At 43.2% G+C, this 259,848-nt stretch overlaps 1 protein-coding gene across 6 annotated transcripts; it reads left to right on the top strand.

The window, feature by feature from the left end:
- Positions 1 to 21,809: 21,809 nt before the first annotated feature.
- Positions 21,810 to 201,308, top strand: ZNF827 (zinc finger protein 827). Of its 6 annotated transcripts, none has more exons than XM_030878155.2 (15): positions 21,810 to 22,373; positions 59,100 to 60,125; positions 70,082 to 70,254; positions 75,740 to 76,220; positions 93,033 to 93,266; positions 117,838 to 118,077; positions 120,509 to 120,566; positions 137,742 to 137,845; positions 180,099 to 180,236; positions 184,262 to 184,433; positions 185,307 to 185,473; positions 194,513 to 194,704; positions 195,093 to 195,270; positions 197,260 to 197,292; positions 198,736 to 198,872. In XM_030878155.2, exons 1-14 carry the CDS (start codon positions 22,331 to 22,333, stop codon positions 197,273 to 197,275), a joined length of 3,222 nt encoding a protein of 1,073 aa, XP_030734015.1. In that variant the 5' UTR covers positions 21,810 to 22,330; the 3' UTR covers positions 197,276 to 197,292; positions 198,736 to 198,872. The 6 variants fall into 6 exon arrangements, with proteins under 6 accessions (XP_030734015.1, XP_060155694.1, XP_030734014.1 ...); XM_060299711.1 differs by having other exon boundaries at positions 195,093 to 195,283; positions 198,736 to 198,767; XM_030878154.2 differs by lacking the exon at positions 197,260 to 197,292 and having other exon boundaries at positions 198,736 to 201,308.
- Positions 201,309 to 259,848: the final 58,540 nt, after the last annotated feature.

Raw genomic sequence — 259,848 nt, forward strand, 5'->3', positions numbered from 1 at the left:
CAGAAATGCAGTCTTACTGCTCAGTCAGGACTTTTCTGGTCAGCACCAATGAAGTAATCTGTCACATGGGCATTCTCCAGCCCCCAAAGGTCATCTGCCACATAGTCCCCTTCTGTCCCCTGTAGGTAAGTTACCTAAGCCTGAAATTATCTTTTTTGTTTAGGACTTCTTTGTGTTGCCTTTAAAAACCTCTCCTTTTCTGTAACCCTTTGGAGCTCCTCTCTACTTGCTAGATGGGGTGTTGCCCAAGTCATGAATTGTGCAAAAAAAAACCCAACTCAATCCTTAAAATTTACTCCATCGAATTTGTTTTTTTAGCACATCCCCCACTTTAGTGGCTTTAACCATAACAGTATATCATTTCTCACGCTTCCGCAATTTGGGTTGGGGAAGTGTCCTCGGTGGTTTCTTCACCAACATGTCTGGAGCCTCAGCTGGGATGGCTGGAACAGCTGGGGACTGGCCCAGCCTCTGTCTCTCCGCATGGGCTCTCACATAGTTAGCTTGAGCTCCCCCACAACATAGTTGTCTCAGAGTAATCAGACTTCTTGCTGATTCCCTGAAGGGAGGAAGTAAGAGCTGCCAGGTGTCTTAAGGCCTGGGTTTAGAAGATGCCGATGTCTCCTCAGCCACACTCTGTTTACCAAAATGAATTTCAATGCCACCTCAGATTCCAGGGAAGGAGAAATAAATTATACTTCTTGATGTGTAAGTCAGCCTGAACCTACGGGGAAGAGAAGCTTATTGGGAGCCATTTTTGGAGGCTAGCTATCATGAAGGCTTAGAAAGGAACATCCTACATGACAATGAAGTCCAAGGTTAAGGTGAGACCACATCAATGGCCAAGTGGAGATTATCATCCCCAGAGCCTAAGAGGTCAAGAGCCTGAAGGGTTTTGTCTTCATTAACGTGAATACCAGAATGCCAATGGATGTTGGTATTCCATGGAACACAGATCTGAAGTCACTGGGGAAGAAGGAAGCTTTCTCTAAGATGAGACATGATGGCAGAAAGGATGGAGAGAGGCTGGCATAAGTGAATGGTAGACTTCAGAAGAGAAAGCAGTGGAACTGAGTGCAATTAGCAGAGTTCAGGGAGGGGATCCCCTCTTCTCAGCCCATGAGCAAGAAGAGTGGCTTCAGCTGGAGAAATTTAGTAAGAGAATTGCATCATGACAGAAACCCAGGTTTTGGTTGCATTGATGAATAAGGGACCGAATTAAAAATGTGAACAAAATAGAGGAATTCCCCATGGCAAAAGGCAGATGGCAGAACGATGCCGTTGGGTAAACAGTAGTACTGAAATCCTGCTAATGGAGGTGGGAATAGAGATTTGCTGGGAGAGTGTTGTCTAGGGCGATATAAGAGGGATACCAGGAGGGAAGAAGTTGAACATTAGCAAGTAAGATGGAACTATTGCTCTTGCTTGCATTCATCCACTCAAGGGGGGAGAGATGGTGGATGTTATCTGATCCAGATTGGTGTCAAGATTTTACATCCTGGGGGACTTCCTTGGTGGTCCAGTAGTTAGGACTCTCAGCTTCCACTGTAGGGGGCACAGGTTCAATCCCTGGTCGGGGAAGGAAGATCCTGCATGCCGCGTGGTGCAACCATGCTCGCTCACTCTCTCTCTTTTAAGTAAAGGAAGGAGGTATAAGAAGTAAGACATTCTGCGACATTTTTGTTGGCCAAAACAAAACAGAACTAACACCGTGTTATTTCAGAGGTTTACGGGTTCGTTTGTTTGTTTGGGTTACACACCGGAGCCCAAGGATTACCAAGTATTTTACACACACTCAGCTCTCTTACTCTATGACATAGGTCAGCAGAAAGCACAGCTCCTAACCTGGTACCTCACCCCCACCCCACTCTCTAAAAGGAACACACTTACTGATTTTTAGTTTTTGCTGCTTTTACAATATTTTAACTTTGGAACAGAAAGTACACTTTTCTTTTTCATTAGGAAAAAAAGAGGACGGCAAGGAAATAGGGTGGTTGCAATCTGAATTGAATTAAATATTTTCTTATTTATTTTGTTTTGTGTTTTTCTTTCTCCTCCTAAGAGGCAAAATACACCAATTATGGTTCAATAGAACTTGTTACTCAGTGGGAACAACGATTCACAGTGTTGAAGAGAAGAACATGGGCACGTCTATCTGCTCAATCTGGTCTTCAGTGGCCTTCTGCCTTAGAGCAGGCGGAGAGGTGAGTGGACCTCTCAATTCTGTGCAGCCTATGATCTGACGTACTTCCCAGAAACATGAACATTCTTGCCCCTCTGGTTCCAACACCATAAAACTGGAAGAAGGCGGGTTTGCTTGTGTGAGTGGGCTGTGGCTACGAGGGGGCCTAGGTGAACATCTGTCTCCTCTCTTTACTAAATAAGACGTAATAAAATAAGACGTCTGAATGGATAAGGAAGATGTGGTACATATATACAATGGAATATTACTCAGCCATAAAAAGAAATGAAATATGCCATTTGCAGCAACACAGATGGATTTAGAGATTATCATACTAAGTGAAGTAAGTCAGACAGAGAAAGACAAATATCATATGCTCTCACTCATATGTGGAATCTAAAAAAAAAAATGATACAAATGACCTCATATATAAAACGGAAATAGACCCACAGACATAGAAAACAAACTTCCAGTTACCAAAGGGGAAAGGGAGGGAGGGATAAATTAGGAGTTTAGGATTAACATATACACACTACTATATATAAAATAGATAAACAATAAGGTCCTATGGTATAGCACAGGAAACTCTATTCAATATTTATAATAACCTATAAAGGAAAAGAATCTGAAAAAAGATAGATAGGTAAAACTGAATCACTTTGCTGTACACCTGGAACAACTATATTTCAATTTCAAAAAAATAAATAAAATAAGACATCTACCAAACTCTCTTGCCTAACACTTAAGCCTAGGCAGAAAGTTCTCTGGCATTGACCCAGCCTCTCTAAGGCATGGATATGACTTACTTAAGATAATCCGGTCAGAAGCAGCTGTAGAAAAACCAACTACTCGGTCTATACAGCAGCTTTCCCCGAGGAAAGATTCCTTCCCTTCCATGAAGAAAGGTAATTCACTCCCCATTCACACCCACACCCAAGTCTCAAGGTCGAAGCCGGGTTAAAACAAAATTAATGTCGTGTGTGTGTGTGTGTGTGTGTGTGTGTGTGAAATGTTTCAGTAAAATGAACTTCTACCTCTTCATTCCTTAGATCATAAGAATTGTTTATATAACAGGGTGCAGGAATTGTGAGGAAGGGAATCTACTTTTCCTCCACAATTGCTAATGATCTTTTCTCATTGTCCCAGGGGATTCCAATACTTCGAATACTTCCCTGCAACTTCTTAGTTCAAGTCCTGACCTTTGATGCCAAACCAATCCATTACACTTTCTTTCTGGAGCCAAGAGTAGTGGACATTTGTTTTTTGGCCACTCAGCGTCCATACACCCTACTTCCTGTAACTGCGGTTTGGGGAGCCCCAGTGCACTCATCCCTGCTCCCTGTGGCTCCAGGGGCACTCCTACCACCCTCCCCCACACCACGGGTCACTCCACAAGGTGACCCAGGCCTAAGGACATCAGCACACTCCTCCAAGGCACTGTGATTGGCCAAAGGTAAGTAAATGGCCAAACCAAAGGCAATGAAATACAGTGAGACCTCGGGGATAACTTCTGAGAAAGAGTCCCTCCTACTTCCCATGCTGGATTTGAGAGGACAAAAAGGTTGGAGCAGTGCCTCCATTTTACTGCAATCTGGAGGCTGCCATGAAACCACTCCAGTAGGAGGAGGGGCTGGGAAAAGACAGCAGCACAGCCCAGCGAGCTGGCAGAGCTCAGAATCCAGGAAGCCGGAAGTAAACCTATCCTCGGACTTTTCAAAGAACCACGAAGTCTCCTTTTTCCTTAAGAGAGAATTTTGCAACCAAAAGAGTCATACCTGCTACTCTGAGCATCATTCCAGAGACCTGTTTCTAGATATCTGTGATATTTATAAGCTCTCTTTTTTTTTGCACACTAAATGATTCTCACATCCGCCAACAAATGTCCCCATTTTTTTGAAGCCATCTTCGTTAATTCTGTGCAATCTAATGTTACAGCATAAGCATAAACATAAGCATAAAGCATAAGCTCTTTACACTTTTACAGAATCTTCTGTATCTTTCTCTCCTTCGTGTTCATTCACTTTTAATTCAGCAACAGTTTATTGAGTGCTCAGTACTCAATAAATTGAGTACTGAGAAGAAGAAGAAGAAGTCATAAGGTGCCCAGCAAAGGGAGCAAGCAACAAAGTGAAAAAGCAACCAATGGAATGAGAGAAAATTTTTTCCAACTGTCCGAAAGGGATTAATGTCCAAAATATATAAAGAATTCCTACAACTCAGGAGCAAAAAAACCAATAGCCCAGATAAAAAATAAACTGAATACTTAAACAGACACTTCTCCAAAAAAACATAAAAATGGCCAGCAGATACATGTAAAGACTTTCATTGTCACTAATTATCTGGGAAATGCAAATCCAAACCACCACGAGCTATCATCTCATGCCTTTCAGGAGGGCTATTTTCAAAAAAAAGCAGAAGATGACAAGTGTTGGCAAGGATGTAGAGAAACTGGAACCCCTGAAAGCTGGTGGTGGGATTGCAAAATGGTGTTGCCAGAATGGCAAATAGTATGGCATTTCCTCACGAAATTAAAAATAGAACTACCGGGCTTCCCTGGTGGCGCAGTGGTTGAGAGTCCGCCTGCCGATGCAGGGGACACGGGTTCGTGCCCCGGTCCGGGAAGATCCCACATGCCGCGGAGCGGCTGGGCCCGTGAGCCATGGCCGCTGGGCCTGCGCGACCGGAGCCTGTGCTCTGCAACGGGAGAGGCCACAACAGTGAGAGGCCCGTGTACCACAAAAAAAAAAAAATAGAACTACCATATGATCCAGCAACCCCAGTTCTAGGTATATATCCAAAAGAATTGAAAATAATATCTCAGAGAAGTATTTGTACACACTCATGTTCATTGCAGCGTGATTTATAATAGCCAAGACGTGGGAGCAAACTAAATGCCCATCAACAGATGAATGGATAAAGCAAGTGTGTATACACATGCAATGGAATATTATTCAGTCTTAAAAGAAGAAAGAAATTCTGGGGAATTCCCTGGCAGTCCAGTGGTTAGGTCTCAGTGCTTTCACTGCCGTGGCTGGGTTCAATCCCTGGTCAGGGAACTAAGATCCCACAAACCAAATGGTGTGGCCAAAAAAAAAAAAAACAGAGAGAAGGAAATTCTGCAATATGCAACAACACAGATGAACCTTGAGGTTATTATGCTGAGTGAAATAAACCAGTCACAGAAGGACAAATCTTGCATGATTCTACTTATATGAGGGTCTAAAATAGGCAAATGTATAGATGGTGGAATGGTGGTTGCTAGAATCTGGGAGTGGAGGAAGGACAGAAATGGGGAATGACCAATCCATGGGCATAAATTTTCAGTTAAGAAAGATGAATAAGTTCTAGAAAACTGCTGTACAACATTGCACTTATAGTTAATAATACTGTATTATACACTTGAAAATTCATTGAGGGTAGATCTCCTGTTAAGTATTTTTACCACAATAAAATGCAATTGAATAAGGAGGAGGAGAAGGAAGAGAAGGGGAAGAGGAAGAGGAAGAAGAAGAGGAAGAAGACGAAGGAGAAGGAGAAGGAGAAGGAGGAGAGGAAGAGGAAGGAGAAGGAGGAGAAGGAGAAGAAGAAGAAGAAGAGGAAGGAGAGCAGGAGGGGGAGGAGGGGAGGAGGAGGCGGCACGAGGGATGAAAACCTTAGCTTCAGCAACCATGCATAATTACAGAACAAGGTGGTGTGATGGGGAGAGGGAAATGTACAAGGCTATGGAGAGCCCAGAGCAGAGGGCCTGCGTGGAAGAGCTGGGCGATCCCAGCACGTGCCCAGCTTTTCTAAGATCTTCTGTAAGGTTGGATATTTGATCAAGAAAGCCTTTTCCTTCTCCTTTCATGCTCACTATTAATTTTCTTTCTGTATTGGACGACAAAGTGTTTGAAATCAAGAAGGCACAAATTCATTCAACATAGACAAACATTTCTGGGCATCGGCTGTGTGCCTGGCACGGTGCTAGGCCCTGGGAACAGAATACCTAGTGTCACACAATTTACATTCTAGTGGGGGATACAGACCACAAACAAGTAAAACATAAATAAATATCTAATATGTTGTCAGATGCTTATAAGAAAAGTAGAGCAGAGTTGAAGCATGGAGATGATCGGCAGAAGTTGAGGTGTGGGGTCTGTTCTAGATGAGGTGATGAGAGAAAGCCTCTCTGAAAAAATGTCATTTTTGCAGAAACATGAATGCAATTGAGGTTATATGCTGTGTGACTGTCCAGAGGAACAGCATTTCAAGCAGAGGGAACAGCAAATGCAAAGACCTTGACAAGGATGACTTCTCCAACAGACCCAGTAGACACAGGGACACAATACTTTTAGGGGCCCGTGAAAATGTCTTAATTCCTTTTAAAATCAGAAGGAAAAAATAAACTTTCAGATCAAAGGAACTATTTTAATGTATAACATTATACATTCATCCTTCTACCAACACAGTCATAAAATATAATCTGAATTTTTTTTAATGGAAGAACGTGCCCACAAAAGTCATGATGCAACCTTAGGCCCTGAAGAAGGAAAGAGCTGGGCTTGTTGGAAGAGAAGCAAGACTATGTGACCAGACATGTCTGAGCGGAGGGAGGGGGACCAGAAGTGAGTTCAGAGAGGTAGGTTAGGTCAATAGGCAGGGAGAGTTTCGAGTCCTGGCTTGAAGTTGGGAGTTGCAGAGTGAATGGCTAAAAGGGAAAGGAGAGGCAAAGCAAAAACCCCAACGCTCAAATTTTTGACACTTTGTTGAAGTCTGCAATTGCAACATTGAACATTTCTGGCCATTTCAAGCAAGCTGCTCTCATTGACTTTTTAACTTTTCACCAACAACTTCTTGTGGGCTACCTACTCCACCTGAATCTTGAGATCAGCCTCTGCTACGTCTAAGCTTGGTATTTTCCTTCTGCCCTTGTACCGACTTCATTGTGGGGTAGAATAACTTAGAATGACGTTGAAGTACTTTGCAATATTCAAATGCCATAAAGACGTGTCTTGCTGTCATTAGAGTGAATAATAAGAAGTAATAATGCCTCTGCCCAGGGATGGACTTTGGCTGAGAGACAAATGACCTTTCTTGCTGGCTCATCTGCGTTGTGTCCGTACCCAGCACATTCAGGAATCCCTCAGCCACAACCAATATTTCAAGAAGGATTTGTCACAGTGTGTTGTGAACCCATAAAGTTTATGACACTGCTTGTAGCTGCTCATTTACTAATACCAGTGATATTTAAAGCTCTTCATAGCGAAGGCCTGGGCCACTTGCTGCCTCGCCCCTGTGCTGTCCTACATCCTGTTGAGACAATTGAGGTCACCTCCCTTCTCTCGTGTGCACACTCACATTGAACATGACCTAGTGGAACCGGAGCCTGAGCTGGCCAGCTGGGAACTCCCAGCATCCCCCAGACCTTTCAAGGTCCTTTGCAAAGTGGGCTGTGTGTGAGCGAGGAAGCCTTTTTTCCGCCTTTCTTCTTAGAAGGAAATACATTGAGATGCCTTAAAGTCTGTGAGGTCAAAAGGGCTCACGGATTTTGTCAGAGCGTCTTTAGAAAGTCACTTTTTATTACATTCTGCTGGATGGGCAAATAGCAAATTAGAAATAATATTTTAAAAGTCGCTGTATTCTAGGGTTAGGGAGGGTTTTACTGGAAGGATGACAATTGGTTTTATTGAGACCAAAGGGGAGGAGGAGGCCTGTTGGAAATTTCAACTTTTAAACGTGCAAGACTGCCTTTATCTTTCAGTACTGAAAGTGCCAGGAAAGGGGGTGGCAAGGTCTAGAGGGAAAAACAAATTTTGTTGTGGCATCTTTCAGTGTCCCTCCTCTTGGAGGCTCATCTGGTTGCTGATGGACACAGCTTCTAGAAAGCAAAGTCCACGGATGACCCAGAAAGCCCCCTTTGGGGCCTTTTTCAACTGCAAGTTAATTTGCAGTGAAAATGCAAATCCATCCAAGCTGCAGTCCCAGAATTCAGAAACAAATTAAAGTATTGCTTATACATGGGCTTTGAAAATGTCTGATCAGGGAATAACAGTCCTGGATGTCTCCTTTTCTCTGCTTCTTCCCTTCGAGGTTAGCCAGCATCTGCAAATAAGTGAGCCAACTTCCAAGGCCCAAAAGAAAATGAAATAAAACCTAAATCACTTGAGTCATGTAATCAGAGGCAGCCTCCCAGAGACTGCAATAGATCAGGGGTGGTAATCTTCCTGCCCCCCGTCCCCTCCCCGCTCCACCTTTTACACACGCACTAGGTTCTGGCCTGGGTACAGGGCCCAGAGAGACTGGAAGGGCTCCAGGGGAAAGTAGCAAAGATGTAAAAAGGGAATCTGGGAAGTACCAGGGCCGCTCTCTGCCAATATTTGGAGAATAGTCATGTAAAAGGGCAGACCTGTGCAGTATGGCTTCAGAGAGCAGAAGAAAGAACAGAGAGTGGAAATGCTAGGTTTCTTTTCACATTTTTTACTGTAGTAAAATGTATACAACATAAAATTTACCATCGTAACCGATTTTAGGTGTACCGTTCAGTGGCATTAAGTACATTCACTTTGTTGTGCATATCGTCCATGATCCATCTCCAGAAATTTTTCATCCTCCCAAATTGAAAGGCTGTACCCAGGAAACAATATCCTCCCCACAATCCCTGGCATTCACTCTTCTGTTTTCTGTATCTATGAATTGATTACTCTAGGAACCCCATATGAGGAGAAGCATACGATATATACCCCTTTGTGTCAGGCTTATTTCACTTAGCATGATGTCTTTAAGGTTCTTCCATGTTGTAGCATGTGTCAGAGTGTCCTTCCTCTTTAAGGCTGAGTAATATGCCATTTGTATGTATACACTGCCATTTAACCATCAGGGGAAATTTGGATTGTTTCCACTTTTTGGCCACTGTGAATAATGTTGCTATGAACCTGTGTGTACAAATAGCTGAGTCTCTGCTTTCAATTGTTCGGGGTATGTACCCAGGAGTGGGATTGCTGGATCAAATGCCAATTCTATATTTAATTATCTGAGGAACCGCCATATTGTTTTTCACAGTGGCTGCACGTTCACACCAGAGTTCCAATTTCTCCACTTCCTCACCATTACTTATTATTTTGTTTGTTTGATAATAACCATCCTAATGAGTGTGAGCGAAATGCTAGATTTTGGCTGACTCTACAAAAGAACTATCTCACAGTGAGTTTTGTCCAGTTAGATAGAGTCTTCCTCATTATTTGGGATGATCAAATCAGAAGTTAGGCTAGGTAAGTGCTAACCCGCTCCCCATGTGGAGAGTGTATAAATCTGTGATCCACCATGGTATTTGAGGGCCTTATTTATTTTTTGGTCTGATGTACACAAGATAAGAACAATGTATGAGCTGCAATGATTTATTGAGAGTTATGTATGTATAAAGGGGAGATTGAAAACTGGTGATTCACAGATTTGACCTACGATGTAATTTGTTTGGTATATATGTCCCCCTGCTTAGAGATTTCACAACAAAATTTAGATTTCCTGCTTCTCTTAAAAGATGTGAAGACATGTGAGAGAGGGTCCACAGTCCCTGGAGTGGAGAAACAGGAGGTGGCCTCACTGCTCTGTTCAACTGTGTGCAACCCACTCCCCATCCCCAGACCCTGCTGTTCGTTTAGACAACCTCTCAATTATAAATGGACTGTGAATTTAGGTGATTTATGTAAAGAACTTTCAATAAGATACAAGCTCTTTGACCAAAGCATCTGAAATAAGAGATTTTATCACATTTATCATTTTTCCTGAGGTTCATAATTCAATTATTTTGTTTTGTTGATTTTTTTTTTTTTTTTTTTTTTTTTTTTTTTTTTGCGGTACGCGGGCCTCTCACTGTTGTGGCCTCTCCCGTTGCGGAGCACAGGCTCCGGTCGCGCAGGCTCAGCGGCCATGGCTCACGGGCCCAGCCGCTCCGCGGCATGTGGGATCTTCCCGGACCGGGGCACGAACCCGTGTCCCCTGCATCGGCAGGCGGACTCTCAACCACTGCGCCACCAGGGAAGCCCTGTTTTGTTGATTTTTAAACAAAAGTAACTGGATTAAAACCTAAGGTGTTACCATTAGAGGTTTTTTATTAAAAGGACAGTAACTTGTCATTATATTTGTTTCATGACAGCAGGGACCATGGTTCCTTTATCATACTGTATACCCAAAGCATAGGTGGCCTAGGATGATATTAGCCATTACTCTGCATTCAATGTTATTATTATTAATTATTGCATATGTTTTGTGGCGAGTTGAATGCTTTGTAACTAATAGAGTGACACAGGTACTTGAAATAGTGTATAATTAAAAGCATTCATTCATTCAAAGCACATGGAGACAACTGGACTTGTCTTGTGACCTTAGTTCTTTCAAGAATAAGATTCCAACCTAAGACTTGGTTAAACATTATCAAACTTTGTATATGTGGGCTTTGTTTTGTTTGGGTTTGGGAAGGTTTTCTGGTATAACATTCCTTCTCTGAATTCAGAGAAAGTCCAGGTTTATAAAATAAATTTTATTTTTGATATTATATTTTTAGATTTTGTTTGCCTACCTGTTTTAGACAAAGAGAAGTGTTAAAAGGGAAAGGGTAGTCCTCATTCAGAAATATACTTTTTCCATAGGACTATAACATAGACTTGTAAGTAATCCAATGTGGGTTATGATTTATGTCAGATGAATGCCAAATAATACTGGGTCATTTATTTTGTTTCGGGCACAATGATGGGGGTGGAAGAGGGAGAATAGGTTGGTTTAAAACAAATCAAATCTTTTATTGAAAACCTCAATAAATTTTTTTTTCCTCAATAAATGTTTTATAAGTGAAATTTATAACTGAATGAATGCCACAATGCCTAAAATTCCTGCTATTAAAGTTGCTGCTCTGGGATAAAGCATGGGGAGTCTAGAAAGCAGAGGTAATATATTCAAACTTTTCCTCTAGTAGCCAAAGAAAACGAAAACTCATCCTCCGGGAATCTAGGGATAGAGCCTGAAGAGGTTTCCGGGAAACATTTCTTTGAGACCTTGCATTTTCACTTAAAATGCACTTAGAGTTTGGACCTCATAGCATAGTCTGTGCCATCAGGAACAGTTACTGTGCTTAGGGCTTCACACACTGGATTCATTTAAATCCCAATGTCCTAGGGTAAGGACAATGCTCTCATTACCCCCACTTTCCAGGAGAAAAACCAAGGCACCTGGTATATCCAAATATATCTTAATAAAAGTATGCTTTAAATTATTTAAAAGTTAAATTACATAACTCTCCGCCAACAAATATTTGAGTGAAAGGAGCATTCCAGAAAGACAGACATGTTTATTCTGTGCTATCTTGTACTTTCAGACTACTTTATGTGTATCCCTATTGGAAAAAACACAAGTAAAAGCTATTTGTACTGCTGAAGACACTGGCATAGAGTAGCTAATATACTTAACTGTTCAAAATTTTTAAATTTTAAATTCAAAAAAATCTTTAATTATGACAATATATTTTAATCATGCAGACAGTAAAAATGAAAAAAATGAACAGCTCTCATTATTCCATTGGCTATCATTTTGGGGGGAATAAAAACATGAAGACACCTTGGGAGGTGGGGGAAAAAAGGAGCAGGTATATTTTGAATGAGGAAAGACTATGGGCTCCACCTGTCAGGGGAGGGTAGGTTTTGGGACTTCTCTGGCAGTCCAGTGGTTAGGACTCTGTGCTTCCACTGCAGGGGGCACGGGTTCAATCCCTGGTCAGGGATCTAAGATCTGGAATGCTCATTGGGTGGCCAAAAAAACAAAAAAAGTAGAGGGTAGGTTTGGTGGGCAGTGCAATCGGTACTCCTGGGTGCTAAAGGGAGCAGCACTGCTGAGAGGGTAAATGGGCACCAAATATGTGGAAGTGGGGGTGGGAGAAAAGACAGAAGATGTAAGGAATGGGTCCTGGAGAAAAACATCACCCACTTGGCAGTTTTGTTTAGGTCACCCCAAATTTATTCAGAGAGTGGAACTGAGATGGTCCTAGAGCGTGAGGGCAAAAGACTTTTCTTTGGGCAACTGATTCTGCTTTCTTTCTTTTTTTTTTTTTTTTTTTCCATCTACTATATTAGTCAGCTGAGATGGCCATAGCAACATACCATACACCGGGTGGCTTCAACAACAGTTTATTTTCTCACAGTTCTTGAGGCTGGGAAGTCTGAGATGAGGATGCCAGCATGCTCAGGTTCTGGTGAGGACTCTCTTCCTGGCTTGCAGAAGGCTGTCATCTTGCTGTGTCCTCACATGGCCTTTCCTAAGAAGGAAAGAGAGAGAGACAGAGAGAGAAAATGAGAGCTTTTTGGTGTCTCTTCTTATAAGGGCACTAATCCCATCATGAGTACCCCACCCTCCTGAACTTATATAAATCTAATTACCTCCTAAAGGCACCATCTCCCAATATCATCACATTGTGTGTTAGGGCTTCAACATAGGAACTTCAGGCAGACAAAATTCAGTCCATAGCATTTACTAATTATGTGTCTAATATTGGGTCAAGGCTTATTATTACCTCTCACATAGCTTTGTTCCCTGTTCTCAGAGTTCTTGGCTGGCCTGGAGAATTTCTATACTTTAAAGGAAAAAAAACTCCTCCTAGTTTCATGGGAAATAACAAAGAAGTGTTAACTAAAATAAGCCCTGGAGTTCTGCAGACTCTACACTGTCAAGGATAATATCTCTGTTTGCTCACTATGGCATTCCCAGTGGCTTGTTCAGTGTCTGGCACAGAGAAGCGCTCATTAAATATTTGGCGAATGAATGAAAGGAGCTTGGATCAGTCTACGTTTGGGCCGTGAGCAAAATTCACCTCAGATGATTCAAATGAAGAGCCCTTAACCAAGGGACTACTTATTGGGGTGAGGTCATGGGAATAAATGAGGGCTGATGAGGCATCCGGAGACTGGCAATGATGGAAAGCCATTACCACATCTAAGGCTGAAAAAACAAGGGGAGGAAATAGTGTATCCCAAGTCCGGTGATGTCTGAGCTATGCTCAGAAGCTGTATTCATGGAGGGACAGAGTCACAGCCAGAGACAAAGCATCAAAGCAGGGAGGGGGAACGAAGAAATATCCCTACCCCTCTGCCCTCCTACTCTTTTCCCTCCCACAAGTACCTCCTGTTGGTTGGCCCAGCTGTACATCAAGCCAGCCAGAGAGCTTGGCTGATGCAGTCACTAGAGGTCAGTTCTTAGGGCTCAGAATAGGGCAGGGAGGGAGGAGAATGCAGGAGGCAAAGGTGGAAGAGCCAGCGCAGTGAGACCTCAACAAGGCACAGTGAAGGCACTGCTTGTCTCCATTCTGGTTACTTGCAGAGATGACTTTGCTCTCTTTAATAATGTAACAATGGATGTCTACGTGGGAGCTCATACTTGTCTTTCAGGAAACCGGAAGCAACATTTCCTGGAGAGAGTACCAGGGCATCTGTTTTACCCCTTCTCTCCTAGACAAAAAGCCAGAGTCTCTTACATATAGAATGGATGGACAACAAGGTGCTCCTGTAGAGCACAGGGAACTATATTCAATATCCTAGGATAAACCATAATGGAAAAGAATATAAAGAATAATGTATATATATGTATAACTGAGTCACTTTGCTGTACAGCAGAAATTAACACAACATCGTAAATCAACTATACTTCAATTAAAAAAAAAAAAAAGCCTGAGTCTCTTGGCTTCTAGGGCATGACGCCTAGCCCATCTGTTCCTCGGGTTTCTGCTGGATTGATGGAGGGAGATAACTGGGGCTGAAGGAGAACACTAGTCATCGAATTATAATGTCCATAGCCCCAGGTGAAAGGGGCCTTGAGCAGGGTCTTAACTGGGTGTGCCTCAGTTTCCCCAGCCATTAAGTGAAAAAAGAAGTGGGTCAAAGACCTCGCCATATGTCACTGTGTTGATCTCAGACAGAAATACTGCTGGACAGAACATTTACATTATGCAAAATGCACAACAAATCTTCTCATGGACACCCTACAAAGAAGCAAATTCTCCAAGGAGTTGGAATCTGTTAAAAAAAAAAAAAAAGCCATCAACAACCTAACCTTTCTCTCAAACAACCTGGCACAAACAGAGCTTGCACCTCCTGGGGTGCAAATTTCTAGAGGCATGACCTTTGGAAATTCAGTAATTCCTGCGATGCCTGTAGTCTGTTTTTCAGGACATCTTTGCCAGGAGCTGTATGGCAGCCAGTTCCCTGAGTCCCTGGCTTTCCCACAATACAATGTCCCGGTGCAGCTCCTCCGTCAGAGTGTAACTCCACACGAACTTGTTAATCCATTCACCAGAGTCTGTTTACTGAGAGGACACTTGCTGAACCAGTTGAGCTTCAGATGCCAGGACAAGTGTGTGTATTGTGGTTTAGGCTTTCTGTTTCTTCCTGTTGTTTTGAGCAATTAGTAGGTATTTTTCTGGTCCTGAGGTTCCACTTTCCCCATTGTCCTTGAATGCAACGTGGAGGGAGGATGAGGTTTCAGAAGCTGCTGCTGTAAGAGAACCTGTTCTTCCAATGTGAAAGCGACCCTTTGACCTGCCGTTAGGGTGCTGGGTTGGTGACTCATGGTTTCTGCTTTTAGGGTAATAGATTTGCACTGGTACACTGACCTCCTTCCAAGATACCTGTGACCCTCACTGAAAGACTTCTGTAAGACAATTAGCCAAGGCCAAGTGTTCCACGGGCTAACACTGGAATGGGATCTGAAGTTGGGCTTCATAAGCACTCTTTTCATGAAGGTATAAACATTTGATTTTGAAATGTCTGCAATGTTTCTGCTTAGAAGTGTAATACTTCTTATGCTCTGCTTTTATTTTGAAGATTTCCAATTTTTTATCAACAGTATATTCTCAATGGAGTCTATCTCTACAATTTGTGAATTTTTCTTTGTAATTTAAAAAAGTTTCTTGTAGTCCCCATAACTACCCTTTATTCATATTTAAAAGAACCTTCCAGAAGCTAGTAAAATAATATCAAACCTACGCTGAGTTTTCCAGGTCCAATATTTAAAGGCACTCAGTGCTCTCATTTTGTATGTTGCTAAATCAAATGTTTCTAAGTTCTGGTAGGTTTACTTAAATCCAATAGAATGCACAAATATACCTTCACATTATCCTATGTTTGAGCTCTAATTTTCTGGAATAGCAGTCACTAGTGAGAACTCAGCTAGAAGAATCACCCAACGTTTCAGTCCCTCTAGTTCTTCGTCTGTGAAATACCAGGACTAAACTAAGTGATCTGCAAGGTACCTTCTGACCATAAAGTCCTGTGATTCTAATTTGAAGCTCTATTTTTCCCTCTTTATTAAAAATATTAAAGTACAAGATTAAGTGATGTAAGAGGGGGAGCATACAATAGCTAATTCCCATGGCATTATCATTTGCTGTTTTATATAAAAGGACTTGTAATCCAATGAAAAGGCATAGCCAACTGCTCAATAACCATGAAGACACAGTTGGAGCTTAGGGTAACTTGGTCTTTCCTCTCATGAGCTATCTAACTACATAAAATCTGGAAAAAAAAAATGGATGGAGGCAGATTGGTGTGACTACAGACCACAGAGATAGGAATCATGGAGGAAAGAGTATAGGGAAATCCACAGAAAGCTTTTTGATAGGTTTCTGTTCCTATTTTATTTGCTGATCACCAGTAGTCATGAATCGGGGTGTGTTGTTATCATTCTGTTTTTGGTAATTCTTGTAGCCACACAGCGCTATAATCTAAAGAGGGAGTTGCTTGACCTGTGAGTTGGATAAACAACCTTACCAAGATGCACCGGGTGGGTGTCCCATAGTGGGAGAAGAAGATGGGGAGCAGAATCAAGAAAGGGAAAGACAGACATTGTAGAGACACTGAATCAGAGCCAGAGAGGGGCCGTGAGAGAAGCCACAAGGCATGAGGGGTCTTGCAAGAAGAGAGCAGTATGATTTGAGGCAGGTCAGAGGGTGACTGAGTCAGGCAGCAAAGAAGTACATTAAGAGACCAGACAAAATCAGTTGGAAAAATGCATGAAAGTGGGAGCTGCCGCTTAGGGGAGTTTTTCATCCATGTAGATAAAAAAACAAGGCCCGGGGAAGCTACACTGATAGAGATGTTAAGAATACCAGCAAATGAGGCTTGGGAGACAGGAGCTTAAGACTCAGTTGGGGTTCGAGTTTGGAATAAATAAGGAGGGACTGAGTGATCCAATCATTACAGCTGACAGGAAGGTGAGGGAAACATAGATCATAGAGATTGGAGATCAGGAACTTACCAAATCTAAATACCACCTGTACTCCGAGATGGTGTTGAGATGAAGAGCTATGGGGGAGAAATTTAAGGGAAAGATCCCAAGCAAAAGAGTTTGGATGGAAGACCTCCAAAATGCCCAGAAACGTTACCTCTGCCAGGTTCTCTGTCAGGTCACAAGCTTGTCCATCCGCAACTTTTGAAATCATGGTTAATCCAAGTTGTGAAAAAACTTGCAGATCCCAGCCAGGCCCTGGCCTCCTAAGAACACATGTACAGATGACAGCAAAAGCCTCCCCCCCTCCGTACATGATGGCTGGTCATCGTCATCAGATACTGATTTACAACACATGAGGTCCAGGCCAGGAGAGATGGCAGACCCATATCTCTGCCTTGGGACAGGCACTCATTATTTAAAATGTCAGACGTGGAGGGCTTTGGGAGTTAAGAGCGTCCCTGTTTTAACTCTCGAGGCTAATAGCTCAGGCCCCGGGAAAGAGAGAGAGCTGGTCTTATTGTTCTAAGGGGTCTGAGGTCAGAAGAGGGTTGGGCCCTCTGGTCAGAGGAACTAGCCTCTCCACGTGGCTGGACAGCCTGTACCAAGAGCACTTGGTGAATATCCTACTTGCCCTCTGTGACAGTTCATTTTATGCGTCAACATGACTGGGCTAAGGGATGCCCAGATAGCTGGTATTATTTCTGGGTGTGTTTGTAAGGGTGTTTCCAGAAGAGATGAGCATCTGAATCTGTGGGCTGAGTAGAGAAGATTGTTCTCGCCAGTGAAGGTGGGCATTGTCTAATCCACAGTGGGCCCGAATAGAAAAGGTGGAGGAAGGGCAAATTCACTCTCTCTCCTTGAACTCTCCTCTTCTCCTGACCTTGGACACTGGAGCTCCTGGTTTTGGGGCTTTTGGACTCAGACCAGGACTTACACCATTAGCCGCCCCCAGTTCTCAGGCCTTTTGACTTGGACTGAACTACACTCTTGGCCTTCCTGGTTCTCTGTCTGACAGTTGGCAGGTCATGGGACTTCTTGGCCTCTATACCCTGATGAGCCAATCCTTATAGTAAATAAGTAAATAAATGAATGAATAATATTTATTTCTCTGAAGAACCCTGAATATACATCCTCTCTGCATCTCATAAGGAATCTCATCAGAGAAGCCAATCTTGGGACACACAAAACCAACTCTCCGTTCCTGGAGATAAGTGGGCTTCATTTTTTGAGAAGTGTACCAATATTTACAATGGGTTTCGAGACTAGTAAGACACCCATAGAAGTTCTTTTTTCTCTTTATTTCTAGGGCAGTGTGGTTCTCAAGCTTTTTGGAATCAGGACTCCTTATACTCTTAAAATTATTGAAGTCCCCAAAGAACTTTTGTTTATGTGGGTTACGACTTGATGTTTACTGCATTACACCTTACAACTGTGGAATTTCTAAAATATTTATTTACTAATTCCTATATAAATAACAATAATGAATACAAGTTAACACATTTTTATGAAAAATAATTATATTTTTCAAAACAAAAACTTTAGTGAAAAGAGTGGCATTGGGTTACATTTCTGCAAACCTCTACGATGTCTGGCTTACTAGAAGACAGGCTGGATTCTCATACCTGCTTCTGTTTTCCATCTGTTGTGATATGTTGCTTTGGTTAAAGACATACAGAAAGAAAATCAAGCCTCACACAGATATGTAGCTGGAAGAAGGGAGGAACATTTTAGTAGCCTTTTCAGATAATTGTAGATATTTTTCTTTGACATACCACCAAAACTTGGTGAGTGCTAATTTCTTAAAAGTTACTGACAGTGTGGAATTTGAAACCACGTCAATGACTTTTTACACTCTTACATTAAAATCCACTGGTTTATCTTGTACTTTAAGTAGATCTTTACTACAGCATGATTTTGTAACATCATGTATTGGTCATTTGGAAAATATTGAGCTCCATAGTTCTTCCAAAACGTCAGCACAATATCAAAAAGTCACATTCATTAATATCACTATGAATCTCATCAGAAACATATGTAAGTATCAGGACGCTGTTAAAGTCACAAGTGATGGATACAAGTTATCTAAAATTCTAATTTTCACTTCTAACTACAAATATTATCATTGCCAAAAAATACCACCAATTGTTTTCTTGGAAGTTACAGGCTCACTTCATTCATTTTTGGAGAAATACCCAAGTCTGAATAATCATAGTTTGCGTGTCAGTCTTTCTTTCAAGTAAAAATAATATTCCATGGAAAAAGCAGCTATATCAAACCATCTCACGAGAGATTTTCCTTAAGATAACGAAGTACTTCAGTATGCAGCAGAAGTACTTTCTATGTACCTAACATTTTGTCACGAAGAATATTTAAAAGTCTTGCACTCAAGGGTAGAGATTTAATAAAATTAATAATTTTTACTGCTCCATCAAGGATATCCTTAAATGAATCTTTCTTTCTTTAAGCGAAGATGAGAATGACTACTAATACTTTTTTTTTTGGTGTCATTGCCTTGATCTGAGCTGCTAAGTTGCCACCATTTTATTCCCATTGCTTTTAATCATCAGTGCAGTGTCAACACAGATAAAAGAGCAAATAATATTTTGAAAAGACTTTGACCTCAAGGACCCCTCTAGAGCCCACACGATTCTAGGGGAGGCGGGGCTCCCCTGTCTACCACCCTTAGTGGTACTTGGGAAAGGATAGAATTAATCCTGTGAGAGTGAGGGTTTATGACACATGGTCTTAGAATATATAATTTTGAGAAAATCTATCTTAATCTTACATTTGAGAGGTGACGGAGATGGAGGTGGAGAGAGTACTATAATTATTAAGATAAAATATGCTTTCAAAAGCTTGGGCCATGGGGGTGAATCAAATAGAATATTCCACAATAATGACTACGGTCAACAGTAATCCAAGTTCATGGGTACGTGCATCCAAATGGCACGCATTCCCCAAATCATTTATCCACTCGATTTTGAAATCCATTGTAGCAACCTCCAGCTATTTATCTTCCTAATATTTTAGGTTAGTCTAGCATTAAAATTAGCTTGTGTTCCCTAAACTTCTAGGCATCAAGGGTGAGATGCCAGTGCCCTCGAAGAGTGCTTTGTAGCAGAGAGAGATACCAAGCTGAGATTGAAACAGAAGTTGTTCTGTCCTTATTTCCATTTTCTCTTGTTGTGTACTACTTCAAATAATTTTTGGAAAGACGTAGAGGTATGAACAAATTCAATTAAAAATGCTTTTGGCTGTTGATAGAACACCTGTATAATTAAACGTCGACAGCATTTGCCTGCATGCCTTTAAAAGGTTTCAGGAAATGTACTCTACTTTGAAGAAAGCCTTAAAGTGTGTTTTCAATTATAGTGTACTAAGCACTGGAAAGAGTCAGCAATTCAGGAAAAGGTAGTGGTGTATCTGTGCAGAGTAATAGTTCTCCATATCCCAGCTAAAGGCTCTGAGGGAGCGATGGCGAAGTGTTGTGGCCGTTCTGTTGACCTTGTGTTAGGTTTAAAGATGCTACACACTCAGGGCAATGACTCTGTTTAGAATGGTAGGCTCTGATTTATCATTCATACACTAATTTCACGTCCAATGCTACTGACAGTAGTCAAAATCATGCCACCAGTTGAGTTTGATCTGAGTTGGAAGGTAGTTCTATTTCAAATTAGAACTCGGGGAAACTTAACTACCAGTTTACTTAAGCCAATTTTCAAGGAAGAGTTGGTTTAAGCGTGATGCTCCATTTCAAACTTGACTGCTCTCTGTTTGGATTTAGATTGAATTCAAGCAGGTGTTTCAAAACCTGCGTCAGATAGCATTAGCTGTCACTGGGAAGCTAGATCCTTCCGGGGAGTGGCACAGAGGGTTTCACCCTGAGATTTCACTATCAATGAAAAACATCTTTGGGGAGATATAACACTCTTTAAGCTTCTCCAATGAAAGTGTGCAATGCGAAAGCTTCTTGTTATTTTTGAAGGGGGTGTGTAGGGATTTAACCCCCATGACTGTCTTGAACACCACTCCAGGTGTGATAATTCAGTCAGAACCTCAAAGAGGCATTAGCTACCCGTGTAAGCGTACGGAGTGTCATTTTAATGTTCTGTATCTCTGCCGTGCCTCCACCTTCTTTGATGAAAAAGTCTATTTTAAAATTTCTAAGAAAATATTTAACATAATAAGATGATGAGTCAGAGGTCTGAAAAAGCTAAAAAGGGAAGATGTAGTTAAATAATGCACCTTTTTTATTTTTTAGCTACATCTGACTCATGACATATAATGTATGCGGCTAAGTTCAAAGTTTTCTCTTACAAAGAGAGTTTTATGAAACAACTCTTCTTCAGACTGGTTTTTACTTCAATTATAGTAGCAGGTTTTGGAGTTTAAATCATTAACAACCTCTGAGTGAACTTTTATCCAAATGACTGCAAGTCACAAAGAGAACAGTCCTCTTTCACCAAGTACCTTTTGTGCTGGAGTGAGACCCGTCCTTTTCTATTTTTCCCCTTTATGTCTCTCTTTGAAGAAAGATGTGTGATTTGTAAAGTAATGAAAGTATGTATCAGTTAATGAAAACTGCTATATTGAACTCACAATGCAAACTGGAATTGCTTCAGGGTAAGCTTCACATACCTGCATTAAAGCAGGGAAAAAAGTAAATTTCAGAAGTCAAGATTGCCGAAGGAGTATCATGTAGCAGTTAAATCGACCATCAGGGGTGACCTAATCTTATTTTTCCCCCTTTGTCAAGGAGCTGTAATTTTCATTTAGGCAGCCTTTTCCAGTTTTAACTCCACTGGACACTCCAAAACGGGGCACTTATTCCATCAACCTAGTTATTGATGTCACCATATGTTATTTTTTAATTTTTATTTTTGTTATTTTTATTGTAATGTTTTTGGAGAGTGCGTGGAAGACTGTCACCTCCACAGACTTAAGGTGAATGTGTGAGAGAGTAATTCTCTGAGTGCCAAAACCCTGAAGAATTTATGTAGTTTAATCAACAAAAGAAAGTTACGAGAGAAACCTATTTTCTCTCGAAAAATCAGTAAGAATAATGAAATAATCGTTGTTTCAAGAGTGGGAAAAACTTTTTTTCCCCCTAGATCTGGCGAATAGCGGGATAAATTTGAAGAAGTCCATCCCACCCCCGCACGCGCGCCCCCCATTCTTTCCAGACAGAGCGGTTGCAAATCCCAGCCTGAGTCCGCCCTGGGAGCCTTAGGGCACCTTCCTCTTTGCTCTGTGTGTGTGTGTGTGTGTGTGTGTGTGTGTGTGTGTGTCTAGCTCTCGCTCTTTCCTTCAGTCTGTGCCTCTGTGTGTGTGTGTGTGACAGAGAGAGAGAGAGAGAGAGAGAGAGAGAGAGAGAGCGAGAGGAGAGAGAGAGAGAGAGCGAGAAAGAGAGCGAGAGAGAGAGAGAGCGAGAGAGCAAGGGAGCGAGCTGTGAGCTGTGCTGCCGCCGCCGCTGCCCTTTGATCCCGACATTAGTGTTAGGGGCTCGGAGACACAGAGCGCGGCCATAGACACCGACGCACCGGCACTCATTTATTTATACCTCCCATCACACACGCGAGCACAGGACACACACACACACACACCTATTAGATCCGTTTCCATTGAAGAATATTACGCTCGGGGACAAGCCAGGTGCACGACCAAAAAATTAAAAAAAAAAAAAAAGGAAAAAAAAAAAGAAAGGAAAGAAAAGAAGAAAACCCCTCTTCTGGCTCCAGGAAACAAGCTTCAACCCATTGCACACACCGGAGAGAAGGGGTTTCCCCCTGCCCGCCCGCGCGCCCCCCAACTACCTCCCCGCTCCTGCCAGTGTCTGCCTCTCTGCCCCCACGGGGGTTTATTTGATCTCACATTAACCAAGGAGGAGAATGTGAGAAAAGGGGGAAAATGCCCAGGAGGAAGCAGGAGCAGCCCAAGCGCCTTCCCTCACGTAAGTCATCCCTTCTCCACCTCCTCTCGTGCCATTTTCTCGCCCTCCCTCTCCTCTTTCCCCTCCGCAGCCTCCTCCGTTGTTTTCTGCATTAGTTTAGGGTTACAGAGGTGAAACTGACAAAGACACAGCCCGGGTTACTCCTCGTTTAGGTCTATGCTGAGGCAGCCATGTTGGTGATGATCAGCCCCGTGCCCTTTCTATTCTCTCTCTCTTTTTCTTTCTTTCTCTCACCCCCCCACCCTTTTTTTTCCTTGAGATCGGGCTTTTTTCCCTTTTCCCTGCCCCTCCCCCTCCTCACTCCGGGTTGCTGGGGGGAGGGGGCAAAAGAAGGGAGGAGGGGAGTAGTGTGGATGCCGGGGTTTTTTTAATCGGGGGTGGAGGGGAGGTGGGAGAGGTTGGAATCTTTTTAAACAAGAAATTCCTTGCGGATCCCGGTGCCTGAGGGTGCGGGGGTCGGGGCGCGCGGAGGGCTGGGGGCCGTGACATGGCGTTTGGGGGTGTCGGGGCGAGGGCGCGCGGCCGCCTGCCGAGTACGGGATCCAGGGAGAGGTCCGTCTCCGGCTAAAGGTTGCGCCGGGGCTGGTCGGGCCCGGAGCCGCCGGCGGCAGCGGCGGCGGCAGGAGCAGGAGGCGGAGGTGGAGGAGGCGGCGGCGGAGGAGGGGAGTCGGGGGCGGGCGAGGCGGGAGCGGCTGGGAGGGTGTGGGGGCACCGCACACAAACACACGGGTACACACGCGCCGCCGGGCGGCTGCTCCCGGGGCGCCGGGGCGAGGGGGCGCGCCAGGGCGCGGGGCGGCCGGGCTGGGGGCGAGGCCCGGCAGCGGCGGGCGGATGTGGGGTGCGGGAGCTGCGCCGAGGCGGAGGCAGGAGGCAGGGCGGCTCGCGGCGCGCGAGGTCCCTGCAGAGCCGAGGGGAGGGAGGAGCAGGGCTCCTGGCCGCAATAAAATGCGGGGTCAGTCGGAGCAGACGGAGCCGGGCGAGACTCGGGCTCTCAGACCCCCCTCCCCGGCGAGCCTGAGCAGAGTCCAGGACTAAAGTGCATCACAGCCCTCCCCGGCTGCAGCCACACACCAACTGGAGACACACACCGCCGGCACGGCCCGGTCCCCTTCCCCTCCTCCACCCGCGCCCCTGGTCCCTCTCCGCCCTCCCTCCGGCTTTTCTTTGCGAGACTCTTAACTTTTCCCCCACTCCCTCTCCAGCTCACACCCCCCCCCCCCACAATCTTTCTCCGATTTGAGTGTTCCGAGATGCTGCTAAAGCTAAAAGTGAAGGAGAAAGAAGCAACTAAAAATATCCCCCGGGGCCGCCCGGCTCCTTGAATGCAGGGAGGAGGGGGCAGGGGAGAAGGCGTGGGGCGGGGTGACGGGGAGGAGGGGACGCCGGAGGCGCCGGAGGGAGGGGTCGGGGGAGACGGAGGGTCAATTTCTTTTCTCTCCCCCCGCACTGCTCCTCTCTCCCGGCGGTTTGGCGCTGCTTGGAGCCCGATCCTGCAAAACCCGGGCTGGGGGCGGGAGCGGAGCCGGAGCGCCCGCCCGCCCGGGTGTCAGGCCGACGTGGTCGGTCACCTGAAGTTCACGGAGGGTGGGGGAAGGGTTAAGGTTATGGTGTCTCGGGCTGGGGTTGTGTGTGAGCGTGTGCGTTTCCGCTGCAGACAGGCAGCGCGATCGATCTCCCCCTCGCGAAATCTCCGCGGCGGTGCCTGCCCGGGGGACGGGCAGGGGGCGCGGGTGGCTCGGGCCGGGCGCCCCCGTGCCTCCGTGTCACCCGGGCCGCGGCCGAAGTGGCGAGCAAGGGCACTCGCAGGCAGCCCGCTCCGCAAACATTCCTCTTTCTTTCCCCTTCCCGGTACGCAGGAGTCGACGCACAGGGCTTGGGTTGTGCTTTTTTTCCCCTTCCTTTAAAAAAAAAAAAAAAATGCCCCTGTGCAGTCCTTTCTTCGCCTGCCCGCTAGAGGTTCTGAGGATAATATCACATATGTAATATATATGCACATAAAATCATTCGCAGGCGCCTGGGTGTGTAGGGAAATTTTGTGCGAGGAAGGAGAAGGCGGCGGAGTCGGGGAGGGCGAGTTGGGAGGCTCCGCGCTGCGATTCACAGAAAACTCGCAGCAGTTGGTGGAAGTGTGTGCGTGCACATGGCCGGCCGGCCGCAGTTCCCAGCTCTTTTCGGGGGCGTTTGGGGGCAGGGAGAGGAGGCAGGAATCCTGGGGGGGCGTCGGGGGAGGCTTGCCCTGCTCGGACAAAATGGGCCTCAGTGTTCTCTGCGAACTTGCCCTTAGATGGCAACTTTGGGCGCTGATGAGCTTGTGTGCGAAAACCAGGGCGGTGAGGTTATTTGGTCATTTTCCTTTCTTCTTAAAAAAAAATCTTGGCGGGGTGAGAGGGAGGGTAGGAGGGGAGAAGGGATTTATCTGCTCGGTTGTGACGGAGATGGAACGCCTTCCCTCCCGTTGTGGGTAGTGCAGTCGGGCAGCTGCAGCCTGCCCTGCTGCTGACCTTGACCCTGACCTCGTGCGACTACCCTCTCCGTCTGAGAGGAAATTCAGGCTCCATTTTAGCTCGTGTGTTTTGGTGGGCCTCTCCAGTGCGCTGGGGCCTGGTGATTAAGTTATATTTTGAGAGTGGTCTCTCCCACCCTGTTCTCTAATTGAATACTGTTATCCACTCAAGTTAAAAAAAAAAGAGAAAGAAAAAATCAACTCCTTCTCTCAGTCACATAAAGCCACTTTTACTGAAGTAAAAAGCAATAACCTTTTGGAAACACCGTAAAAGTCCCTCCGGTTTTTAAAGAGAAGCCTAATTTGTGAAGCTTTCTCCACTTACCTTTGGTTTGAATGGATTTTTGTGGATGTGTGCTGCCTGTTTTAAGCATAGTTTACACATGTTTTGTGAGCAGTTTGCATTTGAGCTAAGAGCAATTTCTGGGCAAATGGTGTATTTTGCAATTCAGACATAGTAACCCAAGGCTTGCTAAGTGCTGAGTGAGTCTTGAAAGAACTTGCAGTGGGGTGGACTTTGGTCAAATTAGTGTTAATTTGTATTTAATGTAGAATATAATTGTAGCCCTAAATTCCAGTTTTAATGCTAAGTTCTTTGTTTATTTGTTTGTTTATTTGTGTGCGGTGGGGGGGGCGACCGGATTTTTCTTTCCCTGGAGAACCGTTTTGTATCAAAGTTAAAATATAGAGCGTTGGGAGTTGATTGCTCTGATAGACTGTCATCCTGAGTTTTTAAGAAGTTATATAGGGGCCGACTTAACATTTCTCCATAAAAGAAAGGAGTGATATGCGTGGGTTTCAGGGTGGGAAAGGTGGGAGGGGGAATGAGATGGGGAGCATTGCTTTTGAAACCAAAAAGCCTTCTGAGTAAACACAAGTACTTAAGAGCCACTATTGATGTAACGTTTTTAGAATTTAGAGAACCTGTAAACCCATTTAAGAAGTTCAAATTAGAATACAAGAAAAGAAACTTGTGATAACTGCATCTCTAGAAAATTTAGGATGCTTTCCACTTCCTCTTAGGTCCCCCCCCCTTGCCTGTGTACCCCTCCCCCCATAAACCATTGCTACTAATAAACTCTATGTGTTATTAAATATGATACTAGCCAGCCACAGTGGGGAACCTCCAAAGCCCACAGTCCTCCCACCCTATAGCACAGACACCAGGGAACCTGGAAGTTCCACCCTCCAGTAGATTAGTCCTGGAAATCCAGACTAGCACTTGGTATTATCTGATACCAAGTCTGGGGTGAGCCTCAGCCCCTGGCACGGAGTCCCAGCAATTCCCCAGGCTGGGCTTCGTTCTGCTAAGGTTTCCTAGCTCCTTCTGTTCAACTAGACACCCATGGGACTGTTCAGAACCGAATTAGCTTTGGGGATGGGCGAGCCTTTAACCTGACACTACTAACCTAAGCGTTAGATTTCTGATTTAAAATTCTACACAGTCCTTTCCTCCTGGGCCTCTGAAGTAAGTGTGTGTGTGTTTGTTTTTGTTATGTGGGCCTCATACATATGCAGAAAAACAAATGGACTGTCCTATACAATTGAATGGTGATCCTACTGGCTGCCAATCAAAAAGGCGAGCGGCGCTAGCTTTCGGAGGTGACCTCCAACCAAGGGTGTTAAACCTAAACTATTTTTGAGAAGTGGATTTCAAAATTATTATTCGAACTAAAGCCTTTATTTCTTGGCCTAGAGCGGTAATTATCATTTTGGGATTTAAATACGACTCTGCTGCAATTGATGGCTCTTTTACAAAAGTTCTTTCCACTAACGGGGTCCGATACCATGTTCCAAAAAAATGTCCTAGAGGTCCTTGGAGCTATACAATGTGCTTATCTTTAGCAGAATCCCGAACTGCAGAGTTTAAAAATGTTTGTCAGCCTGAGAAAGAGGAAGAGAGGGAAACTGATACGGTGACTGTTTGCCAGGCCCGGGGCTCGGCCCTTTGTGAACATCGTTCCATTTGGGATCACAGACTGGAGAGGGAAAGGGGTGTGTTTGTTGCATCTGTAAAACCTTTGACCATCGGTACCATCAGCACTTTTAAGATTTCCTCATTAGCTTCAACTTACCCCTAAACGGGTATGAGTTTAGATTCGCTTCTGTTTATCATTGGAAAGCTGCCCGATGCCTGTTCCCGAGGGGGAGCACAAAGGAAAAGTTCATAAAACAGTTGTTTTGTTATTCCAGTATTTTCACTGTTTACTCAGTTGTGGGTCAAGACCAGAACAGGTTATTGTGTTCGTCATGAACAAAACTTTAAAAATTCTTTCTTGCTTTCTAGTAAAATTGGGAAACAAGATGACTGAAAAGCGACAGGATCCCTTATTTTTATATTTTTATGGGTCTTTCTATGTCTATTGAAAGATAGAAGGTAGAAGATTGAACCCTTTCCCTTACTTATTCTTATTAAAGTTTTTCAGTGACCAGACAGTACCTCCTGACTAGGACAGGAACCATGGGGAAGTTTTTAAAATCTGAAATAGAAAAGTATTTCACTTCGGATGGTTCTGGGCTACCACAAAGCTTGATGCTGGGCAGAAGTGTCTATCTGTTCTCCTGAAAGAAATCCATGTATTCCTAATACAGTAAGTAGGGTCCACTGAGCTTTGCTGTTAAAATAAGGAAGATAGCTCAAAATCGCCTTCCTTCTAATGCTGCAAAATAGTTTGTAATAAAAAAATTGATTTTTAATTTGTCTACGTGTTGCCATCTCGCTCTGGGGATGACACAGCTGGTGTGAACTGACGAGTCTCCTGCACCAGGTGTTAATAAATCACGTTGGGGAAGTAGAAATTGGACAGCTTTCGGCCAGTGTTAGAGCTTGCTGTGCATTTGAGTTTTCAGAGTCTTTGAATGGCCTGTTAGGAGAGTTCCTAGGGAGGTGTGGAAAGTCTTGATCTCGCGAGGCTTATAAAATTAGATGGACAAAAAGGCTGTGGAAACAGCCAAGGGATCTTGTTGTACTGATGGAGTAACCAAGCAGGCTTCTCCTGGGGTCACAAGTTGGTTTACAATACAAGGATTAATTAATTAATGTCAAGATGTCCTTGTAGGAAAGACCAGATTCGAAATGTGTAGGTAAAGCAGTTTATTTAGTAATCCCAGTAGTTCAGATTGTGTCTGAATGACTTCGTTTCCCCGGAAGAGAAAAACTCATCCGGTAGCACTAACCCTGGTCACTTCGTGCAAAGTGGTGTCTTTGGACTCAAAAGATGGTAAGGTGCGAAGGAAATGATGGTGGAGCCCAGATTGTCAGAGTGGAAAAAGCTCTCTTGGTTTCCGTGACTGGTCAGTAATGCCCTCTGTGAAAGCTGAGGGCAGCTTAGTCCTGGGAGGAGGTTAATATATCCTTTCGCTTTCCTCGTTTGAAGTTGCCTCGTCTCTCCTCCACGCTTCCTTTTTAAATATCTGCTGGAGTATTAGGACAGGAGGACCGAAAAACAAACACAACAGGCTGGAGCTTATCTCTCTATTCTGAGTGATGTGTTAGTAATTTTCTATAATTTAATCAGACTGATCGCAGAACAAGATAATGAGAGTGTGACCTACAAAATAGGACTTTTGGGGGCGTGAAAGGCTTTCTAGCAGAAGGTTTTTACAAGACCATGAGCTTTGTGGTGAAGGAGTAGATTTTGAGTTTCCTCTTATCTGAAAGAAATCCAGACCAGGCCTAGTGATGGGAAGACATGTGGGGGGGGGGTTGTTTTCTGGTTTTTTATCCATCAGATTTCGTTACTGCTTTGGCCTCAGTAAAGGCACTCTAGAGTCACATTTTAGAGATGCAGATTGTCAGGGAAGATGCTGTGTCCTGTTTCTGATGGGCTCTTTTCTATTTCCTACTTTCTAGGTGTAGCTCAGTAATGCACACCATCTAGGGCCATGTGTACAAAATACTTTATGGTTTATGGTAGCTGAAATGTCTTTCGTCATATTTTATAAGAAACTAATGTGCAAAGCACAAACCTTAGAAATAGGTAAGAGATTTCATGGGCTGAAGTTTCTAGCTGCTTTCCCCCTTCTGTTTAGGAGCAAGTTTTGTATTTCTCTCCTCCATCTGTACATTACATTTTTATGATATTAGAGAATAGTATATATGTCTAGGTGCTGAAGCAGGGGCCTCTCAGACGGCTTTATCATTCCCCAAGGACCCACCTTGGGATAGAATCACTGTAGCTACAAGGTAGTTTCATAAATTAAAATCAGACCGGCTTGATACTAATCTTTAGCTGCATGGGTGCATATCGTTGTTTATTTTATAAAAGTCAGCCTCACTGCCTGTGTACACACACACACACAGACACACACACACACATACACAGAAGCTGCCCTGTAGCTAATTTTATAAAATGTACAGTGATACACGCCCACGGTCTGAAATCAGCATGAGGCCTTTAGCCACTCTGTTTTTCACAGACTGACCCAGAGTTATAGTAAATGCAGCAGATTCTGTGTGCCTAAAAAGGATATTGTTTCCAGCCTTCCCTTCCCTTCTTGTTAAAAAACTTCTACCACTGAAGCTCCCTTGAGTTCTTAAGTGACTAAGGCTTAGGTACTCTTGCTTCTGTTTTTAAGAAATTCCAAATTCAGCCAAGTTCTATCTCCCAGCAAGGAAGGAATGTGTGGACCTTCTCCGAGGCTTGCGCCTGAAAAAGCCAACCCCAAAATAATCCCTCTCTCTCCCTCTCCCTCTTTCCTGTAATTTCTCCATGGGTCAGAAAAGTGGTTAGAGCCCCATTAGAAGTGAGCTGTGAAGGGAAAAAGACGAAGGGTGAGAGAAATGTGCGTCTCGGGATGAATCGTTTGGAGTGCTCTGAAGAGGTTGGCTTTCAAAGGGGAACGGAGAAGCCCAGGGAAGATGGTCTTTTCCACGACAGATCAGCAGCAGCCTGCTTATCTGTGCTTTTGAAACAAGCTGCTGTACTTGAGGAGGGGGAGAGATTTTTCTAAAGTTACGTAGTGCCAGTGTCTTGGGTTGTCTGATGGTATATTTTATTTATTGACTTGTTTTTATTATTATTGGAGTATAATTGCTTTACAATTTTGTGTGAGTTTCTGCGGTACAGTAAAGTGAATCAGTTATATGGATACCTATATCCCCTCCCTCTTGGACCTCCCTCCTATCCACACCCCATCCCACCCATCTAGGTGGTCACAGAGCACCGGGCTGAGCTTCCTGTGCTTTATAGCATGTTCCCACTAGCTATTTTACGCATGGTAGTGTATATACGTCATTCCTAATCTCCCAATTCGTCCCACCCTCCCCTTCCCCACTCTGTGTCCACAGGTCCGTTCTCTACGTCTGTGTCTCTGTTCCTGCCCTACAAATAGGTTCATCTGTACCATTTTTCTAGATTCCACATATATGTGTCAATATATGATATTTGTTTTTCTCTTTCTGACTTACTTCACTCTGTATGACAGACTCTAGGTCCCTCCACATCTGTACAAATGACCCAATTTCGTCCCTTTTTATGGCTGAGTAATATTCTATTGTATATATGTGCCACATCTTCTTTATCCATTCATCTGTCGTTGGACATTTAGGTTGTTTCCATGTCCTGGCTATTGTAAATAGTGCTGCAATGAACATTGTGGTACATGACTCTTTTTGAATTATGGTTTTATCTGGGTATATGCCCAGTAGTGGGATTGCTGGGTCATATGGTAGTTCTATTTTTAGTTTTTTAAGGAACCTCCATACTGTTCTCCACTGAGGCTGTATCAGTTTACATTCCCACAACAGTGCAAGAGGGTTCCCTTTTCTCCACACCCTCTCCAGCATTTACTGTTTGTAGATTTTTTGATGATGGCCATTCTGACCAGTGTGAGGTGATACCTCATTGTAGTTTTGATTTGCATTTCTCTAATGATTAATGATGTTGAGCATCCTTTCATGTGCCTCTTAGCCATCTGTATGTCTTCTTTGGTGAAATGTCTATTTAGGTCTTCCACCCGTGTTTTAATTGAGATTTTTGTGTTTTTTTGATATTGAGCTCCATGAGCTGTTTGTATATTTTGGAGATTAATCCTTTGTCCGTTGCTTTATTTGCAAATATTTTCTCCCCTTCTGAGGGTCGTCTTTTTGTCTTGCTTATGGTTTCCTTTGGTGGTGTATTTTTAAAAGTTTTTGTTGTTGTTTTGTAACGAGAGAGAGAAAATATCATGTGATTTTTGCCCTCTTTTCACTATGTCTACTGTATACAGTACATCTTAAGTAAAAAATGGAGACCGTACATGCTTTTTAAGGTCATAGAGTAGTGGTCCAGTGTACAGGCTCTGCTGCCAAGCTGTTTAGATCTGAGCTCTGACACTAACTAGCTGTGTGACCTTGGGCAAATTACTTAACTTCCCTGTTCTCTGGTTTCCTCATCTTTCAATAGTGATAACAGTCCCTATATCATAGGGATATTGTACGTATTAATTGAATACCTATATAAATGTCAATATTATGTACACACACAAAGCCATACCTAATTAGTGGCTGCTTTGTAGAAAGAGCTCAAGAAAGATTAGCTATTATTAAGTATATGAAATGTTTCCATTTGCTTAGTTTGTGATTACACTGTAGGCATATCTGCCTCAGAACTTTTTGGTGATGTCTGTGTTTATTATTATTTAAAAAGAATTTCCATGTATCTCATAGAGTAATAATACGATATGGTAAAATTCTTTTATAAGGCTATATAATAGGGCTTGACAAGTACTTGTTTCATAGGCCAACAATACTACTTTAGACTTTTACTAGAGGAACAAGTTCCTCTGTGTGTATGATTTGACTGAATTATATCTAAATTGTGTAATAATCATATGAATTTCGACTGGGTTTTACTGTAAAGTGATGATAGTAAATCCACATTCCCAGACTTTCACTGAGATTCAAATGAGAAAATAAGTGTTTAATAAAAGTTTATTTATTCATTGATTTACCAGTCAGTCCACTGATTAAAATTACCCAGGGGAAATTTCCATTGGGTTTTCTATGTGTTCCATAGGTAATAGTTCACATTTTGCACAGGAAGAAGGAAAGACAGGGTCTGCTGTTTCTAATTGCAGAGGACCAAACCAAGAGAACATTAGCTGATTTAGGGTTCTTTTTAATTTTAATTTTATATTGGAGCATAGTTGATTAACAGTGTTGTGTTAGGTTCAGGTGTACAGCAAAGTGATTCCGTTATACATATACATGTATCTATTTTTCAAGAATTTTAAAAGAAGGATTGGGGTATGTGTGTGTTGTATGTGTGTGTTGTGTGTGTGTTATGGATGATATTAGAAGTCACAAGCTAGTGGCCCACTGATATGTTTTGCCCCATACAATATGTTTAAAAACTCGAGACAGCATTTGGAAGTGGTCGGTTTCACATACAAATCCAGATTTCCAGCTTCTTCTGAAAACTTGGACGAGCAAGCAGCACCAGGCCACCTCCCCACATGGCAACAATCTGCTGCCGTCGGTGGCGGCTGTCTCCCTTCCCTGGCATGTGCTCGTCAGTCTGCCACAGTTCCTGCCACTGGGCTGCCGTGTCCCCGTCTGCATGTACATCTGTCCACCCCCGTGAAGTGTCTTATCTCCCAGCCCTCACAGGCGTTTGGATTAGAAACTGTTCTATATTCCCCAGTATTCTGTAATCTTTTAATTCATCACTGAAGCTAGGGCACTATAAACCACATCCTATGACAGTATCAGGAATCTGTCTGCGGTCGGGATTAAGATCCTGGTGCTAGACACGTGAGTTCGATCCTGGCTGTCCCACATTTTGGCTGTGACCTTGGCACGTTTCTACAGTTTGCCTGTTTTCTCATCTGTAAATTGGGAAAACGTCGTAGGTCCTATGGGGACAAAGTGAGTTCATACGTGTAGATATTTTGATTCGTGTCTGGCACATAGTATATGCACAGTAAATGCTGGCCACGTGAAGACACCCGAGGTGTGAATTTCTTTCTTTTCTTTTTTTTTTTTGGGAATTTCTTTCAACTAAGGATCCCAGTACGATTGCTTTAACTGTGCTGTGTAATCAGTCAGTGACAACTATTGTTGCCTCTCAGTTTCTGATCATAATCTGCCAACCCAGTGGTTCTCTACCCTGGTAGCCCATTATAATCACCTGGGAGATTTTAAAAATGCAAACACCCCCCAGATATTTAAACTTAATTGGCCCAGAGTGGAGTCTGGGCATGGACATCCTTTAAAAGCTCCCCAGGTGATACAAATGGGTAGCAAGAGTTGAGGACCCTTGAACTAACCAGAACTCCCACTCTGGGCTGATGCCATGTCAGCCAAAAATAAAGGCATGATTTTGAGTCTGGGCAGCTTATTGATGAGAATCTGTTAAACTCTTAAAACCTTTAAAAATAGCTCATGGATCTGAATAATTGACTCCAACTCCTCCGGATCAGAAACCAGAGGTTCAGGGAAGGACCTGTACTAAGCAGGAGACACAGATTCTAGTCTTCTCTGTCACCTTCTCCCACCACAATCACCAGGGTTTCTCACTAGCGTTGTGACCTTGGGTAAGTCACTTGGCCTCTCTGTACTTGGCGGAGTGCCGTCTTGTAAAATGGGTAACAGTACATTAGCCACACCTTCTTTTTATATAATGCTTATATAAACATTTTCGTCGATACCATCTGCCTGTGAGGCAGGCAGGGAAGAGCCCCGCCTCTTACCAATTGGACAGACCTGGAAACTGGGCCACAGGGAGGAAGAAACCAGCTTGAGAGGTCACCGGCGCGAGTACTATGAAAGGCTGGAGCCCTGTGAAGGGCGGGTCTCTGGGCTCAGAGCTGCTCTGAGGTCTGTGAAACCTTCACGGGGTCTCAAGCTTGAAGGATATACCTTCACCACCTGCACCTCCTCTCAGACCCTCCACTGCAGGAGGCCCCCTAGGTGCTGATGGAACACATACGTTGCCCTGTGATTCACAAAAACTTGTGCCACCAATCATATTTCTTTCCTCAGAGATTTATTTTGACCTTAGACTAAGCAGAGGGTCATAGAATAGAGTCACATGCAGTGATGTACTTTCTGGGGTCTGAATTATGTGCTCCACGTGGAGAACATTGCCTTCATGTAATGGCCTAGAATTGTGAGTTGTTTTCTATTCTGTGCTTGTTTGGCCCTACTTGTTAACCCAACAATCCTCTCTGGAGCATGAAACACAGCTGTATTTGGAAGGAAACAGAGTGTGGGACACCCTATGCTTCAGGAAATTTTCCGGAAATGTGCTATAGGATTTCTCCCTTCTAGGGGAAAGCAAAACTCCAATAATAACTTACTGGGTTTTAATCTGACCTTAAGAAAGAGGGAAATCAAATTATAGTGAACTGCTTTCTGACATTTATAGGAAGAGAGGAATTTCATAATCTAGAAGTAGGGCTTGGGTTGGCTGGATGGCTAGATCACAGTTAGAAGTGCTGTGTACCAGTGGCTACTCAAATACATGTTGATAGATGAGAAATATATACAAAAGAGAAGAAAAAAATACATGTATTTTATTTTATTTTTTTTCCTTTCTTTTTTTATTAATTTTTATTGGAGTATAGTTGCTTTACAATGTTGTGTTAGTTTCTGCTGTACATTAAAGTGCATCAGCTATACGTATACATATATCCCCTCGTTTTTTGGGTTTCCTTCCCATTTAGGTCACCACAGAGCATTGAGTAGAGTTCCCTGTGCTATATAGTAGGTTCTTATTAGTCATCTATTTTATACGTAGTAGAGAGTACACGTATTTTAAATATGACTTGTGTACTCCATGAGACTGGAACCATGGAAATCACAGATATTAACTGTTTATTAATTTATTCTTAAAAATCTATATTGGCTTTTAATGACAAAAGGAGTGCATGTTTAGTATAAATAATTAAAGCAATGCAGGAATATTTATAGTAAGATGTGAAAGTCTCGTTTCCCAACTTACACCCCCAGAGATAACTGCTATTAATCAACAAACAATATTTAAAATTCAGCCATCATTTGAAAAATGGATGCATTTCAGCAGAGTTGGCTACATTAATGTAAGTACTGAATTCAGGACAAGGGTGATAACATTGGCCTTGTGAACTGATTAGATCACATGCATAATAGTGAATCCCAGATTGAGTGCCCTGATTTAAAGGGGGACATTGATAAACTGCTCACCAGAAGGGAGGCAACTAGAATGTTGCAGGCTCTTGAAATCATCATGTGAGGAATTTACTATTGAGGCAATTGGGAGTACTTAATTCGAAGAAAAAAGTGAGGGTGGATAAAAATTGTGCATGGTAGCTACATTGAAATATATGAAGTTCTGTCAAGTGAAAAAGGGAGTAAACTTACTCTGAATTGTCACTCATCCTAAATTCTCACCTTGTGTCTGCTAACTGATACTTGATTCATCCATCCACCCATCCATCCATCCATTCATTCATTCAGGCAGCAGTAACTGAGTGTTTCTGTGCCAGGGATTAAGGATCTGTGGAGCTGAACAGAGCACGGTCCCGGCTCACAAGGATCTCAGAGCCAAGCAGGCAGAGAAGGAGATGGAAACAAATAACTAAAATTCAGCTTGAAAAGTATTTTCATAGATTTCTGAAATGCTGAGCAGAAAACAGAGACTAGGACCCACAGGGTAGAAGTTATAGGGAAGATAACTTTGGTTTCTTAAGATAAGGGCCTGTTGAATAAATAAAACTGCCCACAAATGAAACAGAAGATCTTGTGTTTACAAAGAAGCTGGTTCCACCAGCTGTCAAGGGTGATGTTTTTAAGGACTGCAAGTAAAGAGGGGGTGAGACGGGGTGCAGAAATGTTGAGAATTCTATCGAGCAAATGCTTCTTTGCTTGGTTTCTCTTATAAAACAGGAAATCTGCTCCTACAGCGGGGAGAGAACATCTTTCAGTATGGTGAGTTGAAAGCCTTTTGGGAATAAGGATACGTGGATGTCGACACACATTAGAGCAGCGAGGATTTGTTCAGCTGAGGGTTGGAGTCCCTACTTGGTGCTCATTCATTAAGAAAAAGTTTTGAGCATTTACCCGGCTCATAAAAGTTGTCTAGAATGCAGTCTGTGCTGACAGTTCTTTCAAATGTTGACACGAAACAATCACAGAGGATAAGTACAAATCAATATGCCAACAGGTACAAGACAATAATATATGAATTAGGTGTGTAAATGTTTGAGGAAACTCAGAGGAAGAGTGATGGGTAGAAGATTCTTGGAGAGGATTGGTACCTAAAGCATCCTCAAGGATGTGATGGATTTAGATCTTGAGACGAGAGAAGAACGTTCCAAGCAGAAGAAATAACATTAGCCAAAAGAGGTTGAAATAAACCAGAAGTAGGCAGGAGACACTAAGGAACTTCGTTCAGCCAGAGCGGGCATATTGGTGATGTAAGGATAGGAAGTAGGAAAAATGTAGTAGGAGCTGGCCCAGGTGATAAGAGATTCTGCTGGTTACGTTTAGTGTTTTGGATACAGCACAAAATCAACAGTGAAATTTGGTAGTTTTTCATTGTGCTGTAGATGGAGATGGAGGATGATGGCCTGAAGGAAGAAATGGCCTTTTTAAGTAGGGAGGGCTATTGAAAAACCAAAGTAGATGGATGGCAGTGGCTGTGACCACTGAAGGTGCCCGAGAAGAGACCTGCCCCAGTGATGGGGTTCTCTGGGGCCGGTGCTGCAGACCCTCCGCCAGGGCTTAGTCCCTGCCCCTCCTCCAACCACCCCTTCCGTACGTCTTTGGTTTCCTTTGGCAAAGAAAGCTCTAATGCAGCGTCTCCCTTTGGAGGTTGCAAAGTATGTGCCATTTACAAAAAATAATGTATCTAACATTCATACATCTATAATGAAGCATTATGGTTAAACGAACATTAATAAACCTACTGCCCAATCTAACAGATTTCAACGCTAGCAAATTGCTCCCGCTACCTGTTCCCATTTTCCTAAATTTTCTGTTGATCATTCCTCTAGCTTTTTCTCTATAGCTTTACCATATTTAGTTTCGCTTGTCTTTGAAATTTATAAAATATAAATGTATTTAAAAGTTGGCAAATAACACGCATTCCGCACCTTGGATTTTCATCCAACTGTTACCTTTGTGCGATGTATTCATGTTGATGCATTTAGCCGTGGTGCATTCATTTTCACTGCTCCCTAGTATTGTACTGTAGAAACATACCACAGGGTGTGTGGTTTGTTTCTACTTTTTGCTGTTAGAAGAGTGCTGCTGTGAGCATACAAGTATATATCTCTTTGGCCTGAGTGAAAATTTCTCTAAGACGCTGGTTCTCAAATATTTTGGTCTTGGGACCTCCTAAAAGTTATTGAGGACTTCGAAGAGCTTTTGTGTATATGCATTGTATCCATCTCTATATAGCATAACAGAGATTAAAATTGAGAAATTAGGGCTTCCCTGGTGGCGCAGTGGTTGAGAGTCCACCTGCCGGGGCAGGGGACACGGGTTCGTGACCCGGTCCGGGAAGATCCCACATGCTGCGGAGCGGCTAGGCCCGTGAGCCATGGCCGCTGAGCCTGCGCATCCGGAGCCTGTGCTCCGCAACGGGAGAGGCCGCAACAGTGAGAGGCTCGCGTACCGAAAAAAAAAAAAAAAAAAGAAATTAAATATTTTTATTGTTAAAAATAATGGTTATAACCCATTATCTGTTCATTATAAATAGGATATTTTTATGAAAAATACCTTTTTCCAAAAAACTTTAGTGAGAAGAGTGGTATCATTTCATAATTTTACAAATCTCTTTAACGTCTGACAAGATGATCATATCTGCTGCTGCATTCAGTCAATTGCAGCGTGTTGTTTTGGATGGAATATAGGAAGAAAATCTGGCTTCACACAGATGTGTAATAGCCTTTTCAGATAATTACGGCTATTCTTTGGTACTTTGCCAAGACTCAAAAAGAGGGAGCTTCTTAAAGCTATCCCTTAGCTTAGTTCATTGTGATGTGGAATCTGAAACCATTTCCATGAATTTTTTGTATTCAGTTTCATTAAAACCTACTGGTCTATACTGCAGTTTGAATGGATCATCATGTATGTACCATCACACGTGAGTTATTTGGAAAGGATTGTTTCACTAAGTTCTGTAGATCTACCAAATGTTGAAACATTTCATTATACAGTATAAAAAATTTATTAATGTCAACACTGGTCTTATTTGAAAAGTCTATTGGGAAACTGTCAAGTTCACAGTGTAGGGTACGGGTTTTCCAAAATTTTAATTCTTGCTTGAAAGCTTGAATTTTATCGTTGGCTACAAATGCTGTCAGCTTTTCCTTGAAGTATCAACCTTACTTCATTCATTTCCAAGAAACTGCCTGCCACATACCCAAATTTGAATGACCAAAGTTTGTCAGTTAAAAGTGATATTCCAGGGCTTCCCTGGTGGCGCAGTGGTTGAGAGTCCGCCTGCCGATGCAGGGGAGACGGGTTCGTGCCCCTGTCCGGGAAGATCCCACATGCCGCGGAGCGGCTGGGCCCGTGAGCCATGGCCGCTGAGCCTGCGCGTCCGGAGCCTGTGCTCCGCAACGGGAGAGGCCACAGCAGTGAGAGGCCCGCGTACCGCAAAAAAAAAAAAAAAAGTGATATTCCAAGAAAAAAGTTGCTGGTTCTGCTCCCAACTCAATCACACACGTACTTTTCCTAGATACAGCCATCGTACTTCAGTCGTGGCAGAAGTGCTTTTTGCACACATTTCATTACATTTAATATTTTTTAAAAGTTTACTCAAGGGTCAATCTTTAATAAAATTAATAATTTCTACTGCTGCTTCATCAAAGATACTCTTTTTTTATATATATAATTTTTTTTTTTTTTTTGCGGTACGCGGGCCTCTCACTGCTGTGGCCTCTCCCATTGTGGAGCACAGGCTCCGGACGCGCAGGCTCAGCGGCCATGGCTCACGGGCCCAGCCGCTCCGCGGCATGTGGGATCTTCCCGGACCGGGGCACGAACCCGTGTTCCCTGCATCGGCAGGCGGACTCTCAACCACTGCGCCACCAGGGAAGCCCTAATTTTTTCTTTTTGACCACTCTGCACGGCTTGTGAGATCCTAGTTCCATGAGCAGGGATCAAACCCACACCCCCTGCATTGGAAGCTCAGAGTCTTAACCACTGGACCGCCAGGGAAGTCCCCCACCAAAGACATTCTTAAGTGAAACTGGCAGGGTTGTTTTGTTTTCTGTGTGTGTGCGTGTGTGTGTGTGTTTACTGTGAGTGTGTGGTGGTGAAGAGGGCAGTGATTATTAGGATGCTTTGGTGCCACTGCCTCTATTCGAGCTAAGGTGGCAGCATTTTACCCACCATTGCTTTTGTGTCATCAGCGCAAATGTTAACAGAGTGAAAAGGGCAGATAATATCTTAGTATTGCTATGAAAACAGTTTTGATCTTGAGGATCCCTGAGAGGGTCTCAGAGACCCCTGGGGGTCCACAGACCACACTTTGAGAACCACCTCTCCAAGGTGCCTGCACGGGAACGGGAATGCCAAGTCTCCGTGTTTCTGCTTCCTCAGCTTTGCTTGATAATGTTACAATGTAGCACTTTGTGGCTGTTTGCACTGAAGAACCCCAAAGGCAGGGGACCCTTCTCTCGCAAGGGTTCTCAGCCTCTAGGAGGTTTCTTTGAAGTATCTTCAAAGTCTTTTGTTCCATCTGCAAATTTGGATGAAAATAGGCATTTTACTCTATAACATGTGTTGTTTTAAAATAATGTTTTAAATAAACTTAGCAGTTAAATTACTTTTCTTCCCCACAAATACATATGTCCAAACGTTGATCTATGAAGATGTCCATGTTCATCCTGTGACCTCCTGGTACCGCCTTAGAGAAGGAGAACTCCTGTGGATACCACGGGTTCAGCATGATTTATTGTGGAGAGTGTATTGTTGCGTACGGAGATGCCTGAGATTTTCAGGCCTGGGGAGCTGGGAGGATTTCTGGTCTTCTTGTGATCCCTTTCTGGGCTGCTGTCCCCACCATTCATGAACCCACCGACCCAAGTCAGAAACCTGGGTGTAATCCTACATGTGACCCATTTCCTTTCCTCCCACATCAAATGGACCACCAAGTCTTTTAATTCTACTTCCAAAATATCTCTAGCATTCATCACGCACCCTCCCCACCACTGCTTTCATTTATGTTGTTATTTTCTCCCCTAAGAATTAAGATCTTTTTTGCCTCAGTCTCATCTCCTCTTCCCCCACCCCAGCCTCTGTATAATCCAGTCTTTACACTGTAGACTTTCTAAAAGACTCATGTAATCCAGATAATCCTCATTTAGGATCTTTTAGGCATTCCCTGAAAGGATAAAGTTTGCTATTCTTAGCAAAGTATAGAAGATGCTTCATCTTTTGAGCCCCCTTTCTTCTGCCCTCCTGTATGCCCTCCTGTATATCCCTTATTTCAGTCATATCGAGTGATCTCTTTTGCAGACCGCCATGCTTCTATCTCCTTACCTTGGCATATTCTTTTCCCTACTTCTGGGATGTCTTCAACCCATCTGATTGGCCTGATAACCTTCTTCTTATCCTTCAACACTCAGTCCTCTGAGAAACCTTCCCTGCCTCCCCTCCCCCCATCATTGTCCCACCTCCCAGCCAGAATTAGGCATATTAGGCATCCCCTCCCATGTTTCCCATGGATCTCTCATAATACCTCCCATGTCACATTATAATTGCTTATTCGTCTATGTCCTTATTGACTATAAGCTTGGGGCATGGATTATTTCTTACTCGTTTTTGTACATCCTTGCACATAACAGTACTTGGTATATAGTAAGTGGTCAGTGAATATTGTTGAATAAGTGAATGAAAGGAGAGGTTAAGAACAGGTCACAGAATCAAAGATAAGGGTGTTCTATATACATTATTGAATATATGAATGAGTGAATGAATGCATGAATGAACGAAAGAATGGGTCACAGAATCCAAGACATAGGAGGTGTTCCATCAACATTGTTGAATGAACGAATGGAGAAGTTAAGAACGGGTCACAGAATCAAAGGGTTATAGGGGTAGAAAGGACTTGGGGGACTATCTCCTGCTATCTTCCTCTCTCAGAAATGAGAAAACGATTCGCCTGAATTGTTTAACTGGGCTGGGTGGAGGTGATGAACAGTGCCACGAACCTTCCCATGGATGTGGCCTAGCGATGACTGGAGAAAGTCATGTGCTTCTGGAGGAGACTTGCCGACAAGAACAGGGGCCATGGCCTGCACCACAGGGGGGTACCACAATCTGAGTGCCAGAGAGCACTTTTGTGGTTGGAAGTTTGTGGCATTCCAGACTGTAGAGTCTCCCCTCTGTTACTGGCTGCTGCTCTCCATGTCTGTCCTCAATCTGTGCCAAGACTGTAAGATTTTCCTGATGACGGGGCATATTCTGCATCTGGATTCCATGGTCATAACAACCAGAAGTTTCCTGCCCTTTTTGGTTGAGGTGATTATGATATAGAGCTGGGTAGCAATAGCAACAATTTTGAGGTAAGCTCTGCTATTTAAAATACACTGTTCTGTCATCTGAGATTTCTAGGTGCCTGGGAGGGAGAGAAAGGGAAAACTATATTCACTACGTGCTAACTCTATATAAATACTTTACTTACATAATTCTGATTTACCTTGACAATGACCCTATGAAATTGCAGGTATTAATATCCTGTTCTACACACGAGACAGTGGGCCTGTAGATGTTGGTAGGGTCTAGTAGGAGGCACAGTGGGATTCGAGTGACATTTTCTGGTGCCAAGGCTTGTGCCCTTTCTGTTTTGCCATGCTGCTTCATGTTCTAGAAATGTGGTTTTTTTGGTTAGGCAAAACCTATTGTCACCTCATTTTATCAACTGGGTGAATTCTTGAAGTTTCATATATGTTATGTACTTAAAAGGAGGAGAATCTGTAGTTGTCTAGTTCAGTGTTGTCTGTGCTTGGCGGTTTGCACAAGCCTTGCCATCTCTGCAGGACCACGGGGCCTGGGAGAGGGAGCAGGTGTTATTATCCTACTTTACAGACAAGGGATCTGAGTAATGGGAGGGAGTGTCCCATAACTGTCTGGTTCATCTCTGTGGTCATAACATCCAGTCTATGGATTGGTATTTAGTAGGCCGTCCAGTTTTTGTTAAATAAACATCAGGAGTTACATACCTGGTAAGTTCCAAATTCGGCCTGGAACCCAGGTCCCCGGATCTGAGCTCAGTGCTCTGTCCGCTGCTAAACCATCCTGCTTTTTCCCAGAGCCCTAAGCAGAGAGATACAAGAGTGAACTCTCATTGGCCTGTGTGGCATTTGGGAACCCTCTGATAAGGCTATCTGGTGGATTTCCACAAATCTAAATAAGCACATCTGGCCCCTTAGAATAAGATCTCTTTCTTGTTTTTGTTGCTTTTCCTTTAAATACTTCAATATAGGGTTTTAAATCATTTCCTATCATGAATTTGGTAAAGTAGCAGGATACAAAATTAATGCACAGAAATCTCTTGCATTCTTATACACTAATGATGAAATATCTGAAAGAGAAATTAAGGAAACACTCCCATTTACCACTGCAACAAAAAGAATAAAATACCTAGGAATAAACCTACCTAAGGAGACAAAAGACCTGTACGCAGAAAACTATAAGACACTGATGAAAGAAGTTAAAGATGACACAAACAGATGGAGAGATATACCATGTTCTTGGATTGGAAGAATCAACATTGTGAAAATGACTATACTACCCAAAGCAATCTACAGATTCAATGCAATCCCTATCAAACTACCACTGGCATGTTTCACAGAACTAGAACAAAAAATTTCACAATTTGTATGGAAACACAAAAGATCCAGAATAGCCAAAGCAATCTTGAGAAAGAAAAACGGAGCTGGAGGAAACAGATGCCCGGACTTCAGACTATACTACAAAGCTACAGTAATCAAGACAGTATGGTACTGGCACAAAAACAGAAATATAGGTCAATGGTACAGGATAGAAAGCCCAGAGGTAAACCCATGCACATATGGTCACTTTATTTTTGACAAAGGAGGCAAGAATATACAATGGAGAAAAGACAGCCTCTTCAATAAGTGGTGCTGGCAAAACTGGACAGCTACATGTAAAAGAATGAAATTAGAACACTCCCTAACACCATACACAAAAATAAACTCAAAATGGATTAAAGACCTAAATGTAAGGCTGTAAAACTCTTAGAGGATAACATAGGCAGAACACTCTATGATGTAAATCACAGGAAGATCCTTTTTTGACCCACCTCCTAGAGAAATGGAAATAAAACCAAAAATAAACAAATAGGACCTAATGAAATTTAAAAGTTTTTGCACAGCAGAGGAAACCATAAACAAGACGAAAAGACAGCCTTCAGAATGGGAGAAAATATTTGCAAGTGAAGCAACTGACAAAGGATTAATCTCCAAAATTTACAAGCAGCTCAATATCAAAAAAACAAACAACCCAATCCAAAATGGGCAGAAGACCTAAATAGACATTTCTCCAAAGAAGATATACAGATGGCCAACAAACACATGAAAGGATGCTCAACATCACTAATCATTAGAGAAATGCAAATGAAAACTACAATGAGGTATCACCTCACACTGGTCAGAATAGCCATCATCAAAAAATATACAAACAGTAAATTCTGGAGAGGGTGTGGAGAAAAGGGAACCCTCTTGCACTGTTGGTGGGAATGTAAATTGATACAGCCACTATGGAGAACAGTATGGAGGTTCCTTAAAAAACTACAAATAGAACTACCATATGACCCAGCAATCCCACTACTGGGCATATACCCAGATAAAACCATAATTCAAAAAGAGTCATGTACCACAATGTTCATTGCAGCTCTATTTACAATAGCCAGGACATGGAAGCAACCTAAAGTGTCCATCAACAGATGAATGGATAAAGAAGATGTGGCACATATATAGAATGGAATATTACTCAGCCATAAAAAGAAACGAAATTGAGTTATTTGTAGTGAGGTAGATGGACCTAGAGTCTGTCCTACAGAGTGAAGTAAGTCAGAAAGAGAAAAACAAATACTGTGTGCTCACACATGTATATGGAATCTAAAAAAAAATAAAATATTGTTCTGAAGAACGTAGGGGCAGGACAGGAATAAAGACGCAGATGTAGAGAATGGATTTGAGGACACGGGAGGGCAAAGGGTAAGCTGGGACGAAGTGAAAGAGTGGCATGGACATATATAACACTTCCAAATGTAAAATAGATAGCTAGTGGGAAGCAGCCACATAGCACAGGGAGATCAGCTCGGTGCTTTGTGACCATCTAGAGGCGTGGGGTAGGGAGGGTGGGAGGGAGATGCAAGAGGGAGGAGATATGGTGATATATGTATATGTATGGCTGATTCACTTTGTAATAAAGCAGAAACTAACACACCACTGTAAAGCAATTATACTCCAATAAAGATATTTAAAAAAAATCATTTCCTATCTACCTGACATTTCTCAGTACAATGATTGGAAAAGGATCGATTATCCAATAATAGACTCGTGGAGGATGCATACCAGGAAGATCCCCGAGATCATCTAAGGCAGTGTTTTTAAAACTAAAAAGAAAAAAAATTAGTGGACCCTTGTCTTTAAGGAGAGCACTCCCGTATAGATAAGATCAAAGTTGGGCTGCAGGTTAGCCGTGTGCTGAGGTGAAAGATAAATGGATCCACACAACCGTGACCTTCCCTGGAGTCCTAGGGTTTTTGAGGATATGGTTTATAAATCACTGATCTATTCTAAACCCCCTTATAGATGAAGAAACTGAGGCACCAAGGTCCTTAGTGACTCACAGAAGTGGCTGGATCAGGAAGATGGTGATGAAACTTGTTGCCATCTGTCCGAATTTCCAGTATTGTTTTAAGCACCATTCTGCTTTGACTATAAAGAAAAAGTACCTATTTTTCTGCCTGTTTCTCTGCAGCCCCTTGAGCTAAGAATGGTTTTACGTTTTAAAGCGTTGTTTAAAAAAAAATAAGCGATGGCAAAAAAAAAAAAAAAGAATATGGGACAGAGACCGTATGTGCACCACAAAGCCTAAAATATTTACTGTCTGGCCGTTCACAGAAAAAGATTGCTGACCCTGCTTTACAGGATTCACTACTATTGACGTTAGTGTGGAAATACCAAAAGAATTTGGCTTTCTTCTAAGGAGCTTCAAACCACGTAGATTGAAAACAAAGCCTGAGTCGTTGAGAATATTTATATCAAAAAGCTTTTCAAATGAAAGCTTTAAATGGCCCTATAGCTTTTCATCCTCCTTTTCAAATACCAGTTATTGGTGGAGGATAAGCTAGGTAACTAAGTTCTTATAACATGTGGGAGAATATTGCAGCCAGAGGGCTGCAGAGAGTTCTAAGTTCTAGAAGATGAAAAAGAAGTGGTGTGGTTATTCAAATAGAGAATTGGGGCATCTTACAGACTCCCAAAAGTTTAACAACGAGAGGAGCTGACATACGAATAATGTCAGAGGTCACTCCCGGGAAACGGCCAGGCTCATTTTGGGGCCATACATCTGTGCGTCAGAGGGGTTTATTACTGTTGTTGAGCACTTACCTTGGGGTTGAACCTTCATCTGAAGCAACAGTAGACATATTCCCTGACCTCAGCCTTATCACTCGATGCATTTCCAGAAGGACTGAGCTTTGTTGGGAAGTGGAATGGATGTTTTCTTCTCTGGAGCATTGCTCCTGGTGACAGACAACTAGAAAACAGTGCCAGGTTTCTTTCAGATGAAAGACTTAGCAAAGTTTTCTTAGTGAAACCCTGAGTGGGCATGCCTGAGGAAAGCCCGGGAAGAAAGGAAATCACCCCTGGAATTCTTCAAACAGAATTAAGTGGACGAAACCGGTGGACTCCGGGTTGTTAAGGGGCTTTTAATCCAGCTCCAGGGTATTCTGGCCCTTGGAATTGCCCTGGTTTGTTGGTTGCTTGTAGATTTTGTTGTATCCACTGTCTTTTGCCCTTCTATCATTGACTTCGTATGTGTATGCCAGAAGGTGGGCAGGGAAAAGAAAGGGAGAGAACAAATAAGAGAACATTTGACCCCTAGATAGCAGCCCTGGCACAAAGCCTGGTTCCAGTAAAGGTTAAAATTGTTGGCCTAAATCAGTGTTTAAAGTTGACTTTTGAGTTAGGGTTGTCCTTGTGAGTGGTGTTCTTTGGTGTCATGGATTCTCATGCATAACCCAAAGAACTATTCTCCCACAGTTCCATAGCACCATCTCCTTTTGTGAGTATGTGGGAGCTAGGAGCTGCTTCCTCTGCAGCTTTTGTTTTATGTGCATTTAATCACTAAATAAAAAGCAATTTCCTCTCCCTTGCTAAATCTCTTATCCCCTAAGGCTCTTTTCCTTCTGGATATACATGTATTTTTAGTCAATAAAGGGCTTACTGTGTGAACTTTTCTGTGGCAGTCAGAACAATTATGACTGTGATATGTTTCATTCCAAGGTGCCTGCTGTCAACACTTGGTAAATGTGCCCACAAAGAAATGTATCATTTTATGTATAAGCTAAGATTTTACTAAGTAGCCATTTATCTCTCTATAGAGGGCTGTTCTTAGACTACAGAGTGCATTATTATGTTATTACGGCTTTTTGTTGTTATTAAGTTCTTTTTTGATCTATTAAGAATTTCCTGGTGATTTCAGTAGTTTGGTAATTTATCGTTCATCTTAGAACAGGTATTGGTAATGTTGGGATGAAAACATTTATGCAAGAGGAAATAAAAGTCAAGGAAGCAGATGATCAACCTATTTATCAGCCTTAGCAGACAATTTTTCTGGTAACACCATGGTAGCCATGGTAAATTTACTACTGATTGCTTGAGGGGACAAATTCTATACATGGAGGTGCCTGAAAGGGTTAACCATCAAGGAATCAATCTGTGGACTAACCAGTCCTGTTTGGGTCTCTCTATTGGCTTCCTGACCAGTGGGTTCATACTCTATTTTCAAGTATCCCCTCTTTTTTAATTTGCTACAACATATGTGGTGATGAGTACATATAGACACACATAGATAGATAGATAGATGATAGATGATAGATAGATAGATAGATAGATAGGATAGATAGATAGATTTGTTTGTTTGGAGATTTCTAAGTTGCTCTAATAATAAAAGACTTCTCTTGCTTAATGTCTTTTTCAAAATCTTACATTTGACAGAAATTTGGCTAAAGTTTAGAGAGAAGCAAAAATAACCTTTTAGTCTGTAATCTCTGCAGCCTCAGGCGACTTCACACTGAGTGGCAGGGTGGTCAGTTTTGTGCAATAAACCCAGCTTATACAAAAACTACAGTACCAGCTGAGGCTATGGTTTAGAATCCAGAGGTGAATGACCCCAGAAAAAAGTCTCAGGCCTTCATTCAAACGTAAGTGTATTTGTTTTCTAGAGCTGCCATTACAAAGTACCACCAATTGGATGGCTTCAATGACAGAAAAAAATTTCTTCTAATAATTATTCTTCATCGATAAACTCCTATGACAATTATATGCAATAATTTAATACAAGCAAAGCAAATAGATAGTGTATTCCCATGATTCAAAAGAAGGTCAAACGAAAGTAATGTATTGTCTCACTGTTCTGGAGGCCAAAAGTCCAAGATCAGGGTGTCAGCAGGGCCATGCTCCTTCTGAAGGTGCTAGGGAAGTATCTGTTGTGGGTCTCTCTCCCAGCTTCTGGTAGTTTCTTGACTTGTGGCAGCACAACTACAGTCTTCACATGGCTTGTCTGTCTCTGTGTGCAAATTTCCCCTTTTTGTAAGGACACCAGTCATATTGGATTAGGGCCCACCCTAATGACCTCATCTCAACTTGATCACCTACAAAGATCCTATTTCTAAAATCGATGACATTCACAGGTACTGGGGGTCTTTTGGGGGGATACAATTCAACCTATGACACTTGGTTTTCATCTTCAGTGTGCACAGTTTTAATAAGCCTGGTGATTGTTTTTTCAGTTATGGCAGACAAAAAAGCTTCAAATTTAGAAGGAAGGGACTCTGTGTAGGGCATAACAGAAAAAAAAAAAGAAGTCAAAAGACTATTAAAGTAGGAATAGTAACTTAAAATACCATTGCTTGGGGCTATATAATATGGAGGCAAGCTGCTGAAAGTTTCTGAGTTTCTGAGACACATCTCAGAACATAATAATCATGTTACAAACATAGTGATTATGTTTCACACATCCTGTTTGAGTATGTATGCATTTTTAAATCCCATCAAAACAAAATAAAAATATGCTGACTACATCAAGGTACTTCGGTACTTTTTGATTACCTGAAATATGACTTTTTTGTCAGGTTACTCATATTCCGAAGGTATGAGTTTGAACCTCGCTTTGTCACTAAGTGTGTATATTAAGTAAGCCTTTTGGAAACTTGGTTTCCTGGTCTGTAAAGCGAAGAGAGTACAGTCTACCACGTAAAATTACTGTGAGAATCAAATTTGCTGGTGAATATTAAAACACCCGATATAGAAACAGGTACCTTTCCAGTGCTTTATACATGGTTGTTTACTCGTTCAACAAATGTTTATTGGGAACCTGCAGTGTTCCAGGCTTCATTCTAGGATTCATTCAGTCACTCAGCGATGATCACTTAGCGATTTAGTAGTAGAGGCACTGACCTCTGCATTGGGACATCTGAGCTCAAGTCCCGTCTTTTTTGTGAATCAGTATGGGACCTCGGACATATCACCAGCTCTCTCTAGGCCTCTGCCTAGAGGCTAGACCTATGAACTCGATCTCCAAGGCTTTTCCATCTCTAAAATAATACCTATAACAAAATTCAGTTTCAACAAATAGAGTTGTAGTTCTTGATATCCTACGGGTCCATTGTATCATCCCGGGAAGTTACCTTCTGGGCTTCTGCTTTGCTCTCTGAAGTGGGGCGTACCAGGATGAGTGCTGTTTTCTGATAGCAATAATAGTAACACTGACAGCCACCCCTTACTGAGCTCTTGACAGTGTGCTACATACTTTTCATACATTCTTGCTTCTCCAAATAGGGTACATGTTTCTCCAAAGCAGGTGGGTATCCAGAGGGAAATGGTGCACCTTCCAGGAGAATAAATGTTTCTGGATGGTTTGTGAGAAATACCCCCATATTATTAAGTAAGGACAAGCACAGCCATAGTATAGAGTGCAGAATTCACTTGAAATGTTAAGCTAAAACTCACAGAAATTTGGGGCTTCCTGGGGGGGGCATCAGCTTCAGTCCCACATTTCCCTAGGCTACTGTTGTCTTTTCTTGGCCACCAGGGAGGCTCTGGTGGAAAAGTTTGCAAAACAGGCTCTTTTCCCTATTCTGTGTTTGACTCACATGAGAAAAATAGAATTGTCATTTGTAATTTGGAAAACAGTTCTCATTTCCAGTACAGACATGGGCTACCTTTCTGATTATTAAGCCCATTCTTTCTTCTTTTTTAAAATATTTATTTATTTATTTTTGGCTGCGTTGGGTCTTCGTTGCTGCTCACGGGCTTTCTCTAGTTGTGGTGAGTGGGGGCTAGTCTTCGCTGTGGTGCGTGGGCTTCTCGTTGTGGTGGCTTCTCTTGTTGCAGAGCATGGGCTCTAGGTGCGCAGGCTTCAGTAGTTGTGGCTCACGGGCTCTAGAGCACAGGCTCAGTAGTTGTGGTACACGGGCTTAGGTGCTCCACGGCATGTGGGATCTTCCCAGACCAGGGTTCGAACCTGTGTCCCCTGCATTGGCAGGTGGATTCTTAACCACTGCGCCACCAGGGAAGTCCCAAGCCCATTCTTCTTTCTCATTCATACATGTGGCAAATATTTGAACATGTGCTCCAGTGAGTACCATTCTAAGTGCTGAGGGTACAGCAGCAAGCAAAACAAAGCCTTCTCCCTTATGGAACTTCTATTCTAATAAACAGTTATGTTTGAGGGGAGACCTGAGGAAGTAAGGGAATCATCCATGTGGCTCTTTTGGGGGGAAAAGGCTTTCAGGCAAAGAGAATAGCAAGTGCAAAGGCCCTGAGGCAGGAGCCTACTTTATTAACAAGGCAGAGTGGTAGCAGATGAAGCCAGAGGGATACAGATTATGTAGGGCCTTGAGGTCAAGGTAAGGGTTTTGGATTTTATTCTGAGAAATGTGAGAGGCCATTGTGGAGGCTTTGTGGATGGAGTAGTGGAATTGGAGATATTTTTAAAAGCTTAACTCTGGCTGCTGGCTAAGAATAGTGGGGCAAGAATTGGAAGTAAGGCAACCAGTCAGAAGGCTACTGCCAATCTCCAAAATATACAAGCAGCTCATGCAGCTCAGTATCAAAAAAACAAACAACCCAATCCAAAAATGGGAGGAAGACCTAAATAGACATTTCTCCAAAGAAGATATACAGATTGCCAACAAACACATGAAAAAATGCTCAATATCACTAATCATTAGAGAAATGCAAATCAAAACTACAATTCTCACACCAGTCAGAATGGCCATCGTCAAAAAATCTAGAAACAATAAATGCTGGAGAGGGTGTGGAGAAAAGGGAACCCTCCTGCACTGCTGGTGGGAATGTAAATTGATACAGCCGCTATGGAGAACAGGAACAGTATGGAGGTTCCTTAAAAAACTAAAAGTAGAACTACCATTCGACCCAGCAATCCCTCTACTGGGCATATACCCTGAGAAAACCATAATTCAACAAGAGTCATGTACCACAATGTTTATTGCAGCTCTATTTACAATAGCAGGACATGGAAGCAACCTAAATGTCCATCGACAGACGAATGGATAAAGAAGATGTGGCACATATATACAATGGAAGATTACTCAGCCATAAAAAGAAACGAAATTGAGTTATTTGTAGTGAGGTAGATGGACCTAGAGTCTGTCCTACAGAGTGAAGTAAGTCAGAAAGAGAAAAACAAATACTGAATGCTAAAGCATATCTATGGAATCTAGAAAAATGGTACTGATGAACCTAGTGGTAGGGCAGGAATAAAGATGCAGACGTTGAGAATGGACTTGAGGACACGGGGGAAGGGGAGGCTAGGATGTAGTGAGAGAGTAGCATGGACATACATACACTACCAAATGTAAAATGGATGGCTGGTGGGGAGCTGCTGCATAGCACGGGGAGATCAGCTTGGTGCTTTGTGACCACCTAGAGGGGTGGGATAGGGAGGGTGGGAGAGAGACCCAAGAGGGAGGGGATATGGGGATATATGTATATGTATAGCTGATTCACTTTGTTATACAGCAAAAACTAACACACCATTATAAAGCAATTATACTCCAATAAAGACGTATAAAGAAAAAAAAAAGGCTACTTCCATAGTCCAGGCAAAGGGTGCAGGGCTGTATACGAGGGTGGGAGCTGTAGTAATGGTGAAAAGTGGCAAAATTTGGGATGTATGTTGAAAGTAGAACCAAGAGAATCCACAAATGAATTAGATGGGGGGTGGTGGTGAGAGAAAGAGGATAGAGGAGACTGGCTGTGGCGTTTTGGTCTAAGCAGCTGCAGGGATGGAGTAGTTGCCATTCACGTTGAGATGAGCAGTTTGATGGAGGAGATTGGGTAGTTCCTCGGTCACTGGAAGACCTGGCCGCTTTATATGAGAATATTGAAACTGGCTTAGATACTGTTTGGAACTCACTGTGAAGATAAGGAGCGATGTGTTAATTTGTGATACTTTTGTTTTCCTCGTGGACACTTCCAACAACAATTTGCAAACACGGCTGTGGGCAAAATGCTCATTTTGACCCAGGAGGCCGCTCTGCTATCTCAGTCTGCGGACGCTTATCCTCTCCAGACTTCCTCTCACTTCCCCATGCCCTCACGTCACCTTTTCCTCAGCTGGACTGGTGACAGGGATCTGGTTGTCTTCTCCACCCTGGCAGTTTAAAATAACTAGCAATTCTTACATTTTATTCTTGGCCACGCTGACAGCGGATGCGTGCCCCCGGGCATCGGTGTCCTGTAACTACGGTCTCCGCGGCTTGGCCCTGCAGAGCCGATTACCTGTCCATGCCTGTCACTCAGACTGTGGACTTGGAGCCCCGAACCCCTGAAAGATCTCTCCGTTGAGGGCAGAACCGGTGTGGGGGGATGTGCTGAGGCTTTCAGGCTACAAAGGGACAACTGAAAAATTGGCAAGTAAATCGGCCTAAAGGAGGATATAGTTTATGCTCAGAATCACAAAACGGGTTCCAAACCGCCTGACGTGCAGCATACTAAACCTTTATGAAACATTAGAGAGGTCACTGCGTTTGTCCTCCTGGTGCCTCTTTCCTCTCGTTTCTTCTGTGACCCACATTGAGCCATTGTTAAGCCTGCCCTCTAGCTTCAGCGATAGGTCCAGGGAGTGGCACATGACCTGCAGCAGTCAATCAGAGGAGGAAAGACCTTTCTCCCATGGTACGTCATTGAGAGTGAGAACCCAGAACCTGCGCGGCCAGGGTTTTAGCCTCCTGGGAAAGGTGGCCCGAGAGGAGGATGTTAATCTCCGAGAAGAGACTAGAGGCCAATGAGAGGGAGCCCTCCCTCTCATTTCCACACCCTCTCTGGTGCTAGCAACATTGTGTCCCTCTCCGTGATGTAGGGACCAAGAATATTACCTATGGCTTCCTGCAGTCCCGGTTGTCATTCACAACCAGAGAAGCCCTACTACCTACCCCTACTACGGGCAGGGCTTTGAGGGGAAATACAAAAGTGACTTGATCACAGTCCTGCCCCAGGAATGTACAACCTAACAGTTTGATTTCAAAAGTAGTGGGGACTTCCCTGATGGTGCAGTGGTTAAGAATCCGCCTGCCGATGCAGGGAACTCGGGTTCGATCCCTGGTCCGGGAGGATCCCACATGCTGCCAAGCAACCAAGCTGGTGCGCCACAGCTACTGAGCCTGCGCTCTAGAGCCCACGAGCCACAACTACTGAGCCTGCGCTCTAGAGCCCGTGCTCCGCAGCGAGAGAAGCCACCACAATGAGAAGCCAGTGCGCCGCAAAGAGTAGCCCCGCTTGCCACAGCTAGAGAAAACCCACATCTAGCAACGAAGACCCAATGCAGCCAAAAATAAATAAACAAGTAAGTAAGTAAATAAATAAATAAAACAAAAAACCCCCAAAGTAGTGAGTAGGGTAAGGTAGTTGGTCAAATCTGCCCTTATCAAATCAATAGACGGTGAGTTTTTAAAATGTGAAGAATCTGGAAACATTTTCCTTAGGTGAGTTTATCTAACGTTGGTCACCAGAATATTAGCTTACTCCACAACTGGGCTGTTTCCTGTTTGATAGCTGGCAGAGGAGTGGGCCCTCTTATGAGTGAATTTCCAGCATCGTCTGTTGAAATCCTTTTCATCCTCTGAGGTCCATTTCCAAAGCCACCTGCGCAATTGGAATGATTTGCTCTCTTACGCACACACGACTCTTGCTTGATGGTACTAGTCATTGTGTTTCATAGGATTGTGCATTCCTGGCTTCCCTGTTGATTACAAACTGTTGGCCTAGAAATTCGAGGCGCCCTGTTGCAGAGAACAGTTCCCTGAACATGGTAAATGCTCAGTAAATGTTGAATTAAACCAATTATCAGCATTGGTTTTATTAATAACTTTTGTACACGGCTCCATAAACTTTGCAAACTGCTTTTGTATACAGTTACAAGGAAAAGTCAGTTGTATGGTTTAAGGTTTGTATTCCAGGTATAACTGATAATAGTGATAGTGATGTGTGGCCTGGTGGAAAGTGAAAACATGGAAGATTTGTAGATGAAAATGAACCAGAAGGTCAGGGACCAGGTGAACACACCTGTGGTCACAAGAAGAGGGTGTTGGCTGCCAGAGGACTGACCATGAGTCAGCTCCATCCAGGCGAGTCCTGAGAGCTTAATCCTCGTTCTCTTCAATACCTGCTGGTGAGATTCATGTGGACCGACTGGTGGGAATGGTTTGTGGGTAGATTTAGAAGTGAGGCTTTTCGGCTTCCATCTCCACTTTGCTTTCACCTCAGCCAAAAGGCGTGAAAATTAATAGGCGACTCCTTATATATTTTTTTCTCTCTCCTACCGATCTTTCTGAATGAGGACCTTCTGAGTTGACTATCAGTCCAATTAAATGCATCTGATTAAAATTGTCAACTGAAAGGGAAGTGAGTTGAAAAAAATGCAGCGAGAGTTGTGGCTCTCAAGTTCCCCAGTTTCTCAGCTTGAGGACTGAATTGTAAATAAATGTGTTAGGTAGTGAAATTTGGTTTTGTTTTCCCCAAAGGAGAAGTATTTGCCACATGGAAACAAAATGTATTCAGCATAATCTCATTCTGTAATTGCACCGTTTCTATTCTTAATTCTTCGAGTTTCTGATTTAAAGGGAAAAACACCCAAACAGACTGTTGTGTAAAATTGACAGGAATGAGTGTGAACCTGGCTGTCAGAGACATAGCAATGGAAATAGCTTCCTGTTCTGGAGGTTAAAAATAATGGATCTAGGAGGGAGTTATTTACACGGGCAGTTCGGAGGCTTCCCCAGGAGCCTCAGTCAGGAGAGCTGTGAGATCCACGGTGGAGGCTGGATGTGCGGGGAGCGTCTGCAGGAGAGTGGCCTGTACGCTGCCCTGTGATTACGTGCCACTGTTCCCTGCTGGTGACAGACCAGGAAACAGAACAGCCTCGCGGCCCCGGGTGGGGCTGGGGGATGGGGTGTGTGCGTGGGGGGAGCCTCAGGTTGGGAAAGAGCGTCAAAAGTCAAGCCTCACTTGTTCTGAAGTTCGTGATGTCCGGCAGATTAATCCCCTAGATTGCAGGAATGCTATTGGAGCATCCCAGCGAGAGAACCTTTTCTCATCATGCGGTGTGAAAGGCTTGGGGCGGGGGGTGGGGGTGGGGGGCTAGGGGGTGGCCGTGCAGACCCCGCTGAAGCGGAGCTCCCCGCAACTGGACCAGGGAGAATGAAACTGAATGTGAAAATAGAACAACAGCCCAGAAGAAGGGAAACAAAATTAATATTTGTGGGAGAAAAATCCTTGTTGCCGCCGTTTTATGAACTGAAAGCCTATTTATCGAAGCCTGTCAGGATTTTTCTCTAAACCTCTGCAGGTCCCAACTTCTCTTGCATTCATTTCTCTGCGTGCATCTCCCACCTTTTGCTTGAACTCAGGTGATGACAGAATAATTTCGGAGATGTTTCTCCTCGGGTCTCTGGTCTGGCTTCTTCTAGGTCATGCCTTACAATTGTTTGCTGGTTTATTACTTGAATAACCTCGATTTCAGGAGCAGCATTTTTGGAAAAGTGATTAATAGAATATTACGAGTTTTAAAATATTCTTTAGGTAGCCGAGTTTCCTTGCAGTGCACAAGAGAGTGTATGTATCTCAGTGAGCGTGTCTGCAAAGCAGGGAGAAATGAATGGTTAAGAAATATCCCGGGGTTTTAAAGGACATAAATTGGTCTGTTTAAGAAATGCTTTGTTTGATTGTTTGCTTTTTCTGGGCTGTGTTTTGGTGAGGTTGAGGAAGTTGCTTTAAAAGTGGATATCAACTGTTTGTATCACTCTTTTTTTTTTTTTTTTTTTTACTTTTTAGTTTATGTTGGAGTAAAGCTGATTAACAATGCTGTGATAGTTTCAGGTGCACAGCAGAGGGACTCAGCCATACATATACAGGTATCCATTCTCCCCCAAACTCCCCTCCTATCCAGGCTGCCACATAACATTGAGCAGAGTTCCCTGTGCTATACAGTAGGTCCTTGTTGTTGTTTTTTTAACACTCTTGAACGTTTGGATCTCCTTATCACTGCTTGATGGGATTAGAGCCTGAATTCTTTAGTTTTTGACCCACTCACCGGCTTCAGCACATTTGGAGGGGGAATATTCTTACTCAGTTAGGGTCTGGAGGGGGCAGGAAATTAAACTTTGCCTTTGGGGCTTTGCCAATAGATGTGTTGAATTCTTCAGGCGTTCGAAGTCAATTTTTGACGACAGCAACAGAGAAGAGGCAGAGAGGGAATGGAGAGATCAGAGTATAGGAATAATGGATATTTACCTCTTAATGGTTTATCTTAAAATAAAGAGTAAATACAGTCCTTATCACTGAGAATTCTCTTGCTGATTTCTGTTTCCAGAGGGTGGAAGGATAGCTGGCTGGGGGTGGGAGGACAGCTGCTCAGAGCTTTCTAGAAGTTGCTATTCAGAGGGCATCTGGCAGGGGCTTTGAAAAGGAGCCTTGGGCCGGGTGTTGAGAGATTTGGGTTTTGGGTTCCAGTGTTAGCAGTAGGTTAGCTGTGTGCCTTTGATGCAACCAGGTAACCTTTACAGTATTTAATAGTCTCAGTAAAATGACAAGACTGGACACGGATGTGGTTGTAATTCTTTGTGGTTCTCAAAACCCCGATTTTCTGTACCTTGTTAATTGCCTCATACTACAAAGTTCTGGACCAGTCTTGACTATCTGTAGCTACTCTAGTTTGACAAAAAACGTAATCTACAAGTATTGCCTTTTGAAACATACATTTTCCTATGTTAGTTCGTATAGTGAGTGTTAATAAAGATCAAAGGAGAGATCCTTGAACAAGATCTTCAACGATTCTTACTGGAGTGATGTTTAAATCTTTTAGCTCTCTTACTATTTATAAGATGGTTCCCATGTGATTTTTATGAAGGATGAGGTATTTAATCGGAAATCAAGACAGGGGCTTTGCCAAAGGAACGTAAAATTAGCCCTGTTGTTGAAATGGATGTTGACTGTTTGGTAAAAGCGTCCCTACGAGAAGCCGTGGGGGAGATGGGTCGTTCTGTGTCCCGCCGCTTCCAGGAAAGATAAAAAATGTTGAAATCAAATGGGAAGAAGGAAATGTGGCAAATCACAAGGAGCCGGACTGTTCTTAACAGAGAAAACTCAATTTTGTCTGCTTTTTTCCAGCAAATTCCATTTGATATTTTATATCTTCTTGATAACTTAATAAGGAATCTCAGGAAGGAGTTGCAGAACTTTAACTTAGTGAAAGAGAATTTGTCATTTGTGACATTTCTCCTCTAAAGAGCAGGGGAAGATCAGTGTATTAGCTTGTAGTTGCAGCTATTTCTATTGGGAAAGGAAACAGCATGTTATACAGCAAAGCTTGGCACAGTGGGGCATTTTGCCTCGATCCCTAAACCTTCACGGAACTCTGCTAGGGACCAGGCATTGTGCTAGGCATAGGTGGGATCTGTACATAATAAGAAAATCCCCGCCTTCAAGGAACACCACCCCTTAATTTTTTAGAAGATAGGTCCGTAGCAGACAGTTCATTTAGAGTAATATAACACCAATATTTAAAAAATGGGAGTGTTGGGTCTGCATTCAAAATATGCACAGAATCCGGCTACTTCTCCCCACCTGGGATCACCTTGAGCTGGCCTCCCCGTTCCCACCTTGTACCTGCGCTCTCTTCCACATGCGGCCAGAACAAACCTTTGAAAACCTGAGTCACAGCATGTCACTGCCCTGCCCCTCCCCCTCCAGTGGTTCCCAGTTGCACCAGATGCAAAAGACCTTTCAGTTGTTTACAATGTCCTACTGATTGATAGGCATGGCCTCCCTCCTTTATAACTTACACACTCTGTCTCTCTCTCTCTCTCTCTCTCTCTGTGTGTGTCTCTGTCTCTGTCTCTCTCTCTCTCATTATTTCTCTTTCTATCCTACTGCTCTGACACTCACTCACTCACTCCACTCTCCCCACGCTGGCTTCCTTGCTGGTCCATGCACATACCAGGCAAGTTCCCACGTCAGGGCGTTTACAGTGACCCCCTCTGCCTGGGCCCCTCTCCCAGAGATGGCTGCCTGACCAGCTGCTGGCGTCTTTCAAGTCTTTGCTCAAATGTCACCACCGCCTCAGTGAAGCCTCACCCCAACTACCTTATTTAACACGACAACTCACCTCCTGCCCCTTACCTCCAACCCTCCTTGTTCTGCTCCGTATCTTTTCCCATAACACTTACCACCCTCTGGCTTACTGTAGGATTTACTCATTTATTCATTTTGTTTAACATCTGTCTTTCTCCACTAGAATGTAAGCTCCAAGAAGGCAGGATCTTTGTTTAGTTCAACATTGTTCAGTCTAGAACAATCTAGAACAACGCCTGACATGCAGCAGGCACTCCCTCATTATTTGTTGAATGAGTGAGTGAATGAATGAGAAGGAGAGACTAATGCTGACTGAGAGTTCTAGGCAGAATCATGAGGAAGAATCCTTTGAGGTGGCTGTTGAAGGATGGGCAGAGTTGGACCTTCGGGTTTTCTGGGGAAAGACATTCCAGATCAAAGGCATATTTTGAGCAAAGGCAGAAAAGTGGCAGAGCTCACCTGTGCTCCTGGAACGGCAAAGAGTCCCAAGTGACCGGTGCCGGGGGCCAGTGAGAGCAGTAAGGGTGGACAGGTGGACAGATAAACTAATGGATAGAAGAATAACGAAAGGGGACTCTGGGTGGAGTGAGGGAACAAATTACTAATCACTGTCCATGTTGAGAGGGGCGAGTCGGGGGTTGGAATCTCAAACAAGCAGCATGCGTTGTCCCTTTAAGAAATCAGGGAGAGATTGTCCCTTTTAAGAAATCAGGAATGTGAATAGTGTTTGCTAATGAGATCTCATCTTTATATAGTACTTGACTGTTTTCAAAACATGATCACATGTTTATTATGATGGAGGCTTCAGAACAACTATGTGAAGTTGGTATAATAGCTAATAGGCAGGTTTTTATTTACATGATTTGATCAACTTAAAGTTAATTGCATTTTACTGTATCAAGCCAGCAAAGTGATTCGTAGTTAGAAAGTGGAGAAGCGACTTCCCACTGCCTTGGGTCTCATCACACTGTGTTTCTCCTTCTGCCAGTCTGCCTCTTTCATTCCCACGCAATCCTAAAGATGTCATGCTGGGATTTTTCACCAGGGTACAAGCTTCTTCCCATTTCCCCCATCATTGAAAGTAGCGGTTTCTTCTTTACCAGATCCATTTTTCTCTTTCCTCCGTTTCCATTTCACTTTATCTGGAATAATTATGAGAACGATGAACACACGTAGAAGGTGGGTGTGTTTTTACCTTGGCCTGTTCAGCATCCTTTCAGGCTTAGGCCGAGACGGTCTGACCCAGCACCTGACGTGCTCTAAAATCGTGTCTGTCTTTCGTGTGGTTCGTGGGTGGAAGGGCAGAGGAAGCATGTCCACGACTCCGTGTGAGTGTCTTCAGGCTTGCTTGTTGCTCGCTTTGGGAGTAAACCTGATCTTCTTAATTCCCCCAGATATTAGTAGGCAGGACGAGGCGGAGGGAGAACTCAGTGAAGGAGAACACTGGTATGGGAACTCTTCAGAGACGCCGTCGGAAGCATCCTATGGAGAAGTCCAGGAGAACTATAAGCTGTCCCTGGAGGACCGGATCCAGGAGCAGTCCACTTCCCCCGACACCTCCTTGGGAAGCGGGACCCCCAGCAGTCACACGTTGGAGCTGGTGGCCCTTGACGGTGAGGTCCTGCGAGACCCACTGCAGTGTCCGGATCACCTCTCCCCCGGCGTGTCTTCTTTGTGTGATGACGATCCCGTGGGCTCCACCAAGCCCTTGAGCAGCAACTTGAGGCGGCTGCTAGAGGCCGGGTCCCTCAAACTCGATGCCACGGCCATGGCCAACGGCAGGGTGGAGTCCCCTGTCAACGTCGGCTCGAATCTCTCCTTTTCCCCACCGTCCCACCATGCCCAACAGCTCAGCGTGCTGGCCAGGAAGTTGGCAGAGAAGCAGGAACAGAATGACCAATACACTCCAAGTAACCGTTTCATATGGAATCAAGGTAAGTGGTTGCCAAACTCAACCACCACCTGCGGCTTGTCCCCGGATTCAGCCATCCTCAAACTGAAAGCTGCAGCCAATGCTGTCCTGCAGGACAAATCGCTGACCAGGACGGAGGAGACCATGCGATTTGAGTCCTTTTCCTCCCCTTTCAGCTCCCAGTCTGCCAGCTCCACCTTGGCAGCTTTATCCAAGAAAGTCAGCGAGAGAAGCTTGACTCCTGGCCAGGAACACCCGCCCCCGGCCAGCTCTTTCCTTTCCCTGGCTTCCATGACCTCCTCGGCGGCCCTTCTGAAAGAGGTCGCAGCAAGGGCTGCCGGGACCCTTCTGGCTGAGAAATCATCACTGGTGCCTGAGGACCCTCTCCCGCCACCGCCTTCAGAGAAGAAGCAAGACAAAGTGACCCCGCCGCCACCTCCGCCACAATCCTTGGAATTATTGTTACTCCCAGTTCCTAAGGGAAGAGTGTCTAAACCCTCCAACTCAGGTATGGATGCTTTCATTTCCATCATCTTGTAAGTCTTTTTTTTTTTTTTACCTGTCAGTTGCAATGTCTAATTCATTGCCTTCTTCACTTGGGTTCCCCATCGGATCTGAGGCAGGAAGAAAAAAGCAGGAATACTTTAAGTAAGCAGCCTAGGGGGTTCTTTCATGTATGTGTGACACAAAAAACTTCACCAATAGCTTTAGTTTTGAAAGGTAATGGATAATCTTAGAGACATACGGTACTCCTCCGTTGCATAGAAATGATTTTTTTTTTTCTTACCAAGTTCAGGCTAGGTCCACACAAGATGTATTTAATAGGGGAAGATCAAAGCACCTTTGTCATGGAGTGCATGGCATCCCTGACAGAGGGGAGAAGAAAAACTCACTGCTTTTGAAACAGTTGACAAGAGAGAGCTTACCGTCCTACTGCCTCCATGACAAATGGACTTTTGTATCATCAGTAGCTATTCTGCCCTAATTTACCACACTGTATACTTTCATGTTAGTATTTATATTAATTTTTCGTGGAACGTAAGCCTTTACTTATCGTGTTCTTCCATAATATCTTGTCACACAAGAACTCTAAAGAGTATTGTCATTCAGATGTAATCAAAGCATTTCCTGCAAATGCTTTATTTTATTCCAGTCCAATCAGATTCTGAAGGAATGTGCATGTGGAAAATGTGAATCATGGGTTTTTCTTGTGGAGACGGTCTTTCCAAGGGAGAAGTGGCCGTTTTATAGAGCCTTGACATTCACAGTTATTCATCTGAGGGAGAAACTTAGTCACTTGAGTCCTCACAGTGGAAACATCATTTCTTGTACTGCTTTGTTTCTAAATTATGCCCATGGTAAGTACAGGGCCCCAGAGATGGATATATGGAGTTTCGGATGTCTCTTGAGGATATCCTGCCAGACTGGAACAGGAAGTGGGCCATGTGTGTCCTCATCAGTAGAAACGCTGCCATTGTGTGCGTCTAGCCAACTTTTGATTATTTGCAGCCATGTTGATGACAGGGGCTTAGAATGGCAAATAATTGACTGAACAATCACAGCTAACATCAGTTTGATGCATTTATGACAAATTTCCATTTAAATTGCTGAGTGAACTATATGCACTCATTATAATTACTGGAAAAGTTGTGTAAACAGCAGAACAGAACTAGGCAAATGGATATGTGGAACTTTTATGACTCTTTAAGTGATCCAAACTGCTCAGTCCAGGGTTTCTGAAGTGTCAGTAAAATCCTGGAATGTTGATCAATTCTGAGTTTCCCTACTCTTCACTTCTCACTCGCCATCTGGGGAAATAAAGAGAAAAATGGCTAAAATTAGGAAAAGGGGGACAAGCAGAGGGAGTGGGGTAATTTTGCAAGGGAATAAATCACTCCTGGTTTATAGAAATTTCATTTAGGGGTAGCAGCAGAAAGAGAGGTATGGCTATCTGTGTAAAATGTCACTTTATAAGTATTCTCCATCTGGTTATTAAATAACTGCATTAATGATGTTTCTCCTGTAAATTCACCTGGACATTAGTTACTAGGAAAAGCTTACACAAATTTAGTAATAAACTTTAGTTGGCTAAAGGCTCGGAAAGAGGGAACTGATAAAACTGTCTCCTGACGGCAGACTCTAATGGCTTTGTCATTTTCAAGTGTCTTGGGTGTAACCAGCAATAGTTATGAAGTGTGATCTTTTCACTCAAGTGACTAGATGCACGTGAAGATGGAAGAAAGGTCATGAGCTTCCAGGGTGGGCGATAGACTGTTTGCCTGTTTCATTGTAGGATCTACACTCTAGGGATGAGATGTGCTCCCTTTTTGGTTTAAATGCACTTAATCCATGCCCATACCTCCACAGGCTTCTCAGCGGAATTGAATATGGAGATCTATACGAAATTGATTTTTTCTTTTTTCTTTACTGAATTTATTCTGTTGCTGAAACACTTAATATTTGAATCAATGAACATGTTCCAACTGAAAGAGGAGGGAAAAGAACTTCTCAGAATGGGGCTCTGCCACCCCTTTTGCTGATGGACAGGGACCTGTGTCCCCTGTTTTCCACACGCCTCTGTTCACAGTCCAAGACTTGGCAAAGTGGCTCCATTGACTGAGTGATTGCATTAAAAAACAAAACAAAACAAAACATTCATTTTGTAAAACTCACGCAAGAGAAAAGATCGCTGCAAAGAGAAACACGAGGGCTCTTGAAATGATCCCCTGTGTGTCCATGTGGGGGCATCCTAAATTCAAGTTATGTTTCTTTAAAACTTTTATTTATTAAACCATAGTTGCTTTACAATATTGTGTTAGTTTCAGGTGTACAGCTTCAGATTCTTTTCCATTATAGGTTATTACAAGATGTTGAATATAGTTCCCTGTGCTATACAGTAAATCCCTGTCGTTTATCTATTTTATATATAGTGATGTGTATCTATAAATCCTTTACTCCTAATTAATCCTTCCATTCCTTTCCCCTTTGGTAACCATAAGTTTGTTTTCTATGTCTGTGAGTCTATTTGTTTTGTAAATAAGTTAGATTCCACATATAAGCGATATCATGTGATACTTGTCTTTCTGTCTGACTTTCTTTACCTAGTATGATAATCTCTAGGTCCACCCATGTTGCTGCCAATGGCATTATTTCGTTCTTTTTAATGGCTGAGTAATATTCCATTGTGTGTGTGTGTGTGTGTGTGTGTGTATATATATATATATATACATACACCACATCTTCTTTATCCATTCATCAGTTGATGGACATTTAGGTTGGTGGACAAGTTCTGTTCCTTATTGCATGGACTGGAAATAGAAGAGGGGGTGCCTCTGTGCACTTTTCACTTAAAGTGAATGTCATCGCCTCCCAGCATCCTAACTGGATTATGGGTTAAGAAGTTGATAGAATATCTGATTTTGTTATTTACTTTGTACCATGGAGAGATAATTTGGCTGGGGTCACTTGAATCACTGGTTTTTGAATCTGAGGAGTGGAAGGGAAGGTGGGTCTTCTCTGTCTGCCGCCTCCTCTCCCTTTCTCCACACGGTACTGTTGGTTTCAGGGCCACCTGGGGGCTGGATTTGGATGTGACTTGACTTCACCTAAAAAACATTATGGGAATGCAGTGAGAGCTGTCACCCATGCTTCTAAACAGTTCTCGTGATTATTTTTTTCCTTTACTTCAGAAAGAAATCTTAGTTTAATTCAAAATAGGCAGGTGGACCGACTCCTCACAGCAGGGAAAGGGTTTCTGTTGCCTACTACTTAAATAAACAAATAATAACCACAGAAATAAGTTACACACCATTCCGATTTCAAGTGGGGCTTTACATTTTAAAGCTGTTTCTCAAAATTTGCAGAAAGGGCACATAAAGTTGATTCTGGAGTTACAAAGGGAGATGTGCTAGAAAAGCCAGTCCTGTCTTGAGTCATTTAGACACTAGCATTTCTTTGACCTTCTTTAGGTCAAGGGAAGTCCAAACCATGAAAAAAAGAAAGTGTCTTTTAGGTCTGCCCTTATTTGTCTTTTTTGAACAGGATTCGGTTGTTGCCAGGTCATGGTGTATTTAATTCCTTAAAGAGTCCACCACTCGATAGCCTTTCCCCCTGCAAGGAGAGGTGACACTGGAGGAGGAGGTTTCTTTCATGTGACCCTGTGCCCCGGCACATGTGACACTGCTCCTCTGAAAGGGGACACGATAGACAGAAGATCATGTCCATTTGCTCTAAAGATAAATGTCACACATTGACTCAATTCTCTTTGAAGCTACTGTTCTGTTGCAGCTCAGAACAAAATAAATGGTTTTTATTTTAAAGACAAAGTTTCTTGTAGAAGCCCGACAAGATTCCCAGGATGCCAGGCTCCTGGTTAAAAGAAATCATTAGGCGAGTTTCCGAGAGAGTGTCTCCAAAGCATCTTATTTTCCTGAGTAAAATTTAAATATGCTTAGGAGCAAGCTGGTCTCATATAGCTGAGAGCTAAGAATATTTCCTGGGTCAATAGATACGGTTTTCTGGCTGCTGTTTTTATCCCTGTTTATGAGATGTTATTAACATTATTGCAAAAGCAGAGAAAGTCCAGAAAGTCAGGTCACCTCTTCTGATACTCCCCTTAGGTCCATCGTTATTAGAGCCGTAATCTGGGGATGATGGCATAGAGGGACTTCCTTAGAAAATTCACTTTTTAATCAAGATTCAGAACTATCTGTCACCGATCTCACTTATATTTCCCCAGTGATTTAAACTTAGACTGCTTCAAGATATCAGACTTCTCTCTTAGTTTTACTGAATGCTTACCAGTTGTTAAAATATGCATCGATTATCTTGATGTCAGTAACAGCAGAAAGACCCAGTGACATCCATTGCCAACATAGGTTTTGTTTCCCTGAAATAGGAGTTGAGAGACATGCCCAAGAAATTCCATGGAAAGATGTTAAATCCATGTATATTGCTAGGAAGGAGGATGATGGCTCATCCTACGGAGATACGCACTAGTAGGTTAGTGGGCCTAGAGTGGGGACGGATGGTGCAGGGATTAAACACACCCAGGGCCACCTGGCGTCTTAAACTCCTTCGATGTGTATGGAAAGGTCCGTTTGCGGAAACGACCCACTTGCAAATTATCTTGCCACTTAGGATGTAACAAGGCAAAGTTTGATTTCAAAGCCTACAAAACAATTACATTTGTTTAAAAAATTACCTACCTTGAGTTACAGCGATTTAGTTAAAACCCTCCATGATTTTTTTTTTTTTAACCCAATGAAGTTTTTATGTATAGACAATAGGGCAGAGCACCAACCGGACATGAAGAGATTGGCTGTCATCCCCACCCTTCCACTAATGAGCAGAGGGACCATACTAAGCATAAATCTCAGTTCAGTTTCCTCAACTGTACACTGAACTGCTCGGAATTTATCCTCCAAGACTGTTCCCCGCTTTAAAATTCCTTGCTCTTACTTTCTTTCTTTGTCTATCAACTCAAAATAAAACTTTTTCTGTTTTTGAATGAAATATGTTGCTTCTTAAAATTCCCTGTCAAACCTTCTGCAAGATTGTCTCTCTGCCTTGGACAGATCCTGTCCATTGTAAATAGATGACACATATCATTGTACTTTATTAATGAGGTAGTCACACTCCATGCATTGTTAACATTAGTTGCTCCATAATTCATTTTGAAAATAAGTGAGCTATGAGCATGTGAACATCTCTATAAGTATGTGATCATCATGGTTTATATACTCATTCTTTCAAGATGTGTATGGGCATACTCTGTGAAAAGCATGCGCTCTCGGGTTAACATACTTCCGCTGGGACTTACTGGCAGCTTCCTGGACCTTTTTCTTCCATTTCCAGCCCATGTTTCATTTTCTGATACTCTCTCGACCCAGCCCCTTCCACTTAAGTTCATTATGGCCCAACACACAATGACTGAATTGTACTTGGTCCCCAGCATTGTTTTGGATGCTAGAGACACTAGGTAAGGACTTCCAGCTCCGCCCTAGCCAGTTCCTGCCTCCACTCCCTTCTTCTTTTCTCCTTCCATCTTTTCCATCTTTCTGTTTCCCCTGCTGAGCTGAATTTGGCCATCAGAGTTCTGCACAGGCTGAGCTGGACCTCCCTGAATAGCACAGTGGATTGCTGCTGAATTTTACTTCCTCTTGGCTCCAGGAATAATCTGCCATGTTGGGCCAAGCCCTGAGCTACATATTTCTCATGTGATGTTAATTGCTTAAATTTACATCTGCTTGGGGGCTTCCCTGGTGGCGCAGTGGTTAAGAATCCGCCTGCCAATGCAGGGGACACGGGTTGGAGCCCTGGTCTGGGAAGATCCCACATGCCGCGGAGCAACTAAGCCCGTGCGCCACAACTACTGAGCCCTTGCACCACAACTACTGAAGCCCGTGAGCCCTAGAGCCCGTGCTCTGCAACAAGAGAAGCCATGGCATTGAGAAGCCCGCTCACTGCAACAAAGAGTAGCCCCCGCTCGCCACAACTGGAGATAGCCCGCGCGCAGCAACGAAGACCCAGCACAGCCAAAAATAAAGTAATTAATTAAAAAAAATTTACATCTGCTGTGGTGGTAAGCGTTCTGCTTTGGAGGGAAGAGTTTATCGTCACTACTATTCTTACCATAGCTACTACGGATAGCCTCCATTTACTGCATGACAGGCCTTTTACACACATTTAGTATTGCTTTTTATTCCAATAATATTATGGCTTATAAAGAGAAAATGTTTTCTCCAAGGGAGCAAATTAGCAGCTATCCATCCCACCAGGTCTAGTAGCATTTGGTGGAATTTAGTTTTGTTTGCAGTGGTACTAACTAGTGGTGTATCTGGGGGAAGTTGTTCATCGGACAGTTGTGAACTAGGTAAAATTATGAACACTTCAATCCTGTCGCCTCGAGCATGTGTGGTTCATTCTGAGGAAGTGGTCCTATTTCCTTAGGCTCGAAATTTGAGTGAAATTTACAGCTATCCGTTCCTTGAAAATATTTTGGCATACAAAATAGAGTCCATCCTTACTTCGCCTTTCTCTAAAGTAGTTAACAACATCGTATACGTGTGGAGGGCATCCTACTAAAATATGAATCTTTTTAATAAATAAAAATGCAAATATTACCAGGGGAAGTTACTGGCCAATTTTTAAACTCGATCTTTGTATTCTGGTTACTTTGATCATTGGCTTCTGTCTTCCTTTCCCGCAGCGATCAGTTAAAAATGTCAACCAGGTACAGTAGTGTAGCTATTTGACCACCTATCTTGCTGTTAGTTTCTCTTCAGTATGAGTATTTGAATTCTTTTTTCCCAGTCAATCCAAGGACACCCTAATTTGTGCACGATGCATATATATTTTGATATTAATTAAAGCTCAGGAAGCATAGCTCCCAAATAAAATATATTTATATGAAATATGAATATGCAGGGTTCAATGTAGTGTATGTAGTCTGTGATCCATTTGCTATGTCGAATAGGTGATTAGGGTAGGGGCTGGGAGGGCATCAGAAAAAATAGGAAGCCTATAGATCACATTAGGCAAAGCAAGTTGTCTGGGGGAAGCCAGCAGTGTTCCTCTTGTCAGTAAATGGCCTTTGATGGCCTTCCTATGATGTGCAAGGAAATCTCAGGTCAGTGGAGGACATCTCAGTTTTTCTCTCCTCTCCCAGACAATCGTGTAAAATTAGGCCATTTAGGGTTTAGACGGTAGGAAATACTTCCTGAAGATGGGAATTAGTGGAAGCCTACTTTGATGTTCTTACAACCCCAAGTAGACATCGTCATCATTTTCCCCCCCTCTGGCTTATGACACTAATCTCACCTAGGGGCCTGATTCAGTCTTTTCTCTCAAATCTGTTGGTCAACATGTCATCTTTGTGATCAGGATATCAGAGTGGAGGGAATGACAATGCAGGATAGAAAGTGAGAGGCCGAATTAGGGATAGGTCAGGAGAGGTCAGCAGAGGCAACCAACAACGAGACACAGCAGGAAAGCTCGTGTGGGTTTATAAAAAGCGTGTTTATAGACCTCTGCAAAGTGTGCTTTTCCTAAAGTAAAAGGAAATCCTCAGTCCCCACCCCATCCCCCAATCAAAAAAAGGAAATACTTGTGATGGAACACATCACAAGGAGAATTTCCAGACTTGAAGGGTATATTTTCAGGTAGAGGATTCTCTTTCCAGGTGCTTGGTTGAGCTAACCAATATTGCTTACACCTGTAAAAACGGCATCTTGGGATGCCCCGACTTTATTCCAGAACTCTTCTGATTCCATCCATTTTAAGTGGCTCTTTGCATGTGGAGATTCAGTTGACTCCATGAATACATTATATGATTATTTTAAAGTTTACACTTGGGAATATTTCCTTTTAAAATTATGAAAGTAATGTGTAGATTAAAAAATTCAAATGGTACAGACGAATATACAATGAAAACAAAAGTTTCCCGCCATGACCCCTTCCCTTTAATCCACAGTCCTTTAAAATGAACTGCTTAATGTTTTCTTGGGTACGCTTCTAGACGATTCTCATACAAATAAAATATCATTTTTTAAAAATAAGATATCATTTCTTTCGTTTCATTTATTCATCCCATTCTTCCTATTCCCCTCTTTTTTTTCTTTTTGTGCTCAAGTATTTAAAAGCAAATCCCAGACCTCATATTCATTTGCTTGTAAATATTTACATATATATAAGGGCTTTAAAAACAAATAGCCTCGATAACTATTACAACATTTAAGAGGATCAACGATTGCTACATGATATTATGGAACACCCGGGCTATAATCAGTATTTTCTTAATTATCTCAAAAGTGTCTTTTTATAATGCTTTGTCCAAATCAGGAGCAAGATAAGCTTCACACCTTGCATTTGCTTTATATGTCTCTTAAGTGTCTTTTCATCTATAACCTCTTCCCTTCTTAAAATGCCAGTTACTTGTTGAAGAAACTGGGTCATCTGTCCTACAGAACGTCCCACATTCTGAATGTGTCTGATTCCATCCCTCTTGGTGTGTTTAACATTTCTAAAAAACAACCTGTATTTCCAGTAAATTTACTAGTTATGTCGAAGCTTGATTAAATATTTTGTAAGAATATTTCATAGATAGATTATCAGAGGGCACACAATGTCTGTCCCATTTTTAGTGCTGTTGAGATGAATGGTTTTAGGTGTTGTCAGCTTGATTCATCCTTTAGAAAGTCCCCTACCAACCTTTCACCTAATGGTCTGAGAAGCAATTGATTCCCATTTTTTAGAAAATAAAAATAGAATCTCCCTAGATACATAGTTTCAATTCTTGCTTTATCCACTAAGTGTAATAGCTTGGACATGTTTCTATATTAGCATCTATAGATCTAGTTCATTTTAAAAAATGGTTTCTCATGTTCTATTTCATGGGCGTATTACAACTTATTTAATCAGTTTGGAAATATTCCTGATTCCTCATGATTAAGAACAGACAGTCTGAGTCCTTAACTCTACTCGTTTTCCTATATCCCTAAATCGCAGAGGCTAGTGTGGCCCTGAGCAGTATAAGTTGATAGACTAGATGTGTAGCAACACAGTGTCACAATGGACACCCTCCCCTTGGGGGCTGGTGGAGGAGAGAGTGATCTCTGCTTTCCTTGGAGGAAGTAGTTGGTTTGTTGGATTTCCTGAAAAATGGAAGCATTGGCAGCTGCCCGGTTGTAGCTCTTCCCAAAGTGAGTGGTGGGGCCCAGTCTCTGTGCAGAGGAGGGCAGTGCATCTTAGTGGCCACCCGAGGGACAGAAATAAGAGGGTGACAACCCCTGACCTTAAGACCCCCTGATGGCCAAATTGGCAGCAGCATCTGCTGGAGCCGAAACTAAACAAGTCAGCAGTAGGAGCCTGAAATTTGTCTCCACTGGAGCTGGGCTTGTGAGGTTTATGACGGCTGTTTGGTTTTCACTGTGGTGTTGTTCTCCGTCCCATTTGACTTGTCTTTATTTCTTACCCTTCTCCAAGTTCAGGAATTCAGATGTGAACTTGAGTCTGGCAGTTTCCTTCAGGAAACAAAGGCTCTGAAGCCAGTCTTCTCTGGGCTGAGCTGGGACAGATGCCCTCCGAAGTGTGGGATGGCCTCTGGAAGCAGGGCTTTCCCCAGGCAGGTTGATCAGATTCTAAAAAAATGGAACCCAGATGGACGTAATGAGGTGAACGTGGGTTTCTACCTGAAGAAAAGCAGTAATAAAGCTTCCTCATAAAGTCTTGCAATGGCAAAAAACAAAACAAAACGAAGCAAAAACAAACAAACAAAAAAACCCAAAACCCCACAGAACCCCAAAACCCAAAAAACCCAAAATACCCCAAAACCAAACAAAAAACCCCCTCAAGCCCCCCAGTTCCTTCTTAGTGTTCTTTATAGAGCAATGCATGTGAATTAGCGCTGGACGCAATGTGCCTGTTTGTTTTCCTTAATTTTCCTGTCTTTCTCCTTCTTCCAAGCTTCAGAAGAGGAAAGCGGAAAACCTTTCCAGTGCCCCATATGTGGTTTGGTTATAAAAAGGAAGAGTTACTGGAAGCGGCACATGGTGATTCACACGGGTTTAAAAAGCCATCAGTGTCCGCTCTGTCCATTCCGGTGTGCTCGCAAGGACAATCTCAAATCCCACATGAAGGTAAGCCACCTGCGGATGGGCCTCACGGAGAGGCAGGCACAGCCCGGCCCCTTGCACAAATCCATGCCCAGAGCTCCGTGTTGAAAGGTAGATTGCAATGCAAATGAAGCCCATTGCAAAGGATCTTGCAAAGGATTTCATTATAAGCGTCTTCAAGTCCATCCGACAACCCAGAACTTAAAGCAGAGAGCAGCTTCAGTATCCAAATAATATACGTAGTGTAGAACCATCCTTTCCTATCGGGAAGCAACAGCCTAACTGGCCTTGCACGGTGATGCATTTTGGGGCACTAGGAGGAAAAGTTGGGGAAGAGCAAGAAGCAGGGAAAGACGGGCTCAGGAAGGATTGCTGGACCTGCCCCCATTCCAGGAAGGAATGCCCTCTTCTGCTGTTGCTTTGCCATCCAGCTTACACACCCAGAGACATCTTATAGGGAGCGTGAGGACATTGAAAGACACCTGGGCTTTAACTTTCACCCTGTGGGAGGCTTGAGGGCCACTCCTGACAAGACTGAGTCCCCTTGGGGCTGACAGTGTTTGAGTTGTCATAATTCCCGGGATCACACTTAGCAAACACCTAAAGACGTTGTTTTCAGTGTCCTATTAGGAGCAACTGGGGGGCTTGCGCCTGTAATGAGCATATAGGGAATTGACTAGACTATGTGTCACTCTTATGTGAGCTGGGGGGAAACTTAGTCATCTAGCAGTCTTTTTAGCAGACCCTATTAATGCTAAGGAATGCAAAGAGGAAACCCAAGAGATCAAAAAAGCATGGCTTCTGAATTTGACAGGCTTGCCTTTAAATCTTATTGTATAACTTACTAGCTAAGTGGTGAGCAAATGAGTCTTTAGACTTAATTTTCTCATCTGTTAAGTGGGAATGATCTCATCTGTTAAGTGGGAATGATTATGTTCATCTGAAAGGGATATCATTAATATTTAAGGAGGTATTAGCAAAGTATCTGACACAGAAGTGTTCAGTGGTGGTTATTTCATTTCAATAGCTATTGTTGAACACCTTAATAATAATAACCATCATTTTCACTGATGTTTGCAATATTGTCTCACTGTTGACATTACTTATAAAGCGTTTACTTTCCTGCCGTAAGAGCATGTGTACATAATTGAGGTATTTGCTTTTTTCAAAATGTTGCAGTCTTATCCTTCTGAATAGATCAGTAATCACTGTTTAGAATTGTGGATCTAAAAATGTATGATCAGACAGAACCTCTACTGACTTTAGGAAATTGCTTGGAAAATTAAAAAAATAAATTAAAGCCATGATATAATTTGTTTTCTACCATTTGCCTTTGTCTCCAGGGAGTAGCAGGCCCTTCATTTTCAGAATCCATTTAACCAGGGGTTCTGGTTGGTTGAATTTTACTGAGCTGACTCAGTGTTTTACTTGCATCCCTCTCATCCTCTGTCAACTCTTCCCAGCGTAAAATCTTGTATTTTACACCTGCAAAGTGGATTTGATTAGCAGGATGAGCCTTCCAAAGAAATGCCTTTAAAACTAAAATTTGTTTTTGTTACCGTGTCCTACTCTGTGTTTAGAAATCAGTTCTGGCAAATTTAAAGCTTCAGTGAGCAGAAAACTTGCATCTGGCCTGACACCTTGTAAGCCTGTTTTCAGCTCAGGGTCACTTAAAACAACCTATTTATAAACCCATGGGAAAAAAACAAACAAACTGGGTTTTCAATAGCAAGAACTACTGACCCTGAAACTACAGGGAGATGAGTTGGGTGCCTTGATGATACAGACCGTCGGCCATGACAGCGTTGCAGATGAGAGCAGCCAGGGCTCTGTGGGTCGGGGGGTCTTAGAATGCTTTCAGAACAAATCAATAACCAGTACAATAAAGCAGTGGTGTGAAATGACTACTTTCTTCAAACTCATGGTGTCCTAACCTGTTGAGCTTTTGAGGAGGGGAGTGTGAGAGGGGCTTATGCAAGTTTAATTTCATCAGATGGTGTCCACTTTCTTTTCTGTTCTCCACCTCACTTATGGGCCCGTGTTTCTTGCTTTGATCAAAGAATTCATGATTTAATTTTGATGAGGCATACTTTCATTTTGGTAGATTTTGAAAACATAGTCTACAGAGAAACATAATAGCTGTGGCCTTAGGAATACATATTCTTTGCTCTGTGCACCAGAGGCTACGAGATGGATAGATTTTCTAAAACAAGTCCTACCTCAGAAGTAGGGGCAGTATAGCCTATAGATTAGGATCTCAAACTGTGTGGTAAAAAAAAAAACACCTCAGTTAGAATCTCGGTTCCATGACTTTCAGTAGCTGCGGAGCTTTGGGTGAATCATTTAACCTCTCCAAGGCTCCGTTTCCGCTCGTGGAGATAATAATCATACGATCTATCTCACGGACTTGTTATAAGGGTTAAATGAGATAACGGATACAAAGCACTTAATATGATGCCCAGCATGGAGAAACACTCAATAAATGCAGCTACTGTAGTAATTATTATCCGAAAGCCATCTGAATATATATTTACATTTAGAAATAAATCGATGACATGGCATGAAAGAATTACTCTAAATTTTATTGCTTTTCTCTCTTCATGACGTAGCTTTCGTGTTGAGAATTTAGAAAAACCGATAAAAAGAATCTGAAACTGGCCCTTAATCCCATCACGCAGAAATAACCATTATCATCCTAATCTGTATCCTTCTATATTGATTACATAAAGCTACCTAAGGAAGAACGGGATTCTACTTTATTTGTTCAACAACTACAGTACTTACTGGGTTCAGGCACTGTACAATTTTCTGAAAGCCTGCCTTTCCTCCTCCATATATCACGCAAATGTTTTTATGGCTTGCTGCGGAAGGAGCTTGTAAATGCCTCCAGCTTCCTCGGGGTTATCTTAGATTTCCATTAAGTCTTTTACAACTTTCCTGGATGAGCGAGCGTACAGGAATTAAATGCGGAATTCATAAGCTAAAATTGAACAGAGAAGGTGAGGAGGGCTGAGATCGGGAACATGGGTGAAGAAACGGCAAGAAATAGGCAAGGGTCAGGGCGCCGACTTTTTCTAGTCTCAGGCCTGCCAGCTAAGGAGCTGACTCCTAGGTAAGCCCCCTCCCGGCCTGCCTTGTCCCCTCAGTGAGGTGGAGATGTTTCCCGAAGTGTCCTCGTGTTTGTCCAGCTGCTACCAGGAGGTAGACCCAGTGATGCAGTAGCCCTTATACTTCCCACCTCTTGGGGTGGTGACAGGCTCTCTCTGTGAAGGATGACCTGCAGAAAGCAGGTCTCTATGGGACCTGGAAAGAATGACACGCTTTAGTCAAGTGTTTCTTGACAGTAGCCGACCAAGAGGGGATTTTAAGCTGATGTCGGGCTAAAGAGAGTACAGATGATCCCTTTCTGTCGAGAGAGCAGGGGAGAGCCTTCCCTCCAAGGCCAAATGCGAGCTCTCGCCCCTCCGGGAAGGTCTAGCTCTAATAAAATTCTAAGTGTGACCGTCAACACTTCATCCACTGTTTTTCTCTTCAACGGTCACTCATTTTTCTGCCACTAAATACAGCCAGACCAGTATCGGGTGGAAGAGGAACCGCATACAGGACTTGGGCACAGACGCTTTTGAATCCAGGGCTCCCTGTTTGATTTTAGAACATGGGCTCTGTCCTTTTCCTTTTTCCAGAAGCTGCTTCCGGAGCTTCTGTTCTTGGATTAGCTCCTGTCCTCTCCCGGGGCAATAGATGTCAGGACACTCCTGAAATGGAATCTGCCCCACCGCACTGCTCCCAGGGACGCCGGAAGCTTTCAGCCTCATGACCTTTGCCACCTGGTTCCGGGGCGAGCTGTGGCTGGCACCTGTCAGGGTCCCCTGGGGCTGTGACCTGAGCCCCCCCCCCAAGGTGCTTGCTCCTGTGTGAACTGGTTGGAGGAGAGGGTGGGGAATCTTCCCGATTCTGTGAGTGAGAAAGTAAATGAATTGCTCCGCTCCAGAGTGAAGTCCCTTTGTTGAGAAAGAACAGAGACAGTTAACAGCTGGTGACCAAGACTGTGTGTCCCCCCATTCCAGCCCCTCCCGAGGTTGCAGAGGGGAAGCGTTTTAATGAGCACGGCTTTGCTGTAACTGAATTTAAGTGTATACGGTTATTTCTGTGGAGAAATTCAGGCTTTGGGGGACCCAGAATCTCTTCTGTTGTTTTTTTCAAAAAGCCACAGTGGGGTGCTGTAGCGACAGGATCTCACCATTAACTTTTAATTTCTTTGCTTTTGTTGGTCACTCAACATTATTTAAAAGTATGTTTTGGCTGGTGAATAATGCTTTTGGATTGCACTCAGAACGCATAAACAGCTGTAGTAAAACTTGCACTCTTGGAAAGGAAGCCCGCGCAGAGGGGCCAGGTGGCCCAGTGGATTAAGGAATCTTTAACCTTTAACCTTCCTTAGACCTGGATTCAAATCCTGCCTAGATCACCGCTCAAAGATGAGAGGTCGGTTTGACTTGGGTTTTGAATTCCAACCACTCGTGTGTCCAAAATCACACAACTCCCCAAATCTCTTGGCCCAAATCTCCACCATTGACAGTTTCTACTCAAGGGAGGGCCAGTCCTGAAATAGCAGGGTGGAGCAGGTCAGCCCTGAAGTGCATTGGCAGAGGTGAATGGGGAAGTTACAAGCTTATGAGCACCTGCCAGCTCGGGCCAATGCAATGATTTCCTCACTTTTTCAAGCACTAAATTTGATTGTGACAGGAAGTAAAGAAAAGGTTTCTAGCCATTTTTACAGGTACTGTGCAGGCAAGGCTGGAACTGTGTTTAAAAGTCTGCATTCTTTCATTGCAGACAGAACCACGTTTGGAAACACTGGTTCCATCTTGCTGAGACAGCTTGGTGGGCATCAACCCCTGGTTTTTGTCCCCCTCTGCTTCCTTTATATGTCATTTTGCTCTAGCCACGTGCTTTGGGGTCTCAGTTTCTCTGTCTATGAAATGGGAATACCCTGGAGGCATTATTTTCCACATTCTTAATTACCTGGAGAAGCATTTTTGAAAATGGAAATTATGTTTGCAAAACGTAACTAATTCTCTGGGTGGTAATAATTGGGTCCCTGCAGTGTATTTATATTACTTGACAGGTTACCTCTATTGACCCCCAACTAGTAAGTATGTAAGTTCAAATCGTGCTGGGTTTATAATGTTTTCTCTGAAGACATCAACCGAGATGGGATGACTAGAATATTAGGAGGATTCTACCCCAGACGGCCTCCATTGGCAGACAGCATCCTCAGTCGTGAGTATGGCTTTACTAATGGATTCTTAACCTGCGTGGACCTGCTTTGTGTTTAGGGATGGCCCTCACGACCTGAAGCACATAATGAAGTGCTCCTCTAGCGATGAGATTCCCTGGGCCGGCCCTTTGTACCGTGAGGAAATTGTTGCTGAGTAGCGCGGATGTACAGCAGGGCGTTTCGCATCAGCACACAGTGGCTAGCTCACTCTTCTTGCTTCTCCGCCAGGTTCATCAGCACCAGGACCGGGGAGAGACCTTTCAGTGCCAGCTCTGCCCTTTCACTTCCTCCCGTCACTTCAGCCTGAAACTCCACATGCGTTGCCATCAGCACTTCCTGAGGACAGAAGCCAAGGTGAAGGAGGAGATCCCAGACCCCGATGTCAAGGGATCTCCCCACCTCAGTGACAGTGCCTGCCTGGGGCAGCAAAGGGAAGGAGGAGGGACAGAGCTAGTGGGGACCATGATGACGTCCAGCACTCCAGAGAGGACTAGCCAGGGTGGGGCTGGCGTCTCGCCTTTGCTGGTGAAGGAGGAGCCCAAGGAAGATAATGGCCTGCCAACCTCCTTTACTCTGAATGCTACCGACAGGCCGGCCAACCACACGAAGCTGAGAGAGCCCTCCGAGTATGCAGCCAACAGTGCGTCCGCATTGTTCAGCCAGGACATCTCTGTTAAGATGGCGTCTGATTTTCTCATGAAGCTGTCAGGTACTTGAAGAGGGTTGTCCTCTCTCTCTCTCTCTTCTCTATCCCTCTACCAGTATTCTCATCTATAGAATGAGCTGGTAGGACTAAGTGATTTCAAGGTCGCTTGAGATTCCAGTTGTCTGCACGCTCATACATTTTCTCCTTGAGACTTGTTTTTTGCAGTCCTTTGGAAGTAGGCATGGCTGTGGTTTGGGTCTAAAAACAACAGGGATTGTTGATTTCTTTCTGGTTTTCCCCCTTTATGAGTTCTTGTTGTGGGGGACAGGCCACAGCGTGAGCCAGGTTGGTGACAGTTCTTTGTGTGACCTTGAGTCATTTTAACTTGTCTCTCCGTTGGGTTCTTTAAAGTGCTTGTACGGGTCATCTCGCGTTGTGTTATTCAAGTTCTTTATTGCCTTGATTTAAAAGATTTTTAAAGGACATGTACACAGAGACTACTATTAGGAATTATAGAGTTTTAAAATTTGAGCAACTGATAAAATTATCTTTAAATTTTGTTTTCTCTAATGGAAAGTTTTTTTATCGTGGTAAAATATACCTAACATGAAATGTATCATTTGAACCATCTTTAAGTATACAGTTCTTTGGCATTAAGTACATTCACATTGCTGTGTAATCATCACCACCATCCATCTCTGGAACTTTTTCATCCTCCCAAACTGAAACCTTGCACCCATTAACCAAGAATTCCCCATTCCACCCTCCCCTCTGCCCCTGGTAACCATTATTCTATTTTCTGTCTCTATGAACATAAGTACTCCAGGTACCTCATGTAAAGTGTAAAGTGTAATTAAAAAAAAAAAAATTTTTTTTAAACATTCTTTTGCAACTGCCCCAGTGCCTTTTAGAAAAAAGATGGAGTATGTTTTCAAAACTTATTACTAATTGATATCGCTTTCACCATCAGATTATGCATGATGTTTCTTTTAGTTTTTTTCTTTTTTTTCCCCTCAATTCCTTAAGTTGTGGAGTTGAACGAGGGGGTGTAGAGATGCTGAGGGAGCGCTGTTTTTCCTGACGTTTTGGAATGAGAAAACATGTTGTGGGTCTGTGCTGCTACTCATTATATTTTTTAATGTCTGATTTTAAATTTTAAAAGAGGTGTGGAGGGTGGGGAAAGGTCGGCTGAGAATTGGTTCTATCTTTCAGTGAAGATGGCAGTCCCCAGGATGATTTCCAAATGCCATTTCAGCTCTTTGGAGATTGACAATACCCTTTTAAATGGAGAATAATTGGTCACCACCTTCCTTTAAATGGACTGTGAGTTGCATTTCACTAAATGTCATCGCCAGGTGAATTCGAGGTTCTGCTTCACTCTGAAGTCCCTTTGCTCAGTGACACTTCAGTCAGGTCTTCTGGAATGTCCCCACCACCCCAGGTCTTTGCCCCTCAGGAGTGCACAGCGCTGGTTGGGAGAAATGAGGAAAGGCAGGGGATGGAAATGAGGCACCGCAGAAAGAACTGAGATGGAAATGTTACAGGGAGGCATCCCACCCTGCAAGATGAGTGAGCTCGTCCTACACCAGAAATGATCGGGTGTCAGAAATTCAACCGTGGCAGTGAAGAACGGTCTTCCCTTGTCTCCTCCTCTTGTATCCCAACCTAGGGGGACGTGTGATCTTTGAGACTCTGCTTTTTGTATTTAAACATTTTTGAAAACGTGGGGGAAATTTAGGCTTCTGGTTTTCCTTTCGCTGCTGATCCTTTAGTTTTCACTTCTGGGAGATCTCTGGTTCCTCTTTGATGGTCTCTCCCACCAATGTCAGAGCAAAAAGGGCTCCTTTTCTGGGCTCTTCTAGCACTTTCCCAAGGAATGCAATAGCATATTCACTTAGCATAGCTTAGAAACAAACGGGGGACATTTCCTTACTTAGCAGACAGGGGAAACTCAGGATGGGGTTAGTAACTCTGAGGAAGAGGGTACTCCCTTTACTCCAGGACTCCAGAAAGTTTTTAATCCTGAGGAAGGTGAGTGGGGGTGGAGGAAGGTTTGATGGGACACAATTCCTGCTGAGCTCAGCTGTGAGTGCCCGGCATCAGGCTGTAATTAGCCCCAGACCCAGTCTCAGGGAGCACAAGATAAGGCCTGTGGCTTCTGGGAGCCAGGCTTGCAGACAGGAAAAACACAAGAGGAGAAGCCAGTCGGTAGGTTGGGGTGAAAAACTGTGCACCCAGGCCTTATACTGTGATCTGTTTTCTCAGTCGGCTATTGATGGGGACTTGTTTACGGGTTTGGCAGTCGCAGTATTTACTGACTGATCAGTTGGCATAAGAAAACAGATAACAAATGCACGCTGTTTATGCAAAAGGCCCGCGCAGCTATTTTATGGTGGCTTACTAGAGGTCCTGAAACCTGACTTGTGTGCACTGTTACCTAGCAACCTGTTACAAAGTCACCAGGGAGTGAGATGCATTGGTAATTTTTGTGTGTGTGTGCATATTTGGATGTAAATGTAAACTTGGTGACAGTGGCAACGCAGCCCACGGGAAAAGGAAAGGAATACATTTTCCGGAGGTGGGGAGGCATTATTTATTTCTTTTTCTTCCACTCACTCTCGTTGGTCAGGCTCTAGAATTGATAGCTCCCGTCATTGTGGTGTTCTACCTGGCTGTGTCTGTGACTGTGATCCCGGGACCACAAGGCCAGATCCCGGGGAGCTGTGCCTGAGTTTCTAGCTCTTTCCCTTATCAGATGTCGGGTTAGCATCAGGCCTTGTCCCTAGGCATCATAACGGCGCCATTGTTCTTGCCATGAATTTTTGAGCTGGGCTCTGTGTGTGCACCTGCTGGGACTCTAGGGTGCAGCTGTTTGTGGACACGGGGGCTGGGAGTCTCTGTGCCAGCCACATCACAGTCTGCAGAACCGGAGCACAGTGGCAAATTCAAGCGTGTCCATACCTTCTTGTTTCCAAAAGAGAGATGGAAAACACTTGATTCTTTCTTGCTTGGTGATTAAGGGGAGTCTTTCTTGCTCCCACTGGATTAAAAATCACTGGTGGAATCCTCTTTTTTTTTTAAACCTTATAAATGTGTAAAGGATGCTTACTTTTTTTTTAAATTTATTTTATTTATTTATGGCTGCGTTGGGTCTTTGTTGCTGTGCGCAGACTTTCTCTAGTTGCGGCGAGAGGGGGCTACTCTTCGTTGCGGTGCGCGGGCTTCTCATTGCGGTGGCTTCTCTTGCTGAGGAGCAGAGGCTCTAGGTGCACGGGCTTCAGTCGTTGTGGCGCGCGGGCTCTAGAGCGCAGGCTCAGTAGTTGTGGCGCACGGGCTTAGTTGCTCCACAGCATGTGGGATCTTCCCAGCAGAGGGCTCAAACCCTCGTCCCCTGCATTGGCAGGCAGATTCTTAACCACTGCGCCACCAGGGAAGCCCTGGAATCTTCTTTTAAAAAGACTCTAAATCCTTCCCTCCCTACCCCCGTTTTGAGGTTTCCTAGTGTCTGTGATTGTGAAATCAAACCCCTTCCCCGAACCGTCTACTCTTCTTCTGCCTGAGCCCACACTTAACATTCCTTCGTCCTTCAAGATTAGCCTTGTTCCCTAGGACCAAGGCTTTCCAGGCTCAGCACCATAATTGATTCAGGGAAGAGGATGGGACAGTCCCTGCTGCTGGCTTTCTGGGCTGTTGGAAAAGATAATTTTGCAAACTCTGCTCCAAGCTTCAGCCTAGGAGGCAGGCCTTTGAGGGCTGCAGCCCTGCATATTTGCATCGATCTTTCTTGAGAGCCAAAAGGCAGATGCAGACTGTCGCATGTCAGGGCAAGGGATTCAGTAGCCGCGTGACTGGGGCTATGCAGGGGAGAGGAGATTAAATTCCTACTGTTTCTCTGCCTTCTCTCCTTTATCCAGTAGCAGTTCTCACCTTGACTAACATTAGACTTACCTGGGGAGTTGTTTTTTTTTTTTAAATGCCAGGGTCCAACCCCACTGCCAGAAATTATGATTCAGTTGGTCTAGGATAGGACCTAGACCTAGACATTGGTGTTTTCTTTTTCTTTTTTTTTTTTTTGGCCACACTGCGTGGCATGCGGGATCTTAGTTCCCCAACCGGGGATTGAACCTGCGCCCCCTGCAGTGAAAGTCTTAACCACTGGACCACCAGGGACGTCCCTAGACATTGGTGTTTTCTTTAAAATCCTCAAACGATTCTAAAATGCAGCCAGGACTAAGGACCACTGATGTGGAAGATAAATTTGGTACCTGTTTTTGTGTTTGTTGTTTTTTCAGTACCCCTATAGTTTTTCAGTGCAACTCTCTTCCCTCACTTTCTATCCAAGACCATGAAAAGGTGCCTGGTGGTTTGGGATGGGTCTGAGACATTCACTATAGGTCAAGGTTAACATGAACTGGAGGCCTGGGTGAGTCATGGTCATTCAGCCCCATGTTTTGCCTCGTGGAGCCACATGACAGGAGAATTAAAAGAAGCATCTTGATGTTCTCCAGTTAGAATTAGAAAGTCTCGAGACTCATCTAGAACATCTAGGAACTGGGAGTATCATCATTAGACGCCTGATTAAAAGTTGCCTGCTGTGGGCTTACATCATTTCTCTTTCTGAAAACTACACTTTTCAAGATATCACATTTAAGTCTAACTCTCCAAATTAGAACCAAGCAGTTGACAGAAACTTGGCACCTCAGTTGTTGGCTGGGAATATCTTTTTATCTTTTTGTACTTGGTTTTTTGAAAATAAAAGATACAAGTCATTTCAACTATTTTTAGTTTGGAAACTGGCCCAAAAAATGTATCCTGTCTCCCATATTCTATTAATTTCATAAAATTGGGGCCGAAACATCTTAACCATGAGAGGTGGACTTCGGAAAACAGTGACCTGCAGAGGGGTCCAAGCTGAATTGTTTCGAATGTGTTAGGAGCTCAGCGGTAAAATGGCAAAGGTTCTCTTGAATAAACGAAGGGGAGCTGGTGAATGTTTGTGTTGTATCTTGCGGTTTCCCGTGGGCCTTTGTTCTGCCACCTTCATCTCTTTCCCATAATGTTATGCATCTGTAGTTACGGTTTGTCTGTAAAGGGCAGCTCCTTATCCTGTGATACCTTTGTTTGTGCTGCTGAAGAAGGAGGGGGCCGGGAGATGCCCGTTAACTAGGCATCCTTATTACCGGATGGCTCTGATTGGCTTTCTGTCAGACATCTTAGCATCCTTCTACCAAGGAAGTGCTGGCCTTCCGCCATTCACGCCCTCAGGCTTTAGTGCCATTAGCTGGGGCCCTCCCCACGCCCAAGTGTGCCTTCCCCCAGTGGGTTTATTTTTGGCAGTCTTCCTCTGTATCTTCAGTTTGTCCCTTTTCTAACCCTGCCTGGCTTTTCTCATGATGGGCACTCACTGATCACTTGACTAAAATTCCTGGTGTCAGACGCCACATTGTGGGCCCTCATGTGTGAGGCAGCTCGAATGTCCTATTGAAATCCTGGATTTTACCGAACCTGGTGGGTGATCCGTTTGAGAGGGAGAGTGTGACTCTTTCCTGTTTTTCAGTGACTTGCTCCTCCACGGGCTGAGGGCTGATCTGAGTCACAGAAGGGAGCAGGTGGCGTAACAAGAAAGTGGGACCTGGAGTGACACACTCACGTGCTCAGGCCTCCAGGGATGGAGACTTTGTGACACTGACTCATTGTTTATGATTTTTCCTTAACAATCACTTACATAGTGCCTGCTCCTTGCTGTTTAACCCGTTTGAACTTCATAGCAACCCGAGAGGAAGATACTGTTGGTATTCCCATTGCACAGATGAAAACAGAGAGGTTAAGGAACTTGCCCACGTTTACACAGCTAATAATGGTGGGACTGGGATTCTAATCCAGGCAGCCAGGCTCCAGCATCCCCTCCCCCAAATCACAAAGTAAGGAAGTGGTGAAACTGGAGGTTGGCTCTGTTCTCTGCCCTTGTTTTTGTAGAGTCAGAGTCCCCGGCAAGGGAGCCATTCTCTGAACGTCGTATGTTAGATGCCACCGGAAGTTGTGCTCATACTTGTGGGCTTTTCAGGCATTGCTTAGTGCAGATAGAGTAGTAACAGTAAAGCCAGTTACAGTGTGTCTTCAATGGCTCGTAACAAGCATGTAGTTGAGGAAACCAAGACTGGAAGTCAGTAGCGTTAGAAGGGTTGCCACTGGAATCCAGACGTTTCTTTCCTCACCGTGCTGGATAGAGCTCATCTCATTGCAGAATTGTCCGCACAGTGGTTGTTTAATCTTGATAGACTCTTGGGAAAATTGTTCAAACTCTATGTTTCTGCACAACTGAATCCAGGTCATTTTCTTCCTTCCCTCAGAAGTACATTTTCTTCCACTCACTACTGTTGTTACTGCTGTTACAACTTCTACTATTGTTATCCTGAGCCTTACCTTATTACTAATCAGATGGGTTTCCAGTGAGCCAGGGGCGGTGCCAACAACTTGATGTAATTTCTCAGTTAACCCTCCCAACAGCCCTGTTAATGTTAAACCTATTTCATAGATGAGGAAGCTGAGGCTTAGTAGGTTTCGGCGACTGAGGGATAGAGCAGAGATTCAACGCTGCCTAACTGTGAAGCTTGGCTCGTAACCACTTAATAAGCTATTACCTAATTTTTTTTTTTTTTTGGTCAATTGAGTGAACTGTCTTTTGACCTCCGTCTGCTTCACTGTTTATTTTCCTTGGCTTCAAACCATGACATCGTTTTTAATGCATGCTAATTCAGTCACTAATCTGGTTAAATTTTTGTGTGTCTTCAAAATACACCCACAACCCATCCCTCGAGGGCGGCCTTTCCTGGCCCACCAGCTCTCTCCCGGATGCTTCCTCCACCCCAGGACCCTCCCTCCCCTCCGCCAGGCTTCCAAGGTGTTAATGGACTCTTCTGATACCTCTGGCATCAGGTTGTGCCCCTGCCTGGCTTCCTTCTCCTGAGTAATGGTATCCCCACTCCTCTCAAGAAAAATGCTGAGTCTTCACCAGCTGGTACTCACTCCCCCTGCCCCCCATTTCCATTTACCTGCCTTCCCTCATGTTCCAGGAGTCCGGTCACTGGAACCATGGAGTTCCATAAATCTTCCTCCTGTTAGGTAAAATGGGGGAGGGGGGTTCTAAAAAGAATTAATAATGTTATTTAAACCAAAATAACTAGGGACTTCCCTGGCGGTCCAGTGGTTAGGACTCTGCGCTTCCGCTGCAGAGGGCACAGGTTCGATCTCTGGTCGGGGAACTAAGATACCTCATGCTGTGCGGTGTGGCCCAAAAAACCCCACAAAATAACTAGTTTAATGCACCTCTGACCCCCAGTGGTTCTGTATCTTTGTAGAGAATTTCTAGCAACATTGCACCTTATTGCTGTGATATCCACCGCTACTGCCTGCTCCAGTGATACTTAGAATCTTAACATCCAAGTTGATCCTTGCATTACTGCTTGTGTCTTAGCCTTGCCTCTTCAACTATGTTTCAGATTGCTAAGGGGGGGGAGGGGCAGCGGCAGGGGATGATGTTTCCTTTATAATGTCTTTATCTTTGTATCATCCACAATGTATTCTGTGGTAGATGATAAGAAAGGTATTCCATTAGTCATATACACTCTGGGAGGCAGGTTTTCAGAGGTTGTGGTATTACTTCACTTAAAAAAGATTTAAAGGGCTTCCCTGGTGGTGCAGTGGTTGAGAATCTGCCTGCCAATGCAGGGGACATGGGTTCGAGCTCTGGTCTGGGAAGATCCCACATGCCGCGGAGCAACTGGGCCTGTGAACTACAACTGCTGAGCCTGTGCTCCGCAACAAGAGAGGCCGCGATAGTGAGAGGCCCGTGCACCGCGATGAAGAGTGGCCCCCGCTTGCCACAACTAGAGAAAGTCCTCGCACAGAAACCAAAACCCAACACAGCCAAAAATAAATAAATAAAGATTTAACTTTAAAAAAAAAAGATTTACAAAGTCACAACCAGCTCCTAGTGCCATAAAGAGTACGGAAGAAAGAGGTGGTCCATGGGAAGAAAACAGGCTGTTCAAAGGGAGCCTCAAAGGGTGTGAGCACCTTGGCGTTGGCCGGGACCTCAGCTTCTGGGGCCAAATCTAGGAACTAGAGTCGGTCACACAGGGAGTTAAGTAACAAACCAGTCCACAGTTTAGCAGCTCAACACAATAGCCATTTACTTAGCTTACGAGTTTGGGGACTGGCAGTTGGGCATGGCTGACCGGTGTGCTTTTTCTGGTCTCTTCTGGGCTGACTCATCCATCTGCAGCACCTTGCCAGGTTGCCAGGGCATGGCTGGTCTAGGTGGGTCCCAGCTGGGAGGGCTTCTCTCTGTCCCCCAGGGTGTCCCATCCTTCAGTGTGTTAGCTTGGGCTCGCCCACATGGCAGCTGGCTTCCAAAGGAGACAGCAGAAGTGCTCCAGGAGGCTGGGCTCAGAGCTGGTCCAGCGGCATCACTTCCACCACCTTCCAGTGACCAAATCCAGCCACTTCAACCCAGATTCAAAGGGTGGGATAATCTGCTCCACCTCTTGATGGGAAGAGCCGTGGAGTCACATGGCAAAGGGGGTGGGTTTGCAGGCAGAAGGGACCATGAGGACCATTTTGCAGTCTCCTTGCAACGCCCAGAGTGCTTCAGACTCACTGGGTGTTCCACAAAGACAAAAACGCATTAAAATACCAATGTATGAACCAGAATGTCAGTACAGTCATTTGAAATGACAAGTGTAACAGTCAAGAGCAGATGTCATTTGGGGCAGATGGTCACCGACTTCCCTGAAGAGCGTTGGAAATATATGATCCAATCTTTAGGTTTTCTTTTTTTCCAGTCTCAAGTCACCTCAAGCTGTTCTTACATGCAAATCACTCCACGGCTGTTCCTACAGCTCATTCTTTGGATGTGTTAATAGCGTGAATTTCAAATGCAGTTTTCTCTCCCATCTCCTCCCGGCTAGAGGCTTGATCGGTTTTCCAGGACTGGTCCTTCCTGCTTTTGACAAGAGAGATATCCTGTCTGTTAAGTGGATTCCAGCAGATAGCTGCTCTTGCTTATTATGTGCGGCTTCTAGTAGTTTCGTTCACGGAGAAAAGCCTTATTTATTTATTTTAAAGTTCGGTGGCACTGCTTATCGTTATTACCCTCCCTGCTCCAAAGGCTCTTTTGTCTTCCCTTTGTCACTATGTCTATAATCTCAGTAGCTGTCACAGGGGACCTGCGCGGCCCTAGTCTGCAGACACAGACACTGAAGTGTGACCAAGGATTAGCTCAGGTGCGGATGAAAGATATAATGAAATATAATGAGACATATAAGATGGTTAAAACTCCGCTAAACACTAAGTATAAAACTACTTAAGGCCAATTAAGTAGTTTACCTTATGAGAGAGCAAGGTTTGAAAATATTTAGCTAATGTTTTAAACTTTCTATTTGAATATAATAGGCTTCACTGTTATTAATTATTATTTAATGAAATCTCGGCTTTCCTTATGATTTCCGAAGGCAATCTATTTTCTTCTCACCCAAAGTGCATCAAGTTGTCAAAAAAATCCCAGGTCCCCAGACGGATCATACTTCCTTACATACACTTACAAGGGACCTTGGGTAGTTATAACAGCCCTGGTTTGTAATCTAGAGAGTTGAGCTCTGATTCTGATTCTATCATGAATGAGCTGTGGTTTTAAAAAGGTCATATCATTCTCTGAGACTGTGTTTTCTTATTGTAAAATAAAGGAGTGGAAAACAGTAATGGTTTTCATTTTGTTGGTTGGTTTTCAAACATTAAACCCATTTTTTTCCAAACAAAATCTTAAGGGCAGACTCAATATACAAAACACGAAGAATATGTAGTTTAATGTATTTTTAAATTTAACTTCAGTTTTTAGGTTCTCACGTATTATATTTATTTATTTTAAAAGTCCAACAATTAGAAAAAAGTTGCTAAGTGATACTCCCACACACATGAAATTAGTGTTATGTTAAGATGGGGTCTTACAGCAGTATAAGCATCTAGTGTATTTCTAAATTTATTTTGCTGATTGCAGCTTCAAGAAATACCATTTACACAGGGACATTGTGGCAAATGAGATAAGATTTTTAACAATTCACCTTGTAATCTCAGGATCCCTTTAGTTAAATGTATTCAGCTGCTTGAAAGAAGAGTACAATAATAAAAAGTTTTTGCTTCAAAGCTGACAACATTTAGCAATTGCCGTTATTCCTTATCATAAGAAAGGGCAGACAAAAGCACCCCAAACTTTCAGCAGGTACTAAAGCCATCGATAATTCTATTTTAGCTACTTGGTTATCACTCAGTTAACCGTTATTTGGAAGTTTATTTAATCTTGCTAGTTTCAGATTCTTCACCCACAAGATGGAGATAATGATAGTAACTACTTCAGAGGGTCGTTGAGAGGATCAGATAAATTAATCCAAGGAAACAGCATACTCCCTGGCCCATATTTTGTGCTCTATAAATAACAGAACCAAATATGTGTATATCTACATATTTCTGTGTGGCTGTTAGCCACGATCAGAAGCTTCACCAAAGCAGATACACTTGAAACTACCCTGGCACCTAATTTAAGGCAGTGGTCCTCAACCAGAGGCGTGCTCAGGGGAGAGTAAGGCAATGTCGAGAGAAACTTTTGTTTCCACGACTGGGAAGTGCTATTGGCATCTAGTAGGTAGAGATCAGGGATACTGCTAAGCGTCCTACCGTTTGCAGGACGGTCACCCACAGCAAATTACCCAGCCTAGAATGTCAGTGGTGCTGAGGTTGAGAAAGCCCGATTCGAGGCATACCTATAGACCCTAGTCGTACCATAACTGTACAGTTTTAACATGCACAGGCCTGAATTTTTGGAAAGATTAGTGTATAGCCAATCACTTCCTTATTAATGACACATTACTAGAACTCTGCCACTCCTAAGAGGCAGGGAGAACTGCATCACAAGTGATACACAAGACTGAATTAACTTGTTAACTCAAGTTAACCCATCAGTGGTTTCCAGTGAGTTGACATTTTATATATAACAGAGCTGAGGGTCCACATTTTAAAATTTTAAATTAGTTTCAATAATTTTAAAAGCTTACATTGGAAACCGACATTTATTGGAACCCCAGAAGCTTATCCTAGGGTTGGTTCCTTGGGACACTGTTTGAAAACCACCAAATCTGCAGTCCGTTCCAGGTCCAAGGGTCCTTAGCTCTGCTTTAGGGGGAGCTAGTAAGTAAAATTCTCAATGGCCTAGCTTTTTCATGTACCAGTTCAGCAGACTCTGAACTGAAAGAGAGCTCGGTCTTATTAAACTCAAGGAAAGTGTCGTTTTCCTTCCCCAGAGGAAACAGACAAAGCAGAACAGTCATGTCGCAGTCCCTTCTTTCTCTTCCACCCTCTTAGATCTTCATAAAATTCTTCCCTACCAGAAAACATGCCTTTCCTTCAGGTTACACGCCACCCTTCCTCATTTCTCGTTCACGATACTTAATTCACACCGTATCACTTCTGCCCAGAGCCCACAGTGCAACTGCTTGAGTTAGTTTCCTTCTTAAAGGCGCTTGGACTATCTTGGAGAGAAAGGAGAGCGCTTGGGTGCATTTTCAGCCAGAAGCCCTGAAGTCCAGTGTCTCTGATTTGGAGAAGTCAGTCTGTTAACCTCTTAGGACCTTAGTTCCTTCCCCTGCAAGATGAAGGTAGTAACAATGCCTGTATCCTGTGGTTGATGGAAGGATCAATTCCTGTATAACTATTCAAATGCTAGTTGTGTGCATTATTGAAGCAAATAATGGTCTTTAAGGAAGTTATACAGCGTTGTCCTGGGGGTGGGGATGAGAGGGGCTTAGACAGAATCTCGAAGTGTACTGAGGACACCTCGCCGGAAAGACGGGTTCCTTTTACAACTCATTAATGCTGGCCTATTAGAATTAGAAACTTGGAATCATTTTATCCCAGTGGCTTTCCCGTTCCTTTCGCATATCAGCCTTTGTCTTGAATCCTTTCTAAATCCTGATTTAGAAAAAGCTGATTTGTTTCCTTTCAACGGCAGCCCAAATCCATCGAGCACATGAACTTACAGATGTACATAATTTTTAATCATAATTTTCTCAGGTCGCAAAATGTTTGAACAGTGAGAGAAGGGACCTCTTGGTTAGTGGGATTTCCTCACTGAGTTAAGTGGAGTGTCTGGAAGCTTGACGATACATAAACGGAAGTCAAGATACTTGCTGTGAAAAGTCCTTTACAAACTGAATTCCATATGTGCACAGATCTTCTTGTTAGTGGTAAGAATGAAGTAAAGACCAGGCAGTGAGTCATAAATTACTGCTTTTCTCTTAGCAATTTCCCCAAAGAGAAAACAACTTTAGTTTCACCTTTCCCTGTAGAAAAACAATTTTTTAAATTAAGATAAATAAAAAAAGATGGCAATTATGCAGTCATATTAATTTTAAAATATAGGGCTTTATGCACTATTCTCTGTAAATATTTCTGGTAATTGAAAAAAAGCAGGGTAGCCTTCTTATTGCTATTTTTACATCATCTATTTAGATCCGAATGTTTGGAAACTAAAACTTGGACAAATGAGTGTTTCCCAGATATTTTTTGATATGTCATTAGCCATATTTACATTTCCCTAGCACATTACTAGTTTTATGCCATTCTTAACATTGTCAGAATGAAAACCAGGTATGAAGTACCTTGCAAATTTATAAAACAGCAACATACAGCTTGCCTATTATTTTTTAAAAGTGTCTTATTACAGTTCTGTTAAATCTGGGTTGTACCAATAATGCCAAATATCTTTTTTTTTTTCCTTAAGTCTTATGTAGCACATATTCTGACTAATGCTCCCAGAAGCTACTCATATCTTCAGAGAGCATTGGCTCCAGCAGTTAGGATTTGCTTCTAGGGCCTTAGTAGTTTCTTATCTCTTTCCTAGGCTCACCTTAGAATATTTTAAAGTTTCAAAAATAAAAGATGCAAGCCTGAAGCGTTTTTAAAAATATATAACCATTCACTTTATATTGTTCCTACCCAAAGAATCAAAATTAAAGACTTAATAGAAAGCACACCATTTTTTTTATTATTATTATTTTTTAAAATTTATTTTTTTGGCTGCGTTGGGTCTTAGTTGCAGCATGCGGGATCTTTTGTTGCGGTGCACAGGCTTCTCTCTAGTTGTGGTGTGCAGGTTTTCTCTCTCTAGTTATGGCACACGGGTTCCAGAGAGCGTGGGCTCTGTAGTTTGTGGCATGCAGGCTCTCTAGTTGAGGCACACGAACTCAGTAGTTGTGGTACGTGAGCATAGTTGCCCCGCAGCGTGTGGGATCTTGGTTCCTCGACCAGGGATGGAACCTGTGTCCCTGCATTGGAAGGCAGATTCTTTACCACTGGACCGCCACGGAAGTCCCCGACAGCACACCATTTAATTACTCTATCGTGACTAACTTAGGATGCTCTTGGAAAGGGTTTTATGAAGGATTCTGGAAGAAAGGCTTAGGGTTTTATGAAGGATTCTGGAAGAAAGGCTTAGGAGGTGGACAGCAACGACTCCCTCCCTCCGGAAGTGGTTGAAAGGGGAGAAATGTGCTAGATAAACAGAATCCTCTTGGGAGCTACCTTCTGTAGAGGCCCAAAATACATGCTTGAAGATTGCTCTAGAGACTGTCCTTGTTCCCTTGGGCTCAGATGCCAATGGCACTGTCCCCAGAGGGCTAGATTTTCAGCACTTTCTTTGAGATTTTTCTGGGTTCCTCCTTTAGTAATTCCAGAGTCCAAGTGATCATTCAGAGACACCTCAGTAAGCGCTGTGGTGTAGTAGCAGAGCTTTTAACTTTATCTGGAAGGTCTTATCCCCAATCTCATGATCAGACTTGAGGAAGGCACTTCCGATTGCCTTTGGTGGAATATTTTGGGATTCGTAGCTTTTGTTTACCACAGGTAATAATGGAGTGCCAACAGATGTCACTGATTTGTGACCAACCTATTTTATTTATTCAACAAATATATGTTGAGCTCCTGCTACGTGCCAGGCCCAGTTCTAGGCACTCGAGACACATCAGCATTAAAACAGAGATTATTGCCTTCATGAAGCCTACCTTTGAGTTGAAGGAATAGACCATAACATAATAAATAAGAAAATTATGTAGTATGGATTAGTCTTTGGGGCTGTCGTAGCGAAATACCACAGACTGGGTGGCTTAAACAATAGAAATGTATTTCTCACCGTTCTGGAGGCTGGAGGTCCAAGATCAAGGTGCTGACAGGTTTGGTTTCTCCTGAGGCCTCTCCTTGGCTTGAAGATGGCTTCCTTCTTGCTCTGTCCCCACATAGTCTTTCCGCTGTGTTTGCACATCCTCTGTGTCTCTCTTATTCTCAGGACACCAGTCATATTGGATTAGGGCCACACCCTGATGGCCTCGTTTAACCTAATTTTCTCCCTATCTCCATACAGTCCCAGTGAGGGTTAGGGCTTCAACATTTGTATTTGGGGAGGTGGGGCAGACACAATTCAATCCATAACAAGACGTTTTCTGGTGATAAGTATTTTGGATAAAAAGGAAAATTACGGACTTCCCCGGCAGTCCAGTGGTTAAGACTTTGCCTTCCAATGCAGGGGACACAGGTTCGATCCCTGGTCAGGGAACTGAGATCCCACATGTCGCAGGGCAACTAAGACGCGCACCACAACTACTGAGCCCACGTGCTCCGGAGCCACGTGCGACACCTAGAGAGCCTACGCTCGGCATCGAAAGACCCCGCATGCCGCAACAAAGACCCGACGCAGCCACATAAATAAATGAATAAATTTTTTTAAAAAAAGGAAAATTAGAGTAGGGTAAGAGAGTTTGGGGGATTGCGGGTACTGTGGGGTGGGCGTCGCAGTTTTGATCAGGATGGTTGCGGTCTTCATTGAGAAGGTGGTATTTTAGCAAAGACTTGAAGGTCAAGTTCCATTCAGGTGTTGTTATAACACAGGGACCAGAGATGGAGGAGTGGTGTAGTGGAGCTAGGCAGGGGACACAGGGTGGGCAGCCTGTGCACGTGGGTTCTAGTCTCAGCTCTTCATCTTTCTGGTAGTAAAACTTCCAAGTGTCACTTTAGCCCTCTGGGGTCCAGTTCCCAAATATGCTGGTCTGTGTGAACTCGTGACTCCAGAAGGGATATTCTTAGAAGGGCGTAAGGTATAAAGAAAGGACTTTGTGTCTATGTATTGGCTGGAGGTAGATGGTGGGCAGGGGGTTGATAGGCGTACCCTTTGGGGCTTTATTTTCATCCTTTTTGTCGTTGTTGTTGTTAAGCAAGAGTGGGCTTAAGGCTCATTCTTTTTTTTTATATATATAAATTTATTTATTTATTTATTTTTGTTTATTTTTGGCTACACTGGGTCTCTGTTGCTGTGCGCGGGCTTTTCTCTAGTTGCAGCGATCAGGGGCTACTCTTCATTGCGGTGCGCAGGCTTCTCGTTGTGGTGGCTTCTCTTGTTGCAGAGCACGGGCTCTAGGCGTGGGATCTTCAGTAGTTGTGACGTGAGGGCTCAGTAGTTGTGGCTCATGGGCTCTAGGGCGCAGGCTCAGTAGTTGTGGCGCGTGGGCTTAGTTGCTCCATGGCATGTGGGATCTTCCCGGACCAGGGCTCGAACCCTTGTCCCCTGCATTGGCAGGCGGATTCTTAACCACTGCGCCACCAGGGAAGCCCAAGGCTCATTCTAAGAAGCTTTTCTAAGAACTCTGTATTAGGATGAGATCTTGTTTCTTAAAATACCAGCACACCTAAATTAACCAACTTAAAGGTCCTACTATGTGGCCCTTTAAAGGGGCAAGATGGCTGTGAAAGTGCAAGTGGGAAAAGCGGCTGCTAGTCTTCCTTCTTGGTTTTTCCCAAGAAAGACCAGGAAGTAGTATGTAGCTCAGTGAGTGAAGGCCTGGTAAGGTGTAGCCAAGCCACAGAAAGAATCTATCCCATAATAGGCCAGTTAGCTCTGCCCTGACCACACACTCCACACCAGCCAACCATGCTAGAAATGGAAAAAGGACATTAGTGGAAAAACTGGTGAAATCTGAATAAAATTTGGATCTTAGATCATAGTAATGTGAATTTCTTCGTTCTGACAAATGCTCCATGGTGTTACGTAAGGTGTTAACTTTAGGGACCACTGAGTAAAGGATGTCTGGGAACTCTCTGACCCCTCTTTGCAACTTCTCTGCAAATCTAAAATTATTCCAAAATAAAATTTTTTTCTCTTAAAAACGCCCATTGTGGACTCGGAGATAACTTGGGCTACAGACAGTGACCAGAAAGGCAATGACAGGTGCATGCCCCACTGTTTGTGGGACGGTGGCATCAGCTTATAATAAGGCAAAAGTGTTATATCTCCATTCTGAGCTTTTCTCTTTGGCAAATTCTCCATCCTCACCTGACCACCGCATTCTAGGTTTTTGCTTTGGTTTTTGCCTCTGACTCGTGTATATTCAATATTTTATGGCAGAATAACTGTCTGAAAGCATTATTCTATAATAGGATTAGGTAGGGAGAGTGCTAATAGGTCAGAGAGGCAGCAGCGTATACAGGAAAGAAGACACTGGAAACCACAGAGGAAATGCCCAAACACTTTGTAGAGGCAGCACTTCCTAAAATATGATAGGTTCCGAAGATTCAGAAGCCCGCACTCTTCTAAGTCCCACGCTCATGGAGTGACTTGTATTTTTGTGCTCAGGGCTCAGCCTATTTTGATTGGGTTGTGGTCCCTCCTGTGTTAGCAAGATATGATCATGCATTACGTACTTCATTAAGTTGGGAACAGCTAAGAGTGGGACTGGCCTTTCATACAGGTATATGTGTGTAATCCTTTTCTTCTTTTGACAGCTGCAAATCAGAAGGAACCCATGAATCTTAATTTTAAAGTGAAAGAGGAGCCTAAGGAAGAGGAGGCTCTAAGTGCCACGTTGCCTCGGTCCAACTATGTGTTCAGCCCCGAGTCTGAAGTACCAGCCCCGAGCATCTCTGAGGACACACTTAAGCCCCAGGAAGCAAAGGGCAACGTACTAAGGCGGGATATGTCAGTCAAAGCAGCATCTGAACTTCTCATGAAACTATCAGGTACTTGATTTCTTCTAAAATATTCACATTCTGATACCATCACTTGCAAGCCACCTGGGCTGCTTCCTGCATGGGTTATAATTAGCCTGATGGCGGCAATATCACATTATTGCAGTGAATTCAGGAATGATTGGATTACTTGGCTAAAATTCCTGTGTTGTGTGTGAGTTTGTTTGCGGATGTTAGCCGTGTACCTGTCTTATTAAATACACTCCCCCTCTCCTGATTATGCCTGCAAATTGTTGGAAAACAGTGCTGTTTTCTAAGATGCTGTAGGTCATAATTTTAAATGGGTTCTAATGACATTCAAAGCACTTCTGTTAATTGATCGAAATAGCTATTCTTTCCTAATAGAGGACCTTGCACTGTTTGGTGTTTTTGTACTATATTCTTTAAGAACCATTAAAAATATTTTTCTGTACCAATAGAGTAGCAATAAGATTTTAGAAATAGAAAAATCTCATAATGGAATGTTACAGTAATTAATCTAAGTTCTTAAGGCAAACAAATAATTTTTATTAGTATCCAAATGTCATTTCAGCCTATCAAATGTTGGCAAAATGGGTTATAATTTGAAATTCATGTATTTTGGATTTTTTTCCCACCCAGTCTCCTATCTGCCCCATGCCCTTCAGAACAGATAGAAATTTAGTGTGTTTTAAAATTCAAAGGTATGACTTTAAGAACATGGAAAGAAAAAAAAAAAAAAGAACATGGAAAGAAAAGTTATGTAAATAATAGTACTTACCAAGTCATATCCCATCCTTAGTTCGCTGCTGCTTAAAAATAATTTTTAGAGACTCTACTCAAAATACTAATATGAATCAAAAGCTGTTTTCAGTTCTGTAACTTGGTGTGCTTGGAGGATGAAAGCAAGATATGTATTAGGGAGACTCCTTCCCAGTGTAATTTCATCAGCAATTCTGTGTTTCTGGTCGACCAGTAGGTTGGAAAGTAAGAAATTAATAATTATTTACTTAGGGTTGTTGTACTAGAACAGTTGAAATTCCTGTATTTGCCATTTGGTGGGGTGAAGATTTCTTTCTTTTGACGTTAATTTAAAATACACTGGAACCTCCGGGGGACATGATTTGTTACAGATAAAGCATAATACAGTTGTTACCTTGTCGCCCCGTTTTTCTAAACTTCGCAGTGATAACGCAGCTTCTCCTATGTAAATGGGAGTTTTAGCAAGATTGTGCTAATTGCTAAAAGCTGCAAGTTGAAAAAAATGATGTTCGAGCCCACATACTTTGAACCCTCCCCCTGTGTCAAAAGGTCTCGGTGACATACAGTAATCTGTCTGTTGGTTTTCCAGTCAATTCAGAGAGGTTACACAGCTCTCTAATGCTTCTCCCATAACATAGACTTTCACGCTCTTCCAACAGTGACTCCTATCCCCTCCTGGTGGTAAGATTCCAGTGTGCAGTATTTCTCTTTCAGAGTTTACTGTGCAGCCAGCATGGTGAGCAGAGGAAACTAGGGTGGCACCAAAAGATAATATGCAATAATGAGATTTCAGGAAAGATGTTCTCGAAGGAAAACATTTTATCTTGGTTCTTTTGGATGATGCAGTTTGAGACAATGAAGTATGAAATCATTTCCTAGGTAATAAGAGATTCCCAAAATAGAATATAGCTAAGCAGCCATGCACATTTAATGATATTTGTGGTCAGCAATGGCTCTTCTAAATGCTTATGTTGGGTGTTAGTGAGTACACGTGCTGTGGGGTTCGACAGTAGTTGAATCTGGAATTCCCTGGTCGTCCGGTGGTTAGGACACCACGCTTTCACTGCCGAGGGCACGGGTTCCATCCCTGGTCAGGGAACTAAGAACCTGCAAGGTGTGTGGCGTGACCAAAAATTAGAAAAACAAAACACAAAAACAAAACAAGAAAGGCAATAGTTGAATGGATGACATGGTCGTGTTTCCAAAGGGCATCTGCCCTGCTTCATGCTGTGGAAATGAAAACTTGTTTGAAGACCTAGATAATTATTGTTTTGCCCTGAAAAAATTTTCCAGTACTCCGTATGCTTTGACTTAGGTCAAAGAAATATGCATCACAGACCCTACCTTCTAGATGCTTGTGGTCTAGTCAGAAGTCATCCAGGGCAATGGAATTCATTCAATCAGTGCTTTGCCCTTGGAACTTCATACTTCGACAGTCTAGCAGACTGTGGTCACTAAACTGCGAAGAAGTTTCCAAGTCAGCCCTAAAAATAGGAATGTGACTTAAAAAAAAAAAACAAATGTCTTTTCATTCTGAAGCCGCAAGGTAAAAGGGGACTCACCCTTTATTAGGTTTAAAGTGGATATTAGGGTTTCTAATCACGGGTGGATCGGTGCTCTTGGAAGAAGGAAGATGTTAGGAAAAAACCACCTATGCTGTCTTTCCTCAAGTTATAATTTTAACAATTTCCATGTTTATGCCCTGAAAGCCATCTGAGGAAAGGACCTGTCAGTGTCTTCAAGCCCCCCTTTCCATGCTATTTCCTGTCTCTGTATAGACAAGAGAAGTCATGCGTTTCTCAAAGCATCTGTGCAGGTAGTCAGGGCTGCTCCCCGTCTAATACCCCAAAGCCCTGATGCAGGTATTCCTGTGGGTGGAAGTCCCTGCCTTGCTAATTTTCATTTATGGTCTTCTGTCCTGCTGGGGAAAATCCATATGGTTAGCAAGAGCTAGGTGAGAAAAGTATGTCCCATGTATTCTCATACATTTTTCTTCCTTCTTTCAGTTTTGACCCAAAGAATAGCTACCATGTGGAATAAGAGGATTTTTCATCTCTCTTACTTATTTCCTTGAGATTCAATGCTACGACCTGTCGTAGTTTAGGCCCTTTCAGTCTTTTCCTTGAATTAACAAGAGGAAACTAGTCAACAACTTGGCTGCCTCATTTCCGGTTTTAAATTCATTTATGTTAACTCCTTCACGATGGATGTTGGGCACATGGCCAGGTCAAATATCAGGTGAAACTTTCCTGGGTGGAGAAGTCTCTGTAGGCATATTGTTTTCCAAATTAACATTTATGTTTTATGGGGAAAACACAGATGCGTTAACAACCAGGTGAAAATTTTCATTAACTGTGTGTTTAGGAAAATCTGAGGTTTCTTCCTTCCTATTTCCAGTTGTCAGTTGGGCAGTCAAGTGCTTGACAGCTGGGCCAAGTAAATTGATTACCATAAAGAAAGCAACCCACTCTAAGGAAACCACTGGGTGTCTGGGACTACCTGTTGTTCCTTGACATGAGAAAGCCAAGATAATCAGACTTTTCTGCTAAGTGTATATTTGCCAAAGATAATTCCAGAAGGCTTGATTTAAGGAGGCCAAGATTCTGAAGTCCAATAGAGAGGCTAGGTAACATCAGACAGACTAAGAGAATCATGTCAGTCTTAATCTCTGGCTTTGCAACGTCTAGTGACTCTGAAAACTTATAGAACAAATGTGTTATCACAGATGTGACGTAATGCTCGACGTGACCCAAAGTTTTATCTGCTCTGTCTCTGTTGTGCTTTAAAAGAAGTAGCTATACTGTAAATCAACTATACCTCAATAAAGAAAAAAAAGAGAAGTAGCTACGCTCAAAGAAATGCCCTCTTCTACCTCGGTCGTGCATATATAAAATGTACCACATGTATGGTTGAACCAAGAAGTAGTAGATAAGAATGCCATTTAAAAAGATGAATCCCACAAAAAATAAGTAGCTGGAAAGCTGGAGCTATTCAGAAACATTAATGAAAAATTAAACATTTAAATTGATCTAACATGGTAAATAAAACCTCACATTAGACCTTGATTCAAAACACATCTATGGGTTTTCCTTTTTCTGTGCTCACAGAGGGAAAGTGCATCGATTTATATTCATTTCTGATTTATATTCATTTATCCCCACCTAGTCTTGGAGAGAAATATAAATTATAATTGCCTCTTGTAGAGGAATCCAGGCAGGTCCTGGATTTGAAATACATAGTGATGTAGGGTTCAGGGAATCACCTACATAAGAAAGGGCTTTAGTGCAGAGATATTTAGAAGCAGGTAACTTGGCTAGGATGAAGTTTTAAGGTGAATTCAATCTCCGAGGTGAACTGAAGCAGAGAGGAAAGGTACCCAGAGAATGACTTTGTTAACAGTTTTAATTAGGGCCCTTTTGGTTGTAAGTAACACATCCTCTCCAGCTAGTTTAGGCAGGAAAGAGGAATTTAATAGAAGGTGCAGGTTTGGGGTTAACTTCTGGAATGAACGCAAAGGTAGGGATGCAGCAGGGTGTCAGGCCTCCACTGAAGCCAGGGACCGGAAGACCGAATGGAGCCCAGGAGGTCCCTGCTCATCCCTGCTTCTCTGCACATACAGATGGACGTTTTCTGATATCCAGCCCACATGGTGGAACATGACAGTTGCCATCGGCTTCTGAGTATACCCCCTGTTCAAAAGAGCAGCTAAACAGAAATGTCTTTTTTTTTTTTAAGATTTTTTTGATGTGGACCATTTTTAAAGTCGTTATTGAATTTGTTACAATACTGCTTCTGTTTTATGTTTTGCTTTTTTGGCCGTGAGACGTGTGGGATCTTAGCTCCCTGAGCAGGGATCAAACCTGCACCCCCTGCATTGGAAGGCGAAATCTTAACCACTGGACCGCCAAGGAAGTCCCTAAACAGAAATTTCTTAGTCCCAATCCCAAATTCCAGCTGATTGCCTCAGCTCCAATTGTGACCTACCAGTGGAAACTTCCGCTGTATCTACGAATAAGGGCATGTTGAGCAGACGTGGCTGCTGTCATGTAGGATTGCTGGGAGGAGAAGAATCCCCAGAAACACACCTTGGATGGGCAAGAGTGAGGGTAGTGTGAGACCAGGAAGAAAAGCAATATGTCTGAACCCCAAAAGTTCGAGGAGCAGATTATGGTCATTGCTGTTATTTAAATATTGAATGTAAATGTGTTTAGGCCTTTGGGTGATGCTTGCCTTTCCTTTCTGGTGGAGAAGACTGCCCAGCCAGGACTCAGCCTACCCAGCAGCAACTCTGTATGTGCTGAGACCCTGCTTCTAAGTGTGGTCCCCAGACCAGCAGAATCAGCATGAGTTGGAGAAGATGGGGAAGTGATAGAGATGCAAATTCTTGAGCTGTACTGTGGACCCAGCTGAAACTCTCGAGTTCTTTATAACCCTACAAGTGATTCTGAAAGCTAAGTTTTGAGAAGCATTGTGCTGAGGAAATGGTTAATTGGAGAAATAAGTTTGGTCCATCCAAAAAAGAGTGCGTTGGGTTGAAACTGACAGAGAAGAAAGCTCTCTTAAACGCACATTTTGCCTTTTAAAAAGAATCATCTGTCTTCAGTGGAAATTCCTTTTCATTTATTAGGAAATAATGGTATCTGGGAACCTTTTTTAGAAGGGCACATGTACCTAATAAATCAAGATAGCGATGGTTGTTAGCCTCAGATAATGCTGCTTTTTTCCCATGTGCTTTGCTGTTAAATTTCAGGATTATTCCTGGGCAACGTGTGCATTCCTCTAGGAGGGACAAGCTCCCCGCCCTCAGCCCCAACAAGAGACTCTGCTATTCTAAAGAATTCCTTGAGATAAAGTAGGGATTTTAGCTAAATAAGTTCTCAGGGCACAAACTATTCACTGTTCTATTTGATACTTCCCCCTTGGAAAATCGTAGTCTATCAAACTTTATAAGCTATGACTTCAGTAATTATCTGCAAGGATGGAAAATAGGTGTCTTCAGTTTATATTCATGTCATCTCTCGTTTCCCTCCTTCAGACTTACGGGTTATTTAATTGGACGGTGGAAGGAACATGGGAGGCCTCGTTTTACCTAGTTCCTGTGATTCTCCTTGCTTACCGTGGAAAGTAGAGCACACTCCTAAAGTGAGCAGGTGGACACGTTAGCCAACTATAAAAGGGTTAAAGAGTAATTTAGAAGCATCAGTTCAAAAAGTATTTTATTTAATTAACATTGTCTATTTATCCCATTGTCAAATAGGTGGTGCTGAGGAATTCGAAAGCATGAAAATGTCAAAATGGCCTAGTCTAATCAGTCTGCAATTGAAAAAGGCTTTTTTTCACTTCAGCATTTTTGAGCACCTGGAGAAACCTACTGAACCCAGTACTCTAATTTTCTAATGATATATATATATATATATATATATATATACATATCTCAGATTGTTATGTCTCAGAGGGGACTTCTAGACTGCTTTTTTAAATACCATCCCACTTTCTCAACATCCTAATTGAGATATAATTCACATACCATAAAATTTACCTATTTAAAGTGTGCAGTTCAGTGGTTTTTAGTATATTGACAGAGTTGTGCAGCCATCACCACATCTAATTACAGAACATTTCATCCCCCGCAAAAAGAAACTTTATACCCATTAGCACTCACTCTTTACCTCCCATCTACACCAAATACTCTCCCAGCTCCTAATCTACTGCCTCTCAATAGATTTTCGTATTGTAGACATTCCATATGAATGTAATTACCCAAGAAGTCTCTTCTTCCACTTAGCATAATGTTTTCAAAGCTCATCTATGTTGTAACATGCATCAGTACTTTATTCCTTTTTAAGGCTGAATAATATTCCATCGGATATTATTGGAAGGGATATACCATTAATGCAATACTAATTTTATACATGGTATAAAATGAATATACCACATGTTGTTTATCCATTCATCCATTGTTGAACATTCGGGTTGTTGCCCAACTTTTGCTGATAAGGACATTTGAAGTTTTTGTGTAGACATATGTTTTGTTTCTCTTGGGTATATACCTCAAAGTGGAATTCCTGGGTCAAATGGTAACTCTACGTTTAACATTTTGAGGAACTGCCAAGCTGTTTCGCAAAGCAGCTGCACCATTTTATATCCCCACAGCAATGGACAGGAGTTTGAATTCTTCCACATCCTTGCCAAAAGTTGTTATCGTCTGTCTTTTTTATTATAGCCATCATGCTGGGTGTGAGCTAGTATCTCATTGTGATTTTGATTTGCATTTCCCTGATGACTAATGATGGTGAGCATACTTTCATGTGCTTATTGGCCATTTGTATATATTTCCTGGAGAGATGTTTACTCAAGTTCTTTTCCAACTTTTTAATTGAGTTATTTGTCTTTTTACTCTTGAGTTGTAAAAGTTCTTTATATATTCCGGATGTAAGTCTCTCATCGGATGTACGATTTGCAAATATTATACTTTCGCTCATTCTGCTGGTTGTCTTTTCACTTTCTTGATGGTATTTGCAGCTCAAAAGGTTTTAATTTATCTCTCTTTCCTTTTGTTGCTTGTTGCTTGTGATAATTAAGGAATTATCGCATTTCCATAATTCCAAAAATTGGGTAAAAAATGAAGACTTGTTTAATATTAACATGAAAACCTGTCTTTATGTATATTAGCACCATATTTAGTTTTCAGATATAAAGCCTATGAAAGCTAACTTGACCTCCCTGATTTCTGTTTTTGCTATAGCATTCTGTACTTCAGCTGATGGCAAAGGATATCCATATGTCCACTTTTTAAATGACTTTTAATGAATATAACCAACAGTGGTCTTACAACTAACGAGGAGATCACTTTGTCATTGCCATATATATCCTAAGCTACTCTCAGGATATACGTGTGTGTTTGTGTGCGCGCACACACACACACACACACAGCAACCCATAACTGGGGGAGTTAAATCATAAATAAGCAATTAGGCTCTTTTTTTTAGCGCTTGAAAACTCAGTGAGAATTGCAGATGTTTGGAGTGCAGAAACTCTTACATAAACGGAATAGATCACTTTAATAAGATAAAAATGTAACCTGTGTATATATCCAGAGAATTCCTTTCTTGAAGGTCTAGATTTTGTTAAGCTCAGAGGGTATACCTTGGTGTTATTTATCTGGTTGTTTAGACAGGACAGAGTGGGAAATAGCTGTATGCAGCTCTGGAAGGGCCATTCTCTTCCCAGCAAGAAGAGGGGACTTGCTTCTAACAGAAGCTCCCACCATAACTGGTGTTACCTTCACTCCTTGATTAGTAAGCCCCCTTCTACTTATTTTGGGATTCCACACACAGCTTCCGAATCCCCGAGCCCATATACCTGAGCGGCGGCTTCTGCTTCCCGCACCTCCCGGGGAGCTCTCCGGGCTCACACCCCAGGCCAGCGCCTCTGCGCCTCCTTTTCCCCTTAGAGCCCTCACCCTTTGGCCACCCTTTTGCTTTCTTGACCTGGCTTTCTTCACCTCCCACAATGAGGCCTGGGCCTCAGAAAGGCCGGACTCAAAAGGGCTCTTGTTTTACTATCATCTCCCCGGTGCAGAGCACATAGGTTAATATAGCTACAAAAATTTGTATTGGCCTGTGTTTCAGAAACCAGGCAAAAGCTCAGAAAGGAATTTCATAGGCTCCAGCTTCATTACAGATGCCGTTTCTGTTTGGCTGGACTGGGGGATGGAAGGCTGTAAGGCAAGGGGTGCAAGGTGGGGTTGGGCGTGGTGAAGGGGTTCCAGATCCTTTACAATACTGAGCAAAATAACTGAGAATGGCACCTAGGAGATGTGATCGCAGTTGGCCTAGCGTGCCCGTCTCCCGTATTCCTGTGTCATCTTCTGATAGAAATAAAAAACACATTTCTACAGACATGACACAAACAGTAGCACAGAGAGGCCATTAGTAAGTACTATTTGATGGTGACAACTCTTAACAAGAAGCTTTATTTTCTGAGGGAGCCGATTGCAGTGTGAATGCAAATATTTGTGTAACCAGTCAAACACTCTGTTCCGTTTTTCTCTCAGAGGACAAATTTCCCTGCCAGGTAGAAGCTGTGCATCTTGTCACTGCATTAGAATCTCTTACACCACTCTTTGCTTTTTATGGCTCCTACCCTACCCTCAGACTCTTTGGCTATATATTACCACAGTTACGGTCTTGTGAGGGAGAGCACGGTCATTATTTTCCTCAGTGAGAGATCTAAAACATTCTCATTCCACGATGGTTTTTCTTCTCATTGCCATATTAACCTTTAACTTATCCATGTCAAAGAAGGGGAACATTTGCATGTATAATTAAACCCCATGGTTTCTGTGCCCATCTGGCTACAGGCTGGTATCACAGCCCTACCTCTGGAGAAGGGAATCCTCTGTCTGCTGCTGAGTGGCCACATCCCACCTGGAGCCCAACTGGGTGATGGTACTCGGGCCCATCAGCCACATTGAGCACCGGAAGATACACACAGGGTGAGACTGATGGAACCCATTTCCATTGGGCCGGGGAGTGTCTATATTAGCCCAAGAATGGAAAACTTTCCTGAAGAGAACTATTTCTCCCTTTTGACTTCTGTTACTCTGATAGGAAGATGGAGGCTTGAAGAGTGGTATTTTCTCATTATCAAAGTGCGAGAACCTATGACATTCTTGGTCTTCTTCCTAATAAGTCTTCTATTTACTCCACCCATGTATCCATTTCCCCATCTTGAGGCCATCTTGAGTTCGTGCTGTGAGTCGATTTACTTCCTGTTTTCTAAATATGGGATTGCATTTGGATTCGAGCACATTTCCTGGTTTCTCATGGCTTCCACATGCTTGTATCACTTATCTCCACAGCTGGAGAGGTGGGGGGCAATGTTAGAATATTCGTGTGACCCACCATCTCCTATCTTGCGTCCAAAATCAAGTGGTGAGGATCACTCTTTAAAGAATACATCACGAATGTGTTTCCTTATGTCCTCTGACTGCCAACCTTAGCCCCGTAAACCCAGCTACACGCACGCGCGCACACACACACACACACACACACACACACACACACACACTTGCTTCTCTCCTGTCGCTACCAAAACTCTTCCTACTGTTTTGGAGTCGGATCGATCAGGGGGACAGCCTTTCTGGAGGCTTCCTGTGGTCCACGTCCACGTTGCCAAATGTATATTTAATCGCCCTCTGGTCGAGAGGGAGAGAGACCCTTAGCAGAGCTGAAGGATTAATGGGACTAAAGGTGAAATGGCAGTGATTTGTGGGACTTACCTTGGAAGCAGAATCATTGTGCCTCACTCCACCTTTAAATAGTGGCAGAAATCTTCACTTGGGATTCATCAGTGCTTACGTAGCCAACCTATTGTGTGTTATGTAGATAATTTTCTTCTGCACTTATTTTTTCTTTTTGTGGTACGCGGGCCTCTCACTGTTGTGGCCTCTCCCGTTGCGGAGCACAGGCTCCGGACGCACAGGCTCATCGGCCATGGCTCACGGGCCCAGCCGCTCCGCGGCATGTGGGATCTTCCCGGACCGGGGTACGAACCCGTGTCCCCTGCATCGGCAGGCGGACTCTCAACCACTGCGCCACCAGGGAAGCCCCGTCTGCACTTATTTTTTGAAAGCTGTAGAATAAAGAAGAAAACTGGGGACTCGGGATAATTTAATCGAGACAGATGGTTGTCTCCTTTCAATCACTTGTATTAAAACCTTTATTTTGGGGACTTTCCTGGTGGCGCAGTGGTTGAGAATCCGCCTACCAATGCAGGGAACACGGGTTCTATCCCTGGTCCGGGAAGATCCCACATGCCGCAGAGCTACTGAGCCTATGTGCCACAGCTACTGAAGCCCACGCACTTAGAGCCCGTGCTCTGCAGCAAGAGAAGCCCCCACTCGCCGCAACTACAGAAAGCCCGCGTGCAGTAACGAAGACCCAATGCAACCAAATATAAATAAATAAATAAAATTGATTCTTTAAAAAAAAAAACAACTTAATTTTTAAATTTACCTTTATTTAAAAAATTTTTTTTCAAAACAAAACATTTTATTGAAGTATAGTTGATTTACAATGTTGTGTTAGTTTCAGGTGTACAACAAAGTGATTCGGTTATACACATATATATGTACATCTATTCTTTTTTTGTTTTGTTTTTTTGGTTTTTTTTTTTTTGCGGTACGCGGGCCTCTCACTGCTGTGGCCTCTTTCCCGTTGCGGAGCACAGGCTCCGGACGCGCAGGCTCATCGGCCATGGCTCACGGGCCCAGCCGCTCCGCGGCACGTGGGATCTTCCCGGACCGGGGCACGAACCCGTGTCCCCTGCATCGGCAGGCGGACTCTCAACCACTGCACCACCAGGGAAGCCCTATTCTTTTTTCGATTCTTTTCCATTATAGATTATTGCAAGATATTGAGTAAAGTTCCCTCTGTTATACAGTAAGTCCTTGCTGGTTATCTATTTTATACATTGTAGTGTGTATGTTTATTCCACCCTAATACCGTATAACATAGTTTCACCTACAAAACGTTGTTCATGTTAGACAGATTTTCCTACGTGACTCCTCAGCTTTCTCGGAGATGCCCAGGGCTGAAGTCCTCAGCCCATGTGTAACAGGGAGAGATCAAGCATGAGGGCCTACTTCTCACTTCGGAGTCTCGCCTTCTCGTCCCCATGCTCCTGGTTCACTGTTTGTCACTCTTCACCACCTGTGCTAGAGACGACACAGGAACAGAGAGAGGAAGGGACATTGAGATGAGTCACTTACGTTACTTGCAAGTAGCTTTGATTTTTCAAACATTTGGAAAAGAAGGTTGAAACCCAGCTAAAATGCATTCGGAGACTATCCGTGCACTCCATGTCTCCAAGAAGTATGAGGAATTAGAGCCCAGAGGGAACGTTTCCCACCATCACATGGTCTGGTCCCCACTCCAAGGTTTCCCATGGGCATGGTACCAAGGATGTTGCCCCATCCTAAGCAGAGGCTCATGTATCATTGGCCATGAGGGCTTTGATTTTTGGCAAAAGTTTGTAAAGGGGGTTAAATGAACTCTGTACCTTAGCTCTTCTCTACTTCTCATCATAGCTTTCCTTTTCTTCTTTATGGTCTTTCTTTTTGTTGTTGTTGTTTCCGTTCATGTACTCATTCATTCAGCACTATTTATTGAGCCCCTACTATTTTCTAAGCCCCATTTTGGGCACTAGGGACACCAAGGTGAACAAGACAGTGTCCTCTCCTGCGTGAGCCTGCGTTCTCTTCCCACCCCATCCACGGCTGCCTGGGTCCCAGTCTCTGTTATTATGCAGTGTTCTGCTCTCTGCACCATCTTACCAGCCCTTCCCTGCCTGCTGGAAACACTGACCGATGGAAGAAAAGCAGTCAGGGCTTCTCAACAGAGATATCCTTGGGACACGATTCAGTAATATTTAGCACCACCTAAGAAAAGCATTTTAAACTTGTCTGCATATACTAAAGCCCTTTTACCATCTGTTAGTGGAAAATATTTAAAAGTCTGGTAAAACTCTCAGTTATTGAAATAAAACTCTTCATTTGCTCCTTCCTTTCCTTGGGCATTAAAGACTCCCTCTTCCTCCCTGAGTATCAAGCAATGGCCAACCCATCACCGGACAGAGATGGATCCTGCTTTTTGGTCATTTTTTTATGTCAGCAGGAATTCTGCTGAATCTTTCAGAAGTTCTGTTTAAAATCTACATGCACACACACCCCCCACCCTTCCTGCATTCAAGTTCATAGAAAGATATATAAAGGCCTATTAATCACAACAGATGAGGTGGACAGGACTTAGATTTATTAAATGGCAAAGGATAATGATGTTAAATCGCTTTAGGCTTAGATCAGATACTTTAATTGACCCTTTTTCTTTCTTTTTTTCTTTTTTTAATGTGAGACAAGAAGAGTATATTCTGGACGTTAGATGAAAAATAGGTTAATTTTTTAAAAATGAGATCATTTGGAACGTTACCAAATGGCAGACCTATAGTTTAAATGCACATCTTTAGCTAATTCCTCGTGAAATCATCAAATGAAAAGAAAACAAGACGATTGGGAGAGGTTTTACTTTAACACCGGGACACTCAGAGTTCAACAGATAATGACTGGACCCCTCCACGTCGTCTGCTGGTTGGAGAAGCTGATCTCCCGGAGCCCCCAGTGACTCAAGGATTTTAATTCTTGTCCTTGGGACAAAAGTGAAATTGAAGGCAGCATTTGTTATGTGTGATGGACGTATTCTGACTTGTGATCACCTTCCCCATGGCCGGTCTGAGGGACCTTCCTTTACGTCAGGGAGCCCCCTGTGTAGTTTAACCCTGGGCAGTGTCATACCCTGAATCAATTCCAGAACTTGTGCTGCAGCTCTGGGTCCCGTTTTATGGCCAGTCTGAAAACACTGGCAAACGCCCAGCTGAGTTATCTCAGACGAGGACCTCTTACGTTGCTTGCTGATGTCAGGGAGGTGAAGACTAATTGAAGAATGCTCAGAAGAATAAACTTCAAGTGCTTTGCTCTGATGGAAAATGATATGTTTCTTGGATCCCTGAAAGTGAACTTCCAGGTCTCACTCACTCTTTATGATCTTTAAAGTTTGAGTTCTGTTGTTTTTTTGTTTGTTTGTTTTAGGGCAGATTTTTCCTTGCAGACACAGAACAACTAATAAAATGGAACACTGGGTGTTCCTTAGTTTGTCTTTCTGGGTTGACCTCCTGCTTACCCCTGTCCACTTAATTGTGAATTCTAGTGTGCACAGCTCACTCTTCAGACATTTGTTAATTCTCCTTCCTAAGTTGCCAGGTAGTGTACTGATAAAGAGGGGAAATGCAAGTTCTCTTATGGTTTTGCTGATCCAATTCAAAGGGCCAATTCTGATAAAATGTCTTTGAAATTGTTATAGGAATAAAAAATGTGAAGTGTGTGCGTGTGTGTGTGTGTGAGAGAGAGAGAGAGAAAGAGAGAGAGAGAAAGAGAAAGAGAAGAAGGAAGAAGCATACAAAAAACCTAGACCCATCATTTCATCATTTTAAACAAGATTCTCCTAATGTTTAGATTACTGTGCAGATTGGTTTCACCACCTGGGAAAGATGGTCTGATTTAATTAATCAATTAATTATCTAATGAATTATTTAAGTTTGTGTAGAGCTTTGCGTGTTTTCCTCATAGATACTGGCTTGGTCTCATGATTTGCTCAGTTCCTTCTGTGCAGTTCTGGGTGAAATGTGTGTGTGTGTGTGTGTGTGTGTGTGTGTGTGTGTGTGTGTGTGTAGTGGAGGTCATTGTAAGGTTCTTCTGTTGAAAAATACTGTTTTTTCCTTTTTTTTTTTAATTGAGGGGGAAAAATTCAATTCCCTACCTCACACCATTTAGCAGCCGTGCCCTCAGCTGTGCCTGTTACCCTCAAGTCCGGAGACCATGCATTTTATTCATTCCGGAGAATGTCTCCCATTGTGCTGTTCCAAGAAGAGGCAGTGGAATGCTGTTCTTGAAAGTTCTTGTGTATTAGGAAAACTAGAGAAAAACTGCTGCACCACTGTTTTCTTTTGTGGAGAGCGTTTCTTCTCTTTTTCCCCAGGAACAGATGACCAATGTGTCCGATAGGGACAGTAGGAGCCTGTGTTGCCTCTCCTGGGATGTGGCAGCTGCCGTGGATAAGCCCCAGGCATGGGTTTCCTTCCTTCCTTTTACCTCCCCAAGGACCACTGCAGAGACAAATGAAGTTTATTTTTTTTAATTGAAGTATAGTTGATTTACAATGTGTTAATTACTGTTGTACAGCAAAGGGATTCAGTTATACATACATATACATTCTTTTTTCTATATTCTTTTCCATTATGGTTTATCACAGGATAATGAATATAGTTCCCTGTGCTCTACAGTAGGACTTTGCTGTTTATCCATCTATATATAATAGTTTGCATCTGCTCACCCCAGCCTCCTTCTCCATTCCTCAGCCCCCTCCCCTGGCAACCACAAGTCTGTTCTCTATGCCCGTTATTCTGTTTCTGTTCATTTGTGAACAGATAGGTTCATCTGTGTCTTTAGATCTCACATATAAGTGATATCATATGGTGTTTGTCTTTCTCTTTCTGACTTACTTCACATAGTATGATGATCTCTAGTTGTATCCATGTTGCTGCAAATGGCATTAATTCATTCTCTTTTATGGCTGAGTAGTATTCCATTGTATATATGTACCACATCTCCTTTATCCATTCAGACAAATGAAGTTTAATATATAACTTCCCATGCAGAAGCATGTACCAATCTAGTCCTCTAAAGAACTCAAGACCTGTCTCAATGTTCGTGTCCTTCTGTTCCATGTGATGGCTCCTGAAGAGAGACAGCGTAGGAGAAGAGAGAGGGAAGGAAGAATCACACTCAGCATCTATGCATCAGGTTCCTAATTTTCATAACAAGAACGGAACTGTGTTTATGTGCCTTGCACTGGGGACACAGCCCCAGTTATAGGGTGAGGGCGTGGCTGCCCAGAGGCTGTTTCACTCCCACCTTGCTGCTCTCTGAGAATGCAAAGCATGATGGAGAGCATGAGACTTCTGGGAAATAACATTTCCATTTCTGCTCGAGCAGGGCTGGGGCTCGGTCTTTTCCCTGTGCCACCCAGGAAACCCAGCCCAACTCTTCATGCGCTCTTTGTCCGAAGGGTATTTTTTTTTTTTATTTAATTTTTATTTCCTATTGGAGTCTAGTTGATTTACAATGTTCTGTTGGTTTCATGTGTACAGCAAAGTGATTCGGCTATACCTATGCATATATCCATTGTTTTTCAGATTCTTTTCCCATATAGGTTATTACAGAGTATGGAGCAGCTGTTTTTAGCAAGGACAAAGTTAAGTAAGAGAAAGCAAAGGGAGACAGCAGCTCGCCTTCATCAGATTCCAGCGGTGAGCCAAGCACTGCCATGGCTGGTGTTACCATGCAGTCTCTTTTCTTGTTCCTGGTCATCTGTTTCCCTTTACTTGGTCTTTTGATCTGCATTGTCATTCACAAAGTGTTAAGTAATGAACCCGACACCTCCAGGAATCTTTTTTTTTTTACCTGGACCATGTTTTTGTGCCCAACCCAGAACTTTGTATCTTTCAGGATGGCAAGTTGGAGATAAAAGATTTTTAATTTATCTGATTGACAGGGGTATCACTCTAGAAAGTGAATTGTTTCCAGATGGCATCGTTGGCATTGCTTCTAGAGGCTCTTTTAAGCTTCTTGTTATTCAGAAACACCAGCTCAGGATCATGATGGCAGTTCAGAGAGAGAATGGCCAATGTTTGTTTTTTATTTCAGTGCCACTGCCAATGCTGCATCCTTTCGTATTTTGTTTCAAGTTCATAGCATACGTGAGTGTCTGCAGCAGACAGAGTGTCTCCGGCAGTCAGGGAAGGGAGAGGAGCATTGCACACCTACTGTGTGTTCTGACTCAGGTGATGCATGTGACAAACAGCTATTAATCGCATCAAATGTGCAAAGTCTGGGGATGAAAGATGAATCACAACCAGGCTGTCACTGAGCATTCGGTCCACAGGGGAAATGAAATCTGTAGACAGTAACCACAGCGCAGTACAATGTTGGCAAGACCTGAGCAATCTAGAGGTAGGACCGAGGACGGAAAGGTGTCATCTGATGAAAATAAAGGAAGGCTGCTCAGAGAGGAGACGTCTAAGTTATTTTGAAATCTATATAGGGAATGATCCGGGTATTTAAGAGAGAATAAGATGAGGAATGGCCGGGCGTATTCGGGCAGCTGGCGTAGTTCAGTATTGCAGGGAGAGTGGGGCTGGGCTTTTACAAAGGGCAGGAACTAAGGAATCACTGTAGGGGTGCAGGAGCCCAGGGGCAGGAGTGGGTCGTGCCTCTGCCCTCACCCCCCTTCTCTCTGGCTTTCTATGCACACGGCTGCTGTGCTGGACCACTCCCTCTACGCTTCTTCTCACTTCTTTTTAATTAAAAAAAAATTTGTTTTTCTTTTTGGGCTGCGTTGGGTCTTCGTTGCTGTGCGCGGGCTTTCTCTAGTTGCGGCGAGCGGGGGCTACTCTTCGTTGCAGTGCGCAGACTTCTCATTGCGGTGGCTTCTCTTGTTGCGGAGCACGGGCTCTAAGTGCGTGGGCTCAGTAGTTGCGGCACACGGGCTCTAGAGCACAGGCTCAGTAGTTGTGGCGCACAGGCTTAGTTGCTCTGTGGCATGTGGGATCTTCCCGGACCAGGGCTCGAACCCGTGTCCCCTGCATTGGCAGGCGGATTCTTAACCACTGCGCCACCAGGGAAGTCCCTGTCCTTGCTTCTTTTCTTCTTCCTCCTCTGTAGGAGTAAATGGTAACATTTCCTCCCCATCCACTGCTCTCTACTCAACCTCCCTTGCTGATCTCACCCAGTCCCTTGGATTCAGATGACTTCCAATCTGTCTGTCACTAGTGATTCTTATCTTACTGCCTCTAAGCCATCATGACCTCTACTTCCTGCAGGAATTACAGATACTTAGCCAAAATAGATATGAAAATCTTCCTTCATGTTTCTCCCCGACCGAACTTTTCTGTTTTTCTACTCTTATTGATAGCATTTTCCAAATCTCAGAGGCTTAAAAGTCAGAGAATTGTTATTTTCCTTTAATATCACCTCTCCCTTGTCCAGACCATACGCAAGGTTTCTTCACAATTACTCTCACATTGGTCTCTTCATTCTTGATTCAGACTCTTATTCGGTCCACCACCAGTGCCTCTGCATTCAACCTCTGGAATATCTTGTGAGTCTTTTCTACCCTCATGACCTTTAGTTCAGGCTCTCAGCATCTCGTTGCTTGGATTACTACAAGTCCCCATCAACGGCCCCATTTGCGTTTCCTCCAGTCCCTTCATCCCGTACAAGTGCCCCTGCCAGATTGTCCTTCTGAAATGTAATCTGATCATGCTGCTTCTCCAAGCAAACCCCCTCCAAAGGCTGGGTCCCCGCCGGCTCCCCATTCAGGACAGGCTTCCGGACCCAGCATCTTAGTTTCCATATTCTGCCCTTACCTACCTCTCCAGTGTAATTTCTCTGGAATATAATCTGACGCTCTTTGTTAAACAGTATGTTAAATGGAAGATCTGGCTTCGGCACCAAGGTTACTGCATGAAGAATATTTTTAAAAATACGAAAACTCCTGGCCTAGAGTCAGAAAGTAGAATGATGGTTGCCAGAGGCTGAGAGAGGGGGGGAAATGGGGAGTTAGTGTTTAATGGGTAAAGTTTCAGTTGGGGAGGATGAAAAATTCTGGAGAAGGTTGCACAACAATGTGAATGTACTTAATGCCACTGAACAGTGTGCTTAAAAATGGTTAAAAAGATACATCTTATGTTATATATATTTGAACACACACACACACACACCTCTTGGACCTCGTGGTCAAATGGAGAGAGTGTAAAAGTGAGAGGTTATTGAAGATTGGGCAAGGGGATTTTTGGAGAGAACTGGTCTGTGATTCCCCCACTGCAGGGTACTGGGGATGGAGGAAAGGGTACCAGCCTCTCATCGCAAATCTAGAGAGCGTGGCTTGAGGGACATCATCCGGGAAGTTTGTCCCATGTTTTCCTCAGTTGGGAGCCTGGTGGCCTGGTGCCTGATGTCAGCCTGGGGAATCTAGAGGGCAAATTGCCTTGGTGTCTGAGTGGAAGAGAGAGGCTGCTGGGCTGCATGGGACCTGAACTCCCCCTTTTTGTGTGATCAAATAAGGAGGCCCCAGTGTGGACCAGATTCCCACAGGAGGGTCAACAGGGGTGTTGTCTTAAATGCTGTCTTGGGGTGCTGCACAGAGAGTTGAGGGTACCCTTGCCTGCCTTGAGATGGAGGCCCACAGGTGGATCCCCACAGGTGGTGGAGGAAATCAGTGAGCCCAGGCTAGAGGCTGGTCAGCCAGGTAAAGGAAGTGCAGGGAGAGATCACCGCCAGGTTAAAGGTCTCCGAAGACCCGATGGGAGAATCCCATGAGAGAAATGTCTGCTTGCCTCCAGAGGATAAAACCACTCTAGATCAGGTCAGCGAGGGAAGAGCTTTGCCTCCCCTCCGCTCTCCCGCTTCTCCAGTTGTAGGTTCAGGAAGGGCAGCTAGAGTGCTGGGGAGGGTGTGAGAAAACAGGGAGGGGGTGCAGAACCCACTGTTTCCCCCAGCCACAGGCGACCTGTGGGCCCTTCCAGGGAAGAGCTGGGATCGCCTTCGCGGAAAGGCTGAACTGGGGCTTAACCTGTGGGGTTGGGCCTTCCGGATTCCGAATCAAGACCGTTCCTTTGCTGTTTAAAGGGCTGGAAGGCTTTGTATTACCTAAGAATTATCGGGTTATGGCCTGACTGAGATTTCACCCAGGACCAGGCGAGGAACATTTTCCTACCAGGCAGGTTTAAAGAGACAACGGCAGACAAAGCTAGAGTTGCTTTTCCGTTGACACCTCACGAGTCCCGCTCACCCACGGAGCCAGCTCCACCTCTCAACGTTGGCGTTCCAGCCGAACGGACAGTGTGATATCTATTCCCTGGACGCCCCCGGTCGAGTACAATTCCACCTTTGTGCTTTGGTCCGTGGTCTTCCTCGACCCCTCTTCCCACACTGTGTTTTAATTTCACTTCTTGTGTGAGAGGGCTGTTGATACTTGTCTTGATCATACATTCATTTGGATTTAAACTGCTTGAGGGCAAGAACCTTGTCTTACTTGTCTCTGAATCCCATGAATCATCTATCATAGTTCTGAGTACATAGTAGACATTGATAAAAGATTACACCTAGGGGCAGGACAGGAATAAAGACGCAGACGTAGAGAACGGACTTGAGGACACGGGGAGGGCGAAGGGTAAGCTGGGACGAAGTGAGAGAGTGGCACTGACATATATACACTACCAAATGTAAAATAGATAGCTTGTGGGAAGCAGCCACATAGCACAGGGAGATCAGCTCGGTGCTTTGTGACCACCTAGAGGGGTGGGATAGGGAGGGTGGGAGGGAGACGCAAGAGGCAGGGGGTATGGGGATATATGGATACATATAGCTGATTCACTTTGTTATGCAGCAGAAACTAACACACCATTGTAAAGCAATTATACTCCAGTAAAAATGTTAAAAAAAAAAAATAGAAAAAAGATTACAGAATGGCCAAGTGACTGATGAATGAAATAATCCAGTTTGATAGCTAATATATATTGTGTTTATGAAGGCAGGAAAGAAAACAGTATTATGGCATTCCTGTTGCTTTCTTCCCCTTCTGTTGCCAAGCAGAGTTTGAATAGGGCTTGTTGGAGCCACGAACCAACTCTTCCAATGCTACCAGACATGCACACTGTTCTGTACACTTCTAAAGAGGAAAGAGCATCTTTTGATGGGTGTATGTGTTTTCCATTTTAAAAAAAAATTAGGTGAATGACAAGATATCCATATTCATCACAGAAAAATTACAGAAGACAAATAAGCGTTGAAGTAAACAGTCACCTACACCCCCTCCCAGGCATCAGGCACTGTTAACACTCTCTCATCTCTTCCCACATGCCAGGTTCTCTCTTGAAGTAGCAGTAGAGCCCACTGGAGTTGAATTCCTATTTGTGGCCTGGGAGTCAAAGCTAAGAGTGAGTGGAGTGAGGTATTCAACCATTGCTGTGTTAGGACGCCCCAGGCAACAGGGAGCGAGCTGGCCTGGGGACCAAGTGGGATCTGTAGCAGAAACTCTGTTCCCAAGTCAGCTGCCTCCCGCATCCTCGGCCAGCTGGCCTGAGATGGTGATCAACCAAGTTGGAACTTAGGAGGAGCTGCCTCTTTCTGCTTTGCCTTGGGTCCTGATTAATTGGGGGCGGGAAGAGGAGAAGGGGTGAAAACAAGAGTGTGGCAAAAACTTTACAGCTGTGGTTTTGCCCTCCAGAGGACATTGGAGATGTCTGGAGTTACTTGTAGTTGTCACAGCTAGGGGGCTGGCACTCCTCATTTGTAGAGAGTAGAGACCAGAGATGTGCTAAACACGCTACAGTGCACAGCACAACCTCCCACAGCAAAGAAGTATCTGGCTTCAAATGTCCATAGGGCTGAGGTTGAGAAACCTGCTTTTTTAAAAAAGGCAAGAAAACACTTGGCAATGATGCTATTGCATACAAGAGCAAGGACTATAAAAATATTTATTGAATCATGTCTCACTTGCCCATTGAGATGTCAGTTTGAAAAGTCTTCTCGGTGAGTCTGGAGTCTGTCGGGTAGATTACAAATGCTAAAGGGTTTGGGGGGTTTTTTAAGCATCTTTATTGGAGTATAATTGCTTTACAATGGTGTGTTAGTTTCTGCTGTATAACAAAGTGAATCAGCTATACATATACATATATCCCCATATCTCCTCCCTCTTGCGTTTCCCTCCCACCTTCCCTCTCCCACCTCTCTAGGTGGACACAAAGCACCGAGCTGATCTCCCTGTGCTATGCGGCTGCTTCCCACTAGCTATCTATTTTACATTTTGTAGTGTATATATGTCCATGCCACTCTCTCACTTCGTCCCAGCTTACCCTTCCCCCTCCCCATATCCTCAAGTCCATTCTCTACGTCTGCGTCTTTATTCCTGTCCTGCCCCTAGGTTCTTCAGAACTTTTTTTTTTTTTTAGATTCCATATATATGTGTTAGCATGTGGTATTTGTTTTTCTCTTTCTGACTTACTTCACTCAGTGATCAGTGTTTTGTGCATAGTTGAAAAGTCAAGAGTTGTCATAAGGAAGAGCAGAAAGCACTTCATGGAAAGTCATATTTGAAATTATCCCAAGTAGCTTTTAAAAACAGATTTCATTAAATCCGGTGGCACAAATAGCCAGGTGGGTTTTTTGGTTTTGGGTTTTTTTTTATTAATTTATTAATGTATTTATTTTTGGCTGCCTTGGGTCTTCGTTGCTGCACGCGGGCTTTCTCTAGTTGCGGAGAGCGGGGGCTACTCTTCCTTGCGGTGTGCGGGCTTCTCATTGCGGTGGCTTGTCTCGTTGTGGAGCACAGGCTGTAGACGTGCAGGCTTAAGTAGTTGTGGCATGTGGGCTCAGTAGTTGTGGCTCGCGGGCTCTAGAGCACAGGCTCAGTAGTTGTGGCGCACAGCTTAGTTGCTCCGCGGCATGTGGGATCTTCCCAGACCAGGGCTCGAACCCGTGTTCCCTGCATTGGTAGGCAGATTCTTAACCCCTGTGCCACCAGGGAGCCAGGTGGTGTTTAATCCAGGGGCAAAGCTGGGGGAAAGGGGGTTTGGGGGATATAAATAATGGAGCTTCTTTCTAGCTTTGCTCTTTTTATGTTGTTGAGATTTTTATTTTTTTAACAAAATGAATCTCTTTCTAGTATCCCTTTGTGTTTGTCTTCAGGCCTTGGAATGACTTGCAAGGTTCAGAGACATCATTATGTACCTGTGACACTGACCCCACTGTTTATTTTCCAAATCCTAAGTAGCTTGAGGGGACACAAACAGGGCACTGTGTGGGGTGACTGCACCTATGGGTGATCTAAGGGAAGGTCAGGATGGCTGTCAGGTCCCCAAATCCCTAAGTGGACAGGGGGTGTCGTCAGTACTCAGGAAAGAATCAGGGACTAGAAATAAAGGCAGAGAAGCCAGGCATGTAACTTGGAAAGCTTTATATTCTTCTTCTTTTTTTTTTTTTTTTTTTTAGCATGATTGAATCAATGGACTTGGTTTTTCTGAGCTTCACAGACATGCAGAGAAAAAAGAAAAAAACAGCTTGGCAGGAATACAGGGAGGGGGAAAGGATTTAAATTAAATATAACAGTTGCCTGAAGTTTAGTTGCTGACAAAAAACAAGTCGTTTTCTCTGAGAAGCATGTGTAATATGTCAGGAAGAAAAAAAGCACAATTAGCACACTTCTTACATGAGATCTTACGGATAGCACCACATTAATTTTAATCATTTAATTTAAAGTACTCCACTGTCTTCTTTATTGCAAATCAATAAAGTACGCACGTACTTGACTTTCACCTGTCTCATCCTTGGCAAGGAGAGCGTAGCTTTCTCTGACTACCCAGCTTACAGCAATGAGATTTCCTCTGTCGTATCTCCTAACTGTCCCAAGATCAGCACCTGCTTTACGTTGCCTCTTATAGTTAGTTATATCTGTCTGTCTATCCATCCATCCGTCACAAATTACCACAAACTTCGTAGCTTAAAACAACAGAAATGGGGGCCAGGAGTCTGAAATCTGAAGGTTCTAGGGGAAAATCTTTCCTTACTCCCTCCAGTTTCTGGTGACACAAGGCAATCCTTAGCTTGTGGCAGCAAAACTCCAGTCTCTCTTAGTCCGTTCCGGCTGCTGTAACAGAACATCACAGACTGGGTAGCTTGTAAACAACAGAGAGGTATTTCTCACAGTCCTGGCATCTGGAAGTCGAGGGTCAGGGTGCCAGCACGGTCAGGTGAGAGCCCTCTTCCTGGTTCATTGTCAGGCATCTCTGCACTGAGTCCTCACATGCAGGAAGGGGTGAGGGAGCTGTCCGGGGTCTTCTTTATAAGGGCATTAACCCCCATCCTTGAGGACTCCTCCCTCATGACCTAATCACCTCCCAAAGGCCCCACTTCCAAATGTCGTCACATTGGTGATTAGGTTTCAGCATATTAATTTGGAGGGTAGACACAGACAGTCAGTCTTACAGCACTGTCTCTGTCCTCACGTGGCCTTTTCCACTGTGTCTGTGTCTTGTCCTCTTCTGTCTATTATATGGACACTTGTCATTGGATTTAGGGCCCACCTGGATAATCCAGGATCATCTTATCTTGAGATCCTTAATCACATCTACAAATACCTTTTTTCCATATAAGGTCACATTCACAAGTTCCTGGGGTTATGACATAGTCATATCGTTTTGGGGGGCCACGATTCAACCCACTACCCTATCTATCTATCTGTCTGTCTTGTCTATCTATCAGATCCTTTTTGGTTTCTGTGTTTTCCAGAATGCTGAGGACACAGTAATAACTAATAAATGCTTACCAATTTGAAAGTGTGGCCTTATTTTAAAGTGACCCAAATTAATGCGCTAATTGTCCCACCTTGTTTCCAAGATGTTCTTTCATTAGCTCTAAGGAACGTATGAACATAAAGACACTCCAGCCTTGCAAAGTAAACGTATGTTTCAAACTAAAGACCAAACGTTCAATGGCCACACCTAAAGCCAGAGCAGTCAGTAAGTTAAACAGTTATTATAACTTGTAAGATCGCTGTTTTTCTAAGTGTTAATCCTTGCGCTTCAATTAACATCCTAGGTGGTGGTCTTGAGGATTACTAGCTCCCAGCAAGGTGTAAACGTCTCAGTTGAATCAACCCTATTTATCCTTTATTAATTTAGGTGCCCTAGAAGAGAAAGAAAAAACATTGATCAGAGCTTTCAAAATAGAGGGAGAAAATCATAGTATGAATATGCTGGCTCTTAACTGATTCACTGAAATTGAGTACATTATAAAACAAGGACAGATATTCGCTGTGTCCTCTGTAAGTCCTGGAAGCATCATGGCAGAGAGGAAGGAGTGTGTGGGAGTGACTGGGAGACTTTGGTCAAGAAACCTGGTTCTAGATCTGTAGCAGCAGGCCTGGTTCTGTTGCCATTTGTGTGGCCTTGGGCAAGTCCCCTGATTTCTCTGAGCTTCAGGTTCCTTCCTTTTCTGGAAACCAGATAGATTAAAGTAGAAGTTTTTCAAACTGTGTTCCAGTGTGCCACGGCGCTGTCTTCTAAACTGCCCCCTGACTCAAGCCTCGTAGCTCTCTCTGTGATTAGAAACTGGGTTTGGTTCAGAATTAAGAAACTCTGGCGTTTTTGTTCTTCATTCACCTGTTTGCAGCGGAAAGCTACAAGGACACTCAGATGGTGAAGATCAAAGAGGAACCCATGGAGGTGGACATCCAGGACTCGCAGGCCTCAATATCACCCAGCCGCAGTGTTGGCTATAGCACTTTAATTGGGCGAGAGAAAACTGAACCCTTACAGAAGATGCCAGAAAGCAGAGTCCCCCCAGAGAGAAACCTCTTCAGTCAGGACATCTCTGTGAAGATGGCTTCCGAGCTTCTTTTTCAACTGTCAGGTACGTTTCCTCGAGGAAAAAAAAAAAAGTCAATAATGGGGACTAATTGGAGGGAAAGCCACTCTAACGAAGTAAAAACACCAGCATTATAGGATTTTTTAGACAGAAATCCATTTTGTTACTTTAACGTGTATACGACCTCTCAAACGAAGAGTTCATCAAAGGCTGCCAGGTAGGACTCCTGCCAGACTTTCTTTAGTAAATAGTTAAGAATCATTTGAAACTGGAACCTATTCAACTGCGTGCAAATGATCCCTGTTGCCTGGACTAAACGTCTCACCTCTAATTTTGTTTAGGCAGTTGATCTGATTAACGGCCTTTTTTTTGTTTTCCTAATGTGCAAAAGATAAACTTCAGTTTACTCCAACAGTGACTGAGTTACCGTGAATTCCAAATTAGTGTGGTCGGAATTAATGAGATGTTACGGTAGCTTGCCAAAAAAAAAAAATCAAGGAAAGGGGAAGGCAAAAGATGAAACTGTGAGGACTCTTTTCCAGCTATAACATAGTAGGACATTTCCTGTAAACCAACTTTTTCTACTTCAAATACTCAGAAGTCAAAGTTTAGGAATCAGCTAAGTGATCACCTATTAAAAAGCTAAGGAATCACCTATTCTAGCTCAGCTAAGTGTCTTGATAGAATAGGTGAGGGTTCTAGAACCTAAGTTGTTCTCTTTATCACCTCATTCAAGCTGCAGGCTCTTTGTCAAATTTAATGTGCCGTTATTGCTTGAATGTGATTGAGATGGATGAAAGAGACTCATAGAAGATTCAGACTTATATAGAAATACAGATACTTTGTCCTTGGTCAAGCATTGGCCTACATACTGAAATTCAGGCATCCGTAGAGTTTGTTACTAATATTTGATAAACTCTGTTTTGTTATGGCTAACAGATTTAAAACACCCATTAAATGCCTCATTATTTAAGTACTGACTTTTCTCCCCTAAGAAAAATACCAGAAAAGAGGAAAGAAGCTAGAATCTGCAAGGCATCGTGATAGCTCACCTTCTCGTTGGCCTCATGACACGCCCCCATAGCTGTAAAGTTATCAGTCGGTGCCGAAAATGGCAGCCTCAGAGTTCTCAAACAAGGACTGTGTTTGTGCAGAGCTCAGAGAGGTGGAAAGAGTTAAGTCAGTAAACTGAATAGGCCACATAGATCTTTGCAAGTTCCAAAAAAACTCCAAACGTGCAAGATGCTTTGCTTTAAAAAAAAAAAAAAAAAAACAGGCTGAAAGCATCTGTAAAAACAATATAACTTTGAAAATGATTTAGCAGTTCAAATCTGCAAGAGTGAGGCCAGTGTGATTCTTTGAAAAACGTCTCTGTCTCTAGCAGTACATTATCATGGTCTACTATCAGCTAAAAACTTTGTGTCTGAGAGTTCTCACCCTGGCGCTGTCACTGACTGCCTGGGTGACCTCAAGCAAGTCATTTAGCCCCGATTTCCTGCTCTCTGAAAGAACACTGCCTGTGAATCCAGATTCACCCTCATTGTCACTGTTGAACGGACAGAAAGGAATTGTCCACGCAAATATGCACACAGCAGCTTCAGACCAGTGTTAAAAAAAACACGGGACAGCGTATATCTTTGTTTAAAATTGTCCCCCAAATTCGTAAGATTAGGAGTTTTTCACTTGCCCTGCTGTTGAAATCTGAAACCCTTGTAGAGGTGGCCAGGTTTCCCCTGGAGACTTAAAAGAAGCCACCCAGAGCTGTAAACGTCAGGGCAGAATCCTAACATTTGAACTGGACGGGGAAGACCAGAGGTCAACTTTTGTGTTCCTGAAAGCTAATTAAATAATTTCTGACAGCTGGTAGATTCAGACCTCAAGACAGAGTTTACCTCCTCTTGTCTAATGATACTTTTTGTCCCCTGTGACATTTATCAGAATGTGCACTCGATGACTCTCGCACCCAGAGGTCTTACGTTTGTTTTTATATCCCGTCTCACAAAGGGGCCTGACAATACAGAATGCTTAAAGGTTGTCATCCAAGTCAGAAGCGGAACAGTTGCAACAACTGCAGTTTTCATGCTGAATCAGAGAAAAGCAGACATTTTCAGCTGGGGAAAAATATAAGAGAAATAACTATCTTTATGCACATCTCTGTGTGTGTGTGTGTGTGTGTGTGTGTGTGGACATGTACTTACTGAGGCCTGATGAAAATCAGACAACACAGTTGTACTTTGTTAGTAATTCTTTCCCTTTGATTGGTTTTTAATAAACTATTTTGGTGGATGCTATCGACATGCTTTTGTTGCCTGTCTTTACCAGTAAGACAGGAATGGTTTGAATGTTTAAAAAAGAAACCAAAAGAAAACCACAACAGAGAAAGAGGAATGTGGAGGATGTTTCTGCTTCAGTCTTAAACACACAAATCGAGTCAGAACAACCTAAGAGGTGTCTGTTTCATCCTTTCTCTTTACAGAGAAGGTGAGCAAAGAGCACACTCACACGAAAGAAAACACCATCCGGACGACCACCAGGTAGGCCACTGTGGAGTCCCCTCGGAAGACTCCCTCTGGGGGCCTTGAGGCCCACGTCACAGTTTGAGCAACATTCCTCAAACCGTTCTCTCCCACTGGGTTCAAAAGTCACCCCTTTATCATCATTTTGTGTTTGAACTTTGGTTGGTGGAAACAACACAAAACGCAAAGGACACCAAGGGGGAAGGCCATTCACAGTTATTAAACATCTAAATGTATCACTTTGCTGGAGAGTTTTCCTTATGCTATTATTGTTTATTCCTTATAATGATTGTGTGAAGTAGACAATATTATCCTCTTGACAGAAGTTTCCTGACCGGAGGGTTGAAGTGGGTGGCTGTATTTGGGAGCTGGGTCTGTATCTCAGGAAAGCCTCAGTCGGTGGGTAGACCGAGGTTGAACTGTGTTCCTAAGTAGCTTTGCAGCTGTGGACTGATAACTTGTCACCAGGGACATCCCAGCTTTTTAACTCACTGCATTGTTAGGAGGGCAAAAATGTAAAAAGCAGAAGAAAGACAATGCTTTCAGAAATTGCAGGAAAGCTGACATCACTAACAACTGTAGGTTAAGGAAGCTTTCCATTTGCCAAAGGCAGTTTAAGAGAAGGTCAGCCAGGCTGGGCTGCCCATCAGTCTGCCGCCTGAAAGGAAAAGGACGGGTCAGTACTGCCACCCATCCTGAGGCTCGTAACCACCCAGACCTGAACTGTTGCAGGCAGGTGCCAACGAGTGCAGACCCACCTCTGTGGAAAGGGAGCTCAGGGGAGAGGCAGTCTCCCCCTTGGCAGGCTTTAAGTCAAGGAACTTCACTTTCCTGAGCAAACTTAGATTCTTCCTCCTGGGAGCCGTTGCTTGGTTTTGTGATTTAATTCTTGCGACGGAAGATCAACAGTGTTTTTCCTTTGGATGTGATATGAGTCGACCTCGTACCATCACCGGGCACATGAACGGTGTTCATTTGAACACTGTTAACGCGAGTCTTTGCTTCTTTTTAACTCTGTGAATCGGCGTTTGGGACTATCAAATATTAAACAGTAATTAAAACAGAGTCGCACAGGGTTCATATAGTGTTAGGGACAGAACCTGACTCTAACCCAAGCATGGTGTTAGGCTTGCCTCCGTGTACAAGTACGCAGATGGGGAATGAGTCTTTCCATCTGGTCTGTGCGTTGTGTTGGGAAATGGGTCTGGGGGATGGAGAGGGGACTTTGTTCAGTTGGATGCCCAAATAGGAGATGTGAGCTACTATAGATTCCAGCCTGCCTTCTCCATGTAATCCTAAGGCTATTTTTTTTTTTTGGTATCTATGCTTATGTTTGTGAGTCTAAACACATGAAATGGGCCAGATTGGTAGACATCGAAAGACGGCAGATTAAAAATAAGAGGTGTCCATTTTAAGTTGCTTCCCTAGGCTTCCTGAAGGGTCACAGGTCAGGTTCCCTAGAAGCAGAGCCCGAGACAGGGATCCCTGTGTGGGTGTGTTATGGAGGGCGTGCTCTCAGAGGGACCTGCAGGGATGGGATGGGGCTGGAGAGGGAAAGGGAGCTGAGCAAGGATTCTAGGGGTGGTTGTCTCCCGCAGAGAATTCTGGAGAATGAATTACACCACAGAGTAAATCCTGCCTTGAGGTAAGGGGGCCCCCTCATTATCCACTAACTTCATCAGGGGATGTGTAGCCTGCCAGGTGGGGGGGGGGGGCTCCAACGGGGAGGGCAGTTCTCACTACGAGCAGCCGGCACCCCTGGGGATGCAGGGTGAGTGCACCAGTGCGGTAAAGGGGATCTGGGCAGGACCCCAGCCCCATCTCCTATGGAGGCTTTCTGCCAGATCTTTAAGATTACACGATCATATTTACCTAGCAGAAAGGTATGCTGCGAGACCCTGTTATTATGCTTTTCAGGTGTTCTCTGGGACGAGGTAAGAGGAGGTTTGAACTAGCCCCAAACAAGTGAAATGTACAATACCTCCTAGCCTCGGTTGCCTTGGCTGGAGCTGAAGCATAATTACAGGGTAGAAGAGAGGGGTTTTTTTTAGCCATTTGGCAAAAAACGAAGCAATCCTTAAATTCTCCTGTTGCTGGGAGATTATGCGTAAGAAGAGATCCAAATCAGATCTTTTGCCCAATGCGACACAAGAGGTGCTTCCTATGAGCTTCCCCACCCCTACAGTGTGGTGTGCAGAAATCCATGTTATAGGTTTCTTGGTTTATTTTTCTTCTACAAAATCCTTGGTGTGTTTTTATTTTCCCTTTGAGTGGGCAACTTGCCCAATTAGCCTCTCCTCAAAGGGATCTCTTTTTACCTTCTCACCTCATTACTTCGGGTGGAATAGAATCAAGCTGCCTTGTGCCAGGACATCCTCTTTAACCCGAGTTAACCGATAGCAGAAATAAGGGAAAAAACGCCAACTCTCTTCTTTTTTGATTCCCGTTTCGGAAGAAACTCTTATTTTTGGAAGAGGTCTGCACAAGGTCAGCTAATGGGGTTATGTTTTAAGGTATGATCTGTGATACTTTCCAGAAAGATTTACATCGCGCCTCCAACTTCCCATACCTCCAGATTTTTTAAGTCCTTAGTGGGATGTTTGGTTCGTTATCAGATCTCCCACGTTTCATTTCCTGGAAGAAGCTGACTGTCCAGAGCGATGGCTCATCATGGGAATCAAAGTTCGGAATTGTCCATGTTTCAGAGTTGCTGGGCACATTTAAGACAGTTGACTTGTGAAGGGCAGCCTTGGATGCCGGCCTCAGCGCAGTATTGAGATCAGGCGCTTCCAAATGCTGATGGGTGCCTGAGCCCTTCCACTCAGTGAGATCTGCCTCTGGGATCTGGAGATCCAGGGGAACCAGAGGAGAAAAGAGATGTGCAATGCTGAAAAAAGAAACTGATTCTCTCCAATTCTCTCTCTGTCCTTTATCAACCCACAACTTTCCCCACTGTTGTTAATCATTATTAATCTTGACTCTTATGCCAAACACAAGAATGAAGAAAAAGTGTAGCAACCCAAGTGTGAAACACTCTGTCTCTGGCAGTTCCAATGTATGCTTACCAATGAGATATGGGGGTGCTGGTTTCCATGCCCGGGCACCAAGGCAACATGAAGCCCATGGATGTGCGTACAGGTAACTCCCCATCCCATAAGGGCTGATGACTGCACCTCTGTCCTCATCCAGTCCTCCCTCGTCACAGCTGTCCATTGGCCATTCTGCTGTTTGTTAATTCCTCGATTATAAGATGGCGAGACATGGAAAGAGAAAATGATGTTGATTCCTTGTTAGCCTTTTTTTTTTTTTTTTGTGGTACGCGGGCCTCTCACTGCTGTGGCCTCTCCCGTCGCGGAGCACAGGCTCCAGACGCGCAGGCTCAGCTGCCATGTCTCACGGGCCCAGCCGCTCCGCGTCATGTGGGATCTTCCCGGACCGGGGCACGAACCCGCGTCCCCTGCATGGGCAGGCAGACTCTCAACCACTGCACCACCAGGGAAGCCCCGTTAGCCATTTTTTAAAAGAAGTTCTAGGTAAAGCTAAGGGTTGAAACTAATAACTAGCAAGTTTCTGGATCATTGGCTCTTGACCTCATTTTTCAAAAACTCTTACAATGGAAAATTTCAAACAGATACAAGAATAGAGAATGTACCCATGATCAAGTTTAAATAATTATCAGTTCATGTTTCATCCATCCCTTCCTTTTGTTCTTCTTCCCCGTAGATTATTTTGAAGCAAATCCTAGACATCATTGGAAGAACTGGTTTGAGAACCCCTTTTTAAAAAATTATCCTAAGAGCTTAGACTCAGCTGCTTCAGTTAGGATCATCTTCCCAAAAGTAAAGGAGAAAACCATCCACCAGGGTATCCCATGTGGCCAGGCAGAGAAATCAATCTACTTAGCAGCCGGGATGATTGGGTTCCATGGTCCTGCTCACCAATGCCTTGACCTTTCCCTTCCTTCCACCCTTGTCTGTGCCCTCCTAGGAGCACCTCCATTGAATCAGTCCTTCAGATGGAGCTTCACTGTAAATGCTAAACGGCAGTTCGTCTGCCTGTTTAACCTTAGAGTCTAGAAAATTCAACCTAAGTGTAAAGAAGTCTGTGCGTCCCCTTTGAGATAGCCGGTGGCATTCTTAATGCCATTCTACCTGACAAATGAGATGGGGAGAAGGTCCGCCCAGTCCCATGAGAACAGAAGGACTGAATGCTTAAGAGACTAATGCAATCTTGATTTTTCGATTTCCTTTCCCAGCGCAACCCTAGGTTCTGCTGGGAGCAGATAACCAGCTAATATGATCACTTGTAGATGAAAATATATGAGGCATGCTATCATAACCAGATCCCAAAGTTTAATGGAATAAAAAGAAGATCTACATCTTCTGACATGGACCATCACCCAGTCAGATGCTGGATAAGATCGAAATAGGAAAATGGAACCCTAGAGTAAGAATCAGATGGCTCCTGGCAGGTGAATTGGACATGCTCGATGTTGTGTAACACCATGAACTTCAAGCAGTGGCTGCCAGGAACCCTCTCTTGGTTATTTGTTCTCTCTCTTCCCCATTAATAATTCAGCGTCCATGGGGCTATAAGATTGCAGGCCTATAAGAAAAACTTCTCACACCTGGCTTGCTCTATTCCAAAAGCAAGGAAGTATTTACCTGAATTGGTTTTTTTCTCCATTACTAGACAGAAAGCAGAAGTGGGAAAATCAGAAAGGTAGAGTCCTATCGTGCTGTGCCGACCCACCTTTAATTTGCCCAATTTTCAGAATTTGAAATGTGGGCTATTCTTCTGTGATTTAGATAATGGCACTTACAGAGTTTACTAAAAGACATACGTACTTGGAGGTGTCCAATATAGAATTTTCCGTTGTGACTGTTTGGGTGCCTGTCCTTAAATATTTATGAGTCGGTAATAGAAATTGCACAAATTTGTACGAGCGTGATGTGCGGCTTCAATCTGTGCAATTTCCCCTTTTCATTTTTTAGAAGGCGTAAGAGAACCATGCTCCATTACCTTAAGAAGTAAAAGATTACACATAAAGAACACTGGATTAGATGGAAGCAATTAAGAAAATAAACAGGAAACAGAGCAAATGAAATTGGTGATTTTGGAGTAGCTCTCCCTGTAGTCTCTTTACCCTTTATATTTTCTAACGTTAAAATTAAAGGCACAAAATTTTGTTTCTAAAAAATGGAAATGGCTACTAATTTCATGGAATCCCTCCAGTTAGGACATTCAGTGCTTTTTTGGTGAAGTCAAACCTGGTTGGTGGGCCATTGAAAAGTTTTAAAAGCGCCTTTGCTCAAGACACTGCCATCTACTGGAATACTGACATAATAAATATGTAAATCTTTGTTGTCTGATGTTAAGTACCCACCCCCACCCACCCACCCAGTAAGGTACGTTTGTGCAGTGCACAGCCTGCACCACTGTATGTAGCTGCCCTGACACAAGTGTTGACTGGAGAGTTTTTCACTGGCAGTCAATCCTTCTCAACTTATCTTTGAGTTTTCAAAGAAGTTAAAACTCATCCTTTAAACAGTGGATCTTTTTTTTTTTTTTTAAATACATATAGCCTCAAACTACTTTGTGCATTGCTGCCATTTGAGGTTTCTTCCTTCTTATCACACCAAACTTTCCTCGGTACTTTTCTCTATTTCTATACGCCATTGTCCTGTAGGTGTCACGCTCTGCCGTTTTTCCTCCCACCCATGACCTCTACGTTGAACGGTTATAGTTGAGACACTGTGCTTCCGGAACTCTTTAATACGGTGTCACCGTGAAGAGTTTAAATCTTCTTTTCAAGGATCTAAAGAGGGCTGTGCCTTTCTTTTCTTCATTTCCCTGGGTTCTCCCACCTTTATTTCTGCTGGCTTACAACTGTGTTCCATCTGTTTGTGCAGCTCAGAACAGTCAGGAACGAGGTAGAAATGTGTAAGCCTCTGTAAGTAGACATCCTCCTTTGACAGGTCATGCACAGGTGACGTGTGACATGTGGCTCAGGTGCCAGCTTCTTCTAATCTGGGATTTTCTCTCAAGGGTGTCTCCATGGTTGTTACTAGAAATATCTCCAATATTCCAGGGTTGACCTCTGTTTAGCAGGGAAAGCCCTGGTGGATGATGCAGCAGGCCAGGGCCCATCCACATTTCACTGGGGTCACCTTCAACTTCCACTGGACAAAGGGTCTCGCATCGCTGCAGAGAAGACTGAGTTAGTTCATCTGTGCTCTGCTCGCCTCGGCAGAAGCCCATTGTCCTTGTTTATGTACAAAGTCAGATTCCTGTGGGAGATCCAGGTCCCTCCACGAGCTGACATTTCACGGATCCTGACGTGCAGGTTCACTTCCGCGGCTGCGCCTGGCTCCAGCTCCCCGAGGTCTGGCCTCCCGGCCGCAGCCGCCCTCGACAAGACCTGGCATTGTGCTACTTGTCCTGAGAAGTTTCCTGGCTCCGCGGTGGATGAATGCTCGAGCCGCAGCAACAGGAATTGTTCCTTGAAAACGTGGTGTTAGGTTGTACGGATTGGCCTGCCTCTAGGACAGCCCTAAATAGAAGGCATCTGTACTTTTCAGAGAAGAAAATTTAAAAACATTACCCAAATGAATTCTCCCTAAAATGTTCTACTTTTCTTCTACAGTATTTTAAACAGCGTTTTTCTTCCGTGGCTCTCAGCCTTCTGCAACTGAAGTTGACTGATACGAATGGGATCAGAATTTAGATACAGTTGCCCCCGCCTGTGTCTTTTACAACTGCCTTCAATTATATCATCCTTCAGATTACTCTTTAAAAGACTAAGAGTCTCTTTAAAAAATAAAGGATACTGAACAGTAAATCTTAATCATTTGTTTTAAGTTTAAAAAATAACTTTTAGGGCTTCCCTGGTGGCGCAGTGGTTGAGAATCTGCCTGCCGATGCAGGGGACACGGGTTCGTGCCCCGGTCCGGGAAGATCCCACATGCCGCGGAGCGGCTGGGCCCGTGAGCCATGGCCGCTGAGCCTGTGCGTCCGGAGCCTGTGCTCCGCAACGGGAGAGGCCACAACAGTGAGAGGCCCGCGTACCGCAAACAAACAAACAAACAAACAAACTTTTATTTTCAGAGAATATAGGAGAACATAAAGAAGAAAAAATACCCACTTATAATCAATCCTGCTACCTAGAAGCAGCCACTGCTAAGTCGGTGATGTGTATCCTGGCTGAATTTTTATCTATTTATAGATGTATCCTTTCCTATCAAAACTGGATCCTACTATATATACAGTTTTATAATGTTCTCTTTTACCTAGTAATATATTAAGAATTTCTTTCCATGTCAGTAAACATAACCCAATATTATTCTTTTCATATTTGCATGTCATCATTTATTTAATACGTCTCCTATTATTGGATATCAAGGGTTTGGTTTGGTTTGGTTTTTCAAGTTGTTGCTAATTCTGGGATAAATTGACTCAAGAAAGCATTCACAGGTTTCAGGCATTTGCTATGAATTGTCTAACTGACTTTCAAAAAGGTTGAATCTACAATTTTACCAGAAGCTAATGAGAGAATATTTTAAAGGTCTCTGTGCTTTATCATTAAAAAATTTTTTTTTACCGATTGGGAGGTTAAAATGTATATCTTATAGTTAAAACCTTTTCATTTATTGATTCCTGGTGATATCAAGCATTTTATTCATGAAGAGACATTTTTATTTGTTCTTTTTGGGGTTTTTTTTTTTTTGGTTTCTTTTTTGGTTTTCTTGCGGTACGTGGGCCTCTCACCGTTGTGGCCTCTCCCGTTGCGGAGCACAGCCTCTGGACGTGCAGGCTCAGCGGCCATGGCTCACGGGCCCAGCCGCTCCGCGGCATGTGGGATCTTCCCAGACCGGGGCACGAACCCGTGTCCCCTGCATCAGCAGGCGGACTCTCAATCACTGCGCCACCAGGGAAGCCCCTTGTATTTTTTTTAATCGTCACTTATTATTCTGTCTGGTGGTTTGTCTGGGTTGAACTTTTTATTTGATTGTTGATATTGATTTTTTTATTAACGAAAAATTTTAAAACAAAGTGAAAGGAATAATGCAATAAGCCACCATATTCCCACCACCCAGATTGAACAAACGTTTGCTACACTTATTTCACCAATCTTTTTTTCCTTATATTTTAGATCACATCCCTGACATGACATTTACTCCCACATTCTTTGATATATATATCTCTAAAAAATAAGGACATTTTCTGCAATACCATTGTATACCTTACAAATTAACAACACATTCGATTGGTTTTTAATTGCTAAGAAGATTCTGTTTGATAAGTGTACAGCCTTGTCAATGAGGAGGAGAAGCACATCTTGGCTTTCTTATGACCTCCAAACATTAAAGAAAATCTGGTGCCTATATGCGCAGCCGAATGATGGAGTGACCTTGGTTCTCCATCTGCCCACAAGCCCCATTTAGAAACCCACTGAATCTGCAATGCCAAGTCTCAATTTGTAGATAAATGCCCCGGCTGAAGCTTGCCAGTGTATAACGATTCATTCAAGCTTTACCCACTACAGTCCTTCTTTCTTTGAAAATGTGTGTCCCCAACATGATGGATGACTGGGTTTCCAGGCCTAGCCCCCTGGGGTCATGAGAGGGCTTCTCTGTTGTGTCCCTTTTAAGCTTGAATAGGGAACTTGCTGTTTCAGATGCTCAGGGTTGTCCTCAGGTCAGGGACTCGCAGTTGTTTTTAATCTCGAGCACTCTGCTCCACCGCCACATCCCCTGAGCTGCCACCCAGGGTTCTTTTATTAAAATAGGTAAATAGGGCTTCCCTGGTGGCACAGTTGTTGAGAGTCCGCCTGCCGATGCAGGGGACGTAGGTTCGTGTCCCGGTCTGGGAAGATCCCACATGCCGTGGAGCGGCTGGGCCCGTGAGCCATGGTCGCTGAGCCTGCGCGTCCGGAGCCTGTGCTCCGCAACGGGAGAGGCCACAAGAGTGAGAGGCCCGCGTACCGCAAAATAAAAATAAAAAAAAAAAAGTAAATAAATAAAATCATTCAAGAGTAGGGGTCCTCGGGAGGGACAGTATACATGAGCGCCACTAAAGCTGTGTTTTCTTTCATTATAGATCACCTTTTTAACTGACTGCAAGAAAGTTAACAGGGAAACTGGCACTGACTTTTATATCTAAAATGTTGATATCTGGGCCCGTTTCAGAAGAAGCAGCTACCCAATGTCATCCAAAATGAAATGAGGGCCCAAGCGGGCAGGTAGGATGACCACCTGCTGTCTGCAGTGACACATAGAGATCGCTATACTGGAGCAAAAGGACCTTACCCGGGTTGCAAAGAGAGCTCAAAATCCTTTTACAAAAATCGGTAGACCTAAGCAGTTAATGTATTTCAAATACGATGATTTATAAATATGTTTCAGAGCATACAGATATGTAAATATATACAAAAGAAAGAGTGAGCATTCATCATTCTATTACAAATTATTAGCAAATACCCAAGGACAGTAACATTTGAGAAAAAAATAAGCACCACCTAAAGAAAATTGCATTAATCATGAAAATTAACTTGAAATAATGTTATTTGATCTTTTTAAAAAAATGGAATATCTAAAAATAAAGTGTGTTTGTTTTTCAGTTGTGAGCATATTTTCATGCAAGCTAGTACAGCTTCTCAGAGAGTTTCTTCTGACCTTAAAGTACTTGAAGAAATTTTGAGAAGATAGTTATAACTAATCCAAATATTTCCCCTGTTCCTTATTTTCGAACAATCCTATCTGGATATGTTTGAAAAGCTTTAAAAAAAAAAAAAGGAAACCGCAACGCTTTGTGTTCTGTGTCAAGAACTATAACCTGTTATTGTTAGCAAGGTGTAGGTTTGTTCAAAGACAATGTTTCCAGTTTGTTCTCATTTCCTTTGGTTGCAAGATGTACACCTGGAGATCCCACGTGGAAGTTACCTGTATCCATTTCAATCTGCAACGTTCGTATAACGTGTAGTCAGAAAGTCTTGGGACTAGAGTGAGATTTATTCTTGGAAGAATTTAGTCTGTCGCCTGTCTCTGCTTGAGGCTTTTGGCGGCATAGAGGATTGTTTTCTTGACTAACGCCTCTTGCTTATTTCAAAATGTTAATGCAATGTGTCACTCCTGGGTCTAAGTGATTCAGAGGTCAGTACAATGGTTGTTGATAAATGTATGGAATTTCAGTTCTTAAAAAAATTAACCTGATACATCCATACAGAAAACAATTATTTCAGTGTCCTGACTTGAGAGCTGGGGCTAAGTAGAGATTGAGGCAGTCCTGTTACCAGGACGGACAGATGGCCATCTGGTGCGGTGGCCCAGGGGCTGGGGTCTGCTGGGAGGCAGGTAGCGGCTGCAGAGGAAAAACATTGGCTTCCACAGAACTTTCCCACCTCAGAAGGGGGCTCTGGCTCTCCTTCCGCAATATATAGCTTCTCCGAAATATCTAAGTCAGATAATTTGGTCTTAAAATTTCCTTAAAATAAAAAGAAATGAAATAAAAATTAACCAACATTCTTTTGGACGTATTTAACCAGCTCTTAGAAAAAAATCCAGAAGCCCTGTTATGTTATATGATACATAGCTGAATAAATAATTAAGTACTTTTACTTAAAAAAAACACCATCTTTTTTCCTGATTAAAGAAAATTTTGTCTGTGCGGATTGAAGTCGGAATATCACTTCAGGATGACTTGCCCGAAACGCTTACATTTAATAGAATTTCATTCTACTCTGAAATATGTAGATCTTTCTAGAGTCTGAGGACAAGTTCATTGCAGAGCAAAGTCTTTTTGTCTTATTTAATCTTTCTTTTCTATTTGCCATCCCCAAGTTCAGTCCTAAAAGTTATTGTCTTTTAGAAGGAAAAAAAAATGATTTCTTCTTTGGTGTTCCTTTTAAATTATAGTGCCACTACTAAGCATAAAGTTGTTTTTTCTTAACTTTCTCTTACATACGATATCCACCTTATTCTTTTCCTTTTTTGTCTTGTTCTGCTTTGCTATTGCCATCAAAACAAGAATTCCCATAACGTGTAGGTTTCAGTGGTGGCACCCCGGGGGGGATGGTTTGTAAGTAGTTGGGCCTTCTGTTTTGCACGAAGCCGAACTCCCTGTCGTCACTCAGATGTTAAAGGTGGAAATGTTTGTGCCACAGTCAGCAGTTAGCAAAATGTATCCCTATTTAGAGCCATAATCTTTTATGGACTCTTATTATTTATTGTAAATTTTTTCTTTCTGCAGCGCTGAGCTGTTGACCTCACAGCGCATGCCATCTAATGCCTGGAATTGTCCAGTCACTGTGACACCAGTGCCCCTTCATATTTTAACCCTTAGATTTTCTGCAGGAGAAAAATCAAAATACGCATTCATTGTCCGTTTCATTTTTATTCAGAAAAGAAACTCGAATAAATAAACATTTTGTCTTTTCCAAGTAACAAAAGGCAGGAAAAGTAATGGGGGTGTTTGACAGTTCTAAGTCTACACCAACATCTTCCAGATGCTGTGTCTGAGTATTTATCGATTATACGAGTTAGCTAGTCTTCAGGTGGCCTGTCGTTGTACAGGACCAAAGGGGAGCCACTGTGGTAGGTGGTGATTTTGTTAAATGAGAATAAGTGACAGTCCCTTCCGCCATTAGCTATTAGTCAACCTGCTTCTCTACCAACTTTTTACCGAAAACTGTGGACTAGAAATAAATCATTTTCTGGACAGATTTTGCCTTTTCCACTTCCTAAGCTCTCTTTCTGGTGGAGGGGCTTCTTCACACTAAAATGACTAAATTGAGTCAGGGAGCACGAACCATGCGGCATTCGCAAACTTGCTCCTTTTTTCCTGGAAGAATTGGTGACTATCTAAGCAGTTGAAGGACGGTACACACACGCTTCAGAGTCTAGTACGTCGTAAAATCTGCAGTTCATTGACTCTTTTCCTCCCTGAAAAGTGCAGACCCGCTTCATCCTGAATCGGGTACCTCCGGGGCCTCCCCTCTGTGCCCGCCACCCTCTCCCATCACCCACAGTCCCTGTGGCCTGAACGAGGGGCCGGTTTGTTCACCACAGAGCTGGACGTCCTCTGAGAGCAGATGGGCTTCTGCACTTTACAGACCCTGTGAGGCACAGGAAAAGAAAGGGGGCCTAAGGATGACCGTCTCCACATTCTGAGAATGACAGTGCTTGGTTCCAAGTTATAAGTACAGCATCTTCTGTTCTCAGAACACAGGCAGAAAGTTAAAGATAACCAAATCATTCTTCACATCTTCTATTTCTCAATTGAAAAAGCCTTTCTTTGGTGACCTAGGATCCTGCGTACTGAAACAGTACTCCCACCCCACTTCCCTCCCTTCTTCCACTGTCTCTTCCTTCTGTTCTGTCAGTTCCAAGAAGGATCCATGACTTTGTATTGTCCATGTGTTCCCTAGATGTTAAGAGACCAAGCAAAAGGCAGTGTAGCTTAGCTTAATGGGCAAGGGTGCAAAATGCGATGCCAGCATGCCTGGGTTCAAATCCTGTCTCAGCCCACGGGCATGGACAACTACTCACCTTCTCTGTACCCGAGTCTCTTCATCTGTAACATATGGATGATAATAGTAATTGTCGACACCCTGTAGAGGGTCCTTGTGAGGATCCAATGGAGTTAATATGCACAAAGCCCTTTAGAGCAGGGCCAGATACTTAGTCAGCAATACACGTGTTTGTTGCCATTTTTATTGAGCATGTATGATGTACTAAGAACTTTAACATGAAATATCTTATTTAACCCTTTACAGCTCCCCTATAAAGATGGTATTTTATTTATTTATTTATTTTTAAAGATGGTATTTTAAAAGCTTTTTTCCAATGATGAAACAGGCTAGGGAGGTTGTTGACAAAGATCACTTCACCATTAACTGGCCAATATGGAATTCAGACTCAGATCCTTCTGACTCCAAACTCAGTGCTAAACCCCTGCACTCTCACTTCCCAGCGTGAATGGATCCGAACGCGGAGCATCGCAGCGGGGTGTCTGGTCTGAGACATGCTCTGTTAACATAGTATCTTCTCTTTATAGATAAGAACTTACACCAGTCTAAAGCTGCTTTGACTTGTCAAAGTTTCTCCATTGACTCTTTGCCCCTAACATTGCCAGTCCTTTTGTGCTTTTCTAGTATCCAGCGTGATTCCCTTCTAATTCTCCACTTCTTCAGGAGAAATCTTTTCTTTTCTATACAGGAGAAAGCTGGCCTCCAGGGTAGAAAATTATTTGCAATGTTGTTTCCCTCAGCGATTGCCTCCGTTTCTTCTGAGCGGCTAGATGGTTATAGGGCTTCACTCCGCATGTGCGTGAAAACCTGTTGAAGAGAACATGTGACGATGCAGAGCTAGCAAAACCTAGGGTGCTCTTCCCAGCACGTAGCGTGACCGCCTCTGCCTGGTTCACCTGGAAACCTTCGGGTTGGTTGGAAATATACCTTTGGTCTTTACCTGCCCTATTTCTTAAACTATTTTTCAATCTGCCTGTGTCGCTGCCGCTTTGCAGTGTTGGCCACCAGAGTCACCATGTCCCATATGGACTGCTGCTCTGGCCACCTGCCTTGGGTTCTCCAACCCACCGGGCAGAGCTTCCTGAAACTGAAATCATACTGCGTCCCCGCCTTACTGAACACACCGCCGGGCTTTCCAGGACTGTTAGGGCAAAGCCGGGATCCCTGAACTCGGTGTGCCCACCTTGCCCGGCACTCCAGCCTCATCCAGCTCCGCAGACTGGCTGTGTCCTCTCACTGTGCAGGGGACACTTCCCCCAGCCACTGGGAACCCTGACAACCCTGCTCTCCATTCAGGTCTCAGCTCAGCTGTGGCTTCTGCAGGAAAAGGTGCTCCTGGCCAGGCCCACGCTGCGACCCCACTCCCCTCTCTTCCACAGCGTTAGTCTAGCTGTGGTAGCCACGCAGGTCTTTGAGCCCTCTTAACATTTGCAGCCGTAGCCAGTTTTGCTGACCTTATGTTCCCAGTGCCTAGCATGCCCAAGCACTCACTAAATGGTTACTGCGAAACTGAGGGAAGGAGGGCAGTGCACACCTTTCTCTGTGGCAAGAAGGGTGATATTCCTAGGTACCTTAGGGGGCCTCTCTAGGGGATCTGGGTGTCCCCAAAGGAAATCTCCACATTTCAGACCAAACAGTTCCATGAGCTTCCTGAACTCTCAGATTCTAGCGTCATTCCAGGGTAACCGAAGGCCCATTGCCTGACGTTTACCCTGCGCCCTTGGGCCAGCAGGTGGTGGTTCCCATGTGAACTGTCCACTCAAACACGAGGATGTCATTGTCACCTTGTATAGATGCTTCAGAGCTAAGGAGGTGGGATTCGAGAAATCTCACAGTCTGGGTCTGACCAACAATCCTCCAAGGGCTCTACCTCCTTAGAAGTTCTTTGATTCTAAACAGTTTTCTTTGTGGAAGAGTTAGAAATTAACCGAATCTCTCCAGCGGTCAACGGACCCTTCAATATCAGAGTGACCTTTTCTTCATGCATTTTCTGCAAGGAAACTCTATCCTTTTTGTCGACTCGTGAGGAAAGGTTGATTAATTTATGCTCCCTTTTGAGCTAGACAGAGATACAGATAAAAACAGCTTACGCTGATTGAGCACTTACTGGTTGCCAGACACTGTGAAAACACGTTCCGTGAACCATCTTACTCAGTCCTCCTAGAGTGGGTATAGATGCTATTAACGTCCCGCTTTATAGACAAGAAATGAAGGCTCAGAAAAGTTAAGCGATTTGTGCAAGGTCACACAGCCGTTAAGTGGTGGAGCTGGAGTTTGGACCTAGAACTGCCCACTCTCAAGTGCACTCTCTTAGCCTCCATGCTGCCTTGCCATATCCTTTCACGAGTTCTGTATCACTTGCAGGTTTTGAGTTGTTTGGCACAAAACAACGTGTCTCCCCACTCCCCATCACTGACTAGCCTACAGCCAGTTCACTTTTTAAGCCTGTTTAAATTGTTTTATGTTTAAGATACAAATAAAAAGCATGCCACACATTTTCAAAACTCTGATGGAAAACTGATGAATTCATAAAGGTGCCAACGAAAGATCAAGAGAAAAAAAATGAATTACATGGGACTGAGTGAACTGATGAGGATGATTATAATTTTTGTGACTTTCTGTTTGAATAAAAAAAAAAAAACCCACAAGGACTCAGAGGCAAAAAATATACAAATCAGTTTTCACTGCAAAGTAAAGGAGCTGTTACAGTGGAGGATGACTGGACTGAATGTATGGGTGAATGTATGTATAGTATGGGTGTGTTTCGTGTTTGGTAATTGCAATCATTGTTGCTTCTGTTGTGGCCATCCATTTACAATGCTTGGTGTCAGTTTATTTATCTCCTGTAAAAATAAACTACAGTGTGTGTGTGAAAAAAAAGAGATAAAACAGCCTGAGGAAAGGGTAATGATTAAAATTTTATTATCAGAAACAATACGAAAAAAAAACCAGAAAGCATGCCACACAAAGTTGCATCGAATCTAGCCTGAGTCATGTGAGACTATACTGTTAACTGTGTGTTTTATTTTTTTTTGTTTTATTTTTTTTTTTTTGCGGTACGCGGTCCTCTCAGTGTTGTGGCCTCTCCCGCTGCGGAGCACAGGCTCCAGACGCGCAGGCCCAGCGGCCATGGCCCACGGGCCCAGCCGCTCCGCGGCACGCGGGATCCCCCCGGACCGGGGCACGAACCCATGTGCCCTGCATCGGCAGGCGGACTCCCAACCACTGCGCCACCAGGGAAGCCCCTGTGTGTTTTATTTTTAAAAGATGGATATGTCTTCCATTTTTATCGTAATCTTTCCTTTTTAATATTTAATAACAGTAACCGGTAGCCTCTTGGCATGTTTAGAAAAGCAGCACCAGTCATGGGAGTCCTAGTTTTGCGTGACCCCAGATCTGTTCCTGCCCCCATCTGCAGTTTTGCAGCAGCCGATCCGGCAGGCTGTACGTCTCTGACTTCCGGGAAGGTTCAGCCAATCAGAGCCTTTGATGTGGTGGGGGTGGGGCTTAAGAAAGAGGCAGGGTATTTCCCTCCCTCCCTGCCCTTCCTGTCTCCCTCCTGCTACGGCTGCACTTCTGTGGTCCCAGCTCCCTGCTGGGCAGGCTCACCTTGCCTCCAGCTTCCACCAGGTGACCTCAGTTCCCTGGGCTCCATTTACCTCTGCCTTTTGTCTCTCCAGCCTCAGCGTGCTGGTGGCTTCCTGCTAGCTCTGGGCTGCACTGCTGGCGCCTATGAACCTTCCACCACCTGTGCACCGAGTGAAATTTGCTCTGTTGTACAGCAATAGGGCTTCCCGTGCTCCATGTTGGACTCTGTTGTGTATTCCAGTATTCTCACACGTGATCGCAATATAGTTTTCTTTAGAGGCATGGGAGATGGAGGCTATGACTGGGTTAAAATCCGCTGATTAAAAGCAGCCTAAGTGTTTGTGTTCACTATGGCTGTGGTATAAGGGGAAAACCCTGCCTGGGTGTCTGGTGTCTAGTTCTCACTGAGTCACTAGGGGAGCTTAGAATCACTCAAGTCAAAGCCTCAGTTTCTTGAAAAATGAAAGTGCTCCCCGGGGTCCCTTCTGGCAGCCCCATTAGCTGGCTTTAACTCCTTCCAAACCAAGACAGTTGTAGGATGCAGACTCAGTTCCCGTGGGGACCAGCGAGTTGTCTCCATCGGCTCGGCGGACCCTGACTCCAGCCATCTGCCCTTCGGACGGGTGCCATTGGTCCCTGAGGGGTCAGGTGACACAGTGTGGGCGAGCTGGGGCAAACCTGTCACCACTCTGGAAAGACCTCCAAAACAGGCTTTTCTGATCTGACACATGTGCTTGGTCTTCATTCAGGCACAACTCCCTCCCAGATCCTACAGTGCAAAAGTAAAATTTACTGCTCAGCTGTCCTGACAGTGGGTTTAACAACGTATCAAAGATGTTGTTTCATCTGTTCACCTTAAGTATACAACCAATCGGCAGAATGTGCAGATGGTACTTGTCTGATGTAATATAGTCTCTCTTTCTCCATTTTAAGCACAATCTTATAGTCTCTAAACAGCATTTTAAAAATACGTTGACCCACATGTTGTTTGTGTATACGTATGTATTTGGGGCCAGATGCTCTGGGTATCCTAAATAACTTTGATTTACTAAACTTGCCTCCTCCTTCCCCACCCCCAGCCCTTTCTTTTCAGAAGATACCTTTAGACAATCACCATTCACCTCCAACTCAAAAGACCTGCTGCCCAGTGAATCTGTGCTTCACGGAAGAATATCAGCTCCAGGTATGGAAACATGGTCGATTTTGCTTCTACTAATGGTTGCTTAAAAATTACTTTTCTGGAATGCGTGGATTCTCAGGTACTGTTGGTTCAGTTTATAGGCTGAAGTTACTCATCTGAAGCTAGGCTTTTGAGAAGAGAGAGAATTTAAATAGCCACAAAAGTTTGTTAGAAGAAAAAGCAGACAGTAAGAAAGCTCTCCGCTGCGGGGGGCTTATTGTTCTTTATCGGCTGATGTTTCATTCGCAGAGTGAATTCCTTTGAAATAGCGAAGTATAACCTGGAAATAATTTGCTTTCCACGTTGTCAGTATTTTAGGCAGGCAGCCAGGAAGATGTAGGAGGGTGGTGGCAAGACTGCTAGTCGCAGACCGGGAAGATCATGACCCTGGGGGTGGGCCACCACAAAGAGCACTTCGGTTTCCATGGCAGCAACACAGCTTGTTACGACAGTCTTGGCACCCAGATATCACCTCTGTTCTGAGAGGATCCGCATAGATCCATCTACCACTTCCTTTTGCCACGTCAGCCTCAATGCACAATTTCCTATCCACGCTTCCTTTTTCATTGCTCCCTTCCCGAGCAGAAAGAAAGATGTGCCTGCTGTCCCCTTACCAACAGCATGGCCATCCCTCAGGACTTAACATGTGCATCTCAGAGTGGTCATGAAATGAGAACGTTTGAGAACCCCTGCCCTGGAGTCTCTCCTCCCTTCCCACCCCTCCCCCACCCCAGTGCCACCTGTCCAACTGCCAGGAAGCTTTCAGCTCCCAGTCACTAAGAGAATTTCAGAGGCTCCTGGTGGCCTCCACACCCGTTCATGTGTCCAGGAGAGACCAAGGCCACATGTGTGCACGAGGGGCTCACAGCAGGGTTGTTGACCAGGAATTCCTGCAAGAATAAAGTCCAGTGTCCCCCTCACACGCAAGGAGCCCGTGTCACAGGTGCAAACGGCTGCAGAGCTGAGTGTTTTACGATTCGGAAAGAGCCAAGGAGCATCTTCTGAGATACTGGCTTGTGGATGTCACAGGTCGTTGGAAGTGGTCCGTGACAGACAGTGGGGAAGAGGCCACTCTTTGTCGTTCTTTAGTCTTGGGATGGCAGATCCATTTCTTCTCATCTCCAAAGAGTCCAGGTACCTGCAGCCTTGTTAGCCTGGCAGGACTTTTCTATTCAAACCCCATAAATAACATGCTTACACAAAAACACGTTACATAATACCTGGTTCTGGAGGTGGAAAGAAATTCTGGTTAGTTGATGCCTTCATTCTCAAACAGGGGCTATTGGAACTGCTGTTTACTTCCCACAGTGTCTTTTTGAATAACCATCTCCCTGTTCCCCAAATTATCACCCTGCTGTTAAGTTGATGGATTGTGACTTTCTAATGTCAAAATAACTGCCTAGTAATTGCCTGTCAGAATGCTGTGACCCATACAGCCAAGCATCCCGTGATGTATATAGAAACCCTGCATTGCTGGCTTAATGTGCGGCTTGGCTATATTTTACGAAGGGTTTATTGGTCAAGTTACAGCTCGCCCTCAAAAAGTAATATGTTTAACTATGTGTGTTGTGTTGTCGGGTGGGGAACTTGCTATGATGCGCTTCACAGACTTTTATTACAAATTAGATAAACTCACCCTTAAAAAGTTAACTCTTATTTTGGGGGGAGAAGTCAGCATGACCGGGATTTTTTTTTAATGTAAATGCACCATTCTTGAGGGGTGATCGGTCTCTGTTCTTGAAAAAGCCTTTCTTTAGGCAGAGGATAGGCAAAATGACTATATTTAAATTTTGCCAAAATAGACAACTAAAAAGGGCCTATTTAAAGCAAGCAAGGTAAAAATGCTTTAGAAATGGAGTTAAAATTAGAAAAATTAAAAGCGGTAAGGACAATCTGGTGATCACAAAGTTCTCGTAATCCGAAGATATATTTTGTAAGGAAAACCTTGATGATTTGGACGAATTGTGGAGAAGACCAATCTGAACTAACAAAAGACTGCAGTACGGAGACTTTTCAAGAAAACATTTGTTTGACGTGTTAATGGCAGTGATAAATGGCCATGGTGTACTACCTACTCAAGCTCCCCAATTCTTTACCCACAATCCTGAAACCCATAATTTTTTGAATAAGTTGTTTGGTGGCAAAACCTAATGGGAGGCTATTTATAGCCTTTATGTATTACGCCAAGGATGAAATCCATACATTTTTGTTGCAGAAATATCAATGTGCTTGATTACGAAGGCCCATCGGAGTGTTACATCAAATAATACCTTATGCACCATATTATCATCTGAAATCAGAAAAGTATGAATCCCAAAATACATCAGGCCCCAGGGGTCTTAGATACGGTGAACATACGTCCGTTCCAGGACTCTGCTAAATGCAGCGCTGGGAACAAAGAAATTTTGAAGCCAAAGATCTTAAGATTCTAGGGTATAAGAATCATAAATTCCTATAGAAGATTTCGGAAGACCAAGTGGGCAGCAGATTTCTGAATCATTGACGATGTGGCAAGAACGAGTTGTCCGAGGCAGATGCTCTAGTACTACGACAGCATTGTTAATGAGGGCCTGGATTCGAGAAAAGGAGGACGGGGATAGGACAGGCAGGAAATGGGCTAGTTGACTAGTTTGGTTAGCTTTGTCATCAGCAGGTTGAAGTAGGGACCTATGGTGGCTGTGCAGAAATGGGGAAGCCAGGAAGGAGATAGCTGGCTTTAGTGACTAGGCAGAAAATCATTTGTTGTTAGTATATAAATAAAAGCGTCAGCATCCTTAGACATCTTCTCTTGGGTAATTTAAGTGTCACCATTAAAATATTATTTCCATTCTTTATTTACTTAGCAAACTTCTTGCCACACATCATGTCAAGACAAATGTCAGCCTGGAGAATGATCTCAGAGTCCCAACTAGTGGAGACCGTAATTAATGAGGTTTAATGTGCCTAGTTACGATCCAGGAAAGCCCTTGCAAATGCTGAAAACCCACAGCATTAATTCAACAATAGATATTGGTATCTATTTATACACCTGTATCAGTGGGATGAAATCCTCTCCCGTTCGCCTTTGGAGTGAGACCACGGGGCAGGGGAGTGTACCACGTGAGAGTATCGTTGAAGACCTGGCAGCTCCAGGCCAAAGCAATGCTCGCAGTGGGTTGTGATTGTGTTTCAGGCCTGTGGAGCACGAAGCAAGCGGTGTGGGAGAGAGCAAAATGGGGAGAGGTGGTAGCACCACGGATCATGGAAAAATTGAGAATAGCACTGTTAACTAGGCATTTGCCTTCGGCAGATGGTCTCTAAGACACACAGCTGCCACCATCCCAGAGAAACAGAATAAACACAGAGCTTTGCGGTGTCCTGGACCCGGTTGTTGCCACTATTTCTAGACTGACTTTCCTGTGAACCAAAAAATGCTCACGAGCCAAGACCTAACATTTTTACTTGCTGTGAATGTCTTAGGCGGAGGTAACACCAGGAATCCTTAATAAAACAATGAGTTAAAAGCTGCTGTCATCGTCTGCTGGAGGGATGTGAGGACAAAATAACCTGAAGGCCGTGAATAGATGACTGAGTGCACCCTGGCTAGTGCCGGGGCTGGTGGGTGATTGTACCAAAGAAATAAAAGAGATTTCCTATTATGGGGGAGATAAAATTACAGACTCTGTGTAATTTAATGTACTTTGTCTAATTTATAGTTGTCTCACTTTGTAAGAGATTTACACTGATAGAGGAGAGATTCTGAGGTCAGGTGTGTTTCAGGGCACGAAGGGCAGTTCTGTATAAGGAGTAGACCCATTGCCATGTACCTGCATCTATTTCTGTTTTCCCGTCGTCTTTCCGAAGCAAAGGCTATTAAGAGAAGGATTTACGTCTCGGCACTGCTTTTAAGCAGTGTGGAGCTTCAATTCTGTTTTATTATGATTTGAAGTCACAGTATGTTTGCTCTGTATCAAGCCAAAAAACAAAAACACAAGCAGAGCGGGTGTGAAGGAAAATGCAGGTCTCCGTGGAACTCTTTCACGGTGTTTGGAGTCACTGATGCTTCTGTTATTTCAGATGGAGCTTAGAGTCAGACAATGTAAAACATGTCAGCAATTGTATTTGTAAATCCCTTCACCCATTACTTGCTAAATTCCCTTTAAAAAAAGAAACTCTTTTTGCTGTTATTGTTCATAACATCCAAACAAGAAGAACATGGGCAAAATTTAGTTCAAGACTTGATATGCCAATCAGGTTTGATGTTAAATAAAAAGGCACGTTTAGAATGGTCTGCCTTGTCCCCAGGCCAATTCTTGATCCATTTTCCTCTATCTGTTCTGCCAATCACTCTAATACAAGTGGTACCATGTCATATACACTTTTCTGAAATCTAAATTAATGGTACCTTGCATTAGAGTGCCACCAGTGACTGACTCTTGGCCTGCCGTGCAGCTGCCCAGATAGGAATGACCTCTCTCAGGCAGTGGGTTTAAAAGATGTGCATGTCACCTTTGTTTATGTTAAGACTTCCCGACTCATATCTCGAGAGAGAGACATACCAAGCTTTCCTGGATTACAGCAAAGTGTTTTCTTCAATCCTTTTTCAAACACAGCAGATTCTTTTAAAATTCAGACTAAGTCATGGATAAACAGTAGAACATTGGGTGTTGTTTGGTGTGTATCATTTTGTGGCTTAAGCTCCTTTTTGATTAAACAGATTCATCCTGTACAGAGGAGGAAGTTAATAGTTATCAAGGACCTGCTAAATTGTCAGGCCCGGGATCTGTGTCATCTCATTTAATTTTGAAAGCAACCCATTGAGACATAGGAATTATGCTCAATTTACAGGTGACTAAATGGAGGTTCAGAGAGATTTAATACCCTTTTTCCAGTTTTATTGAGATATAATTGACATATAACATTGTATTCGTTTAAAATGTACAACCTAATGATTTGATATACATATTTTGCAGAATGATCACTGCAATAAGTCTAGTTAACATCCATCACCTCACATCGTTGCAAATTTTTTTTCTTGTGAGAACCTTTAAGATCTGTTCTCTTAGCAACTTTCAAACCTGCAGTGTGGTATTGTTAACTACAGTCACCGTGCCGTACATTTCATCCCCAGAATTTATTTATCTTATAACTGGAAGTTTGTACCTTTTGCGGAGACAGTACAGATTTCATGGGTTCAGAGATATTGTGGGTTCAGTTCCAGGCCACCACAATAAAGCGAATATTACCGTAAAGTGAGTCACACGAATTTTTTTGGTTTCCCGGTACATATAAAAGTTATGTTTACACCATACTGTAGTCTATTAAGTAAGCATTATGTCTAAAAAACAACATGCATGCCTTAGTTAAGAGATATTTTATTGCTAAAAAATGCTAACCATCATCTGACAAGGCATAGTTGCCACAAACCTTCGATTTGTTAAAAAAAAAAAAAAAGCAATATCTGCGAAGCACAATAAAGCAAGATATGCCTGTAATAACTTGTTCAGAATCATCCAGTTGGTGAGTGGCAGCCCGTGAATTCAAACCCAGAACTCCACGGTGCATTTTCTCTCTTTCTGCCCTGTCACACTGCCTCCTAAGTCAGATATGCATCACCAGCAAAGAAGCACATCTCTCCAGGGTTTGCCCATATGTACTCCCAGTTGACATTTGAAGTATTACTGATGGATGGCCTTCTTTTAGTTAGGAATAAAAAGTAGTCCTTTAAATAAGATATTTCAAAGCAGTGACAAGATAAGAATGTACTGTTTATTAATATAATGCTAATTTTGTCCTCTTCCCTTTTAATTCTTTTCTTTCTTCCCTTAACGCCTCGATATCTAGTAATCATAGTCACTTGGAATGTTTCTTTCAGTCAAGAAACTTAAAAGAAACAATGTTTCTTTTCAGTAACCTTTTTTTTGCGGTACGCGGGCCTCTCACTGTTGTGGCCTCTCCCATTGCGGAGCACAGGCTCCGGACGCGCAGGCTCAGCGGCCATGGCTCACGGGCCCAGCCGCTCCGCGGCATGTGGGATCCTCCCGGACCGGGGCACGAACCCGTGTCCCCTGCATCGGCAGGCGGACTCTCAACCACTGCGCCACCAGGGAAGCCCGCTTTTCAGTAACCTTTAATGGATTGTCTGAGCCGTAGAAATAGTTTCATGAACCTGGTTAAAACCTGGTTAAATAAGACACATAACACTGAAGTGAGTGGTGATCTGATCAGCGATGCAAAAGGGAAAGTTCTCCACTGGGAATCAGGAGAACCCGGGTTTAGCCCTAGCTAAGCTTCCAGTAGAAAGAGAATAGAAGAGCTTCAAGCTTCTTCCACATCCCCTCTTTTTCAAAAACTGCCATCTGTAGTGGTACTGTGACCTCAACTCAGGTTTCTTTATTTTCCTTGTGGAGCTAAAACTATATGCTGGTAAGGGGAACAGCAGTTTAGTCTACTAGAAATTCTACCACACCCACTAAGAGTTGGGGAAGGGACTTAATCCTCGAAGGACAGTACTGGGGATGGTAGTGACTGAGAAGCGGGCACAAGAAGGGCATCTGGGAAGATGGACCATTTCATTTCTTGATCTGGCTGCTGATTACATGCATCGGTAATTCTGTGGAAATTCATCAAGCTGTGTTAGGGCTAACTGTTTTATTCACAAATAGGTGGGTCTCGATGCCACGTGGCCACCTCCAGGCCATCAATACGAGTGCATCTTCACTTCAGAGACCGAAAGTGATGATGATGCCAGCTGTCTTTCAAGTAGACAATTTTTAGTTTATAGGAACATTTCCATTCGTAGCACAAAATTGCCCCGAATTAAGTGACATATAGGTTGATATCTCTGATTCCCGTTCTGTTTCAAATTGGGAAAGTATTCTGCACTGCTTATAGCATTTCTCTGATGTACTTACAAAAGGTGAGCTATGTAGTCTGTCCAGCTGTTTGCTAGAGGGAGAAGTTTTTGTTGTTACACAGCTTCCTGACCCAGATAATGTTATTTGAGGCTAAAAATGATGTGCTCGCAACTAGTTCCATCTGTCCCTCAGCAGACTAGTTTGGTCTCAGTCAGAGTGTAGGTGAATTCCAAAGGGGAGCTGTTGACTCCATTAAAAATTCTTTGAAGAGAAAGGTCTTCGTGTCCAAGTTAGTCCTTCTCAAAAATGTGACTAATCAGGTCTCTGCAGACCAGCGGTTGCGGTGTTCACATACTGAAGGGGTTTAATTGTGGTAACCTTTCCAAAGGAGAAATTTATCTCCAGTTTAGATGCTTCACCTGAGCTACCTGTGGAAAGCCACAAAGACAGAGGACAAAACTGTGGTCGCTGTGCTAAGTCCCTTTATCTATGCCCAGATAGCACCGGGGTTGAGTCACTTGGTATTGAAGATAATCATCAACTCTTTCGTGTTTGTACTTTGCGGGAAATGGTGACATCCAAAAGCCCTTTTAAAAACCCAGTTTTTTGGGCTTCCCTGCTGGCACAGTGGTTAAGAATCTGCCTGCCAATGCAGGGGACACGGGTTCGAGCTCTGGTCCGGGAAGATCCCACATGCCACGGAGCAGCTAAGCCTGTGCGCCACAACTACTGAGCCTGCGCTCTAGAGCACACGAGCCACAACTACTGAGCCTGCGTGCCTAGAGCCCGTGCTCCGCAACAAGAGAAGCCACCGCAATGAGAAGCCCGCACACCGCAGCGAAGAGTAGCCCCCGCTTGCCACAACTAGAGAAAGCCGGCACACAGCAATGAAGACCCAATGCAGCCAAAAATAAATAAATAAAATAAATTAGTTTTTTTAAAAGCCAGTTTTTTGTTATGTAAATTAGTTCATTTGTGTCATATTTTAGATCCCATGTATAAGTGATATACGATATTCATCTTTCTCTGAATGACTTACTTCATTTAGTATGATACTCTCTAGGTCCATCCATGTTGCTGCCAATGGCATTGTTTCATTCTTTTTTATGGCTAAGTAAACATACTTGTGGTTACGAAAGGGGAAGGGGGTGGAATTAGGAGTTTGAGATTAGCAGATACACACTACTATATATAAAATAGCTAAACAGCAAGGACTTACTTTATAGCACAGGGAACTATATTCAATATCTTGTAATAAAATATACAGGAAAAGAAAAACTCCAGTTTGAGGACTTTGTTTCTCAGGTGTTTCTCAGGTTAGGTCCCTGAGGCTGTGACCACTTCGGCCCTGGCCTGATATCTTCCTGTGAGCAGAACATAAAATTTTCTGCACACCATTTTTAAGGCCTCTGCGGTGCCTGTGGTTGTGTTTTTACTTTTGCAAAGACCATTGAGATGCCTGGAGAATGAATAGTGCTGTAAAAGGTCAAATTCTTGAGTATGTGTAATGGACGATGGAGAATATTTGTTTGAAAATTGCCATGTGGTGACCCTGGCTGCAGTTTGGGACCGGCTAATTCAATCTACAAGGCCTTTTCTGTATATACAATATGTTCTTCCATTCCTTTGCTATCAAAGATACATATTCTCATTTCATGCAATTTCTTCTTTGTGTTTATTCCTTTGCAGGGCAGCAACTGCCCTCCGGTAACCAGTGTAGAAAAAAGAAAAGCCATTCCGCTTACAGACTAGACCATCTGTTTTTCATTCAAACGGATCCATTCTGTATTCCCATATGTAGGCCAAACGGGGACCTCTCTGCAGTGAGAGAGACACCCCTGCCCCACGTCACACCACAGCCCTTCCTCCATGTGGTTGTTGGAATGACTGTCAGGGCTTCAGCTGGGGGCTGTTCTCTCTCATGCAGTGTGTTTCCTTTAGCAAAGTCCTTACCATTTCTCTTCTCCATCTATCATCCAGAAAAGGAAGGTGTGAATTAGAAGCGCAAAAGTATGGACAGTCTTTGCACTGGCTTCATGAGATCCCTGGTTCCTCACGTCCTCCTCTGGAGTTCTACTGAGACGTCCCGCGCAGGGGTCTCGCAAGTTCTCTGAATTCAACAGGTCCCAAACTAAACGTATTCCCCACCCGACCCCTGCTGTCTCCATCCCTCCCCTCCCCAAATAATTAAAACTGATTAAAACCCTCTGCTCTGTCTTTTTTTCCTACCTTGCTAAGTAGCATCATCGCCTCCCATGGCACAAATCATAAGGTTCGATACCATTTGTTTGCGTTCCTCCAGAAACAGACCCCAAGGCAAGGATTTACGCAAGGAGTTTTGTAGGAAGCAAGACCAGGAAAGCTTGGGAGAGGGACGGGAAAGCGGGCCAGGGAAAGGCAGACAGTCAACAAAAGGTTCCTTCTCAAACAGGTTACCTATGTAGACAACTGGAGATTAATGTTACTGGGGGACTCTGGGAAGCCATGGAGGACACACACCTCAGAACTTTCTACTGGAGGGACTGAGAGAGGTGAGATTCAAGCTTCTCCCAGGAGAGTCAATTCCCCAACACCCTGGTCTTACTACACAGGTGGTCAAAGCAGGCTCCCGTGGCCAGAGGAAGCCCTTGGCAAATGTTGGCACATGCTGGCAGTGGGAAGGCAGGTGCTGAAGTGATAAAGGCAAGGCGATGGCGGGAGAGGGGGCAGGAATGACAGTATTTGCTGCATCATTTTCCATTACTGCCTCTTCTCCACCTTCCACTTCTAACCAGTTACCCTGCACGATTCTTCCTCTTACCTCTCTCCTAAATGCACATTTTCCTTTCTTTCCCAACTGCCAATAAGCTTGTTCGAGTCTCCATCATTAGTCCTCTGGGTTACAACAGTGGCCTCTCTCAGGTCTTACTGTCTCCAGTGTCACCCCTGATGGTCCCGTCTTCCCATCCTGCAGCCGTAATCTTTCTAGAAGGCATATCTCATCATCTCACGCTCAGGCCTAGTGGCTTCCCATTGCCCTCAGGATAAAGTTTAACTGACACCTGCAGTCTTTCCCTATAGGTTTGTTTTTCTGTTTTCTTTTTTAATAGCCTCTGCATTCCCCTTCCACTCCAAAACTGGATTAGGTGCTGCTTCCTTTGATCTCCTGGGGTATTTAGAATTTCCTGTTTATTTAAGCATCAGCCCTCTCCCTTAGCTGTAAACTCCTTGGTGGGCATAAGCTGACTTGTTGACCATGGTATCTCCCAGAAGCCACCACCAAGTGTAATCGCTCATCAATCTTGGATGAAAGCATATTGTTGAACAACTATGTTGTTTGTAGAGCTAGTGTTAAATGTTCTAAGAGATATCTGAGGAGACTTTGATTATGACACAGATCCGATTTTGACTGTAGGTTAAAATGGACCTCTTTATAAATGTAAGGTGTGCAATAAAGCTTTTTTCAAATACAGTTGGTCTCCCTAGCTAATGTGGGTAACTGCCATGACATAATTGTCTTTTTAGAATTAAACGGTTAAGCTTGACAGGAGAAAGATTGCAGGGCTATTGTGTTCATTTTTTTTCACCTTAGGTATAGATCTAACTGCCACAAATTTCTGAGGGCAGAGAGTGGAAGGTGGAGGTCCAAGAAGACTAGATGGTTTGATGTAAAAGGTTAACACGGGAATTAATGTGAAAACCCAATACTGATTTTCATGCATAATAATAAAACTTCCCAGGCATAAAATTCCCTACGTCATTAGTCTCATATTAAAAAGTTTGGAATTATTTCAGATAGAATTGTTTTCCCATCCGTGAGCCAACCGCTTTATGAGATAAGCTTCTCTTTTAATGTAAATTATTTTATTGAGAGACAGTGTTATATTTTGATCCAAATAGGGCAAAAGTTCACATAAGAGTCTTTCATTCATACTAAGGGGAAACTGTGTGAGATAGATTTGAATTCAGGCCTGACGCTCTCTGGAATTTGGGCAGCCCATGAAAGGGAAATTTTTTTTTCTTGCAAATTATTAAAAAATGATACATGGCTTTTTCCTCTTGCTTGGGAAATGTCCCCCAAATTTTCTGACACTTCCTCAGTTGTTTCTTACACCTGAAGAGAGAAACAGTTTTCTACAGCTGTCAGGCTACACCCCTCCCTACTCTTACACCTTTCTCCTCACCTCTGCAAGAATCAACTGAGATGAGCCCCCTGGAGTTGGAGATTCCCACACATACGCAGCCGTTTCTGCCCTCAGCTACCTGTCTTCTCCAGGGCACTCTGTCTCATCCCCATCTTTTCCTTCTCTTTTTCTATCGTGAGCCATTGTGGGGTTTACATGAGGCAAGCCCTATGTTAAATATTCTACTAAAGATGTCAATAAGAAATGAATTCTCTAAGTTACAGAGAAATACAGTGCTCCCTGTTATTTTGTGAACTTTAACCTTCACGTCCCATTCTAGGAATTTAATCTACCAATAAACTTGAGCAAGCAACACTAAGGTGTATGGACAAGGCTGTGCTCTCCACATAAATATATGAAAACAAATTAAATGTTCATAGGTAGGGAACTGGTGAAATGAACCATAGGACATTCGATGGAAAATTCCAGAGCTATTAAAAAAGGGTAAAGGAGATCTTTGAGAATTGATATGAAATGATGTCTAAGATATATTGTTAGATTTTAAAAAACAAAAAGCTGACTACAGACAATATGTGTGACATGATCCCATTTATATATTTTTTAAAGAGGTGGTATATATATATATATATATATATATATATATTTTTTTTTTTTTTTTTTTTTTTTTTTTTTTTTTTTGCGGTACGCTGGCCTCTCACTGTTGTGTCCTCTCCCGTTGTGGAGCACAGGCTCCGGACGCGCAGGCTCAGCGGCCATGGCTCACGGGCCCAGCCGCTCCGCGGCATGTGGGATCTTCCCGGACCGGGGCACGAACCCATGTCCCCTGCATCGGCAGGCGGACTTTCTACCACTGCGCCACCAGGGAAGCCAGAGGTGGTACATTTTATGTGCACGTAAAATGCTTGCATGTGTGGAGATAATTTCCCCACAGATAAATTCTGAACAGTGATTAGCACAGGAGTGAAAAGGACTGGGAGAAGAGGGATAGTCAGTGAGAGGCGTTCTTTCATTTTTCAGTTTGTATCCTTTGTTCTATTTTTTTTACCATTAATTTACACTTTTATAATTTTTTAAAGTTATCAAAAGTAAAGTGAGATACTTATTGTTCAAATCAATTTTTTTTTTTTAGAATCCATCGTTCTATGATTCATATGATGACTTGGAGCCCTAATGAATAATCTCTAAATTAAGTGAACTGCTAAAAATATGGATAAAGCAATGATTCTTAGCCATCTTCCCTCGGTGAACTCCCCCAGCTAGAGGCCAGAGTTAAATGAGTGTTTCATACAGTTCATGAGAATGTAAATCAGGTTACAAATCTGCATGAATGGTGTGACCGCATGGTTTGTAAAACTGTGTGCGTACAGGGGAAAAATCAGGAAGGATAGAAATGTTAACTGTTATCTCAGGGTAATTAGGATTTCAAGTGACTTTTACTTATATTTTATGGACTTCCATTTTTACCATAAACATGCATTATTTTTATCATCAGACACATCATTTGAACAAAGGTGAAGCTATCTTGTTTGTTCTGATACTGAATGCTTGACACCACTTGGAAGTTTTTATCATGAGGTTAATGCCTGGAGCTTTGGACAAGGAGACCAACTTCAACAGAACCATGTTCAGATGTGACCCCAGAAAAAATGGTAGACCTACAAAAGTGAACGGAGATATTTTCAGCTGCAAGAGATGAAAATGTTGGAAAAAGTCTTGTAAGGGATGTTTGGAACGTAGAACCTATCTTAAGCTATCAAAGCACTTCAGACTAAGGGATACCAGCCATTCGCACGTCTTGCACTGATTGGCAACTCCTGCCTTCATGATTTCCTCATCCTCTGTTACATTCACCCTTGGGTACCTTCTTCCCAAGGTAGATGCAGGGCTTTCCAGTCAAAATGACTCATCCATCTGCAAATTCTAGGTCCTTGCCTTAAGTATCCAGGAATGAGTCACTCAGATCAGTTGCTTCTCTTTTAACTTGAATGGAATTAGACTCTGGGATGTTCAGTTGAAAGATTCATGAATCAGTAGGTCCCAGGAAAGGCAGTGGTGAGGTTATCAGGGAAATCAGCTCTATTATAGGAACAGGAAATAGAATAATTAGGGAGTCAGATAACCCAGAGGTAGAATGATATACAAATTAATTAATTAAAAAGATTAGGTCCAAACTCGGGTTGTCAATCTTTGCTGGAGTGTGGAGGCAGGAATTAATGGGTTATGCGGATTTGAGGTAACTGTTTTGTCTTAAAGGCAAGATGACTCATACAAATTACTTTTTTTGCTCACTAATTTTGTATGTACTGTGTAGGTACTTGCCAAAAGAAAAGCAGGGGAAAATTTTACTCAGGAAAAAAAAAAATGTGTACTCTTGCAAATGCTTTTAACATGTAGGCATGCTTTCGGTATGTGAAAGTTATTTTTGACACTATTTTTGGCCAAATTGTTTTTCATTTTTATGAAAAATGTTAATTTTTAAAGCACTCCGGTCTATCTCCCAACTGTTACTTTTATCACTCGAAAATGTGGTATTTTAAAAATATCATCACTGGTGTCATACTAAGACTTGCCTTGGATTACAAGCCTTTCATAGTAATTAATGTCTTTTTTTAAAGGCATTTGGACATGAAAAAGGAATAAAATGAAAGTTCACCAAAATGTTCATAGCAGTTGTCTTTGGGTAATGATGGGAACTGTCGTTGTGGTTTGGGGTTTTTTTTTCCCCCACTTGTCTGTGTTCTTCTAGTTTTCTATAATGAGCATGGAACACTTATAAAGAAAAAATCAAATTTATTAGAGGGAGTAAGTTTGTTAAGGGAGAAAGATAAGAGTCATGTTGCTTTGAGTTGCACTATAGTCATTCTCATGGTCACACACAAGATGGGCCTTTGTCCAAGGCTCCCAAACATCTTGTGTTACAATGAATAAATATTGGTAGAGTTGTTTCAAAAATTTTAAATTACGTATCCAGTAAGTTATTAACAAAGGGCTGTGAAATCCTCATATGAGATACAAATATGACCGTAGTCTTTTAAGTACATATTTCAGTTTGGCTACTTACTAAGTTCACTTGAGGAATGATTGAAGTTTGAGGATCGTTCCTTATTTTCAACCTTACAAGGGAGATTAATGAATTAAATTTATCTTAGGGCACCAGCTGTTGGAGAAGAAGTGCACACCATCTTATTTAACTGGGTTGCTGAAAACGGTGTTTAATAGAACAGCCCTTCGTACTGTTACATTGCACTATTGGTCTCATAAATATCATTCACTTAGGTATAATTAACAAAATGATAGCTGCTGATGGAGAATGTTTTCAGTAGTTTTATCAAGAAGTAAAATGAGCATTCACATTTTTGTTGCATCTGTTTAGTTTCCTAACAGAAGAGGTCAATTAGAAAAACGATCTTCATGGCTACAGATTCACTGCCCCTTAGATAATTTTCATTCTTCTCCATTAGCGTCAGAGGACATTGAGATCCTATGAAATGGGGATTAAATATAAAAGGATCTGAGAGCATTAAGTATTTGATGAGCAGTCTGAGGAGCTATTATGAGGTGTATGTACCCCTGGGGTAAAAAGAAAGTTTATGTATTCATTCAACAAACACTTATGAAGCAGCTATGATACGCTGAGTACCTTTTAGGTCTGGGGAACAACAGTGAACAGAACAAAGTCCTTGTCCTTATGGGGCTTATGTGCTAGAGATAGAGACAGATGATATACAAATAATTATACAGTGTGTATATAATATATACACACATATAATAACATTGTAGAAGTATATAATATATATTTTTATGGAATATATAATTTTATTTCTATATTATTTAATAACATGAAAAAACTAAGCTATGTAAGGGGGGTTGGAAAGGGACCATCAAAGGTAGGATGGTCAGAGAAAGTTCTCCCTGAGAAGGTGCAGTTCTGGGTAAAGGGAGCAGTTACTACAAGCCCCAGAGGGGAGGATGGGCTTGGCTTGGGGAAGTGACAGCAGGAAGAGTGGCTGGCTGGAGGGGAGGGAGGGAGAAGAGCTTACAGAGGCTGGAGGAGACTAGCAAGGGCTTGGGCTTTCCTGCAAGTATCCTAGGAACCACTGGAATGTTTGGAGCAGAGAAATGACAGAATCTCACTTCCATTTTAAAAAGTTAATCTGACTTCTTGTTTAATCTTTAAAGCCTTAATAAGGTCCCCTGAAAGGCTTAATGGAAACAGAGAGGCCCTGAATAAAGATAAGAGAGGCAGAGAAAGTTAATTTAATTTGCTGGATATTCTTTTTATAGTGGATGGAATCTGTGCAATCCCTGTAATAATTAATTATTGGTGGTGAATATTGCCCAATGTTTATCTCATTTCATTTTTCTTACTATTAAGTTATGAAAGAGAGATTGTATAGCACAGGAAACTATACTCAGTATTTTGCAATAACCTATAAAGGAAAAGAATCTGAAAAAGATTTGTGTGTGTGTGTGTGTGTGTATAAAACTGAATCACTGTGTGTGTGTGTGTGTGTGTGTGTGTGTGTATAAAACTGAATCACTGTGCTGTTCACCTGAAACTAACACGATATGGTAAATCAACTATACTGCAATAAAAAATAAAATAAAAATTTGTTAAAACTAAATTTTTAATTAAAAACTCAAAAATATATATATATTTTTTTATATATATAAATTTATTTATTTATTTTTGGCTGTGTTGGGTCTTCGTTTCTGTGCGAGGGCTTTCTCTAGTTGTGGCGAGCGGGGGCCCCTCTTCATCGCGGTGCGTGGGCCTCTTACTGTTGCAGCCTCTCTTGTTGCGTAGCACAGGCTCCAGACGCGCAAGCTCAGTAGTTGTGGCTCACGAGCCCAGTTGCTCCGCGGCACATGGGATCTTCCCAGACCAGGGCTCAAACCCATGTCCCCTGCATCGGCAGGCAGATTCTCAACCACTGCGCCACCAGGGAAGCCCAAAATATTTTTATTTTATTATGTTTAGTTGAATGTTTTGGGTTTTTTCTTAATCAGTTAAAATCACTATCTAGATAGTTAACTGAATATTTATGGAAAAAAGTCTACAAAACTCAATAATAAAAAAACGCTTGGAAACTCACAGAATTTGAAATCAGAATTCTTTTTTAAAATGACAAGACAAATCCATTATTTAGAATTCATTGTAGAAAAGAGAATGCCTTCATAAGAAAGAGGAATTTAGCTTCACCAAGAATTGCTCCAGCATTATTTATAAAGAGCTATGTCAGGGAACTGTGAATTCACCAATAAAAACTGCAAATTACTCAAACAGATGCTCACAAAGCATGCCTAGAGGCTATTGTATATGTGTGTCTTGCCAGTTCTGCCATTGGAGAGGTGATGTACAGTCGTAAAACCACTAATGATGGTTCTTTACAAATGTTATACCAAATTATATTGTGTAAGACAATAACATCCGTTATTTACAACAGAAATCCTAAATGTTTGTTACCTACATACATTACTGACAAGCAGAAGAGCTTATATTTGCTAGTACATAATATGACTCTTTTGGTGTGTGTGTGGAGCAGGGAGGGTGCCTTTCCCCATTCAAGGAAATAGCACTTAGTAAGGAAATTTCTCAGAAACACGACCAAGTACTAAACCATCAAAAACTCAGGTTCGGCCTTCCCTGGTGGCGCAGTGGTTGAGAATCTGCCTGCTAATGCAGGGGACACGGGTTCGAGCCCTGGTCTGGGAGGATCCCACATGCCGCGGAGCAACTAGGCCCGTGAGCCACAACTACTGAGCCTGCGCGTCTGGAGCCTGTGCTCTGCAACAAGAGAGGCCGCGATAGTGAGAGGCCCGCGCACCGCGATGAAGAGGGGCCCCCGCTCGCCGCCACTAGAGAAAGCCCTGGCCCAGAAACGAAGACCCAACACAGCCAAAAATAAACAAATAACTAAATAAATAATAAAAATAAGGGAATTCCCTTTAAAAAAAAAAAAAGCTCAGGTTCGAGATGACCTTCCCGCTAAATATGTGCCTCTTCCCACCTCTCTCCAGCAATCCTCAAATGTTCAAATCCCTTTTTAACAATATTTTGTCATCTGTAATATCTGAGGCAATGGAGATTCTTCCTAGACTTTTTGAGACTTGCATCATATAAACACATTGTTTGGCTAAATTTTTGTTTTAAGTGCTTTCCAACCACCAGAATAGAGTAGATGGTTCTCTAGACTAGACCTGTTACCATACAATTTTTCAGCCAAGTCGTTCAGAGACAGTTTGCTGAGATAGGGAATGAGGTAATAAGATTCAGTGATAGAAAAGCAGTCCACTTCTTGCTGGCAAGCTGTGAGGTTGACTACTTAATATTGAGCTGAAGAGTGAGTCTGAATTACAGTTTCCTCCAGGGTGATGCAGGCTTCAGAATTCACTGGGGGAAGGGTTGAGGGTGGAGACAAGAGAAACCTTTACAAGCGGTCCATTTACATCTGTTTACACTCATGAGTGTGTGTGTGTTCATTTTCTTTTGGTGTGTGGGAGGAAACTGGTCAAAATCTCTAAAAGGGCTTTGCTACTTTACTTTTTTAAAGCATTGTTTTTTTATTGAAATATAGTTGCTGTACAATATTATATAAGTTACAGGTGTACAATACAGTGATCCAGAATCTTTAAAGGTTATACTCCATTTATAGTTATCATAAAATATTGGCTCTATTCCCCATGCTGTACAGTACATCCTTATAGCTTATTTTATACTTAGTAGTTGGTATCTCTTAATTACCACTCTTACGTTGCCCCTCCACACACACTGGCAACCACTAGTTTGTTCTCTATGTCTGTGAGTCTGCTTCTTTTTTGTTATAGTCACTGTTTGTTGTATTCTTTACATTCTACATATAAGTGATATCATACCATATTTGTCTTTCTCCATCTGACTTAAGGGCTTTGCTCTTTTAAACAGAAATGTCCACTTAAGAGATTTCATAGTTAGAAAGTTCTTAATTGACTCATTGTTCCCTAGCCATGGTGGCCCCTTTTCAGGGTAGCACACCATAGGTTAGAACAAGTAATAACAAAGGGAAATGAATTTGAGAAAAACTGCATACATTTTGAGAAACTGGATTGTTTTGTGTGTGTGCATCAATAACCCAACCAGGATGTTCCTGTGTGCTTAGCGCACTGAATACATTTAAGTCATTTTCATTTTACTGGGGAGCTGGGATAAAGCTGCAGTTAGACCTTTGGGAAATCATTACTGGCTCAAGCTAAATGATATTGCTGTCTCTATTACAGTCTTGGAGTCTTGGGGAGTGATATACACTGATTCATAAGGATTCCTTTGATCAACTGGAAAAACTTCTCTCTACTCGGAAGGAGGACAGAGAGGTCTCATAGGTCAGATTGTGTGGTTGACATTCTCAAGGTGATGCTATCAACTCCTCTCAGATTAGATCCATGACACTTTCTAAATCCTTTTGCAAACAGCTGAATTCCAACACGACTACCTTTATTTGTGCAATTGAAGAACGAGAGTGATCCCAGTACACCGCTAGCAAAGAAGTGATTATCTTACCCTCTTGAAGGTGGTAACCAGCTCGGACTCTTTTTTGTTTTGTTTTCCAATAGCTCAGGTTGATGGGATTAAAGAGATTTTTAAAGAAAGAATTTTAAATATGCACGAGGAAAAAGATATGTGCAGCTATGTTATGTATTGGTTTTAATAGACTTGGACTCTTAAAATGCTTGATCATAACAAAATAGGTGGAAACGTGTACTGAGTTGGTGGCCTTCAAACTTTTGGACAAAAACCCAGAGTAAGTTTCATGTGTTTACAAACATGCATGTATATGTGTGTGTTAAATGACAGTGTAAAATATATAGAGATAGGTTGGTTGATCGATTAAGATAGATAAATGACACAATGTTCACCATGTACCATGTCTGGTATTTTCTAGTCTATCCTATTTTATTTCACCTTTTTTTTTTTTTAAAGTGCTGATTGAGCCCAGTTCATTTCATGATCTGCTGGTGGGTCACACCCAGCAATTTTATCATCACTGGGCTAACCGATAAGGATAACGGGAGTGTTCTCCTCCTTTGAGTTCCCTTCTGGCAAAGTCAAGAAGGACCAACTAGGTGCCAACTCCTTTAGTCTTTTTTTTTTTTTTGGCTGCCTTGGGTCTTCGTTGAGGCACGTAGGCTCTTTGTTGCCGTGCGTAGGCTTCTCTCTAGTTGTGGCACACGGGCTCAGCTGCCCCGCGGCACATGGGATCTTAGTTCCCCGACCAGGGATCGAACCAGCGTCCTCTGCATTGCAAGACTGACTCTTAACCACTGGTCCACCAGGGAAGTCCCAAATCCTTTGGTCTTGACTCAACAGGCTGGTTTGTGCCAAACAGTTTGCAGATCCAAACTCCCATCCTATTGAGATGATTGGATCACTCCTGAACCAGACCTTTGAAGCTGTGCCCCACTGTACTAAAAACAAACAAAACAGAAGAGAAACCAAACCTTTCCCAGAGTGGTCTGGTGCTATTGGTCTTTGTATCTCAGTAGGAACTGGAAAGTAATGATGTTTTGCATGTGAGTGAATCTCATTGAATAACAAATGTCTCTAGATTGCTTTTCAAAATTTTAAAATAATGGCAAAGTGAACTTAAGTGGGAGGAAAAGGATAGAAGAAAAATTTTGAATTCTGCATTTAGCCATTAATTGAATCTAGTCCTTAGTATCTGAAACCAGTCTTTGGTTTTGTACCTTCTTGCATATAAGTAGCTATGACAGTGTCCATCCTTGATTCTTATTCAGTGTGTTAGACAGGGGCTGAATGACCCCCTCTCCGCAGTATGTTGCCTTTAGTTCCCATTTTTAAAAATAATTTCCTATGAATAGCAGATCACCCTTCCTGCCTTCCCCCCACTCCTCCGCCTCCCCCATGAATGGTAAAAGGCTCAGATTGAAATAATGGAGTTTTTCGGTGGCTGGAAATGATGGATTACAGTAATCAGCTAAGCTTTTTAAAGCATGTGTATTGAAAGGGAGAAAAAGATATGTCTTGGATTCCACCCACTCCAGGAATCAGCAAAGAGAGAATTCTTTCAATTAAAACAATGAAATTTCATCCCACCCTTGGGGTATTACTTCTGCTCTGTTGATGATAATGAACATCAAGTTGATTGGCTTCCCACGCCCTGACAATCATTAGTTATGCCAAAGGTGCTGGGGACCTTCCTAATGAGTGCAGTGATCTGAAAGAAATGTAAGGTGACAGCCTTTTCCTCACCTCACCCCCGAAGCCCCATCTCAGGACAGGTGACGGGCCTGACGTATCTTTTTACAGTACACTTCCTCCTCACTCTCTCTAATAGGAAAGAGATTTTGAAGATATTATTTGCTTGGAATGAGCTGATTCTGTGGAACATAGAAAAGTTTCTATTTGTCACCTACTGTATAGCACAGGGAGCTGTACTCAATATTTTGTAATAACCTATAAGGGAAAAAAAACTGAAAAAGAATAGATACAACACCTGAAACTAACACAACATTGTAAAGCAACTCTACTTCAATGAAAAATAAAATAAAATAAAAAATAGATCCATATGTATGTGAAGTATTGCGAAGGCTATTAAGGTAGAAGAACTTGACTGGTAGGGCTAAAAAGGCTTACATATTTGAAGACACCTGCAAATAATTCTCACTTATTACACATGTTCAGTGTCCAAATGTCTGAAAAATATGGTGCCACAACATAGAAAGGCTAAAGGAATTGGAAGTTTAATAGGGCAATGTTCTCCATTCTGAAAGGGTCAAATTTTCTTCTGTCGTTAGAGTTTCTACAAAAGAATCCCATTCAGACATGGAGGATTTTTTTTTTTTTTTTTACTTCACATAGGCAATTATTTCCATCTTAACCTTGGATAGAGGAAGTTGGACTAATAGTTAAATGTGATTGGAATTATGCCTATGACTTTTTTTACTGCCTTGTGAATTTTCTTATCGAAAGCTCAGTGAACTTCTTAATTCAAAACTTAAGAATCAGCTCGTGCTCCTTGCCCCTGGTAATCACCAGGGTACCACTATCATTGAAGGTATATTAAGGACCTACCTGTCTGTGTCCCAGCTAGAATTTAAAGTCCTAGTCTGCTTTCTCAAAATCTGCAACCTAGGCTGGATGAGATCTACGGTTCTCAACTGGGGTTGATTTGTCCCCCGCAGGAGACATTTAGCAGTGCCTGGTGATATTTTTAATTGCCATGACCAGGGGGCAGGTGCTACTGGCACCTATTATCTAGAAGCCAGGGATGCTATCAAGTATCCTACAATGCACAGAACAGGCCCAGCAACGAAGTATTTTCTGGGCCAGATGTCAGTAGTGCTGAGGTTGAGAAACCCCACCTTAGCTGTTGGCGGGTGTGTACCTAAAGGGCATGTTGAAAACTAAAAGTCATAGACCAGATATACAAATTAAGTGGTGTTGCTTCCACTGTGTATAAACACAGACTTCCGGAAATTTTTCAAGTTTCTAAGCTAGGGTTTTGTTGTTTAATAGCTCTATTATTAACACTTGCACTTGTTTCATAGTAGACAACTGGGCAACGGTGACACTCTTTCATTATAACAGTGGCCTGAAAAACAAGCATCAAACGTGAACAGAACCTTGCTCATGAATTCTTAAAATCTCAGGAAATGGAGGATATGCATTATGGGACGGGAGTCCTATTCCCTGTGAAGTACCTGAGCCTACTTTAAATGATAAAAAAAATTACATGGATCAGTTAGGATGAAGTTTTGATGGCTGTAAAAAAGGCCAAAGGAACAGCGGCTTAAATAAGGTAGAAGTTTATTTCTCTCTGATATGTCAGCCGGAGTGTGAGCAATCTGGGGCTGTTATTGTGGCCCCAGGGTGGCCAGGTTCCTTCTGTCTTGTTCGGCCAACCTTGGTATATAGCTTCCATTTCACCACCTAGGATGGCAGCTCCATCTCCCACCATCACGCCCACATCCTCAACGGCCGGAAGGCAAGAAGAAAGTCAAGGGCATGGCCCTCCTTTTAAGGGCATGACCTAGAGGTTGTGCACATCACTTCTGCTCATCTCATTGTCTAGAACTTAGTCACATGGCTACATGTAGCTGTTAGGGAGACTGACAAAGTTTTTTTGTTGGGCAGACATGTGCCCAGCAAAACCTCAGGGGTTCCTTTATTAAAGGAAGAAGAAAAGCATGCGTGTGGGAAGACAGCTAGCAGCCTCTGCTTCAGATATCTTGTCTTCGGTTAATTCAAGGTCAAGGAACCCAAAGACTGCTTAATGATTCCAGCTGGCCTTTGGTCAGGATAGAGGGCATAGACTGTGATGATGTCTACAATGGCTCGTTATTTCACTCTGTTACATCAATCCTCAATCACACGTAGGGCAGTACTAGCTCAGGAGCTGAACTGCCACGGTTCAAATCTTAGCTCCGCCACTTGCCAGCTGAGTCGATTTTAGCAAGCTTCCTTCCACTCTTTGTGCCTGGATTTCCTCCTCTGTAAATTGTTGATGGTAGTAATACCTAACTCACAGGCTTGGGGTGAGGTTTAGTGAAGTCATACACGTAAGGCACTCAGACCAGTGCCCATCAGAGTGACCTACTAAGATTTCTACACACTGTTATCATTGTGGTGGATCCCTGCTCCCGACTAGCTGATTTCCTATCTGCTGATCTGAACCTTAACTTAGTAAACACATACATGTCTGTCAATTACATTTGGTTTTAAAATCCTAATACAGATTTGTTGCTTTGACCTAATTTTGAGTCGTAGCTCCCACCCCAATAAAGTTATCAAAACGTGGGATTTGATTTGGGATGAAAATAAAGCTGACCAGGATTGATGTGGGCTTGAGGCAGCTCACGAACTAGTAGACTGCCGGCACTTTACATCGGAGTCACATCGGTGGACAAGCTAGAAATTCAGAGTAGACAACTAATGTTCTGCGGCTTTGTCAACTACCTGTGGATTTCTCTGCAGATGTCAGAGATTTCTGCTTTGATCCGATCAATTTCATTAAACTCGAGGTAATTCTTTTCAGTAAAGGAATTCACGAACTCACAGCAAAAACATTGCAACTCAGAAGATCTACAAATGGCAGTAATTATCATGCTTTCTACAGTATTTCATGTGTCAACGTCGTACAGCAGATATCCGTCCCTGAATTCTGAGCAGATGACTAAAATTAAGGTTAGAACATTTTTAAACTGATGAATGTACATACGTATCTGTGTGTGTATTAGAGCAAATCCTCTGCGGGTGATAATATAGTTTGGCCCCTACGACACGCATGTTCTTTGTTAGGTCATTTCCTACTTTTTACTAGTATAAATTTTGAAAGCAGATTAGTATTTTACCTCTATATGAAGTAATAGAAATGCAAATCATGTATATTGTTTATGGAATGCAGGGTGTGTCTTCTATAGGCTGTAACATACTCTGATGTGAATATAGAGTTAGTGGGGGCAGCCATACTCCAGTACACAAACGTTTGTCTTGATTTTCTTCTCAAAGTCCCTTTGGTCCTTACAACATAAAATTTAATGGATGATTCTACATCCATTTACTCTTAAATTCAGTGAGGAAGAATGATGGTGACTCATTATAGCAATTCTTATTATTGTATCAACAGAAAATGGTAAAGAAAACAATTTCACCCAATCGCATGGAAGTGGAAGTTATTTATTTTTTAAGGTTTTTCAGTTTGTTTGTTTTTTGGCTGAGTTGGGTCTTTGTTGCTGTACAGGGGCCTTCTCTAGTTGTGGTGAGCGGGGGCTACTCTTCGTTGCAGTGTGTGGGCTTCTCATCCTTGTTGCGGAACACGGGCTCTAGGTGCTTGGGCTCAGTAGTTGTGGCTCGTGGGCTCTAGAGCGCAGGCTCAGTAGCTGTGGCGCATGGGCTTAGTTGATCCACAGCATGTGGGATCTTCCCGGACCAGGGCTCCAACCCGTGTCCCCTGCATTAGCAGGTGGATTCTTAACCACTGCGCCACCAGGGAAGTCTGAAATGGAAGTTACTTAGACTGACCTGTATCAAAATATTTACTAGGCAGGCTAAAACTTTAAGCACTCAAGAGGGCGTGTGGGTTTAACAATGTGAATATACAACAGCTAATGATGCCCAACGCTAAAAAAAAAAAAAAAAAAAAATACAACAACGATTTCCAGAATAAATCATTTCCATTTCTGCCATAGAAGTTTTGGTTTCTTAAAACTCAGCATATTACAGTATAACGCTTTTAAAAATTATTCAGGACTTAAGGAAGCAAGCCCTAGAGTGCGGGTTCCTCCAAACAGAAGGATTCCGCTCTTTTTCTCTTTCTTTTTAAAATAAATGAATACAGGAAACAGAAAGGCATAGAAGGAACATGGGAGAATGAGGGCTAATAGCCTTACTGGTGAACAAGCTCCAGAGAAAAAGGGGACAAAGAACTTCTGTGATGCAGCATTTTGGGGCAGGGGTAGCCGCTGTGAATCTCTTAAAGTTCAAGGACTTCACAAACCTCTCCTTGGCCAACTGGAACGAAGCATAGACTCATGTGAGTCACTAGGTGAACAGTTGTAACTTGATAAAAAGATAATCCTCTGGCTATTATTATATCAAAGCAGTAGACGGAGTGTCTGTAAAGGTCAAATGTGAAGCTTTCCACAATAATTTTACCTAAAGGCAAAGAGTTTACCTCTAAAAGCAAGATCTGTACTTTGGTCTGTAGGGTCTCTGTTATCCAGTACAGAGATCGTACCCAGCACACCGTGGCTTGAGCCAGATACGGTTTGCTTGCGGGATACTCTTCAAGACATTTGGGTTTTGTTTTGAGATATTATATAAGGATTCCATTGATTAATAATTGTTGCAAATGTGGTCCCGGAATTGTGTGACTCAGGGCCACTGCCCCTAAGAGACCAAAATTCTTGATAAAACACTACACGGTTCCTGCCTTTTGACCTTGCTCTGACTTGGGAGGACACCCCCAGAATGCGTGGTTTGGTTCAGTATCTGTGAAAAGGGGACAGAACCTACCACAGAGGCTGTTGGGAGGAGCCAATGATATAATTCACTTCGGGTACTTTACAGAGCGCCTGATGCATTGCTAGCTCTCAGTAGCAAATTTTATTATTGGTGCTGCCGCCATATTTCCTGCCCAGGTGTTAAGAGGGTAAACGGAGACATGATATTAAATGTTCACAGTTGGGGCTTCCCTGGTGGCGCAGTGGCTGAGAGTACGCCTGCCAATGCAGGGGACACGGGTTCGTGCCCCGGTCCGGGAGGGTCCCACATGCCGCGGAGCGGCTGGACCCGTGAGCCATGGCCGCTGAGCCTGCGCGTCCGGAGCCTGTGCTCCGCAACGGGAGAGGCCACAACAGTAAGATGCCCGCGTACCGCAAAAAAAAAAAAAAAATGTTCACAGTTGGTTAGAAATTCGATTTGCCACTGATGAAATAAGGTATCCCCCCACCCTTCTCCCCACCACCACTTCACTGCTCCCTGCTCCTGCCTTCTCCCTCTTCTCCCCCTCCTTCCCCCTTCTCCGCCACTCAACCAGTGTTACCAGTTCCATGGGCATCCCTCCAGAGATACTATACGCACAGACAAGTGAAAATGTATCTGTATATCTGCGTGTATCCATATTTATTTTTGGAACATTTATTCTTGAACAGCCCTCCACTTGAAAGGATAAAGAACCTCCTTTCAAGCTGATAATTGAAGTAGGGAGACGAAGTTAAGAGTCTCTTCCCTGCATGGTTGCAAATGGCAAGTTTTTCTACCCTGTGGAATCCAGTGGTTACATCCTTCTTGATTTAACAAGCTAAAGAGGACATTGGATATAGAGGATCCTTTTGACAGAGTAGACACTGAGGCCCCAAAGGGCGGTTCACGCTGGAGCTTATTACCGCATGCAGCAGGCCATTTTATCTCCACATAGAGACATGATCATTTAAGCATGTGGGCCAAATATGTGGGTGCCCAGAATCAACAACCAATTCTCTTTTACATATTTTTATATGCTTTCTTAGCTGACTGGCTCCAAATTACACTGACGGGGAATTAGAAGCCTTAGTGGAGGAGTCAGTGGCGTAAGACACGCTACTCTAGCTGAGCAGATAGAGCAAAGAATTTCAGAAGAATGACAGTTGCTTCCACTTCCCTTCTTTCAATCGTTCCCATTGCCCCCCACACATGAACCTAGTCAAATCAGATTTAGCTCTTCCATATTCCATCAATTAGGGCAAAAATGATTGGGTTAAAAGGGCAGACTTCTGATTATCCTGGTGCAGGAGTAATATGGTTATGTTATCTATAAGTAACACAGAGAGAGAAGCAGACGCAGTCACTCCCCATAAGCAGTGATTCTGACATCCTTTGACACGCACGGATGGTGAGTAGGCTTAGTCTAGGTATCAGAGTTTGCCATTTTGGCTAAACCTTTACTTTGGAAGAGGAAAGAGGTGTGCCGTTCCATTTGAAAGCCTTTGGAAACTCGCTTTTTACCCATGGTTACCCGCCAGACCAGTATTTGGGATTTGACATTTTTCAGTGCTCTGTTCTCCTGGAGATATTACTGGTTTCCTTAACAGTAGAAATAGTTCTGTGAATTGGGTCTTGACAGGTAAAGAGCTTTCCCATTGGCCTTTATGGGTTTGGGGTATGTGTACGTTTTTTAAATGAGAAATGTAGATCTCTAGGAGTTTCACCTGACATTATGTCCTGTGAGATTAGACTGTGACCACATTTTCATCTCAGACAACACCGAAAGGACCTTGAGGCAAATCATATGCTCGTACACTGTTGAAATCAGAATATGGCGGCATTCCGATGGGAGGAGCATTTGTGAGTTCCCATATTAAGATTAAATGTAAGAATCTTTGTTCATGCAACGTTAAGGTTACAGATGTGCTTATGCCAAAACTGGGAAATAGAAAATGAGATTATCATGGTGACATCTGTTCTCCACTGTAGTATGTGTTCTATAGGACAGTGTACAGGTTGAAGACTGATTAGTTATGCAAAGCCATTGGTAGGTAGTGTGATTAAGCACCTGAACTTCAGCCTGTGGGGAGGCAGGGGGAGGAGGTGAGTAGAGCACTGAGCTAAGACTGGTTCACTCCCAATCTGGATTTTACTGTATGACTCCAGGCAGGCAATTAGCTGGCCCACACCTCAGGTTCTCTATAAATTAGAAGCAGTAATAGAAGCCTTCTCCCAGTTCTCCCTGGTTCACAGAAGGTGAAGCCAAGATTCTTCTGAGGCGAAGTCTCCAAAGAAAGTTGAACCTCCATCATCATAGTTTGAGGTAGTAACTTTCTGTTATGGGGTAGGCAGTGGTGCAACATGGGACAGGCTAGGACTTCTCAGCCTTATCTATTTGCAAGTGATTTACATTAATTTACATATATCATGCATCAATGCTTTTCTCTCCGTTGCCTATAATTAGTGAAATTTTAATCAAATCAACCAATATTTATCAATTGTCTATTATATTTAAGATCTATGTAAAACAAGAAGCTAGGAAGAGATGCTTTCAAAGATGACCAAGTCAGGGACTTCCCTGGAGGTTCAGCGATTAAGACTCCATGCTTCCAATACAGGGGGCACAAGTTCAAGCCCTGGTCGGGGAACTAAGATCCCACATGTCGTGTGGCACGACCAAATAAAAAAAAAATTAAAGAATAAAAAAAGATGACCAAGTCAGAATATATGAGAAAGATACATACATACAACCTTCAGTAATACAGGACATATAGTTAAAATATATTGCATTTCCACTGTGGACTAAGGTTGTGCCTCCACACTTCCAAATTTATTATTTGATCTTTCTCTATTTTGATTCGTAACCAAAATATTGCACTGATATTTTTGTATTTAATTTATTTGATTTCCTTTTCAGTTTGAAAATTGAAATGGAAGGAAAACATCTTTTTTTTTTAGATTTCTCCTCCTCTCGCTCAGCTACTTTGGAGTTGTATCACTGAGTATTTACTGTTCCTTAACATATCCTTAGGCTACTGGATATTTGCATTTTGGGTTTGTAAGCTGAAAATCCTCTATTTGCTCTAACCTTAAATGATTAAATAGAAGTGGTTTCGAGTTTTCATTTAGTTATATTGATAATAGTAATGCCTTAACTTTCAAATTCAAGTTCAATTCTTCAGACTCCTTGTCCATAGGATATGTGTTTGGAGTAGGATTAAACTTACATTAAACCTTCCATGCTGTAGCTACCTTCTGTTCTTTAACAGGGACATGTGTGTTTAAGGCAGCTGATAAGGTTGTACTTTCATCTGAAACCATAAAATGCAGCGACACTTGCCATCTAGGAAAGAGAAAAATTAAACACACAACTTTGGCCTCCTTAGGACCCAGTCCCAAATCCGCTATCAGCCTTTTTCTACTTTGACACAGAGATTAAAGATCCTTCACAAAAAAGGGGTGACGCATCCCATGGACACACCGAGTGTTACGTGCAGTATGAGGAAAGCCAGTGTACATATTCTTCCAGGTTGGGGATCCTGGGTTCAGATCTCAGCTCCACCTCTTACCAGCTGTGTGAGAACAGGCTGATTCCTTAAGCCTCTTGAGCATTGATTTTTCTCATCGGTACAATAAGGATAACAGTGAGACCAACCTTAATGTGTTGCTTTGAGGATTAAATGATATAATATAAGTAAAGGACTTAGCCACAGTGCCTAGAACAACATAAGTGCTAAGTAAATCTTAACTGGTTGTATGTATAATTCCTCTTTCAGCTACATCTAAATCCACAGGTTTCTCTCCCATTAAAGAAAGTACGTGGATATTCAAATAATTGACAACAATATTATTGTGGAGATGGCCTGTTTTATTTATTTTAAAAATAAAATGTTTGGCAGCTGTGTTACTTATTATTGTTGTTAACAAATTATCAGTGTTGCCAATCATTCAGACACACTTTCATAGGAAAATATTAACAAGGTATGTCCCAAACCCATGTTGGTGTGCCCTACCTGGGGAAAAATAATTAAAGAAACCAACAAGCAGAAATCTTCACCATATAAAAACATACAGCTCAGCTTAATCAAATAGATAGTATTTCTGGGTCCAGGAGAAAAATATTTGTGATGAGTGTTGCCTTCAAATGTTAAATCTACCGTCAACTATTGCAAATTTTATAATGTGCTAAGACCCAAGGTCAAGAGAAAGGCAAACTGGAAGAGTTATATTTTCTGTTAATACAGAATTCAATAGATTAGGAAACAGAGAGAGAAGACCGAAAATTTGAAACTGGATGTAGTCACTCAAGAATACTGCAGTGTCTGGGAGCTGATAAGGGCTTTAAGGAAATTTAGAAATCTTTAAAGGAATGGATGATATGATCAAGGCTTGTCCATAAGAAAAGAGAACTAGAATAATTGAGAATACCAACGGATTCCAATTCAGTGAAGGGAACTACAGAATCCCTAGGGGCTTACTTGAATAATATTTGGAAATGACTGTGACTTGAATTTTAAAAGAAACATATTAAATATTTTAAAAATACTCTATAGGTGTGGTGCATAGCACATCATGTAATATTAGAAGTAAATGAACATCAACATTTTTAGTATTTTAGAAGTTAGTTTAGAAGGTCTGAATTTTCACAGTCTAGAATATTTTATAAAGTTTAAATTTTTTAACAACGGTGATTTGCTTTTAGTTTATTCATCCCCTCCTTTATTCAATAAATAAATATGGAGCACCGAGTTCAGCAATTTACAAGGGGAAAAAGAGAATTCTCCCATTTGCCCAAGGAGTGGTAGTGTTTTCCCTCAAGGTGTTTTCATATGTGCCCATACTTTATAATAATTTGTAGAAGAAAATTTTTTTGATTTAAAGATTCACCATTACCTAATACAGTCATGGGGTAGCTCCACACTTGAATGCCTGTTCTTTTACTTCGCTGGGAAAAGTTGAAAGAACAGTCATTAGAGGGGCTTATTCTAAGACCACTGAAAGCTGACCTGAAAGGATTTAATTAAAATTAACATAACTGGTGCTCAGATTTTTGATATCCAGCAACCCATCAGCGTAAAAACCTAGGAGGAGACCCGAGAGGAATCAGGCAAGAGAAGGGAGTTGGCAGGCTCCAAATTCCACCATTCTCTCTCCATCTAGGTCCTGGGGTAGGCATTTGGGTCGCCCCAGTAAAGCCTCCTTTAAATTTATGCAATCACGGATGCTTCTTCTTCATGGCTGGTGAATATAGGAAAATTTAAATTGGAACAAATCGAGATTGTAGCAGATAAATTTGTCTTTGGTGAGATAAATCAGAACTCTTGGATTTTCTTCTTTGATCTTGTACAGTAGTATCATGTAACGAATGGTTAAGGGTTTGGGCTTTGGAGTCAGACTTGGGTTTGGGATAGACTGTCACTTACCAGTTGCGTGACCTTGAATTCATTGTTCAGCCTCCCTGAGCCTGATACGTCTTTTTTTGTAAAATGGAAGTGGTAACAATAGTATCTAACCATAGTGCCATTATACGTTTCAATATAATATGTGTACATGCATAATAGAGTGCCTGGCACAATGGTAAATCCTCTCTACCTGTAGCCTATGGTTTTAATTATGCATTATCTCCTTAATATACTTTTTAAATTAATTTTTATTGGAGTATGGTTGCTTTACAATGTTGTGTTAGCCTCCACTGCACAACAAAATGAATCAGCCATACACATACAGATATCCCCTCCCTTCTGAACGTCCCTCCCATTTAGATCACTACAGTGCATTAGCTAGAGTTCCCTGTGCTGTACAGTATGTTCCCATCACTTGACTATTTTATATATAGTATCAATAATGTATATGTGTCAATCCCAGTCTCCCAATTCCTCCCTCCCCAGCCCTTTCCCCCTTGGTATCCATACATTTGTTCTCTATGTCTTTGTCTCTATTTCTGCTTTGCAAATAAAATCATCTATACCATTTTTCTAGATTCCACATATATGCGTTATTATACGATACTTGCTTTTCTCTTTCTGACTTAGTTCAGTCTGTATGACACTCCCTAGGTCCATCCATGTCTCTACAAATGACCCAATTTCATTCCTTTTTATGGCTGAGTAATATTCCATTGTATATATGTACCACATCTTCTTTATCCATTCCTCTGTTGATGGACATTTAGGTTGCTTCCATGTCCTGGCTATTGTAAATAGTGCTACAATGAACATTGGGGTGCATGTGTTTTTTTGAATTATGGTTTTCTCAGGGTATATGACCAGTAGTGGGATTGCTGGGTCATATGGTAGTTCTGTTTTTAGTTTTTTAAGGAACCTCCATACTGTTTTCCATAGTGGCTGTATTAATTTACATTCCCACCAACAGTGCAAGAGGGTTCCCTTTTCTCCACACCCTCTCCAGCATTTATTGTTTGTAGAATTTTTGATGATGGCCATTCTGACCAGTGTGAGGTGGTACCTCATTGTAGTTTTGATTTGCATTTCTCTAATGATTAGTGATGTTGAACATTCTTTCATGTGTTTGTTGGCCATCTGTATGTCTTCTTTGGAGAAATGTCTATTTACGTCTTCTGCCCATTTTTTGATTGGTTTGTTTGTTTTTCTGATATTGAGCTGTATGAGCTGCTTGTATATTTTGGAGATTAATCCTTTGTCAGTTGCTTCGTTTGCAAATATTTTCTCCCATTCTGAGCGCTGTCTAAATGGAATCCAAATTGGCAAAGAAGAAGTAAAACTGTCACTGTTTTCAGATGACATGATGCTATACATAGAAAATCCTAAAGATGCCACCAGAAAACTACTAGAGCTAATTGATGAATTTGGTAAAGTTGCAGGATACAATATTAATACACAGAAATCTCTTGCATTCCTATACACTAATAGTGAAAGATCAGAAAGAGAAATTAAGGAAACAATCCCATTTACCATTGCAACAAAAAGTATAAAATACCTAGGAATAAACCTACCTAAGGAGGCAAAAGACCTGTATGCAGAAGACTATAAGATACTGATGAAAGAAATCAAAGATGACACAAACAGGTGGAGAGATATACTATGTACTTGGATTGGAAGAATCAGTATTGTGAAAATGACTATACTACCCAAAGCAATCTACAGATTCAGTGCAATCTGTATCAAATTACCAGTGGCATTTTTCACAGAACTAGAACAAAAAATGTTACAGTTTGTATGGAAACACAAAAGACCTCAAATAGCAAAAGCAATCTTGAGGGAAAAAAAAAAAAAAGGAGCTGGAGGAATCAGGCCTCCCTGACTTCAGACTATACTACAAAGCTACAGTAATCCAGAAAGTATGGTACTGGCACAAAAACGTAAATATAGATCAGTGGAACAGGATAGAAAGCCCAGAGATAAACCCACACACCTACGGTCACCTAATGTATGACAAAGGAGGCCAGAATATACAATGGAGCAAAGACAGCCTCTTCAATAAGTGATGCTGGGAAAAACTGGACAGCTACACGTAAAAGAATGAAATTAGAACACCCCCTAACACCATGCACAAAAATAAATTCAAAATGGATTAAAGATCTAAATGTAAGACCAGACACTATAAAACTCTTAGAGGAAAACATAGGCTGAACACTCTTTGACATAAATCACAGCAACATCTTTTTTGACCCACCTCCTAGAATAATGAAAATTAAAACAAAAATAAACAAATGGGACCAAATTAAACTTAAATCCTTAATATACTTTTAAGAAACTCTGATATTGTTTTGCATAATGGAGATATGCTGCCCAAATGGGGTGAATCTCATTGGCCAGAACTATGTTTCAGGGCAAGGCCCTAACAGCAGTGGAAGTTGTGAAGGGAAGTGCATGATTTTTAACAAGGCACAGTGCTACCCTAAAGAAAAAAGTTGTCACTCTGTTGGATATTGAGTAAGTAATCAGCAGTGTCTTCTACAAAGACATAAGAATGACACAGGTCCCAGGCCTAATGGTTTTCTAACAAAGATTTATAAATGTTCTCAACATTGGGACATTCTGAGGGCATTTGCTAAGACTTTACATCTTACCATCATCATTAAGAAGAGAAGTGGTTACCGGTGTATGTAAGTGGCAAGATAATAACCAAAGCCCTGTAGATGTCACTCCTGAATCAATATTGTCAGTTTGCTTCCCTGTTGCAATGTAAAATTTGGTTGCCATTTAGTTCACCAGTCATGATCTTGGTGATGTGACTGTCTCATTTATTCAGTAAGCATTTATTGAAGGTCCACTGATCTTGGAAACACAAGTAGAGGGAAAATATAGAAGCAACATCCAAATTCCCAATGGATTTCTTGTTAAGCTGAAGTTATACAGAGATGACAGACATCTATTGGCTAAACTCTGCCAGTGACTCTCTCTTTGGATGCTTACAGAAGTTCCCTAAGATGCTCATGTGATCAGCCTCACTGGAATTAGGGGTACCAAGTCCTAGCCATTTTCCATTACCAGAGGAATCCAGGTTCTGTTTTCTTCTATTGATTTTAAATGAAAAAAAGCAGGTGTAGAAAACATTTATGGTTCTTTACCAAATTAAAAGTCCATTAGTAAGGATTCTTTGAGGCTAACTCTTGCCCAGAATTATGCAAAAAATGCCATAAGACTTTTTCTAAGTTGATCCCAGGATGTTTACTAATAACCAATTCCACAAACCCATGTTGGTTGTAGACGTTGGCATAAGTCTTATGGTTGAGAGGAGCTTGAGTGAGCCTGTGGGGCAGTTACTTCCATTCTCTGGACCTTGGTTTCCTTATATGTATTGAATAAGAAGAGACCATTGAACAAGATAATTGTTAAGGTTCCTCCCTGAAGTGAGATTTGGGGCAGGATGGAGATGTAGTTACTCTGGAGACCTTGACTCTGTTACTCAACCCTGTGTAAGTTTTAAGTTGTGGGGTGCATTGCGGTGAGAGAGGTCCTCGAATTTTATGCCTTGGTTTCATCTTCATGGAAGGGAAGCACTTAGGGTTAAAGAAGGACGAGTCCTCTCCTGGATCCAATGTTCTGTCAAGTAGAGTTTAATAGAGTTCGCTCCCAAATTCTACCAGATGGATTTATTTCATGAAAACTTTTGGAGAAATACTTCTTGGACCTATGCATGGACTTTAATGCTTAAGTATGTTAAGCATTAAAGTTTGAAATGAGGCCAAAAAAGACCAAGGCTGTGAACTCTTTTATGCCTAAAAATCTCTACCCACTATTTTTAATTGAGCACAGATTGACTCTTACTAAAATCTGCGATCTTAGCCGTTCCTTGATCTGACATCTTAACCAGCAGAAAATCCTATATTTTGGCAGAGTGTTTGGAATGGTCTTTAAAGGGGAATTTGGTTGCACTAAGACCTGCAGAGAGGTGGTCATAGGGAACCTAAGAGTTGTGTTAGGACCTGCCATATTCCCCTAAGTTGAAGTGACCCTTAGAAAGAAAAGGAATTTGTAAAGGATATAGAACCGCAAACACTAGAGCAAAGATATTAACCCCCAAAGAGTCCTACACCACAGCTGACTCCTTAACTCACAAGCAGCCCTCAGAGGGCGGCAGCTTGTCTTAAGCCCCTGAAACCAAAGGATAGAGCCAGCAGGGAAAGGACTAACCAGAAAAATCACACGCCCTGCCTGGAAATGATTGGATAGGTTTTAACCCTATAGAAGAGTACTGACTCTAAATGCCGAGGGTTTCAGAAGTTCATTTGCGACATGCCTCGAAACTCTCCAGGCTTGATGATGAAAGAAGGAAAGATTCAAAATACCATCTGTCATAATGGAAAACCCATGTGGCCCCAGAGCCTCTTCCTCCTTGAGCAGCTGATGCAGATTAGTCAATCTGGACAGTTATTTATGTGTTGAGGTCACATTTTGGCCAATCTTTTGCTTATGGCTTTAACCAAATAAAGCCTTCTCTCTCCACGTTTCTCTTGCCAAAGTCAGGTTGAGCGATGATTCTTTGAGAGGATTATTTTGGCAGGAGATACAGGGATCTTCTCACACAGCAAAACACAGCGACAAAGCCAGATGATATACCAGTCAGGGAGCTAAAAGATGTTAAAACCGGAAGAAGCAAATTCAAGTCCTTTCCTTTGCCCCTCGTTTTGTTTGTTTGTTTGTTTAACAAAAATGTTCCCCAAATGTCAATGAAAGGCCCAAGGGAACTTTCTGTAGTAATAACTAGTTTACCTCGGAGGGGCTTGGCTTTTAGGATTTTCCCGTTTGATCTTCCTCTTGTTCCTTCCTTATTCTACTTCATGACATATTACAGTTTCTAATTTCTCTGTGGCTGGAAATACTCTAGGCTGACACCTTCAAGAAGAGAGACGGAAAGAAATTCTAGTGTCTGTGAATTTTTGCTAAATCTACACATGTCCACTTGTAACCAAGAAATTAAACTCAGGGCCAAAACACAAGAGGAGAAAGAAAAGTCCCTTCCTTGTTTGTGGTCACCTTTGGCAGTGATCCCGTATGGCTTGGAGGAGCGTCAGTGAGACCCATGGTCTGCTCCCTCCTCTCCCAGCGTCACCAGCCAGGTTACCTGGGCCATCAGTTCAGTCCTCTGGGTCTCGGTTTCCTTATATGTAGGAAGAGAACATTGAACAAGACGATCCTTCGGGTTCCTCCCTGAACTAAGGTTTGGGGCAGGAGGGAGCCTTCGTGACTCTGGAAACCTTGATTCTATTATTCAATTCTGTACAGGTTGTGGGGTGCACTGAGGTGGAAGAGGTCCTGGAATTTTATACCTCGGTTTCATCCTTATGGAAATGAAGGAGTTGGATTCAAAAAAAAAGCTGAGTCCTCTACTGGATCCAATGTTCTGTCACGTAGAGTTTGATGGAGCTCCCTCCGCAAATGTACCAGATGGGTTTCTTTCATGGAAGTTTTTGGAGAAATACTTGATGGATGGGTTTCATCTTCCCAGGATCTGTGCATGAAATGAGACCTTTCCCCTTGGACGACTAGGTCACAAGAGGAGGAGTTTGGCATCCTGTCTCTTGGCTATCGGGCCTCACCATTATGAATGAGGGGCCTCAGTTCACCAAAAAGGGGAGGAGCTAAGAGCCTTGCATTGGGACCACTAAGATGAGGTGACTTTCCAAATGCGCTGGTCCCATATTCCCGACTGTACTGTAGGGGATAAAAGTGCTTGCACCTGGGGCTTCCCTGGTGGCGCAGTGGTTGAGGGTCTGCCTGCCGATGCAGGGGACACGGGTTCGTGCCCCGGTCCGGGAAGATCCCACGTGCCGTGGAGCGGCTGGGCCCGTGAGCCATGGCCGCTGAGCCTGCGCGTCTGGAGCCTGTGCTCTGCAACGGGAGAGGCCACAACAGTGAGAGGCCCGCGTACTGCAAAAAAAAAAAAAAGTGCTTGCTCCTGCACACCTATTTACTTCGTTTAAAACAAAAATGTATTTAAAGAAGAGGCAAAGACCCAAATGGCATTCAAAGCAAAGACCGTGAGTGGAAAAGTAGAGAGAAAAACATCTAATGAAATAGTACCAAGTAGCGAGGAATTTATGGGAAAAATTTATGGCTATCTCAGGAATCAGAGTATAGGAGGATAAAGGGAAATAAAATGCTTTGTAGGAGACAGAATCCTCTGAGACACTGTATAAAAAATATATAATCATTAAATAAGTATTTTGCTATAAAAGAAATGAAGAAAATCATTTGCATCTTTTTAAGATAATGAAACAAATATTAAAGGATATGGGAATAAAGATGAAGAAGAGCAAATTTTTTTTCTTTTTTTTTTTTTTTGCGGTACGCGGGCCTCTCACTGTTGTGGCCTCTCGCGTTGCAGAGCACAGGCTCCAGACGCGCAGGCTCAGCGGCCATGGCTCACGGACCCAGCCGATCCGCGGCCTGCGGGATCTTCCCAGACCGGGGCACGAACCCGCGTCCCCTGCATCGGCAGGCGGACTCCCAACCACTGCGCCACCAGGGAAGCCCAAGAAGAGCAAATTAAAAAAAATAATACCTATATTCCAAAATTTTTCGTGACTTTGGACTGATTGAAAAGGAGTTAGTGTTATGTGAATTTTTCTGTGATGTGTTATGCTTCAATCAGAAGTTTTTAAAAAGTATATTCCTTAATAATTTAAAAAAAACTTTTTAAGTTTTTTGAGCGGAACAAAAGAAGACAATTAAGATGGAAATGGGCTCAGATGTCTGTAAACTTATTGCTGTTGACAGTGAACATGGAGAGTTCTTCACAGGATGCAGGTGTTTTGGAATAAAGCTTGTCAAAGGCCAGACCTAACTTCCAAAGTCCCAAGACCAAGAGTAACCATAGGAGGGTTTCAATTAAGAATGTCCTAAGTTAGAGAAAACCCAATTAACAGTGGCTGAAAGAAACAGGGGTTTATTTTCCTCGCATAAGAAGTAAGTCCAGAGCGGTAGTTTCTGCCATTTTTTCAGCTACTGGAAGATGCCATCAAGGACCCAAACTTTTCCCATCTTTCCCTTCCTCCATCCTTGGCAGGTTGGTTTTCATCCTCAGGTCTCATATGCACAAAATGGCTTCCATAATCCCAGGCATTTCCTCTGTGATCAAGGCAAGAAAAAGAGAGAAGAGGGCCAACACCAAGCCTACATTTCTCTTTGTCAGGAAAGCAAAAGCCTTCTCGTTGGCCAGAATTTTAGCACATGACCACCCCAGCTGCCTGTACAGTGGGAATAGACAGGGGAGAAGGAAAGTTGAGAATGACTATTGGGTTAATCAAAACACAGCATCTGCCACAGAATTTGTCTTGAAGAGAATAATCCTGTGGCTAGTTATTGGGAGGAAGTAAGGACAGAAGACCTCTGGGCATACGGCTCAGGACTGCAAACATTTCCACTAATAAAATCATAAAATCACCGTTCCTTGGGTTAAGACACCATTCAGAAGGCAAGCAGCCTTATTTTTCACCCTGAATTGGCCATTAGCCTTAACCAATGGTATTTCCAGGGCTCAGTCTTTCCCACTATAATATAAGAATAATGTTTATTCCCTGCCTCGCTTGGATCCTTTCATTCAGTCATTCATTTCTTCAGCAACTATCTACTACCCACCTGCTATGTATCAGGCACTGTGCCCATACCGAGGATGCACAAATAAATCCTGCAGAACCCCCTCCTTCAATGAGTCACCTTCGAACAGGCAGAGGAGGCCAGCGAACATCGTTACTGAGCACCACCGCATGTTGGACTTGCTGGGTACTCCGTATTAAAAAGATGCATATAGGGCTTCCCTGGTGGCACAGTGGTTGAGAGTCCGCCTGCCGATGCAGGGGACATGGGTTCGTGCCCCGGTCCGGGAGGATTGCACATGCCGCGGAGCAGCTGGGCCCGTGAGCCATGGCCGCTGAGCCTGCACGTCCGGAGCCTGTGCTCCACAACAGGAGAGGCCACAACAATGAGAGGCCCGCATACCGCAAAAAAAAAAAATGCATATAATATAGAAGATACGTAAATAAATAATATAACAGGTAAAGTGGTGCAATAGAGCATTCATAAAAGTGCTTTGGGACAGAGAATTGGAAACGACTCCTTACCTGGGGAACTGGGGAAGGCTTTACCGAGGAGATGCAGTCTGAGATAGCGCTTGAAAATGAGCTGGAGTTTGTGTGCAGAAAGAGGTGCCAAGGTGGGGAGTGGCTGCTGGCGGGGGGGGGCATAGTTTGTTCAAAAGCACTGACGTCTCCAAAGGCACTAGCTTGTTCCCGAAAAGGCGAGTCGCTCACTCCGCGGAGCCCTTGGATGGTGGGAGGTGAAGTGGGGAGCTGAAGCGGGGAGATGGTTGGAGCCAGAGTATGAAGGACCTCAGGCTCCATGCACAGGAGTTTGGCCTGGGGAAGCCATTAGAACACAGGACGAGACATAACCTGACCTGGGCCTCAGAAAGATCATTCTGGAACCCGTGAGGAGGGGCTGTTGGAATTGAGAGAGGGGCTGTTGGAATGGTACCCATGAGGCTCTTTAGGAGGCTTTTGCAAGTCCTGGTGAGTGATGATGACTCAGTTAAGGCAGTGGGATTCCAGAAAGATCTTTGAGGTCTTTGTGGTTTTTTGTTATTGTTTTATTTTTTTTTTTTGGTTTCCAAAGTTTATCAAAAATCAAAGAACAGGAAACCTTTACATTAAAATATGGCAATTTTAGCTTTCACAGTGTCCACACACACACAAATCACATCGTGATATCTTTTTGTTAAACCTGTAGCATGTGACTGCAGAGGTAACCAGGCCAGTGCATTCGGTTCCTCCGAGAAGGAGATGGAGAACAGTACCTGTGACTATGAATTGAGCTTTAAGCACACCCTGGGGACACTCGCCACTGTCCGTGCAGTGATTTGCTTAATGTAGGCTTAGTCTGTATTGCTAACGCCTAGAGATTAGTACAGGCCTACGCATCTGTTTTTATAAACATTTATCAATAGGTTCACAATTTAAATAGTTTTCAGTATTTTTGGCAACTTTCGATCCTCAAGAGCTGCAGACAGAGTGTGCTGCTGTCTTCCAGAATGCTTCCTGGAGAGCCGGTGTCCCAGCTGGCAGCCCTCCACGGTGATGGGGCCAGTCCAGCTTCCACAAGGCAGGCTGTGGTCGTTCTAAAGCCTGGCCTTGCTGGGTGTCCATCACATTCAGATATCACTCTGGAACCAGATGGACAGCTTTTGGTGGTACATACACAGAGACAGGAAGAATCAAAAAATTCTGTGTTTTTCTCCCATGGCATGTGGCTGACACCATCTCCAGGAAATGTGGGAGAACGTAGCATCTGCTGAGCTCCATTTCAGCTCCGGGAAAAGAAGAGCAGGCCTTTTACTTTAGTACTTGTTTAGGCAGTAATAATTCCCCTCTCGCCCCTGCACCTCCACCTCCAGCCTCACCCCGCTGTGATTTCAAAGTCGTGTTCTGGGATGAGGCTCCTATGGCCGGGTTGCCTTGCTCCTGCGTGTGAAATGACAACGGGCGGCCGTAGCAAATGCAGACAGCAAGCGGGGTGAGCCTTGGGGTCCAAGCCCAGGGGTGTGGCTGACCAAGCCTGGCCGCCCCCGTGGTGCCTCTCCTGCCTCCGCGGCTGCAGGTGGGCCTTCTGCTTGCCCGCAGCACAGCCTTCATGGTTCAAACCATTTTCTAGGCCACTGGAGGGAATTGGACTTTTCATGATGCTTCAATGTCTCAAGCGTGTGACTAATATTATTAAGAGATGTCTTTCTTTTTAATTGCAGTCTGTGACCCAATTAGTTCATTCTTGTTGTGAATGTATTGGAAGACCCTGTACCCTCTTGATCTCTCCTTATAATTATTACTATCATCCTCCTTTGAAGCACTGTTTTGATTACACACTTCAAAGGAGCTGCTAAAATACCATCTTGCGCCGTGCGGTGGAAATGCCCATGGCTTGGACTCAAGGGCAGTCGTCTGAGAGTGGTTCCTGTCCGCACATCTCAGAGCCCTGTACCTCCCTTTTCACCTTCCTTCCCCCAGAATTCCGCCCCTTCCCCTGAAGACATTTGTAGTCACACATTCCTACTCTAATAAGAAGACTAGCTCTTCTCTCTGAGGCCCAAAAAGTTGCGTTTAACAAACACAGGTACATCGATAAATGTGCCTTATCAGTGTTAGGATTGCTGGCAGGTGCCTCACAGCAAACATTGTTGCAATTTCATCATCAATCCCCCACCCCGTTCCAAACATACATTCGTATTTACTTCTTTCCTGAGATCACACTATCTGGCAAGCCTGAATTCAAATGAAAATTGATCCAGTTGACTCACCCAGATCCAGGTGGAAGCCTGTATTTGTATATGGGAAGCAGTTTCAACCAAATTGTGTGAAATCAAATTCTTTGTTCTGATGCTGTCTCTGCCCAGTGGTCTGAATGTTTTCATCTGCTTGGTGTTTATGAAAAGTTCTTTCCACGTGGTATCCGGTTCTATAAAGCACTACCGTGCTGTAGGAACATTCACAAGAATTTACTGAGGTAAAGGACAAGATATCGACTCAGTCAGTTATTTGTCTTTCTCTTCAGAGTTGAGACCGAAAGCCCTATTAGTGGCCCAGACAAGTGTCCTCGTGGAAGTGTCCCCTTCCCTCTTTTTGGTAGTCTGTCATCTCTCTCCTTATCTTACCGTAGAAGGAATGTTTGTAGAATCCATTACAGTTCAGGGAGAAGAAATGAGCGTGAGAAAATTAAAGGGAACTCAATGAATGACGACAAGAAAATAAAAACTTTTTAAGATGACAGGAGAAGGTATTAACGCCCACTTAGATCATTCATGGCTATGAATTAGGTACAGAAGACCTTGTGGTTCTCGTCATTTTCCCTAATACGATGAGACTTTGGGGGAAATTCTGGTTGTGTACTCTTGCATTAGGGAGTTTTATGTGGAGTAGTGTCTGAGTCCGTTCAGGCTGCTGTAACAAAATACCATAGACTGGGTAGCTTATAAACAACACAAATGTATTGCCCACAGTTCTAGAGGCTGGAAGCCCTAGATCAGAGTGCCAGCATGGTCGGGTGAGGGCCCTCTTCCAGGACACAAACTGCCTACACCTTGCTGTGTCCTCACGTGGCAAAGGGGCTAGGGAGCCCCATGAGGCCTCTTTTTTAAGGGCACTAATTCCACTCATGAGGATCCACCCTCATGACCTAATCACCTCGCAGAGACTCAACCTCTAAAAACCACAGCCTTGAGCACTAGGGTCTCGATATATGAATTCAGGGGGATACACACATTCAGACCATAGCCAGCAGTACGCAGTTGTCATCCCTGAGTTCGTGTAACATTAAGTTCCTCATTAAGGATTCTGCACAACCCAGAAAATAGGGCAAAGCCTGTTTTCATAAAGGGCAGTGAAAGTGTATTTCCTTTCAAGAGATGGAAGCATCTATTTTTACATCAGAATCTGAGCTTCGGCCCCCTTGATTTACTGTCTGGTGGCGAGAGTCTGCATTTCTGGAATTTTAACGTGCAACTCAACCATTCACTCATTCAGCACCTATTTGTGGAGTGCCAACTGTATACCGAGCACAGTGCTAAACCAAGCTGTCAACCTGCTGGAGGGTTAGGTCCACTAACCTTCAGTGAGGAAGGAGAGAAACCACGGGAGACTTGACTAAAATTGGAATCCATGTGCCACCACAGCTTTCAAGAATGGCCTTCTTAGAGACAGGAGCTGAGCGTGAAGACCAGAGGTTACTTGGACTTATCAATACTTGCAGTTTACGGGCCACATTCTTCAGAAGGAAGTCTTTGCTTAAGTCCTGAATGTTGACTAAACTGAAATGTGTTCACGTTGCCTTGTTTATTCCTCATGCTGCTTTGTTCTTTTGGCCCAGAAACAGAAAAGATAGTCCTCGAGGCAGGAAATGGGTTGCCCTCTTGGAAATTCAACGACCAGCTTTTTCCCTGTGACGTGTGTGGGAAAGTATTTGGCCGACAGCAGACGTTGTCCCGACATCTGTCTCTGCACACAGGTGAGTCAGGGTCTCCCTGCCGGGCCTTCCCTCCCTGGACCACCAGCTTCTCCATGAGCAGGAAGCTGTGTCTCTAAGAGAATTAAATCAGGAAGTGGTAGAAATGTTTTTATCCGGACCTTTTCAAGCCATTTTACCTGGCATGTTCAAATAAGGCTCTGGAAAGGGTTTTTTATTTGTATTGAAAGGGTCCATTGAGTTCAAGGATGATGGATGAGAAAAGATACACATTTTTAGGTGTGTTCAGGTAAAATTTCTGAACTCTAAGGAGTTTATTGCTGTCACCTTGAGGGTGCAGGGCATGGGGCTGCACCCCATCTTACTGGATTCATCTCATTGCGGTAGGTGGAAGCAGAGGGGAAAAGAGCACCTTGATGGAGAAACAGTCTCTGTCTTTATTTACATATAATAATGGAGAAATGTGGTTGATTCTGAGTGCTGGGAAGCGGAAACCCGAATAAATAGTAACTTAATCAATGCAGCAATAATAAGCAAGGACAATAAGAAGTGAGGTAAAATCAATAGCAAACAAAAAGCAAGATGGAAAATAAAAAATGAACTATTTCAATTTTTACACTGTAGATCAGCCTTGTTAAAAATTCAAATGTGTCTTATTTACAGGAAACACAAAACAAAGTGGTAAAGAAAATAAAAGTTTTGTATCTCACACAAAGTTAAAAAAAGCAAGACAGTATTAGTATGGCAAGATTAATTTCTTTTTATATATATATATTTTTTAATATTTTTAATCTTAACTATTAAACCACTAAAGGCAAAATTTAGTCATATACTTAACCACAAAGAAAACTTTCACATGTTAAAAAAAGTAGAGGAGGCTTCCCTGGTGGCGCAGTGGTTGAGAGTCCGCCTGCCGATGCAGGGGACACGGGTTTGTGCCCCGGTCCGGGAAGATCCCACATGCCGCGGAGCGTCTGGGCCCGTGAGCCATGGCCGCTGAGCCTGCGCGTCCGGAGCCTGTGCTCCGCAACGGAAGAGGCCACAACAGTGAGAGGCCCGCATACCGCAAAAAATAATAATAATAATAAATAAATAAAAAGTAGGGACTTCCCTGGTGGCGCAGTGGTTGAGAGTCCGCCTGTTGATGCAGGGGACATGGGTTCGTGCCCCGGTCCGGGAAGATCCCACATGCCGCGGAGCGGCTGGGCCCGTGAGCCATGGCCGCTGAGCCTGCGCGTCCGGAGCCTGTGCTCCGCAACGGGAGAGGTCACAACAGTGAGAGGGCCGCGTACCGCAAATAAATAAATAAATAAATAAATAAATAAAAAGTAGAGGTTCTGTAAGCCACATTCTCTGAGCATACTTAAATGAAATTTAAAATAACCAAGGAGCCATAAAATGTCCTAATTGTATCAAAGGAAAGGATCACAAATTCTAGACATCTAAGAGGAATGAAAGGGGAACATTCATCCTTAACCTGGAATGAATAGCTACAGCTCTGGTCCACGGGACGTTTATAGACTTAAACATTTTAATTGGAAGGGAAGAAAAACAAAAATAAAGGAACTTAGCACTCATATTAAAGAATTAGTAGAAGAACAAAATCTAGGAAGAAGACCATAAAATAGGTAAATCACTTTAAGTCTGATTAAGAAAGGAAAAAGAGGGCTTCCCTGGTGATGCAGTGGTTGAGAGTCCGCCTGCCGATGCAGGGGACACAGGTTCGTGCCCCGGCCCGGGAAGATCCCACATGCCGTGGAGCGGCTGGGCCTATGAGCCATGGCCGCTGAGCCTGTGCATCCGGAGCCTGTGCTCCGCAACAGGAGAGGCCACAACAGTGAGAGGCCCACGTACAGCAAAAAAAAAAAAAAAGGGAAATGAAAAGGAGGCTGAAATACTCAAAATTAGCAATGAAAAAGGAAGCCTAATTCTTTTTATACAATGTTTAAAGATTACTTTCCATTTACAGTTATTACCAAATATTGGCTCTATTCCCTGTGCTGTACAGTACATCCCTGAGCCCATCTTACACCCAGCAGCTTGCACCTCCCCCTCCCTCTCCCCCTCCCCGTATTGCCCCTCCCCGCTCACACTGGTAACCACTAGTTTGTTCTCTATATCTGTGAGCCTGCTTCTTTTCTGATATATTCACTAGTTTGCTGTATTTTTTAGAGTCCACATATAAGTGATATCATACAGTATTTGTCTTTCTCTGTCTGACTTATTTCACTAAGCATAATGCCCTCCAAGTCCACCCATGTGGCTGCAAATGGCAAGATTTCATTCTTTTTTATGGCTGAGTAGTATTCCATTGTATATATGTATCACATCTTCATTATCCATTCACCTGTTGATGGACATTTAGGTTGGGAAGGCTTATTCTTAATACAGATGCTGTTAAAGAATTATTGGAGAATAAGGGCAACTCTATGGCAAAAAAAACAAAAACTGAAAACTTTAGAAGACATAGATAATTTAAGCAAAATTTCCAAAATTGACCCAAGCTGGGTAGGGGGGAGGTGGTGGTACTTAAGTAAATCAGTTACCAAAGGGGAATTTGGAAAGATGATGGAGATACTATTAATAAAAGCATCAGGTCCAGAAACTTTCCCAGCTGGGTTCTTTTTTTTTTTTTTTAATGTCAGTTCATTGGTTTGTTTTTTTATTTATTTATTTTTGGCTGTGTTGGATCTTCGTTTCTGTGCGAGGGCTTTCTCCAGTTGCGGCAAGCGGGGGCCACTCTTCATCGCGGTGTGCGGGCCTCTCACTATCACGGCCTCTCTTGTTGCGGAGCACAGGCTCCAGACACGCAGGCTCAGTAGTTGTGGCTCACGGGCCTAGTTGCTCCACGGCATGTGGGATCTTCCCAGACCAGGGCTCGAATCCATGTCCCCTGCATCGGCAGGCAGATTCTCAACCACCGCGCCACCAGGGAAGCCCCCAACTGGGTTCTTTTTAACTTGTTGAGACTAGGAAATTCTGATATTATTAAACTTTTCCAAATGATAGGAAAAGAAAGCTCAACAATTCACTCTATGAAGAAATCATAACCTTAACACCAAAACTTAACAACCTCACTTATTAATACAAATGCACAAATTCTAAAGAAAAGACTCTCTTCTATCTGTACCGTAGGGCTCCTCCCCAACCCCGCAAAGCCCAGGCCACCAGCACCTCGGATGCTGGGGACCACCTATAACAATAATGATGCCTTACATTTTGTTGCAGACAAATTTTTTTCCACACTCTTTCCCGTGATGTAGATAAGACAGGTGTTTTCTTTAAGGTGAGCCCACTATTACAAATTCAGAACTAAGGATAGAAAAGGAAGTTGTTCTTTCCTTCCTCTGCTACCATCTGTTACCTTGATCTGTACCTAAAAGCAAAGCCTGCTCCTTTAATTTCCTTAATTAATCAAATGAATTCAGAATGCCACTCTGGAAACAGCCCTGAAACATCGTCAGTTTTATGAAAGGGTTTCTATTAAGAAATCAACTAAAGTTTTTTTATTTTATTTCTGTAGCATGAAAATTTCCAATTAAGTTATGTCATCTGGAGTCCCTTTAATGTCATTAGTGTTTATTTCTTGGCTAACTCAGGCCTGGAGCTTAGGAAAAATGAGGGGCTTCTCTTACACACCAGTCCTGGGAAGGCTGATCACATCCCCTTCCTCAGCTCAGCACCCACCCTGGACTGACACATGTCAGGGCTTGGAGACACACACACACACACACACACACACACACACACACACACACACACACACAATTATTCTTGTAGCCTGCATGGAGCTCGCGTTATCAGGAAGAGGGGCCTATAGGTACCCAGGAAAAAGCAGGTGGTCCTGTTGCCCCGGAACTTTCTTTCATCTTTGAAAGTCTGAAAGCAGAAGCGACCTGCCACGTGAAGACTTTTTAGGTATTTAAAATTCCAAAGTGTTCCCTTTGTCCCCATTGGAAATGAGATTTGAACCCTCCTTTCCTGATACCCTTAAGTGGTCTTTGGCAAGGTGTTGCGATTTCATTTCTGAGAGTGGTTTGGGTTTTTTCCTGTCCCTTCTCCCCCAGAGGAAAGAAAATACAAATGCCACTTGTGCCCGTATGCTGCTAAGTGCCGCGCAAACCTGAACCAGCACCTGACCGTCCATTCGGTGAAGCTGGTGAGTACGGACACCGAGGACATCGTCAGCGCCGTCACCTCTGAAGGCAGTGATGGGAAGAAGCACCCTTATTATTACAGGTGAGCGCGCCAGTGGAACCTGCTGGTCCAGGCTGCCCAGAATTTCTTGAACACTCCCTGCCCATCTGCGAGGGCACACGTGACAAAGTGTCTTTTCTCAGTCACAGGGCTGAGCTTCCTTTCAATATTGGCTTTGCTTGGATTGAACCCTGTGTTGCACTGACTCCTTCCTGGCTTGGGTGGCCCTGGGAGAGTTAATTAAAAGGGTGGAGGTCTTAGAGGTGGCTTTGTGGAGCGGAGTCCAGAGAGTGGCAGGGCTCAGGGGTGATGAGCTGTGAGGTCTGGGCAGCTGGGAAGCTCCCACCTTTGTCACTGAGCACCTCGCTGCTTCCTGAGAATTATCCTAAGGAGAAATGAATCTGAGAACCCTGAGGGAATAGCCCTGGAAGTATTGCATACTTTCCCCTGGCTGTGCTATCCTTTAGTACGAATGGTATGTTTCTCTTCCATATTCAACCGTGAATCAATATTTGGTTTGTTTGCTATAAAATCCCGAGTTTTCAGGCTTGCTCTCGAATCCTGCCCGAGTGTATCAGCGCACCAGCTCCGCTGATATCTTGGCAAGGCTGCCCCGCATCTCTTGGCCCGAAGGAGTCAGTTAGGTTAATGTACAGCATCTGGAATCTGTAATTTTTAATTAACTTTATGATTATTTAGCATAGTTATAGCATGAATGGGATTGTTACATCATGCTGGCACTCAGCCTGTCTGGCACAGTGACCACTTCGGAGGTGTCCCAGAAAGTGAAGGAATTTTCTAACGCAAAGCCTTTTGGTGGGAGGAAGACACGTGTCAAGGTCCAGATTTCGGAGTGTACCGCGTGCAACTGGGTAGCCTCCATTTAGAAGCTCACTCTTCTCTCGTCCCGTACAGCTGTCACGTGTGCGGATTTGAGACGGAGCTCAACGTCCAGTTTGTCAGCCACATGTCACTCCATGTGGACAAGGAACAGTGGATGTTTTCCATCTGCTGTACGGCCTGCGACTTCGTCACCATGGAGGAGACGGAGATCAAGGCGCACATCGGCACCAAGCACACAGGTGACCCTCCCTGTCTGCCCTTCTCACCCGTCTCTCCTCCATCCCCCGCCGCCCCACCTGGCATGGGCGTCCTCATCGCCATGCGACGCTGACACTTCCTTCCCGAAGGAGGGACTTTCTCAGGGTAGCAGAGCCACATCCCTCTGTATCCACAAGGCCACTGCCTGGCCCGGCTTACGCCTCGCCCATCTGACAGGTTCACCGGCTCAGGTGCGGTGGAGAGGTGAGGGCTGTTTGCTTGTTCCTCATCCTGATATCATCATTGTAGGTAACAGTCATGGAGCTTTTATGACGCCCCAGGCTTGCACCTTTGTGCCCCAGATCTCATTGAAGTCTTAGAACAACCCTCTGGGGTCAGTACCATCGTGGGCATACCATATAGGTGAGAGACGGAAGCTTAACAGAGGTCAGGTATTCTCTCCAAGGTCTACAACCAGGAAGTGACTCCAGATACTCAGACCAGAACACTTTCATGCTAGAGCCACTCTCTGTGACCCTGCTGTTCTGACAGCCCCAGGCAACCCTGGGCAGAGGGCTGCCCCTTTCTGTTTTGTGGGGCCAGAGCCCTGTGCACCTAGTTCTGCAGGCTCTGCCCCTCTTCCCTGAAACTGCAGCCCTGACCCCCTCCAGAATGATGCATGGCGGCTCTGTTCAGGGGCAAAGAAAGCCAGCTTCTCCTGAAACAACTCAGTGGCTCTCTAGCCTGCAGCCAAGACTTTGCCAGCACTTTTCCTTTCCTATAAAGCTCCGGCCATACTGGTTAACTTCATCCATTTCATGATGTCAACATTTGGACTTCACCACGCAATCGTCCTCTCCCAAGTAATGGTTACAAATGACACCAGCGTGGCGTCATTAAGTGACAGTGAAGAGGAGCTCCCCCTGCGTTTTGCTTACAAGTCATGAGCTCACGTTGCTGACTGCCAGCCCTGGGCGGTGGATCAGCCCCTTGCATCCTCGGCCCTTGAAGGATTCGGGAAGGGGAAATTCCCTGGCAGTTGTGCTGACAATGTGCACGGCCGAGAAGCATCTCTCTGTGCTTTACTGGCCGCTTTGGCTCCGTGGTACCAGCAACAATAAACGCTTGCTTTTGTCAGTAAGTGGAGCAGCTATGACTCGGAGGTCTGCAGAGAACCGTTATGCTGAGTGAGGAGGTGCCGTTTTTACAGTCACTTGTCTCACCATAACCATGTTAGCACTGTGGGCAGCGGGTGAGCTGGGAAACCCATGTGGAGACAAATGAAATTCAGCATTTCTGGAGTAGCCAGTGGAGGGAAAGGCCAGCCTCTCTTCTATTTCCACTGGCTTTCAGATTTTTTTTTTTCTCTTGTCTGTTACACTTCCTTTCTTCTAACTCTTTCCACCCCAAAGTATGCCTAAACCCTGTTGAGAACTTTTCTCCTCCCTCCCCTATCCACAGCTCTCTCCACCCCACCTCAAGGAAACTATAGAAACCATATGGCTGGAAAGATGTTGGACTTAGAACCACTTAATTGTCATCACTGGAAACTTCACATTCACAAGCAACCGACGCAAAGTCACTGACCTCCTAATTGCCACAGGGAACACGGTGAAGATCTTGTTCCCTCTGAGATGGTGGGACCCCTGCTCTAGCTGGGAAGAACATTCTTGCTTGTTAGCACAGAGAGCCCAGAGTGAAATGCATTGAAGAAGTTTCTTTTGTAACACAGTAGAAGCCTTTAGTGCTGCTGCTATTAAGAAATAAGGTTCTATCCTATTTTATAATCCCGGGGTGCTAGCAAGGTTTTTGTAAGGGCCAGATAGTAACTGTCTTAGGCTTTTCAGGCCATACAGATTTTGTCACTGCAATTCAACTCTGCCATTGGATGGAAAGTAGCGGTAGGTGATATGCAAATGAGTGGGCGTGGTAGTCGTATGTGATATGCAAATGAGTGGGCGTGGCAGTGTTCCACTAAAACTTGCTTTACAAAAACTCAAGGCTACATTTGGCCCAAGGGTTATCGTTTGCTGACCCCCAGTTATAAGCTTATGGCCCCACAGTTTGGGTTTCTCGTATTTAGCTGCTGCTTTGAGGTTAGAATTTAACCCAAAATATGTCAGCCTACATCTGTAATCAGTAAGCTGTGTAATTGCAAAGTTATGATATAAAGCAGTATGTATGCGATATAATATAGATAACAATATATATTCCTGAGAATAAGGAGCTTATGTAAGGCACTGCTGTGTCTCCAGCACCTGGAGCAGTGGCTGCACAGTGTAGGTGGGGGAGTAAGCCTTCAACCAGTGAATGAATATAAGTGTGCACGCACATCTACACACACATGTGCACGCCAAGTAAGAAAACTACTGAAACGTGGCCCTTGCCTGACCTTAGAGTCCACTAACTTACGTATATATGGGCATACCTCGCTTTACTACACTTTGCCTTATTTAGCTTTGCAGGTTTGGGCTTTTTTTTTTTTAACAAATTGAAGGTTTGTGGTAACTCTGCGTCGAGCAAGTCTAATGGTGCCATTTTTCCAACAGCATTTGCTCACTTCATGTCTCTGTGTCCCATTTTGGCAATTCTTGCGATATTTCCACCTTTTTCCTTGTCATTATATTTGTTACGGTGATCTCTGATCAGTGATCTTTGATGTTACTCTTGCAAAGAGATCAAGACTTGCTGAAGGCTCAAATGATGGTTAGTATTTTTTTAGCAATAAAGTCTTTTTAAATTAAGGTTATGTACATTGTTTTTTTAGACATAGTTCTGTTGCACACTTAATATACTACAGTATACTGTAAACATAACTTTTATATGCACTGGGACACCAAAAAAATTCTGTGACTTGTATTATTGCAGTATTTGCTCTGTTGGGGTGGTCTGGAACCGGACCATCAATGTCTCCGAGGTTTGCCTGTACTCTATGTGGAAAACGTTACTTGAGATGGAGGAGAGCACACGTTGAATTCTAGATCCTGGCTCTAGACCCCATGTTACTGTAAATAGCTCTGGGAATGTAAGAACTCATTTAACTTCTCTGGGCCTCCATCTGTTCCCTGAGTTTTTTTAATGAGTAGGAGATGCCAGACAGGCCTGAGATTCTCTAATTCTGTGAGCCTTGTTCCCTCATTTGACTTACCTGTCGTAGGAATGGGCATCTTTTATTTCAGTACCCTAGGAGATCTGAAGTGCTTTCTTGTTACCTAGTAAAGTTGTGATCTATGGGATGAGCTTTAATGAACAGCAGATTTTTACTCAGTCTCTCTTAGAATCCACATCCTTCTTCATACTTCCTTACTGGCTACTCTTACCCGAGGCACCCTGTGAATGAAGTGCTGAGCGGGTATCTGAGGAACTGTCCTCTGTTTAGTGTTTCTTCAGTGACTCTCCCTTACCCTCTTCCTCCACGGCTCCTTGTCCCTGCAGAGAACATCGGCAAGATAAAATATTCCCTCTGGTGCTTCCTAAATGCAAATTTTGCTGCAGTCTTTAAATGTTGCAATAATGGCATTGAGGAATTTGAATAGCTATTTGGAAAATACAACCATCTGTATGTCACGCCACATTGACACCAAAATAAATGCCACATGACTTACCCAATCCCTGTTTACAAATCACCCCTAGAAAGGCTTGAAGAAAATAGAATATTTTTCAAACTTCCAGAGTGAGAAGGATTTGTACAAGCTTAAGTGACAGAAGAAATCACGAAGGAGAAGAATCAAGAGATCTGACACAGGAAAATTTCTCCTGTTTGCAAAAGCAAAGCAAAAGAGAAGGAAAAGAAAAACCCACAGTCTGAAAAAAAATGTGTTTGTAAAAATGACAAAATGTTAATCTATTTACAACATGGAAAATTCATATAAACTGGTAAGAAACACTTTAGGTCTCCAATTAAAGGATTCACAAAGGACATGAACAGTCAAGTCACAATAAAACAAAGAAAAGCTAATGACTTAACATCAGGAAAAATGTTCAACCTCGCTAGCCGTCAAACTAAAACTCAAAAGTGGCTTATCTTTCACCTGTTAAGTTAGGAGCACGTCTTATAATGTTACCCACTGTTACCAGAAGCTGCTGATCCGCCTGTGGCCATGGCCTTGCAAAGTGGTAGAACTTTTGAAAACTAATTAGTATATACCAAAAGCCTTGAAAATGTAATACACTGTGACCCAGTAATCCTGCTTCTGGGAATTTATCTGTAGGGGAAAAAAAAAAAAAACCAGCCAGTGGAATATTAATTTTAACTTCAAATGCAATTTTAAGGAAATAAGTAGAGTAGGATAAGTTTACCCCATGGATATAATAATATCATTTAAAAGTATTAATTCATAATTATTTTCATAAATTTTTTGAGCACCAGCTGTCTGCCAGGTGTATAAAACAGCATGGGAAAATACAAAGTGTTAGTTATCATTATTATTATATTTTATAAATATTATATATTTTATAATATAATAATATATTCTTCAATAATGCTTACCATGAGCCAGGCATCGTCCTTAGTGCTTTGCATGTAAAAACCCATTTGAGCCTCACCACAAACATATGAGGCAGGTGCTGCTATTGTCCCCATTTTTTAGATGAGGTAATGGAGGCACAAAGTACATACCTTGTCCCAGGTCATACAGCTACTGAGTTGAACAGATGGCATTCAAACTCAGGTATTCTGGATCTTAAGTCCTTATTCTTTATTTTTTAAATTTATTTTTTTTATCAGAGTATAGTTGATTTACAATGTTGTGTTAGTTTTAAGTGTACAGCAAAGTGAATCAGTTATACATATACATATATCCACTCTTTTTTTAGATCCTTTTCCCATATAGGTCATTACAGAGTATTGAGTAGAGTTCCCTGTGCTAGACAGCAGGTTTTTATTAGTTATCTATTTTATATATAGTAGTGTGTATATGTCAATCCCAAACTCCCAGTTTATCCCTCCCCCGACTTATCCCCTGGTAACCATAGGTTTGTTTTCTACATCTGTGACTCTACTTCTGTTTTGTAAATAAGTTCATCTGTACCCTTTTTCTTAGATTCCACATATAAGTGATATCATGTGATATTTGTCTTAAATACTTATTCTTAACCACTATGCAGTTAACAACAACAGTTTTAAAATAAAAATGCTTACTTTTTCAAAAATAAAAAAAGAACCCCAAAAATGTAATGCTGTTTGTATTGAGGCAGCAAGAGGGTGGGTACTTTTTTCTGGTCTCAATCTCTCAATTTGTGTCATTTTAAATTACGAAATATTTAGGGTTTTAACGTTCTCTTCAATTGGCTGTCCCAGTGTTTGAGGTTGCATTACCTGTGCACAGGTGTCCTTCACCAAAAATCTTTGCGATGCTGAAAATCAGTGATGGCTTGGATTGCAGTAAGCCTTGGATTGAGTTGACAAGGGCACCCTGGCTCACTCCCTACAGATACAGCGAGGGGAGATGTGAACTGAGGGGAGAGGAAGCTGTGGAGATGAGGGATTATAAAGAGCGTGGGCTGGGCTGTTTCCCCATGCTGTAGCCCAGAGCATTTGCCGCGGCACCTCTATATTTATACATTTATTAATTTAGGGAGCTCTCCCCAGTGCCGTAAGCCTGAGGGTACTTGAAGCTATTCTTAAAGATGGTAATTAAAATTATCTGTTTTAATTCTAAGAACTCATTTAAAATAATCACTCATAATATTCTGTTAATAAGACTAGTCTTAGAGGATGGATTTGGTGAAGCAATGTCAGGGACTCAGGGCCCCCACTGAAAATATTCTATTTGTCTCCAAACTGTGACTGAACTGGTTCAATATTTAGATAAGAGACTGGCAATCATGGTGCTGGCTTTCCTTTTACCAAGGGAGGAATGTATCCTAAAAGCGTGTTCCATCCCTTCTCGTGGGTCAGTAAGTGAGATCACCTACTGTCTGTCCAGGAACCAAGTTCACTTCTGCTAAGGAACAAGATCTTAAAGATTGTCAACTTGGGACTTCCCTGGCAGTCCAGTGGTTGGGACTCCGAGCTTCAATGCAGGGGATGCGGGTTCAGTCCCTGGTTGGGGAGCTAGGATCCTGCATGCCATGCCGTGGGGCGTGCCCAAAAAGGAAAATAAAAAGCAAAATTAAAATTGTCAACTGAAGTAAGGGTTGGACGCTCTGGGCATAAGTGCAGCTCTGACAGGAACTGGACTTGAAAACATTGTAAGCCGGTAAATATTTTCCCTTCCTCTTTTTACAAAATTTTTTTAATTAGACAAGTAATTTATGGTCACTCCAGAAAATGTTGAAAACCCAAATAAAAGAAAACAGGCATAAGGCTGATCATTTCATACGCTAGATGTAGCCACCATTACAGTTTTGTTTACTTCTGGATTTTTTATGCCTATATATAAAATATGATTTATATTTTTAATCTCCTAATAAAGGAACTTTGTTTCTAGAGTTTACAATCACTAGATTACTTAATTGGTTGATTTGAAGGGAATGGAAGCACAGTCTCCCTACATTTTCAACCCTAGCCTAAAACTATGGGCTTAATTGGATTAAATTGGCTTGGGGAGAATCGATGTCTTAACAATACTGAGTCTCTTGAACATTTACAATGGATAGCTCTCCAGTTATTTGGGGTTTATAATGTCCATTTTTATTTATTACAGTTTACCTTCAAGTGATACTATACCTCTTCATATGTAGTATAAGAACATCACAACAACTTCTTCTCTCCCAGCCTTTACGTTATTGTTGTCATACATTTACCTATTATAAACCTTATAATACTTTGTTATTATTTTTTAAACAAAATTACTTTTATTATATTTTAAAGAGATTTTAAATAGAAAGAAAAATTCATCTATCTACCCATGCAGTTATCATTTCCAGTGTTCTTCATTCTTTCTGTGTAGATCCATTTTTTTATATTTGGTGTCACTTTCCTTCTGCCTGAAGAATTCTTTTTTAACATTTCTTGTAATTTGGGTCTGCTGGTGATGAATTCTTTTGACTTTCTTTTGCCTTCATTTTTGAAATATATCGTCACTGCGTATAAAGTTTCAGGTTGACAGTTGTTTCTTTCAGTACTTTATAAAGACGTTACTCCACTACTTCTCACTTGCGTTGCTCCCCGTGAGAAATCTTCTGTCATGCTTATTTTTGTTCCTCTGCACGTAAAGTAGCTTTCCTCCTCTGGCTGCTTTTAGGATATATTTTTTTTTAATCACTCATTTTGAGCATTTTGATTATGATGTCCCTTGGTATAGATTTCTTTATGTTTGGGGTTCATTGTGTCTCTTGGATCTGTGGGTTTGTGGTTTTCCTCAAATTGGGGAAAATTTTGGCCTTTTCATATATTTTTTCTGCCCTCCCTACCCCATTAGGGACTTTAGTTGAACTTATATCAAGCTACCTGCAGGCGTCCCATAGCTCACTGATGCCCTTTGCATTTTTGTGATTCTTTTTCCTCTGTGTTTCATTTCAGATCATTTCTATTGCTATATCTTCAGGTTCACTCATCTTTTCTTCTGCCATGTCTAAATTGCTGGTAATCCCATCCAGTGCATTTTTCATCTCAGACATGGTAATTTTCATCTCTAGAAATTTGGATTGGATCTTTTTATATCTTTCATGTCTCTACTTAACTTTCCAAACATGTGGAATACAGTTCCAATAACGGCTCTTATGTCTTTGTCTGCAAATTCTAACAGCTTTGTCGGTTCTGGGTCAGTTTTGATTGGCTGATTATTCTTTTCGTTTGGGGTGTGTTTTCTCGTTTCTTGGCATGCTGATAATCTTCGTTTGGATGTCAGACATTGTGATTGTTACCTTGTCAGGTGCTGTACATTTTATATCCCTATAAATAGTCTTGACCTTTGTCTTAGGATTCAGTTAATTACTTGGCAACTTTGATCTTTTTGGGGTCTTGCTTTTATGATTTGTGTTAGGCAGGTCTGGCGCAGTGCTCCATGGAGGGCTAATCATTACCCACGATTCAAAGATCTTCCTCAGTTTTCTACTCAATGCCTTGGGAATTATAAGTTTTTCTAATTTGGCCAGTGGAAACAGACACTGTTCTCTAAGCCTTTCAGATGGCTTTTTTCCCTCTAGCTTTGGGTAGTTTCCTCACACACATGCTCTGACCCCTACCCTGCTGAAGGTCCTTGAGGGACCCTCTGCAGGTCTCCGGGTTCCTCTCCTGTGCTGCTCTTTCCTCTCTGGTGTTCTGTCCTGCAACGTCCAATCTCCTCAGACCCTCAGCTCTATCTCCTCAACTCAGTGAGTCTGCCAGGCCCTTCCCCAACCCTGTACTGCAGTCTGGAAAGTAAAATCTCTCAAGGCAGGAAGCAGGTTAAACCTAGAGCCTGCCTGTTTTCTTTCCTCTCTCTCAGGGGTCACTCCTCTTTATTGCCTCATGTCCAATGTTGTGAAAACTATTGTTTGATAAATTTTGTCTGTTTTTTGTCAGTTGATAAATAGCAATGGTAAATCCCGTCTCTGACACTCCATCTTGCATGGTAGCAGAAGTCTCCTGACACTAGATTTCAATGGCCTCTTGACTTGTTTACTCCTGGTTTTGAGGGAGAGTCCAGTGCCCTGATGAAGAGTACGGACGTTAGTGAAATCTCTGCTCCACCACTTCCTAGCCACGTGACCAAGGCCATGTTAACCTGGCTGTGCCTCCCTTCCTTAGTCTGTAAAATGGGGGTGATAATAGTCATGCCTCATTGGATTTTTGAGAGGAGAAAATGAGATAGCGCATTTAAAGCATGATAACCCATTTAACGCATCTGAAGTTTCTAGAACTTGGTAACACATTCATCTTAGCTATTGTTGTCATTTTATTTTAATTCTTATAAGACTCCAATAAACACTTGCCAACTGAATATCTACTCTTGGCCCGAGAACCACAAGTGTCATCACCATAGGTGACTGGGACCTGGGATCCAGCACTGGGAGAGCTGGAAACCTCAGCTTGTGCTCCCTGAATGACGATGTAGACATGAGGCCCCAAATCCCCCACCCATAATTGCTATTATTCTAGGGTTTTCATCTCCTAAATAACAGACCTGGGTTTGTTTGTTTGTTTCATTTTTCAGGGGAAGACAGGAAGACCCCCAGTGAATCAAACAGCCCCTCTTCATCCTCCCTCTCAGCTCTGAGTGATTCAGCCAACAGCAAAGACGATTCAGACAGCTCCCAGAAAAACAAGAGCGGAAACAACCTGCTGGTCATCTCTGTCGTGCCTGGGAGCCAGCCCTCACTGAATAGTGAGGAAAAGCCAGAGAAAGGTAAGGGAGGAGGTGGGCTGGTCTACTCAACCCTACCCACTCTGGGGGGGATGACCCAGTCTTGAGAATAAGCCCTTGACAGAAGTGATGTTGGAAAACAGATATTAGGCCTGGGAACAGTATAGTACGTAGCATCTAAAATTTACGTGTGCTTTTTGGCTTGCTTGGCATCTGTATATGGGGTGGAAAGATGGGGAGTGTGACATTGATTCTGAAGCTGTATGTTTAACACCTTTTAGCCCGGAGATGCAGGGAACGGTGCCTGGAAGGGTACAGCTGGTGGGTGGGGGGTCTCTGTCCTACTCCTGCCCTCCTGTCCCTCTGCCCTACTCCTGCCCTCCTGTCCCTCTGCCCCATGCACCCGTACACCCAGCCTCGGTCCTTTCAGGGTTCGAATGCGTTTTTTGCAACTTTGTCTGCAAGACGAAGAACATGTTTGAGCGCCATCTGCAGATCCACCTCATCACCCGGATGTTTGAGTGTGACGTGTGCCACAAGTTCATGAAGACCCCCGAACAGCTGCTGGAGCATAAGAAATGCCACACTGTCCCCACCGGTGGGCTCAAGTAAGGAAAGCAAGTACAGAACCTTTTACTGTGTTGTTTATTAAACACCCTTTCCCCATCCCTACCCCATCCCCTCCCCTGAAGGTTTTGGGGTCATGCAGAAGGGGGGCTTGGCATGGGGGGTGGTTAGTCAGGCACCTCTGCTGCCTTTAGCTGGATAGGAATTAGATCTGCCCCCCAGGAGGTTGGCAGATATCAGCAGGAGACTCCATTTCACAAGACGACTTGCTGAAGCAGCTTGGCACAGGCACGCAAGGGTAGACCCATCCTACACGGCTTGAGTTTCACTCAGACTTGATTTTAAGGGACTTGGGGGTTCGTGTCCCCAGGTGTAAATCATTACACTGACACTGCACTTCATCCTCTGTTTTTTAGATGATTTGCCGCAAGTCTTTTAAATAAGCATTACAGCTACCCCATACACACACCCACCCCCCAAATATCGGATCCTTGCCAGTGTGAACAGGCAAGAGGCACCGTTTTTCATGCAAAGATCATGTGCCTCGTGTCTTCCTGCACATATGCCTTACGCCTTCCCAGGAGCTGGCATTGGGATCTCCCTGGTGTAGCCTTCGTGAGATCTGACATTTCCGGTCACATGTTCTCCACAGATCCCCAAAGACCTAGACAATGAGCATCATCATTAACCAATATTTGCAACAAGCCCTCTGGTCTGAAGAGAGACCCATCCGTTATTATCAAATGCACTGTGTGTCTGGCTTGATAATAGGTGCTAAAGGGCAAACAAGGAATAAAATATAATTTCCACCCTTGGGAAATGTACGTCCGAGCACAATCAGAGTTTAATCTTCCCAGTGGTTCTGAAATCAGAGTCCCTGTTCAGGAGGCACTCATGGTCTAGTAAAGAGAAAAGCATCTGTCACTGGGCACAGAAAGACATACCACTTTCAAAGCATAATTATTCATGTTTAGCTGAAATGATCCTGTTATTAAAAGAATGAAAAATGACATTGTACTTAATATAAGAACAAAAAACCTTTTGTTTTTAAACATTTTTATCTTTGAAACTCACAACTTGCCAGAGAAGTGGCATGACTGTCCTGAATGGGTGAGGGGTGGAGAGACCCAGAAGGAGCCTGGGAGTCGAGTCGGGGGGGGCTCCTTGCAGGGTGAACTCCCCGGGCTCCTGCCGGGTCAGGGGGACCCTCCTCAAGAACTTGCCCAGAGGAGCAGCACCTACTGTTGGATCCCATTTTATTTCACCCTTGGGGATGATTAGGTGGGAGGGGGAGGGGTGGGTAAATGGGATGGGGGGAGGGGCGATTATCATTCCCGACCACCAGTAAATGGGAAATGCCTAGCACGAGCTTATTTGGGAATCTGATTTGGTTTATTCCCACTGTCCCTTTCTAAATATTTGTGTACTCATGTTTAAAAAAAAAAAAAAAAAGCCATGTATTTCCGTGGTTAGACTAACACTCATTGCCCTGCCCAGAAGCCCAGTCACACCCATTACCCGCGGCCCCTGCCAGTTGTGGCTTTGCCAGTTAGGCCCCCTTTCTTCGGGGACCTAAGGAGTCCCGAGCCTCCGACCCACTGGGGAGGATGCAGAGTGAACGCTGATGCTTTTGCGGGTATAGACACTTCCCGTACAGTACTAATGGTCCCCTATGTAATAGTTTATGTTCTAGGATGACCAAGTAGAAGAATACTTTGAAAAACTTGCTAAAGCCTTCTGGCTGTACAGTGAGTCTTTGTTTTGTTTTGTTTTGTTTTCCCTTGGCCGTATCAGAGCTCTAATTTGCCTGAGAGAGTGTCTTTACCATAAGTAACGGGAGCACGGAAAACCCTTAGCACTCTGCCTGAGCAGCGAAGGAAAGACTGAGCCGTGGGTCACAGAAATGTCCTTAACGTGAAACAGACTGCCGATGTCTAAATTGCTTTTCTGTGATGGGACTGCTTGTACTCTATATCCTGTTCATAATGCAGATCAAATAAGATTATACTATTATTTTTCTTTTGCCGTAGCTCAGGACAGTGGTGAGTTTCAGACTCCTCTAGGTAAGGCCCAGCTTGGCGTAGGGGTTGTGTGTGCACCTGACCTGGGAATGGGCTTTATATTTCTCTCGTGTGCACTCTTCTGTGAGCTGAGGTTCCGAGGCTAACGGCGGGCTTGGTGCTGAGGCGCAGCGCACGGGCACTGGGTGTGTTGGGCTCTGCTGAAAACCTCTCCAAACCCTCCGAGGACAATTCACTCCCAGGCCCTGCCCTGCAGGTGCCGGGGCCAGAGCCGAGGCAGCCACTTTTGCATTTGCATTCTTTTGGTAAAGAGAGCACACACAGGCTACAGCTAGCGTATCAGCCACCGACTCGAGCCCGGCAGCTTCTACAGAGCGAAACCTGCCCTCTCTGTTCTCCCCGCCCCTCTGGACAGCCGGGAGGCTTGCGGGTAGCGTAGCCTCACTGCCTAGGATGGAGAGACCCAGGCTTTGTCCCAGGGCACAGCCAGCCCGATAAGGTGGCAGAGCTGGGACTGAAACCGTCCCTTCTAGACAGACTCTGCCTAAGTGACTTGCAGAGACCAGTCCAGTAATGAATCAGCGCCCACCATGTGCTGAGTACTCTACCGAGCACTGCAGAGAACGCAGAAGAAAAGGGGGAGACGGTCCTGCCCGCTGAGAGTTTATGATCCCTTTGGATGATGATTATTTCCATGATGTAATAACATTAGTCATTAATAACGCATTAATAATGTCTTCAAGCTCCAGATAGCAGTCGCCTCCCTCCCGCCATCCCCCATTCCTAACCGGGCTGGTGGGTGGGCTTCCTTCTGCCGAGCCCGCCCCTGGTCCTCCCCTCCCTTCCCTGATGGAGACCCCAGGGCTGTAGGAGGCAGGTTTTAGGAGCACAGGTCTCTGCATCTGCACACACACACTCCCACACACACACCCAGGCCTTCTCGTCCTAACCACCCTTTCATCAGCACGATTCTGACCCCTACGACTTTCTGTTTGCTGGAGGTAGCTCTCCCCCTATAAGCTGTTCTTCAAAACTCTTAGCCTTTCTGCGTGTGCTTGGTGTGGTGCATGAAAAGTCGATTCTCTGTGTTGCTCCCATCTCGAGGGGAGGTCGTGAGGGTTAGCCCTCGGCCGAGGCCACTGGGGGGGCCGGGGAGGGCTCCGAGGGGCCGGGCGGGGAGGACGGAGGGGAGAACAGCTTAGCCGGGCGCCCCCTCCCGCACTGGCTCTGCTCCCCTTCCTGGGGGCCGGCGTCCGCGGGCGCAGCCAGGAGACCCCGAGCAGGCCGAGGGACGGCTCCAGAAGAGGGTCCTCGTCGCCCCCGCAGGAGGCGGCAGGGCCGGGCTGGGCAGGGGGCAGGCCGGGCCTCGGAGCTGGGAGGGCGGCCGAGGGCAGGCTGGTGAGGCGGGGAGCAGCCGGGCGGCCGCCGAGCCCGCATGGCTGACCCTCCCCTGTCCTTGCTTTCCCCCCCGCCCCCCGCCCACAGGTGCCCATTCTGCATTTATTCCACCAACCGCCCCGCCGCCATGGAGTGCCACCTCAAGACCCACTACAAGATGGAGTACAAGTGCCGGATCTGCCAGACGGTGAAGGCCAACCAGCTGGAGCTGGAGACGCACACCCGCGAGCATCGCCTCGGCAACCACTACAAGTGCGACCAGTGCGGCTACCTGTCCAAGACCGCCAACAAGCTCATCGAGCACGTGCGCGTGCACACCGGGGAGCGGCCCTTCCACTGTGACCAGTGCAGCTACAGCTGCAAACGCAAGGACAATCTCAACCTGCACAAGAAGCTGAAGCACGCCCCGCGCCAGACCTTCAGCTGCGAAGAGTGCCTGTTCAAGACCACTCACCCCTTCGTCTTCAGCCGCCACGTCAAGAAGCACCAGAGCGCGGACAGCCCCGAGGAGGACAAGAAGGGCCCGGCTCCGGCCCCCAAGGAAGCCGCCGGCCCCGGGGCCCCGCTCCTCGTGGTCGGGAGCGCCCGCCACCTCCTGTCTCCCCTGTCGGTCATGTCCGCCTCGCAGGCTCTGCAGACCGTGGCCCTGTCGGCCGCCCATGGCGGCGGCGGCGGCGGCGGCGGCGGCGGCGGTGGTGGCGGCGGCTCCGAGCCCAACCTGGCACTCAAGGCCTTGCCCTTGAATGGCTCCCCTTTGCGCTTTGACAAGTACCGGAACTCGGATTTTGCCCATCTCATTCCCTTGACGATGTTATACCCCAAGAACCAGTTGGATCTCACATTCCACCCTCCCCGACCTCAGACTGCGCCGCCCAGCATCCCGTCCCCCAAACACTCCTTCCTCGCCTATCTCGGACTGAGAGAGAGAGCGGAGACTGTCTGAGGGCAGCCGGGCTCTGTACCAAAAACCAAGAGACAGAGACAAAAATACAAAACTCACAAAACTTAAACACAACCCCAGCAGGTGTACGTTGCTGCAAAACCTACAGACCCGCCCGGGTCTGACCACGTGTACTGTATATCTTTAGTGAGGAATAGAGAATTGGCTCTGTGTGTATACCTATTGCATTGACCTGAAAGCTGCTTTATCCAATCTTCAGAGAGGTGACCTACTGCATCCGTCTACCTTCAGAGGCATGCCTCCCCAGCCACACACTCCCACCCTCAGCCCTTCTCCGTACTTTGAAAGGAAATTCGTCTTGTTAAACCCTAAAGAGAGTGTCCTTAATAGCAATCAGCACTTGTAAGCTTCTGTACCGGTGCATTTTGTTTTCTGTTGGGTGAACGGGGCGTGTGGGCGTTTGTGGATTTGGAAAGAGACAGCCGTGTGTCGTGTGCCATAACATTTGCACATCCTTTGTACTGGCTTCTTTCACAGGGATGAACGTTCTTGGCCCTCCGGGGTGGTTCATCCACTACAGTCGCACCCCGAGCTCCTTCATTACCTTTCCCTCTCTGTTTTGTGGCTGCAGAGTGGTAGGGCCTGGTGCTAAGGCGACGAAGGGATGGTAGACATCTCAGTGCTGCCTGAGATTTCCGACAGAGTCCTGGAGACCTCGTGCTCGCATCTCTGGTTAGGAAGATGCGAACCGTTGAGAGCCCCATCTGGGAGAAATAGCTTGCAGCACTGCAGCCAACATCACAAAACTTAAGTGTGTTTTGTGTGTGTGTCCATACGTATGCAGTGTGTATGGTACACACACACAGTGCATCATTTTTTTAAGGGCAGATTATATATATATATGTATGTGATGTATTAAGTCAGTGGTTACCATTTGTTTGCAGGAAAAGAAAAACTGTATGAGTGAAAATTTTTATGGTTGATAAATCCAGCCAAGGAGATTAAAAGGGGTTTGGATAAATTCTGGGTATAAATGCTCAGACTAAAAAAGAAATGGCAGTTTTGCACAGTGCTTTTGGTCTTGCACTAGTTTTTGTTTCTCATCTGCAAAAAAGAAAAGTAAAATAAAAGGAAGAAAATGTACCTTTTTTATGGAAAGAGTAGACTGTATGTTTGAAACTTTTGTCATAACCTCTTTGACATATAACGACCCAACAAAAAGGTGCTGTTTTGTCCTACCGTTCAGTTTATGCCCCTGAGACGTTTCCATTGTGTTTGCAGATCGTCAGGCTATAGCGGTATTCTCCATGTTATTAATAATTCTGTATTCCATTTTGTTAACACCTGGTAGATATAACCTGCTAGGAAGCTAACTTTATACTTATTTAAAGCTCTTATTTTGTGGTCATTAAAATGGCAACTTATGTGCAGCACTTTATCGCGGCAAGAAGCAGATATGGATTGGTTGTACAGCCCTTTGCTATTCTTAAAAAGTAATGGGTGATTTAAAAAGAAGAAAAGGAAAAGAATCTTTGGCTAAACATGTTAATGGCTTGTATTTTTTAAGACAACAGAATTTCCAGTATGAAACAGGCTGAAGAGCAGGAAGAAATGTGCTTTGTATAATAATGAGAAGTTTGGAATATAAAAGTTTATATATTATTTATCTATTGAAGAACTGGTGTACAGGAGGAATGCTTTCTTACTGCGTTGCTGTTTTTCCATCATGTGTTATCCTAGGGTTGGGATTTTTTTTTTTCATCTATTCCACCGGGGGAAAATAAAAGCATCCCTAATTTTCTTCCTCTAGTCAGTTTGCTTCACTGAAAGCTCCCCTTGAGATTGGTACCGTTCTACAGGAAGGAGTCCAGAAGTCTTCTGTCCACACCATGGTCCTCCCTTATACCCACCCTTCCTCCCCCAGACCTAGCAGGTGTGCTACACTTCCCTTGCCAGTCATCCAGCCCTGGCAACCTGTTTACACTAAGGAGATGTCTCCAGGGGCAGGGAGGCTGAGCCAGCTAGGGCAGGAAGCTCCCGCACCCTGGGTCATCTTCCAGCAGAGACATCTGTTCTTGGCCACGTTTGAAACGTCATTCAACGTCGCCATATCAATGTCTCAGTAAAAGACACTATAGACAGTTATGGACGATACACTCCAAGAATACTGGGCTTATGGGTGGATTGGTTTTTTTTAAAGTCACGTCCTTTTCCCCATATGATGGAGAATGTGCCACCTGGCTAATCATGTGCTTTCACAATTACAAGTTCAGTGATGACAGGAAAGAGGGCCATGGTGATCCCACAGAGGCTGGCAGGAGGGCGAATCCCACGCGAGCACCAGCAGGTTAAAAACCTGAAGGGTGGCCCTGACAATTAAAACTGCGGATTTTACAGCATGCCACTTGTGCAATACGAGGTCCTAGGGTGAAACTTTCAAGATCAAGAAGGGTGTCGGAAGGAGACAATTGCCGCTCAGATGCTTGCCACTGAACTTGTATTTGAATGACTTAGTCATGCTTAATGTAATTGGGCAACTTTTTTAGCACTTTGGAAAGAGTCATCAATCTTTCTGGTAAATTATAAAAGTTTTCTGAGTGAGAAAAGTTGTGTTTGGAGTTTGTTTGACTTTTTATATTATTATTATTGTTATTAATAAAGAAAAATCTACAGCATTTTTCAGACTCCACCGAAGTAATATGTACCCCTGAATTTGGTTTGCAGTTTGATACTCAGGGAAGGATGTATTCCATAGATATCCTTTCCGTGTAGAACACTAATGTCTTTGAGATAGTCACCTGCCAACTAACTTCAATTCTGTTTTCACTATGCATTCTTCAATGAAAGCTAGCTTATTTTTCCATATAGTAATGTAGTTAGAGTTCTCAGCACTTTCTTCTCTCCTTTTTTTAACTCCTCATATTACGTTCAGATGATCATACTGTCAAGGTTTATGTACATTACTGAAAATTTGTATTGTATAAAGCTTTTTGCATTACAAGGCTGTACAGGGTCATTTTGACAGTAACTGGTATATTCCTTTGCATCTTATGTTGCATTGCCAATTTCTAGTGTATCCAGTTTGGAAGTATAATATACTCTAATTAAAAAAAAAAAAGGTTGGCTATACTCTTGTTTCTTTTTCTTTCTTGGGTGCCATCTTTGGCTACTTGTTAATCTCACGGTTTTGTCTTGCTTTGTTCTGATTTTCACATTTCAGTGTATTTTAGATACGTTCAGGAAGTGTCCACTACTAGTTATAACTATTGCAAAATGCAAGTTTTGAACAACCATGGTTCTAACGCAAACTGGTATTATGTAAATCACTCATGGCCATTAGGATCGAGAGCATGTCCATCAATCAGTACAGCTGCAGGCCGGCTCCTTCCTGAAAATACTTAGTGACATTTAAAAGTGTTCACCAGCCTTACCCTCTCCTGCTTAACAGCATTTTATTGACCCCATAGCCATAGCGGGGGGGAAACAGATGAGTAATTCCATTTGTCTTAATGAAGTCTGGCAACTGTGAGACGTAATGAGGGGGAAAATGATATGCTTTGCAAGCTAAATAATAATCTATCCAAATGCAAGTAAGAGTTCCCCATTCAAAGGAAGGTACCAGAGAAAGAAACTGAGCCCAAAAGAGAGAAAGAGAGAGAGAGTGAGAAAGCACACTGATACATTGAAACAACTTTTTTTTAAATCCATTTTAAAGTTCTGTCCCTTAGAGAACTTCCCCATGAATCCTTGATGGCTGGTGAAACATACAAAGGAGCAAAAGAGAATACTTTGCCTGGTTCACAATTTGCCTGCTTCTAAGTATAACGTCCTTGGCTTGTTGGAAGAAATTATGAACTGCTTCACTCTAACATTCACAAAGATCAAATTTGCTTTTTATAAAATGAGATAATGTAGGAGAACCCACTTTGAAAATGGCCAGTCACTTATCAGACACTATTCTCCCCTTCATTTGTTCATCCAGTAACTGTGTTTAAGTGATTGAATCAAGTTCTCTCACTTGATTCAAATACTCACTTTGTTTGGGGATGGCTGGTATTTATTGAAAATATTAAAGTAAGTCAGACTTCTTGGCTTTTTGCTAGCACTACAGCAGGCGTGGCATCTCATCTTGTGTACGTATTCTTTTCCCTTAGATTCCACACCTACCTCACATTTTCCCTTTGGGTGAAAAAAGCCAGAAGTAGAAAGAAAATAATCATCAGTTTGGCAATTGTTTCCCCTGTTAATGGGCTTCCAGTGGCGTTGAGGAGTGGCTGGGATGGGAGCCATCCATGAGAAGACAGACCTCATCCGCCTCCTTCACTTACCCAGAGAGCGCTGCATGTGGACTCCAAGGCAGTTATGCGGCCCCTGTTTGAATTTAATACCAGATCATATATACTTTTCCTACTGTCTTGTTAAATAAATAAGACTGTAAGCGAAGACTCAAGGCCATGTTTTCTATAACGTCTCTACAGCTGATTGGCCCCATTTGGTGGACACCAGAAACCATCCTTGACCGTTTCATAGAGCCGCAGTGCTGGTCACAGGGGAACAAGGAGAAATGTCAAGGCTTGATGAGCACCGGTACATCCGTACCCACAGTCAGGGCGTCACATTAGAACCCTCGCTTGCCAAAGGTCACGTGGGGCTCATGAAGGACTTGCAGGGGAAGGCACGTCTCCTTAGTGGCCAAAACACAGAATCAAGTCACCTCGGTGTTTTCAGTCCGTGGGGAGGAGCTCATACAAAAGGGGAGGGAGGGACGGAAAGGGACAGCAGCTGAGTGATTTCATCTGTTTGAAGTGGGACATAAACGGTCAGGGGGCTCGTGCAAAATAAACAAGATCTCATCAGTTTTTCACTCAGAGAATGTAAAGCTGGAATCTTTCCCAACGGTGACTTAGAACCTGTGAGCAAAATCGCAGGATCAGAGAATACTCTTGGGATTCGGACTCCATTCCAAGGAGCCGTCAACCACAGATGTTCAAGAGACCCCAGCCAACACTCTTTTACTTATAGAACTCTCTCAAAACAAGAATCCCACTCAAAGTGAGGTTTATTTTGCAAGTAATTACAATTCACTAAGAAAGCAAATACCCATCACGCAGGCCCTGGAGTAAATAAAATGTGGCTCTGGGGACCTAGGGGCCCATTCTTCTCCCGTCCAAGGTCTGAATGATATGAGGTTATCAATCAGGGCCTCTTCTTTATGAGGTAGGAGTTCTCCCCTTCATAATTCTTTCTTTTTTTTTTTTTTTTTTTTTTTTTTTGCGGTACACGGGCCTCTCACTGCTGTGGCCTCTCCTGTTGCGGAGCACAGGCTCCGGACGCGCAGGCTCAGCGGCCATGGCTCACGGGCCCAGCCGCTCCGCGGCATGTGGGATCTTCCCGGACCGGGGCACGAACCCGCGTCCCCTGCATCGGCAGGCGGACTCCCAACCACTGCGCCACCAGGGAAGCCCCATCATTCTTTCTTGATAGCTGGATCTGTAAAAGAGGAAAATGTAAATTCTGCTCATGTTCATAGGAGCTGCAAAGGAGAAAAGGAAAATCAATTGCTGTATCCCCTTAGGATTCCTTTTTTGATGGAGTTAAGGTAAGTATAGTTAATTCGTTGTCAGTTTTCAATAGAACTGTAGAACTAGAACACAGAATCTATCTCAGTTCATACTTCTAAAGTATTTTCCCCTACAGGTGGCTTTCTGCCCTATTTAGTGAGAATATCTGGATTACAGATAATGTTATCCAACCACAAAAGACATTCCCGTGGAGTTTGATCACCTGAGTTTGAAGTCTGACTCGAAAGCACCTTATAAAAAGAAAGATCGAACTAAATGGTGTCTAAGACCCCTTCCGCCCTAACAGATAACATCTAATATACGCAGATTCCACTACTCTTTCTAAACAAGCAAAAGTCAGTAGTCTTTGAAGCAAAAGTGGTCGCAAAGCAGAATCCTTGCAGGGCAGTTATAGCGAAAAATGACACCTCAACATTTTCAAGCCACAACAGACTTAAGGGAGAAAACAATGACTAAAAATACTTTTTTGCCCGCTTCAGAGTTTGGGAGGCCTAAAATGTGTCTCTTCTGATTAAACACCAAGTCATCATGCTTGGATTCCCTGCAGTCATCTTGAGCGTGGCTTAAACATATTTTACCAAACTATGGGTACTTAATCTGGTGAGATGAGTTGCGGGTAGCCAGGCGGGGATGGAAAGGTCTTGCCCTGCCCATCTTCATCTCTCTAACTCTGCACCCTCCTTCTCCCACCACCTGCTTCCAACCTCCTCAAGTGCAGCTGTGCCTGCTAAGCTCCTGCCGACCATGTTTCAGATGTTTTTCTGGGGAAGAGCAAATGGTTTCTTTTAACAGGTAATGAAAGACATTTTAGTTTTAACATAATGAAAGAATATATTGATACTATTCTCATTTTGCCACTTTTTGAGACAGACTCTCAGCCCAAGAACTCTAAGCACATTATCAAAGCTTCCAGGTGCTTCCATTGGATAGAAAGGCTCCATGTGTCTTACAGAGACACAGGAAAATAACTGATCGGTCCCCGTCATCAGACAAGCAAAACTAAAAGAGTAAACACTGGGCTAGGACCTGAGAAATTTATCTAGGCATCCTCCAGCCTGAATTCTAGAATGATGTTTCTCCAGTCTCAAAGATTTCTAGATAAGAGATGCCATCACTTGGCTTCAGTGTTCTCATATTTATTTAACTGCAATTCCTAATTAGTGGTCTACAGACTTCTCAGTGTGTATTACAAAGGACCATCAGGGACTTCCCTGGCGGTGCAGTGGTTAAGTCTTAGCTTTCCAATGCAGGGGGTGCGGGTTCGATCCCTGGTCGAGGAGCTAAGATCTCACATGCCTTGTGGCCAAAAAACCAAAACAGAAAACAGAAGCAATATTGTAGCAAGTTCAATAAAGACTTTAAAAATGGTCCACATCAAAAAAAATCTTAAAAAAAAAAAAAAGAGACCATCAAGTCCCCTTTCCCCTTATGTCCCACTTCAAACAGAATGTCTATTAGAACGTTCTCCATGCAATGGGTTTAATCAGCATTTGTAGCCTCTCTCTCTCTCTCTCTTTTCTGGGTTCCACTAAAAAGCTGAACCCTGACATTTATTTTGGAAAGAAATTCCAGAAATAAAGGTGGGAAACTGGATGAGTGAAGCAAGTAAGAGGGGAAAGCCAATCCCAGGGCACATCGGTGAGCTAGTCATCGTTGTGAACAACTGGGATGCAACCCGTCTGGGAAACCTCAGGCGGAGCTGTGTAAATGTATTTCAGAATTGACAGCCCAAGGGAGAGAAGGGAGAAGCAGCCGGAGTAGCCGCAGAGAGTGTGAACTCCCTTGCACTTCCAGCTTTGCCCATGATTTGCAGTGGCTGAGTCGGTCCCCACAGACAGCCACAGAGGTGGCCAAGAAGCCAGTGGTGCAGAAAGCAAGAGCTGCTTGGTGAAGCCGAGGGAAGGTGCTGTCAATCCCACCTGACCGTAGCTGGTGGCTACAGCAAAGGCTGGAGTCAGAAGGTGAGTTTGTGAGACGCAGAACAATAGGTGTCTTATAAAATGGTCATATTTGGCTTAAAGGTTGGCGTCACTTTAGCCTCTAAACCAACGTTGGCTACACATCCAACCTATTAGGTTAGCTTGAAGCTCTTCTCCTTTCCTCCACTGGGAGCTGGGCAGAGACAAGGCAGTGTTGGGTCCTGGCGCTACGGAAGGGAAGATGTGGCATATGAGAAGCAGATAAAGGCCCCCTCACCTGTATGGCGCAGTCTCTTTAGAGTCCTCCCTCCTTTGGGGTTTGCTTTTTGATTTTTCTAATGAGATTGAGCCCTTCTAGGACTTGATTAAGGGGAAATCACTTGACAGGGACATGGACTGTCTTCCACCTCAGAGAGCCTCGTTGACCTGGGAGAGCCCCGTGAGAGCCCAGAACGAGGCCAGCGGCGAGGGGTCATCCCCCAGACTTGGTGGCCACCTCAAGCCCAAGCAAAAGGCATCCTGGTGGCTCTCCTAGGTCCCAACTTCTCGTGAATGCAGGTCCAGCAAAGGGGTTGGTAGCCGGAACTCATTGAGGAAAAAAAAGTTACATTCGCCTGGCATTTTCTTTGTACTTGTATCTCCCAGGGGAACCTGGGGCTGAACAGCGAGGTATCTGTCCTCATGGAAAACAACTGACTGAAAATTGAAATATTCAGATATTTCACCTGTTTCTTTCCATCTCTAACCCACAACTGGCAGTCCTTTCACTAATGGAAGATTTGGCTAAGCGTGGTTACATAGAACATAGAGAGACTGCATAGAGAACACACACAGTACAGATATAAACATTATAGATATGCATTTGTGTGAGAGCATCCAGAAGGAAGACCATGAATTTTCTTATTCTGGAATTCACAATATTAAAAGATAGTACTTTTCATTTTTCCTTTGTACTGCTGAAAATAAATACAGGTTGATGAAAGAGTAACATATGAAAAGAATAATTAAGGGTCAAAGAAATCTCGTTAATCAGAATATGCCCTTGCCCATCTTTTCTACAATTAAATAAACGGGCATAGCAATGGGTCATCACCATACTATCGGTCAAGGTCCCGTCTCTTTATGGCATCAGACAATAGACATGGCAGCAATCACTGAATATGCAGGAATCTTGGTTATGCAAAGAGGCCAATGTGTCTTTTTAAATGGGCAGAATAATAATTTCCCGTTGATGAAGGACTTTACAATTTGGCGTGTCTGCCTGTGAGGAAGGCTAAATTGTGTTTACATGTGATCTTGTGTCACGGGATCCTGCCTTTAAATATGAGCTCCTCACATTACCCATAATCCACCGCCTCCCTCATTATTATTCTCTGCATCTGTTCTCCACAACCCAGAGTTTCCACCCCAGTTGCCATGTTCTAAAGCAAGCCCAAGCCCATCCGACCAATCACTTCTCCCCGCAAACCCCAGACTCCGCTTCCACTCTAACCTTGACCAATTTCTCTCCTTTTCATTCATTATTAAGTGAGCAACCAATATGCGGAAAGTCATGTGCTGGCAGCTGGTAAGAAACAGAGATAAAGTAAGATACATTCCCTAGCTTTAAGACATCTACCAACCCATAGAAGAAATGCACGTTTGAGCAAATGCATTATAATACCAGGAAAAAGTACTCATAAATTGCTATAGAAATATTGAATAAAGAGTGACTACTTCCAACCAGGGTGACAGGAGGCTTTGTGGGGGACGGAGCATGCCAACTGCAATCTGAAGGCTGAGTAGGATTCTCAGAGGCGGGAAAAGTGGGGAAGGCATTCCAGATTGAGAGAACAGCTTGAGGAAAAGCAAGAAGGTGAGAAACTGCATGGTGGGTTCTGTTGTGCTAGAAGATTATAATGAAACCAAACAAAGCCAGCTTGTGCAGGGCTTCGAATCCCTTGTTAAGGAGCCTGAACATCTAAACGACTCTCTAGTTAATAAGAGCTAAGAAAACATTTTGAGGAGGAGAATGGCAGGATCTGACCTGTGTTTTAGGAAGATAATTCTAGCAGCGCTGCAAAAGGAGGACTCGAGAGACAAAAATGAACCAGAGAGATGTGGTAGGTTCAAATATCCTGAACTGAAGCCACCATGTTCTCCCTTAAATCTGCCCCTTAGCCATGTGTTCTTTAGACCAATAAGGGCACACCCACCCTCCAAGTTACTCGAGCTCCAAAACTTGGGGTCAGCTTTGCCTCCTTCTGTCTCTCCTCTTCCTTTCTCTTCCTCCCTTGCTTTGGACCGCGAATCCATCAAATTCCTGTTCATTTTATCTGCCAAGACTTGTATGAATCTCTCCTGTATTTCCCCTCTTCACATCTTGGCGCAGGTCCTCGGCATCCTTGCCAGGTGTCTCACAATAATTTCCTCTCTGAACAGGACATTCTCAGGTAGAAAAGCCTGTGAAGAAGGTATTCTAGAGATCGGAAGAAAGTTCATGATCAGACTTGTAGACACAATGGTGGTATCTGGAGCCAGCGGCGAAGGTGGCTACACGATGGCAGCAAGAGCAACAACAACAAAGGCACCAAAGACAGAACCCTGGGAGATGCCAACTTTACAGGAGGAGGAGGCCACACAGGAGACCGAGGAACAACGATCAGAGAAGTCACGGCCAAGCACAGCACTTAGAAGGAGCCGCGGGAAGAGGGCCACATATGCAATTCCACAGAAGGCTGAGGAGGCCAAGGTTGAATTGCACAGCCTTTACCAATGTGCTGGTCCTTGGTGATCTTTCAGGATGCAGTGTCAGTGACAGGTTGGGGGTGGAAACCAAATTCCAACAGGTTAAAGAATGAATTGATGGTGAGCAGCTGGTGACAAGGAGAAAAGTCTACTCTTGTATGAAGTTTGGTAGTGAAAGAAAAAAAAAATCATGCGTGCCTCATACTTGCCCAAAGATGTCAAACCATCCCTTCCCTCTCAGGGAGATCTAACCTGTCCCCATCCCTACTTCGCAGTCCTTCGAAGAGAAGAGAAAGCTGCTGACCTTACAATCCCAGCCGTGCTTCAAACCAATTTTCCTCATCATTTCTGGTGTAATTCATCCTGTGAAGTGCATGTGGTCTGTCTTCACACCATCCCTGCTCTTGCTATCTGCCTGGACCAGTTTCTGTCAGTCAAAGACATCTGCAGGAAAAGGGCTGCATGGGTAAAAATTAGTGGTACTTCTCCTAAATACAAGAGTCTGGAGAATTGCAAAAAAAGAAAAATGGTCAAGGGATGGAAAGCCACCCCCCACTACTGTGGCCAGAATGATCAAATAATAAGGATTCCAGTGTGAAAAGATGAAGGCTTAGAAAGGAATATGATAGGTCTCTTAAGCGACATGATGGGGGGACTTCCCTGATGGTCCAGTGGTTAAGACACCGTGCTTCCACTGCAGGGGGCACAGGTTTGATCCTGGTCGGGGAACTGAGATCCCACATGCAGTGCAGCCCAACTGAAAAAAAAAAAAAAACCACGTGATGGATATGGCCAGAGAGGACAGACTCAGTCACCAAATTCCAGAAGATTAGACCTCAGGGGTAAATCCTGAAGCTTAAACGTGATTGTTTATGTTGGAGCCCTGGTCTCATGCTACCTTGACTGTCATTTTCTGATGCGTTGCAAACCCCACCTTTGTGGAGAGCAGTGGGTCTCCAACCCTTCTGGGATGCACACCACTCAGCTGGGCTAAAAGAGCTACAACTCAGTGATCCCCCCCCCCATGCCTGCTGCCAGCTCACCAACAGGAAAAAAATAACCCTCGTCAGACATAATGGAAAGAAAGTACGGGGTTTTATGAGCTGGAAGTGAAATAATCTGTTTCTTATTAAATATCATGAGAAAATTATTAATTCATGCCAGAAACACAAATATAAATATTATCATATTGAAAGCGTTTATTCTGAAGGAGACCATCTGGCAGGGCCTCACAGACCACACTTTGACAAGCAAAGTGTATGTGTCACCCTGGCGGGCTCTTCCATTAAAGCAGTGAATCCAGAGGAAGTGAAAATGGAAGGGTTTTTAAGGGGAGTACTTTGCAGTAATGACATCATGACATCTGCTAGATACTTATCACGTGTTTCTCTAGAGGTGGGCCAGCTTGTACAAATGCTATGATATGAAAACTTAAATTTTCAAAACAAGGGGTAGTGATTATTTCAGAACCTCTCCCCTTAAAATTGGATTCTCTTCTTGGGTACCAAATTCCAGAAGAGTATATACCTGCAAATATATAGAGCATTCATTGTTTAACATAAATGTGGGAGGGAAGATGAAGGAAAATGTAGGAAAGAGAAGACACAATTATAGATGAACCAAAAATTGAAAATACAGAATCCTGAAAATATAAAGTAAATGCATGGTTCTTAATGCAGTTTTAAAAACCTCACACTGTCACTTTTTTGCAGGAAGGCAGGGGGAGATCTATAATTTGGAAAACATCCCCGTCTCTGGAGACAGATGGAACACTGGTTGCACACAAAGTGGAAGAAACCCTGCACTCCAGAAAAGAAGAAACGCTGATGGCAGCTTGAAGAAGTGCCTGATTCCCTTGAGGATCCATGCGGACCGTGTTCATCTGCCTGCCCTATATTCTCAGAAGACTCTGAGCTTAATTTTGTTCACATCTTCTGCCTTCACTTGCTCCAAGGTGCTACTGTTGGTTGACTATCAGTGCTGTGTTGGAACCTTTCCCAAATCTCTCTCCTCTATGTCACAAATCAAGTCCAGTGGGGAGTCCTAGAGAATCTCTGAAGAACAATTCCTCAGTCTAGAATAACGGAGGTCAGCAGAGCCGACCCCGATGGGCTTCCAGTACTTGAGAGTTTATTCCCATCTTGGCCCTAACTCAAGACCACCAGCCATCCACCTACCAAAGTTCAATTGCTACGTATGGAGTCATCTGAAAAGGGCCACATGACACATCAAAACGATATTAATAGGATATGCTGCTTTCCTACTTACTTAGGCCTGTCTCACATGCTAGTGAGAATGCCAGCATCTATCAATGAGGAGCTCCGTATCTGTCAGGGGTTTTGAGGCTACGTGGTAGTTGGGGTTACTCAAGCCCTAATTACCTTTTAGTTAGGAGAGTGAGTAATTCAGATTACATTCTCTTCTCTTACTGTCTCTTCACATCAAACACTTTAGTGTGTATATTAGAAGTCGAAGAAACGGCCCCCATGCAACCCAAATCTCCTAGGAGAATTCGGAACCTCAATGTCAACACCTGCATTCCTCATATTTTTAAACGTTTAATAACTATCTGTAGTCCTTTGCAAAAGGTAAGACACGCACATGGTAAGTAAAAACCAACCCAATGATTATGTTTCAGGAAGAATAATTTTGTTTGCATCTTCTGCTTTTCCTTTGCTCAAAGATACTCTGGGTTGAGCCTTTCCTAAACCTCTATCCTGTATGCCACATACAAACTCCAATGGGTGGACTGAGAGAATTTATGGAATGAATTCCTCAGGCTAGAATAGTAAGCTTCTGGGGGTGGGGCGGTGAGGCGGGGGACGGCAGAGCTTCATACACCAGACCTTAAGCTAAAGGTCCTGACCTGCTATAAGCTTGGTCGCTGTTCTGCCACATTTGTCCAAATGTATGATCTATTCAGGACAGCTCATTGAGTGACAAATTAGATTACAGGAATGAGGGGACAAACTATTTGCCTATGCTTCTTGTAAGCTATTCGTCATAAAAAGGAATATTTAGGTAGGTAGTTGAAGGATGATTAAGAGAGAGAGAATGAGAGTTACAGAGAAATGGCAGGAATTTGGAGCATCTAGTTTCATTTCCTCATTATATAAAAGAAGAAACCGTGGCATGTACGGGGTGGGGGAAGGTCAGAGAGGAGAGAGAGAGACAGAATGAAACAAAGATATTTGCTTAAAAATTTATAAAAATAATCATGTCTTCTATAAGTCATATTAACCCAAGGCAGTCTTATGGTTCAGTTTCAGCATCAAATCCCAGAAAAACAGTCCCACAGAAAAAATATAATTAACAGCAATTCAAGTAAAACACCAAAGAAGGGAGTACATTCTTGATGTATATCCAAAGATCTTAAAGATCTTCTTAGGACATTTTCCTCACCTCATTGACAAACTCCTCCAAACCTACTCTTCTCACTCTCTCTAGAACCCCTTAAAGTTCTGCCCAATGTTCAGGCCACATAGCCACTTCTCTCTCCTCCTCAGAACTTTTATATACATCAATTTAACCTTTCTGGTTTATTCCTCACCACCCCACATCCTAGAACTAAAGGTGTGGGCCTTCAGATTGAAAGAGCCTATCAGTATCAAAGAGGATAAACTTAAAAAATAAACTCACACATAGAGACATCATAATAAAACTCCAGAACACCAAGGTGGAAAAGACAGTGCTAAAAGAGTCTACAAAGGAGTGAGAGTGAGAGCAACCACAGAAGTTTCAAGAAAATAATGGAACAATAGCTTAGAAATGCTCAGGAAAAATGAATTTGGACTTAGAGTTCCATAACCAGCCAAACTAACACTGGAGATGAAAATAAATTCTCAGGAAAATTTATTATCCACAGACACTCTCTGGTGGAGAAAGGAGAAGAACAAAGGAAAACCTACCAGAGAATGTACTCTAGCCAGAAGAAAAATGAATCCAGGAGAATATATTCATTTTTTATTTCTGTAATTAAAAAGTAATTTTTGAAAAGATTGGGGAGAAAGAAAAATAGGAAATACAACTTAATTCTTTACTTTTATATCCATTCCATTTTACCTTTGTATAATATGTCGTCACAGTTTACAAAATGCTTTCAGATAAACTGTCAGTAGCCACAATCACAGGACCTACAAAAATATGTTTTAAGAGGAACCATGTTGGAACAAATAATAATTCCAATAAAACCTGGAATTGCCCTTCCTGAGGGTGGTAATGCTCTTCTTGCCATGGAAGCTGACTGCCTTGCACCAATCATCATGAGGATAATGATAGTGGCTCTGAGGAGGGGTGATGAATGTCAGGTTTAGCAGACTGTTTTTCTTACTCTGCCTGCCAAGTTGGACTAGATTATGAATTGGTAGGGAAGGAGCTCAACAGAAGTAAGAACTATAAAATTTCAGACCAGCTGGTGCACCGAAAAGGAACTCGTTAGGCGCTCAGGCTATGAGGGCTGGGGACTAGAAACCTCTCGCTGCCAGGATGTAGCCAAAGGGACCCACTCTGTGCAAGAGGCCTGCTAATAAAAGATCTTAGGCTCCACAAAGGCTTCTGTTGAGAGGTCTATGGTGCTATTGCCTATGATGACACACACGATGAATTTAGGGCTTGGAATCTCTCGCTTGAACTTTTTGACGCCATCCCGGTGTGTGCCAGAGAAAGAGCAGCTGTTGAAAAGCAAACATTTTCCTGTCTCTAAAAATAAAATGCTGGCAACACTTCAGCCCCCTGTGCCAAGACCCGGCCCTTCCCAGGATAAACAATAGGTGGCCAAGCTGATCAGAGGCAGGCACTGAGCCCCAGGTCCAGCCTGGAATGCCTAGGTGCGGCCATGTGCAGCTGTAAAGCTAGAAGTCAGAGGGGGCCCTCCCTTCTCCACAGCTGATGGAGGGCAGCTCCAGCCCTCCAGCCAGGGACCAGTTGCGGCAGACTTGGGTTACACCAGAAACCTTGACGCAGCTGAGGTCATAGAACTCCCACCAACCCCTGCCCTCACAGCCCTGGGGTGCACGGTGACGGATCTGAGGGCCTGTGAGATCCTGTCCAGAGAAAGTTCCCTACGAAGGAAAGTTTCATAAGGATCTATCTGCATTCATCACTCAGGGCTGTGGCCATCCCCTGTCAAAACCCATCATGCCCAGCTGAGAGCCCTCACCTGCTAGACACAGGCCCCATAAACCAACTTAGTGTGGAGATGCTATAATAACTCATCCTTCCCACTCTCATTCCCTCCCAACTCATCAAATGCTTCTACAGCACTGTTCCAGCCCCTGTGCCTTGTCATTAGGGTTCAAATCTTCCTGAGACCATAAGCTTGGCTGTTTGATGGTTTGGGGAGTTAAAAGGGCTAAGAGGGGGTTAAGGGAAGAGAGGGACTAAATACAGCAAATATTTGCAGACATAATCACTCCAGAAACATGCTTCAGTGGAACAGAGTGTAGGGCCGACCCAGATGATAGATGTCGCTCACCCAAGTGTCATATCATAAATAAAACTGAAGGAGCCCATTCTCCTGCGGAACCAGAGCGACGCCTTTCACACTATAAATATTTATGTAGTCATGGTCCTTAAAAGACTTTATTTTTCCAGGTAAGTAGACTTTAATGAAAAAGTTAAGCAGAGCTTTTCCCGCCATTACAGAATAGTCGCTGCAGCTTTTCAACGGGTATTCCACGGAAAGGAAAAGAAAAAGAAGAAAAGGAAAAAATAAGGCTCCTTCCCAGGAGGCTCTGCTTGGAGATCTCATTTATGCCAGTCCAGGTTCATTCTCATTCAGAAAGTGACAGCCGTCAATGCGGTGGCGGAAACCAGAGGAAGCTCTGTTGGACTCCTTCGGCCCAGGCCTGTGTGATGAAGGGAGCACAAGAAGATACACGTCACCCAAGTTCAGACCCCTCCCACCACCTCTGCCAGGTGAGACCGGCTCCTTACTGCTCTCAGCTCTCTCTGCCCGCCTTAGTAACAGAAAAAATGTACACCTCAGCCCACTACTCTGCTCACTGGAGAAGCATTCTCAGAACGTGAGGATGTGTGTCTGGGTGTCTGGGAGTGTGCATGTCAAGTCCACCACTCCTGCTTTTATCCGCTCCTGGTTGCATGAAGCAGGGCACCCCAGAAACCCTGCCAGCATCTGACCCGCTTTTCCTGCGCTCTTCACCTCACACCCTCCGCCAAGAGCAAACCCCCCTTGGGCTCCCAGCAGCGCTGTCATACTCCCCTACTCCAAGGCACTGTGGCAATCCTGCCACCTGGAGCTCGGGAGCCATTGTCTCCACAACAGTTCATGCTAATTTTCATGTCACTTTGCAGTTTACTCATCTCTTCAATGTACCAAGTCCACCAAGCCAGTTTCTTTCCCAGGGCTGGCCTTCTGCCCGGGCTCCCTTCCCCTCCAAACCTCAGGGTGGCCTCTGCTATGTCAGCCTGAACTGGCCTCTCTGGGAAAATTTGATGATCGTTTGGTTCTAGTCTTGGGAAATCTTGTTTCACCAGGAACAAGAGTCTTTGGTTTTGTGCAATGAGTCTCAGGCCGCCTTGATCATGCCTATCTGGGGAGGCTGGGGCTGCCATGTATGGTCCTCGCTCTGTGCCACCCACCTCTCCGTGTAAGTCGCAGCTCTTTGCCAGGACAGCCTGAGTCATAAAACTCAGCACATTCCTTACGCGTTGGATAGTCTTTCCTTGCTATTACTTTGCTTTTGTTTTATGCGGCACCTGGTTTCATTTTAAAAATTCAAATAAAATCTCATGGTCGGGGCTCAGGTGGGGTGGGGGGGGGTAGGAAGGAAAGAAAAAAAGAAAGGAGTGAAGCCTAGGTTAGGGGAAGGAAGAAAGGGCTGTAACTCCCCAAATAGGCAAGACCCAGAGCAGGACAGAGAGTGGGGCAGAGTAAAAGGCAGGGGAGAGAGAGACAGGGAATGTGCTAGCACTGAACTGAATTTGATCAGTCATTTTTCTGTATGTGATAAAGCACATGACGTCAGTCTCCTCCCCAAATGAGGCCCCAGGTCTCAGTTAGTCCTTTACTCATAAACCATGGGATCTTCTGTAAACCCCTACACTTTCTGAGTCTCCTCAATAAACTGACAGACTTCTTTTTGACGAATTCTAAGGAACTTTCCAGTTACAACACTATGATTCTACGAACCTATCTGTTCCCTTTTTTCTTAGACCACAAACCCCAACCCATGTGTATGGGAATATTTTTCCAGAGGCTAACATTTGTTTTTTTGTCTTTAGGGGGCAGAGGAATGGGGGACAGAAAGGGAAAAGGTGTAGACCCAACCGTATAAATGTTTCTGGTCAAACTGAATTTCTGTGGCCAGGTTATTTTGTAAAATCATCCGTAAAGCTGTTCACACCGGGTTTTAGAATTTAAAGAGTATTCTATTAAGCTATGCTTTGCATCCCGGGAAAAAAAAAACACAAACACAAACACTGAAAGAAAGAATGAATAAATACCTATTAACATAGAGAACTGTGTTTTCTTGGAGTAGTAAAACGTATTAATTACAGCACAAGACCAGGACCCTTAGGTATTTAGACCTTCAACAGAGGCCGTCACCTCCCTCTGCCCGAGATCCTCTCCACGAGGCTGGCCAGGGCAAAACCCTGAAGGTTTCTGAGTGGCTCCAAGGCAGCATTCCAAAGCACGGTTTGGGGACCTTAAAAAAACCATACGAAGGGATCCCGGGAATCAGACCAGATGGCTTTCCGGGAAGGTATTTAGCCTAACTTGGGCTAAAGAACAAAAATAACCACTAGGAGGTTTGGGAAGGCGGGGGGGGGGGGGCATGGGTATGTAGGGGTGGTATGCGACTTTTAATTACCTTTTCTATTTAACAGAAATCATACAGAGAAGGACGGCTTGGTAAATGGGAGTAAACGGGGCACCGGGCAGAGAGCCGGGCGCGGGCGCGGAGGAAGAGGTGTAGCAGGAGGCAGCTACTTCCGTAACCACACGTAGTTCGGCGTCCCCCGGTGGGACAGCAGCAGCGGAGGCCCTTCGCGCCCGGGACAGCGACGTTGCCTTCCCGCACGCAGGGTCTCCGCGCCCTCCCTCCAGCGCGCTCGGCGCGGGCGGGGGCAGCGCGCAGGAGGATGGCGGTGGGAATGCAGGGGGAGGAGGGTCGCAGAGCCGGAGGAGAAAGAGCAGGAGAAGGGGCCGGACACTAGATCCAGCGGGGTAGGAGGATCTTGGAGGGAGGAGGAGGACCTGCGGAGAGGCGGGAGGCGAGCGCACGGGAGGAGCCGGGAGACCAAGACGGCGGCGGGGAGGGGCCGGGCCGTGGGCGGGGCGGGACGTGGGAGGGGCTTATGGAGGCTTGAGGGCACTCCGGAGGGAGCCGAGGCGAGAAAGGCCGCGACTCGCCCCGCCCCCAGGCTCCGCCCCCGCCGCGACGTGGACCGCCCCTCCTCGCCAGCTTGCTTCCTGGCGGCGCCTCGCGCGGAGGAAGACCTGGCGGTGCAAGGCTGCAGCTCTGCCGGCTATTGCTCTGAATACAAAAGAGCCTTTCTCACGGCCCTGCGCCCTTCCCGGCCCGGGACCCCCGGACGGAAGGGGCTGGCTCGTTGGACGCTGGAGACGACAGCTGTCGGGGCCACACCACCATTTCTGTGGTTCTTGCAGAGAAGTGTGGTTCCAAGTATTTATTTTAAAGGAAATTTTAATAATGATTATAACGATGACTTTTGTCCCCTCTTCCAATTTAAGAGAAAAAACAAACAGGGATGAAGGCGTTTGAAGCCCCGGCAAGTGCCCAAGAAAGCTAACCTGCCCGGGTCCGGGTCTTCCCGGGCCCTCTCATACCTCAAAGGCGTTAATTAAGCAAGCTCTGGGCCTCCAGCTTTGTGGCTTCGTTTTCCGACTCAGCTAAATGATGAGAATGGTCTTCCCAGACTGTAAACGGAGTATTGATCAGCTTCTGAGTCTTCAGATGAGCTAGTCTTGCTTGTAGAATTACATGGTTCCCGAAGCTGGAAAAAAGAAATGGCCTGGTTGTCAGCACTCGCCCAAACGCTAAGGTTACTTTTTTGAACAGAATTGGGAATTAAATTGCCAAGACATCGGTAACGAGCAGGAATTGGGATTGTTCCTGCATTTTCTTCCACCTCCTTTAACCTTCCTATTTCATGTATTGTGTCTGTGACAGGAAGCCCAGATCAATAAGCAGGAGAGGAAAAAAAGGCAAGAACTCTTGGAATCAATAACCGAACCATTCACTGCTTCTCTGCTGCCCCTTAATCATCCTTTAGCGGTAAGATTTTTTTCCCCCTGTCTTCCCTACCATCCCTTTAGTCCAGACATTCCTGGGTGTGGATGTCTCTGCTTTCCAGTGTTACATCATGAACTTCTTGAAAACAGGACCCAGAAATATAAATATGCAGAAGATGGTTACCAAAAGCATTAGACACCAAGCAAATACTTTTTAAAGTGAGAATACTGTTAATGATGGTTGAAATTTTCATTCAGTCCTTACTTATTGCTGAAAATCTCATTCAGTCCCTACTTGCTGCTGATGCAGGAATGTGTACATTTTACATCTCAGTGCTTGTTCCCATTCCCCCAAATATAATGCCTATTTTTTTTCAAATTAAGATTTTTGCCTTGGCCTATAAATTACAAGTTGTGATTTATTCTTTACTCAGAACCCTAGGCCCAAGGCTTCCCAAACAAGCACCCCATATTAATTGTGTGGGGTGTGCCTGTGTGTGTGTGTGTGTGTGTGTGTTGTACTTTTAGCCTGTTGCACCGTACAAACAAGAGCAGGATGTAATGTCATTAATTTGTCGGTAATTGTTGACTAAAAAGAAGCTACTGTGAGTATAGAAAATTCACTTTAGGGGAGGGGGTCGGGGAAGCACCTCGAAGAGACAGGCAACTGTTCCCTGGAACAGCTGCGGACACTGGCAGCGGAATTGCTTGGCATCAGTACAACTCTGTGCAGCAAGAGGGATTTATTTATTTAACAATCGTTCATGATTCTCCCAAGCAACTCCCAGGAGGCCAGCTAGCAGTAAATATACTTTCAGGAAATCAGCTACCCTTCCTAGAAGCAGGCATCAACCCTACAGGGAAGGGAGGTCCCTGGCTGCCCGCATAATACAACATTCAGTGGACTGCCCAGCTTCAAATGCCCGCACATAACTCCCTCCACTGCCTGCCACAGCCCTGCCCTCCCGTGCTAGGAAGGTTACCTGGTAACTTTCTGGAAGGCCACCATTAAATAGATTAGCTACCTGGGAACGGAGGTGGGCCGTTTCAACCCTGTCCCATTAGCGAAATTTATCAGATAAGCCTGTTGGTGCCCACAGACTAGGATTTTCCAAAGTGATATGTATATATACTGGTGGTTCTTATGATAATGTTAGATGGTAGTTGAGTAACATTTTTATTTTAATGGTCAGGTTTTGGTTTTTTTTGGCCTCGCCGTGGTGCGGCAAGCGGGATCTTAGTTCCCCCACCAGGGATCGAACCCATGCCCCCTGCAGTGGAAGCTTGGAGTCTTAACCAATGGACCACCAGGGAAGTCCAGGTTTTTTTGTCTAATGCACATAACTAGCATACCAAACCCATGGTATTGTAAATATAATTACTTAGGGTGAGGCCACATTTTTTAAGTCAATTTAAAGAGAAATCTTATAAGCAAAATAGGATAGCAGAAATCGTTGTAACTTTTATATTAAATGAGGTGAAGTCAGTAGGGTGCTTGTAGAAACCAGTTTTTATTCTTTCTTTCTCTAGAAGTCTCTGCCAGAACTCTTAAGATATAAGAAGAATCCCATTTTCATATCCTGTTAAAAATTACTGGGTTTTGAGAATGTCTGAGAAGGCAAGACAAAGCCCCTGCTCTGGAGGGCCACGTCAGGGGGAGCAGGGACAGGAGATGTTGGGTAGCAGAACGGGCACATGAGGAAGCTGAGCCCAGGACCCTGGGCACCCACGGTGGGTCCCCCCAGAAGGGGAGGACAATCTGAGAACTTACTGCCTTTTTCACAAGAGGTGGAATCCAGCAAATCCCTGATGTCACTGATGAGAATTTGGACCGTAGGAGAGAAATTCCAGTCCCTAAAAGCCTCTTTGAGGCTTGTTTCCAAAATAACTGTAGAGATCTAAACAAGAAATGTTCATGATGCTTTGGGGAAGACTGCTTATCAGAATAGCCTATTTCTATAGTCTTTTCTATTTATCACATGATTGTAAATTGTGGATTACCTTCACACCAATTCTAAACACACACACACCTCCACCCTCACGGCTACACTGTGCAAAATTACTGACACTCCCAGGGATCCACTGTTGGGTGACAAGTGAAAAGATTCTTACATGCTTCAGGAACTCTCTCCTTAGTCAGCTGTACTTCATCAGGTTCTCAGATGCTGGCTTTTTAATTCTCACATCTGGCATGAAGAGACAGACAGCCAGTGTGTAAGTGCTCGTGGTAGAGTCTATCATAGTATAAATAAATGAACTGTACAGACATTCCTAAACCATTTTTTAATCAATAGTTCATACACACTACCTACCTCACACACACACACACACACACACACACACACACACACACATGCTACCCTCCCACCCCGACCCCCAGCTTCTGTCACCATCACAGCCTTTTCACAGGTGCACTCTTTTTCAGAGCTGCTGCTAGCAGTGCCTCTATGGGAATCCCCCCACTGTTTACTTCTGCTTCCTACCATCCTTACAGTTAGGAGGGGTACGTGCAATGACGTAACAAAGTGCATGATGGGAGGGAGGAAGGAGGCAAAAATGCAAAAGGCCTTAAATGACTTCAGACTCTGGAATGGATGAAGATATCAGATAAAGATCATAATTACAATAAAGGCAGAACATGAATGTAAAGTGGTAGTTTGGGATTGGACTTACAGGTTCTTTCATAACTTGGAGGTGCTAGAGGAAAATCCCCAGACAGAATTTGGTGTGCCTGTGAAAGAGAGGTAAAAATAAAACCAACCACATTCACAATAGAAACTTAATAAAATTCCTTTTCCACTGTTGTGTTTCCACTGTGTCATCCTCCCCATTCAAAAGGCATTTGATACTGCTGTCAGCAGCCACTATACTAACAGATACTAGCAATAGAATAGAAAGACAAAATTGGAGAAAATATTTATAAAATTGCTATCCTTATATGCAAATAGCCTACACAAGCCAATAAGAAAAAGCTAAACACCCTGGTAGAAAAATGGGCAAAGGAAGTGAATACAATCACTTCTCGTTGCTCATGGATTCCATATTTGAGAATTTGCCTGCTTGCTAAAATTTATATGTAACCCCAAAGTCAATACTCGCAGCACTTTTTAGATTGTTCAAGGACATGCCCAAAGTGGCAAACAGTTTGAGTCACCTGACGTGCACAGTCTCGATGGAGGTCCAACAAGAGCACACTCTTTCTTGTTTCAGCTCTCAGACAGTAAACAAAGTATGCTTTTTGCAGCCAATTTAATGCCACATGTTCTGCGTTCTCATGTTTTTTGTTAATGACTTCACTGTTTAAGATGGCCCCCAGGTGCAGTGCTGATGTGCTATCTAGTGTTTCTTAAGTGCAGGAAGGCTGTGATGTGCCTTACAGAGAAAATACGTCTGTTAGATAAGCTTTGTTTAGGTACAGGTTATAGTGCTGTAAGTTCAACGTTAATGGATCAACAATATATATTAAATAAGGTACTGTTAACCAGAAACATGCATAAAACAAATTTATATATTGATCAGTTGGTGAAAACCGTATGACCAGAGGCTCACAGGAACCTGACCCTCCATTTCCCTTAGGAGCAATAATAGTTCAGTATTCAGTGATTCAGTGTTAGTGGAGACTTTAGAAAAGATAACTACCTTGAATAATGAGAATTGACTATAAGTCACAAAAGAGCTATGAATAACTAGTACACAGAAGATGCTTAACCTCAGTGATAATCAAAGAAATGAAAGTTAAAAGGAGATTGAAATATCTTTATCAAAATTATTTTTTAAAGCCAGTGTTAGAGAAAATATCGGAAAACAGGCACTCTTGTGGACTGCTAGTTCATAAGGCTAATTTTCTGGAAGGCAATTTGGCTGTACATCAAAATTTAAAATAAGCATACCTTCTAACCTAAGAATTCTACTTATGGGAAAGGACTCTGAGATGATGATTGTACAGTTATAAAAATTTATATTCAAATTTACTGATCCCAGCATTATTTATAATAGCTACAAATTTTAAAAACCTAAACGCCCAGCAACATGGCATATTTTTAAATTGATACATCCAGTCAATGGAATATTATGTATCCATTAAAATAATGATTGTGTTAACGTTGAAGATGCCCATGAAAACATTAAGTGGTTAAAGCAGATTACAGAGGACTATGGATCCCATCAATGTACTCTAAGTGTATGCCTGTGCGCATCTTTATGTATGCATAAGTATAGAGATAAGTTTCTAAGGAAGTTCACTAAAATGTTAGTGGTGATTATCCCTGGGGAGAGGGGAAGGATTTCAGGTGACTTTTACTTTTGTCTCTATTTCTCTATTTCTATTTGAAAGTTTTCAATCAGAGAAAAGCTGTTTTTGTTTTTAACTGTCAGTGTAGTATGTATCGTTACTGTCACACATGGGAAAGAGGAAAAGTTGGTGACTATTAAAGAAAGTACAGTATCATCAGTTCACAATTCTAATATTGGTTATCTCTGTTTCTCCATCATCTAGAGGAAAGCTACACACATAATAAGCACTCAGGAACAAATGTTTAATGAATGAATACATTAAACAATAACTCCAACTCCCTCCAGTTTTTTTTTAATAAATAATATGCAGTATGCAATCATTTAAGCTCTACATGTAAATGATCACTGAGAAACGTTGCACTTACCACTCCATGCTTGACATCAATGAATTTTTAAAGGAGCTGGTTATATGAGGGAATAGTCCTGCGTGCAAATGAAGAAGGAAAACCTTCTTCAAGGATCAAGCCCAGTGCTAGAATAAAATTTCTTACATTCCCAATTAGGCTATACCAACAAATTGTATACACATCACTTATTTCCCTTTAGAATCTGACCAACAGAAAAGTAAGAGGTAAGACAAAGCTATAACTAAAAGTTAAGTCATAGTAAACATTCTGGAGCTTCTGGGGTGGCTGGGTAAAATTGTTTTTTATAGTACATATTTCAATATTATTTTTAAAAGAAAACCATACTGATAATAGCTAAGAAGACATTGAAATTGAGTCTATAATAAAAAGTGTTATCAGAATAATTCCGTTTTATATGTCCTTTGGCTTTCCCTATGAGGTTTTCCTGAAGTAAGTCTAAACTAGGGACTGTGCTTCAGTCTTTATTAATTTTCTTAAATTTTAATTCAGCTACAAAATAATTCTTTATGTCCCCTCTCCCCCATATAAAAGAAAAGTTAACCTTTCAAATGCTCTACATTTTTAAAGATTTTAATTTTTTAGAGCAGTCTTAGGTTCACAGCAAAATTGAGAGAAAGATACATAGAGTTCCCATATACCACCTGCACCCACATATGCATAGCCTTCCCATTATCAACATTCCCCCACCAGAGTGTTAATCATTGTTACAATTGGCACACCTACATTGTAACATCATAATCACCTAAAGTTCACAGTTTCCATTACAGTTCCCTGTTAATGTTGTACATTCTATAGGTTTGGACAAATGTATAATGGCATGCACCCATCATTATAGTATCATACAGAATATTTTCACTGACCTAAAAATTCTCTGTGCCCTCCCTATACAAATTTTAGAATCACTTTGTTGATACCTACAAAATAACTTGCTGGGATTTTGATTGGGTTTGCACTGAATCTAATTTCAAATTCCACTTGTTCATTGCTGGTATATAGGAAAGCAATCAACTTTTGTGTATTAACCTTGTATTTTGCAACCTTTCTATAATCACTTGTTACTTCCAGGACTTTTTTTGTCAATTCTTTTGGATTTCCTGCCTAGAAAATTATGTTGTATGTGAACAAAGACAGTTTTATTTCTTCCTTCTCAATCTCTATACCTTTTATTTCCTTTTTTTGTCTTATTGCATTAGCTAGTACTTTCAGTATTATGTTGAAAGGAGTGGTGAGAGGAGAATCCCTGCCTTGTACCTGATCTTAGTGGGAAAGCTTTTAGTTTGTCGTTAAATATGTTACCTGTAGGTTTCTTTTGTAGATTTTCTTTATCAAGTTAAGGAAGTTCTCGTCTTTCCCTAGTTTACTGAGACCTTTCCTAGTTTACTATCATGAATGGGTGTTGAATTTTGTTAAATGCTTTTTCTGCATTTATTGATATGATCGTGTGGGGTGTTTTTTGTTTTTGTTTTTTGCTTATTGATGTGATGGATACATTAATTGATTTGTGAATGTTGAACCAGCCTTGCATACCTGGAATAAATACCTCTTGGTTGTGGTTATAATTCTTTTTATACAGTGTTGGATTTATTTGCTAATATTTAGTTGAGGATTTTTGCATCTGTGTTCATGAGGTATGTTTATCTGTATATCTCTTGTAATGTCCTTGTCTGGCTTTGGTATTAAGGTAATGCTGGCCTCATAGAATGAATTAGGAAGTATTCCTTCACCTCTTAATCTCTGAAAGAGATTGTAGAGAATTAGTATAATTTCTTCCTTAAGTGTTTGGTAAAATTAACTGGTGAACCCATCTGGGCCTATTGCTTTCTGCTTGGGAATGTTATTAATTATTAATTCAATTTCTTTAATAGATATAGGCCTATTCAGATTGTGTATTTTTTTCTTGTGTGAGTTCTGGCAGCTTGTGTCTTCAAGAAATTGGTCCATTTCATCTTGGTTATCAAATTTGTCAGCATAGAATTGGTCATAGTATTCCTTTAGTATCTTCTTTTTTTTTTTTTGCTGTATGCAGGCCTCTCACTGTTGTGGCCTCTCCCGTTGCGGAGCACAGGCTCCAGACGCGCAGGCTCAGCGGCCATGGCTCCCAGGCCCAGCCGCTCCACGGCATGTGGGATCTTCCCGGACCGGGGCACGAACCCGTGTCCCCTGCATCGGCAGGCGGACTCTCAACCACTGCGCCACCAGGGAAGCCCTTTAGTATCCTTTTAATGTCCATGGGCTCTGTAGTGATTTCCCTTCTTTCATTTATTTCTGATAGTAATTGATGTCCTTTCTCAATTTTTTTCTTAGTTAGCCCAGCTAGAGGATTATTGATTTTCTTGATCTTTTCAAAGAAACAGCTTTTTGTTTCCTTTATTTTGTCTCTTGATTTCCTGTTTTCAATTTCATTGATTTCTACTCTACTACGTATTGTTTCTTTCCTGTTGCTTACTATGAATTTAATTTGCTCTTCCTTTTCTAGATTCCTAAGGTGGAAACTAAATTGATTTTAGATCTTTGTTCTTTTCTAATATATGCATTCAATGCTATAAATTTCCCTCAAAACACTGCTTTTACTGCATTCCACCAATTGTGATAAGTTGTGTTTTCATTTTTGTTTAGTTCAAAATACTTTAAAATTTCTCTTGACCTTTCTTCTTTGACCCATGTGTTATTTAGAAATGTATTGTTTAATCTCCATGTATTTGGGGATTTTCCAGTTATCTTTCTGCTATTGATTTCTAATTTAATTCTACTGTGGTCTGAAAGCAGACATTCTATGATTGCTATTCTTTTAAATTTGTTAAGGTGTATTTTATGACCCAGAATGTGGTCTATCTTGGTGAATGTTCCATGTGAGCTTGAGAAGAATGTATTTTCTGCTGTTGTTGGATGAAGTTATTTAATAGATGTTGATTATATCCAATTGATTAATATGTTGTTGAGTTCAACTATGTCCTTACTCATTTTCCTCCTTCTAGATCCGTCCATTTCTGATAGAGAGGTGTTGAAATCTCCAACTATGATAGTGGATTCATCTATTTCTCCTTCCTATCAGTTTTCACCTCACGTAGTTTGATACTCTGTTGTTAGGTACATACGTGTTAAGGATTATTATGTCTTCTTGGAGAATTGACCCCTTTATCATTATTATTATTTAATGCCCTCTTTATCCCTGATAATTTTCCTTGTTTCAGAGTCTGCTGTGTCTGAAATTAATAGAGCTATTCTTGCTTTATGTTTCATTGGTATTAGCATAGTATATTTTTCTCCATCTGTTTACTTTTTGTATAGCAATTATTATGATTTGAAGTGTTTTTTTTAATTTTTCATACTACCAAGCATCTCAAAGCTTTCTCAGTTACTTAGTTTGCATTGTAAGCATTTATTTTCTTTTTTTGTAAGCATTTATTTTCATTTAACTTTGTATGGTATTTCTAAAACTTACATATGTTGAAAATCAAGTAATCCATCCATTTACTTTCAATCTATACGTGTCTTTATATTCAAATGGGGTTTCTTGTAGATAGCATATAATGGGTCTTGTTTTTTGATCTACTGATAACCTCTTGTCTTTCAATTAGTGTATTTAGACCATTGATGTTCAAAATGACTATTGATACAGTTGGATTAACATCTACCATATTTGTTTTGTTTTCTACTTGTTGCCCTTATTCCTATTTTTGTCTTCCACTTTTTCTGCCTTCTGTCATTTTAAATGAGCATTTTATATGATTGTATTTTGCTCCTTTCTTAGTATAATAATTCTACTTCTTTTTTTTTACTTTTATAGTGGTTGCCCTAGAGTTTTCAATATACATTTACAGCTAATCCAAGTGTAGTTACAAATAACACTATAGCACTTCACAAGTATACCTTATAATAATAAAATACTCCTATTTCCTCCCTCCTGTTTCCTGTATTATTTTTGTCATTCACCTCACTTACATATAAGCATAGGTATATAAGTATATACATAAGACATATACATATACATAAGCATACATAATTGAATACATTGTTACTACTATTATCTTTGAACAAACTTATCTGTTAGATCAATTAATAAGAAAAATTAAAGTTTTTATTTTACCTTCACTTACTCCTTCTTCGATGCTTTTCCTTTTTTTAATGCAGATCCAAGTTTCTGACCTATATTATTTCCTTCTCGCTAAAGAACTTAACATTTCTTGCAAGGCGGTTCTACTGGCAAAAAATTCCCTCAGTTTTTGTTTGTCTGAGATAGTATTTCTTTCTTCTTCACTTTTCAAGGATAATTTCACAGGGTATAGAATTTCAGGTTAGTGGGGTCTTTCTGTCAACATTTTAAATATTTCACTCTACTCTCTTCTTGCTTCCATGGTTTCTGAGAAGAAGTTGGATATGATTCTTATCTTGTTTCTTTATCGGTAAGATGTTTTTTTCCCTTTGGCTTCTTTCAGGATTTTTTTCTTTAACTTTTACTTTCTGTAGTTTGAAAATGATATGCCTATGTAGAGTTTGTTGTTTGTTTGTTTTACATTTATCCTTCTTGATGTTCCCTGATCTTCCTGGATCTGTGGTTTGGTGTCCAACATTAATTTGTGAAAATTCTCATTCATTATTGTTTTACATATTTTTTCTATTTCTTTTCCTGGTGTGCCCATTACACCTTCTATTGTCCCACAGTCTGTTCTGTCTTTTCTGTCTTTGTTCTCCTTGCCTTTCCATTTTGGAGGTTTCTATTGAGGTAACCTCAAGCACAGAGATTTTTTTCCTCAGCTGTGACCAGTTTTCTATTAAGCCCCACAAAAGCATTCTTTCTTTCTGTTATACTGTTTTTGATCTCAGCATTTCTTTTTGGTTCTTTCTTAGGATTTCCACGTAGGCTTATATTGCCCATCTGTTCATGCATACTATCTATTTTATCCATTAGAGCCCTTAGAATATTAACCATAGTTGTTTTAAATTCCTGGTCTGATAATTCCAACATCCTGCCATGTCTGGTTCTGATGCTTGCTCTGTTACATCAAATTGTGTTTTTTGCCTTTTAGCATGCCTTGTAATTTTTTCTTGATAGCAGAACGTGTTGTACCAGGTAAAAGGAATTGCTGTAAATAGGACCTTAAATAATGTGGTGGTAAGTTGCAGGGGGAGGGGAAGCATTCTATAGTCCTATGATGTGGTCTCAGCCATTTAGTGAGCCTGTGCCTCTGGACTGTGAACTTCACAAGTTTTTCCAAGTTTTTTTCTCCCTGCTTAGGTAGAACAGAATGGCTAAAGTGGACTGGCGTTGGGTATTTCTTTTCCCACATGGAAAGCTTGGGTACGCTGGAGTTGGGTACTTCCCTGCTCCCAGGTCAGTTAGGCAGTGATAACAACCCTGGCAGATTAGGCTCTGGTTAACTAGCTTCTCGTGAGGGTAGACCTTGTTAAGAAGAATATAGTGCTCTGGAGTATTTCAAAATGGTTCCTTTTTCCCCTCCCCCCGCCAGAAGCACAAGGGGATTTTTCTCTGATATTTACCGTGGGTACCTGGTCGAGTTCCTGGGGTAAATCTCACAGTACTGTAGGGGTTGCCCTATGCCTGGGTCCTTTTAGAATTTTTCGCTCTCAGACTCGTCTACATTGAGCCTCCAGCAGTTTGTCAGCAATTACAGTTCAGATATTCCAGCCCTGGCACTGGTTCCCGTAGTGGCTTCCACTTGTGAGACTCTGCTCTGCTAAGTGGTGACTCTCTGAATTCACCTGTCTGTCTCTTCAGTCTTGGGGGTGGCGGTTTTCCCTGTGTCCTCACCTCTCTTATGGATCTAAGAAGAGTTGTTGATTTTTCAGTCTCTTCAGCTTTTTACCACACTGTGAGGATGGAGTGGACCCGTTCAAGCCCCTTACATGCAGAACTGGAAGCCAGAAGTCAAGGTAAATTTATGCCTGGAACATTCTTCCGTGATACACAGCTTATACTCTTAGAATCGGAGGGAACCAAGACTATGCTGAAATGCTAAATCTATACATTTTTCTCAAGGTCTGAAGAAGCTCTAGTGTATTTTTTAAAAATTTTGTTGAGGTTCATCCACATTCCATATTTCGTTCTTTTTATTGGTGGGTAGTTAATATTCCATTGTATGAATATATCAGATTTTGTTATCCATTCACCAATTGATGAATGTAAGGGTTCTTTCCAATTTTCGCTACTATAGATAATACTGCAGTGAACGTTCACGTGCAGATCTTTGTGTAGACATTTGTTTTCGCTTCTCGTGAGTGGGTACCTAGGTGTGGAATTGGTAGATCCTATTGTAAATTTGTGTTTAACTTTTAAAGAAACTGTCAAGGTGTTTTCCAAGGCAGCTGTGCTACCTTACATTCCCACCAGCAATGAATGAAGGTTCTGGTTTCTCCACATCCTTACCAACATTTGTCTTTGTGAATATAGCCATTGTTATGAGGAAAAAATTATAAGTTATAAATTTCCTATAAGATGAAAAAATTAAATTTGATTAAAAGTAAATAAAAATTGATTTAAAAAGGTAAAGAGGGTCTGGTTTGGCATAAAATGATGGGGCCTGGTCAACAGGGATGAGTCAAGGGAGAGGAATAGCATTTGGGAGATACTCATTATTTGTGCTATTTTATGCTGATAAACTTTAAAAAACAAGCTATCCTAAGCTAAAGTCAAATAAAGAGTTCAATAATTATTTAGCTAAATTCAAGAAAAACTCACTTTTTCACAGCGGCAGTTAAAGCATGTGGATTAGAAGTTGATCCTGCATAATTAGCTATGATTATTCCATTGGCTGTAAATCCTTAGCTTTTCGAAGCTCTATAAGACTTTTATAAATCCCATAGGCCTGCCAGAGGCTTTAGGTCGTTTTTTGTCACCCTTCCTTGCAAGAATTATATGAGATAATCATTAATTACTAAATTATATGATTTTATAATATAGAAGTTTTATAGAAAGTAATTTTGAGGCGTTTGTTGGATTATAGGGGGAAAACAGGCATTAGAATTTGTGCTAGACCACTGCATGAGGGATTTACACGTTTATGCTCATCTTGTAGCCAAACCTGGTCATTCTTCTGAGTTAGAAACATCTCTCATTTTCTTCAGTCTGTTTATGGAGAAGAACACCAGCAAGCTCTCATATGTTGGAGTTCGGTCAGCTGACGATTTTTTTCTTTGCAAGTTAACAGTTGACAAAATAGAGCCCACAGGGCAACTTGACCTTGGCAGTTTCAACTGGCCTGTTAATTAAGGACATTTAACATTACCCTAATTTGCTACTGTGTATCCACCTCCCTGCTCCCACTTCCTCCTCCTAGAATTGCAACCAAATTGGGCAATTTTGTTGATGAAACTAACAATGTCAGTAAGGGCCAACAAATTCTACCTTACATATTAGGTCCATAAATCTTACCCCAACCCTGATGGAATGCCACAGGTATCTGGTTTTAAAAGTGAATTATCAAGAAAGCAAGTGTGGGTTTGCGAGCACCGCTCTTTCAGAATCAGAGAAGCTCAAGTTTGGAAATATTCTTGGTCTTCTAATCATGTAGTCCACCTACTGGGTATCTGTCATTGTACTGCTCTCAGCTGTATTTGTGATTCCGTTTTCTTAGCTTAGATTACGGGATCATATGATCCCCTACCTACCCATCCCTGAGGTCCTTGAAACTTTGAGTTCCTTGAAATGAAGCCTCATGAACACAAAACATAATGTTGGAAAGGGAAGAAAAATAGTTTTTAGCCTTTTTGGAGTACTGTGGTCTCAAATTGTATGTACACAAAAGAGGAGAATTTAGATCAAAGATTAACAACACTTAAGCAAGAGTCCATGGACACCCTGGAGGGATCCAAGAGGTACGCGTTGTTGGCTTGTAGAAGGGTCTCAATGGATGTGTTTCTGAAGATAGGGCCCAGAGCTTTCATCAGGCTTTTCAGAGTGCCTCAAAAATATAAGGTATTTCAAAGAGAGAATTGCTAACCATTGGGATAGATGACAGAGTGAATCTTTTCCTGACAGATTTTTAAGAATAAGGTATTTAATGGTCTGTATATTAGGTAAAAATTTTTCTATCAATATTAAGTTTCTTACGTGCGATAATAGTATCACAGTTGTGTAAGAGAACATTTTTTTTTTTTTTTTTTGCTAAAAGAACATTCTTAATTCCTAGGAGTACATGCTGAAGTATTTAAGGATATACTGTTATTATGCCTGTAATGTACTCTCAGTAGTTCAGCAAAGAAGTACTATATACAAGTATCAATAGGGAGAGACTGAGATAAAGCTGTATGTTAACAAATGTGGCAAAATGTTAACAATTGGTGAATCTGGGCAGAGAGTAGGCAAATATTGGTTGTACAATTCCTTCAACTTTTCTATGAATTAAAAAAAAAATTAGGACTTCCCTGGTGGTCCAGCTGTTAAGACTCCACACTCCCAATGCAGGGGGCCCAGTTCGATCCCTGGTCGGGGAACTAGTTCGCGCATGCCACAACTAAAGATCCTGCACTCCGCAACTAAGACCTGGCGCAGCCAAATAAATAAATAAATATTTTTTTTAATCTTTAATTGTGTATAATAAGGCATTCACTTATCTGCCTTAATTTCATAATTATAGGCAAGGAAGTGCTAGTATCATATTTTATAGATGGCTAAAAAGACAGAAAAAGATTAAGAAAACCAGGCAGCAGCATCCCAAATTACATTGGAGCCATAACCAAGGACAGACCTAAAAACAGTGTCTTCTTCCCATCTTCTCCCCACATAGCTCCAGCCCGCTCCGTAGGCAGACCCATGGTTTGTTCACACAAGCCCCTGAAATCACGGTAGTGCCCACTGTCGTGCTATCTTTTAAGTTCACGGGCAAAAGCAATCGCAGCCACCGCCTAGTCGATGTTTTGCTTGAACAGCAAAGTATGCACAGTAACAGATGGCATCTTGTGACCTTCTTAATAACAGGCTCAGCTGCCAATGTTCCCTTGTGTCCAGTCTCTGCAGGGAATTTGGAAACTCTTGCCTTACACTTGAATATTTTCTGACAAACACATTTAACCATTTATTAGACTGTTGCCTGATTTCAAATAGAGGAAAACAAAATTCCCAATTCCTGAAAGGGACACGGGTATTCTGTGGGTCTGGGGGCCCATCCTGGGACTCTTTGGGGTGTGCTGGCCATCATCCGGCGTATCTGTCATGTTGAGTGTGGTGAGGACCTCAGTCCCAGGCAAAACGCTTTCCAGGCTGCCTGGATTGATGGGTGGCCAATATAAGCTTTTTTCTTTCTGTAGTTTAAAAGAAATGTATGCGCTTCCCACAGCCAGGCATACAAATTAACCAGAAAACAAACTAGATGCCGGCGTTAGAAGGTCCCTCTGCTGTGACAGCCCACACCAGGAGTGAAGTCGGGAGCCCCGTGGTGGGTGGGGCTTGTTCTAAGCCACTTTGCTCCCTTCCTTGGGCAGCTGCGCTGTCGAGCTCCACGGTGGGAGTGGGAAGAAGGGGGCGGGGCAAGGATTAGGTGAGGCAGTGGCCTGCCCGGCGGCCCTGCTGGTCCTCAGCTGTCCTGCAGGGGCAGCTCGCCTGTGTTAACAATGGAAGGCACACAAGAGTGGCCCTAGGAACAGCCAGGGAGGATATTCATGTGGAAGCCTGAGGAGTCCTCTTCTCCCCCAGCAGAATAGACCTGCAGGGCTTGCACCAGGAGGAATCCAGGAACAAGTCATATCAGTCCCCATCAGGCAACAGGTGTGTGGGGGGGGATGGGATGGGTGGAGAAAGTGCTAGAACATTCTCAGTGCGGGTGGTAGGAGTGCAAAGTGTGGAACCTCAGGGATAAACAACTCAGGTGACAGGCACAAGGTGGCGTGAATTCACACGCAGGAGGAGATAGGTAGGAATTAGGTTTCTGTTTGGTGGGGTGGGAAGTTTCATCTGGGGGTTTCTCCTGGTAGCTGAGGCAGAGGAGGGGAGTCTTTCCTCTTGGCCCCAAATTCTGGCCTTAGGAAAAGAGGATGCCTTGGAGAGGGGCGGCCCTCCAGATGCCTCTGCCTGGGAGATGCTGGTTTGGATGTAGAGAAGCCTGGATGATGAGCTGCGAGTCTCTCCCAGGACAGCTGGGGCAGATTTTGCCTGGTTTGGTGGCCATCTTACCCCTTTACTGTTCCGTCCCGGGGCTGGCCTGTTGCTCCCTCCCCAGGCTGACCAGCACACCGGCAGGAAAAGTCCCTCTCTTCGGGCATGCCCTCACCCATCTGCCCCCACCTTCACTCTGGGGCCCCAGCCTCCAGAAGCCAAAAGCCTTGGAAACGCTCCTAGAACAGCACAAGGGGGCACATCCCTGAGACGTTATGGAAACAAGGTGAACAAAGCTTGGAAGCCACAGGACACCCACATCACGAAGAAGAGGAAGGTACTTGCCCTGCCTCGGGCCCTACAGGCACCAGCTCTCCTCCCGCTCTCTTTCCTGTCTCCCGCTCATCCCCAATTGTGTTCACCATCACGGGTTTACACGACTGCGTGTGTATGTTTCAGATTTGGGTTCGCCTGGCTGTGCCTTGTTCAGCCTGTTACAGAGCCTGGGTGGGGGGTGGCGCAGTGTGTACATCTAAAACCACGTACCGAATGCAACAGTGCCGTTTGGAACGCTATTTTTCATTCCTTTTGTTTTTTTTGGCCAGGCCGCGCTTGGCTTACGGGATCCTAGCTCCCCGACCAGGGATTGAACCTGGGCCCTCGACAGTGAAAGCACGGAGTCCTAACCGCTGGATCGCCAGGGAATTCCCTCGTTCAATTTTTAAAGTATTACAATTTTATGTGCTACTACAGAGGATTTTAAAGCCTGCCATTGGAAACACAAGTTGTTTTTTTTTTTAACAATTTTATTGGAGTATAATTGCTTCACAATGGTGTGTTAGTTTCTGCTTTATAGCAAAGTGAATCAGTTATACATATGTCCCCACATCTCTTCCCTCTTGCGTCTCCCTCCCTCCCACCCTCCCTATCCCACCCCTCTAGGTGGTCACAAAGCACCGAGCTGATCTCCCTGTGCTATGCGGCTGCTTCCCACTAGCTATCTATTTTACATTTGGTAGTGTATGTATGTCCATGCCACTCTCTCACTTTGTCCCAGCTTGCCCTTCCCCCTCCCCGTATCCTCAAGTCCATTCTCTAGCAAGTCTTTGTCTTTATTCCCATCTTGCCCCTAGGTTCTTCATGACCAATTTTTTTTTTTAATTCCACATATATGTGTTAGAGTACGGTATTTGTTTTTCTCTTTCTGACTCACTTCACTCTGTATGACAGACTCTAGGTCCATCCACCTCACTACAAATAACTCAATTTAGTTTCTTTTTATGGCTGAGTAATATTCCATTGCATATATGTGCCACATCTTCTTTATGCATTCATCTGTTGATGGGCACTTAGGTTGCTTCCATGTCCTGGCTATTGTAAATAGAGCTGCAATGAACATTTTGGTACATGACTCTTTTTGAATTATGGTTTTCTCACGGTATATGCCCAGTAGTGGGATTGCTGGGTCGTGGAAACACAAGTTTTTGAAAGGTTGCTTCAGTAAAAAGTATATTCTAATTTTTGAAAGTACTTTATGAATTCCCTTTGGGAAGGCAAATTCTATGTAACAATCTGCCTCTATAAGGAAATATATTGTGGGAAAGAAAAAGTCAACCATGGAAAGTCCATAAAAACCACTGTTCAACATACAGTTAAACGACATCTGGTTTGTACCGAGCCCTGTCCTGGGTGCTGGAGTTACAGAGACGAAGAAGACAGACAAGTTCCTTCTCTCATGAAGCTTATGTTCTAGAAGAGGAATGAGATAACAAGTAAACGAATACAATAATACATGGCAAATTAGGAACTAAGATGGAAATTAAAAATGGAAAGAGTGTGAAGAACTGACTTTAAATGTAGTGGCTGGCGAAAACCTCTTTGAAGAGGTGACATTTAAATTCAAACTTGAAGGATACAGCTCAGCAGAGCTGAGATCATTGCATTCCAGCAAAGAGAATGTATGTGCAAAGGTCCTGAAGTGGGAAATGGCTTAGCAGTTTCAAGTTTCTGAAAGAAGCCAATGTAACTGGAACAGAGTGATCAAAAGCAGAAAGGCATGGAATGAGACTGGACAGATAGGCAGGGTCCCATTTGTGCAAGACCTTACAGCCTTGGTAAGGAGTTAGGATTTGGTTGCAAGTTTGACAGGAAACAGAGAAGTGACATCATCTTGCTTATGCTTTAAGATAAAGACATGACTTGTTTATGCTTTAAGATCTCCCTGTGTAAAGGCATGACTTATGGGTGGTCTGCTGAGTTCTTTTTACTTTTGTAAGTCTCTTGAGGTTTGGAGAAGGCTTTGCAGGAGAATAAAAGTGAGAGTGAAAGAATAGGAGAAAAAAGATGTTAAAAATGGACACACACACTCTTGAAGTAACATGACAAACCATATTCATGTTGCCCTCTTAGAATATTATTTGGTTCTTGTAAATATCTTCCTGGATCCTGTCATCCTTGTAAAAGGCCATATACCATAGAGTTCCAAGTAGCTGCTTTAGGGACTTGGAATTTGTTATGTGTGGCTAGGGAATATCCCAAGAAGATCTTACACATGCTGTCACATCTGGGCTTTGATGTGGTCATTCTATAGATAACCTCTTCCCTAGTACATACGTCTCCTGGAAGAACAAGAATCAAAGAGCCCAGTGTACCCTTCTGCAAGGGTAAGTTGGACTCATCCTGGAGGGACACAGGCATGGCCTTAAGAGCGAGAAGAGGGAAAGGAACAGCCCGTGAGAGCTACCCCAGCTGCCCCGCATCCCACCTCACTCTTCATAAATTGCTTCTGCTGGAGGGAAGCTTTTTAATTAAACAAAACTTGCTAGAATCTGTCTCAGAGAAAGTTGAATTGTTGAACAGTTACTGTCTGTGGTATTGCAGTTTTAGGATCCTTGATTTTAGTTTTTATTAGCTATTGCTTTGTTCTTTGAACATGAGAGATGAGCATATGAGGGGCCAAAGAAGGGAAAAGGCACAACCACATCACTTGGAAAGAAAATTAATAGTGGCGCAAAAGGAAAACCCGCCTTAGTGTAGGCAGAACAAATAAGATGGAACTCTGTGAAAGGCAGTCGTGAAAAAGAATTTGAGAACGTATTTCCTCTGATGATGTGAATCACACTTAAGAACAGCCTGTCTGACTTGCATATCTACGAATGGACACTTTAAAAAAAAATTTTAATGACATCTCTCATCTGCTATCAATTCTTCTTCGTTCTTTTTTTAAAATTTTTATGTATTTTATTTATTTTTGGCTGTGTTGGGTCTTCATCGCTGCGCGGGTGCTTTCTCCAGTTGCGGTGAGCAAGGACTACTCTTGGTTGCGGTGCAAGGGCTTCTCATTGCGGTGGCTTCTCTTGTTGCGGAGCACGGGCTCTAGGCACACGGGCTTCAGTAGTCGTGGCTCGTGGGCTCTAGAACGCAGGCTCAGTAGTTGTGGCGCACGGGCTTAGTTGTTCCGCGGCATGTGGGATCTTCCCGGACCAGGACTCGAACCCGTGTCCCCTGCATCGGCAGGCGGATTCTTAACACTGCGCCACCAGGGAAGTCCCAATGGACACATTTCTACAAAGAGACAGTCAACAGACCAATGTCCGCTAGTGGTGAGCAAATTTATCCAGTGGGCTTGTACTGACAATCTGATCCTTGGCTTTGTGTTTCAATTCCCTTCATTAGAAGCTTCTAGCACAAAGTTGATGATCCAAAAATTAGACCTGGACATTGAAAAGAGGCACAAAGGGAAGTTATCCTCTGGCCAAATTAAATAATTCTACTCTGATGTACTGTCACCTCTTAATGAAGAGTGTAGTCATCAGTTAAATTAAAATGACCATTTGAGGGGCTTCCCTGGTGGCGCAGTGGTTGAGAGTCTGCCTACCGATGCAGGGGATACGGGTTCGTGTCCCGGTCCGGGAAGATCCCACATGCCGCGGAGCGGCTGGGCCCGTGAGCCATGGCCGCTGAGCCTGCGCGTCCGGAGCCTGTGCTCCGCAACAGGAGAGGCTACAACAGTGAGAGGCCTGCGTACCGCAAAAAAAATAAATGACCATTTGAGGAAAATGAAAAAGGCAACATGGGCGAGGTCCATTAGTAAGTCATCATTATGAATACAACATTTATGTCCTTTCTACCTTTCCTCTACTAATACTTTACCATAAAGACAGGAGAGGAGATATAGGAAAACAAAGCAATTCCTATGGTAGAGGGGTTAAGTAATTTAATTTCCCTTACCCTAGCTCAGACTTGTCTCGGAGCTATGTAGTGTGTTTCAGTTTTACGTTTATTACTGCAAACGGGGAAAGAAAGTCTTTCCTGACTTTCACAATAGCACAGATGGTTAGCTGTGCTGTCTCTTGCCTCAACAAACCATACAGGGACACACAAAACCCATTTCAAATGCACTATTCCCATAAAGTTCAATTTTATTAAGAAAGCCAGCAGAATGGTGATAGCCATTATTTAGGAGAACCCCATGAGGCTGCAGGGTGGTTCCTGACACCATCCACCCTCCTCCCACAACACATGGGTACATATTGAACAACAAATACAACAAAAAGTATTAACAGAATATTTTATAAGGTGCTTTAAAAATCCTAATTTGAGATAATCTTTAGTCTTATTAAACCTTCAAAGATTGAACCCTGAGAGGTGGAAATTGTATGAGAAAAACCTATTGTGTTTCTTCCCCCAAAATCAGAGTGTGTGGCAGGAAGGCCAGCTGTCCCCTTCCACAGTGTGCAGTTGTTACTGGGAAGAGTCTACCCAACCCAGGAATCTAAACTCTCTGGCATGTAGGTGGGGTCTTGTGACCGCTTTTCCCACTGGAATGTGAGCATATGAGATGCGAGTCATGTCCAGGCTGAAATGGTGAAAAAGCAGGGGTGCCTTCCCTACCCTTTATTCCCTCCCGCTGGATGGAGAGAAAGGACTCTGGTGCCCCAGGGGATGTGGAACCCCAAGATGAAGGAAGTCTGTGTCCTTAGATCACCCTGTGGAAGGTCTGTCTGCAAAACACCTTCCTGGGCCTTTAGATGAAGGAAAAAACTGCGTTTTAACGTGTTAAGCAACTGGAATGTGGAGGTTTATCTATTATAGCAGCTAGTGTTATCCTGATTTAACTAAAACTGGGTGGAGGTGGGTATAGATTAGTAAATGGAGTTTCCTCCATTTACTAGTTTACTATAATTGGTCGTTTATAATAGTTTGTTTTTTCTTCCCAGTTCTTTGATGTACCCAGTAAAGCTCAGATTCCATTACCTAGAGCTCCAAGCTCTGTCAGAAGGTACATTTGGGACTAACATGGAGGAGGAAGTTTTTTTGCCCTGGAATAACTGTTATTTTTAAGAGCGACAGATCCAGAGTGGAACATGTTCGTTTTCTTGCTAGAGAAGCCTTGCCTTTAGTAGGCAAATGGAAACCATCTGGATGACAATCAAGTATATAAAAGTTATCAAGACAGCAAACTTGGCCAAAGGGCTGTGCTCAGAACTGATCATGTTGCACTTACCTTTAACATCTGTGGTCTCTTGGAGACCAGCCCTGCGGGCAAAGCCGTTTGGCAATGACATCCTAAAGAGAGCAAGTACAAATTATAAGCTTATGGGTTTATAAGTCACAGACTATGGACTTAACAGGGCTTTTCACTCACCCTTTCATTTGATTTCTTAAACTTCGACGCTTCTTCTCTTCCTCTCTTTCCACACTCCCAACCGTAAAATCTCATTAAATCAACCCAAGTTGGACTTTCTCATTGTCTTTAGTGATTTGTTTGGTCCCTGATTTGTCATAAAAGGGTCAACTTTTGTACACGAAAATCTCAAACATTAAGTTCAAAATTGTTTTCACAGGATTTCTGAGACTTTCGCTAGAGAGTTGTTTTCAAAATAAGATAAGTGCTGTGAATGGAATAGGAAATATTACGGTAATTATGTTGGTTTCCCAGGAAAACTTAGTAGCAATGCGGTAACTTGGGGATTCACAGATGCTGTGTCTCTCTTTCAAAACATATCTGTAGTTCAGTTTCCCTGAATCCAGATATGACACTCGTTTTAGGCAAGCAGTTGGCTTGGCGGGAAGCACAGTCATCAATTTCTAGAGGGCGACACATGGTGGCCATCGTTTTAGGGCCTCTGATTGGGGGGAGGAGGGTCTCCGAGCTCTGGGGACCTGGAATGTGTGTGTGAGGTAAGGATCGAGGGGAATTATCTCAGCCTAAAGAGTTCTAAAATGCTCCTGGACATGTATTCAGCCCACAGACTAGCCCTAATAACTCCTGAGATGACAGCTGGTGGCCCACCCTCTATCTTTCTTCTCCTAACCAACAGCAGCGATTGAATCACTAGAGGGTATTACTTTTTAAATGTACATTTCTGAGCCCAACCCCAGTAATTATTTTTCCAATAGGTTTGGGGCAGAAGGTCTGAGGCAGGTAATCAGTGGGCCAGTTTCCTGACTTCTTTGGGAATCATTTCTTTGCTTCTTATATTTCTTATTACCCAGGCAGATATACCCAACACTATAGTTGGGCTTAGACTGTTTTTCTTTTTAAATTTTACGTAAATGGAATAATACAATATGTATTGCATCTGGCTCAAAACGCTCAATATAATGTTTGTGTCATTACAAGGTGTAACCATAGTTTGTTCATTTACACGGGCATCGTATGATCACAGCACTGTCTCTGCATTCTGCTGTAGATGAATAGTACATATCGTACCTTTGGCTTCTTTTCAGTTTTTTGGCTATTATGAAAAATGCAGCTATGAACATACTTGTACATGTCTCTTGGTGCACGTGTGACAATGCCTTTCAGCTGGGTATATACTTAAAACTGCTAAGTCCTAAGAAATTTATAGCATCAACTTTAGAAAACAAGACCAAACAGTTTTTCTGAAGAAAACAATTCAATGCACATTCCCACCAGATATACATGAGAGACCTCATTGTTCTACGCTCTCACCAGCACTTAGTATTCATGGTGTTTTTAATTTTCACCTTTCTGGAAGATGACATGAGTAAGCTCACTGTGGTTTTAATTTACATTTCCTGATTACTAATGTGGTTAAGGACCTTTTGATAAGTTTATTGGTCGCTTGGATTCTCTGTTCCATTTTTCTAGTGGGTTGTCTTTTTCCTACTAATTTGTAGGAGTTTTTTTTTTTTGCGGTACGTTGGCCTCTCACTGTCGTGGCCTCTCCCTTTGCGGAGCACAGGCTCCGGACGCGCAGGCTCAGCGGCCATGGCTCACGGGCCCAGCCGCTCCGCAGCACGTGGGATCTTCCCAGACCAGGGCACGAACCCGTGTCCCCTGCATCGGCAGGCGGACTCCCAACCACCGCGCGACCAGGGAAGCCCTGTAGGAGATTTTTTATATGTATCATAGTTATGAGCCCTTGGTCAGTCACTGAATTGAAAATCTTGTCTTCCTCTCCATAGCTCGCCTCTTCATACTTGTAAGGGTGTGTTTTGTTAAAGAGAACTACTTAATTTTAAGACAGTCCCATTTACTTCACTTTTTCTTTGTGGTTAGCGCTTTTTGTGTCTGTTTAAGAAATCTTTGCCAACCTCAAGATCAACAAGATATTCTCTATGTCGTCATCTAATGGATTTGCTGTTTTGCCTTTCACACTTAGGCCTCTAATTCATCTGGAATTAATCTACCTGGGATCGCAAACACGATCTTTCTCCACGGTTCTGCTACCTTCCTCATAAAGAAGTGCCCATATATGCATGGTTGTTTCTGGGCTCTTTATTCCCTTCCATTGGTCTATTTGTTATCTTTGTGCCACAATACCATCCTGCCTTAATTACTGAGGCTTCATAGTAAATTTTGTTATCTTTAGAACCAACCCTCTTACTTTGTTCTTTTTTGAGAATGTCCTGGCTATTCCCTGGCCTTGAATCATCTTGTCAAGTTCCACAAAAACACCTATTGGAATTGCATAAATCAATTTGGGGAGAAATAATATTTTTATCGTATTTAGTCTTCTAATCCATGAACATGGTTTATCTCTCCATTGACTTAGGTCTTTATTTTCTCTCACTAATGTCTTATAGTTTTCTGTGTGGAGATCTTACACATCTTTGATTATCTTTATTCTTAAAAACGTGACATATTTTAGCAAAGTGGCATTTTTTTAAAATTTTCATTTTAAAAATTGCCTCTGGCTCAAATTAATTAATCTGCCTGGGATTGCAAACTCGACCTTTCTCCACTGTTCTGAGTGTTTTCACTGGTAAGTGAAAATTTGGTCTAGTAAGCACTAATTTTCTTTTATATTTCCTGCTTTTAAAGATTCATGAAAATTTTGTATCGTGCTCCTTCCTTTATTATAAAAATTTTTACTTTCCTTTATTATGAAAATGTTTCTGCTCTCCACTCCACCTGTGTTATAGGCATACCTTGTTTTATCGGACTTGGCTTTATTGTGCTTTGCAGATACCGTGTGTTTTACAAATTGAGGGTTTGTGGCAACGCTGTGTTCTCAGATGATGGTTAGCATTTTTTTTAGCAACCAAGTATTTTAAAATTAAGGCATGAACATTGTTTTTTAGACATAATGCTATTGCCCACTTAACAATATAGTGTATACATAACTTTTATATGTACTGGGAAACCAAAAAATTTGTGTAACTTGCTTTATTGGGTTACTCACTTTATTAGACCAAATTGCAATATCTCCGACATCCGCCTGTACTTTTCTATTGCTGCTGTAACAAACTAATGCTCCCTATTTGTCCCGTGGCCTTTTAGTGAGTCTGGCACAGCGCCTCTTCATTTCAGAAGCATGATCCAACATGCTGCTGCTTTTTCATTCAGGGATTTGTCTCTATAAGTACCAATGCAGAAGGGAAAACCATTGCTTTTCAAAGAATTTGGGACTCTTCTGAAAGGCCCAGTCAGAGCTCTCACAGTTTTCATATTTTCTGGGTTTGTATACCTGAGGGAGTCCAAGGTTGAGATAGGGAAGCAAGCATTGCCTTGAAGATTCCCCTGCTGGCCTAGAGGTGCCTCAGAATTCACAGAATTAGCAAAGGGACTTCCAAAGTTAATTGAGGTGTCAACATCCTCGAGAGCTATTAAAAATGCAGTGACTGTGTCGTTCACTGGAATACACCAGATGAGGCATCCAGTTGCAAAGTACTTCTGAGACATTTTGACTTTAAGCATTGTTTTGATAATTTGGAAAGCCCTGGAAGGCAAAATAACTAGTATTCGTTAGGGTATTATTTGAATTATTCCTCACGTCTCAAGTTGGAGCCAATAATCCAATTGATTTTCAAATAGATTTCCAGAATTTGGACAAGACATTTGACAACCTACAGAGGGAAATACTGCATTTCCAATCCTCAGCTTTTCCACATCCTCATTTAATGCTTTCTGTCTCAGACTCACTGAGTTGCTCGCAGCTCTCAGATAACACCTGGGATTAAGTGCTCGCTGCCTTTGTGCACTCTCTCCTCCAGGCAGCCCTCCCTTCTCTCCCCACCTGCTAAACCAGCTCAGAAGAAAGCTGCTTTACAGAGCTCTTTCCAGAAACACAATACCCCTCCCCCTGCCACAGACACTGATAAAATCTCCTTCCCCTGTGCTGGTTACTTATTTCTGTGGTTTCAGTTACCCTATGAAACTGAAATTAATGTTTTCTGTAGGCCTGTCCTAGGGCTTGGTTTATAGTAAACACTCAGAATATGTCTTTTGGGCCCCCAGCACTTGAATTCATCCAGAGACAATTCATGGTGGAGGGCAGAGGAGGGTCTAGTCGACGTTCCTCCTGATCCGAGGGAATTTTTCAATTCCCCAAAGTGGAAAAACTAGACAAGAAACAAAGTGAAATTCTCAGGAGCACCTCTTAGCTGAGCAGAGAAGACAGAATATCTACATCTTAACCGAATACTCATATTTTAACTTTTCAAGAGTAAAGGTACGGGCTTCCCTGGTGGCGCAGTGGTTGCGAGTCCGCCTACTGATGCAGGGAACACGGGTTCGTGCCCCGGTCTGGGAAGATCCCACATGCCGCGGAGCGGCTGGGCCCGTGAGCCATGGCCGCTGAGCCTGCGCGTCCGGAGCCTGTGCTCCGCAACGGGAGAGGCCACAACAGTGAGAGGCCCGCGTATCGGGAAAAAAAAAAAGAGAGTAAAGGTAGTTGCGCATAAATTTAGGAGTACTAAATAGAGAATACAAACATAATTTCAGCTGGTAACTGACATTTAGGTCTTCCTCCCCCTGACATTTACCCAGGAAAATATACAGCGCGGAAGTCTACAAAGTGTCTCAGGGTTGACAATACCCTCCTCCTTCTAACAGCATTCTCATCTAGGGGTTAATCACAAAGGAACCGTACTGGTTACACTCAGGCCAGTGCCGCCCTGCTTGAAGTCAGCCGCACGTGGAATCATGCAGCTGCTTTTTCCGGTAACTGCCCGCATATGTTGTTACAGACGAATCTGACCACCTTGTTTCATTCTGCCAAGATGCTCCAGCCTTCAGTCAGATCAGATCAAACTCTTGAGAAGTAAGAGGGCTAAAGTGCAGAAGAATTTGTGGAGTCAAGCAGAAGAAGTGTGACATGGCCTGCTCTGAAGGACGACTTTTCAAGCCCTCTGCATAAGGAAGAATTAATTTCCTTTTTGTAGCAAGAACTAATTGACCCGCCTCACCAAACTCCGTGACTTCCGACAGTTCACAGAATGCAGAAGCTGAACTCTCTTAAAGTTGCCAAGCAACAGGTCACACAATTCCACAAATACCACCTTCCATCCCCCCAAATTTCAACTTGCAAACTTAGAAGTTATATAACTTTCTGGCTTTTGCTCTAAGCGATATACTGCTACAAATTATGGCAAGAAATTATGGCCACTGCTTTTATAAATAAAAGAGTGAAAGGTTTAAGATGTGGAACAAGAGGACAGTGCCAAGCATTCATTTCCTCTAAAGACTGGCCTCCAAGGGTCTGGAGGCAAACGTGCCCCTCTTGTGATGTCAACGAGAGCAGGTGACTCAAACGGCTTCTTGCGCGTCATACAGCAATGATGCTGAAGCTGGCGGCGTGCTGAAGTCGCCCCAGGAGCTGGGAAAATCAGCCCCCCAGCCTATAGATTCTGATTGACTTGGTCTGGAGTAGGGCCCAGGCTTTGGTAATTTTCAAAAGCTTATTTCTGGAAGGTTCTAAAGAGCAGCCAGGGTTAAGAACTAAGGTCACTGAAACACCACTGTGAACCTTTTTTAGGATCTTCTGTTCACCTGATTTCCTCTATCGTTCACTAATAATTACTCTAAACCTGGTTAATACACTTGCCTCTCCTCCTCCACACAATTGTTATTCATTGGCAAACCGAAACAGATCTTTCTATTTTTGTCCTTTCTCTGATCAATTCTTTTTTCTTTTAATTAATTTTTAGTGGAGTATAGTTGCTTTACAGTGTTGGGCAGAAGTTCTCAACCCTCTGTGTTCACTCACGTAACCTGCGGGATTCTTTATAGAAACGCGTCTTGCCGCACCTTGATCGGCAACTCCGTGAGTGGATCCATCATCAGCATTAGAAAAAGAATCTCCAGGACTTCCCTGGCGGTCCAGTGGTTAAGACTCCATGCTTCCAATGCAGGGGGCGTGGGTTTGATCCCTGGTTGGGGAACTAAGATCCCACATGCCACGTGGCGTGGCCAAAAAATTAAAAAAAAAAAAAAGGATTCTCCATAGGTGGCTGGATCAGCACCCATGGGGCACCTTAAACATGCAGAGGACTTGCCCTCCCTTCACAGACTATAGGTCTGAGGAAAAGCCCCAGAATCAACATATTTCTATGGTTACATGAGGCAGTCTATCTTTGAATGCTGGGAATACGAGCTGAATTTAAACAGTCTTTTATTTTATTTTTGAGATTATATTCTTCTTTTTTAATTAATTGATTTATTCTTGGCCGTGTTGGGTCTTCGTTGCTGCGTGTGGGCTTTCTCTAGTTGCGGCGAGCGGGGACTACTCTTCGTTGCGGTGCTCGGGCTTCTCATTGCAGTGACTTCTCTTGTTGTGGAGCACGCGCTCTAGGCGTGCGGGCTTCAGTAGTTATGGCACGCAGGCTCAGTAGTTGTGGCACACTGGCTTAGCTGCTCCGCGGCATGTGGGATCTTCCTGGACCAGGGCTCGAACCCGTGTCCCCTGCATTGGCGGGCGGATTCTCAACCACTGCGCCACCAGGGAAGTCCCTAAATAGTCCTTAAAAGTGAGGCTGACACACTACAGGGTATGCTTCTTTGAGAGTAAAATTACTTGCTAATACTTGTTAGTATTTAAAAGTAGAAGTATCTTTCCTTAAAAGTTTGAAATTTGGAACATAAGCACATTTGCCCTAGAAGGATTAGGCCGATGTTAGCAGAGCTGGCTGCTTTTTCTCAGGGAGTTGGAGGTTCCTTCGGGAAACCCGGATGAGAGGAGAAGGTGGAGATAAAGAGCGAAGGAGGGGAGCACAGACCAGGATGCCCAATTCTTTTCAGCACACCCAGTGTCAGGTGGCAACTGCTTCGATGCTTAAACCTTTAGCCACTCTAGCAAAAATGGTGGTTTAAAAATCTCTGCTAGCAATAATTATTGTTTTGAGGCAAGAAAATAAATAGAACAGATTGTGAAAGATTATTTATAGAAAGCATTTAAAAATTTTCTTCTTAGATTGTGTGGCTGTCTATAAGCAATTGTGTAATGAAATAAACTCTAAAAAATCATTTAGGGTATAAATATACCTTATTATCACATTCCTGTCCTTTATTTTTATTTATTTCTTTTCTTCTCCCAAAATCAATTACGATATCATTTTAACAATTATAACCTCAAGAACCAAGAGTAGTGAAACTTAACAATTTGAGTGAAAATGTCTAATATTGGTTTAGATGAGATTATAGCTTAGTTCATCAGTCTGTTAGATGTTGAACAAGTCTGTTAAGAATAAGTTGGTGGGGAGGGGGAAGGGTGAGCTGTGACAGGGCGAGAGAGAGTCATGGACATATACACACTAACAAACGTAAGGTAGATAGCTAGTGGGAAGCAGCCGCATGGCACAGGGATATCGGCTGGGTGCTTTGTGACCGCCTGGAGGGGTGGGATAGGGAGGGTGGGAGGGAGACGCAAGAAGGAAGAGATATGGGAACATATGTATATGTATAACTGATTCAATTTGTTATGGGGCAGAAACTAACACACCATTGTAAAGCAATTATACCCCAATAAAGATGTTAAAAAAATTAATTAATTAAATAAAAGTAAGTGCTGGGAAAAAAAAAAAGAATAAGTTGGACTTCAAATTAGAAAAGAAGTAGAACAGACTAATTGAATTTATTATCATAAGTATTTAGTCTAAGAAATAGTTATTATAAAATAGTTATAGTTATTATAAAATATTGGCTATATTCCCCATGTTGTACAATATATCCTTGTAGCTTATTTTATACCTAATAGTTTGTACCTTTTAATCCCCACCCCTATCTTGCCCCTCCCCCTTCCCTTACCCCACTGGTAACCACTAGTTTGTTTTCTGTAGCTGTGAGTCTGTTTCTGTTTTGCTATATTCACTAGTTTGTTGTATTTTTTAGATATAAGTGATATCTTATTCCATATATAAGTGATAACACAGTATTTGTCTTTCTCTGTCTGACTTATTTCACTTAGCATAATAATATACTCCAAGTCCCTCCATGTTGCTGCAAATGGCAAAATTTCATTCTTTTTTTCTGGCTGAGTAGTATTCCATTCTAGATATATACCACATCTTCTTTATCCATTCATCTGTTGATGGACACTTAGGTCTGACAACCCAGTTTTAAATATATGAGTGAAGGACTTGAAAAAGCACTTTTAGAAAAGTTACCTAAATGGCCAGTCAACAGGAAAAGGGGCTCAGGACCATCAGTCACCAGGGACAGGCCAGAGTGAGATGGTACCAGGCACCCCTCCCCCCACCCCGAATGGCTAAAAATTGCAGGCTGTGGCGAGATGGCCCTCCTGCTGATGAGTAAAATCTACAATCACTTTGGAAAATTGTTTGCCGGTGTCTACTGAAGCTAAACATGCAAACATCCTGTGGCCCAGGGTGCCCCTCCTGGTATATACCCAACAGAAACGAGAGGCTGTGCACATCAAAAAGTTGTACGAGAATATTCATAATGATCTAAATGGAAACCTACCATTGTCTGTCCGTAGTGGGACGGACAAACTGCATGTCATACAACCAGAGTACTGCACAGCGGTGCAAAATGGCAAGCTACTGACCACTCAATACGGGTCAGTCTCTCAGGATACGACGTGGAGCGCAAGAGGCCAGACTCCAAAGCACGCACCGCAGGCTTCCATTTATGTACTCGGGTAATATTGGTGATGAGGCAGAACTAGTCTGTGTCGTAGAGATCAGGGCAGTAATTACCTTCGGGGCTTGGCATGGACTGGAAGGGGCCCAAGGAGCCACCAGGTCACTGGAACTATTTCACACCTTGACCTGGGGGGTGGCTCCACAGATGTGGCCGGTTGTATTGTACAGAGACGGCTGCGTCAATTTCTCCCTTCCCACAAGGTTTTCACAACGTGGACTTGAGGCTCCTGTTGAGGTGCGAGGTGGATAGTCCCTCCCTTTGAACGTGAGCAGACCTTTGTGATCCCTCGATCCATAGACAGAGGACCACGGAAAGACTGTGCGCACTTCCGCCTGGACGGACGCTCCAGCGGGGAACCCAGCCTCCAGATGCCGTGACGAAGCCCAAACCATCCCGAGGAGGGGCCGCGTGGAGAGGCCGCGTGGAGAGGTTCCGGCGGGCTCCTGACCCGCAGAGCCCTCACACCACGAAGGGGCTTCGTCCACTGCTTCTGGCGGCTGGTGCGGCAGCGCTGGTGACGGGAGCGAGTGCACACATAAAGAGTAGGTGAAACGTGTACTTGGGGTCTGTGCACTTAGCTCTGTGTAGGCTACAGCTCAACTTTTTCAAAAGAACCATCCAAACCCTCCTGAAGAAGAAAAAGAAGGCAGTGGGGCTTACCCACCAGTTGAAAGGCTATCTGTAAAATAGCCTACAATCAAGGGTGAAGTGTGGTGACTTCCCTGGCAGTCCAGTGGTTAGGACTCGGTACCAGCGCTGCAAGGGGCATGGCTTCCATCCCTGGACGGAGAACTACGATCCCGCATGCTGTGCAGTGCAGCCAAAAAAAAAAAGGGAGGGGGTGGGATGAAGTGTGGTGTCAGCCCAGGAGGTGACACACTGGACAATTGAACAGGATACAGAACCCAGAAGGATACACACCCATAGATGGGCTTTGATAAATAAGAGAAGTGGCATGATGGGTCCTTGGAGAAAGACATGCAATAAAGGAGGCAGGAAAACCCCAGGACAAAAAAATTAGATCCTTTATGACACTCAAAAAGCATCTCCAAATGGATTCAGAAACAAAATGTCAAAGGCAAAAGTTTAAAACTTTAGAAGAAGATACACGTGAATATCTATGTGACCTCGGGATAGGAAAGAATTTCCTAAACAACACACTCACACACCTTGACCATATAAAAGAAAAGATTGATACATTTGACTACATTACAATTAAGGACTTTTACACAATAAAATATAACTTAATGAAGGTGAAAGGACAAGCTGCAAACTGGGAGATAATTCTCACTGCACCCAAAACCAACCAAAGACAAGTGTCAGAATTTACAAAGAATTCCTAGGGTTCAGGTAGCAAAAACAAACAACCCAACAGCAAGATGGGCAAAAGACAGGAGCAGGTGCTTCCCGGAGAGTAGAGGGGCCAACAGACGTGGAGACAGGCCCTCTGTGCTCACTGTCATTAAGGGACACGTTTCACGGTGAGATGGAATTTTGCACACATTTGACTGACCAAAAAAAATATGTTGATAATTGCAAATGTCAGAGAAGACGTGCATCACCAGAACTCTTGCCAAGTTAAAATTCTGCGTTCCCGTGATCCAGATTCCATTCTCAGCTCTCCTCCCAGGAGGGTCCCCTGGGTGTGCGGACAGGAGACCTGTTTGTCAGAGCAAACGTGGGAGCAGCCCAAAGGCCCGACAACGGGAGAAGAGGAAGGATAATGTATGATGTAATCACACAATGAAAAATTCTACCATGGAGACATTCACTATATACAGCTGCTCGCAGAATATAAACAAAGCTCAGGAATGTAATGTTGAATAGGAAAAATCAAGTCCCAGAACTAAAAACAAAATGAACACCAAGTGCAGAATCATGTTTACCTCAGATGGAGGCGGAAGAGGTTGAGGTACTGGCTGTTCCAGTTCTTGGACTGGCTGGTGGTGCAGAGTGTTCCTTATATTTCTACTATAATCTTAAAGGAAAAGAGCAACCATCGGGGACCAATGCAGAGAGTGTGTGGCGAAGCACAGGTTTCGATAAATCCAGCCTGTGCACATGAGGTCTGGAATCTACTAAAATATTTGTTACAAAGAGAGGGGGAAGGCTGAAGAGGCAGAGTACGGAGGGTTTTTAGGGCCATGAAACTACTCTGTAGTATAGACATCATCACACATTTGCCCAAACCCCAAAGTGTGTGACACTAAGAGTGACCCTAATATAAACTATGGACTTCGGGGGACAATGATGTGTCAGTGCAGGTTCATCATTTGTGACAAATGCACCACTCTGGCGGGGATGTTGGTGGGGGAGATTTGCATGTGTGAGGACAGGGCATGTATGGGAAATCTCTATACTTCTGCTTCATCTTGTTGTGAACCTAAAACTGCTCTAAAAAATAGTCTAATAAAAAAATTTTTAAGAGAGTGGGCTGGGACAATTTACAATAGCCAGGTCATGGAAGCAACCTAAATGCCCATTGACAGACGAATGGATAAAGAAGATGTGGTCCATGTATACAATGGAATATTAACTCAGCCATAAAAAGGGACGAAATTGGGTCATTTGTAGAGACGTGGATGGACCTAGAGTCTGTCATACAGAGTGACGTCAGAAAGAGAAAAACAAATACCGTATATTAACACATATATGTGGAACCTAGAAAAATGGTACAGATGAACTGGTTTGCAGGGCAGAAATAGAGACACAGATGTAGAGAACAAACGTATGGACACCAAGGGGGGAAAGTGGGTGGAGGTGGTGGTGTGATGAATTGGGAGACTGGGATTGACATGTATACATGATGGGTATAAAATGGATGACTAGTAAGAACCTACTGTATAAAAAATAATTAAATAAAATAAATTTTTTTAAAAAAGAGAGAGAATTGAGGAGGAAGAAGAGTGGCTATTAAATATTTTACATTGTTTTTGGCTTGACCAGCCAGCATATCCTCCTCTGTAAATCACAAGTGCTGTCTGTGTCAGAGGACCCAGCTATGTCAGGACCCAGCCCACCCACTCCAGGGAAGGGCACCTGTGAGACACGCCCAGCTGTTCCTCAGCACCAGGTGAGGGAGAACGTGGACCTGAGTGCCCTGAAGAGCCAGCCCAGAGCACATCCCATGTCACACTGGTCCTCACAGCACCCACACAGCAGTTGTCACCATCCTATGCCTCAGCTGAACAGGAGAGCTGCCTCTGCACCTGCCCTCACAACAGAGGGAGACACTTCAAGCTTGGTCACTTCACTCTCAGTGAGCCAGAGTCCTGGAGGAACAACTAGCACCTTGGTTTAATTCCCAGAGCATCCGCCCTCCAGCTTTGCAGTCAGGGCTTCCCTGGAAGTGGGAATGCAGGAGTGAAGGCCTCTGCTCAGCCCACCTCCCCTCTGGCCGTATGGGCCACTGTCACTGGGACATAAGGCTCTGCTGGAATCCCCTGGGATGGTCTGGCTGCGGCTGAAAGATTCTGCCCTGGCTGGAGGCTGCAGGCGACAGGGGCCAAGACAGCCCAGTGCCCAGAGCTGCCCCTTGCACCTGGCTGCACTTCAGCTGCCCCTGATAAGTGGCGAGGTCCAGGGGGTGGGTATTAATGGGCAGGTCTTGACCAGCCTTTTGTCTAAACACGGGCTGATTATTCTAATGAGGTATTAATAGGTATTAATTAAAAGAATTTCATGGTTAAGTAAGTTTAGGACAAGTTGGGATAAACATGTTTCTTTGCTGTAGGACTTCGGGGCCTTTAACACTTCAATGTGCATCGTGAATCTTTCCCAGGGGGCAGCATTTCCTAAACTTATTTGACCACAGAACTCCCTTTATGGGGCGGGGAGCGTCTCTGGGTATTGCTGTTTTGTGGAACAGTCCAGGAAGTAAAAAGGCAGAGGTCTCCATAGCTAAGACAACGGCTGGTCTATAAGTCTCTGGAATTTACTACATCTTGACTAGATCTCCAGCCTAAACCAATGACAGCCTGGCAAGAGGGTGACTCGAGCAGTATTTTTTTTTTAATTGAGACATAACATCAAACAGTAAAGTACACAAATATACTTGACATACGTGTACATCTATGTGACTACCACCCAGATGCACCACTCTGTGTCCAGTCAAAACAGCACATACACACACACACACACACACACACACAGGTAACTACTATTTCGATTTTTATCACCAGAGACTAGATATGTCAGGCAGAAACTTACTGATGCCATTCCAAGACAAAACCCAGGGAGAAACCAAGTAATAGAAAGACCAAAAACAAGCAGAATTCTCTTGAGAAAAAAGATCCCATTTGAAACTTAAACTTCCATCTCAACAAGAATCTGTCTCCTGCCCATAAGGTGCCAAATTCCGGTATTTGGATAAGCGTGGCCAGCGGCTGACTGAGCGTACGTAATGTGTTATAGTTAATAACTGCTTGTCAGTTATAATAATATTAATTCTCAGTCCTTGATCTTGCAATAATTTCTTCATGCTTATCAAGTGTAGCATTTGGAAATTTTAGTAACTTGTCAAAAACTGTGGTCTACAGTCTACATGGTCTACAAGACACAGAAAACAAGGAGCCAGCTGCAACCAGAACTGGATGGAAATAAATGAAGGGCAGGGCTTCCCTGGTGGCGCAGTGGTTGAGCGTCCGCCTGCCGATGCAGGGGACACGGGTTCGTGCCCCGGTCCGGGAAGATCCCACTTGCCGCAGAGCGGCTGGGCCCGTGAGCCATGGCCGCTAAGCCTGCGCGACCGGAGCCTGTGCTCCACAACGGGAGAGGCCACAACAGAGAGAGGCCCGCGTACCGCAAAAAAAAAAAAAAAAAAAAAAAAGGGTAAAGTGCAAAGGAACAGGAAAAGCAAATTGATAAAATTAGGGAAGAGGGGCCTAAAGGGAAGGATCATTTTTCTTTCCTTTCCTGAAATTTATTTTTGGTTATGTTTACTATATGAAAACTGAAACGGCTTATAAAGCGTAAACACTGTGACCCAAATTTTGTTTAATAAAAAGTATATGTATGGGGCTTCCCTGGTGGCGCAGTGGTTGAGAGTCCACCTGCCGATGCAGGGGTCATGGGTTCGTGCCCCGGTCCGGGAAGATCCCATATGCCGCGGAGCGGCTGGGCCCGTGAGCCATGGCCGCTGAGCCTGTGCGTCCGGAGCCTGTGCTCCGCAACGGGAGAGGCCACAACAGTGAGAGGCCCGCGTACCGCAAAAAAAAAAAAAAAAAAAAAAAAGTATATGTATGTGTATGTATTTATAAGAAAAGGCCTAGTGGGCTCTATACAGAGATGTTAGTACTTATAGCTGAGTAGGAGGATTGCATATGATTTGTATATTTTACATTCCTTTCTTTATTTTCCAAATGTTTTACAATGAATATATGTAACTCATAATCAGAGCCAAGACGCTATTTTACAAAAATGAAAACAAATGGAATGCATCCATATGTAATCAATCTCCCTAATCTTACAAAGAGTCTCTCTTGAGTTTACATTTATTTTTCTCTTCCAGTTCTCTCTGGAGTCTAGGCCATAAAAACAAAAGCAAACAAAAACAAGAAACTCTATGGCAAAAAGACTGGAGTCAGTTCAATCAAATATGATGCTTCTTAGACTTTCTCTCCCTCTAGTTCTGGGTGCATAGTCAAGGGAAAGGAGAAAATAAAGCACAAGGTCTTCAGGGGTGTGTGTGTGTGTGTGCGTGTGTGTGTGTGTGTTGGTGGGGAATAGAGAATAGGGAAATAGAAATAGATCAGGTATATTGTGGACCCCAAAGTGAGGAAAGTTGAGTTAATGGATGCTGTTTTCCAAGGAAGCCCTGTCTGAGTTGATAAAGGAAGTAATCCACAAATTGTGTCTCACACTCTCAAAGAAACAAACAAAAAGACTCACAATAATTGTAACTAAAAAAATGAGCCATAATAATGGTCGAGGCTTTTGAGATCTCATAGCGGGTACGTCCTGGGATAAACAGCATATAGCAAGCGATAGCTGATTTCTTGGATTCACTCAAGGTGAGTGTTGCGGGAAGTAGACTCACAAGCTGAACAGGCCCATCTTTCCTCTGTTATAAAATTAAGCCATTGCCGTACCATTCTGCTTGGACAACACTCTTAATCTCAGATAGAACCATTATTAGGATAATCAAAAGTCATTTAGAAGAATATCCTAAAAGGTATTTCAAAGTCCTACTCAAGTAACTTGAATCTTGGGAGAGTCTCATGTATAGGATAATAATAATTGGTGACAACAGAAGCAAGTATTTATATGTTCTAGATACTCTTCTAAGCCCTTTATATACAATAACTCATTTAATCCCCACAACAACAACCCTATGAGGAAGGTACTGGGTTTTTTGTTTTTTTGTTTTTTTGGTAGGCGGGCCTCTCACTGTTGTGGCCTCTCCCATTGAGGAGCACAGGCTCTGGACACGCAGGCTCAGCGGCCATGGCTCACAGGCCCAGCCACTCCGTGGCATGTGGGATCCTCCCAGACCGGGGCACGAACCCGTGTCCGCTGCATCGGCAGGTGGACTCTCAATCACTACGCCACCAGGGAAGCCCAAGTTCTTATTTTTCTAAATGAACAACTACTTTGTGTTCCCAAGCTGAGGTCCATAGACTTGTTTATGAGGAAAGAGGTATACGGGCCTCCTGTTACACACATAATTTAATACTTTGAAGATTCTGAGATCAAGTTTAAGAATGATGCATCAAATATTGCCAATTAAATATTAATATGAAAAACCCTTGCAACCCCCGAAATTTTCCAAGATGAGAAGAGAGATTCTAGGAAGCCTATTACCCACGCATAGTTCCTAACTGGGATTCTAAAAAAAATTCTCTGTTAAAAAGAGATCAATCTCTTTTTTTTTTTTTTTAATTTATTTATTTTTTGCTGGGTTGGGTCTTCGTTGCTGCGCATGGGCTTTCTCTAGTTGCAGCGAGCAGGGGCTACTCTTCATTGTGGTGCACAGGCTTCTTATTGCGGTGGTTTCTCTTGTTGCAGAGCACGGGCTCTAGGTGCGCGGGCTTCAGTAGTTGTGGCATGTGGGCTCAGTAGTTGTGGCTCACAGGCTTAGTTGCTCTGCGGCATGTGGGATCTTCCCGGACCAGGGCTCAAACCCGTGTCCCCTGCATTGGCAGGTGGATTCTTAACCACTGCACCACCAGGGAAGTCCTCTTTTTTTTGTATTTTATTTTATTTTATTTTTGGCGGTGCTGCGCAGCTTACGGGATCTTAGTTCCCTGACCAGGGATTGAACCTGCGCCCTCAGCAGTGAAAAGTGCAGTGTCCTAACCACTGGACCACCAGGGAATTCCCCCAAACGAGATTAATCTTAGTGGATTAGAGTTTCTAAATGCTTGAAGACAAATAATAGGTAGATGAACTCCTCATAGCTTTAAACAAGTTGAATCCTACCTGGAGGTCGTGGCAGGAGTGGGTGGAAGGCATGAAATAAAGTTGCTAAAATGATCAGTTAATGCATGTTTTTTCGGTGAGCAAAGACCAGAAGAGAAATCCTAGGATTTAACTGACAGACCCTTCATTCTCTCTCTGGTCTCCAAGGGGGGTTTATTTGCCTATGTTGTTGGCTAAGTCAAATAGGAATCTAAGTTCTGCTTCCTTTTTTCTGTTACTGAATCACACCACATGCTGATTTGGGGTCCACAGGTTTAGGGATGCACAGGAATGAATGTGCACAAGACCTGGGAAAAGGCTACCCTAGCCCTAGAATGGTCAAGGTTAATACTCCACCCCACCTCCTTTGGACAATCTGAACAGCAGCACATTCATAACGTGCACAGGCATTTATAGCCCTGTTTCTGCATTTCCGGGGTTACGCCTTGAGCTAAGAGACAGTCAACCACATTTTTGTCTTACAAAATTGTAGGTATCCCAATAAATGCAATTTTAGGGTGCTCCGGAGAATTGGATTAATTCAATGTATTCGTGCCCTTTCATGTGCCGTTCTTTGTAAGGACTGTTCAATATGTAGCTATGTCTCTTCGTCCCTGTGGCTACGTATGAGCTTTGCTCAGAAGCTGTTCACTCATCCATTCATTCAATTAATATTTATTGTGCATCTACTCTGGGCCACTGAACAACAGCACTTGTTATTTTGCGCCATATTAGCCTACTTCCTACAAATACAATGATGTATGATATACCGATGGCATTTTTCCTGCCACCCTGATTAGGATTCGTTCACTAGTCAAGAGCTATTTAAGTAGAGAACTGTGTAAAAAGGCAGCATACAAGTTTAATTGGGTGCACTTCATAAATATTGGGAAGCACGCAAACCACATACAGTGAACTAACTTTTGTTGTTGTTCTGAGATGCAAATACCCAGTACAATTTTTCAGCAGATTATTCAGGTGAAATTATTTTGAGCTAAAAATTCATATTGCAAATACCATATGATAGGGCATGATGCTAGAAGCTTAATGCACATGATAAAAATTTGAATAGAACCAGAGTGAGTTTATAAGAGCACAACGCTTTTATATACTCCAGACCTCCCACACTTCCTGGGGGGTTTCACACATTCTCTCCTCCAGGCAGAATACCCTGGAGCAGCCAGACATTTCACGATCGCTTTACCGTTGCTCATGGCTAAGTGTTTTAGGATGCCTCTGTAATATCCCCGCTCCCTCTTACAGGAAGCCCGCCTCACAGACTTGTACACTCTAGGTCCTCTGGGATAGTCAAAGCTGGATACCGAGTTCAATGCCAAGATATGGTAGAAACTGTGGAACGTAAACCGAAGCAAGGTATCTTGACAAGAGAAACACTAGGAATCTTTTGTGTTCCTTTCCTTTTATGCATTTTCATTGTACTGAGGGAAGGCAGACTTGGAAGGTGAAGACTATGTTCTTAGCTGAGGTGGAGGGGGAGTGCAGTAAAAGCTTTGCAGAACTTTCCCTCTTTGTGTTAGGCTCAGACAGCAGTTGACGACTATATCAGTTTGCTGGGGCTGCCTTAATAAAGTACCACAAACTCAGTGGCTTAAAACAACAGAAATGTAATGTCTCAGGTCTGGAGGCTGAGTCTGAAATCAAGGTGTCAGCAGGACTCAGGCTCCTTCTGCTTCTGGAACACATAGGAGGATCCTTCCTTGCCTCTTGTAGCTTCCGGTGGCTTCCCGGGGATCTCTGGCATCCTTTGGCTCGCAGCTGCGTCTCTCCAGTCTCTGCCTTTCTCGTCACACAGCATTTGCCCTGTGTGTCTCTGCCTCCACGTGACTGTCTTCCTAGGAGGACACCAGTCACATTGGATTGGGGCCCATCCACCTCCAACATGACCTCCTCTTGGCTAATCACACCTGCAACAATCTTATTTCCAAATAAGATCACATTCTGAGATGCTGGGGGTTAGGCCTTCCAAATACCTTTTTAGGAGGACACGATTCAAATCATAACAACAATGAGGGTGTATGATAGATACCACAGGGGCAATAAGATGTTCTGAGAGTCACTGAGTAAAATGGTGTCTGTGTCCTCTAGTATGCCAAGGGCCCCAAGTGACTGGAGCTAGTGGGACGAAAATTTCTGGAACCGGCAACGGCACTGGTCTTAAAAAGAGGTGGTGTGACTTCTTAGATGTTTATCCTAAATAAAGATGTAGTATTGCAGCAGATTGTTAGTAAATAATGACATTTCTAGAATTAAAAAGACTGATAACATTCTAAGGAAGAGCAGGAATAATTTAAAAGATTATGGTCAATAGGCAATATATTTTTCTTAATCGCTTGCTTCTAATCCATGTAATAGATCACTGAGTAAAGAGTTAGTAAGAGGTAGGTTTGAGTCTTGAGTCATACTGGCTGATTCAGCAAATCACCTCACCCCTCTGAAACTCCTTTATCCACCTAGTAATTTGTTCTATAGTGGAAGTATACATCATTGCCTACCCCACCCACAAGCACCAAGAAACAGTGCCTTACAAACTGTCCTTGCTGAGTAAGAAGGAACCACATTTATACGTTATTCCACCCTCTGAAACACAGATTGAGGTGGGCAACCGATTCTGGGAAACCCACCCAGAGACTTCCTTCAGTGACGTCTACTGCCTCCAAAAGATGAACAGGCCAATCATAATTCTGTCAAGAATTTGAAATTGGGAAACAAGAAACTAGGAAGTGTTAAAGGAAGAACTAGAGCTGTAAAATAATGAGATAAGACTGGAGCTAGAAAGGCCCTTGATGGTCTTCATGGAAAACAATCATAAAGTCTAGAATGGTGCAGAGAAAAGCAGAACTGTCATGACTGAAATTTCCTGGTTCATATGTGAGAGTTGACTCCATTCTTTTTCTCTTTGGTTTTCTGCAGTTTGAATATGATACGGCAACGTGTGGGTTTTTCTTTTTGTTTTTGGTATTCCTCCTCTTTGGTGTTGTCTAAGCTTCCCAGATCTGTGGTTTGGCTTTTGTCATTAATTTTGGATAGCCCTCAGGCATTATTACTTGAAATAATTCTTCTCTCTCTCCTTCCTTCTTATTCTCTCTTATTCCGATGACTTGTATGTTTCATCTTTTGAAATTGGTCCACAGTCCTTGGATGTTCTGTTTTATTTCTTCATTCTTTTTTTATCTTCAATTTCAGTTTGTGAAGTGTCTAATGGCCTATTTCCAAGCTCACTGATCCTTTTTCTTGGCTGTGTCAAATCTACAGATGAGCCCATTGAATGCACTCTTCGTGTCTGTTACAGTGTTTTGATTTCTAGCAAAATTCTTTGCTAGATTCTTTCAGAGTTTCCATCTCTCCACTTACATCACCCATCTGTTCTTGCCTGTCATTTATTTTTTTCTTTAGGGCCTTTAATATATTAATCATAGTTATTTTAAATTCCTTGTTTGATCATTCCAACATCTGTGCATCTCTGACTCTGGTTCTGATGATTAAGACTATGTTTTCTCGGGACTTCCCTGGTGGTCCAGTGGGTAAGATTCTGTGCTCCCAATGCAGGGGGACTGGGTTCGATCCTTGGTCAGGGAACTAAGATCCCACATGCCCACATGGCACAGACAAAAAATAAATAAAAGAAAATTTTTAAAATAAGACATCATTAAAAACAAAAAAGACAATCTTTTGTCTTGCCTTTTGGCCTCCCTTGTAATTTTTGGCTGAAATCCAGACATGACGTATCAAGTAGCAGGAACTGAGGTAAATAGGCCTTTAGCGTGAGGATGTTTGCTAATCTAAGGGTTGGGGTACATGTAATGGTTGCTGGAAGTGCCAGAGGCTTCAGATCCCTCTAGCATCCCTGCTTGTGTCTCCCCGCCTTGACTTTGGGCTTCCCTGAGTAGCCCTCCTCAGAGAGTCTGTGTCTTGTGACTCTTTCAACTGTAATCTTGTCATTATATTGGAGCCCTGTTAGTGTGCTGGTCACGTGTTGGGGAAGGAGAATTTCATAATCTTCTGATTAAATGTCAGTCTGTTAAGTGGTCCTGCATCCCTGGGCTTTGTAGCTTCTCCCACCCCTACTTCTTATTCCATTCACTGGCTACAGAGTTTCCAATCTGTTCAATATTTCCTTAAAACCCCGACCCCTGTTGACGATGTCCCCCTCCCCACTTTAGGTGAGAAAAAAAGCACTAGGCGGGATGGAGTGGGAGGAATGCCCTTGCCTCAGCTGGGATAAGGCGCTAGCAACGTCCTTTGTCCTGCAGAGTAGGTCTTACGGAGAAGGCTCTGGAGTTTTACACAGGATTACTCTTCACCGGCTCCTGCTGGGGTCATGAGGGGTTTTTCTCGCATCTTCGCTTCGTGACAACACGGTTTCTGGAAGTAAA

The sequence above is a fragment of the Globicephala melas genome, chromosome 5, assembly GCF_963455315.2.
Source record: "Globicephala melas chromosome 5, mGloMel1.2, whole genome shotgun sequence".
Classification (NCBI taxonomy): Eukaryota; Metazoa; Chordata; class Mammalia; order Artiodactyla; family Delphinidae; genus Globicephala; species Globicephala melas.

Coding starts and splice junctions, on each gene's coding strand:
- ZNF827 (XM_030878154.2), top strand. CDS start 22,331: ATGCCCAGGAGGAAGCAGGAGCAGCCCAAGCGCCTTCCCTCAC. Junction 76,221..93,032: donor TTTTCTCATGAAGCTGTCAG/GTACTTGAAGAG, acceptor TTCTTTTGACAG/CTGCAAATCAGAAGGAACCC. Junction 185,474..194,512: donor CATCGGCACCAAGCACACAG/GTGACCCTCCCT, acceptor TTCATTTTTCAG/GGGAAGACAGGAAGACCCCC.